Source organism: Adiantum capillus-veneris, chromosome 24 (assembly GCF_014529385.1).
Source record: "Adiantum capillus-veneris isolate H3 chromosome 24, ASM1452938v2, whole genome shotgun sequence".
NCBI lineage: Eukaryota > Viridiplantae > Streptophyta > Polypodiopsida > Polypodiales > Pteridaceae > Adiantum > Adiantum capillus-veneris.
Window position 1 is genome coordinate 97,860,043 of NC_140954.1, and position 285,045 is coordinate 98,145,087.

Below are 285,045 nucleotides of genomic sequence, written 5' to 3' on the forward strand. Positions count from 1 at the left end.
CCCTTTTCTCATTGGAGGAGCTCTTTCTTCTCTCTCTTCTAAAAGGTCCTCCAAAATTTTCTAATGCAGTTTTGAAGCGATCAAGAGAAAATCAGTCAAGTGCATTGTTAACAAAAAACTGGCCTTTACTGCACAAACTTGTTTTCATAGAATGGAAGACATCTAGAGTTGCATGCAGATGATGGATATCAATCCACTAAAATCTCGGCCAGATTTTTAAAACGAAAAAATTATCATGTTTTTAGAATAAAAGCCAGAAAATTCTTCAATTTGCGACCTCAAAACTGAATAAATTTTTGGGCTAGGAAAAAGTTTTTGGGGAGAGCACTAGTCAAGTCGCAAAGGTCTAAGGTTGAGTTTTTTTTAATTCATGATTTAAAAGAGAGAATCAAAAGGGTGTCTTTTGGTTGTGCTTTCTTGTGGAGGATAAAGAGAGGAGAGCAAACAATTTTCCTCCTTGTTGACTGCTAGTGGAGCAAGTTGTGAGCATCCCTGTGTATATGCACGATTGCATCTTGTGTGTGTATGTATGAACATTTGAAGAGAGAGATAAATTTCTTGCTCATTGAAGAGAGAGAGAGAGAGAGAGAGAGAGAGAATCTTTCCATTGAATCAAAGGGAGTAAAAAGAAGAGAGGGAAAGTCCTTTCAATTCTAAGTTTTTGAGTGGGCCCGCAACAGGAGAGAGAGAGAGAGAGAGAGAGAGAGAGAGAGTATTGAAAGAAAGTGAGTGGCCTACCGAGAGGCTATGGGGCTGATTCAAGAAAGCAAGAACAGAAAGAGAGACAAAAAACTCTCTACGGGCTATGAAGAAAGGGAAGGGAGGCTAGCGTTGTTGCAGGTTTGAAACGAGCGAGAGAGAGAGAGAGAGAGAGAGAGAGAGAGAGAGAGAGAGATATTTTGTGAAATCAGCAAAAAGAGAGAAGATGCATTTTGCCTATCTGGATAAAAGAAGCAAGAGAGAGAAAAAGTGTGAGAGAGATATTAATATCAAAAGTAGAGCATTCTTGACTATCGAAGGACAAAAATTGGCATCCAGAAAAGCAAAAGAGTGCTGATTTATCCTCTCTACAATGATTAGACTCCCATACAAGAAAACACTTTAGTATTTGTTATTAAAGACACACACATGCTATCATATAACACGATTTAATCTAGGTACCACTGCATGTTGTAAATTTAAAATTGAAGCAATGTATCTATGAGGGTCATGAGGCACCCAAACATTGTCACCAAAGTGCATCCCCTCATTGCACAAGTCGAGATAAGTCACCTGCTACTATTCTCCATATTCATATAAATTGTGAAAAAATGATAGTATGTGCATGCAAATCAATACAAACCACATTTTACATTATACATGATGTCAACTACATTCTCGTATTATCATTTTGTTATAATATGTTAGTGTTTTATGGTTTCTCTTCCACATTTAAATTTCAGTGGTATGCATATTGTGCCTTCATTGTGTCCTTTTTTAGCATAGTTGGAGAACTTTTAACCCCCAAAGATAATCGCTATGCCCATAACTCATTCCTTCACATAATGATCTATAGTCTCTCCTTCACCTTGTGCCAAGCTTTGAACAACCTCATGACTAAGTGACAAAGCTCATTTAAGAGAGAGAGAGAGAGAGAGTGTGTGTGTGTGTGTGTGTGTGTGTGTGTGTGAGTGAGTGAGGGGATCAATGGATGAGGACTCCATGCGCTGCTGCAGAGGTAATCAGCGTCGTGGATGCCTTGTTAAAACTAAACCCCGCCAGGGGCCCCATCCGGGTTTAGTTCTAGGCCAGTCCAGGTTTTGTGTTTATAACATTAGGTATAATGGCTATGCTTTCAAACATGCGCGGGCAGGCGAAGTGGTTACCCCATGCTTCAAAAAGCATTGGGGCATGAGGTTGTGGGTTCCAATCTAAGCCCCTCACCCGTGCCCCCATTTTTTGGGTACGCCTGCCTACCTCGAGATGCCCGCCAGCCTCCTTCGTCGTCGATCCCCTTACCCGCCCCCTGTGTCACTTAGTGTCGTGGTTTGAAGAGTTCTCTTTATTTTTTGTGGGTCTCCAAACTGCTAAAAATTGGCCTACGATTGACCGAGTGGAGCTTTGGAGAAGGAGTTCACGTGTGCATTTCATGATAGCCCGTTTCTCTTGATCCTACCGTTGTTTCTCTCCATCCTCCTTCACTTCCATTTCCTTTTCTGAGGGGCTTCTCAACTCCCCCAAACGGGGGAGGTTGCCATGTCTCGCTGCACAGTCCCCTGTTTCTTCTACTGCTGCTATGGAAGGTTCAAGGCTTTGCTCCTTTGTAATCAAAAACCTCATGTTGCCCAAATTAAGCCCGCTACCTACTCAGGTGCCCTCCTAGGCCATCCCCTCACCTATTCAAGCCCAACTCAACCAGAACCTGCTTCACTCTGGATCTCAACTGCAAAAGACATTTGACCTACCATCTAAAGCTCCTATATGGGTTGAATTTCCTAACTTTCCACATTAGAATACTATTCTTGGCTGAGGAACATTGGGGCTTATGTAGGAAAAGTCCTTGAAAAAATCTAGAGGGGGCCCAAATGACACCCACAATTATTAATTGAAGTGGATCTAAACAAGGCCCCTAAGGTGATGGTCCCTATTAAGGATTGTTCTGGTAATTTGCTCCATGAAAAAAACTCTTGTATAGAAATCTACCTAATTCTTGCTTCCACTGTTTCCAGCAAGGTCATCTTATAAAAGATTGCCCCGCCAAAGAACAAAGTCAGGAAAATAAACAATCTAAGGCTAATTCCCAACGGTTCTTTCAGCATGTCAACCATAGAAGAAATGCTAATAAAGTCCAGAGGAAAAGAGGAGCTAACAATGCTAACTCCAATTATTTTGATGGTCTTCTTGAGGATGTGTTTGATCCATATTTTGCCCAAGTTGATTCCACAGGTGATGTTTTAGAAAAACCCCCTCAAGCTAAGAAAGGTGAGCCCAGCTCACCCAAGGATCCTCAACCATCTCAAATTCCTCCAAAAAGCCCCACTGCTGAGGGGAGTTAACTGATGTAATTACTTTGATGAGTTCTATCAGACATGGCTAGTCCCTAGCACCACTCTTGTTTGCTATTGCCTCAGATGCATTGGGATGGCTGGTAAAGAAAAAGATGCAGGAAGGTAAGTTAAAAGGCATTAAATTGTTGGGTCGTCAAATGATCTCTGTCTACAAATGTTTGCAGATGACACAAATGCTCTCATTAATGCAGATAATGATTCAATTGAGACATTTTTGGATGCTTGAAGATATTTTGCCAAGCTAGTGGATCACAAATTAACCATCAAAAGACTAGTTTTAAGGCTTCAAATGGTGCTTCTCCCTCCTCTGTTGTTGATGCAGGCTGCAGAGTTATCCCAGATGGGCAAGTCTTTAGACTCTTAGGGATCCCAATGCAATTCAAGATAACTATGGAACAAAGGTGGAAATGGATCCCGGACAAATTCAGAAGGAAAGTGTTTATGTGGCATGCTTATCAACCTTCTTTGTCTTCTAGGACCTTTGTTTTGAATCACTTTTTGCTTCCTTATTTGATTTATATTATGTCATGTTGGAAGCCCACTTGTACCCAACTCGAGCAGGCAGTGTCCCTGGCAAGAAGGTTTCTCTAGGGAGGCTTTGAAGACATCACTAAAATTCCCAAAGTTGCATGGAAGATTTGTTGCTTCCATGAAACAATGGGAGGTTTGAGCATTCTGGATATAAACAGCATGGCAATCAAAATGGCAGGCAAATGGATAGTCTGAGCCATAGACAGTGAACACTTATGGGCGTATTTGATCTAAAGACTCATTCCTAATTTTGTTTTGCAGGAATACAAAGCTTGGAGTAATCTCTCTCTCTAGGATGTGATCTCTACTGGATGGAAAATCAAACCAATAGGCTTCCAACTCACTGTCAGAATGTGGGATGCTTGGTTCAACATCAAAGAAGGTTTCCACTTCCCTAAGTCTTTTATGACTGACTGCTCTATGTTTTCTCAGGACTCTATTTGGTTGGAGTGGGCTGCCCATAAGCTTGGTAAAATTCTGAAAATCAAAGCCCACAAGTGTTTCAAGGCAGGAATCAAAACATGGGGGGATCTGTAGAGCAATGGATCTTGGCTAACATCTAACCAAATCACTAAATGCTTCAATATCTCCTTTGGTTGTCTTGAAGAGATTCTTTGCATGTTGGATGAGCTAAAGCAACTGCAAGCTAGTGCAAACACTAAACAAGGGAAGGAAATTTCTCTGCAACTGTATGCTAGGAAGGACTACAAGAAGTTCTCCTGCATTCTAGATTTTGATGAGCAGTTGAGGGTGAAGCTGAACAAGAAGTGGGGTCTCCAGTGCTGCTCTAAGCAATGGGTGTATAGGTTTAAATGTGTTTGGAGCTATGCAATCCCCACCAAACATAGCTTTTTGGCTTGATTGATTCTTCATCAAGGAATCTGAACTGGTCAGAGAGTTCAGGATGGCAAGTGTAGAAGATGTAATTCTCCAGAAGACCTCCAACACATCTTTGTGGATTGTCCGACAATTCATCCAAGCTTCTATGTCTGGTTTTGTGTTGTAAGGGGATCCATCCACTACAATTTTTAGCTGAAAAGCTTTCGGTTGGGGATTGCATCAGAATGGATAGTCCTCTCTGGAAACTATGGAGAATGGCCTACCTTTGGGCTTGTTGGAATCAGAGGATAGAAGCAATATTCAAGAAAAAAATTGAGGGTAACTCCATCCCTTTTGTCATTCAGATAAAGAAACTTGCCACATTTGGTATAAACCAGATGCAAGATGTGGGCAATGGCCCCGTATATGTAATTCAAAGAAATCATAGATGGCAGCTTTGGAAGGATCTTATGCATAGATTCTACTCTCAAGAGCGCCTGATTATGGCTTATGCCTATTTAGATCTTTTGTTTTTTTTCAAACTCTAAAGGGGTGCCTCTCTCCCCACCTGTGAGGCTAAGTTGTATTTTTCTCTTTCCTCTTTAATACATTTCTTGTTCTGTTAAAAAAAAGAAAGCTAAAATTTTTTCCAAGAAAGCATGTCATATGTCATAACTTGAGGGGTTTGGGCCGATTTAAGCTCTTTTTCATAGTCACTTAACAAATTTGTAGCATCTCTCTTCACAAAAAAGTAGATTATTTGCGACATTAAATTTTTTGCCAAGAAAGCATGTCATATGTCATAACTTGAGGGGTTTGGGCCGATTTAAGCTCTTTTTCATAGTCACTCAACAAATTTGTAGCATCCCTCTTCACAAAAAAGTAGATTATTTGCGACATTAATATTGGGTGGGTTTTTCTTGTCAGCTAAGAAACAAGAAAAGCACACTTTCCAATTATTTCTTTGGCATTTTAACTTGATTTATCATGGGAATTTGGAAAACTTACCACCACATCTCCCAAAACCTTTAGATTGGGGGTAACTTGAAGTTGAATCCCAAACCTTTGCTGGACAAACAAACAATTAGGGAATCTTTATAGAAATTCTACCAAAAAGCATCAAGCTTTAAATCCAAAAACACTAAAACTCCATGAATCCCCTTGCATATACCACACCTCAAAGAAGAGTAGCCCTTTTGTAATTGACTAGCGATCACCCACCAAAGAGACCACACATCAAAGAGAAGAAACATGTTTATGGATAAATTTATCAGTCTCACCGACTAATCCACTTGTAAAGAAAGCATTCCCCTTTGAGATTTTCGTCCTCAAAAAACCACAATTTCAAATCATACATCTCACACAATACATACAAACTTCCACAATGCTTTGTACATAAGATTTCTTATAGGCTTCCATATCCTGCAAATTCTGAGAAATAGAGCATAGCAAAGAAGCCACAACTCCAATAAAGCCTAAAAAAGAATTGTACAATATTTCAACAAAGGTGATGAACACGCTCAAATTCAAATGTACACGCAACCATGAGCAATATTTGCACAAACAAGAGGTTTCCCTAGCAAAACTACTCATGGAAAGAGCAAGGTGAGGAAGAAAGAACTTAGTTCACTTAAATTCACTTAGTTTTTACATGAGTTTTATGTTTGTACCAGCAGCACCTCAAACAACACACACACGTTGGAAATAGGGTTGCAAGGAAACACATACAACATGGAGAAGATGAAGGAAGCTCAAGGCACACAACAGAGAGTAGTATTACTTAGTGTGAAATGGAAAGATAAGTTAGCCCTAGAGTGATGGGCGTATATACGATGCACGGGGGGAAAAATCTCCAAGTGAGGGAAAAATGCCTTGACTGTCCTAAATGTGTTCACACACATCACTACAACATGTATATGGTAACAAATACCCTCTAACAGTGATACGGTGAACGATAGCTGGCACATAGAGTATAGGAAAGTTCCATGCCTTGAGGACAAGATCATTCCACAAAGGTAAGTAAGCCCAAAGCTTTGCAATAAGCTTCAAGCTTCTCACAAGACAATGCCTTAGTGAAAAGATCTGCAAGGTTGTCCCGTGTTGGCACATAAGCCAAGTTGATCTCTCCTATTGAGAGCCTCTCCTTGAAATAGTGGTAATGCACCTCAATGTGCTTTGTGCAAGCATGAAAAATTGGATTCCTCGCAACTGTCAATGCGCTCTGACTATTAGTATAGATGATGTTGACGGTGTCCTGTCTAACACCCAAATCAACCATAAGCCATCTGAGCCATGCACACTCAATGGTAGCTATGAAGATTTCCATGTACTCAACCTCACAACTAGAAGTGGCCATAGTAGGTTGCTTCTTACTCAATCATGAGATACAAGAACTGCCGGGCATGAAACAAAAACCACTTGTGCACACTCACGTGTCAAAACGCCTAGCTAAATCTGAGTCTAAAAAAGCATGTAAATATGGTGGCAATGATCCCCCCCTTGGGATAAAACAAGCCGAGATGTAAAGTGACACTTAAGTTGCAAAAAATCCTCTTGACATCCTGCCAATGCTTAGACCCTGAGCTATGCATAAATCTGTTGACATGTGAGACTGCAAATTGAATATCCAGCCTTGTGTTGCATACATAAATAAGGCAACCAATAGAAGTTTGGTAAAGAGTGACATCAACAGATAGTAGTTTGGTAAGGAGTGACATCAATAGGATCACCACCATCATGAAGACTCAAATTCAAACCTGTTTCTATGGGAGTCACAATAGTTTTGCAATACTCAACTTCAAACTTACATAGCAATGTCTTTATGTAACTTGTTAGCACAAGGCAATACCACCATCACACTACTTAAATTGTATGCCCAAGTAATGATGCAACAACCCTAAATCTTTCATCTTGAAAGTAGCATTCAAATCAGCTTTAAATTCAACAATATGAGCCTCATTTGGACCAATGATCATCAAATCATACACATATAGAACAACAATGACAAGTACATCGCCCTCATGCTTTACATACAAAGTTCTTTTTGTTGGACTTTTACAAAAGCCTCGTTTGAGCAAATGTGTGTCATCTTTCTCATACCAAGCACGAGGAGATTTCTTCAACCCATACGAAGCTTTCTAAAATTTTCACACTTTACCCTCTTGTCCTTTTTTGAAAAAACCACGAGGCTGCATTACATAAACTTCCTCAAATATGTCACCATTCAAAAATGCAGTAACAATGTCTAGCTGATGTACATCCCAACCAAAATGAGTTACCAATGCACATAGAAAACACACAATAGTCATAGGACAAGTGGGAGAAAAAGTCTCTTCATTGTCTATGCCTTCCTGTTGTGCATAACCCTTTGCAACAAGTCGAGCCTTATAGCGATCAATCTCACCATCCGGTTTGCGTTTCAACTTGTAAACCCACTTTGCACCAATGGCCTTTTTTCCAGGAGGCAAATTACATAAAGTCCATGTGTCATTTTCTATAAGTGATCATATTTTTATTGCATGACAGTCATCGAAGTTTTTGAATTTTGTGCTTCAATCAAAAGACAGAGGTTCATCAACATCACATAAGCTAGAGACAACCAAATCATAACAATCTGATGCATAATGCAAGGCGAGAACCTAAACGAGTATGACTAGACAAAGGTTCATCCAATTTACTGTCACGTAAAGTATGCACCAGCCATTTTGGCATACCTCTAGCCTACTCATTCTCAATCCTTTCCTCATCAAGTACACTTGCATGAGTAATAGGCTGATCTGTAACATTTTCAAAAACCCCCATAGGCTATACATTTGCCTCATTTGAATTGACATTTGAACTTCCACCACTAAAAGAGGCAACAAATTGTCATAAATATCATGTGATCTTACATTATTGTATCTAGTACATGATAGGAAAGGCTGAATAGAATCTTCCACAAACACAACATCCAATGAAACAAAGATACGCTTTGTTTATGGATGGTACATCCTGTAACCTTTGCTTTCAGCACTATAACCAACAAAAATTCATTTGGCAGCCTTATTGTCGAATTTTTAGCATTGCGTTTGTGGCACCAAAGCATAAGCCAAACAACCAAAAACACGCATGTGATCAATAGCTAGCTTTTTATCATGCCGCGCTTCATAAGGAGTCATAGACTGCTTCGAGGTGTCCACTAGGAAATATGTAAGATAGCACGTGCAAACAAAATAAGGGATTTATAATTAGGTACATTTACAAAAAAATGTACTTACATAAAGGGTTTTTTAATTGAAAAAGTGAAAAGTTTCATACATAAGGACTAGTTTTATTACAAAAATGCATACATAAGGGGTACATATAATACTTGAAAATATGTAGGTAATGGATTATTTAAATACCCCTTGTTCGCACATGCTATATGCAATTTTTACATAGTGGACTCCCCGCGTAGACTGCAAAGCTTTTGTAGGACACCTGTTAAGTACATAAGTGGAACACATGATAACTTCAAGACAAAAAGAATGCAGAAAAGCTTGAATTTTGACCATACATTGTGCCATTCCCGTAAGTGACCTGTTTTTTCTCTCAACAACACCATTTTGTTGAGGTGTATATGACGTGTTTTATCCCACGACTAGCCAAAAATGCATTAAATTCGTGAGACATATACTCCCCCCCTCGATTTGAACGGAGGGCACCCATAGTAGATTTTGAGACATTTTCAGCAATAGCCAAAAAAAATTTGAAGCACATAAACACTTCGAAGTTCTTTTTAAGCGGATACACCCATGCATGCTTGGAGTAATCATCAATGAAAGTCACAAAGTAAAGGTAATTACCCAAGGACGGAGTTTGCTTGGGCCCACAAACATCACTATGCACAAGCTGCAACTTGCATGTAGCCCTAATTGAACCATCCTTTGGAAACTTCAAACACTGCATCTTACCCAAAATACAACCTTCACAAATATGCTTCACAAGTGCTTTAAGCGGCGGCAAAGAAGAAACCATTTCAGATTTTTGCAAATGCAGCAAACTAGTAGAATTTAGATGCCCAAAACATGCATGCCAAAGTTTTTCATCTGAAATCGATGGAACAATTTCATCTCCAAAACTGAGATCATGTATTGTACATCTGTCATCCACAAATTTGAGTATAAGATAGCAAGTGTAGATACAGACAATAGATTCTTCTTGATCCCAGGTACATACAATGCATCACAAGTGTGAAAGAACTGCCATTTGCAGTAGTTGGCACAATCTTTCTAAATCTCTTGATCGAATAAAAGGCATTGTTGGCATAAGTTACTATATTTCCATGTGGGACATCCTTGAGAGAGGTAAACAAGTTATGATGAGATATAATGTGCTTTGTAGCACCACTGTCAAAGTACCACAAATGAGCATTTGCAACAATAGACATACATGCATCATGGACATAAGGATCATAAGTGCACTCTGCACTAAAACCCCATTCTACATCTACATCAGCATCACAATATCCTTTCAGAGAAGACTCAAAAATCGTTGCACTTTTAGTGGTACTAGCCTCTTTTGCCTTCAAATTTTGGACATTGCTTGATCAAGTGATCATTGGCTTTACAATAATGGCAATGCATCTTATTTTTTTCCTTTTCACCAGAATTTCCAAGCAAAGTGCTACCAATAGAAGCATTAGGAACAGGTGCCTTTTCACTTGCAGAAGAACCATGAGAAGTGGCTACATTACTGCTACCACTTTTCTTTGAGCGGCAATGAAGGCATGTTCAATTGCACACTGTTTAGCCCTTTTTTTTTGGGAAAGTGACTACAGGATTTCCTTGGGTCATAAGTCTCCAAGTACTAGCAAAAGTCTGATAAAAATCTGGCAAAACATCAAGAACAGTCCACACAAGGGAGCTGTCAGAAATGACTTCACCTACAGAAACAAGTTGCTCATTTATATAAATCTTTGACACCAGCAAGGAAAGTGTCCATTTCATCTTTCTCATGCATAATCTTTGACCTCCAACTCTTTACACAACAATGCAATTTTAGCCTCATTACGACTTACATAGAGACCAGCCAGAATATCCCAAGCCTGTTTTGTTGCAAATTTAGCTCAACAAATATGAGTAGTAGTGTGCTTCACAGATAATGCATCAATGCATGAGACTGCATATATCCTACATCCCAACAAGCTTGCCTCTACATACAAGTATCACAAGTGAAACTAGAGATTTGGTGACCACTTTTTGGAAATCCAAGACAAAAGTTTCACCTACCAAAAAGGATATTTGCAAGCATATGATAGATGCAAAATGTGTCATTAAACATTACATACATCTTCTAGATGACTCTCTAGTAATATGTTTTTCTTGCAATGCAATCCTTGGTGGCCTTCGTTTATGTTGGAATAATGCTCACAAAATTTGTAGTCTTTAGGTGGAATTCATGTTTGGTTGTACAGTACCAAATTGGTAGTTTTATTGCCAATAATCACTCTAGACCAAACAGTACCAATTTGGTGCTTTTTGGGTAGCAATCATTGTATGTACCATTTCCCAGCTCCATAGTACCAATTTGGTACCAAACAGGATGCACAATACAATTTTTTGGTTGCAATGATCGAAAGTATGGATGCACATACTCAGATTGACACTTTTGATCACCACCCACACTTGATAGTGTAATACTGAATTGGGTTTTGGAAACAAATTTGGTGACTTTAGTGTATCCTGCAAAGTACCAAACTTGAGAGATTATACCAATTTTGGCTCTTTTTTGTATCAAGAAAAGTTTCCAATTTGGTACTCTAAATCTAGTTTGTAATTATGCAGTATACAGAAAAGTACCCAATTTGGTACTATGCAGGTTACTTTAGGTGTGTTTGCATACTACCTAAGGGGATCCACAATAACAATTTGATACTTATGGGAATGTCTTACATGCTCAACCGTAGGCAAAAAAGCTCTAGCAGCAAAAATTCTACCACCAAAACCTGCAACATCCTCAACATCGTTTGTATTCACAAAACTAGGACATACATCAATTCCTTGCACAATATTCCAAATGCCCTTTGACACAAGGACATATTGCATCATATAAGCCCACATAGGGTAATTGTCCCCATCCAATCTATTGTCAACAACAAACATCTTGAACACATATGTGTTGTTGTCAGCCACCATGGTAAACGCTTGTACTTGTTGCGAAAACTACCCAAAAAGAGGAGAAACAAAGCAGGATCAACACTTCCTATATAGCACAAGCCCTAAAAGACTATAAGGGACCTGCTATGCAAAAAACAACACTGGAAAAAAAATTGTACAAAATGACGAAATTACCTACGCAGCACTGCCTGTAGTGGAAATGGAGGCCGAGATGAGCTTGAATGGAAAATGCTGATTGAGCTCTATGAGTGTCCCCAAAGTATTTTTTGACCTACTAACGCTCACCAAAGCTCACTACAATCGGAGAAAGTGAGCAACCATGTGTTGGCAATGCTGGCGACTATGCCCGGGAGGACGCAACCTACTCTGATACCAATTGTTGGAAATAGGGTTGCACAAAAACTGCAATGGAAATGGCCTATAAACTTTGAGAATAGCGGAATTAAGAGAATTAGAGTGAGCATTTCTGTAAGATTAGTTTGAGAACATAGAGGATGAACTTAATTGATGGTAGCAATATAAACATAGTACTTAATTAACTTGGCATGAAAAATGCTTTTGCAAGAGAGAGTAGAGAACATGACAATAGTTGAGGACCGCATTTACTTGGAGCCGGTCCCCCTCCAAAAGGTGTTTGTATTATAGATTCTCCCATCAAGAGAGACTTGGTACAATACAATCTTTGTGTTCCTTGTGACCTAGGTGATGCAATGAAGATGAAAAGCTTCATGCATCACGAGCATAACATAAACTTTACAAAAATCATTAACTATCTCAAGCCTCAATTGTTCCAAGGCCTCAAACACCTTCGAAGGTGGAGAGAGCTAGCGGGGAGTGAGGGTAGGGAAGAGGAAGAAGAATCATTCATAGGAGAAAGAAATAGCTCCTCACTTATCATCACTCTTCTTGCTTAGCATAGCATAATAGCATAGTAATGAAGATGAAGAAGATGGAAATCTTAAGCATTGAAGCATGGCTCTTGGTTGGATTTGCATTCCATATCCAAGAGTGTTGGTGTAGGCTCTCAACTTCTCAACAAGCTTGGAGAAGGAGATGGAGATCTTGCACTTTGCACTTCACACAATGAGAGTGTGTGTGTGTGGGTGTGGGTGTGGGAGAGTATACCCCCTCTCATGCTTGGTCCCCCCCCCTCTCTCTCTCTCTCTCTCTCTCTCTCTCTCTCTCTCTCTCTCTCTCTCTCTCTCGTATTATTTAATTATATCATTTGGACATGTGTCCTCTTTTTCCTCTTTGAGAGAAAGAACTTAATTATTTATTTTTATGTATCTAATTTCTCATTGGATCCCTTTAAGGCCTATCCAATAGGATTCAAGCACATCATGAGGGCCAAATGGGAAGGATCTTGACATGTGTCTTTTATGATATCATGTTTGACTTGAACACTTAAAGCACCTTAGTCATTTAAGCACGAAAAATTGTTTATGCCTCTTGAGAGATCGTGTTTGAATTGAACACTTCAAGAAGCTTAGTCATTTAAGCACGAGAAGCACCTCAAACTTGGGCAAGGTTCCCACAAACATCTTAAGAACCTTAATTAGCAAGCACGACAAGCACCTCATGCTTGGGTAGGATTTCCATCTTAAGGTAAGCCCTAGCTTACCTAAGGACAAATGACTTTTTAACACTAACTTTTGGAGGTCTTTAATGAAGCTAACCCTAAGGTTTTTTAACTCCATTAGGTAGCATTGCTCTTTAACATACCATCTTTCATTTGGAACCCTTTAACCTTGGCCCCGTGGATGTTGAGACAGATGTATAAGCACATGTCTATATTCTAACCCTTGTTTCCGTTTATTCTCCCACATTAAATGATCGGTTTAATATGAGAAATGATTTGGGTCGTCCTCGACTATGAGGTAGAAGAGATAAAGTCTTAGCCATTAGTCTACGTTTCTTAGTGGGTAGAGGGTCCCTTTTCACCCTACAACATCATTCCAGAATGGATGACTAGTCTATTTGGTGCTCGGGAGACATAGTTGCCGCAAGTATGTCTGCTCTTTAGTCCATATTATACTCCAAAGTCGAGTGACAAATTCTACTTGGTGTTTGAGTGACGTCGTCATCACAAACATGATTCTAAGCATGCATACTATTTAAATTTTTGCACAAAAGAGGATTAGTCTTATAAGACAAAAACATTGTTCATTTAGAAAGCATTTACATTTTCTTACTCTAGTGTAGCATTGTAAGCATTGACAAGGTTCATACTATCCTTAAGTTGTATTCCTTGCATCCATCTAGCATCTTCAAAAGGATAATTTTTGAACTTAATAAGATATCATGAGAGAGAGTGTGTGTGTGTGTGTGTAGGGAGGCGTTGTAGCACGACCTAATTGCAACCCACACAAAATTATCAAATCAGTGGATCTACAACCCGATTAGGGCATGGAAGCACGAGCATCAGATGAAAGGAATAGAGAATTCAAGATATCACCTCTCCATTGCAAGTAGAGATTAGCCATGGCAAGACTAACTCTAAACCTACTCTAATCACTAATCAAACAACTCCTACACACATCAAGCCCACCGAAGTCCGACATGCCATAGACTAGAAACCCCAAGCACACTAATGATAAGCACGCACTAATTACCACATGTCAATTACGACACTTCATCAATAGCTACACACACGAGGTGAATGGTGCTAGAGCTTCATAAAACCTATCTACACACAAGCAAAGGATAGAGCACACACACAAATTACAAGATTAAGACCCAACTTAATCAACCTAATTTGTGATGCTAAATATTGCAAATCAATTGCTCGTAGAGAGATAAGAGTGGTTACTAGCAAGAAGTACATACATCTCTCAAATGTATGTACTAGCAAGAAGTACATACATCTCTCAAATCTAAAATAATGAAAGTGTAATACTACTTCATGACAAGATGAAATGTAGAGAAGAAGTAGACTAATGAGAAAATAAAGATTAGACTAATCAAGAAGAGCTTACACTACAATGGTTAGCACTAGCCTCTCAAGCATGGGCATTAAGCTCAAAGCTAGGCCAGAGAGTGAACACTCTAGAGAGAGAGAGAGAGCTCTCAAAAGTGGATCCTCAAGAATGAAGTCTCCTTGCCTAAAGGCTTCCTTTAAAGGGCTTTCACCACAATCCCTTCTACTATGGGTTTAAGCTTGAGCTCTCGAACTACCATATATAACTTTGGAACTCCAAGTGAGCCTAAGACTTATACAAAATGAGTGGGAAATATTGTGACATCCATAGATATCTCCTGCTTGATGCATATTCGGTGTAGCCTGTGTTAGCCGCTGCTAACATTCCCCCCTTCCTAATTTGGCACACATCCTCGTGTGCCGGTGAAGCAAGACATGGTGACATGGTAGAAAGCAAGTCCATGGAAGAAATGTTGAGCTACAAAACATGAGAACAAGTAATCAGCATCAAAGGCCACCAAAAATGAATAAAACATGAAGCACAATGAACAATCATGCAAAATGAATTTTTTGCTTCCAAAAGATGGATGAATCATAGTCAAAAACTAGACAGCATAAAGCAAAAAAGACACCTAAACTATCGTGAAGATTAAACCACTTGAAATTTCAGTTTTAGTATGAAACACAAGCAATCAATTAAGACCCTAGGCTAATGCAAGTTCATAAACATACTAGCCTTAAAACTATGTGACCAATATTAATAAATCATTCAAGTCTATCATGTCTATGGGCTATAAAAAAGCTCCTAATCTATTAGTACATTGTCAAAGATTTTTGAAGCTTATGAAAGTTTGTTTTTTTCATTCATTGAAAAAAGTAAAACACAATACAAGGCTACCACCCCAAGGCAAGTCTAGGTGCGACTCTCAGCTTCTTGAACCCTGAAGAAGGTGTTCCAAAAGCCTACTAGCCTACCATGGAGACAGCTAACCCCTATCAGCCCAGGGCATCGGTTTAGGGCATTGACCAAGCGAGCCAAGGTGATTCCCCTCGCTTGCCAAGTGCCAATAAGGCGCTAGGCCTCACATGGATACAACATAAATAAATTTTCTTTTCATGTGTCTAGTAGCATTTTTGCTACTTTTTCTTGACACTTTTTTGCTTCATTGATTCATTTTTTAGCACTTTTTTTGTTTCTTCCAATATGAGATGCTTATGGCAATTGGACTAAAGGACTAAAGCCTGATCATAACCCTAGGTCATGTTTAAAAATGAATGGAGTATTAAAACTATCACTAAGAGTGTAGGACTAGCAAGAAATGACCCTACATTAACCTAAGGTCAAGATCAATTACATATGATTAGCACACATAAAACCTAAATTTTTTATGAGTTAATATTCACAAAGCAAATTGTTGAAACTTTAGGATGCCTAGCTTTCGAACATGAAAGAACCATAGCTTAGAAGCATAAATTACTTAAGCCAAGCAAGAAAATGAAGAAATAAAAAGAGCAAAATCATGGAAGGATTACACCTATTCATGCTCTTTGTGCATCTTTGAGCAAGCATTCCCTTTGTAGAGAAGTCTCTTGATCCTTTTTATTTGCAAAAGAAGCTGATTTGAAGCTAAGTGTAAACACAAGCTACAAAAGCCAATTATTGAAATCCAAAAAGCACACAAAAAACATTAATGAAAACCTAAAGCTAGGGCCTTGCATACCCGAATTTTCCAAAGGGAAAAAACCCAAGGAAAAAAAGTGCCGTTGGTTATGCACACGATGCTCTTTGTAGCAAATTTATGCATACACATCAACAATGAGAGAGATAAAATGCTTCTATATAAGTAAATTTTATAATTTTTACCATCTCTCATGCATGATTCAAAGTTGATTAGTTTCTAGCTCAATGAAATATGGAAAAAAAACAAGCCAAGAGCTAAAAAATAATGCAACTTTGATGAAATGAAGTGGCTCTTCAAAGCTGAATTTTACAATTTAAAGCTTTTCAAAAAGTTGGCTAACAACTAGGTCACATGAAATTTTACATTTTTAGAGCAATCTATGAGCTAGAGATGCTTGCAACTTGATGAAATGAAAACGAATGGCTCTCAATAGCCAAATTATGTACTTTAAAGCTCAAAAAAGTTGTGTAAACACTAGCTCAAAATGAAAAAAATTAACTTTTTACCAAGCTATGAGCTAGCATGTATACAACTTTTAATCCAAAGAATTTGGAATAGCCAAATTTTGCAATACATTGCAATGATGACCCCTTCTTGGATCAATGAAATCACACACCTGTCCACAACCCTTCAAAAAAAATTCAAATCATTAGTGCTCTTAAGCATTTGAACATCCAATACAAGCACTAAAAAAATTTAAGAACAATCCCAACCCCAAAATTTTCACTCTCTCTCATGATCATTCAAGAAGCTCAATTTTGGTGCTACGCAGGAGTTTTGCATTAAAGCAAGCACTAAAAATGTATCAAGCAATGCGAAGCCCAAAATTTAGTGATCTCTATCAAAAAGCTCAATTTTAGTGCTTTCCAATGATTTTTCATTTTATTTTGAGCACTAAAATGTATCAAGCAATGCCAAGTTCAAATTCTCGTGCATAAGGCGATTTTTTAATGCTATGAAACTTATTTATGAAAAGAAATCACACACAATCATAACACACAATAGAAATCCCCATTTTTGCTCTTAAATAGCATAAATGGCATATATAACAATGTTATGATGAAAGGGATTATTATCTTCTTGATAGGCAACTCACCACCTACGTTTTTTGACGGCCAATGAAATACCCAATGTTCTCTCTTCAAAACTCAATTATTTTAGTAGTGCACCAACTGTTATTTAAATGATAATAAGCACCACAAAATGCAAGAATGAACATAAGTTTGAAACTCGATCTCTTCCAAAACTATTGACAAGGACACAAATTGTCGAAGGAGGAGGGTGAGAACCCCCTTCAATTCCATAAAAAACAAAAACCTTTTTGTTTTATTTCACTTTTTAATTCTCTGTTTTTGTTGATGATGGCAGCACTGGCGGGCTGCAGTTGATAACGATGAATCGATGAGGGCTCGATGAGGGGAGATGGGGAAGAGAGAGAGGGAGGGAGAGGATTCTGGAGCATGTGTATGTGTTTGAGAAGACGACAAGGTGGTGTAGGCCAGGTGCAATGTATTGCTATTGACTGCGTCTGCAAGTGGGGTGTTGACCCAGGGCAGAACGCCGAGCTGCCTGCTGCTTGTGTGTGTGTGTGTGTGTGTGTGTGTTGTGTTTGTAAGCAAATGAATAGCGGCACGTGCGGGACCCAGCGGGAGCTATGGTTCCTTGTTGTGAGCAAAGGCGGGACCAGGGCCGCTCGGCAGTGAGTGTGTGTGTGTGTGACAAATTTTTTTTTTTAATCCCTTTATATGAGGAGTTTCCCACGGCATAAAGGCAAGTCATGCCCAAGCAAGTTCTTCCTTTTCAATTCGAAATTGATGCAATTCCCACTTGATTGAGCTTTGCACACATACATGTAAGCATGATTTTTTCTGCAGTAAAACAAAAACTTTCATCCGATCGTCTTAGCATACGTGTAATGGTGATTGCACATCAATCATTCTCAATCGGCACGAATTGAGTCATTCACTCCAATCCTAAAACACTTGATCATGCACACATCTCATTGCTTGAAGCAACATAATGAGAAATAAAAGCCAATTCATCATTAAAATTCTCATTACTTTGTGCACAATTAATCCACTTTCCCTCCGCATTGTCCCCAATTGAGGATTACTCGATCTCAGAATTTTAATTGGGAAATTTTTATGCATTGAAGTCGATTTCCATCCATCAATTGCATAATGTACATACTTCATACGAATGATCAAACTTTCTTGACCCAATTCTAGTCCGATTTAATAGCATGCTCACCTTCATTTGCCCAAACACTCAGTTGGACTTGGTTTAAATTTGCATGGCTACACGAGTGAATTTTGAGTACAATTACACACAAATGAATGCAATCATTTCCATGTTCATCATATCTCAATCATTACCATGGAAATACATTAAATTTTTTCACAATTGGACATTAATTGAGCAATCTATCTCAACATTTGACCCAATTTGTGATACCCATATCAACTATTTGGCCGAATCATCATCATAATTGGTAAAAATACCAATTATTCATTCAAGCACCGGATTGCACATGCCATCGAGTAGGCACACACGCCCAAATTTAGGCCAAAATTTTATGCAAAAAAATACATCAATTCCACATTGCAATGCTCAAATTGCAAACTCAATCAAGCATAAGTGAATGCATGCATGCTAAATTTCTAAAAATTTAACACTATTTTGACCCAACCAAGCAATGCACACACTCAAAAATTAAGCACACAAGTTAGAATTTGGCTCAATTGGCAATGCATTTAGGCTTACACCTAATGATTGCACACACTTTTTATGATCATTTCACAATAAAAAATCACCATCATTCGTAGAAAATCAAGCGGTCTTGGATAGGCACACACACTCAATTTTTGCCCAAAATTTTGGCAATTAAGCTTATCCAATGATTGAATTAACCTAGCATACACATCAATTACATGATTACTCATGTATCATCAATTTTATCACTTTATATGCATGCCCACACTAAAGATTAGGTGCACACACACTTGAAATTTTTGTCAATTTTTTTTCTTCTTTGGTGCATGCACACACACAATGATTTTTATGCACACAATGAACTCTTGATGAGAATTAAACATTATTTGGATACACACAAAGTTCATTAGTCACAATTTGACTATCAATTTCATTCAAAGTGTATCAAATTAGATGCAAAGTGTAGGTCGATTTGTGTTACGCATCTAATTTTAGCAAATGATTAACAACATTGAACCTCATTAATCAATCAAAAATTGACATAACAAGTGAGTGCACTTACATCCTAATTACACTCCAAGCTATTCCTTTGCTCCACACGAAAACGCATCATTGCACACACAAGTGTGTGCACCATCAAATCAGCTCCAAAATTGACCATTTGTAGCCTAAAATCAAACACTCAAATCATCAAATTAGGCATAAATTAACACAATTAACTTGATTAGGGTGATGATTCCACCTCTTACAAGGGGATTTAACATACTTTACACTTCAAATGTTAGTGGTTAGGTTAGCAAAGTTAATTGAAAACAGTAAAAATTAGCATGGAAAGAAGCGAAATTAGCAAGGGTTAGTATGAAATTAGTGAAATTGGGGGTGGAATCGGGGGTTTGGGGTATTCATAACTCAACATTAGCATCAATTTCTTGCACAACATCATCAAATCAAACCAAAAATTGAGTTACATACACAAATAACCAAGAAAATTAGTAGTGAAATTACTCTATTCTACACATCTTAAACTCACTAGCTTAGGTTATCGATCCCCGGCAATGGCGCCAAATGTAGGGAGGGCGTTGTAGCATGACTTAATCGCTACCCACACAAAATTATCAAATTCGTGGATCGGCAACCCATTTAGGGCATGGAAGCACGAGCATCGGATGAATGGAATAGAGGATTCAAGAGATCACCTCTCCATTGCAAGTAGAGATTAGCCATGGCAAGACTAACTCTAAACATGCTCTAATCACTAATCAAACAACTCCTACACACATCAAGCCCACCGAAGTTCGACTTGCCATAGACTAGAAACCCCAAGCACACTAATGATAAGCACACACTAATTACCACATGTCAATTACGGCACTTTATCAATAGCTACACACACGAGGTGAATGGTGCTAGAGCTTCATAAAACCTATCTACACACAAGCAAAGGATAGGGCACACACACAAATTACAAGATTAAGATCCAACTTAATCAACGTAATTTGTGATGCTAAATATCACAAATTAATTGCTCGTAGAGAGATAAGAGTGGTTACTAACAAGAATTACATACATCTCTCAAATCTAGAATATTGAAAGTGTAATACTACTTCATGACAAGATGAAATGTAGAGAAGATGTAGACTAATGAGAAAATAAGAATTAGATTAATCAAGAAGATCTTACACTAATTACAATGGTTAGCACTAGCCTTTCAAGCATGGGCATTAAGCTCAAGGCTAAGCCAAAGAGTGAACACTCTAGAGAGAGAGAGAGAGAGAGAGAGAGAGAGAGAGAGAGAGAGAGAGAGAGAGAGAGAGAGAGAGCTCAAAAGTGGATCCTCAAGAGTGGATACTCAAGAATGAAGTCTCCTTGCCTAAAGGCTTCCTTTTAAGGGCTTTCACCACAATCCCTTCTACTATGGGTTTAAGCTCGAGCCCTCAAACTACCATATACAACTTTGGAACTCCAAGTGAGACCAAGACTTATACAAAATGAGTGGGAAATATTGTGACATCCATAGATATCTCCTGCTTGATACATATTCAGTGTAGCCTGTGTTAGCCGCTGCGCGCGCACACACACACACACACACACACACACACACACACACACACACACACACACACAGAGAGAGAGAGAGAGAGAGAGAGAGAGAGAGAGAGAGAGAGAGAGAGAGAGAGAGAGAGGCTAGTTGTCAGCTGCGATGCACTCTCATCCTGGATTCTTTCGCTCGTCGCCTCACCCTTTCAAAGCCGCATGGCACCCAAACATAATCGTCACAGAGAGAGAGAGAGAGAGAGAGAGAGAGAGAGAGAGAGAGAGAGAGAGAGAGAGAGAGAGAGAGAGAGAGAGAGAGAGAGAGAGAACACACGAAAAAATCCATTAGATTGATTCGCCCTTTCTACTTGTTGGAGAGCCTATATCGTCTTCTAGTGATAATCGGAACAAAAGCCAAGCATCCATACTCAAACGTCCTACATGACGGCCATGAACGTGAGTGTTCACAAAATAAAGCGATACGTACAAGGAATTTCTATCGACTTTGACTATTACCCTTGGCATGTCTTCATCCTCTGATCCCAACTATGGCCAATGGCCTCTTGACGAACTATCCTTTCTCGTCATTTCTTCCACACATTAATCCACCTATCAAAGGATGTCTCTCTCTGTTCACCACCTCAACCTCAACCCTTTCCCATAATTTTCTCCAACCGTTGAATCTTCTTCAAATTCCACCTCATTTGCCTTCTTGGCCTGCTAAAGGCCTTAGTGCACTATGGGTGAAGGTCGTTCAATTTTCACTGCTTGTTGACAAGTGTCCCAAGGAGGCTTAAAAGTATTGTGAATGAAAAGAAATCATGTTCTTTTAAATACTATTTTCTAAAGTTGCATTCATCTTTTTGATTAAATAAGTGTATCCATAGGAGTTTGATTCCATGATGTAAAGTATCGATAAAGGGTTCTCATTTAAGGACTCCATAAAGATTTATTTAACTAATTTTATTTTAATTTTTTTATGTTTAGGAAATTTATTTTTTTCTTGTTTTAATTTTACTTCCTTCTCATTTTATTTTGTCTCAAAATGTTGACATGCAATGTGCACTTTTCACATTATTTAAGTGGAGTCCTTCGTAATATACAAACCATTGTGATTATATATGTTTAATAGATAATACAATTTTATATTAAAACACAATAAAAATTCCATGTGATTGTAGGCACATATTTAAACTTACTCTCCCTCATCTCCCCTTAACTTAGCAGGTCTTTGTGTCTCTCACCTTATTTGGGATGCTTAAAAAAAACTTTAAAGAACAAAGAATTAAACATTAGTTCATAAGTGTTTGATCCCATGATGTGAGGTATTGATAAAGCTAAATTTTTTTATTTCATTAAATTATTTTATTATTATTTTATGTTTATTAAATCTATTTTTGGAAAAAAAAGCATTAAAATATTTTTTTCTTAAATTTTTAATGTGTTTCTTTACTTTATTGTTTCTATTACATATAAATATCTAACAAAATGTGAGAATTATCAAAATTTTTAATTTTATTATATCCTATGCTTATTAGACTTACCTTTTCCTATGAAAACATTCAATTTTTCTTTTGTTTTAATTTGGCAATGGGTCCCTTTATTTATTTTGTTTTAGGCTCGTTACAGACTAGGGGTGACGTCCGGTATTGTTAGACTCATAGCCAGTAATTCTTTTGCACGTGGATTTGGGCATTGCTGCTCATTACACACAACATTGCGAAGGGAACGCCATATCATAGCACACATCCAAATCTGCTAGGGATTTGGATGACACTCAAGAGCTACCCAAATATGGCGGGTAGGTATTCCACCAATCAGAGCACCTGCTTTCGACTTGCTCCATACGTCCATCGTTGCAGCTAAACTAGTACCCACCTTGGCGGTGTGTAATCTGGAGCTCCAAACCAATGCCCACAATGCCCTCGTCGATGCTATGTGTTGGACAAGCTAGATTTTTTTGATATGGCAATGTGTAATCTCTCTTAGAATGCGAGTGTGAGCCTTTCAACTTGTTGTTTAAATGGACCTTCCATAACATATAAGCCATTTGTTATTATGTGCGTATAATGGATAATAAAATCTTATATTAAAATACAAAAAATGACGTTGATTGTATTCACACCCGCTACCCCATGACTTTGGATTTTGGAGCTGTAAGGAGGCGAGCATGAAAGGTTCAAGCTTGCTGCAGCAGAGGATCGACCCTCTGTCGGGCCAATCGGAGTGGGTGATCTTGCAAGAGGAAGAAGCTGCACCAGAGGCGCTTGAACACAGCTTGGCGCACACCTCCTACCTAGACATGCTTAACGATTCCCATCGAAACCAGGCCTTTGAAGCTTCCATCAGCAGCGCACTCCGCTCTTCTCCTGGACTCGTCCTGGACATTGGGTACCCTTCCTTGCCTCTCCAGTTTTTTTTGCACGCCAACATCAAGTTTTACGAGGAATGCCATTGTGCAGCCTAGAACACGAAGAGTGTACAGCCTAGAGATTGTACTACCCAGACTCCCCACAAAAATATGTGTAAAACCGTGTACATGTTATGGTGCAATTGAAGCTCAAGGACATCGTTTGAATGGAATACCCCACCGCCCTGTCATTCTACATTCCTTGGAGAGCTACCCCAAGGAAGTTGTTACCTAAGAATTTAGTTGTGTTTTCACATTGTCCTGAAAGGAAGCTTGGTAGATATAGGTATACGTTGGAGTATGGGAGTTCAAACCAATTGAGAAGTAAGGATGATATGAGAGATGCATTTTCCACAAAAGTGTTGTGTGTGTATCACTCTTTGTGGTTGTGCAGTACTTGAACTTCATGAAGGTTTGCAATGCTTGCTTCTTTGGGCCGCGTCGAAAGCGACAAAAGGGATCTGTGGCTGCTTCAATGCTCCAACTTCGGCTATGGTCGTGCGTCTACCTTCTTCAAGAATCTCCGAGGAGGAAAATTTCTAAAACCACTTCCAACAGAAAATCATGAACATACTCATTTCATGTAGAGTCACTGGAAAATACTATGCTTCCTAAATGACTGTGTATGCAATGGAGATGAAGCAAGTGATGGAGTGCCAAATCGTTCACCAAATACACGCAAAAAGTGAGATCGAATCTTGACTTTTCGGCCTAAACCTATCAACTGTGGTAAATCACAATGAAAATGCCGATGCTTGGCGGACAATGTTTTTTGTGCTCTTTCTAAGACTGTGGCATGCGAAGGAAGAGACATAGAATGTGAATTCCTTGAATGCAAACTTTTTTTCTTGTCGAGAGTAATCCGCATACATCCGTGCTCATCCATGAGTGAATCATGTGCATCGTACAATATGGCATGCCTGTGGAAAGAAAACACATAAAGAGGGTGACGAAAATAAAAGAAACCGTCACGAATGAAACACTCAAATAATGCGTGCTGACTAATCGTGCGAACACAAAATACTTCCTGAGTGGATTTTTTGGACCTCGACTCGAGAGTCAAGATCGGTTCTGCGTGATTGATCGTATCTGCAATGAGGTTAGCTTCACTAGAAAAATTATCATTTTTGTGAACAATCACGTCTTTATGATGCAAAACATGTGTGTTGTGCTTTGGAGAAGAAAGGACTGGGAGTGTCGCCTTCTCCTATTTCTTTTCAAGCTTTGCCTGTACATTAGAAATGAGAGGTGAACAATGAATAACTTCCTCCCCACGAATGATAATGGGAGAGTCACTTTTGGCATTGAAAGTGAGAGTATTGTCTGCCCAATACAATGAAAGGGTTATGCTCATGAAACCATCGAATGCCTAAAATCATATCACATCTTGAAAGAGGAGACATGAAAAATTTCTTGCGGAAGGACGCTTGCTGAATAGTGAATAACACATCAAGGTACTCTCGTGTAATGAGAGAGTCCATACCAGGAGCGAAGCCCGACACCTCGAGAGGAGATGTCTTGCGAACCTCCAAGCGGACTCTTTTCCAGAGTTACCGGGAAACGCCAATATGGGGGCTTGGAACGCCGGAACGGCGTTCCGGCCGGTCAAAATTCCCTGGAACGCATCGGAACGGACTGCCGTTCCGACAGACATGCCATCACCGGAACGGACCGGCTGGAACAGCAGCAACGGGCAGAAACGAGCAGATTTCAACTTTTAAAAATGTAGCTGTTTGGGACTTTTGGACAGCCAACGGTCATTTACAGCCCTATATAAATCCCCCCTTCCCCCATTCTTCACCAAAGCCTCAAGGAAGTTTAAAGGGGGCCATCTCTCCCTTGCTCTCAACTCTCAAGCCATAGGGGCCTAGCCTCTAGCTCTCAAGTTTCAACCTCTCTCTCTCTTGGGCTAACCCTCAAGGCTCAAGGGTCAAACTCTCTCTCTCGATCTCAACTTCCAAGAGGTGAAGCCTCTCTCTCAAGCTCTCTATCTCAACTTCTCATTGCTCAAGCCTCAAGCAAGAACGGAATCAAGCCTCTCTCTCTCTCAAGCCCTCTCTCAAGCTCTCTCTCTCTCTCTCTCTCAAATCCTCAAAGATCAAGCTCTCTCTCTTTCACGGATAATACATGGCTTCTTCTTCTCGTACAACCCCCTCCGTTCATGCGGGAAACACTCAAAAGGCGAAGGAATGGTCGTGGTGGGATGAAGTGACCTCGGAGGGCACCTTGTTGGCGGCGGGAGGTTCTCGTACATGGACATGCAAGCTATGCTCTTACACGCGGAAAGGGGGCCATGACAAAGTGAGGGCACACTTTCTTCGAGTGCCGGGACATGAGGTGAGATTTTGCTCCAACCTAACCATCGAGAAGAGGAAGGACCTCGAGGAAAAGGATCGGCAATTCAACCACAAAGCCAAGCCCGCACGCAAAGGTATTGATCGAAAGACCCTCATTTTCCCTTCTTCCTCTCTACCCGGTGTAGGTGTTGGTGCATCTTCACAAGGTCCAAAACGTCGCCAAAGGACCCTTGCCACCTCTTGGGACCCAAAGAAGAAGGAAGAGGTGGATGCGGCCGTGGCTCGATTCTTCTATCACGACCATATCCCATTTGTCGCGGCGAGGTATGTTCATTGTTTTATGATTTATCAATCTTCTCTCTCATTTCTTCCGTTATCGTCGGTTCCACCTTTTTGATACTAACCTCTTCTATGTTTGATCGAAATAGATCGGAGTATTGGAAAGTCATGGTGCAACGGATAGGAGAGTATGGCACCGGCTATGTGCCGCTATCTTCAGAGGCTCTCCGGCCCACTTTGCTCGATCGAGAGAAGGCTATCGTGGAGCAAGCAACCCTCAATATTCAGCGTCTTTGGGCAAAGCATGGCGTTTCCCTCATTGCCGACGGGTGGAGCGATACAAGAAAGAGATCTATCCATGGTCTCGTCGCATACTCGAGTGGAGAGATGTACTTTGTGCACTCTCATGATGCCACCGAGAGTGGCAAGTCCGCCGATGTCCTCTCTGCAGAGTGGACAGCGGCCATAGAAACCATCGGTGAGCAACACGTGGTGGCCTTTGTCACAGATGGGGAGGCATCAAATAGGGCAGCAACAGCTATTATAGAGGGCCACTATCCGCATGTGACAGTGTGCTTCTGCATGGCACACTGCTTGAACAACCCTTAAAAGACATCGGCAAGCTAGACTGGATCGCTCCAGTCATTGCTGATGCAATGAAGATTGTTACTTTCATCAACAATCACAACTTGGTTCGGAGTGAGTACCTCAAGAGGTGGGGCGGGAAAGTGCTTCTAAAGTATTGAGACACCTGCTTCGCATTTAACTTTTTTCTTGTGCGCAGGCTGTCTGAATGTCAAAATGTAGTCCGACAAGTCTTCATCAGTGATGAGTTCACCACCTCCCCCTATGCAAAGACAGTTGCAGGGATTTTGTGCAAGGATAAGGCAGAGGATCTTGAGTTCTGAAAGGAGCTCAAGAGTCTAGACGCACAGGTAAAACCGGTGGTTCATTTGCTTCGAGTTCTGGATGGCATGGATCCTTGCATTGGCAAGATTTATGAGGCAATGGACCGCATGATTGAGCAGCTTGCACAGCTTGAGCCGAACGCAAAGCGGTATGAGGAGATCCATGCGCTTTGCAGCTCAAGGTGGAATTCATATGCCTCTCCTTTACACGGGGCAGTGTACATGGTGGATCCAGAGTTCCAAGGTGCAGGGTAAGAGAGAGATAGGGAAGTCATGAACCAATTTACAGAGATCTTAAACAAGATGGTTCTAGACAGAGATGGTCGACGCATTGTCAGAGACCAGTTGAGACAATACAGAGAGATGTGGGGGTCATTTGGAAGTCCAGATGCTCAGATTGATCGCAGGAAGATAGGTTCAGTGCTATGGTGGGAGGACTATGGCTATGATGGCCCTGAGCTTCAGAGATTGGCGATCCGTATTCTCAGCCAGTCAGTTAGTACCTCATGCTTGGAGCAATTGTGGAGTACCTTTAGCCACATTGCTTCCAAGAAGAGGAATCGGCTTGGAGTGGAGAAGGCTAATGATCTTGTCTTTGTCAGCGCAAATTTGAAAATGCTTTGCAAGAGTACAGACAAAGAGACAGATCCTTTTACACAGTGGGAGATGGAGCAAGAGGCTCCTCAGGTAGGTGGAGATGCACATCCACCAACACCAGGTACTTCATCCGTGGTTGAGATTGAGCCGGACCTAGAGCTCGATGATGAGGAATGGGAGGATGTGCATGATTTACAGCCGGCTACTACGGATTGGGAGGCCTCTCAGGCTAGTGGCTCTTGAGTCTTGAGTCTTTGCCATTTATCCTTACCTTTTTGTACGGCTGCTTGAGGCTTGCACCCTTTGTCATTTGTAGCTACTAACATCTTTATGGTATTTGTCACCTTCAGTCTTTTGGTATTGTGGTCGGTGGTCACTGGTTTGCTCCCCTTTGTTTTTATTGTAGCACCTTGGCGGCCCTTGAGGCTTGTTAGCCATAATTAATTCCAAAGTGTTATCTCTGACTACTACTCTTGCAATTATTTGAGAGCATTGTGTATGGGCATTGTGTTTGCTCAATGTTGTATATGTGTTATGTACTTTGGGCGCTGCACATCCCAATCAAGTCATAATAAGGTTGAATGGTCTTCGAATCGTGTTTTTTGTGGGTATTAGAGTCTAGTACTCTAGTACTACTTGTATTCAAACACATAACGCTAAAAAAAACAATATTTGGGTGTTTTTTAGCCTCCCGTTCTGTGCCGTTCCCGTTCCGGGCCCGTTCCCGTTCCGCAGGGAGGCCCGTCGCCGTTCCGTTCCGCGTTCCAGGTAACTTTGCTCTTTTCTACAAGAGGCACCAATCACATCAATGAAGACTACCCCAAGATAAGTGTATGCATCTGTAGTTTCCTGACCAAAAGTGAATGTAGGTGCTGATCTGGTGATCCACTACGGTGTGGTGTTAAACACCTTAACCTTGGTTGTAACAAACTTGGACACCCCAAGTCTAGATTCTATCGCGACACAACAGAGATTCACTCCAAAACACTTCACAATTCAAGAGTCAACACGGCTCGGCTGTAAGGTGCAGCGGAATGATGTAAGGTGCACTGGAATGAATGTTTGAACTTTGCTCAAGATGAGTGCTCCGAACTGTGCTCAAGGTTCCTTTTGTTCTTATGGAAGGGAGAGCCTTCCGTTCTTAATGAGAGTGCAATGATCACTAACAAAGTGAATGGACACTGTGCTTGCAAGTGTATGAGACTGAGAGATAGAGAGAGAAGAGAAATACGACACCAGAGACGTTGTAAAACACTCCTCTGAAGGCCCCACTCTCGTCGGCGACAGTGGTCTACTATTGATTGCACAAACTTGTACAAACTGAATGCATGTGACTGATGCAAGTCTAGGCTTAGATCGATGACGACGACGGGGACGGCGAGACCGATCTAAGGGCTGAAATCTGCTACTCTTTATCTGTTGTCCAGAAACGTTGCTGGCTGAATTCTGCTACTGCTGAAAACGCTAGGAAAAATGCTGAATTTACTGGTCTTTAGGGCTGAAAACTGCAGGTCTTTAGGGCTGAAAACTGATGGTCTTCATCTGCTGAAAATCGCCATGCAATGGGAGGGCGATCTGTGGTTCTGGAAAACGCTAGAGGCCGGGATCTTCTGGTGATACTGGCTTGGATAAAAAACGCTAGGCTATGGGATTTTCTTGCGGTGAAGCTTGCTGATGGAAACGCCAAGGGCTGAACTTGATGGAAAACGCTAGGCTAGGGGAAGTCTTGCTTGGAGGGAAAACCACCAAGGGGGTTCTTGCTGAGAAGTTGCCTGTTGAGCTTGGGTTCCTGCTGCCTCTTCTGCCAATTAGTGCTAGTCTAGGTTTGCTTATATACAAACTTACTCAATTTGCCCTACCTACTTTCCAACAAAAGTCACTTAAAAATAATAAGTCAAAAATAGGTAAAATAGGATAAATGCACTGGAAAATTCCCTTGAAGGATTCTGATGGGAATGCTTATGATCATGCTATGTGCAACCAAAGGATATGCATCTACACTAAGTGTCTGGGCATGCATGGTCTGCGAACAGAATCACAAAAGTGCCAGATCACTTCTAAATCTAGATTGACAGGACTGACTAAACCCTTTTCAAAGAGGTACTGGTACCGAACTGTATGGCGTCGAGGGAGATCGTCAATAGCATCCGGAATCTTGGAAGGGACTCTTCGCCGGCCCACTCTGATGTGTGGGTCGTGCGGTACTTGAACTTCATAAAGGTCTGCAACGCTTGCTTCTTTGGGCCGCGTCGAAAGCGACACAGTCTTTTGTGGCTCCTTCAATGCTTCAACTTCGTCGAGAGTCATGCTTCTTTCTTCTTCAAGAATCTCCATGGCTGAAAATTCCTGAAACCATTTCCAACACAAAACCATGAACATACCTATTCTATGTAAAGTGAGTGAAAAAAATCTTGTCTTCCTCAAAAACTGTGCATGCAATGTAAATGAACAAAGAGACGGAGTGCCAAACCGTTCATCACACCCACGCAAACAATGAGATCGAATCTTTCTCTTATGATCTAAAGCAATCAACTCTGGCAATTCACAATGGAAATGCCCATGCTTCGTGCTCATACTTTCATGTGCTCGTTCTACGAATGTGTCATGCCAAGGAAGCGACATGGAATGTGACTTTCTTACATACATACTTTTCAGCTTTTCATGAAAAATCCTCATACATCCGTGCTTATCCATGAGTGAAACGTGCTCATCAAACAATATGTCATGCCGAAGAAAAGGGATCACATAAAGATGCTAACGAAAATGCAGGAAACGATCACGAATGAAACACTCGTATAATACGTGCGTACTAATCATGCGAACACATAATACTTCCTGTAAGGGTTCTTTGGACCTAGGCTCGAGAGCCAAGATCGATCCTTCGTGATTGATTGAATCTGCAATGAGGTTAGCTTCGCTAGAAAAAGCATCAACTAACTCATCATCCTTGTGAACAATCACATCATCTTCATGCAACTCATCATGCTTGTGAGAAATCACAACTTGATCATGCAAATCATCATGCTCGTCATTGTCATCCAAATCATCATGAAAATCATTGGCATTCAAATCATCATGCTTATCATTATCATGCAATTCATCATGCTTCTCATAATCATGCAAAGCCTGTGTGTCATGCTTTGGAGAAGAAGAGACTGAGAGGGTCTCCTTCTCCTGAATCCGTTCAATCTTCGCCTGCACATTAGCAATGAGAGAGGGAGAATGAACAACTTTCTCTCCACGAATGACAATGGGAGAGTCACTTTTGGCACTGAGAGAACGTATTTTCCGCCCAATCAATGAGAGGGTTACACGCACGAAACCATCGAATGCCCAAAATCATATCACATCCTAAAAGAGGAGAGACAAAAAATCTTCTACGGAAAGCAGCTTGCTGAATTGCAAACAACACACCAAGACACTCTTTCGTGATGAGAGAGTCCATACCAGGAACAAAGCCAGAGACCTCGAGAGGAGATTTCTGACTAACCTCTAGGCGGGCTCTCTCAACAAGAGAGGGACTGATCACATCATGCATACTCCTGGGTCAAACAATATGACAAAACGCTCGTGTTATCATTAATTGCATTGACAAAGGAAGTGGGTTTTGTGGATTCTTTAGATTCATTCGATTAAAGCTTAGGACATGTTCTTTTTATGACCCTTAATGTGACAATGAAAACAACGACCTTCCTTAGAATAAGTGCTTTGCTCTTCCGACGTGATGTATCCTCCTAAAATTCCTTGTGCTACCTTTTCATATAGAGTGAGCTTAGGTTTAGCAATTGTGTTAGCCTTACCCTTAGGTTCATTGGAAGAATTCTTTTCTGAGAGACTATTGGAAGATTGGTTAGAAGAGTTACCGTTCTTACCGTTCTTATCGTTTTGAGGGTTCTGAGAAGTCTGTGAGGTACTTGTGGAAGTCTTGTTCTCCTTAGGCTTTCCCTTGTTGTGCTTCATCTTCTGTGCGAGAGCAATCGCTACCGCCTTGTTGAGATCAATTGGATCGAGCACCTCGACATCGTACTTGATATACTCGTCCAATCCGTAAAGGAATGCCTCTTTGCGCTCATCATCCGACTTGCGTAATTGGGTACCTAGCTGCAAAACACGATTAGAGAAAGACATAACCGGCATACCATTTTGCTTGAGAGCGCGCCAATCGTCCTTCAATCGTGCGAGGTACTGAGGTGGCATAAACCGCGTCTTGAGCTTGTCTTGGAAATTAGTCCAATTGAAGGAAAGGGGCGTGAATTCGTCGGCTTCCTCTAGGTGCGCGGCTAATTGTGCCTCTTGCCATGGGTGGTACCAATTGATGGCATCACCGGCAAGGTACATAGCTACCGTCAAAACTTTGCTATTTCTTGTCTTACTAGCTGTCGCAAAATAAGCATTAAATTGATGCAACCAAGAATGAATAACCGTAGCATCCATCTTACCATCATACTTACTGAAAGTCAACTTCTCTGTGACTGGATTGTTGGAGTCCGCATCCCGGCTTACACCACTTGAGGAACACCAACTTCTTTGGCTGGTTCAGACTTCGAGGCAAGAACTTGTCGAACCACTTCTTGAGTGCGGAGTTCTCTTTGAGCCTTACGCTCGGCCTCCAAGGCTGCTCTTTAAGCCTCACGATCGGCCTCCAAGGCCGCTCATCTTGCTTCGGCTTCCTCCTTTCTTTGTGCTTTTCTTTCTTTTCGTTCGTCGCGCTCGCATTCGCATTCCAAAGCAATGCGAGTGGCTTCTTGTTGTATGGCAATTCTTTCGTTTCTTTCTTCGTGCTCGCGGTCCTTGGCTTCCTGTCGTTCTGCTTTTCTCTCTAGTTGTGCCATCATCTCTATCATCGACTTGACCATCACCTCCATTGAATTTAGTACAACTCGTGGCGTAGATGGGGAAGGGGGAGGGTCATGAAAGCCTCTTGGTGGGGAAAACTCTTCTTCGCTACTCCCATGCTCATCACCTGTATGCGAAGTATCCATTCCGCTTTGGGTGATGACCATGCACTATGATCTTTGGTTCTTAAGTTCACGAGGAACTTGGGTTCTTGAGGGTCTTGGGTTCTTGAGGGTCTTGAGGTTTTCTTTCGCTTGCAATCTGTGTTTGAGAAGGATCATCTCTTCACCCGCGTTCTGCTCTTTTCCGCGGGTGCGCCCCTTGGCGGCCTTGCGCTCACACCAAGGTTGCTTTTCCCACCTCACGTCGATTGGCCGGCCGCTAAGTGCACGGTCCGCTCTCAATGAGTGAAAAGAGGCACAAGGGGAGGCTGGACAAGCCCTTCTTTCCTGGGATTCCTGTCACTCTTCAAAAACACGATTAGCAATCGACACGCCCAAGCGAACTTGGGTTCGTACAACCTCAACAAGCAAAAAAAATTCTTGTGATTCTTGTGGTTCTTTCCTTGGGTGATACAGAACACTGCCAAAGCTCTGATACCAATGTAAGGTGCAGCGGAATGAATGTTTGAACTTTGCTCAAGATGAGTGCTCCGAACTGTGCTCAAGGTTCCATTTGTTCTTATGGAAGGGAGAGCCTTCCGTTCTTAATGAGAGAGTGCAATGATCACTAACAAAGTGAATGGACACTTTGCGTGCAAGTGTATGAGAGTGAGAGATAGAGAGAGAAGAGAAATACGACACCAGAGACGTTGTAAAACCCTCCTCCGAAGGCTCCACTCTCGTCGGCGAGAGTGGTCTACTATTGATTGCACAAACTGGTACAAACTGAATGCATGTGACTGATGCAAGTCTAGGCTGGATTGATGACGACGATGGGGATGGCAAGACCGATTTAAGGGCTGAAATCTGCTACTCTTTATCTGCTGTCCAAAAACGCTGCTGGCTGAATTCTGCTACTGCTGAAAACGCTAGGAAAAACGCTGAATTTTCTGGTCTTTATCGCTAAAAATCTGCTGCTATGAGGGCTGAAAACTGCAGGTCTTTAGGGTGACAACTGATGGTCTTCATCTGCTGAAAATCGCCATGCAATGGGAGGGCGATCTGTGGTTCTGGAAAATGCTACCTGCTGCCTCTTCTTCCAATTAGTGCTAGTTTAGGTTTGCTTATATACAAACTTACTCAATTTGCCCTACCTACTTTCCAATAAAAGTCACTTAAAAATAATAAGTGAAAAATGTCAAAAATAGGTAAAATAGGATAAATGCATTGGAAAATTCCCCTGAAGGATTCTGATGAGAATGCTTATGATCATGCTGTGTGCAACCAGAGGATATGCATCTACACTAAGTGCTTGGGCATACACGGTCTGCGAACAGACTCACAAAAGTGCCAGATTACTTCTAAATCTAGACTGATTGGACTAACTGAACCCTTGTCGTGCTGTAGCCAGTGTGACATGAAACGTTCCGTGGTTTCGGTCGTTTCGGGGTTTCGAGGTTTTGAAACGTTTCGTTTCATAGTGTCAGAAATATGTAACAGGTTTCATAAACAACATTAAATTATATATTAATAAAATATGATAAATATGTATACAATGTAGCACACATGACTCTAGACTTTAATGTCCACGAGAGAGAGAGAGAGAGAGAGAGAGAGAGAGAGAGAGAGAGAGAGAGAGGTGCTCACAGTTTCACTCCTTAGAAGCAACTTCAAGCGAGCATGATCAAAGAGATGTTCAATATTGATGAAAGTTAAAACACAGCCACTAGTTTCATGAATCATAATTGATGCATCATTGATTCATTTAGCAAAGTACTTCTATTGAACAAAGTTTCTGGGAAAAAAGCCCCAATTTTAAACGTTTATAAAAAATGCCTGTCCGTTTCATGCGTTTCGGCAAAACGTTTCATAGGTTTCAGGGTTTCATCTGCATGAAACGCGTTTTTATGTCACACTGGCTGTAGCTTGTCCACAGACACATAGGGTTGGATGTGTCACGTGACAAATGAATGTTTGAACTTTGCTCAAGATGAGTGCTTCGAACTGTGCTCAAGGGGTCCTTTTTGTTCTTATGGAAGGGAGAGTGGAAGGGAGAGCCTTCCATTCTTAATGAGAGAGTGCAATGATCTCAAACAAGTGAATGGACATTGTACGTGAAAGTGTATGAGAGTGAGAGAAGAGAGAGAAGAGAAATACGACACTAGAGACGTAAAACCCTCCTCTGAAGGCCCCACTCTCGTTGGCGAGAGTGGTCTACGATTGATTGCACAAACTGGTACAAAGTGGATGCATGTGACTGATGCAAGTCTAGGCTAGATCGATGACGACGACGGGGATGGCGAGATCGATCTAAGGGCTGAAAATTGATGCTTTTGTACTGCTGTCCAAAAACGCTACTGGCTGAAATCTGACGCAGATTTGCTGCTGTCCCAAAAATGCTAATGGCTGCAAATCATTGGAACCAAAAACGCTGATATGGCTGGGTCTCTGATGGTTGAAATCTGCTGTTGCTTTAGGTGGTCAAAGGCTGAAATCTGCTAGTTCTTTATCTGCTGAAAAATGCCATGCAAAGGGGGCGATTTGGGCTTCTGGAAAACGCTAGGGCTGAGGTGGTCTGGGCGATGCAATCTGGATGAAAAACGCTAGGGCTGAGATTTCTTGGCGGTGAAGCTTGTTGATGAAAACGCTAGGGCTAGGGTTTCTTGCTTGGAGGAGAAAACGCCACCAAGGGGGTTCTTGTTGAGAAGTTGCCTGTTGAGCAATGTTGCTCCTGCTGCCTCTTCTGCCAATTAGTGCTAGCTTAGGTTTGCTTATAAACAAACTTACTCAATTTGCCCTATCTACTTTCCAACAAAAGTCACTTAAAAATAATAAGTGAAAAATGTCAAAATAGGGAAAATAGGTCTATGCACTGTAAAAATGCTACTGATGGGATCTGACTGGAATCTGATGGTCATGCTGTGTGCTACCAGAGGATATGCATCTAATCTAAGTGTCTGAGACTCACAAAGGTGCCAGATCACTTCCTATTCTAGACTAACTTGACTGAACTGAACCCTGATCATGCTGTAGCTTGTGTCCACGGACACATAGGGTTGGATGTGTCACGTGACATCGGCGTAGTTCCGTGCCAAGAGAGATTGGCCCCAAAGACTGGTGTCACTTTCGGTATTTCTTTTATATTAATTTTTGAGCAAAGTACAACTCCCGTAGGTGCTCGCTCTTACACTCTACGTCCAGATGATCTGAGAAGAGAGACCCTTGGGATTTAATTATTGTTACAAGGGATGCCAAAAGCAGAGCCCCAAAAGCATGTAAACTAAAAGCGTCATGATCCAAAAGCTGGCAGTAATGGCCATAGTACCAAAGCAAAAATTCTGTATGGATCTGCCACGTCAGCAATCAATGCGTTTTGCGATCGATCGTACAACAATCAGCGCAAATCGCGGCCGTCTGTACAGTAGCCACACCAGCAGTTCCTTTGCTTTATTTTAATGCCAGGTATCTCCCTTTGGTCCCTCGGCAATTGTCCATAAGTTGGAAGCAACTTATTAAGTGGTCATGCCACGTCATCAGTTTGTGACATACCTATGTCTTGAAAGAATTGTAATCGCCCTCGATTACGCATGCAAAACAAACAGAGGTCATAAACCATTTCAGTAGACACTGACTCTAAGTACCGACTCACTAGACACGACACATCTAGCACTTGTGCAAAGACAACAGTCACATCACGGCACATGACATCACATGACAAACCAATCACAGAAAAATTCATTCAAAATCTTAGACCATGACTGCCAGCAACGTATTTAGTAACCACATCTAGATCGATCCTGGATCTCAGTGATGCCGGATTAACTAACCCTTATTGCGATCATGTCTATAGAGATTGAGACCGAAATGCTGCAGTCATTTCGTGTAAGGTGCAGCGGAAGTGAATATTGAACTTCGCTCAAGAGGAGTGCTCCGAACTGTGCTCAAGGGTTCCTTTTACTTACGGAAGGGAGAGCCTTCCGTTCCTTTAGTGAGAGAGTGCAATGGACACAAACAAAGTGGTGAACACTGTAAATGAAGGTGATGAGACTGAGAGATAGAGAGAGAAGAATACGACACCAGAATGTTGTCAAAACCCTCTCCGAAGGCCCCACTCTCTATGGCGAGAGCGGTCTACTATTGATTGCACAAATCTCTACAATGCTTGGACTTGCCGACGATGAGGATGACGACGAGATGGGCTGAAATCTGAAAATGCTAAGCATTGAAATCTGCAAATCTTTATCTGCTGAATTCTGACTCTATGTCGGTGACGATGTCGATGATGACGGTACGACGACGACGTGTGAAAACGCAGATGCTGAAATCTGTGTTTTCCGGGCTGAATCTGCAAACTTAGATGGATCCCACTGTGCGGTGAGGAACTGTTGTGGAAAGGTGAGATCTGCGAGGTTCGGGACTTCTTCTGCGATGTTTGACCGCTGAAAACTGAAAACGCTGATGTTCTACAAAAACGCTGCGGTTGATCTGCAAACCAAAACGCTAGGGGGCTGAAATTTGTCCTTGTTGATGGAGCTGCTAACGCTAGGGCTGATCTGCTGTCTACTGTCGCCAGGAATCTGCAAGTGTAAAAACGTTGGCTGATCTGATGCAAAAACGCTAGGCCTTCTGGTGAGAGAAAACGCCAGAGTTGTCGCGGGGGTTGGTCTTGCTGAGAAGTTGCCTGTTGAGCAAGGTGCTCCTGTTGCCTCTTTTGCCAGAAAGTGCTAGCGCTAGATTTCTATTTATACAACTTAGCAAAAATTGCCCTACCTACTTTCCAACAAAAGTCACTTTAAAATAATAAGTAAAAAATGTCAAAAATAGGCAAAATAGGTCTATGCATTGTAAAAATGCTCCTGATGGATTCTGATGGTAATGCTGATGATCATGCTGTGTGCAACCGGAGGATATGCATCTAATCTAAGTGTTTGGACATACATGGTCTGCGAACAATTTCACAGAAGTGCCAGATCACTTCTTATTCTAGACTGACTTGATTGAACTGAACCCTGGTCATGCTGTAGCTTGTCCACGGACACATAAGGTTGGATGTGTCATGTGACATCCCCTCCTTTTCAAAGTGAGATACTAGTACCAATTGTATGGCGTCAAGGGAGATCGTCAATAGCGTCTGGAAGTGAAGGACTCTTCGCCGGCCCACTCCGATGCGTGGGTCATACGATACTTGAACTTCATAAAGGTCTGCAACGCTTGCTTCTTTGGGCCGCGCCGAAAGCGACTCAAAGTCTTCTGTGGCTCCTTCAATGCTTCAACTTCGTCGAGAGTCATGCGTCTTCCTTCGTCAAGAATCTCCATGGCTGAAAATTCTTGAAACCACGTTCAACACAAAAACATGAACATACCCATTCCATGTAAAGTGACCAGAAAAAATTTCGTCTTCCTCAAAGACTGTGCATGCAACATAGATGAACAAATAGAGGGAGTGCCAAACCGTTCACCACACACATGCAAACAATGAGATGGAATCTTGTCTTTCTGATCTAATGAACCGTGGCAAATCACAACGGAAATGCCCATGCTCGGTGCTCATACTTTCTTGTGCTCTTTCTACGAATGTGTCAGGCCAAGGAAGAGACATTGAATGTGACTTCCTTGAATGCAAACATTTCATCTTTCCATGAGAAATCCGCATACATTTGTGCTCATTCATGAGTGAAACATGCTCAATGTACAATATGTCATGCCTATGAAAAGGGATCTCATAAGGACGGTGATTAAAATACAGGAAAGCATCACGAATGCAACACTCGAACAATGCGTGCTGACTAATCATACGAACACAGAATACTTCTTGTGGGCGGTCTCTGGACCTAGGCTCGAGAGCCAAGATCGGTTCTTTGTGATCGATAGAATTTGCAATGAGGTTAGCTTCATTAGAAAAAGTATCAACCAAACCATCATTCTTGTGAACAATCACATCATTATCCTGCAAATCATCATGCTTGTCATTGTCATCCAAATCATCATGCTCATCATTATCATTCAAATCATCATGCTTATCTTCATGCAAATCCTGTGTCATGCTTGGGAGAAGAAGAGACTGAGAGAGTCTCCTTCTCCTGATTCTGTTCAAATTGCGCCTGCACAATAGAAAAGAGTTGCAAGAACTCTTTCATGTGTTGCTCGCTCTTTTCTTTTCTTGCTTTGTTATCACGATCAAATTCTGCTTGTCTTGCTTTGTTCTCACGATCAAATTTGGCTTGTCTTTCCAAGCGTGCTTGTCTTTCACTATGGCTTGTCTTTCCCATAGAGCACGAGCAACCACGCTTGGAAAGACAAGCCAAATTTGAAAAGAGGCACAAGGGGAGGCTGGAGAGGCCCTTCTTTCTTGGGTTTCCTGTCACTCTTCAAAAACACGATTAAGAATCGACACGCCCAAGAGGACTTGGGTTACGTGCGACCGCAACAAGCAAAAACAATTCTGTGGTTCTTTCCTTGAGTGATACAGAACATTGCCAAAGCTCTGGTACCAATGTAAGGTGCAGTGGAAGTGAATGTTGAACTTTGCTCAAGATGAGTGCTTCGAACTGTGCTCAAGGGTTCCTTTTACTTATGGAAGGGAGAGCCTTCCGTTCCTTTAGTGAGAGAGTGCAATGTACACAAACGAAGTGGTGAACACTGTGAATGAAGGTGCTGACCCTGAGAGATAGAGAGAGAAGAATACGACACCAGAATGTTATCAAAAACCTCCTCCGAAGGCCCCACTCTCTATGGCGAGAGCGGTCTACTATTGATTGCATAAATCTCTACAATGCTTGGACTTGCCGACGATGTCGATGACGATGAGGGCGACGACGAGACGGGCTGAAATCTGAAAATGCTACGGGCTGAAATCTGCAAATCTTTATCTGCTGAATTCTAACTCTATGTCGGTGACGATGTCGATGACGACGGTACGACGACGATGCGCTGAAAACGCAGATGCTGAAATCTGCGTTTTCCGGGCTGAATCTGCAAACTTCGATGGATCCCACTGTGCGGCGAGGAACTGCTGCGGAAAGGTGAGATCTGCGAGGTTCGGGACTTATTCTGTGATGTATGACTGTTGAAAACTGAAAACGCTGGCGTTCTTGATGTCCTTGTCGCAAAGGCGTGCAAAAACGCTGCGGTTGATCTGCAAACCAAAAACGCTAGGGGCTGCAATTTGTCCTTGCTGATGGAACTGCTAACGCTAGGGCTCATCTGCTGTTTCGGGGAAATCTGCTAACTCTAGGGCTGATCTGCTGTCTACTATCACCGGGAATCTGCAAGTGCAAAAATGCTGGCTGATCTGGTGCAAAAACGCTAGGCCTTCTGGTGAGAGAAAACGCCAGAGTTGTCGCAGTGGTTGGTCTCGCTGAGAAGTTGCCTGTTGAGCAAGGTGCTCATGCTGCCTCTTCTGCCAGAAAGTGCTAGCGCTAGATTTCTATTTATACAACTTATCAAAATTTCCCTACCTACTTTCCTACAAAAGTCACTTCAAAATAATAAGTGAAAAATGTCAAAAATAGGGAAAATAGGTCTATGCACTGTAAAATGCTCCTGATGGATTCTGATGGTAATGCTGATGTTCATGCTGTGTGCAACCGGAGGATATGCATCTAATCTAAGTGTCTGGACATGCACAGTCTGCGAACAGACTCACAAAAGTGCCAGATCACTTCCTATTCTAGACTGACTTGGCTGAACTGAACCTTGGTCATGCTGTAGCTTGTCCACGGACACATAGGGTTGGATGTGTCACGTGACATTTCGTATTTCAATTCCTGCACTCAAACAAGTCAAATGAGAGAGTACAAATCAATTATATTCAATTTCGGAAATTTCGTTTCCTAAAGTCATACAGCAGAATACTGTCAGCCCAACAATGTCCTTGAAATCCAAAGAGGACATCAACGACTCTATTCAATCGAGGTAATTTGTGACTAAGGAGCGGAGTGACTCCCCTCTTGTGCAATCCCTTTGCACCAGATTCAGTCTTGCTGATCTGCAGGATGTATCAGAGTAGACGATGCTAAATCGAATGCTTCAAGGTAAAGTTCCAAAATCTGAGGAGTATCTGCTAGGTCTCCTCCTCCATCCCTCTCATCTAATGCCGGATAGTTCTTGAATTTAACCAAGAATCGCCGGATCACTTTACCTTTCATCTTTCTTTCTTTGCGTGCCAAAATCTGTTCATGAATGAGCATCTCCTCGCTCTCTTCCACTTCGGGTTACTCATCCGGCTCCCCATCAACTAGCACCTCACCTTTAAAAGGTTTTAAGCGACTCACATGTAATGCATTGTGAATCTTCCAAGTATCGAGCAGCTTGAGTCGAAAGGAGACATCATTTATCTTTTCTTTAATCTGGAAAGGGCCACAATACCTCATGCTAAGCTTTGGAAAAAGCCGCTCCTTTCCTTTTCGTTTCCTTAGGCGTGCCTTTTCCAAACATAAGAGCACACAATCGTCTTCCTTTAGTTTCAAGTCTCGTCTATGTCAATCTACTGTCTTCTTATGTCGTTCTTGAGACTTCTCTAAAGCCTCACGAACCTTGGCAAAAGCAGTGTCCAAGTCCCTCGTGTACTGATTAGCTTCAAAAATCTTGTCTTTAGTCCTGAGAAAGGGCGGAACCTTCTGAGCACCTTAAATTATCTCAAATGGAGCCTTCCCCGTCGAAGAGTGAACCGTGTTATTGTAGGCAAATTCCACCGTAGGCAAAATTTTTTCCCCATTGAGTCTTTTGATGAGAGATGTAAGACTTCAATAAATCCAGAACAAGTGAATTTGCATTCTCAGATTGCCCATCTGTCTGCGGGTGGAATGATGACGAGAACTACAATCGCGTGCCAATGTTCTTCCAAATAGCTCTCCAAAACAAACTCGTGAATCGGGATCTCTGTCGGAGACTATTGTCTCATGCATGCGATGTTAGGTGCAGCGGAATGAATGTTGTATTTTCTCAAGATTAGTGATCCTTATTGCTCAAGGTTCCTTTGAGTTCTTAGGCAAAGAGAGAGCTTTCCGTCTGTAGAGTGCTGTGGTCACGAACAAAGTGAGTGGATATTGTGCGTGCAAGTGAATGAGACTGAGAGAAGGAGAGAGAAGAGATACGACACCGAGAGGTTGTAAAACCCTCCTCCGAAGGCCCCACTCTCGTCGGCGAGAGTGGTCTATGTCTTGATTGCACAAAGGTGTACAATGCGTATGCAATGGACTATGCAACTTGGTCTATGCCGATGATGACTTGACGGCTGAAATCTGGGATCTTTTATCTGCTGTTTTCATGGTCTTCTTGGTGGCTGAAAATGACTGTTTTGGCTGCATTTTGATGGCTGAAAATGGCTGGTGTTTGCCTAGGGTCATGCTGCAGGTAAAAACGCTGATGCTTTGTACCTGCTGAGCTGCGTTTTAGGGCAGATCTGCACCTGCTGAAAACGCTGCCAATGATGAGGAACACCTGCTGAAAAACGCTGGTCTATAAGGCTGAAATCGCTGATGATCTGCTGGCAAAAACGCTGGGATGGGCAGCAAGGTCTAGCGTTAGTGCTTGATGAGAAAACGTTGAAGTGACTTGCTATGACGGGGCTGATCTGCATGTGGTAAAAACGCCAGGCAAGGTTGGTTGTTGGCGATGCTGGATCTAGGGACTGTGGGAGGAAACGCCAGGCATGGGAGGTGGATGGCGATGGGTCATAAGGGGGGGGAATGCTGAGAAGTTGCTTGTTGAGCGGGAAGCTCCTGCTGCCTCTTCTGCCAGAAAGTGCTAACTTGGGTTTGCTTATATATTAACTTAGCAAAATTGCCCTACCTACTTTTGTAGGAAAGTCACTTAAAAATAATAAGTGAAAATCCCAATAAATAGGAAAATAGGCTAAATGCACTGGAAAATTCCCCTAACTGATGCTAATGGATTCTGATGGGAATTCCGATGATCATGTTGTGTGCAACCGGAGGATATGCATCTATGCTAAGTGACTGGGCATGCACGGTCTACGAATAGACTCACAAAAGTGCCAGATCACTGCTAATCTAACTTGATCGGACGTACTGAACCCTGCTGTGGTGTAGCTTGTCCACGGACACATAGGGTTGGGATGTGTCACGTGACATCCCCTCCTTTTCAAAGTGAGGTACTGGTACCAAACTGTATAGCGTCGAGGGAGATCGCCAACAGCATCCGGAATCCTGGAAGGGACTCTTCGCCGGTCCACTCTGATGTGTGGGTCGCGCGGTACTTGAACTTCATGAAGGTTTGCAAAGCCTTCTTCTTTGGGTTGCGTCGAAAGCGATACAAAGTCTGCAAAGATTCCTTTCTTTCTGCAACTTTGTCTAGAGTCCTGCTTTCTTCTTCTTCAAGAAACTCCATGGCTGAAAATTCTTGAAACAATCTCCAACACAAAACCATGAACATACCCATTCCATGTAAAGTGAAGGAAAAAAATCTTGTCTTCTCTAAAGACTGTGCATGCAATGTAGATGAACATAGAGACGGAGTGATAACCCGTTCATCAAACACATGCAAACAATGAGGTCGAATCTTTCTGTTTGATCGAAATCAATCAACTGTGGCAAATCACAATGGAAATGCCCATGCTTGGTGCTCATACAATCATGTGCTCTTTTGGAAACTGTGTCATGCCAAGGAAGGGACATGGAATGTGACTTCCTGACATACAAACTTTTCAGCTTTTCATGAACAATCCGCATACATTCGTGCTCATCCATGGGAGAAACGTGCTCAACATGCAATATGTCATGCCTAGGAAAAGGGATCACATAACAATGTTGACTAAAATAAAGAAAATCCTCACGAATGAAACACTCAAACAATGCGTGCGTATCAATCATGTGAACACATAATACTTCCTGTGATGGTTCTTTGGACCAAGGCTTGAGAGCCAAGATCGGTTCGTCCTGAATGATTGAATCGTCTTGTGGGGGTTCTTTAGACCTCGACTTGAAAGCCAAGATCGGATCTTCGTGATTGATCGAATCTGCGAGGTTAGTTTCGCTAGGAAAAGCATCCACCAACACATCAGCCTTGTGAACAATCACATCATCTTTATGCAATTCATCATGCTTGTGAGAAATCACATCTTGATAATGCAAATCATCATGCTTGTCAGTCATCCAAATCATTATGCAAATCATTGGCATCCAAATCATCATGCTTATCATTGTGCGTCAAATCATCATGCAAATCATTGTCATTCAATTCATCATGCTTCTCATAATGATTCAATTCCTCATGCTTCTCATCATCATGCAAATCATTATCAATCAAATCATCATCATCATGCTTCACACAATCATGCAAATCCTGTGTGTCATGCTTTGGAGAAGAAGAGACTAAGAGAGTCTTCTTTTCCCGATCTTGTTGCATCTGTGCCTGTATTCGAGAAAAGAGTTGCAACATCTCTTGCATTCTTGCTTTGGTCTCGCGATCAAATCTTGCTTGACTTTCTCTTTCTTCCAAGTCGAACTGACACTCTGTGGCTGCCATTTCTTCTTCGTAGGCCTTTCTGTCTGCTTCTCTTGCTTGGTCCAACTCCTCCATAGGAGTTAGTGCAATCTTTGTCGTAGATGGGGAAGGGTCGGAAAAACCTCCTGGTGGGGAAAATTCTTCTTCGCCTCTCTCATGCTCATCACTTCCAAGCGAAGTATCCAATCCGCTTCGAGTGATGACCATTCTGCAATCGTGGGTTCTTGTGGGTTCTTGTGTTCTTAAGTCCACGAGGAACTTGGGTTCTTGAGGGTCTTGGGTTCTGAAGTTCACGAGGAACTTGGGTTCTTGAGGGTCTTGAGGTTCTTGAGGTCCTTGATTCGTGAGAATCTTGGGTTCTTGAGTCTTGAGGGTCTTGGGTTCTTGGGGTTCTTGAGGTTGCAAATCGCGTTGAGAAGGATCTTCTCTTCATCCGAGTTCTACCCTTTTCTGCGGGCGCACCCCTTGGCGGCCTTGCGCTCACACCAAGGTTGCTTTTTCCCACCTCACGTCGATTGGCCGACCGCTAAGTGCACGGTCCGCTCTCAATGAGTGAAAAGAGACACAAGGGGAGGTTGGACAAGCCCTTCTTTCTTGGGATTCCTGTCACTCTTCAACAAAACACGATTAGGAATCGCCACGCCCAAGTAAACTTGGGTTCGTGCGATCGCAACAAGCAAAAAAAATTCTTGTGGTTCTTTCCTTGAGTAATGCAGAACACTTCCAAAGCTCTGATACCAATGTAAGGTGCAACGGAATGAATGTTGTATTTTCTCAAGATTAGTGATCCTTATTGCTCAAGGTTCCTTTTAGTTCTTAGGCAAAGAGAGAGCTTTCCGTCTGTAGAGTGCTGTGGTCACGAACAAAGTGAGTGGATATTGTGCGTGCAAGTGAATGAGACTGAGAGAAGGAGAGAGAAGAGATACGACACCGAGAGGTTGTAAAACCCTCCTCCGAAGGCCCCACTCTCGTCGGCGAGAGTGGTCTATGTCTTGATTGCACAAAGGTGTACAATGCGTATGCAATGGACTATGCAACTTGGTCTATGCCGATGACGACTTGACGGCTGAAATCTGGGATCTTTTATTTGCTGTTTTCATGGTCTTCTTGGTGGCTGAAAATGACTGTTTTGGCTGCATTTTGATGGCTGAAAATGGCTGGTGTTTGCCTAGGGTTATGCTGCAGGTAAAAACGCTGATGCTTTGTACCTGCTGAGCTGCGTTTTAGGGCAGATCTGCACCTGCTGAAAACGCTGCCAATGATGAGGAACACCTGCTGAAAAACGCTGGTCTATAAGGCTGAAATCGCTGATGATCTGCTGGCAAAAACGCTGGGATGGGCAGCAAGGTCTAGCGTTAGTGCTTGATGAGAAAACGCTGAAGTGACTTGCTATGACGGGGCTGATCTGCATGTGGTAAAAACGCCAGGCAAGGTTGGTTGTTGGCGATGCTGGATCTAGGGACTATGGGAGGAAACGCCAGGCATGGGAGGTGGATGGCGATGGGTCATAAGGGGGGGTACTGCTGAGAAGTTGCCTGTTGAGCGGGAAGCTCCTGCTGCCTCTTCTGCCAGAAAGTGCTAACTTGGGTTTGCTTATATATTAACTTAGCAAAATTGCCCTACCTACTTTTGTAGGAAAGTCACTTAAAAATAATAAGTGAAAATCCCAATAAATAGGAAAATAGGCTAAATGCACTGGAAAATTCCCCTAACTGATGCTAATGGATTTTGATGGGAATTCCGATGATCATGTTGTGTGCAACTGGAGGATATGCATCTATGCTAAGTGACTGGGCATGCACGGTCTACGAATAGACTCGCAAAAGTGCCAGATCACTGCTAATCTAACTTGATTGGACTTATTGAACCCTGCTGTGGTGTAGCTTGTCCACGGACACATAGGGTTGGGATGTGTCACGTGACATGCGATGTAATCAAAATATCTGTGCAATGAATAGTCTCGCTAAATGGTCGGTCTTGACTGCTTTCTTCACTGGAATGACGTGAGCTTGCTTGCTACATCTGTCAATGACAGTCTAAATGCCATCGTGCCCACTCTATGTCTGTAGGAGATAAAAGATGAAATACATTGCAATACCTTTCCAGGGGCGCGTGGGAATGGGTAAAGGCTGTAGTAATCCTTGTGCCTTATGGCTGTCAAACTTGACCTTCTGGCATGCTAAACAACTGTGAACAAAGTCATCCTCATCCTTCTTGAGTTTCGGCTAAAAGAAATAACGCTCCACACCTTTTAAGGTGGTATCAATGCCGTAGTGACCCGTAAAAGATGGACAATGGCACTCAGTAAAAACCTTTTCCCTCAATGGCTGTGTAACACACAACATTGTTTTCTTCATCAAGTAGCCATCTCGTATGGAATATCTTGACACTATCTCTCCATTGTGTATCCGAGTAAAAACATCGGTAAAGTCCGGATCGGTGGCATACTGGTCAACCATATCCTCGAAGCTTCTATGATGGATCGCGGAAATAGCCAAGACGAGGGGCTTCCGAGATAAAGCATCTGCCACTAAGTTTTTATGTCCCTGAACATGGACAATCTGGAAGTGAAACTGTGAGAAGATGTTAGCCCACCACATCTACTTTTCCGAAAGTTGCTTTTGTGACAAGAGGTAGCGTAAAATCTGATGATCACTAAAGACCGTGAAATAGGCTCCGAGTAGATAATATTGCCACTGAGTAAGAGCATGGATCACTGCCAATAGTTCTCTCTCATAAATCTGTGCTACCAATGGATTTTGCAAGTCTGGCAAAGCCAACACTTATCCCGTAGTCAATTTTTCCTTAAGTGTCTGAAAGGCAGTCACCTTTGTCGGTCCCCACGAGAAAGGAACTTCTTTTTGGGTCAATAAGTACAAAGGTGAAGCTACCTCTGCAAACTTCCGAATGAACCGCTGGTAGTAAGAACCCAAGCCCAAAAAGCTTCTAACTTCATGAACATTCTTCAAGTCTGGCCAATCACGGATAGTCTCAATTTTGGTCGGGTCCATCTATACTTCTGCTGTTGAGACGATGTGTCCCAGGAAGTGTATCCCCAGCAAGAAAAAATCGCTCTTTTTGGCATTGATAACCAATGTATGATCACATAATGCTTGAAAGACCTGTAGCAGATGGTGTCGATGCTCTATTTCATCCTTGGAGAAAACATAATATCATCGAAGAAAGTGCCCACAAAAAATCGATGCTCTTGAAAAATCTTATCCATCATTTGGTTGAAAGTTGTTGGAGCATTGGTATAGTCCAGAAAGCATCACCAAAAATTCGTATAAACCAAAGCTTGTCCGAAAGGCTATCTTGTAGACATCTCCCGGAGCGATTCTAATCTGATGATATCCGCTTTTCAAATCAATCGTGCTGAAACAAGAGGATCCCTGAAGTCTGTCAAGAATATCATCGATTCTCATTGATTCTGGGAATTGGGAATTTGTTCTTGATAGTGATTTTATTGAGAGCTCTATAATCAATGCACATCCTACAAGATCCGTCTTTCTTTAGTACTAATAAAACCGGAGAATAGTAGAGTGAACTGCTAGGCTGGATGAGACCCTTTTCAAGGTCTTTCACCTGGCTCATGATTTCTTCATTCTGGGCTCGGCTAACACGGTAAGGTGGCCGGTTTGGTGGTGTGATTCCGGGAATCAGATCAATAGTATGGTCCTCAGGACGAGATGGGGGTAACTCGCTTGGCAGGCCTTCTGACTCCTGAGAAACAATCAGCATGTGTGTGCAAAAATTCTTGTGGTTCTTTGTCTAATTCAGACATGTTCGTTGTTCATCATTTAATTCTTTCAAATAGATCGAGTAAACAAAGAGACTGGATTTCATTAATTTTGAAATGGCTGAAGCCGATACAATAGGGACGGACGTGCCCTTCAATTTTACATCAAGTACAATTTTCTTGCCCTTCTCATTTGTCAAGGTCGCTTTCTTAGCCCGATAGTTGACCACGACGTTGTTCATATGGTACCAAGGGATTCCTAGGAGAACGTCACAACCTTCCAAAGGCATGATGTAAAAGTCGTGTGCCCTAAGTACCCGTGACAATGCAAGCGAAGTTTGCCAATGATAGGTGTAATGGCTACATCCCGCCGTCCGAATGCCGCTAGAACTGCCTCCACCAGTGGCCCCATCGTTTTGGGTGTATTTTGGAGCCGCGCGGCAAATTCAGGTGAAATGAAGTTTGCCTTGCCTCCTCCATCAAAAAAGATAAGGGCTTCCTGTCTTTCACTTTGCTCCATGCGCGGCAAAGTTCTGTACTTTCATCCATCTGGCTTGGGTTGGTTCCCATGCGATCCGGTACGAGTCCTGCTTTCATCTTGCCTTTTCTGCCACGTTCCTCTGTTGCTCTAGAACTCTCTGGCCCTGTCCTCGTTGTGCCTTTTTGGGGCACCTTGCGGAGATGTGCCCTTGGTCCCCGCAACCAAAACACTTCCCCTCAGTGAGATAGTTATCTCTCTCTTCAGTAGTCAATTGGAGTCGTGCATCTTTCTTTTTATGGGGATTTTTTTTTATTTCTATTTTTATTGGTCAAGGTCTGTTTGGTCTTCTGAGTCAAAACTTTATCAGTGGGGTAGGTCAAATTCCCCGAATGTATCGAGAATCCCCGTTTTGCATGTCCCATTAGTTGTTGTATAGATGCAGACTTTTGTTCAAGGCAGTAATCTCGGATCTCTATAGGGAGTCCGCAGCAAAACCGCTCAATCTGTTCTTTAAAAGTAACCTTAAACGAAGAGGTCGGTAGAAAAGCCCAAAACCTCTCGCAATAAATATGCGTCCAAAGTGTCACTCTTGGTCATCCGAAGATAGTTCCAAACGGTTCTCACATCTCGTTCATACTCCTGGGTCAACCAAGAAGAAATAAAGAGCCGTTTGAACTTCAACCACTTGATCGGGGCTTCTTTCCTTAGAAGAAGAGTGGACGACCATGTTTGAGCATTTCCCTTAAAAAATGATGCCGCCCTCTTGATCTTGGAGTGCACTGAGTAATGCTCTCCGGAGAAGGCTATGTCAAATTGCTGAATAAAAGCCAAAGCCCTCGGAGCGGAATCCAGAAAAGGATTCAAATTTTATTGATTGTCCACCCTCTTTAGTTTCCTTTGTCTTCTTGCTCTTATCTTCGAGGAAATAATACTGGTTGGCTTTGTAAAAGTGTTTCTTCTTTGCATAAAACATGTAATCGTTGGAGTCTGAATTGTCAGAGGATGACTTCTCTGTAGAACTATCAGAAACTGGCCGGAATATGATCTTCTTTGCCTTTTTCTTGTTCTTTCCAAAGCTTTGCTTCTTGCTTCGCTTCTTGCCCTTTTTGTCCTCCTTACTCGAGTCGGAAGAGGAAGAGCTAGAAGAACTGTCAGAAGAAGAACTGGGTAGCCCTTCAAAACGCACACGCTTCTTCTGTTTTCGTGCAGAGCAAAAGAAGATTGACGACCCAGGTAACCGGGGTAGTCAGTCCCCTTCTTGCACTTCCTCAATTGCTTCTTTGATGGCTTTTTTGTGTCCATAAGCTGACTGATTTGCGTTTGGACTACATCATGGAGTTCTTTTTCAGTGAACAGCCTCGGAGTAGGAGGTTTCTTGATTGCCGGTTTGAATGGTGGCTCGGTGGCTTTCTGCCACTGAGTATGCACTTCAGCCATCGACTGGTGGGTCATAAATTTTGCAAATTAGGGATCCTTAGCAAACTGAAGCATCTGCTTTGTGTACTCGTCAACCTGCTGTCGACGTTGCATCTCCAAAAGTTCATACTGTGGGGGCCGGGGTGGCCTGTACTCATCTTCTGCTAAGTCGCTTGAATTTTCCGTATTGCCTCCTCCCGCCTTAGCGGTAGCAGAAGAGGTCGATTGATTCTTTTCAGAATCCATAGCTGCCGCAAAAAGAAGGATCGGATCTCTCAGTAGAAGAGAAATCGGTTGTGCTTTGATACCACTGTAACAAACTTGGACACCCCAAGTCTAGATTCTGTCGTGACACAACAGAGATTCACTTCAAAACACTTCACAATTCAAGAGTCAACATGGCCCGGTGTAGTTCCGTGCCAAGAGAGATTGGCCCCAAAGACTCGCGCCCCTTTCGGTATTCCTTTTATATTAATCTCTGAGCAAAGTACAACTCTCGCGGGTGCTCGCTCTCAGACTCTGCGTCCAGATGCTCTAAGAAGTGAGACCCTTCGGATTTATTTATTGTTACAAGGGATGCCAAAAGCAGAGCCTTAAAAGCATGTAAACTCAAAAGCGTCATGATCCAAATCTGGCAGTAATGGAGAGCAGCACCAAAAGCGGAAATTCCGTACGGATCTGCCACGTCAGCAGTCAGCGCAAATCGCGGCCGTCTGTACAGCAACCACGTCAGCATGTCCTTCGCTTTATTTTAATGCCTAGGTGTCCCTTTGGCCCCTCGGCAATTGTCCATAAGTTGGAAGCAACTTATTAAGTGGTCATGCCACGTCATCAGTTTGTGACATTGGTTTTACCAAGGTTAATGACAATTCACTATCCTCCTCAAAGCTATGTATTGCATCCAAATGTTGCTGCATACCCTTGGGTAAGTCAGAGATCAACACAATATCATCACCATATAACAATAATGGAATCCATGTTCTTGCTAGTTGGAGTGCGTATAGGTCCCGCCACTAATCTGTATAGAGCCATGATACCCCAAATCAACTCAATGGGCACTCCCATCTCTTGTGGTCTGGGCATCAATTTGGCTCTGGGCACCATGTGAAATGCTTTGTGGAAATCCACAAGGCTATAATAGATCCATCTCCCATGTGCCCTACCCTCCTCAATGATGGCTCTGAGTGTCAAAATATGGTCAAGAGTGGAGAAGCCTCTCCCGAAATTGGTCTGTCCCATTGCCCGTATGCCCTCACTCTCTGCCTATCTGCTCAACTACTGCTCAAGGATAGATGCATACAGTCGTGCCAATGTGTGTCCAATCATAATAGTACGGTAGTTCCAGGCTCCATAGGATCACCTGCCTTGAAGATAAGCACAACAGTAGACAATCTCCAACTCTCATGTAGACCCTCACACATGACACGATTGAACAAAACTGCAAGAACCTCTACCACCATATCTCTAGCATGTATAAAGTGCTCTACTAGTAGAGCATCATGATCATATGCCGTCCTGGTCCTGATCTTGTCAATGGCCATCTTTACCCTTTTAGTGGTATAGAAGGTACTCATAGATGGGCATGGTTCAGGAGGATTTGGAAGGGGTGTCTGTCCAGGGACCATATATAAGGATGTTGCATATTGACCACCCCACACATCAAGGGAAGTAATCACTTGGGGAGGGGAGTGCTCATGAAAGAAACACCATGCTTCTCTTGAGTCTCTACTCAAGAACAACTGGTATAAGTCTCGCTCCATCTGAGCTAGGAACACTCGCTTCTTCCGTCGCACAAGGTGTCGAGATTGTTTGTGGTTGAGGACCCCTAGGAGAAGATCCCTCTGAAGCTGTGCTCTCGCCTCTCTACGCTTCTCGTCATACCAAGTGTTGTGAGACATGCTCCCAGAACGGCGTCTCTAATTAGGCTGAGTGCATGGGTATCCCTTTGTTGTTGCATCATGCCATGTCTTAGTTAGTTAAGTGGTGATCTCCTCCACTGAGAGTCCTAACGTGGCTGCTGTATAGAGACGACCATAGATCTCCTGTGTATAAACAGAGTCAGTCTGTGGTGTAAATGTATAGCAGGTATGTGTCCTCCCTCCTGACATCTGGGTTATACTGTATTGAAAGGAGACAGAAAGTATCAAGAGAGCATGATCCATTGCTACACCCAGTGGTCTAGGTCCTATTGTGAAATCGTGAATGCAGGGAATGAAGCTCAAGTGTTCCATGACACAGTCCACTGTGCTGGCCCCATGTGTGTGTGGAAAGCATGTGAAACCGGCCACTGTAGGAAAACTCTTTAGGCCATTAAGTATGGCGAGATCATGTGTAGTCGCCACCTCCGTGAGATGTCTACCGTACTCTGTCTTCTCTCTGTCCTGTGAATGTTTGTCGAGCTCCAAATCTCCTACATCCAGCTCTCTAAGCATCTCCTCTGAGAAGACTGTGTGAGCATTGCCTGTCCTTGTATTGAAGTCCCCTAAGAGGATGATGTCACCATCCCTAGAAAACTCCCATATGTCATCGTCTAGGATAGAGAAAGGTGATTGCCCTCTAGGCCTAACATAGATTGATGTACTGAGGGGAATGTAGCATATGGCAATGTATAAAATTGGTCTGTGTGGGCCCTCAGCCTCACCCACACGTGTCTAGCATGATCATCTCTTCGTACAATTGTGTAGAAGTGGCTGTAGCTCCTCTCTGAATAATACTACTACTCCCCCCGATCCTCTGCTCCCATGCTCAGATCTTGTGTCAGTCCGGTATATCATGTCACATGTGGCATCATTTGTCTAGGGGCCTGATGAGTCACTGAGAAGAATATAATATCGCTCTCCTGAAAGCTATCCTCAAAGGCGCCCACATCCAGCCTATAAGATCCATTACAATTCCAGGATGCCATCTTCATTATGGTCCCATAGGTCTCACACCATCATGTAGATTGTCTCTCTACAATCACCACCCGACCATCGAAGGCCATCTTTCCCTTCTCCCTTGCTGTTGTAATTTCTGGCATCACCTCTCTCATGTGAGCCAATTGCGAGAGGGTGAGATCATCACCGAGAAAAATACCCGTCTTCTTGAGGGTTGGCCTCTTCTTCAAGAAAAGTCGCCCACTTTTGGCTTCAAGAAGCTCACCTTGTAGATTTCGGATGATGGAATCTTCAATGACCACTTTCTCCTCAAGCAAAGCGATCCTCCTACGCATACCATCTCTTTCTTCACTTCATCTTTGAAGAATAATGCTCTTGTCCTTCCTCCACTCTTACACTTCATTTCTCCATTCTCTCATTTCCTTCTCTATTGCCGACATCCTCCTCCTTGTCCGCATGAAGGAGGCTTTGTGTGCGGTCGGCGAGGTATACGTCTTCTTACCTTTTTTTGTTGGTAAATCATGTTGATCGAATTTACAAATGGGAAACCTCAAAGTGAGGAAAACCCATAAAAAACCAGAGATACAAAAAGCGGAGCACGATGAGGCTTCGACGGCTAGAAACAGTCAAAGTAAATTCTGTAGGCATCAAGAGTGATGTCCCCAGCATCATGAGCAAAATGCAGCGCTTGACCAAACGTAGGAGGATCGCTTTTCTCCTCAAGCAAAGCGATCCTCCTACGCATACCATCTCTTTCTTCACTTCATCTTTGAAGAATAATGCTCTTGTCCTTCCTCCACTCTTACACTTCATTTCTCCATTCTCTCATTTCCTTCTCTATTGCCGACATCCTCCTCCTTGTCCGCATGAAGGAGGCTTTGTGTGCGGTCGGCGAGGTATACGTCTTTTTACCTTTTTTTGTTGGTAAATCATGTTGATCGAATTTACAAATGGGAAACCTCAAAGTGAGGAAAACCCATAAAAAACCAGAGATACAAAAAGCGGAGCACGATGAGGCTTCGACGGCTAGAAACAGTCAAAGTAAATTCTGTAGGCATCAAGAGTGATGTCCCCAGCATCATGAGCAAAATGCAGCGCTTGACCAAACGACAATCTGAAATAGGGAAAGGGGTCAACATTAGTGTCTTGAAACATTAATGAGTTCTTATGCTGGCAGATGGCCCACAGAACCCAAAATATGACCCAAGTAAAGAACACCGTAAATTGAGATTGTAGAGACTGGAGCACCCCAAAAAGCCAAAACCGTCTATGAAAAATGCCGGAAGGAGAACACAGCCGAAGAGCAGCCGACACTTGTTGAACGAAGACTTTGGAGTAGCGACAACCCCACAACAAGTGTGGCACAGTCCCCTCATCTTTCAGGCATCTCAGGCAGCGAGAAGGCGCAATATGCCGTGCATGTAGTACACTACCAATAGGTAGAGCTTGCACTAAGCAGCGTCACAAGAAAATACGTTCCTTCAGAAGCAGATGACCTTGCCAAAGGCCGGACAATGTTCGTTGCCACCACAAGGATGACTCAAAGAGTGACCACAATCGATTACCATGATGCACAATCCACACATCAAATTGCAGGAGGGCATAGACATTGCCAGCTGAAATGCGAATCCAATCTGGTAGTAGCAAGGTCCCAATCAAAAAAGCAAGAATCCACATTCAAAGGAGGAATGGGCAAGTGATCATCAAGCATTCTTTGGGTTTCTTGCCATAAAGGAGAATAGTGGAAACCTAAATGGAAACGGGACATTGCATCAGCAAACGAAAGAACATGACATGTGTCATCCACCACCTGATGCACCTGGCAGATTCCTTGTTGGGAAAGAAAATACGCTTGGCGAGGAGACTGCTGAACCAAAGTGGAAGAGAAGGCCCTACCCCAATGCAAACTCTCCAAATGAAAGGAGTTACCCATAGAAGATTGTGTACCATGCCATGCCAAACGTGAAGTGACAGCCTTCCAATCAACAATGAGAGAAGAAGTAAAGGGACAACCAGGAAGGCGTCCTTCAAGCTTCCCAAAAATAACGTCTCAATATGTCGACTGCCAATGACCAAAAGATGGCGTAACAATATGCGTACACAAATGCGAGACCATGAGAGTCCAGGGCTGCTGCTACTCCACCAGGACTGACAATAGCATAGCTTTCCGAGCTAGATCATGACGTTGCGAGTCCAAAATATTCAGCCCTCCAAGCCGCTTGGGAGACACTACTTGTTCATAGATAAAAGCTGAAGACCCTACGTGCCAGACGAGGTCCGCCATAAATGCTCCAAAATACTAGACATAAGGGACTGCAAGCGCAACTGAGACCAGGATAACGAAAGCAAGTAAAACTGCACATAGGCCACGAGAATGCACTGGACAATCTGGAGACGCACATGCAGTGGCCACGTGGACAGTTTCCAATAATTAAACTTGGAACAAAGACATTGGAGCACCCAATCCAGTTTTTGCGTAGTGATACATCCCAAGCGAGTGGATAACCCACATGGTGAACTATAACGTGTGGAGGAAAAATCTCCTCAGGCCACAATATCTTATGCCAATCCTGCTCTTCCAAAGGTGAAAGCTTGGATTTACGAAAATTAACTTTGAGGCCTGCCGCCAATCCAAACAAGCGAAGAGTATGCATAATTTGCTGTACATCATCAATGTTCATAGTGATTATGAGGCATTAAGTGTCATCCCCATAGGCCTGACCGTCAAAATGCTGTCCAAAAGGTAATGTTAGGCCATGCAATCTACCAGTGGAGGTCAAAAAATCCAAATACATAAGCAAGGGATGAGCGTCCTAAAGGCCAAGACTCTGTGAGAGATCCATCCATCAAACTTGCAGAAGTGCTATGTTCATACAAGAAAAACACGAGACGGGAAGCCTAGGCCCAAATCCTAATTGATGCATGGTATCTGCAATGTAATCCCAAGAAAAGTATCAAATGCCTTTTCAATGTCAACTTGCATAACCAAGACATCCTGTCGAGTGTATTTTCCTTTCCAATGATGACATTCGCGAGGTTGTCAGTAATTTAACATCGAGGAATGAAACCGTATTGAGATTGATGCAACCCTTCATGCAAAAAGCCCTTGAGTCTGTTAACAAGCATTTTGGCCATCAATTGGCATGAGCATAATAGGCCGCCAATGAGAGAATTCTTCACATAATGCATACTTAGGTATCAACTTGAGCAAACCTTCCTTCTAAGAGGAAGGCAACTCTTGCTGCTCCCAGGCCGTATTCATCATGATGTCACGTGCACATCTAACCCTATGTGTACGTGGATAAGCTACTTCATGACATGGGTTCAGTTTAGTTAGCTTAGGAAGTGTTCTGGCACTTTGCGAGTCTGTTCACAAACCGTGCATGTCCAGACACTTAGAGTAGAAGCATATCCTCTGGTTGCACACAACATGACCATCAGATTTCAGTCAGAACCCATCGGTAGCATTTTTACAGTGCAAAGACCTATTTTCCCTATTTTTGACATTTTTCACTTATTATTTTAAAGTGACTTTTGTTGGGAACTAGGTAGGCAAATTAGCAAGTCAATTATATAAGAAACCCTAGCGCTAGCATATCTGGCAAAAGAGGCAGTAGGAACCAAGGTTCAACAGGCACCTTCTCAGCAAGATCCCCCGCCCGCCCCGCCCCCCCCCCCCCCCCCCCCCCCCCCCCCCCCCCCCCCCCCCTCCCTCCCCAGCAAACCTAGCGTTTTGCAATTGCAAGGCCTAGCGTTTTTCACCTATAGCAACCCTGGCGTTTTTGCATGGCAGATCAGTCCGGCAGTAGTAGAACAACACAGCACCTAGCATTTTGGCATCAGATAGCAGAATCAGCCTAGCGTTTTTGCATCAGCATGAGCCCCTAGCGTTTTGCAGATTTGTCGCGACAAGACCACAAGAAGCTTCAACGTTTTCGGTTTTCAGTAAGTCAGATCCCGCAGACTTAGTCCCGAACCTCGCAGATCGCACCTTCCCGCACCAGATCCTCGCGGCACGGTCAGATTCAGCGTAGTTTGCAGTTTTAGCCCGGAAAACACAGGTTTCAGCATCTGCGTTTTCAACGCGTCGTGGTTGCATCATCGTCATCGCCGTCGTCACCGACATAGAGTCAAAATTCAGCAGATAAAGATTTGCAGATTTCAGCCATTAGCATTTTCAGATTTCAGCCCGTCTCGTCGTCGTCCTCATCGTCGGCAAGTCCAAAGCATTGTAGAGATTTGTGCAATCAATATTAGACCGCTCTCGCCATAGAGAGTGGGGCCTGCCGCCTTCGGAGGAGGGTTTGACAACATTCTGGTGTCGTATTCTTCTCTCTCTATCTATCAGTCTCAGCACCTTCATTCACAGTGTTTATCCACTTTGTTTGTGATCATTTGCACTCTCTCACTAAAGTAAAAGGATCTGTGAGCACAGTTCGGAGCACTCATCTTGAGCAAAGTTCAACATTCACTTCCGCTGCACCTTACACATGATCAGCAGTGGCAGCTTTAAATAATCCCAAAAAGACAAGAAAAATTCCACAGAAAGACCATTCCAACTAGGAGCTTTCCACCGGCCGAAATCAAGCAAACTGGCATACTCAATAAAAACAACTTCCAGGTCTTGAGCCTGCTCCATCAAAAGAATGGGAGCAACATGCGAAAGAAACAAGTGACGCGCTTGGCGAGCTTCTTGCGTAGGAGAAGAAGGAGCCTCAAAGATCTTGCTATAATGAGAGTGTAGGGCTTGTGCCAGCTCTTGTATGGAGGAGGTCCACTCCCCTGACGATAATTTAACTCTCTGTATAGCTGGAAGAATTTTTTAGAAGCACATTCTTTATCTGCAAAAGCTTGTTGACGAGCTCAAGTTTGCCATTTGGCCAATTTCCTCTTATCATTATGCCGTAACATAGTGCGAGCAGAGAGCAACTTGGTCATTTGAGTCTCAGTAAGAGAAGAATTGTTAGCCAAGTGCATTAATTTGCTATAAGTATCCTTTGCTTGTTTAACCTGTTCCCTTAATTGTGACAAATAATACCTGCCATAATCTTGGATAACACATTGAACATGCATAACAAAACGAAACCAGACTATGTCCATATCAACAAGCATTTGCGAGGTCAAAGGAGGGATGATATCCTCAATCATAGCGCGAAAAGCTGATGTTTGAGATAAGCATTATTGACATGCAAAAATCTCTTCCTGGGTAGGGAGTCATTGATAGAAAAGGAGCCAAAATGGAGTTTCAAGCTTGTGGGAAAATGTTATGAGAGACACATAGCATAATCAATCCTCATCTCACATACAAAGCCATTGTACTGCTGCATGTGAAAAAGATACCAGCGATCCAGTTGAGCGAGATACATAGGTCGAGCATTATGTTGAAAAGTGAATCGTAGATCATCTCCATGCAAAAGGGGCCACAAATCCAACCCATCATATGTTAGCATAAACTGATCCCAAGATTGTCGTTCCATATGAAGCATGTGAGAGTGCCTAGTAGTATTATCGGCAAGGTTTGGTGCATTATTAAAATCCCCATAGAGAAATGCATTAGAACGCCAACAATATGAGGAAACGTCACTCCACAATTGTGCCCTATCAGCAGAAGCTGTGTATGCATATAATCTGCCAAATTCGAAGACTTTCCCATTAACAATACATTGGATGACCATCCATCTCCCAAGTGGGTCATTGAAGACCAAAGTCGGGAAGAGCTCATGTCGAACAAGCATAAGCACTCCAGAATAGCCAGCTGATCTTGCATAGGCTATCCAATAACCTGCAAAGTAAGAAGTCTGTCCGGCAAATTGATGCTGATTATGTCCTTGAAGAACCACTATGTTGGCTTTACATGTATTACATAGTGCCAGGTAAGCCACCACTTGTCATGATTGCATAACCCACACATTATAGGAAATGCAACTCAAAGAACTATGGATACTATATGGTATATACAGTGGGCGAGGAAACGAGAAGAAAGAGGGACTCAAGTACCACTGCCCATCAACACATCTTCCCTAGCTGCAGGCACATGAGGAGATGATTCAAAACCTGGACCAAGAGGACTGAAAACAAGAGCACCTTGCGATGAACAGGCTTCGCCCGTAACCACTTCCTTGTAGGAACGAACAACCTTGTCCTAAGCCTCAACCAAAGAAGTGTTGTCATTACAAGGGAGTTTATTCTGAGCAACATTCTTCGAAGGGGGCACATAGCTACGAGAAGATGCCGGAATACGGGCTTTAACGGTATTCTTGGGCACTATCCAAGCTTGAGAAGTTGAAACCTGTTCTTTCCCTTTGTCTTTAACATTTGGAGAAGCAGGAAGTGTAGACAATTGTACTTGTTTCCCTTTGCCTTTATTCGGCCCAGCTATCGGGGAGGAAGTTGAAGCACCTTTGGTTGGTACCTCAATAGAAAATTTCTGAGGGGTAGGACAGATAAAGGAGGTGGTTCTAGATTTGGTTCCGGACATTCGGACTGCACATGACCAAATTTTCCACAACGGAAGCAAGAATTTGCGAATTTACCCATTTGAGTGTAAAAGAATACTTTCCAACCACTGCATCCCCAGAATCGATCGAAATGCTTGCTGGAGTGGGGATGTCTGTGTTCCACAGAATACAAAAGCGATTTGTGTTTGCATTCAGCTTAGGAGGGCAAATTACTTTGCCCAACTAGGCGGCCAACAAGGGAAGAAAGTGACGCCAAGTGCGAGGAAAGTCGACCACCTCAACCCATATGGGGGACTTGTGACGAATAAGGCTCCGATAGTCCTTGGTGAGTGTCACGTGACACATCCAACCCTATGTGTCCGCGGACAAGCAGGGTTCAGTTCAGTCAAGTTAGTCTAGAATAGAAAGTGTTCTGGCACTTTTGTGAGTGTTCGCAGACCATGCATGCCCAGACACTTAGAGTAGATGCATATCCTGTGGTTGCACACAGCATGATCATCAGTATTCCCATCAGAATCCATTAGGGGAATTTTCCAGTGCATTAAACCTATTTTTCCTATTTGTGACATCTTTCACTTATTTATTAAGTGACTTCTGTTGGAAACTAGGTAGGGCAATTTTGCTAAGATAATATATAAGCAAACCAGAGCTAGCACTTTCTGGCAGAAGCGGCAACAGAAACTTCGGTACAACAGGCAACTTCTCAGCAGGACCCCCCAGCAAGGCCTAGCGTTTTTCAGCAAGAGCAGCCCCCTGGCGTTTTTGCATTGAAGATCAGCTGGCGACACCAAGACTACAGCAAGGACCTAGCGTTTTTGCAACAAGAACAACAGATCAGCCCTAGCGTTAGCAGATTTCCCTCGTAGAACAACAATCAGCCCAAGCATTAGCAGATTCCACGCAGCAGAAGATTTTCAGCCCTAGCGTTTTTGCATCTGCAAGACACCTCAGCGTTTTTGCAGATCTTCGCGACGGAATCAGTTCTAGACTCAGCGTTTCCCGTTTTCAGCAGTCAAGCACCGCAGTAGAACCCCCGAACCTCGCAGATCTCACCTTCGTGCAGCAGATCCGTGCCGCACGGTCAGATCCAGCGTAGTTTGTAGATTTCAGCCCTTAGCAATTTCAGATTTCAGCCCGTCTCGTCGTCGTCCTCATCGTCGTCGACATCGTCGGCAAGTCCAAGCATTGTAGAGATTTGTGCAATCAAAAGTAGACTGCTCTCGCCATAGAAAGTGGGGCCTTCGGAGGAGGGTTTGACAACTTTCTGGTGTCGTATTCTCTTCTCTCTCTATCTCTTAGTCTCATGCACTTCCATTCACAGTGTCCATTCACTTTGTTTGTGTCCATTGCACTCTCTCATTAAAGAACGGAAGGCTCTCCCTTCCATAAGTAAAAAGAAACCTTGAGCACAGTTCAGAGCACTCATCTTGAGCAAAGTTCAACATTCACTTCCACTACACCTTACATTGGTATCAGAGCTTTGACAGTGTTCTGTATCACTCCAGGAAAGAACCACAAGAATTTTTTTTTGCTTGTTGAGGTCGCACGTAACCCAAGACCTCTTGGGTGTGCCGATTCCTAATCGTGTTTTTGAAGAGTTGGAGCAGATGTTTATGAACAAGTTAGAACGCGAAGCAAGGAAGTTAGAACGCGACGCAAGAAAAGCAGAAATTGATTGTAAGTACGAAGAAAGAATGGAAGCCATAGCGCACGAGCGCGAGCAAGCACGTTTGGAAGCCAAAGAAAGACGAGCAGAATTTGATCGCGAGAACAAAGCACAAAAAGACAAGAACGACCGACACATGAAAGAGATGTTGCGACTCTTTTCTCAGGTTCAGACACAGATGCAAGAAATTCGGGAAAAGGAGACTCTCTCAGTCTCTTCTTCTACAAAGCATGAAACACAGGAATTACATGATTTGCATAATGATTTGAATGATAATGACAAGCATGATAATGATGAGCATGATGATTTGCATGATCAAGATGCGATTTCTTACAAGCATGATGATTTGCAAGAAAAAGATGTGATTGTTCACAAGGATGATGATTTAGTTGATACTTTGTCTAGTGAAGCTAACCTCATTGCAGATTCGATCAATCATGAAGAACCAATCTTGGCTTTCGAGTCGAGGTCCACAGAACCCCCACAGGAAGATTCGATCCCTTACGAAGAGCCGATTTTGGCTCTCGAGCCTAGGTCCAAAGAACCCTCACAGGAAGTACTATGTGTTCGCATGATTAGTCAGCACGCATTGTTCGAGTGTTTCATTCGTGATCGTTTTTTGTATTGTAGTCACCGCCCGTATGTGATCCCTTTTCCTAGGCATGACATATTGTACGTTGAGCACGTTTCACTCATGAATGAGCACGGATGTATGCGGATTTCTCATGAAAAGATGAAATGTTTGCATTCTAGGAGGTCACATTCAATGTCTCTTCCTTGGCACAACACAGTCGTAGAAAGAGCACAAGAAAGATTGAGCATCAAGCATAGGCATTTTCATTGTGTTTTGCCACAGTTGATTGCTTTAGATCAGAAACACAACATTCGATCTCATTGTTTGCGTGTGTGTGGTTAGTGGGTTGGCACTCTGTCTATTTGTTTATCTACATTGCATGCACAGTCTTTAGAGAAGACGAGATTTTTTCCAGTCACTTTACATGGAATGGGTATGTTCATGTTTTTGTGTTGGAAGTGGTTTCAGGAATTTTCAGCCTTGGAGATTCTTGAAGGTGGACCTATGTCCAAAGAAGAAGTGGAAGCATTGAAGGAGGCTCAGAAGATTTTGTGTCGCTTTCGGTGCGGCCCAAAGAAGCAAGCGTTGTAGGCCTTTATGAAGTTCAAGTATCGCACGACCCACACATCAGAGTGGACTGGCGAAGAGTCCTTTCGAGGATTCCGAATGTTGTTGGCGATCTCCCTCGACGCCATACAGTTCGGTATCAGTACCTCACTTTGAAAAGGAGGGGATGTCACGTGACACATCCAACCCTATGTGTCCGTGGACAAACTACAGCATGACTAGGGTTCAGTTCAGTCAAGTCAGTCTAGAATAGAAAGTGTTCTGGCACTTTTGTGAGTCTGTTCGTAGACCGTGCATGCCCAGACAATTAGAGTAGATGTAAATCCTCTGGTTGCACACAACATGATCATCAGCATTCCCATTAGAATCCATCCGGGGAATATTCCAGTGCATTAAACTTATTTTTCCTATTTTTGACATTTTTCACCTATTTATTAAGTGACTTTTGTTGGAAAGTAGGTAGGGCAATTTTGCTAAGATAATATATAAGCAAACCAAAGCTAGCACTTTCTGGTAGAAGAGGCAGCAGGAACTTCGGTACAACAGGCAACTTCTCAGCAGGGCCCCCCAACAAGGCCTAGCGTTTTTCAGCAAGAGCAGCACCCTGGTGTTTTTGCATTGAAGATTAGCCGGTGACAGAAAGACTACAGCAAGGACCTAGCTTTTTTGCAACAAGAACAACAGATCAGCCCTAGTGTTAGCAGATTTCCCTCGCAGAACAACAGTCAGCCCTAGCATTAGCAGATTCCCCGCAGCAGAAGATTTCAGCCCTAGCGTTTTTGCATCTGCAAGACACCTCAGCATTTTTGCAGATCTTCACGACGGAATCAGCCCTAGACTCAGCGTTTTCAGTTTTCAGCTGTCAAGCACCGTAGTGGAACCCCCGAACCTCGCATATCTCACCTTCCCGCAGCAGATCCGCGCCGCACAGTCAGATCCACCGTAGTTTGCAAATTTCAGCCCGTCTCGTCGTCGTCCTCATCGTTGTTGACATTGTCGGCAAGTCCAAGCATTGTAGAGATTTGTGCAATCATAAGTAGACCGCTCTCGCCATAGAGAGTGGGGCCTTCGGAGGAGGGTTTGACAACTTTCTGGTGTCATATTCTCTTCTCTCTCTATCTCTCAGTCTCATGCACTTCCATTCACAGTGTCCATTCACTTTGTTTGTGTCCATTGCACTCTCTCATTAAAGAACGGAAGGCTCTCCCTTCCATAAGTAAAAAGGAACCTTGAGCATAGTTTGGAGCACTCATCTTGAGCAAAGTTCAACATTCACTTCCGCTGCACCTTACAGTGAGAGCCTAGGGCAATACATGAGTCATTTGCGTATTGAAGAAGAGAGGAGACATTTCAAGCAAAGCACCCCTAGCATTCATGTCTGCTAACAAGACTTCATAAAATCCTCTCTCGCCGAAGTAAACCCCCCGGACTGCTTGCCGCTTGAGCAGGAAATCAACCCATTGGCCTACATCTTGAGCAGTAGGCATTTTGCTCGGGAAGAAGAGAATCACTGCATTTAAGGCATATTGAGCAATGGGGTCCATGAGCTTTTGCATCGGAATGCGCACTTCCATGGCAAGTGCAGGACCTTCCCAGGTTCGATGCGCATCTTCGAAATTCTCATGTAAAGATTCTTTGATAAGGGTCAAGGGCTCCATAGCCGAATTCTCCAATGCTTTCCGGTGTTTGTAGATGCATTGATCTGAGAGATCTATGAACCTACAATAGCACTCTCCTAAAGACACTCACACTCTTCAAATCTACAAAGATTTAGAAACTTGCAACTCTGTAGAGAGACCACCAAGCTATGTACATGAAGCCACACTTGATTTACGTTAAACTGTACATTCCCCTAGTCAATACAAAATCATTGTATTGTGGTAGACCACATTGCACTTTGGACCTGAGTTGAAAAATAAATTGACATAGAGGGCTGGCTGAACCAAATGCTCCCAGTTCAACCAAAATGCAGGAGAAACGTAGGGCGTCCTTTGGGGGACTGAGATGAGTGCACAAGGCTGCTCAAAAAAGAAGTGAGTGCTCGTCTGGTGTGTACTTGAAGCATTAGACTTGAACTGAGGTACTGTTTCGTTTGTAGATGTAAGGTGCAGCGGAAGTGAACGTTGAACTTTGCTAGAGATGAGTGCTCCGAACTGTGCTCAAGGGTTCTTTTTAACTACGGAATGGAGAGCCTTCCATTCCTTTAGTGAGAGAGTGCAAATGATCACAAACAAAGTGGTAAACGCTGTGAATGAAGGTGCTGAGACTGAGAGGTAGATAGAGAAGAATACGACACCGGAATGTTGTCAAACCCTCCTCCGAAGGCCCCACTCTCTATGGCGAGAGCGATCTACTATTGATTGCACAAATCTCTACAATGCAATGGACTTGCCAACGATGTCGACGACGAGACGGGCTGAAATCTGAAAACGCTAATGGCTGAAATTTGCAAATCTTGTATCTGCTGAATTCTGACTCTATATCAGCGATGACGACCATGCGACGACGACGACGCGTTGGAAACGCAGATGTTGAAATCTGCGATTAGTGGGCTGAATCTGCAAACACTGGCAGATTTGATCGTGCGGCGAGGTTCTGCTGTGGGTGAGATCTGTGAGGTTTGGGGGCTGCGGTATGGAATCTATTTGCTGAAAACTGAAAACGCTGATGTAGAGGGTACTTCTGTCGCCGGGAATCTGCAAAACGCTAGGTGCTCTGTTGTACCAAAAACGCTATGGCTGGTCTGATGTCTGATGCAAAAACGCTATGGATTGTGCTGTGTCCTGCTATCGCCGGGCTGATTTGCAAATTCAAACGCTGGGCTGATGTGCACTTAAGAAACACTGGCTGGTCTTTATGGTTGGAAACGCTAGGTTGCCTGCCGAGGAGTCTTGTTGAGAAGGTGCTCTGTGGGACACTTGGTCCTTGCTGCCTCTTCTGCCAGAAAAGTTGCTTGTCAAAATTGCCCTACCCAGTTTCCCAACAAAGTCACTTATTAATAATAAGTGAAAAATGGCTAAAATAGGGAAAATAGGTTTGTGCACCGTAAAAATGCTCTTGATGGGTTCTGATGGTAATCTGATGATCATGCTGTGTGCAACCAGAGGATATGCATCTACTCTAAGTGCCACGACATGCACGGTCTGCGAACAGACTCACAAAAGTGCCAAAACACTTCCTAAGCTAAATGAAATGAACCCCTAGTCATGAAGTAGCTTGTCCACGTACACATAGGGTTAGATATGCACGTGGCATCCCCTCCTTTTTAAAGTGAGGTATTGGTACTTAAGTGTATGGCGTCGAGGGAGATTGCCAACAGCGTCAGGAATCCTGGGAAGGACTCTTCGCCGGCCCACTCTGATGCGTGGGTCATGCGATACTTGAACTTCATAAAGGTCTGCAACGCTTGGTTCTTTGGGCCGCGTCGAAAGCGACACAAAGTCATTTGTGGCTTCTTTAATGCTTCAACTTCGTTTATAGTCATGCGTCTACCTTCTTCAAGAATCTCTGAGGATGAAAACTCGTGAAACCACTTCCAACACAAAAACATGAATATACCCATTCCATGTAAAGTGATTGGAAAAATTCTAGTCTTCTCTAATGACTGTGCATGCAATGTAGATGAACATATAGACGGAGTGCCAAACCGTTCATCAAACACACGCAAACAATGGAATCGAAACTTGTCTTTCTGAGCTAAATCCATCAATTGTGGTAAATCACAATGGAAATGCAGATGGTTGATGCTCAATCCTTCTTGTGCTCTTCCGGATACTGTGTCATGCCAAGGAAGAGACATGGAATGTGAATTCCTTGAGTGCAAACATTTCATCTTTTCATGAGTAATCTGCATACATCCGTGCTCATTCATGAGTGAATCGTGCTCATCGTACAACATGGCTTGCCTATGAAAAGGGAACACATAAAGACGGTGACTAAAATGCAGGAAACCGTCACGAATGAAACACTCGAACAATGCGTGCTGACTAATCATGCGCACACATAGCACTTCGTGTGGGGGTTCTTTGGACCTCGACTTGAGAGCCAAGATAGGTTCTTCATGATTGATCGAATCTGCAATGAGGTTAGCTTCACTAGAACAAGCATCAAATAAACCATCATCCTTGTGAACAATCACATCTTTATCCTGCAAATCATCATGCTTATCATTATCATGCAATTCATCATGCTCGTGAATAATCACATCTTGATCATGCAAATCATGTGTGTCGTTCTTTGGAGAAGAAAAGACTGAGAGAGTCTCCTTCTCCTGATTCTTTTCAATCTGCGCTTGCACATTAGAAAATAGTGGGACCAACTCTTGCATGTGTTGGTCTCTCTGCGCTTCACGCTCTAACCGTCTTTCTTTGCGCTCGTGATCCAATTCAGCTTTTCTTTCTTCGTGCTCAGGATCCAATTTTGCTTTTCTGTCGGCTTTTCTGTCTGTGGTTGCGAAGCGTGCTTGCTCGCGCTCACGCTCTAAGGCTGCCATTCTTTCTTCATGCCACGCTTCGTGTTGTTTTATCATGTCCATCATCGTCTTGGCAAAAGCCTCCATAGGATTCGGTGCAATCCTTGGCGTAGATGGGGAAGAGGGAGGGTCAGAAAAATCTCCTGGTGGGGAAAATTCTTCTTCGCCACTTCCATGCTCATCACCTCCATGCGTAGTATCCATTATGCTTCGGGTGATGACCATCCACTAAAGTCTTGGGTTCTGAAGTTCACGAGGAACTTGGGTTCTTGAGGGTCTTGAGATTCTTGAGGTCCTTCTTTAGCTTGCAATCTGTGTTAGAGAAGCATCTTCTCTTACCCGAGCTCTTCTCTTTCCCGCGGGCGCACCCCTTGGCGGCCTTGTGCTCACACCAAGGTTGCTTTTTCCCACCTCACGTCGATTGGCCGGCTGCTAAGTGCACGGTCCGCTCTCAATGAGTGAAAAGAGAAACAAGGGGAGGCTGGATAAGCCCTTCTTTCTTTGGTTTCTTGTCACTCTTCAAAAACACGATTAGGAATCGACACGCCCAAGTGGACTTGGAAAACGTGCGACCGCAACAAGCAATTTTTTTTTTTTGTGATTCTTTCCTTGAGTAATACAGAACACTGTCAAAGCTCTGATACCAATGTAAGGTGCAGTGGAAGTGAATGTTGAACTTTCTCAAGATGAGTGCTCCGAACTGTGCTCAAGGGTTCCTTTTAACTACGGAAGGGAGAGCCTTCCGTTCCTTTAGTGAGAGACTGCAAATGATCACAAACAAAGTGGTAAACACTGTGAATGAAGGTGCTGAGACAGAGAGATAGAGAGAGAGGAATACGACACCAGAATGTTGTCAAACCCTCCTCCGAAGGCCGCCCTCTCTATGGCGAGAGCGGTCTACTATTGATTGCACAAATCTCTACAATGCAATGGACTTACCGACGATGTCGATGACGAGATGGGCTGAAATCTGAAAACGCTAATGGCTGAAATCTGCAAATCTTGTATCTGCTGAATTCTGACTATGTCGGTGACAACGGCGATGACGACGATGCGACGACGCGCTGAAACCGCAGGTGTTGAAATCTGCATGGGGCTTAATCTGCCAACACTAGCTGATTTGACCGTGCGGCGAGGTTCTGTTGGAGGAAGGTGAGATCTGCGAGGTTTGGGGGCTGTGGTATGGAATCTTTTTGCTGAAAATTGAAAACGCTGATGTAGAGGGTACTTCTGTTGTCGGGAATCTGCAAAACGCTAGGTGCTCTGCTGTCCCAAAATCGCTATGGCTGGTCTGATGTCCGATGCAAAATCGCTATGGATTGTGCTGTGTCCTGCTATCGCCAGGCTGATCTGCAAATGCAAACGCTTGAAGAAACGCTGGCTGGTCTTTATGGCTGGAAATGCTAGGTTGCCTGCCGGGGAGTCTTGTTGAGATGATGCTCTGTTGGACACTTGGTCCCTGCTACCTCTTCTGCCAGAAAGTGCTAGCGCTAGGTTTCTTATATAGTTGCTTGTCAAAATTGCCCTACCCGGTTTTCCAACAAAGGTACTTATTAATAATAAGTGAAAAATGGCTAAAATAGGGAAAATAGGTTTGTGCAATGTAAAAATGCTCTTGATGGGTTCTGATGATAATCTGATGATCATGCTGTGTGCAACGTGAAGGAGTACGAGCGGAAGTGCGACGCGAGAGAGAGTGCGAGAAGAAGAGCACGACGATATGGTGAACTCGCTCTACTGTAATGTGTAGAGCATAGTGAGTTCTTATTGTACATACCTGGCGGCCCGCCCACTTACCTGGGCAACCACATTGGGCTTTATACCCCAACAACCTCCCACTTAAAGTCCAATGTGGTACTTTAAGCGTGAGAGAAGCTACTATACAAGCTAATATACAAGAGATGTAGAGAAGTGATGTACTACCCTACACCTAACTGCTTGCAAAAATGCGCAAAGCTCTCTGAGGGAAGTCCTTTTGTAAGTAGATTAGCAAGATTTTCTGTGGTGTGAACTTTGACAAGCTGAAATTTGCTTATCCTCGAGCATTTCCCTGATGAAATGATACTTCACATCCACATGCTTTGTCTTTGTGTGATAAACTGGATTGCGAGCCAATTGTATAGCACTCTTACTATCACAATATAACACAGGCATCTCTTCTCTGATTCCCAAATCTGTTACTAGTCGATTAAGACAAATTGATTCTTTGCATGCCTCTGATGCTGCAACATATTCAGCCTCTGTAGTAGTCTGAGTAACACAATCTTGTAATCTAGAACGCCATGATACTGCTCCACCAGCCAATGTAAAGACATACCTTGACGTAGACCTTCGGTTGTCTAAGTCACCTGCATAATCTGAGTCTGTAAAACCCTTTACACTTAGCTCCTGACTCCCATAGCATATACGCATACTCTTTGTAGCTTTCAGGTATCTCAATATTCCTTTCACCGCCTCCCAATGTTTCTTGCCTGGGTTTGACATGTATCGACTTACTACTCCCACTGCAAATGCAATGTCTGGGCGAGTAGCAATCATTGCATACATCAAACTACCCACTGCAAACGCATATGGAATCTTATCCATTTCAGCATGTTCTTTCTCAGACACAAGACAATCTTGTTTGCTAAGTTTCACATATGGTGGCAATGGAACACTCAATGCCTTTCCCTTCTTCATATTGAAACGTTGCAAAACCTTGTCAATATACTCTGTTTGAGATAACCAAATCAACTTCTTTGATCTGTCTCTCTCAATGCGCATACCAAGTATATGACTTGCCTCACCCATGTCTTTCATGTCAAACGATTTTGCCATCTTTGACTTCAAAGCTGAAATTTCTTCCAAGTGCTTGCCAGCAATTAACATGTTATCCACATACAAAATAAGGATCAGCCAACTGCCATCCTTAGCCTTCTTTGTATATAGACAGTGATCGAACTCACTACGTTTGTAGCCTTGAGAAAGCATAAACTTGTGGAACTTATGGTACCATGCCCTCGGTGATTGTTTTAAGCCATAAAGACTCTTTAACAACTGGCATACCAAATCTTCCTTGCCTTTCTCAACAAACCCTTCTGGCTGCTACATATAAATTTCCACATCTAAATCACCATGCAAGAACGTTGTCTTGACATCCATTTGGTGCAACACCAAATCTATTATGGCAACCAATGCAAGAAAGCATCTCAATGTAGTCATCTTGACCACCGGAGAGAAGACTTTATCAAAGTCAATGCCTTGTTCTTGCTTAAAGCCCTTGGCAACAAGCTTTGCTTTGTACTTTGGCCGACTATTATGAGCGGTGATCTATACCTGTAAACCCATTTACAAGGTAGAGCCTTTTTGCCCAATGGTAATTTAACTAGCTTCCATGTCTGGTTTTTATGCAGAGCTGTCATCTCTGACTGTATGGCCAATTGCCAATTCCCGGAGTCCTTCATTTGCAGTGCTTCCTTGTAACATGAAGGCTCATTGCAATCAGTCAGCATGACATAGTTCATAGATGGAACAAACCGATCAGGAGGTCGCGTGATACGTCCAGTTCTACGCAAAATAGGTGGCTCAGGCTCAGCCACAACCTGTGGTTCCAATCTATCCTGTCCTTGCTCCTCTTGAGCCCTGACATTTTGTCTTGCACGTGCAGGTCCATCTTCTTGGAAGACAACTCTTCTAATCTCCTCAACCCTCTCTGGTTTAGAATGATATTTGGATTCATTAAAGTGAACATCATTGCTGCGGATAACCTTTCTGGATTCGGGATCCCAAAGTCTGTACCCCATCTCACCAGAATTACCATAGCCTAGAAAGATGCACTTTCTACTCGTTGGCTCAAGTTTGTTCCTAAATTCCTTTGGAACATGAGTATACGCCTCACAACCAAAGACTCTGAGATGCTTGTATGAGGGCATTTTGCCTGACCATACCATCTCTGGCACTTAATCCTTCTGCAAAACCTTGCTAGGAGATCTATTTACAAGATGAACAACTGTTGATACAGCTTCAGCCCAAAACCCATTTGGCAGCTGTGCATTAGACAACATACTACTGACCTTCTCTTGTATGGTCCTATTCATCCTCTCAGCAACACCATTTTGAGGAGGATTGTAAGGAGCAGTAAGTTTACGTTTTATACCTTTTGACTCACAAAAGTCCTGAAAGGCCTTTGAAACATACTCTCCACCATTGTCAGTGCGTAAGCATTTAAGCTTCTTGCCACTCTGATTCTCCACAAGTGTCACAAACGTTTTGAAAACACTCGACGCTTCATCCTTGTGCTTGAGAAAGTAAACCCATACTTTCCTCGAGTGATCATCTATAAATGTCATAAAGTAAGAAGCTCTCCCTAAAGATAGGTTAGGCATAGGTCCACACAAATCACTATGAACAAGTGCCAACTGTGTATCTCTTCTACTGCTTCTATGCTTATGTGGCTGCTATGTTTGCTTACCATACAAACAATGTTCACAGAATTCAAAATCATTAAATGAAAATCCAGGCAAATAACCAGAACGAGACAAGATTTCCATTCCCTTCTTGGACATATGTCCTAACCGGCTATGCCACAAAGAACGTTCGGCTGCTCGGTTACATTGATTACATTTTTAGAGACATTTGATACATAAATCATGTAAAGTCCTCCAGACTTTACTCCATGTGCTACTGTCATAGAACCCTTGGATATCTTCCACATGTTCTGTCCAAAAGTGGTGACGTAGCCAGCATCATCAAGTAAACCTGTGCTGATCAAGCTCTTTGTAATTGCGGGAACATGTCTCACATTCTTGAGCGTGAAAGAAGAGCCATTCTGAAACTTCAATTGAACATCTCCAACACCTAAGATCTCACATGTCTGCCCATTGCCTAGCCGAACATGATCTTTAGTGGTCACATAAGAGGTAAACCACTCCTTGTTTGGAGACACATGAAGTGATGCCCCTGAGTCTATAATCCAGTCACTCAGTGCATTTCCATCAGATGCTATAAGAAGAGCTGAGTCCATTGTATTCTTCAAGAAGTAGATGTCTCCTGACACTAGACTGTCATCCTCTGCAACAGTGTTTGTCACATTTATTTCTTGAATCTTCACTGAGGACTTGTTCTTCTCACCATGGTCTTCAGCTTTCTCTTTGCCTTTTTCTGCTTTCCATTCTCTGCAGTCTCTTTTCATGTGACCCTTCTTGCCACAATGGTAGCATTTTATGTCACTCTTGCCTTTAGCACTGCGGGACTTGCTACGAGATTGATTCCTCTTTCCACCTTTGTACTTTTCTTTGGTCCTTCCCCTGACAAGTAAGGCTGTTCCTTTGCCTTTGTCCATTGTCTTTCTATTGGTTTCTTCAGTTTGCAGACTGCCTTCTACACCTGCTATGTTCAAACCATCTGGAGGTGTAGAATTACTCAAAGCTATGCGAAAAGTGTCCCAACTTTCTCGCAATGTGATCAACAGGAACATATCTCTAACAGGTTCATCAAACTTGACACCTTGAGCTGACAACTGACTGTAGATGGTGTTGAATTGATTCAGATGATTGGACATAGGTGTCCCTTCTTTCATCTTCAAGTCAACAAGCTTTTTAAGCCAGTATACCTGTGAAGCTGCACTCTGCTTCGCATAAAGATCACTCAAATTTGTCCATGCCTCATAAGCCGACATCTCGTCTGCTACATTGAAGTAAACGCTTTCTGCTGAAGACTGAAGTCAGCATAATGGTAGAAAGTGCCAATTCATCCATTTCGCTCCATTCATCTTCGTCCATATCTTCTGGTTTTATCCCTTTGAGCTTTATAGGTTTTATCTGCTTCTTTTGTACCAACACGTGCCAAATTTGCTTCTTCCACAATGGGAAATTGGTTCCATTCAGCTTCTTGATATTGTAAAGAGCAGTGTCCTGTGATCCAGCCATAGCTACGCTTCACAGTAGTTTACTTTCGTGGGAAAAATTCGGCAGAGTTTCCCCTATAAACTGACCTCTGAACCAATATCAACCTGTCAAATGAACCAAGAAAGCTTTAGATTCTGCAGAAATTTCGGCAGAGTCTCCTTTGTAAAATGGCTATGGTGTACTCAAAAACAGACCAAAAACAGCTCAAAAACACTGTCTCTCTAACACTGTAAGTTGCGGGTAAACCTGTCCTACACCTGTACTATCTCTCACTGTCCAATAAGAATAGACTGCGACAATGCCTCAACGGCAGTAAAGCAAAGATGCAATCCCAACTGTCTAACTCACAGTCAATACATCCTAGCTGCCTATCTAAGGGTGCTCGAGGGATCGCTCCAAGACCTGTATCACCGAAAGAATCTCAACATTCGAGAATCCCCCAGCTCAATAAAACCTCACTCGACCCTCAACAAAGGCTGCAGTAAATCTGACAATACATAGACTTCCCACAAAGTCATACATCCACAAATTTCCCACTATATGCTGTAACTGCTGCGGCGGTTGTTTGCTGCGTGACTCACAGCCAGCAAACCCTCAACAGACATACATAATCTCTGACAATACATCCCATGTGGAAGTACCTGCAATGTTAGGATGAAATCTGGAATATCAAGCAGCAAACACAAGCTACCTGATGAACTAGTGGATGTTTCCTACAGTCTGTGTGTAGATGCGCCCGTGTCGTATGTGACACCCCTCCAAGAACTGTGAGCCGTCCTTCGATGTGTAGACAGCCACAAATCAACACTCTGGGAGTGCCGATATCCTCAGCACCTGCAGTCGTAGGCCGAGATCCCAAATTTGCAGAGTCGGATCTGCACCCGCCGAGACCACGTAGTCGAAAATGGCCTACGCAGAACTTTGTCGAAGCCGAACGGTGGCCGAGATGACCTCAGAATGAAATTCTGAGAACAACGAGCCCTTCGGATCCTCCCACAGGATTTGGGGCCGTGTCTTCGCTTGTCGAATCTCACTCCAATCTGAGCAGGTGACTCTGGCTACCTACAAAATGTTGCCCCGAGCCTCGATCTGAACTCTGATACCGGTTGAAGGAGTACGAGTGGAAGTGCGACGCGAGAGAGAGTGCGAGAAGAAGAGCACGACGATATGGTGAACTCGCTCTACTGTAATGTGTAGAGCATAGTGAGTTCTTATTAGGTTTTAACAAAAGAATATATGTACATACCTGGCGGCCCGCCCACTTACCTGGGCGACCACATTGGGCTTTATACCCCAACACAACCAGAGGATATGCATCTACTTTAAGTGCCTGGACATGCACGGTATGCGAACACTCACAAAAGTGCTAGAACACTTCCTAAGCAAACTGAAGTGAACCCTAGTCATGAAGTAGCTTGTCCACGTACACATGGGGTTAGATGTGCACGTGACAGTAGAAGTGTTGTTTTGATTGAGTTATGGCAGAAGAAGCTGTATATAAGGGTAGGAAACAGGTCGATCTCTCCTCGATGAATGCTGTAAACATTATTAAAGAGTGTTTGTTGGAGGATTTTGCGGATGCTTGGAATGCTTAGGTCAGCAACCCGCTACTGAAGTGGTTATTCCGGTTTAGCAGCTGCTGGATCCGGTTGCGCAATATACGTTGAATGCGGTTATTTTAATTTTCCTTGGCGAGGTGCCCTCAGCATGGGACGTAGGTCAGTGGGTTGATTTTTTATTGAAACGGCAAGCAATCCGAGGGGTATATTTTTGGTACCCGTGGTTTTTATGAGGTGTTAGTGGCAGGCATGGATGCTCGTTCGCAATTGTTGGAAATGTCTTAGTTGTTTTTCAACATGCAAATGACACTGTACTGCCATGGGCGCTTACTAAAGACTATCAGAGTTTGATACGACATAGATGTCCAGTGTGGGTGGAAATAGTCGGATTTCCACGGACTTGGAAGCATTTCTTGCCTCTTTTGGTTGCTCAGTTGGCAAAGTGATATGTCCCCCAAATTTGGATACAAATTCCAATAGATTTTGTGTATTTTGGGATACGGATAAACTGACGCTATTAGGGATCACGGTTGATCCTGGTGGGGAGGTTCCACAAGCGCTGTAAAAAGAGAGAGAGAGAGAGAGAGAGAGAGAGAGAGAGAGAGAGAGAGGGAGAGAGATTATTGTCCAGGGAGGTCAGATATGACCCATGGGACCGAAGACAAAACATTACAACAATTGCTTTCAAGTGAAGCGTAGGTACATATCAGTTAAGGATTGAGGGTCCATCAAGAGGGTAATCGAAGAGAAAAGGGACAAAATGTAAGGGGAGTTTTGGGGGGGGTTTTTCGGTTTGGAAGTACGGGACTCTTGGATGACGGCTTTATCACCTCGATAGACTGGCCATTTACCTTGTTTCTAGCCTTCGTGCATCTTCTTGAGCTCACTTGCTTTGGTCTTGAGTTGTTCCTTGTCCTTGAGAGTGAGGATACAATGCTTGGGTGGTACATTTCTATGTGTGTCATTGATCCAAGAGACGGTTTCTGGCTTGATATTTAATGGTTGAAGAATATTGTTGAGCTTGGAGATTGCTTCTTCAAGAGTATCCTCATCTATGCACCAAGGTGAGTGGAGTCTCCCAATCATGACCTTGAGGCCAAGGGATTCTTGTAGCTGGTTTTCTTCTAATGCTGCCCAAATTTCATTGTCAATCTTCTAACGTGTTGCCTCATGGACTTCTTTTTGGACTGCTTTGACATTATGGGTGAGAGAGGTTTCGACCTCACCTGCTTTCTCAAGTTCTCTTCTTCCTTCATATCCTCAAGCTTGCACAAACATTGCTTGACTTGAGCGTTCTCCTCGATGAGGTCTCGAATCTGGGCCTCTAGTGATGTGAACCTCGCATCTTGATGAGCGACAGGGTCCTTCTTTGGTGCAACTGCCATTGCAAGAAACGTTTTGCGGGTGTGGGATATTGGCGTAGACGACATTCTATTGGAGTGAGAAAGCACATTTAATTTTTCTTAGGGTTGTGAAGCTTATAGAAGCAACAAGAACCACAACCACCAGCGTATGTCGGAGCCACTGTGCAGGTTGGGGAGGAGCTGCCACCAAGGTCAAGAAGGTGCCACCAACGCAGGTCATGTCTGAGGGGGCTTTCAGGAGGAGGAGGCTACGCTGAAGCTATTTGACCTTCTTGTAGGGCGGGGGTTGCAGAGGTTGAATCCGCAGGCAGAGGGGTTTGGCGAACCTTGTTGCTAATGGAGCTATATCTTAACGCCCCCCACAAGGCCGCCCTTGCCTAGGGGGAGACACTGAGAGAGAGAAATCTAGGGTTCGAGCTACTGCGCGCGCACACTCTCACACAGAGAGAGAGAGAGAGAGAGAGAGAGAGAGAGAGAGAGAGAGAGAGAGAGAGAGAGAGAGAGAGAGAGAGAGAGAGAGAGAGAGAGAGAGAGAGAGAGAGAGAGAGAGAGAGAGAGAGAGAGAGAGAGAGAGAGAGAGAGAGAGAGAGAGAAATGAAATGAAATGATATATTAACGTCTATAAAAGGCCAAAATGACCTATGAGACCAAACTGATTACAATGGTGAGTCTAGTACCAAGTCTGGGTACAAACAAAGAAAAATACAAACTAGAAACTGAGATAGGAGTGCTACCGACTCCTATGGGTGGCTGGTAAGCTGAGCAATGGTATAATGCCACAAAGGTACAAAATGGGGATAAGTGTCACCATGATACGATATAGCAGTAGCATGAGGTCCATCTTGATCGACACTCTAGGTGTCCTGCTAGAATCCTGTGGATCCTTTGCCGCAATCTCCGTCGGTGCTGTGTGGCTCCCCTCCTCAGTTGTGGTCGTCTCGATCTCCCCAACTCTATAGCTCGGTCAATGAGAGTACTACTGGTGTATGTATGGGTGGGAACCTAGCCGTGTGGTGGTGGTGGCCCCTCTGCCTCTGTGGTACTCGGATTGGAGAAATCTGAGATGCGTCTCTAGGACTGTCTCTGTCTATGCCCTCTCAATAGAGAGTCTCTATGTCTCTATATCTCAAGTAGAAATAATCCGAGACATCTCTGATCCAGATATCTCATGACTTTATCTAGCGAGTCAAAACCATCTCTGAATAAACAGTGAAAGTGTCCCCGTATCTCATAGTATACTGTGCAGTGACATATGTAGTGAAACTGTGTCTCTGGCTCTGCATGGCATAACTGACATATCCTACTGTCTGCTGGTATGCCTCTGAATCTACCTGTCTCAATCCCAAGCTGGTGTGAAGATGTGCGTATTTGGCCTATGGCACATTGTAACCCATGAGATAGATGTGTGTCCATGTAGCTGGGCCGTGTGACAAATCCGTCTGTCGTGAGTTGGAGAAGATGCTCTCTATAGAAAGCCCTCTTTGTACCCAACTCCCATGATGGCTCTATCCATGTCCTCCTAGTGTCAAGCTGGATAAGATCCTGCTGAATGAGTCTAGTAATCTCCATCCGTGTAAGAGCCAAAGATGGTGTATCAAGAGAATACTGGAAAGGGGGCAGCCTGTCCATGCTGAAGCCATGCCTCTGAAACCATGAGCTCATGTGTGCATATCAACATGATATATCTCCCTGTAATGCTAGCTGTCTGGATGACTCAAGAGCAAGCCTAGCATATCTGTCCCCGATGGTGTCCCATAAGCTCTGTACAAATGATACTAATCTAGTAAGTGCCTCAATCTCCATAGGTGGGGCAGCCAGCTCCGCTCGTATGATGTCATGTGGAACTGAGGCCTTGGCTCTAATCAGCCTAGAAATCATAGATACCAAGGGCCTCTCCATATTACTCCATCCAACACTGTCAACGGATGGTCCCCAAACCTGAACCCCATAGTGCATAACTAAAGCGACCAAAGTGTCGAAGAGCTAGAGCTTTAAGCGAGGTTCCTGGAACTCAACCTGCGAACAAATCCTCTCTAAACCGCCTAGGGCTGCATAGGCACGAGTCAATCTAGTGTCTGCTGCCACTTTCAGTGTGAACCTTGGTCCACTAACAAGACCACCCCAAGATATGTGTATGCATTAGTGTACTCCATATTGTCCTGACCATATGTGAATGTAGGTGCTGATCTCTTGACCCACTGTGGCGTGGTATTAAATACCATGACCTTGGTTTTACCAAGGTTGACAGACAATCCACCATCCCCTGCAAAACTATGCAATGCGCCCAAATGTCTCTGCATACCCTCTAGTGAGTCTGATATCAACACAATATCGTCAGCATACAATAAAAGAGGGATCCATGTCCTTGCAAGCTGAGCACCTCTATCTCTTCCTGTGTCAATATAATCAGAGACCTCATCAACATACATACCAAATAAAGTAGAGGACAATGGGCATCCCTGTTTCACTCTGATAGTGGAGCGAACTATGTCAGATATCCCCTCTGGGGTGCATACATGACCCATCACTAAACTGTACAATGCCATAATCCCCCATATCAGCTCTGTGGGTACCCCCAATTCCAAAAGTCGGCGCATCAATCAGGCCCTTGGTATTGTTGCGGAAATCCACAAAGCTGCAATATATCCGTCTACCATGTGCCCGACCTTGCTCAATGATAGCTTTGAGTGTATAGACATGATCCAGTGTGGAGAAACCCCTCCTGAAACCAGCCTGTCCAAGTGCCCGTATGCCCATAGTCTCTGCCCAACTGCTCAGCCTGTGCTCAAGGATGGATGCATACAACCGTGCCAATGTGTCCCCTACCATGATAGTACGGTCATTCCTTGGCACTGTGGGGTTTCCTGTCTTGAAGATAGGTACAATAGTAGACAATTTCCAAGACTCAGGAAAGCCCTCACACATGACACGGTTGAACAACCGTGCAAGCATCTCTGCCAACAAGTCCCCAGCATGTATAATGTGCTCTGCTACCAAACCCTCATGATCCTGTGCCCGTCTGGTCTTCATCCTGTCAATGGCCTCCTTTACCATCTCAGTGGTAAAGAAGGTGCTCGTAGCCGGACATGGCTGTGGTGGGTCTGGTAGTGGTGGCTGTCCAGGTACAGTGTATAATGATGCTGCATACTGCCCCATATCTCCGTAGAAGTAATCACTGGTGGGGAGACTACTCATGGAATAGACGCCAAGCCTCTCCTGAATCTCTGCTAAGGAAGAGCAAATCCTGCTCCATCTGGACCAAGAAAGCTCGCTTCTTCCATCGTACTAGTCGTCTTGTAGCAATATGAGACTGTCTATAGGTGACCACTCCCAATGCAAGCTCCCGTTGGATTTGAGCTCTCCTCTATCGACACTCCTCATCATACCAGGTGTTAGGAGGCATATGCCCAGAACGACGTCTCTGACCAGGCTGAGTGTGTGGGTATGCCTCTATCGCTGCCCCATGTAATGTCATTGTCAGCATAGATGTGATCTCCTCCACTGTGTATACTGGCTCTGATGTGCATAAAAGTCTACGTATCTCTTGTGCATAGACTGAGTCAGTCTCTGGTGTAAAAGTATAGCGTGGATGTCTACCACCCAGTGAGGCCTGAGATGTATTGTACTCAAAGGAGACTGATAATGTCAAAAGTGCATGATCTACTGCTATCCCAACAGGCCTGGGCCCCACTGTAAAATCCTGAATGTGAGAGATACAGCTCGGATGTGTCAGAACATAGTCTACAATACTGGCCCCATGTCTGTGTGGAAAACAAGTAAAACCTGTAGATGATGGGAAGGTCGGTAAGCCATTCAGTATGGCTAAACTGTGAGTAGTCGTCATCTCCCTGAGGTATCTCCCTTACTCTGTATGCTCTTTGTCGTGTGAGCATCTCTCAAGCCCCATCTCCTCTGGCTCTAGCTCTCCTAGCATCTCCTCTGAGGTGTCATAGAAAACCGTCTGTGAACTGCTTGTACGGGCATTGAAATCCCCCAATAGTATGATGTCTCCATCCCTAGAGAACTCCCAAATATCATCATCAAGTACAGAGTAAGGAGACTGTCCTCTAGGTGAAGCATACACTTAAGTGCTGGGAGGAAAATAGCATATGGCGATGTACAAGAAACGTCTAGTCTCTACCCTCAGCCTCACCTGCATGTATCTGGCATGATCATCTCTCCGAACTGTGCAGTAGTGGCTGGAGCTCCTCTCTGAAAAGAACTACTACACCTCCTGATCCTCTAGTCCCATGCTCAGATCTGGTGCATGTCCGGCAAGCTGTCTCCCATCTGTATCCTGATATATGCGGCATCAATTGTCGTGGAGCCTTATGAGTCTCTGAGTAGAAAACAATGTCTCTGTCTCAAAAGGTGTCCTCAAGGCCCCCACATCAAGTCTATACGAACCATTACAGTTCCAAACCGCCATCCTGAGAGTGGTTCCATAGGTCTCGCACCGTCAAGTAGAGCGGCACTCTGTAATCACTACTTGCCCATCTTTGTAAAAGGCTAACTTTCCCTTCTCCCTTGCTGCTATAATCTCCGGCATGACCTCTCTCTTATGTGCAAGCTGTGAGAGGGTAAGGTCATCTCCTAAAAAGATACGTGTTTTCTTGAGGGTTGGCCTCTTCTTTAAAAAGTCTTTCTTTTCTTCCATGGAGGGAAAGCGCAAAATGAGAGCCCGCTCTTTTGCACTCTCCTTCATTCTTCTTGCCCACTCTCCAAGCTTGTGTGTGCGAGGGCTTCTCCACCCCCATACTTGACATGAGGCTCTTCACCTCTTGGTCCACCTTATTTGAATCTTTTAGGCCGGTCACTCTCACGTGTAGAGCGCGTACCCTTCTTCGTTGTTCCTCTTCTTGTTGATGATGTCGGTGTCGAGTGTAGCCAGAATGTCCTTGCCCTTCCCCTTCTTGACAACTTCAATCCACTTTTCAGCCTCTTCCACCTTTTGTGTTTTGGAGGGAACCTCCACCCATGAGGGCTTCTTTTCTCCTTCCTCCTTTATCTCTTTGACTTGTGCCCGTATAATATTCAGCTCATCAATCATTGATGGATGAATTTCTCCATCTTCAAGGCGTCCTCTCTCTTTACTTTCGGCAAGTTCCTTCCGAAGGTCTGATGTTACCTTTTAGAGCTTGAATTTCAGCCCGGAACTCTTTGCGCTCTAGTTCCCTCGCCTTTTCCTCCCTCTTTTTCCATTCAAGAAGTGAGCTCTTCTCTTTCCTCCACTCTTCCATGGGAACTTTGCATTCTTTCAACTCTCTTTCAATGGCTGTCATCCTCTTTCTGGTGACCATGAAGTGCGTTTCCATCTTTCTTGCTTGTTTGATTCACTTCCTTTTCCTAGCTGTACAAAAGACCTGGTCTTCAAGACGCACGTCCAAAATGAAGTTTTGAAGGAGGAATAAGCAGGTGCAGATTGCTGAGCAGGTGGGAATCTGCTGCTGCCAGTCAAATGCCCAGGGCTCAGGAGCGTGCAGAGGCTGCAATGCATAGGGTGCTCAGGAGCTGCAGGCGCACAAGGCGCGCAGAGGCTGCAGACGCATAGGGTTGAAGGTTGTGTAGAGAGAGAGAGAGAGAGAGAGAGAGAGAGAGAGAGAGAGAGAGAGAGAGAGAGAGAGAGAGAGAGAGACCTGCACCTGCGCGCGAACTTGTACCTGCCGCGACCTGCACTAAACCGCCCTGCTCTGCCGCGTCTTGCACTTGCGCGTGTGAACCTGCCTGCGCGACCAGTTGCCTGCGTGACCTTGCATCTGCATGCCCTAACTGTCGCCAGCAGTCTGCGCGTCCCTGCTGTTGCTTGCGTGAAACCCTAACAACGTGAAACCCTAACTGTCCGAAACCCTAACTTTGCGAAACCCTAACTGTCCTCTGCGAGCATCTATCTACTGCCTGCACGAGAGAGAGAGAGAGAGAGAGAGAGAGAGAGAGAGAGAGAGAGAGAGAGAGAGAGAGAGAGAGAGAGAGAGAGAGAGAGAGAGAGAGAGAGAGAGAGAGAGAGAGTCCAAGCTTCACTTCGGGTCTTGCTTTTACCGTTTGCCAGTCTCGCCCATTCTTCATGGCAGCTTTGCCGGTCTCGAGCGCTACACATGGCGCTACATCACCACTTGCCTGTCGCGTGGACTGCACTGGCGACCTATTGACACGCATTGACTATAAAGTACAACACTTGGCTCAGCATGCCTTGGTTGGCCGGATGATTGGACAGTCTCCACCTCGATCTTCTATACGTGATTGGTGTGAGACTCCATTGGGCACTACACAGGGATGGATCTCGTAGCTTACATTCCTTGGCAGGGGCATCTTCATGGTACGTCTTTCAGATCCCGCCATTGCCTCAGCTCTCCTGGCTCGCTCTCCGATACTCTCTGATCGCAGGATGATTTACTTAACGAGGTGGTATCCCGAGTTTTCCACTGAGGAGTTTGACAGTCGACACCTTATTCCCAGATTCCCTCTGACGCTCTCCTTCCCGGATATGCCTCTCCATTTTATTGATGAACATCTCCTTCAGATGATTGCTGCTCATTTTGGCACGGTAGTTCCAGGATCCTACATCTTCTCATCTGGCCCACCTCGCATTCAGGTCTTGGTGTTTGGGGATCCTTCATTACCAGATACAGTTCCTTCATTACCAGATACAGTTACTGTGGCTGTGCGCGATCGCGACTACTCTTTCCGAATGGTAGTCACTGGCCGCCCAGGACAGTGCTTACGCTGTCACGAGATGGGACACTTGGCGCGAGATTGCCCCACCCTGCCATGCCATCGGCGGCAACAACAACCGGCTCGTGGCAGTCATGCTCAGCCACGTGGTCAGCATCAACAACCGGTTCCTCCTTCTACTAGTAAAACACCTCAGCAGCCTACAGGCGTTCCTCGAGCTCCGACCCTCCATGTTCCTCCCTTTGCTTCAGCTCCCACTGAGGCAGCATGGCAGACAGTGGGTCATAATCATTCCTTCCGTCCTCGTCAGCAACCAACAACACAGCCAGACCCCAGTGTTACCTCTCCTGCTCCCTCTCAAGTTTCCACCACCCCCTTATCCCCTGCATCTTCTCGCCATTCTACTTCTTCGCCACAGGATCACTTACCTCTGCTACGAGCTCCTCCTTCACCTGCAGTTCCCCCGCCCGCTCCTTCCCCTCTTCCCGAGGTTCCTGTTCCCATGCAGATGGATCATTCACCACTACTACCTCTCCCTCCTCCTCCTCTTCCTCTTGCCCTTACTCTCCCCCCTCCACCTTCTGGTCCTCCCCCTCCCTCAGCAGCTCATACTTACGTCCCACGCAGTTTTCTCAGTTCTTGCCCTCTTTCCTGGGGCACTCATCGGGCTGAGATGTGCGGTGAGTCAGAAGGGCCATTGCAGGTACAACTCTACCTTATGCATCACCAGACAGGTTGTGTTCCCTGATTGGCAGTCGCTCTCAGCCTACCCATTCCTTTTTCCTTCCATTCCACGCTGCTCAGAAATGGTCCGAGGATCAGGTTCTACATTCTGTTCACGCCCAGACTATGGCTTAGCTTCATTTATGGTTGTCTACTTCCGCTCCTGATGTTTTGTCTCCTCACTATCCTTCATGTATTGGTGCTATGGAGTGGAGTGATGTTTATGCTTGCTATTCATTGCCTATGGTCATTCATGTATCCTCAGATGTGGTGCTTCCTATGTCTATGCGCATTTGGGGTGTCAAAGCTGCAACATTGGTAATGCAATGTAAACAAGCTGAGGTCCGTAGTTGGTGCAATGAGACACCATATTTGAGAGAGGGCTCGCGGGTTGCTTTCCTACCGCCTGAAGCTCACCCCTTGGATACTCCAGCTGCCTCCAAGAAGATGCGCAGTTAGTCAGATACTATACATACTCTTTCATGCAGTCTATGGATTTACATGTAGTTTCTTGGAATGCTAATGGTTTACAGACTCCTTGGGTAAAAGGTTCCCGTAAGCTTTTACTTCGCAGAGATTTACACACTCATGTAGTGGGCACTGTGGATATACTACTAGTACAGGAGCATAAGATTGCCACTCCTTTCGGTAATCTCATGCCCTCGGGCGCCTGCACTTTTTGGGAGCCTGCTCTAGGCCTTCATGGACAGAGTTACGGTGTATGCATCTCAGTGGGGCCACGTTACTTGGCCTTAGTTCAGCAGCATGACACACTTGTCGCTGGCAGAGCAGTTTATGTTTCTATTCGGATTCGGGAATCTATCATTGGTTTTATGTCAGTCTATGCACCCACTACCCCTCGGGAAAGGGCTACTTTTTGGTCCTCCTTGGCTGCTGTTCTACCTGCTGTAGACTCTTGGGTTGTTGGAGGTGACTTCAACAACGTCGAGAGCGACTCTGATTGGCGAGCCCTCACGCCTCCAGTTCTATCATCCATTTCTCCCGATGAGCAGCCAGCTTGGGATCGATTTCTTCTAGCTATTCAAGGTGTTGACGCCTGGCACATACCCTCTTTTGGTCACCACCTTGCTACACTTCATTACTCTTGGGGGTTTCTGAGACAGCAGGGGAGATTATTAGAGCGACTTGATCGTTTTTACATTGGCCCTTGGGCATCAGCTCTAGGCGGATTTACTACTATATGGAGAGGGACCAGCCTCTTAGATCATTTACCCACCTCATTGTTTATCTCCTCCACTAGATCCTCTGCACAGAGACGAGCCTGCCGCATCCTTGAGAGTGTTCTCACCAATCAAGTATTGCAGCAGCAGATTCGTGACTTATGGTCCACGGATGCTTCTTATTGTGGACCCCCTGGAGAGTTTCTTGCTCATTGCATTACTCACTCTAGTATTTACTGCCATGACCAGACTGCTATTATTCATCGTCAGTTGAGAGTACGCGAGTCTGATCTTCACATCCCTCTTGGTTCCACTCAGCGCTTGCTTGAGGAGTGGCCTCAGGATGCTTATCTCGTTGCTAGACAGACAGAGCTCACAGAAGGGATTCGTCGCATACAGGAGGCTAGGTCTGAGTTCACTCATCATGCTTCAGTATCTCATTGGATAGCTAAAGCTGATCGAATGAATAAAGACATCTTCGTTGTGCATAAAGAACGCCCTCCTGGCACCACCCTTCGGACTTTGTGCGATGCTCAGGGGACACTACATATGCATCCTTATGTTATTCTTGATATGTCTGCAGATTATTTTGAAATAGTGTTCACTGCTGATGTATGCCCGTGAGCAGATTTGGCAGCACACTAGACGCCGTGAGAAGATGTGGCAACACACTAGACACTGTTGTACAGACAGTATGGCAGAGATCTTGTTGGCACCCTTCACACTTGCAGAGCTCTATGCTGCTATAGAGAGTCTTGATCCATCCTCCTGTCCAGGAGAGGATGGCCTCACTAGAGCCTTCTTTTTGACATATTGGGATGTATTGCGTATACCACTGCTTCGCGGTTGTCAGGACATCTTTGCATCAGGATATATGCATCCAAATCTTTGTTCAGGTCTCATATCTCTTATTCCGAGGGGGGTGACACCACTCAGCTCCGACAGTGGAGACCTATTACCCTACTCCCTTCGGTCTATAAGATATTAGCGTTACTGATCAGCCATCGCTTGCGGCCGTTCTTACCAGATATTATTCATACTTCTCAGACAGGCTTTGTCATGGATCGATGCATCCTGGATAATATCTTCACTTTTTATGAGGCAGTAGACTAGGCCAGATCATCTTCTGAACCTCTCGCTTTTTTCATCCTTGACTTCGAGAAAAGCATACGATCGTGAGTGGGACTTTCTCGAAGGATCTTTAGCCAGGATGGGTTTCCCTTTAAGATGGATCTCAGGCATTTCCGCTCTCTTCAGAACTGCCAGCACTGCTATTACTACTGGTGGCCGTGTCAGTCGCAGTTTTGAGCTTTCACGATTTGTCCGTCAGGGTTGTCCTTTAGCAGCATATCTGTATCTGTTTGTGGGAGAGACTATGTCCGACTTTCTTCGTGCTCAGAGTCATGCATTTCGTGGCTTGACCATGCCAGTACCTACGGCTCCAGACCTTATCGATCAGGAGTTTGCTGATGACACTATGCTCATGTTGCGCTATTTGCTACCTGCTCTTGACGCCATGCGGGACGCACTACAGGTTTTTTGCATTGCCAGTGGTGCACACATTAACTGGCATAAATCCTATGGGTTACTGGTTGGCAGTGATGACATACCTACTTGGGGGGTAGTTGATGGTTTCACATGGCTGCAGCCGGGTCAGACATGCAGATATTTGGGCTTTCATTTTGGATTTGATGTTTCCTCACAGCAGTAGTTTGCACCCGTACTTCAGTCTATTCGCAGGAAGCTATGCCATTGGTCTTCACGTCGTCTGTCGTTGGCTGGCCGTGCATTGGTCGCCAACCAGGTCATTCTGGCTACAGTATGGTATACGGCCTCTTGTTGGATGTTACATTCCGGTGTGATAGCTCAACTCCGCCGACTAGTGAGGAACTTTTTATGGAGTGGCACAGATGGGACTATTGATACTCGTGCTCGAGTTCGCTGGTCCACGATCATTCGTCCTAGGTCAGAGGGAGGCCTTGGCATTATTGATCTAGAGTTACACAGCCGCGCACTTCTTACCAAGATTATTGTTCGGGGTCTTTTTCCCGGCCAAGAACCTTGGAAGATGCTTCTTCAGGCCGCTCTTTGCACAATGACTCCAAGACTCGGCACTAGAGACGGTCATACTTGGCATTTAGGGTATCGTTTTCTCTTTACGGAGCCCCCTTGTCCACCTCCACCCTCTCACCCTTCCTCTGATCTCTCCTTCAGATTTGGGTTTCCATGCGATGGGCTATCATACGCTCACCTCCCTCTTGTCGTGAGGAGATTGAGCGCCAGTCTCTCATTTGGAATGCTACAGTTCTTGATTCTTCGGTTAATCCACCTCGTCAGCTTGGAGAGAGGACTCACATTGATTGGGCTGCTTGGGACACTGGCCCTGCTGCCTCTATGCAGTTGTTTCATGAGACACGTATGCTGGATGCAGATTTTGTGGCAGAACATTATGACATTGGTCGCGGGGTGACTGAGAGATTGCTTGAGATTGATTCTGCCGTTCCTTCACAGTGGGATGCAGTCATGCGAGGCACGGTTCAGATGCCCCCCCATTGTGGCTGGGAAGGCCTCTTTGATCAGAGTACTCTCCTATTAGTTCGTTTAGACACCATGCTGTTCACAGTTGATATTGACTACTCTTAGGGGATTCATGCTAGATTGACATATGATGCCACCTCTCCACAACTTATCGCCCCCGGCGCTCGATGGGAGGCCATACGAGTAGTTGGCTCACGCGGGAAGCGTCGTTGTGTTGACCCCCGTTTTGCTTCCGCTGATGCTGCACTTTGGAGGCTTTGGGTGTGGGAGGGTCTTGCCCTATCTCAGCTTTATTGGGACCCAGGAGAGTGGCAATGGCCTCACTCTGACCCCACCGGTGCACCTGTATCATTCTTTGAGTACACTGTCAGGATTGGAAGGTTAGCATTGATGAGACAGCAACCAGAGCAGCCCACTCGTATGCGTTTCTGGTTACATTCAGGCCTCTCCCATGCCTATCTGCAGCAGTTTTGGTCCGCCATCTGGGATTTACATGCGGCTCGTTGTATTTCTTTTTTCATGTGGATGATTGCACATGCGGGACTTCCAATTGGGACTTGGCTAGCTACTATGGGTCATGATCCGTTATGTACTCGCTGTCCTTTGCGACTACTTGAGTCACCTGCACACTGTCTTTGGTCATGCTCAGCTTCCCATGTAGTGTGGCTTGCAGTTTGCTTTCTACTCAGCAGAACAGGTGTTCAGCAGGGATCTGTCTCATGGTTGATGCCGATGCCCGGCCCGCATCTTTTCTATGAGGGCTCAACCACAGATCCAGCCTTCATGCTTACCTCGACTGGTTATCGGCGAGGGACTTTGGCTATGATACCATAGATTGCTTGGCAGGGGGATTCTCAGACACGTGACGAAGTTTTTTCAGTCATCACTAGTATTACACTATGGAATGTTTGGAGAGCTCGTTGTCTTCACATTCTAAGTGCGGCTCCATAGCTCCTTCAGGATATCCTCACTGCCATTTGGCTGGACATCATTCACACCCTGATTTGGCAGTGGGATTCTTCCTCAGGTACATCTCGAGGAGCCGAGGCTCGCCGATTTGCCTTCCTTCGGCGTTGGGCTCGATCCCCACTCTTCTTCACACTGACAGGCGGTCAAATTACTTGGCATTATGCCCCTCCTCAGTGGTTTCTCCTCCACTCATCACACCGACCACCATGAGATTGTTTTAGTTGAGTAGTCACTATAGTGGCTCTCCTCCTTACCTTCAGCTTGTACACCCCACGTGATAGGCTATTGTGGCATCCGCTGGGGATTATATTGTACTCAGTAATATACAGTCCCGACTTTTTCCAAAAAGAGAGAGAGAGAGAGAGAGAGAGAGAGAGAGAGAGAGAGAGAGAGAGAGAGAGAGAGAGAGAGAGAGAGAGAGAGAGAGAGAGAGAGAGAGAGAGAGAGAGAGAGAGAGAGAGAGAGAGAGAGAGAACCAGCAACCTTGCGTGAAACAGCAGCCCTACGCGAACCCTGAACCTGCAGTACTGCACGCGAACCTGCACCCCTGCGCAAACCCTAATCCTGCCTGGCTGCTGCCGCGCGTACCTGTTTACCTGCCGCTGCCTGTTGCCGCGTGAACCTGCCCTACACGTCCTGCTCGCTACTGCACGCACCCCACCTGCCTGCGCGAACTTGCTGCCCTGCGCGGCACAACCCTAATTCCACGCAACCGTAACTCCTAACTGCCTGAAAAACCCTAACTGTCCCAAACCCTAACTGTCACCCACCCTAACTGTGAACCTCCTTCTATCACCTGCAAGAGAAAAAGAGAACGAGAGATCGAGAGAAAGAGTCCAACATTCACTTCCGATCTTGCTTTTCCCGTTTGCAAGTCTCGCCCATTCTTCATGGCGGCTTTGCCGGTCCCGAGTGCTACACACGGCGCTCCATCACCACTTGCCTGTCGCGTGGACTGTACTGGCGACCTGTTGACACGCATTGACTCCAAAGTCCAACACTTGGCACAACATACCTTCGTTGGCCGGATGATTGGACAGTCTCCACCTCGATCTTCTATACGTGATTGGTGTCAGACTGCATTGGGCACTACTCAGGGACGGATCTCGGAGCTTACATTCCTTGGCAGGGGCATATTTATGGTGCGTCTTTCAGATTCCGCCACTGCCTCAGCTCTCCTGGCTCGCTCTCCGAGACTCTCTGATCGCAGGATGATATACTTGACGAGGTGGTATCCCGAGTTTACTACTGAGGAGTTTGACAGTCGACACCTTATTCCCAGATTCCCTCTGACGCTCTCCTTCTCGAATATGCCTCTACATTTTATTCATGAGCATCTTCTTCAGATGATTGCTGCTCGTTTTGGCACAGTAGTTCCAGGATCCTGCATATTCTCCTCTGGTCCACCTCGCATTCAGGTCTTGGTGTTAGGGGACACTTCACTACCAGATACAGTTACTGTGGCTGTGCGCGATCGAGACTACTCTTGCGAATGGTAGTCACTGGCCGCCCAAGATAGTGCTTACGCTGTCACGAGATGGGACACTTGGTGTGTGAATGCCCCACCCAGCCACGCCATCGGCAGCAACAATAGCCGGCTCGTGGCTCTCATGCTCAGCCACGTGGTCAGCGTCAACAACCGGTTCCTCCTTCTACTAGTAAAGCACCTCAGCAGCCTACAGGCGTTCCTCGAGCTTCGACCCTCCATGTTCCTCCCTCTGCATGAGCTCCCACTGAGGCAGCATGGCAGACAGTGGGTCGTAACCATTCCTTCCGTCCTCGTCAGCAACCTACATCGCCTACAGCCCCCAATGTTACCTCTCCTGCTCCCTCTCAAGTTTCCACCACCCCCTTATCCCCTGCTTCTCCTCACCATTGTTCTTCTTCAGCACAGGATCACTTACCTCTACTACCAGCTCCTCCTTCACCTGCCGTTCCCCCGCCCGCTCCTTCCCCTCTTCCCTAGGGCCCTATTCCCATGCAGATGGATCATCCACCGCTATTGCCATTCCCTTTTCCTCCTCTTCCTCTCGCACTTACTCCCCCCCCTGCACCTTCTGGTCCTCCCCCTCCCTCAGCCGCCCATACTTACGTCCCACGCAATTTTCTCAGTTCTTGCCCTCTTTCCTGGAGCACTCATCGGGCTGAAATGTTCGGTGACTCAGAAAGGCCATTGCGGGTGCAGCTCTACCTTATGCATCACAAGACAGGTTGTGTTCCCTCTTTAATAGGCAGTCGCTCTCAGCCTACCCATTCCTTTTTCCTCCCATTCCACGCGGCTCAGGAATGGTCGGAGGATCAAGTTCTACATTTTGTGCATGCACAAACTATGGCTCAGCTTCATTTATGGTTGTCTACCTCAGCTCCAGATGTATTGTCTCCCCACTTCCCTTCATGTATTGGTGCTATGGAGTGGAGTGATGTTTATGCTTGCTATTCCTTGCCTATGGTATTCATGTATCCTTAGATGTGGTGCTTCCTATGTCTATGCGCATTTGGGGTGTCAAAGCTGCAGCATCGGTAATGCAATGTAAACAAGCTGAGGTTCGCAGTTGGTGTAATGAGACACCATACTTTAGAGAGGGCTTGCGGGTTGCTTTCTTACCGCCTGAAGCTCACCCCTTGGATGGCCCAGCTGCCTCCAAGAAGATGCGCAGTTAGTCAGATGCTCTACAAATTCTTTCATGCAGACTATGGATTTACATGTAGTTTCTTGGAATGCTAATGGTTTGCAGACTTCTCGGGTAAGAGGTTCCCGCAAGATTTTACTTCGCAGAGATTTACACGCTCATGTAGTGGGTACTGTGGATATATTACTAGTACAGGAGCATAAGATTGCCACTCCCTTTGGTAATCTCATGCCATCGGGCGCCCACACTTTTTGGGAGCCTGCTCTAGGCCTTCATGGACAGAGTTGCGGTGTATGCATCTCAGTGGGGCCACGTTATTTGGCCTCAGTTTAGCAGCGTGACACACTTGTCGCTGGCAGAGCAGTCTATGTTTCTATTCGGATTCGGGACTCTATCATTGGTTTTATGTTAGTCTATGGACCCACTACTCCTCGGGAGAGGGCTACTTTTTGGTCCTCCTTGGGTGCTGTTCTACCTGCTGTAGACTCTTGGGTTGTTGGAGGCGACTTCAACAACGTCGAGAGCGACTCTGATTGGCGATCCATCACACCTTCAGTTCTATCATCCATTTCTCCCGATGAGCAGTCAGCTTGGGATCGATTTCTTCTAGCTATTCAAGGTGTTGACGCCTGGCACTTACCCTCTTTTGGTCACCATCCTGGTACTCTTCATTACTCGTGGGGATTTCAGAGACAACAGGGGAGATTATTAGAGCGACTTGATCGTTTTTACATTGGCCCTTGGGCAACAGCTCTAGGTGGATTTACTACGATTTGGAGAGGGACCAGCCTCTCAGATCATTTACCCATCTCATTGTTTATCTCCTTCATTAGATCCTCTGCACAGAGACGAGGCTGCCGCATCCCTGACAGTGTTCTCAACTGAAGTCTTACAGCAGCAGATTCGGGACTTATGGTCCACAGGTGCTTCTTATTGTGGTCCCCCTGGAGAGTTCCTTGCTCATTGCATTACTCAGTCTAGTATTTACAGTCGTGATCAGACTGCTATTATTCATCGTCAGTTGAGAGTACGCGAGTCTGATCTTCACATTCCTCTTGGTTCCACTCAACGCTTGCTTGAGGAGTGGCCTTAGGATGCTTATCTCGCTGCTAGACAGACAGAGCTCACAGAGGAGATTCGTCGCATACAGGAGGCTAGGTCTGAGTTCACTCATCATGCTTCAGTCTCTCATTGTATAGCTAAAGCTGATCGAATGAATAAAGACTTCTTTGCTGCGCATAAAGAGCGCTCTCCTGGCACCACCCTTCGGACTTTGTGCGATGCTCAGGGGACACTATATCTGCATCCTGCTGTTATTCTTGATATGTCTGCCGATTATTTTGAGACATTGTTCATTGCTGATGTATGCACTACTGAGGTTTTACTTGCCCGTGAACAAATCTGGCATCACACCCGACACCGTTGTACAGACACTATGGCAGAGATCTTGTTGGCACCTTTTACTCTTGCAGAGCTTCATGATGCTATCGAGAGCCTTGATCCATCCTCCTGTCCAGGAGAGGATGGCCTCACTAGAGCTTTTTCGACTTATTGGGATGTATTGCATATACCACTGCTTCGCGGTTGTCAGGACATCTTTGCATCAGGGTATATGCATCCGGATCTTTGTTCAGGTCTCATATCTCTTATTCCGAAAGGGGGTGACACCACTCAGCTCCGCCAATGGAGACGTATTACCCTACTCCCTTCGGTCTATAAGATCTTAGCATTACTGATCAGCCATCGCTTGCGACCGTTCTTACTAGATATTATTCATACTTCTCAGACAGGCTTTGTCATGGATCGATGCATACTGGATAATATCTTCACTTTTTATGAGGCAGTAGAGTGGGCCAGATCATCTTCTGATCCTCTCGCTTTTTTCATCCTTGACTTCGAGAAAGCATATGATCGTGTTGAGTGGGACTTTCTCGAAGGATCATTAGCCAGGATGGGTTTCCCTTCCAGATGGATCTCCGGCATTTCTGCTCTCTTCAGGACTGCAAGCAGTGCGATTACTATTGGTGGCTGTGTCAGTTGCAGTTTTGAGCTTTCACGATCTGTGCGTCAGGGATATCCTTTAGCAGCATATCTGTATCTGTTTGTAGGAGAGACTATGTCCGACTTTCTTCGTGCTCAGAGTCCTGCATTTCGTGGTTTGGCCATGCCACTACCTTCAGCTCCGGACCTTATCGATCAGGAGTTTGCTGATGACACTATGCTCATGTTGCGCTATTTGCTACCTGCTCTTGACGCCATGCGGGACGCACTACAGGTTTTTTGCATTGCCAGTGGTGCACACATTAACTGGCATAAATCCTATGGGTTACTGGTTGGCAGTGATGACATACCTACTTGGGGGGTAGTTGATGGTTTCACATGGCTGCAGCCGGGTCAGACATGCAGATATTTGGGCTTTCATTTTGGATTTGATGTTTCCTCACAGCAGTAGTTTGCACCCGTACTTCAGTCTATTCGCAGGAAGCTATGCCATTGGTCTTCACGTCGTCTGTCGTTGGCTGGCCGTGCATTGGTCGCCAACCAGGTCATTCTGGCTACAGTATGGTATACGGCCTCTTGTTGGATGTTACATTCCGGTGTGATAGCTCAACTCCGCCGACTAGTGAGGAACTTTTTATGGAGTGGCACAGATGGGACTATTGATACTCGTGCTCGAGTTCGTTGGTCCACGATCATTCGTCCTAGGTCAGAGGGGGGCCTTGGCATTATTGATCCAGAGTTACACAGCCGCGCACTTCTTACCAAGCTTATTGTTCGGGGTCTTTTTCCCGGCCAAGAACCTTGGAAGATGCTTCTTCAGGCCGCTCTTTGCACAATGACTCCGAGACTCGGCACTAGAGACGGTCATACTTGGCATTCAGGGTATCGTTTTCTCTTTACAGAGCCCCCTTGTCCACCTCCACCCTCTCACCCTTCCTCCGATCTCTCCTTCAGATTTGGTTTTCCATGCGACGGGCTATCATACGCTCACCTCCCTCTTATCGTGAGGAGATTGAGCGACAACCTCTCATTTGGAATGCTACAGTTCTTGATTCTTCGGTTAATCCACCTCGTCAGCTTGGAGAGAGGACTCACATTGATTGGGCTGCTTGGGACACTGGCCCTGCTGCCTCTATGCTGGATGCAGATTTTGTGGCAGAACATTATGACATTGGTCGCGGGGTGACAAACAGACTGATTGAGATTGACTCCGCCGTTCCTTCACAGTGGGATGTAGTTATGGGAGGCACGGTTCAGATGCCTCCACATTGTGGCTGGGAAGGCCTCTTTGCTCAAAGCACTCTCTTATTAGTTCGTTTAGACACCATGCTGTTCACAGTTGACACTGACTACTCACAGGGGATTCATCCTAGATTGACATATGCTACCACCTCTCCACACCTTGTCTACGCCTGCGCTCGATGGGCGGCCATACGAGTAGTTGGTTCCCGTGGGAAGCGTCGTTGTGTTGACCCCCGTTTCGCCTCCGCTGATGCCGCACTTTGGAGGCTTTGGGTGTTGGAGGGTCGTGCCCTATCTCAGCTTTATTGGGAGCCAGGAGAGTGGTATTGGCCTCACTCTAACCCCATCGGTGCACCTGTATCATTCTTTGAGTATACTGTCAGGATTGGAAGGTTAGCATTGATGAGACAGCAACCAGAGCAGCCCACTCGTATGCGTTTCTGGTTACATTCAGGTCTCTCCCATGCCTATCTACAACAGTTTTGGTCAGCCATCTGGGATTTACATGCGGCTCGTCGTATTTCTTTTTTATGTGGATGATTGTACATGCAGGACTTCCAGTTGGGACTTGGTTAGCTACTATGGGTCATGATCCGTTATGTACTCGCTGTCCTTTGCGACTACTTGAGTCACCTGCACACTGTCTTTGGTCATGGTCAACTTCTCATGCAGTGTGGCTAGCAGTTTTCTTTTTACTCAACAGAGCGGGTGTTCAGCATGGATTTCTCACTTGGGGATTTGTCTCATGGTTGATGTCGATGCCCGGACCGCATCTTTTCTACGCGGGCTCATACACAGATCCAGCTCTTATGCTTACCTCGACTGGTTGTCGGCAAGGAACTTTGGCTATGTTACCACAGATTGCTTGGCAGGGGGATCCACAGACACGTGATGAAGTATTTTCAGTCATCACTAGCATTACACTATGGAATGTTTGGCGAGCTCGTTGTCTTCACAGTCTCAGTGCGGCTCCACAGCTCCTTCAGGATACCCTCACTACCATCTGGCTGGACATCATTCACACCTTGATTTGGCAGTGGGATTCTTCCTCAGGTACATCTCGAGCAGCTGAGGCTCGTTGCTTTGCCTTCCTTAGGCGTTGGGCCCGATCCCCACTCTTCTTCACACTTACAGGTAGCCAGATTACATGGCATTATGCTCCCCCTCGGTGGTTTCTCCTCCACTCATCACACTGACCACCATGAGATTGTTCACCATGAGATTGTTCTAGTCGAGTTGTCACTATAGTGGCTCTCACCCTTACATACAGCTTGTACACCCCACGTGATAGGCTATTTTGGCATCTGCTGGGGATTATATTGTACTCAGTAATATACAGCCCTGACTTTTTCCACAGAGAGAGAGAGAGAGAGAGAGAGAGAGAGAGAGAGAGAGAGAGAGAGAGAGAGAGAGAGAGAGAGAGAGAGAGAGAGAGAGAGAGAGAGAGAGAGAGAGAGAGAGAGAGCACCTTACGTGATGGTTGCACCACCTTACGTAGTGGTTTCTACACCTTCCAGGAAGCTGCACCTTACGCAATGAGAGAGAGAGAGAAATATCTGGGGGAGAGAGAGAAATCAAAATGAAATGTTATATTAATGTCTTGAAAAGGCCAAAGTGACCTATGAGACTAGAAAGTTACAATGTGATGGATCTGAGAGAGAGAGAGAGAGAGAGAGAGAGAGAGAGAGAGAGAGAGAGAGAGAGAGAGAGAGAGAGAGAGAGAGAGAGAGAGAGAGAGAGAGAGAGAGAGAGAGAGAGAGAGAGAGAGAGAAATGAAATGTTATATTAACGTCTTCAAAAGGCCAAAGTGACCTATAAGACTTAAAAGTTACAATGTGGTGGATCTGATACAAAGTCAGAGTAATAAGATGACAAAATGACAGAATGACAAAATGACAAAATAAAATACTATGGAAGCCTAAACTGCTAGGTGTGGACTAAGCAGTTAAACAACTAGCTGGGATAGCTAGATCACATGAGATCCAGCATCGGTCGTTGGCGGATCTCATCAATCTCCTCCATGGTCAGTAGTCTGACCGGGCGTCGTGCATGTCGAGCCAAAGTGACCCGAATCCTCTGATGCAGCGTCGTGCATGTCGATGCTGTGTAGTCCTCCGTAGTCGGGGGCGTCTGGATCTCCCCATCTTAGTCGCTCGGTCGATCAGTATGCCTCTGGTGTAAAGCGACGAGCTCTGCTGTGGTAGTAACTTCTGTGTCACGTGGCAGCTCTAACGAAGTCTGTGATCTGTCTCTGAGACGGGCTAGCCTCTCCTCTCATCAGTCTCTCTCTGTGTCTGCGCAGCTCGAGCAAGAACAAACCTAGGCATCTCTGATCCTCGCACCGCATGACTCTAGAGAATGGTCCAAAGCCCTCTCTGAACAAGCAATGAAAGCAGCCTTGTATCTCGTAGTAGATGGGGCAGTGGGATGTGTAGTGCAACTCTGTCTCAGGCTCGATGTCACACAGGGGGCATGTCCTGGCCTCTGCTGGTACTCCGCTGTATCTCCGAGTCTCGATCCGCAACTGGTGTGAAGATGTGCGTATCTGGCCAATAGCACATCGTATCCCATGAGATAGGTGAGTGTCCATGTGACTGGGCCTCGTCAGAAAACGATCCTCCGTAAGCTGGAGGAGATGCTCTCTCTAGAAAGCCATCTTCGTGCCTAGCTCTTGTGCTGGCTGTATCCATGTCCTCTTGGTGTCTAGCTGAGTCATGTCCTGGCGAATGAGCCTGGTGATCTCGGACTGTGTAAGAGTCACAGAGTGTGCATCCAGTGAGTACTGGAAAGGAGGCAATCTGTCTATGCTGAACCCATGCGCCTGAAACCATGACGTCATCTCCCCATACCAGCATGTTGTATCTCCCTGCACGGCTAATTGTCGGGAGGCCTCAAGTGCAAGGCGTTCATATCTGTCTCTGGGAAGTTCCCACATGCGGTGTATGAAGGAGACAGATCTGGTGAGCGCCTCAACCACCAGTGGGGAGGCAGCTAGCTCTGCTCGTATAATAGCACGTGGTACCGAAGTCTTGGCCTTAATGAGCTGCGAGATCATAGAGACCAGAGGCTTCTCCATGTCCCCCCATCCATCACTGCGGCCTGTCCTCCTGTGATGGTCCAGCGAAGGTCCCCAAATCTCAGCTCCATAGAGCAATACAGAGGCCACCAAAGTGTCAAAGAGCTAGAGCTTTGTCCGAGGCTCCTGAAACTGAACCTCTGAACACATCCTTTCCAATTTACCCAATGCTGCATGGGCTCTGGTCAATCTAGTCTATGCTGCCCTCCTCAATGAAAATGCTGGTCCACTGAAAACCATTCCAAGGTAAGTGTAAGCATCTGTATACTCCACCTCCTGTCCGTATGTGAAGGTGGGCGTTGACCTCCTGATCCACTGTGGGGTGGTATTAAAAACCATGACCTTGGTTTTACCAAGGTTGGTGGACAAACCACTTTCTTGGGCAAACCTATGCAAAGCATCCAGTTGATGTTGCATCCCCTCCGGAGAGTCAGAAATCAAAACAATATCATTAGCATATAACAATAGTGGAATCCATGTCCGTGCTAACTGTGCACCTCTATCACCATCTCTCTTAATGTAGTCAGAAACCTCATCTACATACATACCAAATAGAGTAGGAGAGAGCGGGCAGCCCTGCTTTACCCCGATAGTGGAGTAAACCGGTGTGGATAGACCGTCTGGGGTGCGTACATGCCCCACTACTGACCGTTATAATGCCATGACCCCCCCAAATGAGCTCTGTGGGTACTCCCATCTGCTGTAATTTGTGCATCAATCTAGCTCTGGGCACTGTGTCAAATGCTTTGTGGTAATCCACAAAGCTACAATAGTTCCGTCTCTCACGCGATCTGCCCTCCCAATGATGGCTCTGAGTGTCAAGATATGGTCAAGAGTAGAAAAACCCCTCCTAAAACCTGCCTGCCCAGCTGCGCGTATCCCCTCTCTCTCTGCCCATCTACTCAGCTGCTACTCAAGAATAGATGCGTACAACCGTGCCAATGTGTGTCCAATCATGATAGTGCGATAGTTCCCAGGCTCCAGAGGGTCTCCTGACTTGAAGATAGGTACAATAGTAGATAAGCTCCAAGTATCAGGCAAGCCCTCACACATGGCAAGGTTAAACATAACTGCTAGAAGCTGTGCTAGTAAATCTCTGGCATGGGTGAAATGCTCAGCCACTAAGCCATCATGATCATATGCTCTCCGAGTCCTCATCCTGTCGATGGCCTTCCTCACCATCTCAGCGGTGAAAAAAACACGTGTGGGCATGGATCGGGGGGTCCGGGAAGGGGGGCTGCTCAGGAATTGTGTACAGAGATGGTGCATATTGGGCCAGGCCTCTGTAGAAGTGATGGCAGGGGAGGGGGAGTGCTCATGAAAGAGCCTCCATGCCTCACGTGAGTCATGACTCAAGAATAGCTGGTATAGATCCTGCTCTAGGAGAGCCAAAAATGCCCTCTTCTTCCACAGTACTAGGCGTTGGACGTCAATCTGTGACTGCCTGTGAGTGATGTCCCCCAAAAGCACCTCCCTCTGAAGTCTAGCTCTAGTGTCCCGGCATTCCTCATCATACCAACTGTTGTAGGGCATGCTCCCCGAACGGTGTCTCTGCTTAGGCTGGGGATGTGGGTATGTCTCTGCTGTTGCATGATGTAGTGTCTGTGTCAGTATAGTAGTAAGCTCCTCCAGAGGTCTCCCTGGCTCCTCAGTGCATAGGCGTCTGTAGATCCCATCTATGTATACAGAGTCCGTCTCTCGCGTGAAGGTGTAGCGAGTAGGGGCTGCTGCCCGTAGCCTGTGTGCTACACTAAACTGAAAAGAAATGGTCAACGACACAAGAGCATGATCCATTGCCACACCAACAGGTTTGGGTCCAACCGTGAGGTCCTGGATACTAGAGATGAGGCTCGGCTGTGCCATGACATAATCCACTGTGCTGGCTCCATGTCTGTGTGGAAAGCATGTAAAACCCCCCCGTAGCGGGAAATCTCTGTAGGCCATTCAAGATGGCTAATCCATGTGCAATCCCCATGTCTATCAAGTGTCATCCATACTCAGTGTGTTCTCCATCCTGTGATAGTCTGGATAGGCCCGTCTCTGCAACATCCAACTCTCTCAGCATCTCCTGTGAAGTATCATAAAATATTGTCTGATGATGGGCAGTCCTAGTATTGAAATCCCCTAGAATGATGATGTCCCCATCTCTAGAGAACTCCCATATGTCATCATCCAGAATAGAGAAGGGGGACTGTCCTCTGGGTGGTGCATAAACTGACGTACTCGGGGGAAAGTAGCAAATAGCAATGTAAAGATATGTGTCTGTCTCTGCTCTCAATTTCACCCACATGTACCTAGCTTGCTCATCCCTGCGGGCTATATGTATGAATGGCAGCAACTCCTCCCTGAATAACACTGCCACTCCTCCTGAGCCCCGCTCTCTGTGCTCTGATCATGTCCACTATATCCATCTATTTATGAATGGCTGTCTCCCATCTATATCCACTAGTGTGAGGCATAGATTTCCCTGGGGCCTGATGTGTCTCATAGTAGAAGACGATGTCTCTTCCCGTAAAACTATCCTCAAAAGCACCCACATCAAGGCGCATAGATCCATTACAATTCTAGGTGGCAACTTTGAGTGTGGTCCCATAGGTCTCGCACCATCATGTGGAGCGCCGCTCTACAATCACCACCCGGCCATCTCTGTAGAAGGCCGTCTTTCCCTTCTCCCTTGCCGCTTGAATCTCTGGCATTACCCCTCTCATATGCGCAAGTTGTGTGAGAGTGAGGTCATCTCCAGAGAGAGAGAGAGAGAGAAATAAAATGAAATGAAATGTTATATTAACGTCTTCAAAAGGCCAAAGTGACCTATGAGACCAGAAAATTACAATGTGGTGGATCTGATACAAAGTCAGAGTAACAAGATGACAAAATAAAATACTATGGAATCCTAGCCTGTTGGAGTGTGGACTAAGCCGCTAAAACAGCTAGCTGGGATAACGAGATCACGGGAGATCCAACATCGGTCGTTGGCAGATCTGCTAGCTCTGCTGTGGTAGTAACTCCTCCGTTTGTCCAGTGGCAGCTCTAAAGAAGTCTGTGATCTGTCTCTGAGACTGGCTAGTCTTTCCTCTCATCAAGCTTTCTCTATGTCTGCGTAGCTCGAGCAAAAACAAACCCAGGCATCTCTGATCCTCATACCGCATGACTCTAGAGAATGGTCCAAAGCCCTCTCTGAACAAGCAATGGAAGCGGCCTCGTATCTTGTAGTAGACGGGGGTGTAGTGCAACTCTGTCTCAGGCTCGATGTCACACAGGGGGCATGTCCTGGCCTTTGCTGGTATTCCATTGTATCTCCCAGTCTTGATCCGCAGCTGGTGCGAAGATGTGCGTATCTTGTCAATAGCACATTGTATCCCATGAGACAGGTGAGTGTCCATGTATCTGGGTCTCGTCACAAAACCATCCTCCGTAAGCTGGAGGAGATGCTCTCTCTAGAAAGCCATCTTCGTGCCTAGCTCCTGTGCTGGCTGTATCCATGTCCTCTTGGTGTCTAGCTAAGTCATGTCCTGGCGAATGAGCCTGGTGATCTCGGATTGTGTAAGAGTCACAGAGGGCGCGTCCAGTGAGTATTGGAAAGGAGGCAATCTGTCTATGCTGAACCCATGCGCCTGAAACCATGACGTCATCTCCCCATACCAGCATGCTGTATCTCCCTGCACGGCTAATTGTCGGGAGGCCTCAAGTGCAAGGCATGCATATCTATCTCTGGGAAGTTCCCACATGCGGTGCATGAAGGAGACAGATCTGGTGAGCGCCTCAACCAGCAGTGGGGAGGCAGTTAGCTCTGCTCATATAATAGCATGTGATACTGAAGTCTTGGCCTTAATGAGCCGCGAGATCATAGAGACCAGAGGCTTCTCCATGTCCCCCCATCCATCACTGCGGCCTGTCCTCTCGTGATGGTCCACTGAAGGTCCCCAAATCTCAGCTCCATAGAGCAATACAGAGGCCACCAAAGTGTCAAAGAGCCAGAGCTTCGTCCGAGGCTCTTGAAACTGAACCTGTGAACACATCCTTTCCAATTTACTGCCGCATGGGCTCTGGTCAATCTAGTCTCTGCTGCCCTCCTCAATGAAAATGCTGGTCCACTGAAAACCACTCCAAGGTAAGTGTGAGCATCTGTATACTCCACCTTCTCCTATCCGTATGTGAAGGCGGGCGCTGACCTCCTGATCCACTGTGGGGTGGTGTTAAAAACCATGACCTTGGTTTTACCAAGGTTGACGGACAAACCACTTTCTTGGGCAAACCTATGCAAAGCATGCAGTTGACATTGCATCCCCTCCGGAGAGTCAGAAATCAAAACAATATCATCAGCATATAACAATAGTGGAATCCATGTCCCTGCTAGCTGTGCACCTCTATCACCATCTCTCTCAATGTAGTCAGAAACCTCATCTACATACATACCAAATAGAGTAGGAGAGAGCGGGCAGCCCTACTTCACCTCAATAGTGGAGTAAACCGGTGTGGATAGACCCTCTGGGGTGCGTACATGCCCCACTACTGACCTGTATAATGCCATGACCCCCCAAATGACCTCTGTGTGGGTACTCCCATCTGCTGTAATCTGTGCACGAGTCTCGCTCTGGGCATTGTGTCAAATGCTTTACGGAAATCCTCAAAGCTGCAAGAGATCCGTCTCGCAAGCGACCTGCCCTCCTCAATGATGGCTCTGAGTGTGAAGATATGGTCAAGAGTAGAAAACCCCCCCCTGAAACCTGCCTGCCCGGCTGCGCGCATCCCCTCTCTCTCTGCCTATCTACTCAGCTGCTGCTCAAGAATAGATGCATACAACCGTGCCAATGTGTGTCCAATCATGATAGTGCGATAGTTCCTAGGCTCCATAGGGTCTCCCGACTTGAAGTTAGGTACAATAGTAGATAGGCTTCAGGTATCAGGCAAGCCCTCACACATGGCACGGTTAAACATTACTGCTAGAAGCTCTGCTAGTAAATCTCTGGCATGTATGAAATGCTCAGCCACTAAGCCATCATGATCATATGCTTTCCCAGTCTTCATCCTGTCAATGGCCTTCCTCACCATCTCAGCGGCGAAAAAACCACGTGTGCGGGCATGGATCGGGGTGGTCGGGAAGGGGGGGATGTTCAGGAACTGTGTACAAAGATGATGCATACTGGCCCCAGGCCTCTGTAGAAGTGATGGCAAAGCGGGGGGGGAGTGCTCATGAAAGAGCCTCCACGCCTGACGTGAGTCCTGACTCAAGAATAGCTGGTATAGATCCTGCTCTAGGCGAGCCAAAAATGCCGTCTTCTCTCGCCGCACTAGGCGTCGGAAGTCAATCTGTGACTGCCTATGAGTGATGTTTCCCAAAAGCACCTCCCTCTGAAGTCTAGCTCTAGTGTCCCGGCATTTCTCATCATACCAACTGTTCTGGGGCATGCTCCCTTAACGACGTTTCTGCTCAGGCTGGGTGTGTGGGTATGCCTCTACTGTTGCATCATGTAGTGTCTGTGTCAGTATAGTAGTAAGCTCCTCCAGAGGTCGCCCTGGCTCCTCTGTGCACAGGCGTCTATAGATCCCATCGATGTATACAGAGTCCGTCTCCCGTGTGAAGGTGTAGCGAGTAGGGGCTGCTGCCCGTAGCCTATGTGCTACACGAAATTGAAAAGAAATGGTCAGCGATACAAGAGCATGATCCACTGCCACACCAACAGGTCTGGGTCCACCGTGAGGTCCTCGATACTAGAGATGAGGCTCGGTTGTGCCATGACATAGTCCACTGTGCCGGCTCCATGTCTGTGTGGGAAGCACGTGAAGCCTCCCGAAGCAGGAAACCTCTGTATGCCATTCAAGATGGCTAGTCCATGTGGGGTGCCCATGTCTATTAGGTGTCGTCCATATTCAATATATTCCGCATCGTGTGATAGTTTGGACAGGCCCGTCTCTACAACATCTAGCTCTCTCAGCATCTCCTGTGAAGTATCATAAAACATTGTCTGGTGATGAGCAGTCCTAGCATTGAAGTCCCCTAGAATGATAATGTCACCATCTCTAGAGAACTCCCATATGTCATCATCCAAAATAGAAAAGGGGGACTGTCCTCGGGGTGATGCATTGATCGATGAACTCGGGGGAAAGTAGCAAATAGCAAGGTAGAGATATCTGCCTGTCTCTGCTTTCAATCTCACCCACATGTACCTAGCTTGCTCATCCCTGCGGGCTATATGTATCAATGGTTGCAAATCCTCTCTAAATAACACTCGCACTTCCCCTGAGCCCCTTCCTCTGTGCTCTGAGCGTTTCTCCTGTCTGTAAGCTGTCTCCCATGTGTATCCACTGATGTGAGGCATGGATTGCCCAGGGGCCTGGTGTGTCTCAGAGTAAAAGATGATGTCTCTTCCAGTAAAGCTATCCTCAAAAGCACCCACATCAAGACGCATGGATCCATTACAGTTCCAGGCCGCCACTTTGAGTGTGGTCCCATAAGGCTCGCACCATCATGTGGAGCGTCGCTCCAGTATTACTACTCTTCCATCTCGGTAAAAGGCAATCTTGCCTTTTCCCCTTGCCGCTCTAATCTCCGGCATTACTTCCTGCATATGAGCAATCTGTGAGAGAGTAAGATCATCCTCGAGAAAAATGCCCGTCTCTTTAAGAGTTGGCCTTTTCTTCAAGGACTTCTTGGCTTCCATGGAGGGAAAATGGAGGATGAGTGCCATTTCTTTTGAGGTTTCCCCACTGCTTCCATTTTTCTTTATGTTGCCCACTCTCCAAGCTCTTGTGTGCGTCTGCTCATGAACCCCCATCAAGGCCATGAGTTCTTTTACCTCTTCGTCCACATTGCCTTTGTCTTTAAGACCGCAAATTCTCACATGTAAAGCGCGCACATGTCTTCTTTGCTTCTCCTCTAGTGTCTGATTAATGCTAGTGGGTGTGGATGTGGACGTTATCTCCTTGCCTTTTCCTTTCTTGGCCACCTCGATCCATTTCTCGGCTTCATCCGCCTTCTGCTGAGTCTTTGTAAGAACATCCACCCAAGAAGTCGTCATCTCTTTGTGTTGCTCTTCTCCCTCTTTTATGGCCCGTACTTGCTCCTTGATAGTATTGATTTCTTCGATTACTGAGGGTTGCAATTCGCCCTCTTCCAGTGTGTTGCTTGATCGTGCTTCGGCGAGATCTTTTTTGAGTGACGCAATCTCTTCGTTCTGAGCCGTCAGTCGGTCTTCCAGTGCGCTTATCTTGCTTTCTTGGATCAGGACGCGTCCTTCGAGCATATTTATTGTGCCCAATAGATTGCGGTTCATTTTGGTAATAGTCTCCGTCATTTTCTCTTTGCACTTTTGAATGGCATCCTCTAGGGGGTCGGCTTTATCGCTCAGCTTCCTCATGCTTAATCACTGTCCGAAAAAGAGCCACTAAGCGCACATATGCATCCACACTATGCATACATTGTCTCCCGCATCAAGCATACATCCGCATCAAGCATTCCACGGCGGGTAAAGATACAACTACAGCCCACTGCGGGCGTCACCCTTAAAGCCAAAAGCCAAAATAATGGAGGGGCCTTGGGCCCAATGTCCTGTCTAACGCTGTCTTGCATACACCACAAATCTGAACCTGTCCAAGCTGTCCCACACAACCAAAACAGCGCTGGGTGTGCTCCTGTTCTAGCACCTGTAGTAGTAGAATCGGCCTTTCTGATTTTGTGATTTTCCTTTTTGCTTTTCGGTGGGCAGTGCTTTCCGCAGGGAGAATTGAAGCAAAGCAAAAATTAAATCAGAGCAAGCAAATTAATTAATTAATTTGTGTTTTAGTCAAGCCATAGGCGAGGGCGATGGAAAAAGGGGGAGGGTAGGTTCAAGATTCAAGGGCGAGGGGCTAGGAGATAAAGCTAGAGCGAGGAGATAGGGGGGGGGGGGGTTTGACGGGGGCGAGGGCGAGGAGGAAGGGGAAGGGGCGAGGGCTAGGGACGAGGGGTGGGTGCTAGGGGCAAGGGTGGGGGGTGAGGGCTAGGGACGAGCGGCGAGGGGCGGGTGCAGGGCGAGGGGCGAGGGGGTGCAGGGCGAGGGGCGAGGGGGTTAGGGACGAGCGGCGAGGGGCGGGTGCAGGGCGAGGGGTGGGTGCAGGGCGAGGGGGTGCAGGGCGAGGGGCGAGGGGCGGGTGCTGCAGGGCGAGGGGGTGCAGGGCGAGGGGCGAGCTGAGCGGCGAGGGGCGGATGCTGCAGGGCAAGGGGCGAGGGGTGCTGAGAGAGAGAGAGAGAGAGAGAGAGAGAGAGAGAGAGAGAGAGAGAGAGAGAGAGAGAGAGAGAGAGATGATGAAATGAAATGATGATATATTAACGTCTACAAGAGGCCAAAATGACCTATGAGACCAACTGATTACAATGATGAGTCTAGTACCAAGTCTGGGTACAAACAAGAAAACTACAAACAAAGAACTGATAGGAGTGCTACCGACTCCTATGGGTGGCTGGTAGGCTGAGCAATGGTATCATGCCATAAAGGTACAAAGTGGGGATAAGTGTCACCATGATACAATATAGCAATAGCATGAAGCCTATCCCGATCGACATTCTGGGTGGCGTGCTAGAATCCTGTGGATCCTCTGCCGCAATCTCCGCCGGTGCTGCGTGGCTCCCCTTCTCAGTCGCGGTCGTCTCGATCTCCCTAACTCTATAGCTCGATCAATGAGAGTACCGCTGATGTGTGTATGGGTGGGAACCGAGCTCTCTGGTGGTGGTGTCCCCTCTGACTCTGTGGTACTCAAACTGAAGAAATCTGAGATGCGTCTCTGGGACTGTCTCTGTCTTTGCCCATTCAATAGAGCGTCTCTATGTCTCTGAATCTCAAGTAGGAATAATCCGAGACATCTTTGATCCTGATATCTCATGACTCTGTCTAACGAGTCAAAACCATCTCTGAATAGACAATGAAAGCGTCCCCGTATCTCATAGTAGACTGTGCAGCGACATATGTAGTGAAACTCTGTCTCTGGCTCTGCATGGCATAACTGACATATCCTACTGTCTGCTGGTATACCTCTGAATCTACCTGTCTCAATCCCAAGCTGGTGTGAAGATGTGCGAATCTGGCCAATAGCACATCGTAACCTATGAGATAGATGTGTGTCCATGTAACTGGGCCGTGTGACAAATTCGTATGTCGTGAGTTGAAGAAGATGTTCTCTATAGAAAACCCTCTTCGTACCCAACTCCCGTGATGGTTCTATCCATGTCCTCTTGCTATCAAGCTGGATAAGATCCTGCCGAATGAGTCTAGTAGTCTCCATCCGTGTAAGAGCCAAGGATGGTGGATCAAGAGAATACTGGAAAGGGGGCAGCCTGTCCATGCTGAAACCATGCCTCTGAAACCATGAGTTCATCTGTGCATACCAACATGATGTATCTCCCTGTAATGCCAGCTGTCTGGATGACTCGAGAGCAAGCCTGGCATACCTGTCCCTGGTGGTGTCCCATAAGTTGTGTACAAATGATACTGATCTGGTGAGTGCCTCAACCTCCATAGGTGGGGCAGCCAGCTCCGCTCGAATGATGTCATGTGGGACTGAGGCCTTGGCTCTAATCAGCCTAGAAATCATAGATATCAGGGGTCTCTCCATATTAGTCCATCCAGCACTGTCAATAGACGGTCCCCAAACCTGAACCGCGTAGTGCATAACTGAAGCGACCAAAGTATCGAAAAGCCAGAGCTTTGTTCGAGGTTCCTGGAACTGAACTTGCGAGCAAATCCTCTCTAAACCACCTAGGGCTGCATAGGCACGAGTCAATCTAGTGTCTGCTGCTACTTTCAGTGTGAACCTCGGTCCACTAAAGACCACCCCAAGATATGTGTATGCATCAGTGTACTCCATACTGTCCTGTCCATATGTGAAAGTAGGTGCTGATCTTCTAACCCACTGTGGCGTGGTATTAAATACCATGACCTTGGTTTTACCAAGGTTGACAGACAATCCACTATCCTCTGCAAAACTATGCAATGCGTCCAAATGTCTCTGCATATCCTCTGGCGATTCTGATATCAACACGATATCGTCAGCATACAATAAAAGAGGGATCCATGTCCCTGCAAGCTGAGCACCTCTATCACCTCCTCTGTCAATATAATCAGAGACCCCATCAACATACATACCAAATAAAGTAGAGGACAGTGGGCATCCCTGTTTCACTCCGATGGTGGAGTGAACTATGTCGGATATCCCCTCTGATGTGCGTACATGACCCATCACTGAACTGTACAATGCCATGATCCCCCACATCAGCTCTGTGGGTACCCCCAATTCCATAAGCCGGTGCATCAATCTGGCCCTCGGCACTGTGTCAAAGGCTTTGCGAAAATCCACAAAGCTGCAGTATATCCGTCTACCATGTGCTCGACCCTCCTCAATGATAGCTCTGAGTGCAAAGACATGATCTAGTGTGGAGAAACCCCTTCTGAAACCAGCCTGCCCAGGTGCTCGTATGCCCATAATCTCTGCCCAACTGCTCAGCCTATGCTCGAGGATGGATGCATATAACCGTGCCAATGTGTGTCCTACCATGATAGTACTGTAATTCCCCGGCACTGTGGGGTCACCTGTCTTGAAGATAGGTACAATAGTAGATAATCTCCAAGACTCAGGGAGACCCTCACACATGACACGGTTGAATATCCGTGCAAGCATCTCTGCCAACAAATCCCCAGCATGTATAATGTGCTCTGCTACCAAACCCTCATGATCCTGTGCCCGTCTGGTCTTCATCCTGTCAATGGCCTCCTTTACCATCTCAGTGGTAAAGAAGGTGCTCGTAGCCGGACATGGTTGTGGTGGGTCTGGTAATGGTGGTTGTCTAGGTACAGTGTACAAAGATGTTGCATATTTCCCCCATATCTTTGTAGAAGTAATCACTGGTGGGGGAGACTTCTCATGGAATAGACGCCAAGCCTCTCCTGAATCTCTACTAAGGAAGAGCTGATATAAATCTTGCTCCATCTGGACCAAGAAAGCTCGCTTCTTCCGCCGCACTAGTCGTCGTGTAGCAATGCGAGACTGTCTATAGGTGATCACTCCCAATGTAAGGTCCCGCTGTATCTGAGCTCTCCTCTGTCGACACTCCTCATCATACCAATTATAAAATGAAATGTTATATTAACGTCTTCAAAAGGCACAATGACCTATGAGACCCGAAAGTTACAAAGTGGTGGATCTGATACAAAGTCAGAGTAACAAAATAACCTAACAACAGTACAAAACAAAGATATATACTATGGGGTCCTAAGTTGGTCGATGTGAGTCAGGCAAAAAACTAAGCAGAATAATGGGCGGCTTGTTGGGATAGCTGAATCACAAGAGATCTAGCATCGGTTGTTCGCGAATCTCATCAATTTCCTCCATGGTTAGTAGTCTGATCGGGCGTCGTGTATGCCTGGCTAGCGTGCTCCGAATTTTCTGTCGTAGCCTTCGTTGATGCTGTGTTGTTCTTCGCAGTCGTGGGCGCCTGGATTTCCCCAGTTCAATTGCTCGGTCAATCAGTGTGCCTCTGGTGTGAGACGGGGGGGAGCTCTGCTGTGGGAGTGGCTCTTGCGGCTGTCCCGTGTCTGCTCTGAAGAAGTCTGTGATCCGTCTTTGAGACTGGCTAGCCTCGCCATTCATCAGGCTATCTCTGTGTTTGCGCAGCTCGAGCAGGAACAAACCCAGGCATCTCTGATCTTCGTATCCCATGACTCTTGAGGGTGGTCCAAAACCCTCTCTGAACAAGCAATGGAAGCGGCCTCGTATCTCGTAGTAGACGGGGCAGCGGCATGTATAGTGTAGCTCTGTCTCAGGTTTCATGTTACACAAGGGGCACGTCCTGTCCTCTGCTGGTACTCCGCTATATCTCCCAGTCTCAATCCGCAACTGGTGAGAAGATGTGCGTAACTGGCCAATAGCACATCGTATCCCATGAGACAAGTGGGTATCCATGTATCTGGGTCTCCCCACAAAACCATCTTCCGTAAGTTGGAGGAGGTGGTCTCTGTAGAAAGCCATCTTCTGTGCCCAATTCCTGTGCTGGTTGTATCTATGTCCTCCTGGTGTCTAGCTGGGTCAGGTCTTGGCGGATGAGCTTGGTGATCTTTGACTGTGTAAGGGTGAGAGATGGTGCATCCAATGAGTACTGGAATGGTGGTAGCCTGTCTATGCTGAACCCATGTGCCTGAAACCATGATGTCATCTCCCCATACCAGCATGTTGTATCTCCTTGTATGGCTAGCTGTCGAGAGGATTCAAGTGCTATGCGAGCATATCTGTCTCTAAGAAGTGCCCATGTGCGGTTTATGAAGGAGACTGATCTGGTGAGCGCCTCCACCACAAGTGGGGGGGGCCGCTAGCTCTGCTCGGATAATGGCCCGTGGTACTGATGCCTTGGCTCTAATGAGCCGCAAGATCATAGAGACGAGAGGTTTCTCCATGTTCCCCCATCCGTCTGAGCGACCCGGCCTCCCGTGGTGATCCAGTGAAGGTCCCCATATCTCGGTTCCATAGAGCAATGCTGAAGCCACCAAGGTGTCAAAGAGCCAGAGCTTCGTCCGGGGATCCTGAAATTGAACCTGCGAACACATCCTCTCTAATCTACCCAATGCTGCGTGGGCTCTAGTAAGTCTGGTCTCTGCTGCTCTTCTGAGTGAGAATGCAGGTCCGCTAAAAACCACTCCAAGGTAAGTGTAAGCGTCTGTGTACTCCACAATCTCCTGGCCGTATGTGAATGTAGGTGCTGACCTCCTGATCCACTGTGGGGTGGTATTAAACACCATAACCTTGGTTTTACCCTGGTTGACAGACAAACCACTTTCGTGGGCAAACGTATGCAAAGCATCCAATTGACGTTGCATTCCTTTTGGGGATTCGGAGATCAACACTATGTCATCAGCATATAACAAAAGTGGAATCCATGTCCCTGCCAACTGAGCACCTTTATCCCCATCGTTGTCAATGTAGTCAGAAACCTCATCCACATACATACCGAAAAGAGTAGGAGAGAGCGGGCAGCCCTGTTTCACCCCAATAGTGGAGTAAACCGGTGTAGAAAGTCCCTCCGGGGTGCGTACATGCCCTACTACTGATCTGTACAATGCCATGATCCCCCAAATGAGTTCTGTGGGTACTCCCATTTCCTGTAGTCTGCGCATCAGTCTAGCTCTGGGTACCGTGTCGAAAGCTTTGCGGAAGTCCACAAAGCTACAATAGATCCGTCTCCCATGAGATCTGCCTTCTTCGATGATGGCCCTGAGTGTTAGGATATGGTCAAGAGTAGAGAAGCCTCTCCTGAATCCTGCGTGCCCAGTTGCACGTATCCCTTCCCTCTCTGCCCATCTACTCAGCTGTTGCTCCAGAATGGATGCATACAACCGTGCCAGTGTGTGCCCAATCATAATAGTGCGGTAATTCCCAGGCTCCATGGGATCTCCTGATTTGAAGATAGGTACGATCGTAGATAGGCTCCAAGAGTCTGGTAAGCCCTCACACATGGCCCGGTTAAACATAACTGCTAGAAGCTCTGCTAGTAGGTCTTTGGCATGCATGAAATGCTCAGCGACTTGGCCATCATGATCATATGCTCTCCCAGTCTTCATCCTGTCAATAGCTTTCTTCACCATCTCAGCGGTGAAAAAGACACATGCGTGTGGGCATGGATCGGGGGGGTTGGGGAGGGCCTGCTGTCTGGGTAATGTGTACAAAGATGATGTGTACTGCCCCCAGGTCTCTGTGGAGGAAATTGGGGGGGGGGGGACTGCTCATGAAAGAGCCGCCATGCCTCATGGGAGTCCTGACTCAAGAATAGCTGATATAGATCCTGCTTGAGTCAAGCCAAAAAAGCCCTCTTCTTCCGCCGTACCAGGCGTCGGAAGTCAATCAATGATTGTCTGTGAGTGACGTCCCCCAACAACACCTCCCTCTGAAGTCTGGCTCTAGTCTGGCGGCACTCCTCATCGTACCAGCTGTTCTGAGGCATGCTCCCTGATCGATGGCTCTGCTCAGGCTGGGTGTGGGTATGCTTCTTCTGCTGCCTCATGTAATGTCTGTGTCAGTATAGTAGTTAGCTCTTCCAGAGGTCGCCCCGGGTCCTCAGTGCATAGGCGTCTGTATATTCCGTCCATGTATACAGAATCCGTCTCCCGTGTGAATGTGTAGCGAGTAGGGGCTGCTACTCGTGGCCTGTGTGCTACACTGAACTGGAAGGAGATGGTCATCGACACAAGAGCATGATCCACTGCCACCCCGATTGTTCTGGGCTCAACTGTGAGATCCTGGATACTAGAGATGAGTTTCGGCTGTGCCATGACATAGTCTACTGTGCTGGCTCCATGTCTGTGTGGGAAGCATGTAAAACCTCTCGAAGCAGGAAATCTCTGTAGGCCGTTCAAGATGGCCAATCCATGTGCAGTGCCCATGTCTATCAGGTGTCGCCCATACTCGGTACATTCCACATTGTGTGATAGTCCGGAAAGGCCCGTCTCTACAACATCTAGTTCTCTTAGCATCTCCTCTGAAGTATCATAAAACACTACCTGGTGATGGGCAGTCCTAGCATTGAAGTCCCCTAGGATGATAATGTCATTGTCCCTAGAGAACTCCCATATGTCATCATCCAAAATAGAGAAAGGGGACTGTCCTCTGGGTGATGCATAAACTGATGTACTCGGGGGAAAGTAGCAAATAGCTAGATAGAGGTATCTGCTTGTCTCTGCTTTCAGTCTCACCCACATGTACCTAGCCTGCTCGTCCCTGCGGGCTATATGTATCAGTGGCTGCAGATCCTCTCTAAATAACACTGCCACTCCCCTCGAGCCCCGTCCTCTGTGCTCTGAGCGTGTCTCTTGTCTGTAGGCTGTCTCCCACGTGTATCCACTGATGTGAGGCATGGATTGCCCTGGGGTCTGGTGTGTCTTAGAGTAAAAGATGATGTCTCTTCTAGTAAAGCTATCCTCAAAGGTACCCACATCAAGACGCATAGATCCATTGCAGTTCCAGGCAGCTACTTTGAGTGTGGTCCCATAAGTCTCGCACCGTGATGTGGAGCGTCGTTCTAGTATTACCACTTTTCCGTCTCGGTAAAAAGCGATCTTGCCTTTTTCCCTTGCCGCTCTAATCTCCGGCATTACTTCTTGCATATGAGCGATCTACGAGAGGGTGATATCATCCCCGAGAAAGATGCCAGTCTCTCTAAGAGGTGGTCTTTTCTTCAAGAATGACTTCTTTGCTTCCATGGAGGGAAAACGGAGGATGAGTGCTCTTTCTTTTGAGGTTTCTCCACTGCTTCCATTTTTCTTTATGTTGCCCACTCTCCATGCCCTTGTGTGCATCGGCTCATGAATCCCCATCAGGGATGTGAGTTCTTTTACTTCTTCGTCCACATTGCCTTTGTCTTTAAGACCGCAAATTCTCACATGTAAAGCGAGCACCCTTCTCCTCTGCTCCTCCGCTAGTGTCTGATTAATGATGTTGTTGGGTGTGGGCGTGGGCGTTATCTCCTTGCCTTTTCCTTTCTTGGCCACCTTGATCCATTTCTCGGCTTCGTCCGCCTTCTGTTGAGTTTTGGTAAGAACATCCACCCAAGAAGTCGTCATTTCTTTATGCTGCTCTTCTCCTTCTTTGATGGCCCGTACTTGCTTCTTTATCGTGTTGATTTCTTCGATTACTGAGGGTTGCAGTTCGCCCTCTTCTAGTGTGTTTCTTGATCATGCTTCGGCGAGCTCTTTCTTGAGTGACGCGATCTCTTCCTCTTGGGTCGTCACTCGGTCTTCCAGCGTGCTTATCTTGCTCTCATGGATCAGCACGCGTCCTTCGAGTATGTTTATTGTGCCCCAGAGGTTGCGGTTCATCTTGGTCATGATCTCCGTCATCTCCTCTTTGCATTTTTGAATGGCATCCTCTAGGGGGGTCGGCTTTATCGTTCATCTTCCTCATGCTTGATCGCCGTCCGCAAGGGAGTTAGGTGTATGTGTGCACCCACCCTAGTAGCGGGCGCGGCGGCTGGGAGTCATTGGATGTACGTGTGCACCCACACTGGCGGCGATCGATACGAGTGCTGGAGCGCGAGTATGCTCAGAAAACAAAAGTGAAGGAGAGGGGGAGGGGGGGTAAAGTATGGTAGGAATGAAAAGAAATGTTATATTAAAGTCTTCAAAAGGCCATAATGACCTATGAGGCCCGAAAGTTACAAAGTGGTGGGGGGGGGGGTGGGGTTCAAAAAAAAATAAAAAAAAAAATAAATGGAAAAAATACAAAAAAAAATAAAATTAAAGACTTCCTACGCGTAGAGGAAGAGAGGGAGACATCCTACGTGTAAAAGAGGGGGGGAACCCTACGCGTAGAAGAAGGGGGGGTGTGACGTAGCTGCAGGCGGAGGGGGGGGGGGGGGGGGGGCGAGGTTGCAGAGGCAGTGCAGGGGGGGCAGCACCGCGCGCAGCGTGCAGGTGCAGCGTGCAGGTGCAGGTGCAGGCGCAGCAGCAGCAGCAGCAGCACAGCGCGAGGGCAGGGCAGCAGCGCGCTAGAGAGAGAGAGAGAGAGAGAGAGAGAGAGAGAGAGAGAGAGAGAGAGAGAGAGTTCTAGCCCCAAAGAGTGGCATCTCTTTCGACATTTCTTTATTGATTGCCGATCACAAAGGTTCAACTCCCGAGGGTTCAACTCTCCGAGACTCTACGCCGAGATGCTCTGTCAGAGAATGGCCCCCAGAGACTCTTCTAAACTGCACAAGAGACGCCCAAAACCAGAGCCCCCAAAAACACTACACTCAAAAGCACTTTGCCCAAAAGCTCTGTTCCCAAAATCATGCACAAATCTGCCAGCCCTCAATTAGTGCAAAATGAGGAAATCCGTAGAGCAGTGCCACATGGCAGCTCAGCGCAAATTACAGAAATTCCAGCCAGCCCTTACACTTCTGATTTATAGGGTTTAGGCCCTTGGTCAGTGTTCCAGAAGTTCTTCAAGCTGGTCTGGGTTAGAGTTTTTAAACTACTCTAACCCCCGGGTCTTCTCGGTCTATCTTGTAGCATGCCACGTCACAACCTTGTGACATACTCCCCCTTGAAAGAATTGCAATCGCCCTCGCTTACGCTTGCAAAAATAGCCAAAGGACAAAAACTAGCTCAGTAGACATGATCAATTTTGCAGCTGTAATTACTAATTACTGGTGTTCGGCTCACGGCTTGCATCCTTGTCCCTGGAAATCAGAAAAACTGATGCCTTTTCTGTGTGGTGTTGAGTCGTCGTGTAATTGGTTCTCAACTTCTCACGGGTCTATAATACTTGAGAAAGCAACAATGGAGTTGTTGACAGTTAAAAGGAAGCTTTCGGTGCCTAGGTTTAACTCACAATGGTCATCATAATAATACCAGTGGAACTTGCAGAATGTTTCAGCTTTTTGCAGAAAATAAGAATCAAAATCTCAACTTCTCTGGCTGCACATTATCGCATAGCTCTAGCATGCAATGGCAATTTCACTCTTGTCAGCAAAGAGACATGGTTATTGCTAAAGAAATTCTGGCACATGCAACTGTTGCAAAACAACAGGCATGTGGTGCTTAATTATGGGAAGTATTGAAGTACTGTATTAGAGAGCTTTTCAGGTTTTAATCTCCAGAATCAGTACATTGTTTCAGCTCATGCTTCTTCGTTATGAGAGGGTGTGCAAGATATGACAAATTTTCTGGTAAAATCTTCAAGGTATATGTGTTTTAAGCTCTACTCATTGTTCTTCAAAAACAGGGCAGGAACTGGATTGCTGTCCATGATGGCATCAAGAAGTTTGCGAGAAGCAGTTTTAGCATCCTCAGATTGTATGCTTGACAAACCTGTCATAGCATGTGAGGCCTTTCTTCCAATGTATCTCTTGGCTCTGAAGGTTTTACATCTCAATGGGTTTACATCATCTGTAAAACTTGTGCATAAAAGATCTGAGGACATGAAAGTGGGAATCGACATGATGTCTCCTGCCGATGTTCTGGTATGTTTGAAACTCAGTTCACAGATTATTGGGCATGTAATGTCAATGTCAATAATTGATCTATATTATTTTTCTGAAGTAGTGAAGAATTGAAATTCATTTCTAAAGACATTTTTGTGATATTGCATGTTGGGGTAAGGATAGCTTACTCCCTCTAGCCATGGAGACACCCTCTAGCCACATAGATATCCTACATGGCACAAATGTGATTTGATTTGTGTGTACATAGCTCTTGTACATGTACACCCATGTTCATCTCTCATCATTGCAAGCTTTGATTTGTGTGTGCATAGCTCTTGTAGAGAGCCTTCCAACAAGCGTAATCTTTCCAAATTTGCCCATCCACAGCTCTCTTTTCTGGCTTCTTAGTTAAGACAGTTTTTCCTTTGATTGGTTTAATAATCACTAGCATCATTATGGTCATTAGCTTGCAAAACTTATGTGTGTGGATAGATTGTCATATTAGTGCCCTTTAGAGGCTGAAGTTAACCTATAGGACAAATCAAATGCATCCATTTGTGTGCATTTCACATCAGACATCAAGAGAATCCAACATTTCCACTCCCAGTGGAGCTTCCTATGAAGCAAACAAAACTTCAATCTCCAAAATACAATGGTAAGCATGCCACATTTAAGAAATAGAACAGAAAGAAAACTAGCTTTGGCTCTCTAACAATGTGAGCCGTGAACTAGAAAAAGGGTGAAGCCCCCCCCCCCCCCCCACCCCCCCACCCAAAAAAAAATAAAAAATAAAAATAAAAATCCCACAGTTTGCGCTACCTCCCCCGCTCCCTTCCCTCCTCGTGTAGCCTGCCCACCCCGCACCTTGATTCGATTTGCTCCCGCCCCGCCTCGTAGCCCTGTCTCCCTTGAGCTCCCTGTAGGCTGATTTCAGCCTATTGGTAGCCTTCCTCATCGTCCTCGCCTTCTTTTTCATCACCTCAGATGGACTCTAGTAAGCCTTCTTGTCCAACACCGCGGAGCTGACCCTTCGACTTGCTCTTTTTCCAGAAGAGCAAGCGACCTTGATGGCCGAGGTGGCACGGCTTCAAGCCACCTCGATCATCTGCAAGATCGTTGGCACACGGCCCCACAGAGGCGAGGTTCGAGACTTGCTCCAGGCCCAACTCCTCACTGAAGTGGGGAAGATCATCGATGTGCAGATTCTCGGGAGAGGTTATTATTAGATAGAGTTTGAGTCTCCAGAAATGGCAGCCAAAGTGACCTCGATGAGCCCTCTTGGCATTCGGGATGCTTGAGCTTACTTCAAACAGTGGTACCGTGGCTTCGACCCAACCTCAGATGTGCTTGAGGAGGAGGCAGATCTTCCTATTGCAATTTGCTTCCCAGGCTTGAGACGGGAGTACCTACCCCTACTCTCTAGGATTGGTTCCATGGTTTGGATGGCCTTGGAGACCCCGCGTACTTCAGCTTCAATTGTGGGCAAGGCCGTAGGGTTACCCACTGTGCAGGTTCTTGTTCGGGACACACATACACTTCTGAAGGTGGTTTCACTACCTCGGGTGAGTGGTGGTTGGATCAGATAGAGTGTGGAGTATTCGGGCCTCCCGAACCAGTGTTTCATTTGCAGACAAATGGGCCATCTTGCCAAAGCTTTTCCATGCAAGAGAGCTCGGCCAGCTCCATAGCCACATGCCCCTAGGGCGGTCCTCTCTTCGAGTTCCAAGGTTCCCCATACCAGGGCGTCAAAGACCCCCAAAGAGCCAGCTCTAGCATCGACAAATAGCTAGACTGAGGAGGGATGGCAGCAAGTTCGGAGCCGCCAAAATGTAGATGTAAATCTCAAAATTTGTAGGTGGACCAAATTCTTTCATGTTACATACTTTTCAAAAGACCATGCTATCACAAGCCTTGTCTTAAGTTCAATCATATGGTCTTTGGGTCGATCTCTATATCATATCTATTCAACGTAATGCATTTGGAGGCTTCTTATTCAGGTACATTTTTTGAGTCATGACAATGAATGAGAAGCCTTATTTGAGTTGTTGCATCCACAAGCATTTATGCACTCTTTGGTGTATTTTCCATATATGCCATGCTTCCAAACTTCAAAGCACCATTTTGACTTGATTGAATCAGTTGTTATATTAATCCCTTGGTGTTATGATCCTTAACAAAATGGTGACGTTGCAGATTGCTGACGGGGCAAGCAGTGTACAGATGCTGACGGCAGATTATATGGACGCTGACGTGGCAGGCCGTACGGATCTCGTAAATCACACTGACATGTTGACGTGGCCTGCTGTACGGAATTCTGCTTTTTGTGCTGGCTGTTTTGACTAGCAGATTTTGAGCCAATTGCTTTTGGGGCAGTTTGTTTTTAAGTTTCACTGCTTTTGGGGGCTCTGCTTTTAGCATCCCTTTGTAAGAATAAAAAAGGCCCAAGGACCTCACTTCTTAGAGCATCTGGACGCAGAGTCTGAGAGCTGAGGACCTGCGGGAGTTGTACTTTGCTAAAAGATTAATACAAAAAGAAATACCGAAAGGGGCGCCAGTCTTTGGGGCCAATTTCTCTTGGCACGGCGCCGGGCCGTGTTGACTTAATAATTGTGAAGTGTTTTAAGTGAATTTCGCTTGTGTCGCGACAGAACCTAGACTTGGGGTGCCCAAGTCTGTTACAATGGTATTAGAGCACGATCGATTTCTCTTCTACCGGGAAATCCGATCCTTCTTCTCGCGGCACCTATGTATTTGGAAAAGAATCAGACGACTCCATCTGCCACCCCTGAAGCGGGAGGGAGTATGGGAAATTCAAGCGGATTTGCAGACAATGAGTACGGGCCACCTTGGCCCTTGCAGTATGAACTCATGGAGATGCAACGTCAACAACGGGTTGACTAGTGCGCAAAGCAGATGCTTCAGTTTGCCAAGGATCCCCAGTATACAAAATTTTTGACCGAGCACTCAATGGATGAAGTGCATACTCAGTCAGAAAGCCATTGAGACATCAATCAAACCGGCAATCAAGAAACCTCCTACTCTGAGGATGTTTACTGAAGAAGAACTCCATGATGTTGTCGAGACCCAAATCAATCAGCTACTAGACACGAAGAAGCCATCAAAGAAACCATCGAAGAAGCAATTGAAGAAGCGCAACAAGGGGACTGACTACCCCGATTACTTGGGCTGTCAATCTTCTTTTGCAACGGCATAAAAAGAGAAGAAGTGTGTGCGTTTTGAAGGACTACCCAGTTCTTCTTTCTCTTCTTCCGACAGTTCTTCTAGCTCTTCCTCTTCCGACTTGAGCGAGGAGGACAGAAAGGGCAAGAAGCGAAGCAAGAAACAAAGTTTTGGAAAGAACAAGAAAAAAGCAAAGAAGATCAGATTCCGACCAATTTCTGATAGTTCTACAGAGGAGTCATCCTCTGACAGTTCGGACTCCGACTATCACATGTTTTATGCAAAGAAGAAACACTTTTACAGAGCCAACCAGTATGATTTCCCCGAAGACGAGAACAAAAAGACAAAGAGGGTGGACAATCAGTGAAATTTGAATCCTTTTCCGGATTCCGAGATGCTCTGAAAGCTTTGGCTTTCATTCAGCAGTTTAATATAGCCTTCTCCGGAGGACACTACTCAGAACACTCCAAGATCAAGAGGGCAACATCGTTTTTGAAGGGAAATGCACGAACATGGTGGTCCACTCTTCTTCTGAGGAAAGAAGCCCCGACCAAGTGGCTGAAGTTCAAACGGCTCTTTATTTCTTCTAGGTTGACCCAGGAGTACGAACGAGATGTGAGAACCGCTTGGAACCATCTTTGGATGACCAAGGGTGACACTTTGGATGCATATTGTGAAAGAGGTTTTGGGATTCTTTTCTACTGACCTCTTTGTTTAAGAAGGTCACTTTCAAAGAACATGTTGAGCGGTTTTGCTGCAGACTCCATACAGAGATCCAAGGTTACTGCCATGAGCAAAAGTCCGAGTCCATCTAATAACTAATGGGACATGCTAAGCAGGGATTCTCGATACATCCGGGTAACTTGACCTGCCCCACTGATGAAGGTTTTACTCAGAGGACCAGACAGACCTCAACAAACGACAATAGAAAGAAGAAGAACTCCCAGAAAAAGAAGGATGCACAACCCCGTTTGACTGCGGAACAGAGAGTCGACTATCTCAAAGAGGGGAAATGTTTTGGTTGCGGGGAACAAGAGCACATCTTCGCAAAGTGCCTCAAAAAAGGCACAACGAGGACAAACTGAAGAAAGGCCTAAGAGTTATAGAGTAGCGGAAGAACGTGGTAGAAAAGGCAAGATGAAAGCAGGACTGGTACTGGATTGTATGGGAACGGACCCAAGTTAGATGGATGAAAGTACGGAAATTTGCCACGCATGGGGCAAAGTAAAAGATTAGGAAGCATTTATTTTCTTTGATGGAGGAGCCAAGGCCAACTTCATTTCACATGAAATGGTGGCTAGACTCGAGATTACGCCCGATAGGATGGGGCCACCGGTGAAGGTAGTTCTAGCGGCGCCCGCATGGGATGTAGCCATTACACCTGTCCATTGGCAAACTTCATTTGCATTGTCAGGGATATTTAGGGCACGAGGACTTTTATATCACACCTTTGGAAGGGTGTGACGTCCTCCTACGAATTCTTAGTACCATAAGAACAACACCATGGTCGACTATCAGGCCAAGAAAGCGACTTTGACCGATGAGAATGGCAAGAAAATTGTACTTGATGTAAAATTGAAGGGCGAGTCCGTCCCTATTGTATCAGCTTTTCGGCCATTTCAAAATTAATGAAATCCAATCTTTTTGTTTACTCGATCTATTTGAAAGAATTAGGCGATGAACAACGAATGAACATGTTTGAATTGGACAAAGAACGACAAGAATTTCTGCACACACATGCTGGCTGTTTCTCAAAAGGCCTACCAGGCGAGTTACCTCCATTTTGTCCTGAGGACCACACTATTGATCTGATCCCTGGAACCACACCACCGAACCGGCCACCTTACCGTGTTAGCCTAGCCCAGAATGAAGAAATCATGAACCAAGTGAAACACCTTGAAAAGGGTCTCATCCAGCCTAGTACTTCACCCTATTGTTCTTCGGTTTTATTGGTACTAAAGAAAGACGGATCTTGGAGGATGTGCATTGATTATAGAGCTCTCAATAAAATCACTATTAGGAACAGATTCCCGATTCCCAGGATCGATGATATTCATGAGAGACTTCAGGGATCCTCTTGTTTTAGCAGGATTGATTTGAAAAGCGGATATCATCATATTAGAATCGCTCTGGGAGATGTCTACAAGACAGCCTTTCGGACAAGGTTTGGTTATACAAATTTATGGTGATGCCCTTTGGACTTACAAATGCTCCAACAAATTTCAACGAATTGATGGATAGGATTTTTTGAGAGCGTCAATCTTTTGTGGGCACTTTCTTTGATGATATTATAGTTTTCTCTAAGAATGAAGCAGACCTTAGATTGGTTATTAATGCCAAAAAGAGCGAGTTTTTCTTGCCGATGTTAGCGTGCAAACGACAAGGAAAACGAGTGGCTGTATAGTCTTGCACGAGTCACATCTTCGAAAAGAAGAGCTATTACACCGCCGAAACCACCTGTGATAAACACTTGTAAAGATGTATAAAGAACCATTCTAGCATGAAACACACTTGAAATTAGGAGAAACCAAGGACATGAAGATGTAGCTCGTCTCGAGTAGATGTCCGTAGAGCATCCAAATGCTAAAAACAGATAAAAGATGAGAGAGATGTGACCATTCGAAGTTGGGGGTGTCCTCTCTTATGCTCAAAAATGAACTCTCTGGAATGTTTGCAAGTGTTGCAGCTATAAAAATGGGGGCATTTTCCACTTTTATTGAAGTGAATTTTTCTCCCTTTTGTAGCCGTCATATCTCTCTTCAATTTCCTCATGTGATTGGTCCATTTGGGGCCCTTTTTGGGGAAAGGAAATAAAGCAAGGCGGTGGCTTGGAGCCCAAGTGAGGGGGGTCAAATTTTTTGTCCAAGGACCAAACTGAGGGCCAGGCGCTTGGACAGGCTAGTGTGAAGGCAAAAGGGCGCCCCTCCTTCCCCAAGAAGCCCACGATCCCCCCATAGCCCAAGAGGAAAGAGCTCCTCTCTCTCACTTGACTCAACAATAGAGCCTTCCCCATCCTCCCCATATACCCCTTCCTTTGAGCCCACTTCTCCCTATGTGGGATTTCTTAGTGCCACATGGCATCCTCCTCCCACACTTCTCAGACTTCCTCGTCTCCCAACATAAAATTCTGAGCTCCACCTCCTCTCACGACCAACTTCCCAGGAGCATAGTGCACCGTTCCGGCCACCAAATGCGACGCCGTAAAGCATGACTCGGAGCCCATTACTTCGGCTACTTCTAGAAACTTAAAATCTCAGCATTTCTAATGTAAATCATCAAGTTGGCCCAGTTGCCTTTGTTGCATGCAGTTGCAACCACTTTTAAGTCGAGACTGCCCACTTCGGACGTACATAACTCATGATGTACAAGTCCGATTCACAAGCTGTAAAGCACGACTGAAAATACTTATTGAAAACCCCTTTTTGGGAACTCAAACAACCCAAAACTCTAGTAAACAAGCCCGGAAAAACCAAGCCTTTGTACATGAATTTTTACATGATCGCTCCTAAGACTCAAAGCACTGTGTACACATATATACATGAGGCTAGTTAGCAAGCTTTTTGGCATGATTTATTGGCTTTATGCTCATCCAAAAAATGCCTGACACCGGTGATACATTTCTTGGGAGACATCATCTCAGCAGCAAGAGTACAGATGGAGCCGGCCAAAACTGAGACTATCTGCGATTGGCCTGACTTAAAGAATTTTCATGAAGTTTGAAGCTTTTTGGACTTGTGTTCTTACTACCGGCGGTTCATTCGGAAGTTTGTAGAGATAGCTTCACCTTTGTACTTATTGACTCAGAAAGGAGTCCCTTTCTCGTGGGGACCTCGACAGAGGTGATTGCTTTTTAGACACTCAAGGCAAAATCGACTACTGGACTAGTGTTGGTTTTGCCAGATGAAACGAACACAGGGAGTGGATCTCCGGGCTACACGGACCGCCTACAGACACGCGTCGGACGAACCACCCGACCATAGCCACCATCCGACAGCTCCCTCGTGCTCGGGCCAGCGTCCGAGGACGTAGGCGTGCACCTGTAAGACGAGCGTTGCATACCACCCGGCCTCACCTCCTCGAGGTGACCTCGCGCACTCCTAGCCTCGCGGGCTAACCAGTGGCGCTCTGCTGGTGGGGGCAGATGACTGCCAATGAGGCCTTGGCCTCCCTTTTATAATAATGGCTGGCCACACTGGCCGGGTTCACACCAAGTCCGCCCGGACACCGGACGCCGGACGCCCATCTCGACGGCGTCTGGGCTAGATCCCCTCTCCTATGAGCGGGACATAACATACTCCCCCCTTAAGAACCATTGATGTCCTCATCAATGAAGTGGGGATACTGACCTTTTAAAGCTCTAATTGATTCCCAAGTGGCGAACCTTTCAGATTGACCCTTCCATTTAATTAAGTACTCGTCATAAGCCTTTCGGCGCGAATGACGGGTACGATGATCTGAAACTGCCTCTGGTTCTCGAGGAATATACGTAGTTTGCATATCTTGCCATACATTTTCCTCGATGGGCACAACAACGTCGGCTTCGCCCAATTTTACTTTAAGGCGGCTGACATGAAACACTAGATGTACACTAACATCCGAAGGAAGAGCCAGTTTATAGGCAACTTGGCCAATCTTCTTTGTGACCAAGAATGGACCACAATATATAGCTGAAAGCTTATAATGCTTGCCCGTTCGCATAGTTTTGGAATCCTTGGGTATCTTCAGATAGACCCATTGTCCCACATCTAGAGTCCTTGGAGACCTCTTTTGATTAGCATAAGTAGTGACTCGATCACGAGCCGTTCTTATACTATCCTTAGCCAATTCGAGCATTTCTTGTTAGTCATACAGGAAATCACGAGCTTGGCGTTCCTTGACTTTCTCTAAGCCAATAGCAATCGGGGATTTAGGCTCAAATCCATACATCAGCATGAATGGGCTAAATCCAGTAGCAGAATGCTTGCTACTATTATAGGCAAACTCTAACTGTGGAAGATAATCTTTCCCAATCAGACTGCCTGTGAGAGACATAAGCTCTCAACATGTCCTCTAATGTTTGATTCATCCTCTCAGTTTGTCCGTCGGACTCAGGATGGTCAGAAGACGACATACTCAACTTCGTCTGAAGATGAGCAAACACATCTTGCCAAAATCGGCGAGTGAACTTAGTATCTTGATCACTGACGATATCCTTTGGCAGACCATACAGCTTATAAAGGTGATCGACAAATAAAACTGCCAACTCATGGCTTTTTACTGTTGACTTCGTTGGTATAAATTTCGCCATTTTTGTGAGTCTATCGACCACAACCCAAAAGGCGTCATTGCCGTGACTAGTATTTGGCAAACCAACGATGAAGTCCATGGAAATACTCTGCCACTTTGCATCTGGGATTTCCAATGGATGTACCAGGCCAGCTTTCTTGAGGCGCTCTGCCTTATTGACCCGACCCTGAGCGCATCTCTTCACATAGCTCTCTATGTAAGAGCGCATTCTTGGCCAATAGAAATATCGCTTGACCAAAGCCAAAGTTCTGTGGATGCTTGGGTGCCCAGCGCTAGGAACATCGTGGCATTCGCACAAAATCCTTTGTCGAACCTCATCGATTTCTGGACGCAGACTTTACCATTTTTGAACAATAGTCCTCCTCTAATGGAATATTGCCGCTGTCTCGTCTCTCCAGCACAACTCACTTGGGTCTCTGGATCACCCAAGCCTGTACGCGAGTCATGCCCTGCTTCGACCTCGTTCCATATCTTGCCAAAATGCCCATCAGAACGACATAGCCCTCGGAGAGAGATAGAAATCCGTCAAGATTTCAGCCATAGCAAGGCATTAACCTCCGGAATTTTGCTGAGCGCATCGGCAACTCAATTGCTGGATCCTTTTCTATAACGGATTTCAAAGTCAAACTCTTGCGCAAGCTCAATCGATCTAGCCTTCCGGCCTCTGAGATCATCCTGATCACAGACATAGCGCAAGGAGTGATGATCCGTCTATGCAACAAACGTAGAGCCTTACAAGTAGTGTCGCCATTTCCTCTAGGAGTGGACTACGGCATAAAGCTCCTTCTCATCTGTTGGATAATGCATCTCAGTGTCAGAAAGTTTCTTACTTTCAAACGCGACAGGACGTCCATCCTGGTATAACGCCGCACCAATGGCATAATCACTAGCATCCGTTTCAACCACAAACGGTTTGCTAGGATCCACAATGTGCAATATTGGCGCGGTAGTCACCAAGTGCTTCAGTGTCCGAAAGCTCTCGTCGAAACGCTCATTCCAGACAACAGGGGGATTATCTTTACGGTGAGGATCCGAAGTCTTCGGCCCTTTCACCCCTCCTTTTAAAAGTTGTGTAAGCGGAGCAGCAACTTTAGAGTAATCCTTGATGAATTTGCAAAAGAATCTTGTAAAGCCTAAAAAGGACTTTACTTGGCGCACATTCTTCAGAATGGGCCAATTTCGCACTTTATCCAATTTTTCAGGGTCAACACGAATTCCATCGCGAGTAATGACGTGACCCAAGTACAAAAGCTCTTTCCTAAAGAATTCACACTTAGAAGCCTTAGCATAAAGGTTCTCAATTCTCAGTACTTCGAGAACAGCGCGTATATGCGCTTAGTGCTTAGACAAACTTTGGTTGTATATCAAGATGTCATCGAGAAATACAACAACGAAGTTTCTTAGAAACGGTCTCAGCAGATCATTCATCATCTGTTGAAACATAGCTGGAGCATTGGTCAAACCAAAAGGCAAGACCAAAAACTCATAGTGACCATAACGCGTATGGAAACTTGTCCAGTTTGATCCGTATTTGGTGATAGCTTGATTGTACGTCTATCTTTGTAAAATACAATGCTCCATGGAGCCGATCTATCAGATCGTCCATGCGTGGAAGCGGATACTTATTCTTGACAATGAGCTTATTCAACCCCTTGTAATCTACGTAGAAGTGCATAGTGTTATCCTTCTTTCGAGAAAGTAACACTCGCGCTCCCCACGGGGATTTTCTTGGCCGAACAAAACCCTTGTCGAGATAATCTTTCAGCTGCCGCTGAATCTCGTCCTCCTCGGTTTTACTAAACCGATAGGGCTGCTTTGAGAAGGGCTGACTACCAGCCACCAAGTCAATGCCATGATCTACTCCTCTGGAAGGTGGCAAGCCAGGAGGTAGATCATGGGGAAAAACATCCTTGAAATCAGTCACGATTTCGCGGATAAGGTCGGATTCGTCGGAATCCCCAAGTTCAACAGAAGAACATGAAACATTTTTACAAAATTCAGTGACAGAAGTACCAAGCACTAACGAATCAAACCAAGCAGATGGTACACATTGATAAAAGTCAACATCAGAAGACTTTATATCTTTATACATTTCCAAAGCAGTAACAACTGGTATTGCAAAACCATTATTTACAGAAATCTGATTACAAAGCGACACAGGTACATGAGGCATGTCTTGCTTAACAAAAACTAGAGAGTGATGTACATAGTCTATATACAATTAGTTTTGTTTATCATAAAACCATGGAATTCCTAAAATAACATCTACTCTGTCCAAGCGCATGATGTGGAAATCCAGGTTCTCTTTGTAATCAGCTAGCTCAAGCGACAAATCTGGAACCATCCGATTCCAGACATCCGTATCCTCGCCACGAGCGTCCAGCGTCCAGCAGGCTCAGTTTCTGCACTAATTTTGCATCCACAAAATTGTGTGAGCTTCCATTATCAAAGAGTACGGTCACGTCGTGACCATTGATCTTCTTCGTTTTACCAAACACTTTGGTGCTAAAAGTACAATTAGTGCATGAATTGTGCGCTAAATGATGGATTTCAACTTGAATGATGTCAGAGTTACTTGAGATCTCGTGAATTTGAACCGAAGGACGACCTTGCAGTTTCTTTGTCTTCTTCTTGGGGCAATCCTTGATTTGGTGACCTGTCTGGCCACATCCGAAGCAAGCTCCCTTCTTCACTGCGTCAACAAGTGAAGCATTTTTGGCTTTCTTCTTCTCCTGAGAAGATCTCGGCGGTGATTTGGACTTATGCTGGAATCGGGGTCGCTTCCTCGAAGCACCCTCAGCTCCCTTCTTCACTGCGTCAACAACTGAAGCATTTTTGGCTTTCTTCTTCTCCTGAGAAGATCTCGACGGTGATTTGGACTTATGCTGGAATCAGGGTCGCTTCCTCGAAGCACCCTCACCGGATTGATGGTCTGCAGTTCTTTTTTTCTCATAGTTCACTCCATTTATCAAATGGAACGTCCTGCCTTTGCCACTGCATCTTCGACGTTAGTCGGGGCTTTGTCCTTGATTAAGGCCAACGGTAATCTTCATGTAATCCCAACAAGTACATGTGCACGGCATGGGTGGAATCCACCTTGCAAAAGGTGAGCGCTTCTTTGAAAGCTGTTGTATACTTATCAAAAGACTCTGCAATTTGGCGTAAGCTTTCAAAGGATCCATTTTGGCGAAATCCCTCTTGAATTTCACACAGAAATCCGTCCACGTCGTAGGCTTTTCTGTCATGTCGCGCCACCAGGCAAGCACCTTACTGCGTAGATAAAGAGGAATCGTTTGAATCCTCCGTTCATCATGCTCCCCATGGAGAACAAAATACATGGTCCACTGATGCAGCCAGTTATTTACAGCCAGTTCCGTACACTCCTCTTCCCTTGAGAAATTTGTAGTTTTGTACGGAATCATGGTAGTCGGACCACCCTGTGAACGCCCAAAAGCAGCAATCTGCATCCGCAGTTGTTGGAGATGAGTTTCGCCCTCGGAAATACGCACAGTCGTCGACTGAGCCATATTTTCCAGAGCAGTAAGTCTGGAACTAAGCCCTTGTACGACCCCTTCGAGAGAGGCCAAGCGAATGTTCGTCTGAACGTTCGTGTTTTCCAGAGCTGTAACACGCTGGTCGAAGCTCTGGAAAGTACTTGTAATCCATGTGTAGAAAGCATGCATGAATGGAATTTGAACATTACCTGGTGCGTCGTCACGCTGCACATCCGAGCTGGAGGAATCCATGGCGAAATCTGTGAAAAACTGAAGGTTTCACGCGAAACTGAGGCCTTTTCTGTACTTTTCGGTCGCGAAAAGTCGAACTCCGAAGAGCGCTACGCGTCGGCGTACGCGTCCGAAGGCAAGCAGGTGATGGCGAGGGCATGGTAGTGCGAGTAGATGGAGAGAGGAGCGTAGTGAGGGGAGCAGAGGGATCAAAAAATGAGTTCGCTGTATGTTTTTGCAGTCTCTGTAAGTGGGTTCTTTTCCTGGCCACACTTAAAAAAATAAAGGTGCCACTTAGTAATAAAAACAAGCTTACTTGCAGCGTAGAAATAAGGTAGCGCAAGAAAAAATCGAGGGCCAGCGAAAGCTTCAACTGACGCGTGGAGAGAGAAATCGAAAGGCAGAGCGTGCGCTCACTCGTGGCCAGCACGTGTAGGCCTCCGCCAGGGTGGAACCACTGCTCCACGTGAACGTTTAGCTGCTGCTGCGCAAGAAGGAGCCCCCCTTTGTTGCACATGGGCCACTGGCTCTCTTCCTCTCTCTCTTTGATCACACCCTCTCTTCGCTACCTACAGAGAGGCCCGCTCTCTTCGCGCTGCTGAGAGTTACTCTCTCTCTCTCTCTCTCTCTCTCTCTCTCTCTCTCTCTCTCTCTCTCTCTCTCTCTCTCTCTCTCTCCTGTTGCAACTACATACAGAGAAACATAGAGTCAGAGTATGCTGAATTTCATAAGTTTTCTGAAAATTTGATAGGCAAGATGTTCAGTCCTCTGATTTTTCATCGAAAATCAGTGATCCCACCAGTCAAGTTGCTGATTTTTATCAAAAAACAGCCAGAAAACACGGTGGCGATGATCCATGCTCTCACTCAGTGGCGACATTATCTAGTCGGAGCCGACTTTACAGTTTTTACATATCATTAGAGTTTGCGCTACTTCTTGTCGCAGAAGCAGCTTTTGGAAAAGCAGATGCGGTGGGCTAATATCTTGTCACAGTTTCACTTCTAGATTGTCCATGTTTAGGGACAAAAAAATTTAGTGTTAGATGCATTGTCTCGGAAGTCCTTCGTCCTTGCTATTTCTGCGATCCATCATCCAAGCTTTGAGGTTATGGTTGACCAGTACGCCACAGATCCGGACTTTACCGACGTTTTTACTTGGATACAGAATGGGGAGATAGTTCCAGGATATTCCATACGGGATGGCTACTTGATGAAGAGAACGATGTTGTGTGTCACACAACCTTTGAGGGAAAAGGTCTTGACAGAGTGCCATTGTCCACCGTTTACGGGTCATCGCGGCATCGATACCACCTTGAAGGGGGTAGAGCGTTACTTCTTTTGGCCGAGACTCAAGAAGGATGTAGACGACTTTGTTTGTAGTTGTTTAATATGCCAAAAGGTCAAGTTTGACAGGCATAAGGCACAAGGATTACTACAGCCTTTACCCATTTCCACCCGCCCTTGGGAAAGTATTGCAATGGATTTCATCTTTGGTCTCCCAAAGACATAGAGTGGGCACGATGGCATTTGGACTGTCATTGATAGATTTAGCAACCAGTGAAGAAAACAGTCAAGCCGGGCCATTTAGCGACAAGATTTTTGAAGCCGAGCAGTATACGATGGACTTGGGCACTGCTTTTGCCAAGGTCCATGAGGCTCTAAAGAAGTCTCAAGAACGACACAAGAAGGCAGCCGATCGACATAAACACGACTTGAAATTAAAGGAAGACGATTGGGTGCTCTTATGTTTTGAAAAGGCACGCCTAAGGAAACGAAAGGGAAAGGAGCGGCTTTTTATCATGGCCCTTTTAGATTAAAGAAAAGATAAATGACGTCTCCTTTCGACTCAAGCTTTCGGATACTTGGAAGATTCACAATGCATTCCATGTGAGTCTCTTGAAACCTTTTAAAGGTGAGGTGCCAGTTGATGGGAAGCCTGATCAGCAAGCCGAAGTAGAAGAGAGCGAGGAGATGCTCTTTTCTAAAAAGATTTTGGCACACAAGGAAAGAAAAGTGAAAGGTAAAGTGATTCGGGGGTTCTTAGTTAAATTCAAGAACTATCCGGCATTGGATGCAAAGAGGATGGAGGAGGACCTAGCAGATACTCCTCAGATTTTGGAACTTTATCTTGAAGCATTTAGTTTAGCTGCGTCTACTTTGAGAGATCTCGCATTGAATTTGTTGCGGAGGGATTGCACAAGAGGGGAGTCACTCCGCTCCTTTATCACAGATTACCTCGATTGAATAGAGTTACTGATATCCCTTTGGGTTTCAGGGATACTGCTGTGATGACAATATTCTGCTGTATGACTGTATGAAATGGAATTTCTTGAAATTGAACATGAATGATTTGTATACCCTCATGTGACTTGTTTTAGTGCAGGAACTGAAAGATGAAATGACTGCAACGTTTCGGTTTGAAAAATCTCTAAAAACATGATCGCAATAAGGATTAGTTAATCCGACATTAGTGAGGTCCAGGATGGATCTAGATGCGGTTACTAAATACGTTGTTGGCAGTCATGGTCTGAGATTTGGAATAAATTTTTCTATGATTGATTTGTCATGTGATGTCCTGTGATGTCATGTGCAGTGATGTGACTGTCGTCTTTGTACAAGTGCTAGATGTGTCGTGTCTAGTGTGTCGGTACTTAGAGTCAGTGTCTACTGAAATGGTTTGTGGCCTCTGTCTGTTTTACAGGCGTAATCGAGGGCGATTACAATTCTTTTGAGGCAGGGGTATGTCACAAAATGGTGACATGGCAGACTGCTGACATGGCAGGCAGCGTACGGATGGTGACGGCAGATTGTACGGACGTTGACGTGACAGGCCGTACGGATCCCGAAAATCGTGCTGACAGGTTGACATGGCACAACGCACGGATTTTCCGCTTTTTGTGCTAACATGCTGACGTGGTATGTTGTACGGATTTTCGCTTTTTGTGCTGGCTGTTTTGACTGGCAGATTTTGAGCGAGTTGCTTTTGGGGCAGTTTGTTTTTAAGTTTCACTTTTTTTGGGGCGCTCTGCTTTTAGCATCCTTCTGTAAGAATAATAAGGGCCCAAGGGCCTCACTCGCAGAGTTTGAGAGCTGAGGACCCGCGGGAGTTGTATTTGCTCAAAGATTAATATAAAAAGAAATATCGAAAGGAACGCCAATCTTTTGGGGCCAATCTCTCTTGGCACGGAACTATGGCGGGCCATGTCGACTCAATATTGTGAAGTGTTTTAAGTGAATCTCTCGTGTCGCGACAAAACCTAGACTTGGGGTGCCCAAGTCTGTTACAAATGGACAATGTCCTACTAATCCTAACAAAACTTTCTATCCTCATTATGTCCAATATAAAGCTCTTCCTTTATCTTGCGCCACTTCTTCAAATCCAACATACCTTTAAAGTCATAAGTTTTTAGAGACTCAAACGTTGTGGGCATGTCACTTTGAAGCACTCTTATTATGAAGTTAATACTTCTCTCTCAAATAAAAACTATGCGTGGGAAATATGGAGATATGGATTTAGCCACATTAACATCAAGAGGTCCTCCCTTCCCAAGAACATCATCTTCTTTATGGAAAGATTCATAATTGCAATCAATATTTTCACTACCTGCATCATTCGACTCCTTGTCGGAGCACTCTTCAACCATGTCATCACCTTGCACATCTTCTTGCACCCGATCCATCATATAGTTGTGCATATAGTTAAGAAGATATGAGAGAGAGAGAGAGAGAGAGAGAGAGAGAGAGAGAGAGAGAGAGAGAGAGAGATGCTTGTGACGAGATTAGTTATAGAGTGATGAGGTTACTTTTTTGTTACATGCCTACTCATTTTCTTTAAGTAGCATTTGAGTGTGTAATGATGAACATATTTCAGTGACCATATCTGATTAATATCTGATTTTTGTAACACTTCAATGTACAAAGAAGAACGTGCAACCGTCCATTAATATGCCGAGATTACTAGGTGTGCTAAGACTTCTCTTTTCATGGTGCCATCAAAATCCACGATTCTCATTCAATCTTGAACTCACTTTTGAAGTCCACCCTTGATCCCTTGAGCACTACTCCAGTCTCGGTGTTACACATAAACGAGGAGTTGCCACTTCGTGTAGGGAGGTGGTAGAGAGACAACTGTTAATATGGAACTCTCCTGTTTTGGATTATGAGCATAGGCAGCTGGGGAAGTGGAAGTCAATTGATCGGGCCACCTTGGTTTCTAGTTCAGCACGATCTATGCTTTTGTGATTTGAGGCCGGATTCTTTCTAGCACATTAGAGCCACGCGATCACTTTGTGATATGTAGTATCTTGCCTCATGCACCTTCCTACAAAGCGAATGTTAATTTCTTCTACATTGATGCTTTAGCCGGCATTGAATGCCATGTCAGCTTGTTGTACAGCTTGCAGTAAATCCTGCTCCAATATCTATCGCAAAATGCGGAAATACCATGTTATCGTTTTGGACTTTCTCTCTCTTCTAGCCGCGTACGCTAGTGCCATGCCATCACTTTTGTGACATATCCCCCCCCCCCCCCCCAACAACAACACCCCCACCCAAAAGAAGAGTAATTGCCCTTGATTACACGTGCAAAAGACAACGGATAGACAGTGACCAAATATCTCAAAATGCATTTGACAGCTTCCCAATGCGCTTTGCCAGCATTCGACATGTATCGACTAGCAACTCCCACTGCAGAAGCAATGTCGGGACGAGTGGCAACCATAGCATACATAAGAGAACCACAAGCTGATGCATAAGGGATTCCCTTCATTGCTTACAATGCCACCTCATCCTTTGGGCAATCTGCTTTGCTAAGCTTAGTGTATGGAGGTAAAGGTACCCCAAGAGACTTAGCATCAGCCATATTAAATATGTCAAGTACTTTTGCAATGTACCTTTCTTGAGATAAAAACAACAATTTCAGCTTTCTATCTCTTTTAATACGCATACTCAAAATATGCTCTGCATCACCCAAATCCTTCATAGCAAATGTTGAATTTAGCTTACGGTTTAGAGCATCAAGACTAGTCTTATGTTTCCCGGCAAGCAGCATGTCATCAACATAGAGAACAAGAATGATGGGACTACCATCTTCATCCCTTTTCGTATACAAACAATGATCTGCATGGCTGCGTTTAAAGCCTTGAGACAGCATAAAAGTGTCAACCTTCTTATACCACTGCCGTGATGATTGTCTCAAACCATACAAAGCCCTTTCAGTTTGCATACCAGTTCCTCGCATCGTGTAGGAACTACAGAACCTTCAGGTTGTTTCATGTATATGTCCTCTTCAATGTCACCATGCAAAAACACTGTCTTTACATCCATTTAATTCAGTTCCAAATCAAGCACCGCAACAAGAGCAAAAAGGACACGTAAAGTTGTACGCTTTACAATAGGAGAAGAGATTTCTTGAAAATCAATTCCTTCTTTCTGTGCATATTCTTTTGCAACCAATCTTGCCTTGTACTTGGGTTTTTCATCAACAATCTTAATCTTGTATACCCATTTGTTAGGAAGAGCCTTTCTCCCTTGAGGCAATGGCACAAGATCCCAAGTATCATTTGCATACAAGGATTTCATTTCCTCTTGCATTGCAAGCTCCCACTTACTGTTGGACTCACATGACTTAGCCTCTTTATAAGTAAGAGGTTCACCCTCATCTACATTACATGATGCAAAGATGGATTAAATCTTTGCGGTTGCCTTCTCAAACGAGTTGACCTACGTACCCAATGATCCACATTCTCAGGCAATGGTTCTACATCATAAGGCAACGCATTTTTAGCTCTATCATGATGCTGAAAATCATATTCAGCCAACTCAGGTGGCTGCCCATCCTCATGAGGAGCATCAAAATCATGTCCTACCTCTTCTGGCTCAAGATTAACCGGTTGATTATCAATTTCAACTTGCGGTAATGCATCATGATGCTCTTTTTCAACATCAATGGGTGGCATGGAAGGCTGAAATCTGACCGTTTTCTTGTCAGCATCAGATTTTGTAGCATTCTTAAGCAATTTTGCCTCATTGAACACTACATCTCGGCTGCGTATTACCTTTCTAAACTGTGGTAACCACACTCTATAGCCCATTTCACCTTCTTCTCCATAACCTAGGAAGACTCCTTTAATGAACTTCATATCAAGCTTTGTTCTCAAGTCATTGCGTACATGAACAAAACCTTCGCAGCCAAATACTCTCGAATGATTGTAAGAGGCAGGTTCGCCAGACCAAACCTCTTCTGGAATGTCATTTTTCAGCGTACTATTAGGGGAGCGATTGCAAATATAAACTGCAGTTTTCAATGCCTCCCCCCAAAACTCTTGGCAAAGATTAGCGGTGGACAACATTCAACACACTCTCTTGCATAAAGTACGATTATACCTCTGAGCCACACCATTAGAAGACGGATTATAAGGGGCTGTCAACTCCCTTTTAATCCCATTTTCATCCCAAAAACGCTGAAATTCAGTAGATACATACTGTCCTCCATTATCAGATCTGAGACATTTAAGCTTAGTACTCTTTTGGGTGGTGACAAAAGCATGAAACTTCTTAAAAGCATTAAAAGTCTCACTCTTACTTTTCAACAAATGCATCCATCCTTTCCTAGTACAATCATCAATGAATGTAACAAAATACAATGCACCACCAAAAGACTTAACAGGCATAGTGCATACATCGGAGTGAATCAGATCAAGAGGATTAGCTTTGCGAGAGACACCAGAGTAATAAGAAGATTTCTTTTGCTTTCCATAAAGACAATCGTTACAAAAATCCAAGTTTTTTCCTTTTACATCAACCCTCTTCAGAGAGGAAAGCACATCAATACCCTTTTGGCTCATATGGCCAAGTCTCTTATGCCACAGCTCCGTGTGTGAAGCAACTTCAGCAACAACAAGAAACTTGCCTGGCAAAGCTTTGCATCGAAGATAGTACAAAGTACCTCTTTTAGACCCTTTTGCAACAAGCATAGAGCCCTTAAGCAACTTCCATGAACCCCCAACAAAGATGGTAGTATAACCATGTGCATCTAACTGGCCAATAGATAGCAAAATTTTCTTAATGCCTGGTACAAACCTGACATCATTCAACACAAGATCTTGACCATTGTTAAGAGCCAAGGAAGCAAATTATCACCAAGATACACCTTGCCATAATGCCTGCAGCAAATATAGCAAAACACTCCAAAGATGGAGTCACATGGAATGAAGCACCAGAATCCACTATCCATGACCGAGATAGGCCATCATTAGCACTGGGCAATGCATCAATGACATCTTTCTTCGAGATAAGCATGTCTTTTGCATTAGCTATCACCAAATCTGAGGGGCATGAAGCCGCAACCAAGATTTCCTCAATGTCTGACAATTCCTCAATGACCACACTAGAGGATACATTTGCATTCTCATCATCCCTGGAGAAATCACCTGTTGATTTTTCCCCTTTCTTCTTCTTATCTTGCGTTTCCTTCTTCTTTTCCTGCTCTTTCTTGAAATACCTACAATAATCGGGTTTCTTGTGACCCTTTCTGCCGCATTGATAACAAGTGACATCTTTATCCTTTGTCTTACTCTTACTTCTATTTTGAGTCTTGTTGTCCGCATCACGCTTTTGATTTCTACCTCTTGCAGTGTAGGCAGAACTGCAATCTTCCCCACTAGACTCTCGTTTAATCTCTCCATTGAGAATAGACCCTCTCACATCGTCATACGTGAGTGTGGGACTGTTACTCAAGGAGACAACCAATGTTTTATAAGTATCTAGCAATGTCATAAGCAAGAAAATAGCTTTCAGCTTATCATTGAATTACTGAAGCCCACTGTCCTGCAACTGACTCAACACAATTGTAAAAGCACTTAAATGCTCAGAAATTGAATTCGGGTCATCAAGCTGCATATTCACCAACTTTCGCATCAAATGTACCTGGTTCACAAGCGTGGTGTTTTCATAATTGGACTTTAGCTTTTGCTATATTACATAAGTAGAGTCCAAACGCTCGATGTCTATCAAAATGTCATCATTGATAGCCGTTTTGATGTAGGCCATAGCCTTCTTATTCAACCTGGCCCACTCTTCGTCAGACAAACTTGGCGGCTTATTCTGTTCCAATGCATCTTCACAATCCTTTAAGAAAAGGATACCTTGCATTGCTCTTGCGAAAGATCGAAGCCTTGACCATTGAACTGTTTGATTTCCATCAAAATTTTAGAATTAGATGCAGAAGAGGAAGAATCCATCTGAATTTAACCACAAGTGTGTATACAAGGGAGATGCAATAGGTTGAAAATTTCAGCAAATAGTAGCAACCACAAGACTTTGCATACAAAGAGTCACAGTTTCTTTATATGAGACAGTCCAAATCTAAAATTTAAGCTGAAATGTGCAATTTCAAGCACTTGTACTCAGCTTTTCACTCAATTTGTTGCGACAAACATCAATACATGTGATCCCACAACTTTGGTACACTTGCGTATTGTTGTTTTGACTTGTAATAACCTGTAAATCACCTGTTTTGACCTAAAAGCAGCCTGTTTTGGCAGTTTTGGTGATCTTTTCGAGCTTGGAAGCAAGGGGCTTTGCGATGGAAGCGAAATTGATCTCGTGAGAGCACTTTTAACTCGCTATCCAGTAGACTGCACAAGGCTGTTTTGAAACCCTAGGGCTCTGATACCAGTTGAAAGCGCGAAGCAGAAGGTATCGGTAGGTGTGCGTCGCGATGTGGTGCAGGATTGGGGTAAGAAGCAAGAGGCACAAAGCAGCAGAAAGGAAGCGTTAGGGATCGAAGCAGGGAGAGAGAGAGCTCACGTTTTTGGGGAAAACTCAATAAGTGAGTTTTGGCTTTTTCCACTTTTGTTATAAGTGACCTAAAAAGAATGTGTCCAGGTTTACATTACAAAGTATAAAAATGTATAAAAAGGAGTTATTTAGGCCTTTAACCCAACACATCTCCTGTGCGAGAGCAATCGCTACCGCCTTGTTGAGATCGATTGGATCGAGTACCTCGACATCATACTTGATATACTCGTCCAATCTATAAAGGAATGCCTCTTTGTGCTCATTATCTCATTTGCATAATTGGGTGCCGAGCTGCAAAACATGATTAGTGAAAGACATAACTGGCATACCATTTTGCTTGATACTGTGCCAATCGTCTTTCAACCGTGCTAGGTACTGTGGTGGCATAAACCCAGGTGAAGCGCCTTGAGCTTGTCTTGGAAGTCGGCCCAATTGAAGGAAAGGGGCGCGCCTTCTTTGGCTTCCTCTAGGTGCGCGGTCAATTGTGCCTCTTGCCATGCGTGCTACCAGTTAATGGCATCACCGGCAAGGTACATGGCTACCGTCAAACCTTGCTATTTCGTATTTTCTTATTTGTCGCAAAGTAAGCATTAAATTGATGAAACCAAGAACGAATAATAGGAGCATCCATCTTACGGTCATGCTTACTGAATGTCAACTTCTCAGTGACGGGGTTGTGGAGTCCGAATCTCTGCTTGTGCTACCTGATGAAATGCCAACATCTTTGAACGACTCGGGTTTCGAGATAAGTACCTGTAGGACTAACTCTTGCATGCGTTGGTCTCTCTGCGCCTCACGCTCTAACTCCAAGGCTGCTCGTCTGTCTTCATGTGCCAAGCGCGCTTGCTCACGCTCACGCTCCAAGGCTACCCTTCTATCTTCGGCCGCTCCAAGGCTAACCGTCTTTCTTCGCGCTCGCGATCCAATTCTGCCTTTCTTTCTTTGCGCTTGCGATCTAATTCTGCCTTTCTTTCCTAGGCCGCCAAGCGTGCTTGCTCATGCTCGCAATCCAAGGCTGTCTTTCTTTCTTCGTGCTTGCGCTCCAAGGCGGTGTGTTGCGCTTCTTATTGTAACAAACTGTCCGTCACCGTCTTGACCAAAGCCTCCATAGGATTTGGTTCAATCCTTGGCGTAGATGGGGAGGGGGGAGGGTCTGAAAAGCCTCTTGGTGGGGAGAATTCTTCTTCACCACTTCCATGCTCATCATCTTCATGCAAAGTGTCTGATGACCATACACTGAGATCTTGGGTAGTTAAGTTAGCGAGGAACTTGGGTTCTTGAGTTCTTGAGTTCTTGAGTTCTTGAGGTTCTTGGGTTCTTGAGTTCTTGAGTTCTTGAGGTTCTTTCTTTAGCTTGCAATCTGTGCTAGAGAAGGCTTTTCTCTTACCTGAGCTCTATTCTTTCTTGCGGGCGCACCCCTTGGCGGCCTTGCGCTCACACCAAGATTTCTTTTTCTACCTCACGTGGATTGGCCGTCCGCTAAGTGCACGGTCAGCTCTCAATGAGTGAAAAGAGGAACTAGGGGAGACTGGACAAGCCCTTCTTTCTTGGGTTACCTATCACTCTTCAAAAACACGATTAGGAATCGATTCGCCTAAGTTGACTTGGGTTACGTGCGACCGCAACAAGCAAAAAAAATCCTTGTGGTTCTTTCCTTGAGTGATACAGAACACTGCCAAAGCTCTGATACCAATGTAAGGTGCAGCGGAAGTGAATGTTGAACTTTGCTCAAGATGAGTGCTCCGAACTGTGCTCAAGGGTTCCTTTTACTTTCGGAAGGGAGAGCCTTCCGTTCCTTTAGTGAGTGCAAATGATCACAAACAAAGTGAATGACACTGTGAATGAAGGTATTGAGACGAGAGATAGAGAGAAGAGAATACGACACCAAAATGTTATCAAACCCTCCTTCAAGGATCCCACTCTCTGTGGCGAGAGAGGCCTATGCTATTGATTGCACAAATCTGGTACAATGGTCTAGATGCAATGGACTTGCCAATGATGTCGACGACAATGATGACGGCGACGAGACGGGCTGAAATTCGAAAACGCTAGGGTCTGAAATCTGCAAATTTGCTATCTGCTAAATTCTGACATTGTGTTGGTGAGGATGGCAATGGCGACGACGCGACGACGATGCACTGAAAAAGCAGATGTTGAAATTTGCGAACAGCGGGCTGAAACTGAAAACACTGGCTGATCTGACCGTGCGGCGAGGATTTGCTGCGTGTAGGTGAGATCTGCGAGGTTGGGGCTATTCTTGTGGAGTCTATGTGCTGAAAATGGAAAACACTTATGCTAGGGCTGTTGATTCTGTCGGAATCTGCTGCGGGTAGGTGAGATCTGCAAGGTTGGGGCTATTCTTGTGGAATCTCAGTGCTAACAATGGAAAACACTGATGCTAGGGCTGCTGATTGTCACAAAGTGATGATGTGGCTGCCCACTGGACACACACCCTAAACTGCTGACGTGGTTGGCTGTCCCCGAACGAAGGCAGTGCCACGTGGCAGGCTGTACGGACGCCCGGGATTTATGGCGGGATTTGCGGCAACAGGGGAAAAAGCAAAGCGGTAGCTTTTTGCTGCTTTATTTTACGCAAGAGAGAGAGAGAAAGCCTTTTTGCTTTATTTTTATTAAGCGAGAGAGAGAGAGAGAGAGAAAAAAAAAAACTCTTGCTTTATTTTTTTCTATTGGCTCAAGAGAGAGCTTGTGGAAAGCAGGAAGCTTTTGGAGCTTTTGATTTGACCAGCTTTTGGGGCTCTGCTTTTAACAACCCTTGTACTCTTTAAATACGTGAGTAGGCCTCTCACAACTCAGAGCATTTGGACGCAGAGTCTGAGTGTGAGCGCCTGCCCGCACACTTGTACTCTGAACTCGGATTAATATAAAAAGAAATACCAAAAGGGGTGCCAATCTTTGGGACAATTAACTCTAGGCACGGAATTCCGCCGCGGGCCCGTGTCGAATCAATTGTGAACTCCGAATTGTTTTGAAGTGGTTATTTGTGCTGTCGTGGTAGATTCTGGACTTGGAGTGTCCAAGTCTATTACAGTGGTATCAGAATATGGCCGATTTCTCTTCTATGGGAAATCCGATCCCTAATTTTTTTTCCGCGGCACCTATGGCTTCAGGCAAGGATCAGTCGACTCTCTCTGCATCCGGAGATGCGGGAAGGGATCACAACGAAGATTTAGGCAAGGAGTATGGCCCGCCTCGGCGTACTTCGGCGAAGCAAAATTGCCTTGGAACAGTTTTTCTTCAAGAAGGGCATGCCATAGCATATGAAAGCCGAAGACTCAATACTGATGAACGAGTCTTGGGCATTTATGAGAAAGAGCTTTTAGCTGTTCTACATGTCCTAAACACATGGAAGCATTACTTATTGGAGACTCCATTCATTCTATGAACCGATCACCAAAGTCTCAAGTATTTCATGATGCAAACTAAGCTCTTCGACAAACAAATGAGGTGGGCAAATTTCCTTTTGCAATTTAATTTTCATATTGCTCACATTGCTGGTAAGCACAATCAAGTGGCCGATGCACTATCACGACGACCAAAAGTTAATGTGGTATCTATAGCTAGTCACAATGATCTATCTTCTATGATAGATAAGTAGGCTACTGACCCTGATTTTAGAGACATAATGTTAGCCCTTGCTTTGGGGAAGAAAGAGGAACTATTCACCTTGCAGGATGGTTATCTTCTCCACGGCAATAGGTTATGTGCTACCCATTCCCTTCGTGAGAAAGTTATGTATGAATCCCATGCTCCTCCCTATGCGGGACATAGAGGTATTCAACCTACTCTCTGAGGAGTAGAGACGTATTTCTATTGGCCTACCATGAAAGTAGTATGTTTCAAAACGTGTAGTATGCTAAAAGACCAAATATGATAGAGGGAAGCAACCTGGATTACTCCAGCCATTGCCTATCCCAAATTCACCATGGGAGAGTATATCCATGGATTTTTCATCTTTGGATTACCCAAGTCTATTCATGGGAATACGGGAATATGGACAATAGTCGACAAGTTTAGCAAGAAAGCATATTTTGTTCCTGTCAAAAAGACTATTAAGGCACACCAAATGGCAACTCTCTTCATATCTCAGATTTTTAAACATCATGGATTATCAACCTCCATCGTGTCAGATAGAGATCCTACAATTACAGTAATTTCTGGAAAGGTCTCTTTGAAAATTTAGGAACAAGAGTGAATTTCTCTTCAGCCTATCACCCATAAATGGATGGCCAAAGTGAGATAGCCAATCTTACGATACTCGATCTACTCAAAGACCTATGTTACTGAAGTAGATTAACGCTCACAACGGGAAAAGTACTTACCTCTTGTAGAGTATGTTTACAATAATACTGTACATACTTCTATGGGAAAAGCACCTTTTGAGATCATTGAGGGAAGACCTAAAAGTCCCTTGCTACTTAAAGTACATGGGAAGATCTTCGCCGTCTATGAGTATAGCTGTGACCTACAAGAATCTTTTCAAAAGATTAAGGAGGCTATATCTATCTCTCAACAACGGCAAAAACCTGCTGCTAATAAGCACAAAAGAGCCTTAACGTTCAAAGAAAATGATTGGGTCTTACTCAAGTTTCCTAAGGCTCGATTAAGGCAAACGACGGGCAAAAATCTTACGGGCCATCAAAGGTATTATACTAAACTAGCAAAAAGATACTATGGTCCTTTCCAAATCTTGAAGCCCATTAATGAGACGGCTTATCAACTCAAGTTGCCCAATCATTGGCTCATACACAATGCCTTTCATGTAAGCCTACTTAAGCCCTACAAAGGAGAGCCACCAAGTGAACCAATTATTGAAGATCCTCCCGAAGTTGAAGACCAAGAAGAGGTGCTACAACCTGAAGCTATCCTTCGGCATGAAGACAAGGTACTACGACATGGTAAGATTATCAAACGGTATCTTATTAAGCTAAAAAATTATCCTTTTGAAGATGCTAGATGGATGCAAGGAATACAACTTAAGAATAGTATGAACCTTGTCAATGCTTACAATCCTACATTAGAGTAAGCAAATGTACAAATTTCTTTTAAATGGCGAATGTTTTTGTTTTATAAGACTAGTTCTCTTTTTATCGTGCACAAATTTAAATAGTATGCATGCTTAGAATCATGTTTGTGATGACGACGTCTCTCAAACACCAAGTAGAATTTGTCACTCTACTTTGGGAGAATGAAATGGACTAAAGAGCAGACATGCTTGCGGCAGCTACGTCTCCCAAGCACCAAATGGATTAGCCATCCATCTTGGAAAGATGTCGTAGGGTAAAAAGGGATCCTCTACCCGCTAAGTAAGATTGACTAATGACTAAGGCTTTATCTCTTCTACCTCATAGTCGAGGATGACTATGATTTCAAGAAAGAGGTAATGTCATAAAAACAAATATCTAACCAACCCAAATGATTTTCTCATATTAAACTAATCACTTGATGATGGAGAATAAACGGGAACAAGGGTTAAGATATTGAGATGTGCCCGAATGAGAGATGGCCTATCAAAGAGCAAGGCTAACCAATGGAGCATAAGACCTTAGGGTTAGCTTCATTGAAGACCTCCAATAATGTGTGTAAAAGTCCTTTGACCTTAGGTAAGCTAGGGCTGAGCTTGAGGCGGGAGCAGTAGGGCAGCGTGAGGGCAGGAGCAAGGGAGGCGGGGGTAGTAGTGGGAGCGGGAGCAGGGGGGGGCACGGGGCGGGAGCAGTAGGGCAGCGTGAGGGCAGGAGCAGGGGAGAGCGCGAGGATGAGGCAGGAGCAGGGGGAGCAGCAAGAGCAGGCAGCACAGAGAGAGAGAGAGAGAGAGAGAGAGAGAGAGAGAGAGAGAGAGAGAGAGAGAGAGAGAGAGAGAGAGAGAGAGAGAGAAAGAAAGAAAGAAAGATTTTTAACGTCTATGTCAGGCCGAAATCGGCCTATGAGACAAATCAAATGTACATGGTGTGTATGTCATCCGTCTATCGGAAAGACATATGAAACAAAACTGAATGTAGGTAGTGGGGTATCTGAGGAGGGATGGAGCTCCATCTCTAGGGGTATATGCATGTCTATATGCTCAAGGTAGTACAATCATGAGAATGCATCAAGCTATCTAGCTCCATCCTGTACTAATGGGGGGATGTAAGATGTGGTACATGGGCGGGTCTGGTGCCAAGGCTACCCGGATGAAAGCTGTCGGGTCGGCCCTCATCTGGGCCACTCGCTCCTCAGTGGCACGGCGCTCCCAGGCTCGGATCTCCTCGATCTGTCGGTGGTGGGAGCTCGCGCCCCTGTAGCCTGTGACTCGTGGTCGTCGTCTAGCTCGGCTCACCTCCGCCTGTGGGAGTGTCACTCCCCTCTGAGTGTCTGGTGAGGGAGGGGTGGCAATTCTCTGAAAGAAGTCTGTGAGCTGCGGCTGTCTCCCCTCTGTCTGTGTAGCTGTGTGTGGCTGTAGTAGTGTGTCCCGATGGCTCTGTATCTCTAGTAAGAACCGTTCGAGCTGTCTCTGATCTCGAGAGTCCATGATCTCTCGGAGAGTGGGTTGTCCTCCGAATAAGGCCTCATACCTGCCTTTGATCTCAGTGTATGCTCTGCATCTACATACAAAGTGCTCCTCGCTCTCCACCTCCTCTGTGCAGGCTCTGCAGACTCGCTCCTCCCTGGGAACACCAGTATGTCTCCCGATCTCAATCTCTAACTTGTGTGAAGCCACTCTCAGCTGACCAATCGCCACCCATGAGCTATGTGGCATATATGTGTCCATGTAGTGTGGTCTCTGTATGAACCCCCCAGACAATATGGTGAGAAACTGGTCTCTGTAATCTGACATCCTCGTCCCCAAGCCAGGTGACTCCCAGACTCTCCTAGTGTATAGCTGCCACAGATCCTGTCTCAATACCAAGTTCCTCTCACTGCGAGAGAGGTGAACATATGGTGAGTGGGGGTCGTACTGGAATGGTGGTAGGCTCTCCATGTCAATACCGTGTCCCTCAAACCATGCTCTGACCTGTGAGTACCATGCTCTCTCATGCCCACTCTCTGATAGCTGTATAGCTGCCTCAAATGCTCTACGAGTAAGTCTGTCAGGAGGTAGCTCTCTCATCCTCTGGATGAAGCAGACTGTCTGGAATAGTGCCTCTACCACCATAGGTGGTGTGGCGAGCTCGGCTCTAATAATGTCATGTGGCACTGTCTTCTTGCTGCGGAGCAAGCGTGAGATCATACATACCTGTGGCCTCTCAAGCTGTGTCCACTGGTCAGCTGTCAATCCTGGTGCCCATACTGCCGCCGAGTACATCAAGGCCGGGGTGACTAAGGTGTCGAAAAGCCACCCCTTCGTGCGGGGTTCCTGAAAGTGTGCCTGGTGGCATCTCCGCTCTAGCATGGCCACAGCTGCATATCCTCGGGTGAGCCTGTCAGCAGTAGCCTGCCTCATAGTGAAGGGTCCTGGTAGGCTGGTGAATGTGATGCCAAGGTAGACATAGGAGGTGACTACATCAACCTGTCCTCCTACTGCTGTGAAGGTGGCAGCGCTCCTCACTGCACTGGATGTGTGAAAGATCATAACCTTGGTTTTGCCAAGGTTCACAGTCAACCCCCTGTGTGTGCTGAATTCGTCCAAGGCCTCAAGATGGCGTTGCAAGCCCTCGGGTGACTCTGAAATCAACACAATATCATCAGCATATAACATGATGTGGACCGGAGTACCTGCCAAGTCGCTCCCCTCTCCTCCTGCTCACAGTATGTAGTCGGAGATCTCGTCGATGTAGAGCCCAAAGAGTGTCGGGGAGAGTGGGCATCCTTGCTTAACACCAATGGTGCTAGCAATGGTCTCTGAAAAACCGCCTGGGCAACGAACTCGACCCGTCACCTTCTCGTAGAGAGCATATATGGCCCAAATCATCTCTGTTGGTACCCCAATGCTGTGAAGGCGCTGGAAGAGTCTCTCGCGTGGGATTGTGTCAAAGGCCTTGCGGAAATCCACAAAGCAGCAGTAAAGCCTCTTCTTCTGCGCCTTTGCCCCATCAATGAGGCAGCGCGGAACGAAGATGTGATCAGTGGTGGAGAAAGCTCGTCTGAAACCTGCCTGGCCTGGAGCTCGTAAACCCTCGATCTCTGCGTAGCAGCTGAGCTGTGCCTCAAGTATTGCTCCATATAGCTTGGCCATCGTGTGGTCAATCATGATAGTCCTGTAGTTCCCTGGGTCCAGGGTGTCGCCAGATTTGTGGATAGGCACTATGGTGTGCTGTGTCCACTCCTCTGGGAAGCCCTCCCCTATAGCCCGGTTGAAGACATGTGCAATCAACGGGGCTATAGTGGAGGCCGCATAAATGATGTGCTCACTCTGTAATCCAGTATGGTCAGCTGATCGTCTGTGCTGCATGCGGCGTATGGCCCTCTCTACCATCTCTGCTATAAAGGAGGAGCACGTGGGGCGTGGCTCGTGTGGCTGTGGGATAGGAGGCTGCCCTGGCACCTCGTAAAGTCGCTCTGCATAATCATGCCATATCTGTGGATCCTCAATAGCTGTAGTCGGACGTGGCTCGCGCAGGGTGCGCCATGCCGTCGCGCTATCCATGCTCATGAATAGGCAGTATAGCTCAAGCTCCTGTGCCTCTTCGAATGCTCGCCGCTTTTGGCGTGTCAGCGTCTTCATATGCTGTCTGGCCTCTCTCTCTGTGATCTCTCCTAAGGCTCGCCGTGCATGGAGGCGTCGGTATAGCTCTCTGCATTCATCATCATACCAGCGGTTCTGAGGCATAGTCCCGGGGGGGGGAGTGCGTCCTGTGTGAGTGGTGTGTGGAAAAGAGCTAATAGCTGAAGTGTGGAGAACGGAAGAGATATGTGATGTGAGAACTGAGAGTGGTGTGGATGGGTGGAGGAGGCATAGGCCATGCTCGACCTCGGCCGAGTAAAGAGAGGCTAGCTCATGTGTGAAATGGATGGTGGTGTGTGGAGTGTGTGCTGTGGAGCTGTGTGGGATGGTATCTCCGGTGATGGAGAAAGAGAGGTATGTGTGGTCGGCTCCGATGGGTATGGGTGGAATGGTGAAGGATGTGATAAGGTGTGTAGCCTCCCTGGGTCCCAGAATATAGTCGACTGTACTCCCCCCTCCCTCTGCAACTCCATGTGGCATACAAGTCAGGCCCCCTGAGGTGGGCCACTGGACCATCCCGTTATAAATAACGAGACGGTGCTGGGAGCCAAGTCGAAGTAGATGTCGTCCGTAGGCTGTGACTGGAGCTCTGTCTGCTGTATCTCTCATAGTAGCCTCCTCATCTAGAGTGTGTAGTGCCTCTAGGTCCTCGTGGTCATATGCCTCACACTGCTCACTGCGCGTACGAGCATTGAAGTCTCCCATAAGGAAGACTTCACCCAGTGTGGAGTACTCCATAATCTCCTCCGTGAGGCATGCGTACGGTGACTCCTGCTCAATAGGGGCGAATCTGGAGCTTGTGGGAGCAAAGTAGCAAAGGGCAATGTAGACGATCCTGTCTCGTGAGAGCTCGAGGCGAATCCACATGTAGCGGGCCTGTGGGTCCCGGGCAACAATCTGTAGTCTGCTGTGAAGCCCCTGTCTAAAGAGTATGGCCACTCCTCCTGAGCCGCGAGTGGTGTGCTGGCGCATACATCCCTGATGTAGAGACTCCCACTGGAATCCATGTATCCGTGGTAACCCTCTCTTTGGGCTCTCGTGTGTCTCTGTAAGTAGAATGATGTCTCGACCTCTCATCACCTCCTCAAGTCTCTCTGGGTGTGTCCATAGGTCTCCATTGCAATTCCAAACCGTGACATGAATCTCCTCGTGTGTCCCACAGGCCGCGAGTCCCTATGCGATGGTCTTGCCATCAATGATAACCCTACCATCTCGATATACTGCCTTCTTCCCTTCTTTGCGGGCTTGGTGGACTCTAGGCATGCACGCGCCACGGTGATCTTGTTGCATCTTTGTGAGGTCATCATCAAGATAAATCGGGGGGCCTTCTAGCCCTCTCAAGATGACCCTCTTTCGGAGGAAAGAAGTTCGAGACTCCTCGGAGGCGAATTGGAGGATGAGAGCTCTCTTCTTTGGATCTTTGCCGGCTCTCCAAACTTTGGAGAAAGGGATCTCTTCTTCCTTGTATCCCACTTTCTTGCATAAAGCTTTCCCATCGCTCTCGGGTGTAGACCCTTCTTCTTCTTTGATGCCGGTCACTCGCACATTGAGACGGCGAGCTTGTCGCATCTTCTCCTCCTCGATGGTTGTGTGTACGATGAGTACCTCATCTTTTTGGGCTTCCTCTCTTGCTACCTTCTTGATGTTCTTTTTGACCACTTCGACCCATCCTTCTTTGGTGGCCTCTAATTTGTCCTCAATGCTTGCGGTGAGGGCTTTGGTGATCTCCTCCTTGAGGGCTTCCTTAGCCTCCTGTTTAATCTCGCCTTCCTCGGGGGTGAGGGATGTGATGGAAGCATGAAGGAGATCGATTTGTGCCTTCATCTCTTCTTGCTCTTTCCTCCATCTCTCCCTCTCCTTCTCGTTCTCCCGTTCCCTTCTCTCCTTCTCCTCTTTGAGATTTTGGATTTCCGCTCTCATGTCCTCCTTCTCTTCGTTCCATAGCTTGATGAAGGTGGCTTTCTCCTCCTCCCATATCTCTCTCTCCATCCGCCATTCTTTCATGTCCTTCTCCAATTGTGCAAGCCTCTTTATCGTGAGCATGAAGGTTGTCTTCATTGTCGATGCCGGCGTCTTGATGATGGGGGAAGACATGGTTGTCTTCGTAACTACCCTCTCTTCATATTGTGAAGAAGAGGGGAGAAGGGGAAGAGAGGGTGTACGTGTGTGTATGCGTGTATGTGTGTAGTGTGTGTGTGGGTATGTATCCGTGTGTGAGATTGGGGGCAGCGGGCCTGGTGCACTTGGTAATGCTGCAACAGTGAGGCAGCGGCAAGTGCTACAGCCTTGGCAGCGTGCAGTCGCAGCAGGTCAGCCACAACGGGTTCAGCAGCAGCAGCAGTGGCGCGCGCAGGGGGCAGAGAGAGAGAGAGAGAGAGAGAGAGAGAGAGAGAGAGAGAGAGAGGATGGAGATGAAAATGAAATGAAATGTTATGTTAATGTCTTCAAAAGGTTAAAATGACCTATGTGTTACTCTAGTAAGAGAGAGAGAGAAAGAAGTTTGTTTTGTGGTCAGGTAACAGAAATCTTGGACTCAACTCTTCTAGGCGAGGGCCTGATTCCTACCCTTCAACATGCTCATGATCATCTTCTCACGCAGAATGCTCTTGTTATCCCAAACAAGGCTACAATTTTTGGACAGGTATTAAATCTCAAATTTTTGGATATGATTATTTTGGTTCATGTGCTCATAGAAGCTTCCACTTGGTGATGGGCTTTTGCATGGTGCGATTGGGGCCATCTTGTTTAGAACGTAGAACCCTAAACAGTTGGGAAGTGATTCTGATTAGCTTTTTGAATTATAACAAGGACATTATCAGACACCAAATACATAATAGGATTTCATGAAAATAGTGGTGTTTGCTCAAGAATTTGTCTATTTCAGAAAGTGTGGATTGCCTAAGGAGCTAGAGATACCCGATAATATAGCAGTAATTTTTAATCGCCGCACTTCTGAATGAAGCAGCATTGCTGAATGCTGTAGGTCGCTCATAGTTAGAATATTAACTTCCAAATATATCCCTGAACATTCATGCTAACTCTCCTGCCTATAGAAAGGGAGTCTGTGCAACCATTCTCTGTGCGTCCTCCTCCCTGAACAGCTGCAAGATAAAAATGCCTTCGCATATTAGAATGCTCTAGACGATACTGTCAGAGGAGCTGGTAGGTCTGTTTTTTCAATGGTAAATGGCAAAGAACATGGTGATAGACAGTCGTGCAATCCAGATGTCTTCAAAGAGGACTACTCTGGTGCTCTATGCAGGTGAGGTGGCACACTAGAGGGTTGCCACACTTGAATTCTCTGCTAAGGAAGAACATTCCTATGATAGGAGTGAGGCCTGGCAGTAAGAGGGAATCCAGTTAGGGTGGGGTGAGGCTGAGCTGAGAGATTTCACTTGCGTGAGAAGTTGGTGATAAAGGGTTAAGAGAAGGTGGCAGCAGTGGCTAACATATTTTCAGGGTACTTGCTAGATGACGGAAGGCTATCCTCTAGGTGGGAGGTGCTAAGGGGGGCTGGAGGAATGCTTGGGGGGGCCACAGCAGGCAAGAGTATCGGGGTAGCATTCTCTGTCATAGGCACAAGAAGAGTAGGTTAAACATCAACTCAGGTCTACCTCACATCTGGCTTGCTTTCGTATGGGATTTCAGAAAAAGACAACTTTTACACTTTTTTTTCCAGAGGGTTGTCAGGTGTATCTGCAGCTATTTAGGTTTTTCATCATTGAAATATTGATTTGTTATGATCAATTTTTTTGTTGTCGTTGTTTTCTGGCAGCTCATTCAATGCAACAAGTTATGGAGAATGCAAGACCTGCGTGGTCTAGAGAGCCAATTAAAGGACGGTTTGGTTTTTCATCCTCCACTAATAGAGCAGAAGACTTTGTTAAAACCAGTGCAACATGCTATGCATGTCAATGCTCTTGCAGATAGCGTGGAACTGGTATGCAGCCAAGGTTATGAATTGTGAATTTATGCTAGGCATGGAGACCTTTTAAAATCATTTATTCACACAGATGACAGAACCATTCAAAGTCTTTGAGTTTGATTTTGCAAAGAGGCCATCGAGCCATGGCAAAGCTGACATTGTTGTCAAAGCCATGGGAACTGGTGTTGTTCATGCTGTCATATCTTGGTAATGATTAATGTTTTCAATCTCATTGATGGATCTAATGTTAAAGATTTCGCTCAAACTTTGTTTCTTGTTAAGCATTGCAGGTGGGTCTTAGAACTTGATCAGAAAGGGTCAGAAGTGTATTCCACGGCTCCAAAATGGGTTGAACAATGCCGTAAGTACTTTATCTGGAGTCATGTCTGCACAGTGCAAGTAGACTGAACAAACACTAAGAACATTGCTAGCAGCCACAGGGAATCTGGGAGCTTAATAAGTAGCAGGATGTTCATAAAAATCCAATCTTCTAATCATAAATCAACTTCTCCAGGTTCTGTTAAGTCTACTTATCAGAAAAGCCGCACAAAAGCCAAGACTGTGTGAGGTGTCTTGAAAGGTAAAAACCAAATTGATAAATTCCCATGGTGGAATTTCATCTTTATGGCCTGTAGACTCACTAAAGGGCGATAGACTTTGGCTTTCACCCAATCTTTACCAAAGTCTTTCACCCAATCTTTACTTTCATCAACTTTACGTGTACTTCACAACACAGAGGAACTTCACAAATGGCCGTAGACTCACGAAAGGGCGGTAGACTTTGGCTTTCACCCAATCTTTACTTTGATTAACTTTACCTGTACTTCACAACATAGAGGAACTTCACGAATAAACGTGAGACTGGAATTCAACACTTCAAACAAGGCACGACTTGGCAGGTAGAGTGCTTTCAAGTAGACTGTGACACCGCGTTGGCCCCAAAGGCTTGCACCCCTTTCTGTATTTCTTTATTCCAATCAAATGTTGGAGAAAACCTGTATTATCTTACATGCTCTCCCACTTTTATTGCCCAGTTTCAGCAGCATAACAATAGTAGAAAGTTTCACAAACAAAATCCCCATGAGGTAGGTGACTTTCCCAGCGCATTAGAGCACTTTCCTAAACCTGGCAAGAAATTACAACACGCTGAATTCTCTGTTTTCGGCCTCTAAAATGCACGAGAGCACCCGTATGACGATTCCCTAGCTTCCCCGAAGCTCTTGGTGTCATAAACTGATGACGTGGCTGCCCAGTGCACACACACACACACCCCCCTGTGGCGGGCTGAAGTGCTGACGTGGCTGCCAGTCCCAGAAATCCTACCAGTCCTAGCAATCGCGGAAAAGCACGACACGTGGTAGGCTGTACGGACCTTCATGATTTGCGGCGGGATTTTTGGCAGCTTTTGGACTTGCTTTTCCTACGCAAGTTGAGAAAGAGACAGAGAGAAGCTTTTTGCTTTATTTTACAAGGCAAGAATGAGAGAGAAAGAGTCTCTTGCTTTATTTTTCAAGAAGCTTTTACTTGAAGCTTTTGAGGCTTTTGATTTCAGCTTTTGGGGCTCTGCTTTTAGTACCCCTTGTAATCTATAAATAAGTGGGTAGGCCACTCACAACTCAGAGCATCTGGACACAGAGTCTGAATCTGAGCGCCTGCCCGCACTCTTGTACTTTGAACTCAGATTAATACAAAAAGAAATACCGAAAGGGGTGCCAATCTTTGGGGCCATTACCTCTAGGCACGGAACTTCGCCCGGCCAGTGTTGAATCAATTGTGAACTGTTTTTGAAGTGGTTATTTGTGCTGTCGCGGTAGATTCTTGACTTGGAGTGTCCAAGTCTGTTACAGTGGTATCACAACACGGCCGATTTCTCTTCTACGGGAAATCCGTTCCCTAAATTTTTTCCGCTGCACCTATGGCTTCAAGCAAGGATCAATCGACTCCCTCTGCATCCGACAATGCGGGAGGGGATCACAACGAAGATTCAGGAAAGGAGTATGGCCCGCCTAGGCCTACTTCGGCGGAGCGTCGAGAGATGGAGTGTCAACGATTGATTTGCGACGCAACAAAGATGATCTCAATTTTGCGAAGGACCCAAAATTTGCAAAATATATGAGTGAGACCTCTTTCGATGAGGTGCATACGTAGTGGCAGAAGACCACAAAACCACCCCCCAAACCCGCTCTCAAGAAACCTTCTACTCACAGAAATATATAGAGAAAGAATTAGAAGAGGTGGTTGATGCAAGAATTGCCTCAGCTTTTTGACGCACAGAACAAAGTTGAAAAGCACGGCAAAAAGCAGAAGAAAGGCACCGACTTCCCAGGATATTTGGGTCGTCAGTCTACTTTTGAAAAGGCAAAGAAACAGAAGAAGCGTGTTTGATTTGAAGGAGTACCCAGTTCTTCTTCTTCTTCTTTTGATAGTTCTTCTAGCTCATTTGACTCGAGCGAAGAAGACCGAAAAGGCAAAAAGCGAAGCAAGAAGCAACGCTTGGGAAAGGGCAAGAAAAAGGCAAAGAAGTCTAAATCTCGCCCTGTGAGTGACAGTTCTACAGAGGACTCCTCTACAGATAGTTCAGACTTTAATGAGAGTAACTTTTATGCAAAGAAGAAGAATTTTTACAAAGCCAACCAGTATGACTTTCTGGAAGACAAAAGCAAGAAAGTCCGAGAGTTTAAGAAAGGTGGACAGTCAATTAAATTTGACATGTTTTCTGGTTATAGAGATGCCTTGAAGGCTTTGTCTTTTGTTCAGCAGTTTGACATGGCTTTCGCGGGAGGGCGTTACTCAGAGCACTCTAAGATTCGGAGAGCTGCCTCTTACTTTAAGAGGAATGCTCGAACTTGGTGATCCACGCTTCTATTAAGCAAGACTGCGCCAGTTAAATGGCTGAAATTCATGAGGCTTTTTATTTCTTCTTGGCTGACTTGAGAGTATGAACGCGAATACGAACTGCTTGGAACCATCTTCGGATGACCAAGAAGGATATAGTGGACGCAGATTGCGAGAGATTCTGGAGCTCTTTTCTACCCGCCTCTTCATTTAAGAAGATCTCGTTCAAGGAATAGATTGAGCGGTTTACCTTGGGTCTTCCTACAGAGATCCGAGATCACTGCTTGGAACAGAAGTCAACTTCTATTCAGGAGTTAATGAGTCATGCGAAACGGGGTTTTGCCATTCACTCTGGCAGTTTGACCTACCCCACTGATGAGATCATGACACAAAGAGCCGAACAGACTTCGACAAATGAAAGTAGAAAGAGGAAAAGCAATCCAGAAAAGAAAGATGCACGACCCAAGCTTACTCCTTAGGAGCGGGCTCGCTTCATCAGGGAGGGGAAGTGCTTTGGATGCGGGGAAACTGGACATATCTCCACAAAGTGCCCTAAAAAGGCATAGAAAGAACAAAATGATAAGGACAACGAAAGGCCTGAGAGTTCGAGAGCAGCTGAGGACCGTGGAAGAAAAGGCTAAGTACAGAACTTTGCCGAGCTTGGGGAAAAGTGAAAGACCAAGAAGCCCTAATCTTCTTTGATGGAGGAGCCAAGGCCAACTTCATTTCAGTGGAATTGGCGGCGCGGCTCGAGATCACTCCCAATTCGATGGGACCACTTGCGGAGGCAGTTTTAGCGGCACCCGGCAGGGAAGTAGCCATTACACCCGTCATTGGCAAACTTCAGTTGCATTGTCAGGGGTATTTGGGGCATGACGACTTTTACATTATGCCTTTGGAAGATTGTGATGTCTTCTTGGGAATTCCCTTGTACCACAAGAACAACGCCGTGGTCGACTATCGGGCGAGGAAAGCGACATTGACTACAGAGAAGGGTAGAACAATTGTACTTGATATTAAACTTAAGGACGAGAGAACCTCGCGGTCGCTGCTGCTGCCCCCCTCGCTGCGCCATCGCTCCCCCCCCCCCCCTCCCCCCCCACTCCCAGCGCTGCTCACTGTCCACCCTCCCGCTGCCCTGCCCTGCTGCCTTCTGCCCCGCGCTGCCCCCTGCCCACCTTGTCCGCCCACCCGCGCTGACTGCCCGCCGCTGCCGCCCCCCGCCATTCCCACACGTTGTTGCCGCGCTATCGCTTAAGCCCCCCCCCCCCCGCCCCCCCGCCCGTTGCCCGCTGTGGTTTTTTCTTCGCCCAGTGAGCTACTTGCATTTTTGCCCTCCTGCACTACGTCAATCATTGGGACAGTGTTTTGTGCGCCTCATTGCAGCTTCTTCCCGTCGCCTTCTTCTCTCGCCATAGCAGTAGACACAGATGGAGGCTCCAGCTTCGCCACAGAGAGACTCGTCAGAAGCCCCCTCGCCCGACCCCGCTGAGCCCACCATTCGACTTGCTCTCTCGGTGACAGAGCAAGCGAGCCTTGCCGCAGAGATAGAGCGATTGCAGGCGACTTCGGTCATCTGCAAGATTCTCGGCACCCGACCTAGCAGAGGAGAGTTGCGAGACCTTCTCCAGGCCCGCCTTCTCGCAGAGGTGGGCAAGCCAGCCCCCCCCACCCCCCCGCCCCCAGCCGCCCCCCCCCCCCCCCCCCCCCCCCCCCCCCCCCCCCCCCCCCCCCCCCCCCCCCAACCCCCCCCCCCCCCCACACCCCCCCCCACACCCCCCCCCCCCCCCCCCCCACACCCCCCCCTCTCCACCCACACCCCCCCCCCCCCCCCCCCCCCCCCCCCACCCCCCCCCCCCCCCCCCCCCCCCCCCCCCCCCCCCACCCCCACCCCCCCCCCTCCCCCCCCCCCCCCCCCCCCCCCCCCCCCCCACCCCCCCCCCCCCCCCCCCCCCCCCCCCCCCCCCCCCCCCCCCCCCCCCCCCACCCCCCCCGCCACACCCCCCCCCCCACCCCCCCCCCCCCCCCCCACCCCCCCCCCCCCCCCCCCCCCCCCCCCCCCCCCCCCCCCCCCCCCCCCACCCCCCCCCCCCCCCCCCCCCCCCCCCCCCCCCCCCCCCCTCCCCCCCCCCCCCCCCCCCCCCCCCCCCCCCCCCCCCCCCCCCCCTCCCCCCCCCCCCCCCCCCCCTCCCCCCCCCCCCCCCCCCCCCCCCCCCCCCCCCCCCCCAAATAGCAGCCCCCCCCCCCCCCCCCCCCACCCCCCCCCACCCCCCCCCCCCCCCCCCCCCCCCCCCCCCCCCCCCCCCCCCCCCCCCCCCCCCCCCCCCCCCCCCCCCCACCCCCCCCCCCCCCCCCCCCCCCCCCCCCCCCCCCCCCCCCCCCCCCCCCCCCCCCCCCCCCCCCCCCCCCCCCCCCCCCCCCCCAAGAGTTCCCCCTCCTCCTCATCCACCCTGCCTTCTGCTCCTGTCACCTCTCCACCTCGCCCCTCTACCTCTGTCGCCCCATCCCGCCCCTCTTCTCCTCCGCTCCCCCCAGCTCCTTCTCCGCCCCCTCCTGCTCCGGTTTCACAATTGGCTCAGGAGACTGGTCCCTCTCCGGCGGCTAGGAGATCTCTTGGCAACGCCTTTGCCACAAGTTGCCTAGCGAGAGAGGGTCAGCCCTTCTTGCGGCCCCCTTTGCAGATTTAGACATCCTCCCTTGCAGCTGTCCCTCGTGGGCTGAGGAGCATTGACGTCCGACGCCGCTGGGACTTCTTCGACTACGGGTTCACTCGTTTTCTCGGCGATTCCGCAACAGACCATGAGGCAGCCTACTTCAGGGTCCATGTTTTGTTCCTCGCCGCTAGGGGGACAGAGGCCTTGGACTCAGCAGTTGGTTTCTCCTTCCCCCTCTGTGGTAGGGCCGAGACAGAGTGGTCCCTCAACTCAGTGGTGGGATGGTTGCATACACAGGTCTTAGAGTTCTCTCACCACATGGGAGAACTTGGAGTTACAAATATGCTGGAGACTTTGTGGCCATTGGCCAAGTTTGCGGTGACACCCCCAGACTCAGCAGGATGTAGGCACATTGTGGTGTACTTCTTTGCTGATAGGCAGTGTTTGCCTTGCTATGTATACATTCATGAGGACTCCTGGACAGAGGAGGTTGCTTTACGCACGGCTCGCTCTACTTGGGCTTGGGCTAGGCACTCACTGCAGTCACGTCTATCTAGAGGACGCGCGGATGCGGATTACTCCTCATCCAAGCCTGCCTCGAAGATAGCCCGTCCTGTTGCTGCGGCAGCATCTGTTCTCTCTCGCTCCCCATGAGGATCGTCTCATGGAACGTGCAGGGACTAGGTGGGCCCTAGTTTCAGCGACAGCGGGGCCGATTGCGTCAGGAGCTTCAGCGTTGCCTTGTGGGAGGAGAGATTGAACTCCTTATGCTTCAGGAGCACCATCTGTGTGAGAGCCGCATTCGGCGATGTGGTTAGATTTTGCGTGGACAATATGATACCTTTTGGTCAGCTGCTTTTGGACCTGGAGGCATCCAGGGTGGGGTATGTATGACTATTGCGGACTCATTGCAGCTAGCAATTGTGGGCAGAGGGATTATTGTGCCAGGCAGGGCTTAGTGGATTACTATGTAGGTTCAGGGTGGCCTTGTGGGCTTCCTGAACATCTATGCGCCCAATGTGGCGAGTGCTTGTGCAGAGTTTTGGTCACAGATTGTTTAGTCTTTGCCGCAGGCCGATCATTGGTGTATAGGAGGGGACTTCAACATGTTCGAGGACCCTTTTGACAGGATTGGTGGTAGCCATGCTACTGTGCATGGAGTCGAGTTGGCAGCTTGGGAGAGAATGTGTATGACTTTGAGGGTCTCGGATACATGGCAGCACTCTGGTTTTGTGAGGCCCCCAGACAGTCTTGCCTTCACTAGATCGGACCGCAGAGTGGGAGGAGTGAATCTATCGCGGATAGATTGCTTCTACACTAGTGACCACTTCAGTGACTTGGGGGGATCAGTGGGCATCCTAGCAGGGACATCCTTCTTGGACCATGCACCAGTGATCCTCACGGAGGCAGACAGGCAGAGGAGTGGGAGCACGATGCTTCGCATTCCAGAGAGGGTCTTGTTGGACTCAACACTCAGAGAGAGTGTAGAGGCTCTCTGGACAGAGGGCATGGACAGGCAGGTTTCACCTGCAGACAGAGTGGCCTCAGGCCTAGCTCAGCTTAGCCACTTTTTTCTTCAGGAGTCTCTGGCTCGCCGGGCTGCAGTGAGAGAGGCGGAGCAGCGTCTCAGACGAGGCATTGCTTCACTACAAAGGATGCAGGAGCAACATCCAGATAGTCCATGGTTGGAGGAGCAGTCACAGCAGGCTCGACTAGGACAGAGGAGAGGCGTCATGAGTTTTCCTTTCACCGACAGGCATCTCAGTGGACTCAGGTGGGTGACAGAGTGACTGGTGCTTTTTTTGCGACAGTGGGACCTCGGCAATCGCATGCCAAGGTCACTCAATTGAGGCGGCCCGATGGGTCAGTTGCTTGTGAGCCCGAGGATATGCGTGGAGTTGCTACTGACTTTTACCGTGAGTTACTGTCGGCTGAGCCTCAGTTAGAGCGACAGGATGCATGTAGGGAGCAGGTTTGGGCACAGATGCCATGTCTTGTGACAGAGGAGATGCGCCAGAGGCTAGAGATGCCACTTCAGCTTGAGGAGCTACACACGTCTCTTAGGGCCCTCCCTCGTGGTAGCTGTCCAGGTGAGGATGGGTTAACTCCCAGCATTTTCTTGGAGTACTGGGACCTGCTTGGCCCAGATCTTTGTAGTGCTTTTCAGTACATTTTGCACACAGGAATGATGCCTGACAACATGAGTGAGGGCCTGATCTACCTCATTCCCAAGGAGGGTGGCTCCTTGGATGAGATTCGACAGTGGCGCCCCATCACCATCCTCAACTCAGCCTACAAAATTCTTGCCACGGTTCTGAGTTTGAGGATTCAGCCACTTTTAGAGAGCCTTATACATGGGATTCAGACAGGTTTTGTCAAGGAACGCAGTATCCTTGACAACATCTTTACTTTCTGGGAGGCTTCTGCCCTGGCACGGCTCCGTGGTGAGGACCTTGTGATTCTTCTTCTTGATTTTGAGAAGGCATACGACTGAGTTGATTGGGACTTTCTAGAGGGCACTCTCCGCAGGATGGGCTTCTCAGATGCTTGGATCAGCGGGGTGTCAGCTTTGTACAGACAGGCTCACAGTCAGGTGCTTTTGGCAGGAGGGAGAGGTGAGCGCTTCATGCTCACACGCTCGGTCAGACAGGGTTGTCCTCTTGCCCCCTTTCTCTTTCTATTCTATGCGGAGGCGATGAGCAGATTTTTGGTGTCACAGCAGGTTGGTCTTCGGGGCTTAGCACTCCCTATTCGGGGAGATGAGCTACTGGACGCTGAGTTTGCCGATGACTCAGTGTGTACTTAGATGGCCAGGAGGCCAATCTTCACAGATGTGAGCAAGCCTTGGAGACCTTCTGTTGTGCATCGGGCGCACTGATCAAGTGTAGAAAGACAGTGGCTTTCTCGGTTGGTAGTGCTCCTGTGTCAGATTGGATGCTAGGGGAGGGTTTCAGGTGGATTCCCCCAGGGACTGTAGTTCAGTACTTGGGGTTGTCAGGTTGGTTTGAACTTGTCTCCCGAGCAGCAGATTGCTCCTCTTCTCCTGTCCATCAGGAGGAAGCTGTTACATCAAAGCTCAGAACGACTTTCGCTGGCTGGTAGAGTAGTAGTTGCCAACCAGGTGCTGTTGGCGACTATGTGGTGCATCACTTCCTGCTGGATCTTCTCGAGTTCTTGTATCAGCCAGGTAGAGAGGCTGATCAAGAACTTCCTTTGGTCAGGACGTGACACTCAGATGACCCGAGCCAAGGTGGCTTGGTCGGTCATCACGCTTCCTTGTTCTCAGGGAGGGCTTGGGTTGATCCAGCACAGCAGAGTAGAGCCCTTCTTGGGAAGTTCATAGTCAGAGGACTTCTTCCAGGTGAGGAGCCCTGGAAGGAGTTCTTGTTGCAGAGGCTTCGTGCCAGGGTGCCTCAGTCATGAGGCCCTTGGCAACCTTTGACCAGATGGATCTTTACAGAGATGCGCCGAGTTGGTTTGAGCAGGAGACTGGAGGACCGCTTCGCTGTGAGTTTGCTTCGTTCTTGGGAGCTCTTACGACGTGGCCTGGAGCAGCGACAGTCGATGTGCACGGAGGAGCGCCTACGGCAGTCCCTCGTCTGGAACCCCATGGTTAGCACTCAGAGAGGCCACTTGGTTGGTAGTCGGCCTCATGTTTCCTGGGGTCCCATGGCAGCAGGTCCAGCGCTCTCTCTAGGTGACTGGCTAGAGTTCACAGGTTTGTCAGAGGAGGTGCAGGGTTTCCAGCTGCAGGGCATGAGAGAGGTGCAGAGCATATGTCAAGACATCTCAGAGTCAGTGTGGCTCACGTCTCTCAAGCCAGCAGCACCCCGGTGGATGGGAGCCTTCACACGACTGGAGGTTCTCATTTTAGTCAGGGCCTGCTCAACGATATCACAAGTTAGTGATTAATGCAAAGAAAAGTGAATTTTTTCTACTAGAGATACACTTTTTGGGACACATTGTGTCAGCAGCAGCAGGAGTGCAAATGGATCCGGCCAAGATAAAGACTATATATAGAGACTATGCGTGATTGGCCCGATTTGAAGAATGTCCATGAAGTTAGAAGCTTCTTGGGACTGTGTTCGTACTACAGACGGTTCATTAGAAAGTTTGCAAAGGTTGCTTCCCCTTCGCATATCTTGAGACAGAAAGGAGTCCCTTTCTCGTGGGGACGCACAGAGGTGACTGCCTTTCAGACATTGAAATAGAAATTGACTACGGGACCAGTTTTGACTTTGCCGGACTTGCAGAAGTCATTTGAAATATATTGTGATGCTTGTGGTCGTAGTCTGGGTGCGGTCGTAATGCAAGAAGGCCATGTCATTGCTTATGAGAGTCGATTGTTCTCAAGGCCGGAATTGGCAGCACAGATTTATGAGAAAGAGCTTTTGGCAGTTATCCATGCTTTTACTCAGTGGCGGCACTACCTACTCGGAGCGGATTTTACTGTCTTTACAAACCATCATAGTTTACGCTACTTCTTGTCACAGAAGCAGCTATCGGAAAAGCAGATGCGGTGGGCGAACATCTTGTCACAGTTTCACTTCCAGATTGTCCATGTTCAGGGACAGAAGAATGTGGTGGCAGATGCTTTGTCTCGGAAGCCGTTGGTTCTGGCTATTTCCACAATACATCATAGGAGCTTCGAGGATATGGTCGACCAGTATGCCACGGATACGGATTTTGCAGACGTTTTCACACGGATACTGGATGGGGAGATAGTAGCGGGATATTCCATTTGGGATGGCTACTTGATGAGAAAAACCATGTTGTGTGTTACACAGCCGTTGAGGGAAAAGGTTATGACCAAATGCCACTGTCCACCTTTTACGTGTCACCGCGGCGTTGCTACCACCAAGAAAGGGGTAGAGAGATATTTCTTTTGGCCCAGACTCAAGAAGGATGTGGACGAGTTTGTGCGCAGTTGCTTGGTATGCCTGAAGGTAAAGCACAGGGATTGTTACAGCCTTTGCCCATACCCACCCGCCCCTGGGAAAGTATTGCAATGGGTTTCATTTTTGATCTCCCGAGAACACAGAGTGGTCACGATGGTATCTGGACTGTTATTGACAGATTTAGCAAACAGGCTCATTTCATTCCAGTAAGAAAACAATCAAGCCGGTTAACTTACCAAGACTGTTTGTGGCCCAGATTTTCAGATTACATGGCATGCCTGAGACGATTGTCTCCAACAGGGACCCCAGATTTACGAGTTTGTTTTGGAAGGCAATTTGGGAGAACATTGGGACGCGGTTACAGTTCTCGTCATCTTTTCACCCGCAGATCGACGGGCAATCAGAGATTGCCAATTCAGTGGTTTTAGATTTATTGAAGTCTTTTATCTCGGATCAGAAGACTCAATGGGAAAAGTATCTACCTTTGTGGATCTTGCCTACAATAACACGATACACTCTTCGACGGCGAAGGCGCCATTTGAGATTATTGAAGGTGCTGTGAAGATTCCACCCTACCTGAGCACGAAAGATAAGATTTTTGAAGCTGACGAGTATACGCGCGAAGGTGCTGCGAAGATTCCACCCTTCCTGTGTCACGTGACATATCCCAACCCTATGTGTCCGTGGACAAGCTACACCACAACAGGGTTCAGTCAGTGCAGTCAAGTCTAGATTAGCAGTGATCTGGCACTTTTGTGAGTCTATTCGTAGACCGTGCATGCCCAATCACTTAGCATAGATGCATATCCTCCGGTTGCACACAGCATGATCATCGGAATTCCCATCAGAATCCATTAGCATCAGTTAGGGGAATTTTCCAGTGCATTTAGCCTATTTTCCTATTTTTGGTTATTTTCACTTATTATTTTTAAATGACTTTCCAACAAAAGTAGGTAGGGCAATTTTGCTAAGTTAATATATAAGCAAACCCAAGTTAGCACTTTCTGGCAGAAGAGGCAGCAAGCTTCCCGCTCAACAGGCAACTGCTCAGCAGTACCCCCTAGCACCCCCAGCGTTTTTGGATCCTCGCCGGGCAAGTTCTTAGCATCAACTAGCGTTCTCCATTGCAGTTCTCGTCGGCAACATCAGATCCCTTGCATGATCGCCCCATCAGCACCTTTCAGCCCTGGCGTTTTCTCACTGCCCAAATCAGCGTTTTGACATCAGGAATTTCAGCATGCTCAGCGTTTTTTACGAACGCTAGAAACACTTCAGCCATTCAGCGTTTTGGTGGCGTTTTTCCACAGCTCGGAAACCACAGCCTAGCAGCGTTTTCAGCAGGTATAACAGCCCATAAAAACGCAGCCTTCAACCTGGTTGTTTGAGCGTTTTACTCAGCCCTAAGTCCCTCGCCAAAACTGGGTTTTTCAGCCGTGTGAAGCAACCCCAAGACCACTCAGAACCTCAGCAATTTTCCCCCTTTGGACAGCAGATAGAAGTAGACCAATTCAGCCCCGAAACAGTCCAAGAATTCAGCATATAGAAGATCCCAGATTTCAGCCATTAAGTCGTCACCACCGTCGTCATCATCGGCATAGTCCAAGTTGCATCAGTCCATTGCACTCGCATTGTACACCTTTGTGCAATCAAAGTAGACCACTCTCGCCGACGAGAGTGGGGCCTTTGGAGGAGGGTTTTACAAACTCTCGGGTGTCGTATCTCTTCTCTCTCCTTCTCTCAGTCTTATTCACTTGCATGCACAATATCCACTCACTTTGTTCGTGATCACAGCACTCTACAAGACGGAAAGCTCTCTATTTCCCTAAGAACTAAAGGGAACCTTGAGCAATAAAGATCACTAATCTTGAGAAAATACAACATTCATTCCGCTGCACCTTACATTGGTATTAGATCTTTGGAAGTGTTCTGCATTACTCAAGGAAAGAACCACAAGAACCACAAGAATTTTTTCGCTTGTTGCAATCGCACGAAGCCAAGTTTACTTGGGCGTGGCGATTTCTAATTGTGTTTTGTTGAAGAGTGACAGGAATCCCAAGTAAGAAGGGCTTGTCCAGCCTCCCCTTGTGTCTCTTTTCACTCATTGAGAGCGGACCGTGCACTTAGCGGCTGGCCAATCGATGTGAGGTGGAAAAAAGCAACCTTGGTGTGAGCGCAAGGCCGCCAAGGGGTGCGCCCGTAGAAAGAAGTAGAACTCGGGTGAAGAGAAAATCTTTCTCCAATGCGATTTGCAAGCGAAAGAAAACCTCAAGAATCCCAAGAACCCAAGAACCTCAAGAACCCAAGATTCTCACGAATCTAGGACCTCAAGACCCTCAAGAACCCAAGTTCCTTGCGAGCTTAAGACCCCAAGATCATAGTGCATGGTCGTCACCCGAAGCGGAATGGATACTTTTCATACAGGTGATGAGCATGAGAGAGGCGACGAAGACTCGTCCCCACCCGGAGATGATTTCTTCAACCCTCCCCCTTCGCCATCTACACCACCAAGTGCACCAGACCCTATGGAGGCAATGATGAAGCAGATGATGGCCATGATGGATAGACAGGAAGACAAGCATCTTGATTTAGAACGCGAGCGCGACGCAAGAAAAGAAAGAAAAGAACTAAGGAAGGAAGAAGCGGCAGCAAGAAACACAGCATTGGAGGCCGATCGTGCCGCTCATAGATTGGCTTTGGAGATCGAGCGTGCCGCTCATAGATTGGCTTTGGAGGCCGAGCGTGAAGCTCGACGAGAGCTATGCACTCAAGAATTGATTGCCCAAGTCCTAGCCTCGAAGACCGAACCACCCAAAGATCGTGGGAGTTCGTAAAGTGGCGCAAGCTACGATGCGGATTCCAACCATCCAGTTACAGAAAAGTTGATTTTCAGTAAGTATGACGGTAAGATGGATGCTACAGTTATTCATTCTTGGTTGCATCAATTTAATGCTTATTTTGCGACAACTAAGAAAGCAGGAAATAGCAAAGTTTTGACGGCAGCTATGTACCTTGCCGGTGATGCCATCAATTGGTACCATGCATGGCAAGAGGCACAGCTAGCCGCGCACCTAGAGGTAGCCGACGATTTCACGTCTCTCTCTTTTAGTTGGGCTGATTTCCAAGACAAGCTCAAGGCTCGGTCTATGCCACCTCAGTACCTCGTACGATTGAAAGACGATTGGCGCGCTCTCAAGCAAAATGGTATGCCGGTTATGTCTTTTTCTAATCGTGTTTTGCAGCTAGGTACCCAATTACGCATGCTCCACAAGTACCTCGCAGACTTCTCAGAACCCGCAGAACGGTAAGAACGGTAAGAATGGTAAGAATGATAACTCTTCTAACCAATCTTCCAACAGTCTCTCATCAAAGAATTCTTCCAATGAATCTAAGGGTAAGTCTAACACAACTCTAAACCTAAGCTTTCTCCATATGAAAAGGTAGCACAAGGAATTATAGGAGGTTACATCACCTCGGAAGAACAAAGCACTTATTCTAAAGAAGGTCGTTGTTTTCATTGTCACATTAAGGGTCACATAAAACGAACATGTCCTAAGCTTGAATCGAATGAATCTAAAGAACCCACAACACCCACTACATCTGTGAATGCAATGAATGATAACACGGGTGTGCCCAAAGTTTCTCAGGACCCTCCCATTGATGATTCTCTCATTAAATGTTATGGTCGTACCTTGGGGCATCGTTTTTTGTCATATTGTTTGACCCAGGTAGTATGCATGATGGGATCAGCCCCTCTCTTGTTGAGAGAGCCCGCCTCGAAGTTAGTCCGAGATCTCCTATCGAGGTCTCTGGCTTTCGTCCCGGTATGGACGCTCTCATCACGAAGGAGTGCCTTGATGTGTTATTTGCAATTCAACAGACTGCCTTCACTAGAAGATTTGTTGTTTCTTCTCTCTTAGGATGTGATATGATTTTAGGCATGAAATGGTTTCGTGAAATAAACCCTCTCGTTGATTGGGGGGCTAGCACTTTAACTCTCAATGCCAAAAGTGATTCTCCTACTGTCTTTCATGGAGTGGACACTGCTCCTTCTCCATCTCTTATTGCTAATATGCAGGACAAGGTAGAAAGGATTCGAGATAAGGAGACTCCCTTAGTCTCTTTTTCTCCACAACATGACATTTGCATGATTATGAGAAGCATGATGATTTGAATGATAATGATTTGCAAGATGATTTGGATGAAAAAGACAAGCATGATGATTTGCATGAAAAAGATGTGATTACTCACAAGGATGATGTGTTAGTGGATGCTTTTTCTAGCAAAGCTAACCTCGTTGTAGATTTGAGCAGTCACGAAGATCTGATCTTGGCTTTCGAGTCGAGGTCCAAAGAACCCCCCAGGACGATTCAATCATTCAGGACGAACCGATCTTGGCTCTCGAGCCTTGGTCCAAAAAACCCTCACAGGAAGTATTATGTGTTCACATGATTGACACGCACGCATTGTTCGAGTGTTTCATTCGTGACGGGTTCCTGTATTTTAGTCAGCATCGTTATGTGATCCCTTTTATTCGGCATGACATATTGTATGTTGAGCACGTTTCTCTCATGGATGAGCACGAATGTATGTGGATTTTTCGTGAAAAGTTGAAAAGTTTGTATGTAAGGAAGTGGCATTCCATGTCTCTTCCTTCGCATGACACAGTTTCCGAAAGAGCACATGATTGTATGAGCACCAAGCATGGGCATTTCCATTGTGATTTGCCACAATTAATTGATTTCGATCAAACAGAAAAGATTCGACCTCATTGTTTGCATGTGTTTGATGAACGGGTTGTCACTCCGTCTCTATGTTCGTCTACATTGCATACACAGTCTTTAGAGAAGACAAGATTTTTTTCCTTCACTTTACATGGAATGGGTATGTTCATGGTTTTGTGTTGGAGATGGTTTCATGAATTTTCAGCCATGGAGATTCTTGAAGACGAAAGAAGCAGGATACCCCACGAAGTTGAAGCATCAAAGGAGCCACAGAAGACTTTGAGTCGCTTTCGGCGCGGCCCAGAGAAGCAAGCGTTGCAGACCTTTATGAAGTTCAAGTACTGCACGACCCACACAGTAGAGTGGGCCAGCGAAGAGTCCCTTCCAGGATTCTGGATGCTATTGGCGATCTCCCTTGACGCCATACACTTCAGTACCTCACTTTGAAAAGGAGGGGATGTCACGTGACACATCCCAACCCTACGTGTCCGTGGACTACACCACAGTAGGGTTCAGTCAAGTTTAGATTAGCAGTGATCTGGCACTTTTGTGAGTATTTGTAGACCGTGCATGCCCAGTCACTTAGCATAGATGCATATCCTCCGGTTGCACACAGCATGATCATCGGAATTCCCATCAGAATCCATTAGCATCGGTTAGGGGAATTTTCCAGTGCATTTAGCCTATTTTCCTATTTTTGGTTATTTTCACTTATTATTTTTAAGTGACTTTCCAACAAAACTAGGTAGGGCAATTTTGCTATGTTAATATATAAGCAAACCCAAGTTAGCACTTTTTGGCAGAAGAGGCAGCAGGAGCTTCCCGCTCAACAGGCAACTTCTTAGCAGTACCCCCTAGCACCCCAGCGTTTTTGGATCCCATCCTCGCCGGGCAAGTTCTCAGCATCAGCCAGTGTTTTCCATTGCAGGTCCCGTCGGCAACATCAGATCCCTTGCATGATTGCCCCATCAGCACCATTGAGCCCCGACGTATTCTCACTGCCCAAATCAGCGTTTTGACATTAGGAATTTCAGCATGCTCAGCGTTTTTTACTAACGCTAGCAACACTTCAACCATTCAGTGTTTTGGTGGCGTTTTTCCACAGCTCGGACACCACAGCCTAGCAGCGTTTTCAGCAGGTATAACAGCCCATAAAAACGCAGCCTTGACTCAGATCCTCAGCGTTTTTAGCTTGCGAAAACAGCCCATAAAAACGCAGCCTTGAACCTGGTTGTTCGAGCATTTTACTCAGCCCTAAGTCCCTCGCCAAAACTGGGTTTTTCAGCCGTGTGAAGCAACCCCAAGACCACTCAGAACCTCAGCAATTTTCCCCCTTTGGACAGCAGATAGAAGTAGACCAATTCAGCCCCGAAACAGTCCAAGAATTCAGCATATAGAAGATCCCAGATTTCAGCCATTAAGTTGTCACCACCGTCGTCATCATCGGCATAGTCCAAGTTGCATCAGTCCATTGCACTCGCATTGTACACCTTTGTGCAATCAAAGTAGACCACTCTCGCCGACGAGAGTGGGGCCTTTGGAGGAGGGTTTTACAAACTCTCGGGTGTCGTATCTCTTCTCTCTCCTTCTCTCAGTCTTATTCACTTGCATGCACAATATCCACTCACTTTGTTCGTGATCACAGCACTCTACAAGACGGAAAGCTCTCTCTTTCCCTAAGAACTAAAGGGAACCTTGAGCAATAAAGATCACTAATCTTGAGAAAATGCAACATTCATTCCGCTGCACCTTACATCCTGAGCACGAAAGAGAAGATTTTTGAAGCTGACGAGTATACGCGCGACTTAGACACGGCTTTTGCTAAGGTCCGCGAGGCTTTGCAGCCAAGGTCCGCGAGGCTTTGCAAAAATCTCAAGAACGACAGAAACAAGCAGCGGATCGCCATCGTCGCGATTTGAAATTGAAGGAGGATGATTGGGTGCTCTTACGTTATGAGAAGGCACGCCTGAGAAAGAAAAAGGGAAAGGAGAGGCTTTTTCCAAAGCTTAGTATGAGATACTACGGACCTTTCCAGATCTCTGAAAAGATCAATGATGTCTCCTGTGGACTGAAACAGCCTGACACTTGGAAGATTCACAATGCATTTCATGTGAGTCTCTTGAAACCTTACAAAGGTGATGTGCCTGAAGATGGGGAGCCTGATGAGCAACCCAAAGTGGAAGAAAACGAGGAGATCCTTGTTCTTGAACAGATTTTGGCACATAAGGACACAAAGAATAAGGGTAAAGTAAGAAGGTGGTTCTTGTCTAATTTCAAGAACTATCCTCTATTGGATGCGAAGTGGATGGAGGAGGAGGACCTAGCAGATACTCCTCAGATTGTGAACCTTTACCTTGAAGCTTTTGGTTTAGCATAGTCTATTCCAAATGGAACCCAGAATTCAGCTTGGCCGGAGATCAGGTGCAGTGGGATGCACAAGAGGGGAGTTACTCCGCTCCTTTGTCAACAGATGCCTTGAGTTTTGAAGTACTAGAGTCATTGATGTCTCTTTGAGCTTCAGGGATACTGAGAGCTGACAGTATTTTATTGTATGACTTTATGAAATGGAATTCCGGAATATGAAACTGATTTGTTCTTGACTTCTTTTAAGTGTAGGAATTGATAAACGAAATGACTGCAGCATTTTGGTCTAATTGATCTCGAATAGACATGGTTGCAATAGGGGTTAGTCAATCGGGTATCTATGAGGTCCCGACTGGATCGAGATGCGATTGCTAACTGCATTGCCGATAAATCATGGTCTAAGATCCGAATGAATGTTGAATGTCTTGTGATGTCCTGTGATGTGACTGTTGATTGGTACATGTGCTAGATGTGTGTTCCTAGTATGTAGGTACTAACAGTCAGTGTCTGCTAAGGCAGTTTATGGCTTCTGTCTGTTTTGCAGGCGTAATCAACGGCGATTACAATGCTTTCAAGAGGGGGTATGTCACAAACTAATGACGTGGCTGCCCAGTGCCCACACACACACACACCTCTGTGGCGGGCTGAAGTGCTGACGTGGCTGCTAGTCTCGGAAATCCTGTCAGTCCCGAAAATCGCGGAAAAGCACGACACGTAGCAGGCTGTACGGACCTCCGTGATTTGCAACGGAATTTGCGGCAGACTTTTTGGTAGCTTTTGGACTTGCTTTTCCTATGCAAGTTGAGATAGAGAGAGAGAAGCTTTTTGCTTTATTTTACTAGGCAAGCATGAGAGAGAGAAAGAGTCTCTTGCTTTATTTTTCAAGAAGCTTTTGAGGCTTTTGATTTCAACTTTTGGGCTCTGCTTATAGCACCCCTTGTAATCTATAAATAAGTGGGTAGGCCACTCACAACTCAGAGCACCTAGAGGCAGAGTCTGAGTGTGAGCGCCTGCCCGCACTCTTGCACTTTGAACTTAGATTAATACAAAAAGAAATACCGGAAGGGACGCCAGTCTTTGGGGCCAATACCTCTAGGCACAGAACTCCGTCGGGCCAGTGTTGAATCAATTGTGAATTGTGAACTGTTTTTGAAGTGGTTATTTGTGCTGTCGCGGTAGATTCTTGACTTGGAGTGTCCAAGTCTGTTACAACTGGGACGGTTATGCAATAAAAACGGTCAAAACCCTAAACCTGCAAAAATACACAACAAGCTGTATTTCTTTGTTTTGGGCTCCGTTTTGTGTGCCGGTCGCATACGTAGCAAGCCCTCGAGTTCTCGAGCTTGTAGTACTTGCTTGGGATTAGCAGCTAGCTAATACGGTACTTTTGCAAGTGGCTCTTGCCTCGGCAATCATGCATGAACTCACAAAACTGTACATACAGATTAATAGCCCTTGAGCTGGGCATCACGATTCTATATTCAAAAGGGGAGAGAGGTTCACGAGAGCGGAATCATGTGCTACATAGAACAGAGTAGAAGACAAGCTTTCCATTAAAGTTGTAAACCTGTACCCACTATTCACACACACTGTAGGCACTTAATGAAGAAGAAGGCAGCCCCAAAACAACCCAAACCAATTTTTAGCTAAATGTCGAGTTTGCCCAGTGTCATGTGGGGCCTAAATGACTTTGAACTGAGCTTAGCCACCCTTTTACTACTCGGATTTCAGTGCTGATTGGCCCAACCATCTCGTGGCGACCTAGCCTTCACCTGTTACGTGTGAAACTCTCGGCCATCGGCCGTTTCACACTGGCCATACAATGTCGGGCCATTTGTGACTTCAACAGGAGGGTGTCAAAAATTAAATGAAAATCAAGAGAAAGAAACCAACAACTAAGGTTAGTGGTTGTCACAGCCTCGTGATAGTACTTCAGGGATAGGCATTTCTTGTGGAGCAATTGATCTAGGAGGCATTGTGTCGTTTCTGCCTCCACTCCTCATGGCCCTTTTTGAGAGTCTTTCATTCCATTCTCACGCCTACGTTTCTCTTCAACAATGGCCTCATTGGCTTGACATCTGGCAATGTATGCATGCACTAACAAAGAATCTACGTGGTCATCCCAACGTGTTTATATGTGAATACAATCTCCAGCTTCATGCCAAACCTCTTCAGTCATTTTACCCTTCATAGCAAAATTTTGTTGCACATGGCCAGAATTGTCCAATATCATTATACTTCTTCTCGAGCCTTGACTCCCTTCTATCTGATAAGATCTACCTTCAGTCCATAGGCAACTGCCTCAACCATTGGAATAGCATGGCTGGTAGCCTTGTCCTCGACTAGCATCTTCATCCCTCTGTAGCGCGGATGATGTGTCGTGCTCTCTACAGTGTGGGTGCCCCTCAGTGCAATGTGCGTGATAATCTCACTCAAACAAATGGAAACTCTCTCAAACAGAATGAAACACAGAAACAATGGATAACAAAGACACAACCGTGGACCAGAACATGTGGACTCGACTAGCTCAAAGAACCATGTACAGACTCTGGCGTGGCAGCACACTCAACTCCAGCCGAGAACTCACAGGTACAAATGGGGTGTCGAGGCTCAGATGTGCAGGGATGGTGAAACAGTGCTCTGTGTAAGACTCGCTAGCTCGACGACGCCGGACCAAAGGTGAAGAAGATGATCAGATAACCGACCGCTACTACTCATATGTACCACCGTAAAGAGCCACCAACGGCTCATAAATGTGAGCCATGTGGTGACCTGGCCACGAGGTCCACTAGACCACCTTCGATCGTCGGTAGCTAACTACCACGTGTCACTCCCAGACGAGAGGTCCGTCCAGAGGGTCCGTCCAGTGTGAACTAGTCCCAGTGTAACCCACTGTCCAACTGTATGTCCTGTGAAGTGACTGGAGCCCTGCTACAGGTTGCCCGCCACAAGACCGCTCACCGTCTCGGTGAGAGGAATACTGAAAAAACTGTGAAGGAAAACCACTAGCTATTGCATCCGTACATGTTTTCCTGATTGCAATCGCCTTAAGCTTGTAACTAAACAGGAACCCAGTATGTATGATTGCATAGCCACATAGCCTGGTCCATGCTTGCAGTTGCAAATGAACCTTGCCATACTTTTGTGCAACAACACTCTTCTCGAAAAGATGGATTACCATAAGCCCGAGTAACACCGCAAATAGGGTCATAGTCCAAGAATCCCAACTAGAACAAGATGAGTACACCACAGCAAAGTGATATGCTCACTAGGCAGCTAGGTAGGGTTGAGGGAGGGGGAGGAGAGACTAGGTAGGGGCGAGAGGGGGAATGGGGTAGTTGGGGGGCTAGATAGGGGCGAGGGCTTAGAGGGGGTGGGTAGGGGCAAGTAGGGGGAGGGTAGGGGCGAGGGGGGTTGGGTAGGGGGGAGAGGGGAATTAGGGGGTGGGTAGGGGCGAGAGGGGTTGGGTAGGGGCGAGAGGGAGTGAGGGGGTGGGTAGGGCGAGAGATAGTGAGGGGGTGGGTAGGGGCAAGGGGGGTTGGGTAGGGGCGAGAGGGAGTGAGGGGGTGGGTAGGGGCGAGATGGGGTGAGGGGGTGGGTAGGGGCGAGAGGGAGTGAGGGGGTGGGTAGGGGCGAGATGGGGTGAGGGGGTGGGTACGGGCGAGAGGGAAGTGAGGGGGAGGGTAGGGGCGAGAGGGGAAGTGAGGGGGAGGGTAGGGGCGAGGGCGAGGGGAGGGACAGGGGGCGAGAGGGATAGACAAGGGGGTGGGGGGTAGGGAAGGGTGCTAGGGTAGGGCGGGGGTGGGGTGAATAGGGCAAGAGTTGGGCAATGGAGAGGGATAGACAAGGAGGACGAGGAGTGGCGGGGGTGATGGAGTTGCTCTCCTCCACCAGCCTTCATTCATTGTTGAAGCTTCTTGCTACAATCTGCAGCTTTAGAAGCGGCCAATGAGTTATACGGAGCTTCACCATCACTTACCGTTACTGATTGCAACCCAAAGTCAATATAAGAAAGGATATGCCAAGGCGACACCGCCCTACCGCACAAGCGATCATCATGCTTGTCCCTTTGGAAAGCGACATTCTGTAGGAGCCGGCACCAATGGAGGAGTGCCTGCCGCCAGGAGCCTACAGCAGTAGGGGACAATATTGGGGAGAACATTAGTGCCTGCTCTATATTGTTTTGGTGACTCTCATGTAGATGATGGGAACAACAATGTTCGGCGCTCTTGATGATCTCTTTGCCACAACTCTGAACCCTAAGAATGTGGGCATTCTGATTGTGGGTAAGGTCGAGCGGGTAAGGGTAGATAGGTACAAGTAAGGAGCATACAGCTATCATGAGCAAGACAGCTATCATGATCTTGGAATTCATCTTGTAGGACGGGCTCTGAGAAGGGAGTTTGCTAGGCACAGAAGAGAGCTTTGTTCTGGTCGGAGAAGCAGACACCAAAGGGGTTGATGTTTGAGGGGGAGCGAACTCCTGTAGAGGGGATTTCTTGCTGCTTCTACGCTTCTTCAGAGGCTCAGGTGGCTCATTAGGTTTAATTACTATGGAAATATTTGAAGAGGGTGTACCTTTAGGCAAAGAGTGAATAGAGACTCCATAACAAGGCATAGATTTGGTAGCCTCTAGCCACTCCAGCAGATCTTCGTCTAACCCTTCAGGTGTAGTAGGCTGTTCTTGTTCAGGGTTGGTTTCCATTGACACGGAAACTTGCTGCACCACTGGATGCATGCCTCCTTCTAAGAGGATGGGTTGCATCGGGGAGCCAGAAGTATGTATCCACATTGCATCGTTTCCCCAATCATGGAGTGCTTTAGTGTGTCGCAGCCATGGTCTTCCAATAAGCAAGGGAAATCCGCCCTCAACCTGGGGAAGACGAACCACCACAAAATCCAAGTTAAAAGTAAAGTTTTGTACGCGCAGAGGCACATTGTCTATGATGCCCACTGGGTATACTGTTCGTTGATCGGCCAATGTAACTGTGAAGGGAGCAGGGCGAGTAGGCTGTAGATCTAGAGCTAACATAGTGAACTCGGGCATCAGGTTGATGCCAGATCCACCATCCACTATCACTCCTAAGAAATGCCGACCCAAAACGGACACTGTCAGGCGAGGGCTTCTATAATCAGTGAGTGGAGCAGCGGGATTGGATATCATATAGGACTCTGATGGTCGCACTGGGAGGTGCCCGCCACTAGGACCTGCTCTAGGATAAAGTGATTAAATAACAGCAAGGGTGTCACTTCTAAACTTTGCATCTAGTCGTAGCATGTCATAGAGGGACACTTGTTGAAAGGTGAATATATAGTCTCTGCTGTAGGTTTTTCTCTTGGGGTCAGTGTCTTCTCAGTTTCCTTGATCTTTTGTAAGTCAGCAACTGCTGCTAAGAAAGCCCCATCAATATCGGAGAGCATAGTAAAAGATCCTTTCTTAGCACTAGTGGATGGCATGTCCGTTGCTGGAGGAGGTGTAGGCATTGGGGAGGAAAGGGTTGTACCTGCTGGAAGATTGAGGCCGAGGGCTGCCCTCTGAGCTCATGTGAGGACACCAGCTGGCTCCTCTACCAGCTGCAACTTGTCTTGAGAGGCAATCATATGGGCAGAAAGTGGTGGCTTGGGGTTGGTACTAAGTGCTATCAAATTGATCTTGGGAAAGGTGAATTCGGGTTGGCTTTGACTTGGGCTCGCAGAGGTAGAGGCGCGTTGTTTTGGACAATCCTTAGTGTAGTGATCTTGAGCCTCAGGGCAAAGTTGGCATGGAGAAGAGCCTTTTGGCAGAGGGCATTTGCTCTGATAATGCCCATATTCTCCGCATCTGTAGCAGAGTATGGGCCGATTGGAAGGACGAAACGGGGGACGAGGTGGTTGTTGCATGGAGTTGGAGGCTGAAGTGTAGAAGCTCTAAGGGGTTGAGGTGGCATTAGCATTATAAAAACTTTGAGTCGGGAAAGTACTTGACATACCTTGGATAGCAGGGGTATTGAGCAAAGGTGGCATGTAGTTGGGATGGCCGTAGTGGGAAACCATGCTGGATGATGGTGCTAACCCCTGTTGGAGAGTAGGACCAAGACTTTGCTGTATTTTGTGCAATCCCTTTAGATAATAGCAATCCTTATCTTCATGACTCGATTTTTCGCAGAAGTGGCAATAAGAGCGAAGGGGACAGTCCTGTGGAGGGTGTCCTGGAGAGCGGCATGAGCTACACCAAACCGTAGCCTTAGTCTCTTGCTGACACTTGAGCTCTTCTAGCTCGCGCTTAATCTGTTCCAATGCCTCGTGATGTGGAGGCTTCTCTTGTTTAAGAGAGAAGGACCTCTCCTCTTTAAGAGCTCGCTGTAACTCTAGGGCTTCCAGTTCCCTGCGTAAAGAAGTTAAAGGATCTGATGGACTGTCCATGAGTACAGGGGCAGTATCTAACCGAGGAGAGTCAGTGAACTGCCTTCTTGCTCCCTCTATTCTAGTAGCAGTAGCAACAAAGTCCTCCAGACTAGCTTCAGGACGGAGACTTTCTCTGATCTTTTGTTGAGAAGTTTTAGGCAGAGCCTTCTCTACCCACTTCTTCACCATGAATTCCCCTGGTTGCTGAGGCAGCTTGGCGACCAGGGACTTTGTTCTGGTCATGAGCTTTGCAAATGTCTCCTTGGGCTGGAGCAACAGGTTGGCCAACTCATCTAGAATCTTCTCTTGATAATCCCCTGGTCAGAAAGCTTCATAGAACTGCTGTCTTAACATGGTCCAAGTAGTAAAGTGGTTTTCAACAAACTGACTGTACCATTTATCTGCAAGACCATCCAAGGTGGACGGAAAGAGCACCAGGTATGCGTCTTCTCTGTTGAGGCCACGACCTCTGCAAAGAGAGACAAACCTCCGAGCATGGTCGTCTGCATCTTCTGTGGAGAGACCTTTAAAGGTAGGGAACTTGATGTTCACCTTTGCCAGAACACTTGTGAGCTCCTCTTGAGTCTGTTGCTCACTAGCTTGTTGTAACAAAAAGGGGGAGAGCCTTACCGGAGAAGGTGATTTGGAGGATGTAGAACCGGTCGAAGGAATGGAGGTAGCCGTATGAGTAGGTATGGGTGATGGGGTTAATATGCTTCTACTGGGCACCAAGGGTTGACGCCGTCTGTGGTAGTACTTCAGAGGACTCAATAGTGCACTTTGACGCTCCAAAGACCTCCTTGTATGTGTCATGCAGTAACCGCCAACCCCACCAAGCTTTGGGCAAGAATACCTTCACTTGGGCAAGATAACCTTCACTTGGCTGAACATTGGTCTAGACTCTGCTAGACCAGGGTGAGTGACTAGACCACCTGGCTTGGACGAGGATGAGGAAGGACTAGACCAGGGACGAGAAGGACTAGACCAGGATGAGCACTGGGTGGCCCAGGGCGAGAGAGGACCAGACCAACAAGGCGAGAGACTAGACCAGCTAGATTAAGCTCTCAAGGGTGAAACTGGACCAGACCAACAGGCTGCACAGGCGAAGCGAAGAACCCAGCTACTCAACAGAGTGAGACTTCAGTTGAGGTCCCACCGTGATCGCCAAAATGAGAGCACCTATAGCGCGGATAATGTGTTGTGCTCTCTACAGTGTGGGTGCCCCTCAGTGCAATGTGCGTGACAATCTCACTCAAACAAATGGAAACTCTCTCAAACAGAATGAAACACAGAAACAATGGATAACAAAGACACAACCGTGTTACCGTGGACCTGAACATGTGGACTCGACTAGCTCAAAGAACCATGTACAGACTCTGGCGTGGCAGCAAACTCAGCTGTAGCCCAGAACTCACAGGTACAAATGGGGTGTCGAGGCTCAGATGTGCAGGGATGGTGAAACAGTGCTCTGTGTAAGACTCGCTAGCTCGACGACGCCGGACCAAAGGTGAAGAAGATGATCAGATAACCGACCGCTACTACTCATATGTACCACCGTAAAGAGCCACCAACGGCTCATAAATGTCAGCCATGTGGTGACCTGGCCACGAGGTCCACTAGACCACCTTCGGTCGTCGGTAGGTACCCTACCACGTGTCACTCCCAGACCAGAGGTCCGTCCAGTGCGAACCAGTCCCAGTGTAACCCACTGTCCAACTCTGTGTCCTATGAAGTGACTGTAGCCCTGCTACACCCTCCTTTGCCAAAGTTTCCAAGGGCCTACCTGTTTCACTTAAGTGAATTCTGCCATCTTCAAAGAAAACAAGCTGCTTCATCAAAGCATCTTCAAAGCTTTCACAATCCCTCCTTTCATGGTCAGTACTGTCACACCATATACATCTGTGTACAAAGCCGTCTCTGTTTTGAGGTCATTGGCTGGTAGGTTGGCTTGATGGTTATCCCTTCTCTTCTAGCCTTGCAAGCTTTAACTTCAGCGCTTGCATTCCTTTAACAATATCATCTAAGACAGATTTGTCACTCTTTGGAACCATAATAATAGGCTTTATGGAACTCTTAGGAACTCTTGAGGCTTGAGTAGGGTTGACTATCATCTTGTCTCTCCATCGTCGTCGCTTAGCTAGCTGTGAAACCGCATCTTCGACCTCATTCCAATCGGTCTTTAAGCCCTTTTCAACATCCTTGTCCTCAAGTAGTAACTCCAGCTTCTCTTAAATCTGTTTCACTGCAGCTTGCAAAAAGAGCTTTGTTTTCTCTAAGTTTTGGGTAGCCTTTTCAGTCCTTGCAATTGATCTTAGCGCCGTTCAAACTCCCTTAGAAGTTCGGTAGATGAAAGTCCCTCTTTTGGCTGAACTACCCATTCTAGAAATGTCCTCTTTGTCACCCTTTCGAAGTCCTCCATCAAATATTTTTCCTTGAAGGCTAATTTGAATGCTTCCCAAGTTCCCCCATGTTGATTTCGAATTCGTCTGATCTCAGGTTCCATGGCTAGTTGATAACTTTGTACCATGTCCGCTGAACTCGATGTAGCTCCATCTCCTTTATATACCCACAAAGATACTTTGTTCCATCTTTACCTTCAAATTGGTCCATTTTCTTCACCACTGATTGCAGGGCTTTGGTTGATGAAAGCTCCCTTCTTTTAGCAGCTTGTTGCTGCTGCATAAACACTGCAAAGGCTTGAAACATTTGCATTGTGACCGGATCAAATCTCACCCCTTGTTGCTCTTGCTGCTCCATAGCTTTAAATCTTTGATTTGAGACCTTCAAAGAAGCTTTTGAACCCTCACCTAGCCTGCTTTGTGTCGGGTTCACCAGAAATGTGTTAAGACTTGCGTAGTACAGCTAGGAAAGCGTCGGGCGTCTGACTGTGAACAAATCAAAAGACACTTAAAATGAACAAAACTCCAGCCATGGAAGCTTCACTTTAAAAAAGAACCAAGTTCAACTCAAAAGTCTTGTGTGTGTGATGAATTGGAGTAGCCTTGCTTCCAGTTACACAGGTACAGCGTCTGTTTGCACTCTCAAAGACCCTTTCTTCCTCCAATTCTTCGCCAAGGCCATTTCATGGAAGCTTCAGCACTTCCATAGACAAGCCCACACACCATTCCTACCCACACGCACGAATACAGGGTAGGAATAGTGTGGGATTGCACTAGCACACCATAGAAGCAGCCTGTGTATCCCTTCTTAGAGAGGCTCCAAGTGTTGATTTTTCCTTCACAAAAGCTCTCTCTTTCTTAGTAGTCACGCCCACCGTTGTTAATGTGGCATTTTGAGCTATTGTTGGCCATTTTGGGTTGTTTTTTACCATTTTATGCCCTTCTTTGGCCATTTTTAGCCAAAAAATGTCCTTTTTACCCGTAAAAAACCAATCAAGCTGGAAATCCCTCAGATTGTGGAAAAATCCCCTTGGGCTAAAACTACATGTTGAACCTCATTTTTCCACTTGGCAAGCACTTTGATGCATCATTTTTTTGGTCCAGATCGCGTGCATTGAACTTCTAGGTGAAATGAGTGCCATCTCGATGAACTTGACATATGTACATTTCTAAAACAAATTGGGCATGATTATATGTGGTAAAACACGCAACAGTGCCATGTCCAAGGCCTCGCCTGCCTGGCAAGGTATGCACACGACTGCAACCGTGTCAACCGTTCTCACATATATGACACTATGTACATTGTAGCATTTAGTCCCACATAACAAAAGCATTAAGAGTGAGGTAGATATTTTAGTTTCACATTATAGACGTGCCATGGCACGACAACATCCAAAAGCTCCTCTCCCCGAATGGGTAACTGTAGGCCACTCAAACCAACCTCCTGTGAGGCCAAAAATCTGATCATTGTCTCTACGTAGAAAAGAAACGGGAACGGGGCAAGAGGGGAGCCTTGCCGTATTGAGTGTGTAAGCATAAAGCGTTTCCCTCGACCTCTTGTTAGCAACACCTAACTATGAGCACACCTGTATAGAGACCATACACCCCTTTAATCCATGCATCTGAAAAACCCATCCTGCGCGAAGTTCCCTCCAAGAAGTCCTTGTCAACTCTGTCGTAGGTCTTCTCAAAGTCAAGGAGTACCACAAGATCCTCTCCTCGCAGGCGGGCGAGGGCAGTCTCCTCCCAAAAGATGAAGATGTTGTGAAGGATACTACGCTCCTTGACAAAGCCCGTTTGAGTCTCATGTATGATGCTCTCAAGTAGTGGCTGAACTCTTAAACTCCGAGCCTTTGCAAGAATTTTGTAGGTTGAGTTCGGAACGGTCCACTGCCGAATCACATTGGGAGATCTCCCCTCCTTGGGGATGAGGTAGATCATACCCTCGTTCATGCTATCAAGCATCTCCCCAGTCTCCAAAATGTGCTGGTAAGCACTACATAGGTCCTGTCCACCAAGCACCTCCCAGTACTCCAAGAAAAAGCTAGGAGTCAAATCATCCTCTCCTAGGCAACTACCACAAGCGAGTGCTCTGAGAGCCTCTGGAAGCTCCTCTGGCAGGAGAGGGCTCTCAAGCATGTGTCGCATCTCCTCAGTGATGAGGCAAGGCATCTGTGCCCATACGTGCTCTTTGCATGCATCCTTGCGCTTTGATTGCGGCTCAGTTGAGAGCAAGCCTCCGTAAAATTCAGTGGCTACTGCTCATATGTCCTCAAGCTTTGTGGTTACCATCACATCCTGTGTCCTCACCTGGCGAACACTGGTCTGTGCATGGCGGGGACACACCATCTTACAAAACTCCCCAGTAACTCTGTCGGGTCGATTGAGATGCCTGTCTATGGTAGGCAAACTCATGGCGCCGCTCCTCAATGGTTATCATCTCCTGTAAATCTTGCCGTCTCTGGTCCATCCACGGACTACCTCGGTGTTGCTCCTGCATCCTCTGTAAGGAGTCAATGCCCCAACGTAGTCGCTTCTCCTCTACTCGGGCCACAGCCAATTGTGTTGTCGACTCTTAGAGGAAGAAACGACTAAGCTTACTGAGGCCATTGGCCACTCTAGCAGCAACCCCCTGTGTATCCAGACTCTCGGTCCACAACTTAACCACATGCTCTTTGAGCTTTGTATCTAGCAAAATCATCTCAAGGATGCGTAACATAACACTCCCGCTCCTCTGCATGTCGGCCAAAGTAAAGATCACTAGCGTGCGATGAGAGAGAGTAGTCCGTGCCAAAATGCATGATGAACCACCCAAGTCACATAAGTGATCACTAGCATAGAAGCGATCTATCCTAGATAGATTCACTATGCCTACTCTACGGTCAGATTGGGAAAAAGAGAGGCTGTCTCTGATGGTCGTGCAAAGCCAGCATGCTGCCATACATTCGAGATCCTCAATGTCATACATAGTTGCTCCCAAGCAGCCAACTCTGTCCCATGTACAATAGCATGACTGCCACCAATCTGTCCGAGGGGTCCTCAAGCATGTTGAAATACCCCCCAATGCACCACTGCTCTGCATGGGGTAGGGACTCCTCCAAATGTGACCAAAACTCAGCCCGTGCACTCGCATGGTTGGGCGCATAAACATTCAGAAAACCCACAAGGCAGCCATGTTGTATCTGCATAGTGACCCACTTGGCCCTGCGTGGCACATTGAGTGGCTTGCAAGTTGCCACTTGGCGCTTCAAGCTTGAGAGGGAGGGTAAGACTCGAGAGTGGCTTCAAGGCTCAAGCTTGAGAGGGAGGGTGAGACTCGAGAGAGTGGCTTCAAGGCTCAAGCTTGAGAGTGTTTGAAAGTGTGAGGGGTGAGGGTGAGCTTTTATAGAACCCCCCCCCCCCCCCCCCCCCCCCCCCCCCAAGGAGCTTGCAAGCTCAAGTGTGAACCGCCCCCAAACGGCTTGGCGCCCGTCCATTTTCAAAATTTGAAAACTGCCGCTGCTTTTAAATTTCAAATCTGCCGCCCGCATTCCCCTTGGCCGTTCCGGCCCGTTCCCCCCGTTCCGGCCGTTCCGCTGTTAGGTGAGGCATCCGGAACGCCAGTCCGTTCCCGAACCCATTTCGCCAAATTTTACCGGCTGGAACACCGTTTTGGTAAGGAATGCTGCCGTTCCACCCGTTTCCTGACTGTCACATGAGGGGGCTTCATCTAAGTCCTTTTGGGGTGGAGCAGAAGCAGTGAGCAGAGTTCTGCACCGATGTTGCAGATCTGGCTTTTCTTCCTTATTGATACTTCACAAGGTACAATCAGGGGGTGGTGGTTTTTATGAAGAGGCTGAACTGCTTCGCTAAGAAGGGGAGCACAACACCTCCCCTTAGACGAAGAGGCTCCTTTTAGTAGTCCATTTGATTTGTGAATTCCCATTCGGCACAATTTGAACTAATTTTGTCCAAGAGAAAACTAAGTGTATATCTTAATGCCTCCTAGCGCGTTCCTTAGTGGGACAGCTTAATACTAACTTAATGCTTAGAAAATCATGATTGACCTTATGCATGGTAATTTTGTGTGTGCGGCAAGATAACAGCTTGCCAAATAATACGATTTTCTAACACTTCGATCCTACCTCTTATTGCTTTCATAGTCTAGTTTATGCCTACATTTCTAATTTCACAAAATATCTTCTACATACAAAATAATTTTGCAATATTTAAAGCATGGTGAAAAAAGAGAGTCATTACAATTAAAGCTAACAAGGTTGTCATTTTGAGTAGTGGCTTGAACAGCTAGATTCTTGATAACTAAAGGAATGATTATTAAGCTGCTCGCTGCTGCTGTCCATACCCCCTTGCTCTCGCCATCGTTGCCCCATCGCCATCGCTGCCCCCTTCCCCCGCCCTCGCGTATCTTCTTCCCCTGCTCCTGCGTGCAGCCCTCAGCCCGCCCCCTGCGCGCTGCAGCTGCCTGCAGCCCCACTAGCCCGCCACTCCACTCGCTGCCCTCCCGCTGCCCCCTGCCCGCTACACCTGCGGCTGCAGCCTCCCGCACGCTGCCCACCCATCCCACCCGCCGCTGCCCAACCCCCCGTCTGCCTGCCTTGTGCCTTGACCACCATCATTCGTCTACACTCTGTCGACTTCTCTTTCCTACTTGACGGGTCTCGGCACCCTTGACATGCTCGGTCCAGCAAGATCTCCCTCGTTCGTCGACGCTCCTCCGCTTTCTTCACAGCAGCAGACACAAATGGAGGCTCATGCTCTGCCACAGAGGGACTCCACGGAAGCCCCCTTGCCCGACCCGGCTGAGCCCACCATTTGACTTGCTCTCTCACCGACAGAGCAAGCAAACCTAGCCGCAGAGGTGGACCGCCGCCTGCAAGATTCTCGGTACCAGACCGAGCAGAGGAGAGCTGCGTGATCTTCTCCAAGCCCGCCTTCTCGCAGAAGTGGGCAAGATCTTGGACGTTCAGTTCCTCGGACGAGGCTACTATCAGATCGAGTTTGAGACCTCCGAGATGGCGTCCAAGGTCATCGCCATGAGCCCCTTGACCATCCGAGCAGTACGAGCCCACTTTCGACAGTGGAGACATGGTTTTGACCCTACTTCAGATGTTCTGGTAGAGGAGGCAAACCTTCCCATCTCCGTCTGCTTCCCTAGTGCGGAGGGAGTACCTACCACTTTTGTCCAGGATAGGCTCAACGATTGGGACTATCCTGAACACACCTCGCACAGCAGCCTCAGTAGCTGCCAAGGCGGCTGGCATTCCCTCAGTTTGCGTTTTGGTTAGGGACACCCACACTCTCCGGAAGGTCATCCTACTTCCTCTGGTGAGTGGGGCTTGGTTTAGATAGAGCGTGGAGTATTCGGGCCTCCCAAATCAATGCTTCATTTGTCGACAGATGGGCCATCTCGCGAAGGCCTATCCACGGAGGAGGCCCTGACCTACACCACAGGCGGAGGCCCAGCCTTTAAGGGCTGGCTAGCAGCAGTAGGTAGAGACACAGAGCATAGAAACAGAGCCGCCCTCCGAGCCTGTGGCTCCAGCGGAGGAGGGATGGTAGCAGGTTCGTGGTCGTCGACGGCACGGGCCTCAACGACAGTCTGGCACTGAGTGTGGTCCTCAGGCGCCTGCCCAACAGGAGTGGGTTCCCACGGGAAACCGATTCGGTCCTCTCAGCAGGACGAGGTTCTTGCTCCAGCCTAATCCCCAGCTTCACCCTCGACAGCCCCCCCTCCTCCCGAGTTCCCCCCCTCCTCTTCAACACCCCTCCCCCCCCCCCCCTCCCCCCCCTCCTGTTCCCTCCGCCTCTCTTCCTCGCCCCCCTACCATTGCCGATTCCCCTCGCCCCTCTTCCAGGTGAGGAGCCATGGAAGGAGTTCTTGCTACACCGGCTTCGTGCTAGGGTCCCTCAGGCTGGAGGCCCCTGGCGACCTTCGACCAGATGGATTTTTACAAAGATGCGCAGAGTTGGCTTGAGCAGGAGACTGGAGGACCGCTTCGCTGTGAGTTTGCTCCGATCTTGGGAGTATCTGCGGCGAGGCCTGGAGCAACGTCAGCCTACTTGCACGGAGGAGCGCCCAAGACAACCCTTGTTTGGAACCCCATGGTTAGCACTCCGAGAGGCCACTTGGTTGGTAGTCGGCCTCATGTTTCTTGGGGTCCAAGGCAGCGGGTCTAGCAATCTCTTTAGGTGACTGGCTATAGTTTTTAGGCTTGTCAGAGGAGCTGCAGGGCTTTCAGCTTCAGGGCATCAGAGGGTGCAGAGCATGTGCCAGGACATCTCAGAGGCAGTACCAGCTGAGTGGCTCACGCCTCTCGAGATAGCAGCGCCCAGATGGATGGGAGCCTTCACGCGACTGGAGGTTCTCATCTCAGTTTGGGCTTATTGAGAGACTGTACCCTCCTTGTTTTTTGAGATACAAGGTGAGGGACGCTTACATCGAGTTGCAGTAGAGGCCCCGCAGGTGGCAGTGTTGTTTTTAGAGGATCCGAGTGGTGGGCTTCTGTGGGAGGACTTGTGTCAGCGATCCTGACCCAGCAGCTCTTGAGACTGGACACTGGAGACTGTGGGCTTGGGAGAGCTGTCCACTGGCACAAGTACAGTGGGATCTTGGAGAGTGGCTTTGAAGGGACCCTTTCTCCTCTGCAGACCACCTGTGTGTCCCTTTCTTTCAGTACACTGTTCGCCTGGGACGTCACATACTGACAGCATAGAGAGAGGCTCGCCCTGCGGCAGCAACACCTCATTGGCAGGAAGAGGGTCTCACAGCTTTGAAGGGACCCTTTCTCCTCTGCAGACCACCTGTGTGTCCCTTACTTTCAGTACACTGTTCGCCTGGGACCTCACATACTGACAGCATAGAGAGAGGCTCGCCCTGCGGCAGCAGCACCTCATTGGCAGGAGGAGGGTCTCACAGCTGAGTTCTTGGTAGCTTTTTGGGAGAGGTTGTGGGACTCTAGACAACCAAGGCGAGTCACTTTGTTCCAATGGCTGATCGCACACAGAGCTACAGCAGTTGGGAGCTGGCTTGTACATAGTGGTCTCTCGGCCGCATGTGCAGCTTGTGACCATCTTGTGGAGAGTCAGCGCCACTGTCTTTGGGACTGTCCTATGGCACAGCAGTTGTGGCTTCGTGTTCTTCGGATTATGCCTGCTCTTTCCACGGCTCGGCAGTACACCTGGGGGGCTGTTGCTTGGTCCATTGTCACGGGTCGGGCACTTCAGTTTGAGCTATCTTCCACTAGCAGGATGATAGTGATGCAAGGGGGGGGGGGCGACCTACACTCCAGCCTGCCACAGAGCTTACTCCACAGGAGTGGTGCATAGAGAGAGAGGAGTACCGGGAGCTCATCAGTGGCGTGACACTCTTGTTCATCTGGCGGGCCCGTTGCTTCCGCATCTTTGAGGCTCGCCTTGTACCACCAACAGAGACTGTTTGTGATCTTTGGCTAGAGCTGATCCATACTCTGAGAGGACAGCTCGAGAGACTCCAGGGCAGCTCCGACCGCATGCGGGAGCGCCGAGAGGCTTTCCTTCGACTCTGGCGTCTTGGGCCTTTTTTCACCATGGTTCAGGGTGTACTTAGATGGCATTACCGTCCACTTGTGTGGCTTTTCCCTCCTCCCATTACCTGATTTAGCCTCATTGTACATATGCTGTTTTTTCATTGGGAGAGTCTCCCCATCATGATTGTTGTAGCACTCTCTTGAAGAGGTGGTTGTAGCCCTATGGGCAATTTCATTAACTAATAGAAGGATCATTTTCTCGGAAAAAATAAATAAAATAAAGGAATGGTTGCACTTTGCTACTCGTTCCTGCCATCTTTGCTTCAACCGATACGCCCTCTTTGGTGCTATGATGAAAAGGAATTTTGTGGAGAGATGAGAAATGAGAGGATTTGGACTTGTAGATCTTTGAGAGATGAATGAGATGCATAAGTCAAATCTAAAATCAGGTGAGGTTTGGGGCTTGACGGGCTCCATGAGAGTGAGGTTGAAGTGACACCACACTTTAAAGATATTCGGGGTGGGGGGGGGAGTCGTCTTTTATAGCTGCTAGGAAGGGGGTCTCTGAGAAGGGAGGAAGGAGGATGTAGATGGGTAAGTGCCAACATGGCACATCGATAGAGTGGATAGATGTGCATCCACATTGTGCTGGCATGGTGAGGATAAGCTAGGGTGTGCTCTAGATAGAATAGGGTGTGGTTTGGTTATAATAGGGTGTGGTCGTTGCTCTGTAAGGCACCACATTGACGTGCATGCCATGCAAGCATCTGCTTCAAGTAGGGCGATTCCACATGGTTATAGGCGATAGAATAACCACACGGTGAGGATAAAATAGGGATTTCTACCTTAACTAGGGATTATGGTAGAACTTGGGTGAATCATCGTTATTTTTGCAGTATAACATGCAAGTCTCAAGATGCCTTGGGGATCATAAGGATTATTTTCAGGACGTAATTGGGTCATCTATGTTCTTACTATGTTGGTCAAAGTGTCCACTTTTTCAGACTTTCAACTCTCCTTTGGCTATGAGCCTTGTCTGACTGCTGTTCAGAAAGCCCTCCTTCAGGTATTGCTCTACTCAAGATTAACTTCTTAAAGTCAAAAGTGAAATATTTATCAATCAATGCGCACGTTGGACAAAAACGGTAACTTGTTTAGAAGGAATACATTGGCTACTTTACAATTGGGTTTTTACAAGAAGGTGGTGTGGAGAAAAGGTGGAAAGCCGGCAGGGACGTGGTGTGAGAGAAAAATCCTGCATATCTGGTGCTGGTTTTGGACTGTGAGATTAATGGATAGAAGGTGTAGTCTCGACAGTTCATATAGCCAGATGCCTCTTTTTCAGTGTACCTTGGGAGATGACATATTAGATTTTCTAGGGAACTTGCCAATCTTGGGACAAGGGCCAGCAGCCTGTGCAGCAGTGTTCGTCTTCCTATGACATTGACAGATGTATTGTGTATGGTGTTGGGGCTAGGAATGCTTGTGGGACACAAGAGGCTGGGCCATTGTCCTTCAAGATCGGAACGGTGTAGGTTGGAAGGAAAAAAGAGAGATGTTATAGAATTCTTTGAAAGGCCTTAATGGCCCATGTATAGATTTGATTACAACAATCATTATGACTATGGGGAAATCAAATCGTACAAAATAAAAAGGATCTTGTAACTTATTGCTACTAAATTGCTTGTGGGCCATATGCCCCCATGTAAAATTTTGACCTGGAAGGCCACACATAAAAGAGTTATGAAGAGTAGGAAATTTTCTTTGGCGAGGTTGTCAAGATCCCAACTGTGCATTCCTTTGAAGGAGAGGTTTGCAACCATTGCTAGCATGGAGTTCAGGTTAAGTGTAAGGAACACTTCTCCATGCAAAGTCTTTGGAAGTAAGTAGGACTCAAGAAACACAGGGACTGAGATTGCAGGGCCTCAGATGGTCATGCCATCTTGATTTTGATGTGAGGGAAACTTGAATACAGAAGTTCTTGTGAGTGTTAGCCAAAAGCTATACTTGGAGCTGGCGAGAAGTTTGCCCGTACTAGGATGGCACTCAATGAGTTTGCAAGCCAATCATGCGCTTGTGTGCCTAGGGATGATCTATCGATTCCAATGTAGATCTGTGGAATCAGACTAGACATTGGAATCAGCTTATGCTTGTGGGGTGAGATCTGCAGAAATTGACAATCAAAGGAAATTGAGCCATCCAGTAGATAACCAAAGCAATTGAACAGGTAGGAGGCTTTGTTTAGAGGAGCTTTTTGATCTTTGTGTCCGTTGCATGTTCAGAGTCAGTGGTACTCTGAGCTGTACGAATGCTCCAAAGGAGTATACTAATTTTCTGAAGTGAATAGTAAAGAATCTTGGGAGTAGGTTGACTTTTAATTCATGAGAAATGACTCTCACAGGACTTATTCAAAAAATGCCTAAGGAGAAGGTTTTCTTCAACCAAGTTTGAGATAAAAAATGAGCTTAAGGGAAGTAGTAAGAGAAGGGAGTTACTATACCAAAGTGATTCTCATAATGATAGCCAAGAAAATGGGAATGGCTCTCATGCCATTTGAAACACTAAGGTAAGCATTGATAGTGGATGGAGAGCATCTCATTACGTTGCCAGTAGAATGACTACAGAGAGCCTATTTTATAGGCATGGGAGAGTGATTTACATGCCATCATAGATGATAATTTTGTGAAGATATTTCAAAAGAAGGAAATTCAATTTTACGAAGTGGGCATGCTTTCTTTAGGTTTGTGTGGATGAACATACATGACCATTAAAGGATCATACATCTGTGTGCGAGAGGAGGTTTCTATTTGTGAGGGGGTGCATGGCTCACCCAACACCTTGATGAATCTTGAGTGGAACTGCCACATGGCCTGTTTCAAGTTGCAAGAGAGAGGGGTGGCAAGAGGAGCAGAGGGAGGTGCTGTGAACATGAAAGAATGGGGCGTCTCTGAATGGAGGAAGTGAGGTGGTGATCAACTCTTGTAAGCTGGTCAGCAGGTTGAGGCAGTTGTGGGTCTACTGTTTTTGTTCTGAACTAAATGGCTAGTGCTTTAGAACTGAATCCATGCAATAAGTGTGTCAGATTCAAACAATGCTGCTTTTCATTGGTTTTTAGCTTCAAGCAAAGGTATCATGGTTTTTTTGATCTAGATCCATGTTTCTGTTTCAGAACACTCGTGGCAGGACCACTGGAAACAGTGTGTGTGGTTCATCCCTGGCCATGGTTTGAATGTTCAAGACGGTGAAGACGTGAAAGTTTGGGCTTGTCATGACCAGATAAGCTTCAAGTATCATATAAATTTAGCAAGAGGGTTTGATGACAGTTTCATAATATCTGAACCAGAAACTAGGATGCCATTCATGAGGCCAGAAAGGATTGGACTGCTGGGATCTTTAAATTGGAGATCAGTTGTTTTGAATGCGTTAAAAAGAATAGTAAGCATTATATTAATTACTTTTTTGATAGTTACATGCTCATTACTCTGGTCTGAATTTTATAATCCCATGTTACTCTGGTCTGAATACCAGCTTCGCCATGGCTCCCCTTTGTGTCTAGTGGTTGATGATAGTCTGCCATTGACTATCACAGCTGCAGCAAGCTCGACCTCAGCATCAGTGGTCTCTATCCTACCAGGGCTTCCCAGTATCAATTTCAATTTTGTCGAAAGTTTGCTCAAGGCAAATGGTTTGCAGACAGAGCAGGTGAAGATGGTTCCAAAGAAAGCCAATGAACTGACTGTGGATGACTTTGGCGGAAGAAAGGTTTGAATCATTTGGGTATTTTCAGAATATACTTTAGGAAATGATCACTCGCATTAGATGTTTGGTAAGGGTTGTGTGTGATTGTGAAACAGGTGAATGTTCTACTAGGAGAGCCTTATTATCTTGCTTGCGAAGACATGGTTCCATGGAGGAATCTGCGGTTCTGGTAAGTGTTGCTCCCTGGAAATAAGTATATTTGAAGCTACACAGATTGTGGTTGAGGCACTTACTATTACATACATGGTTTGTGGGAGCTTCCAGGTCGTCGTGATGCTACATTAGCCCTTAACATGTGTACTGCAGCTCTGTCTCTGGCTCTAAGTTACATAGGTGACATATCCTGGCTCCTGCCGGAACCCCTCGAAATCGGCCAGTCTCGATCTGGAGCTGATGTGAGGATGTGCATATCCGTCCAATAGCGCATCTTATCCCATGAGATAAGTGTGTATCCATGTATGCAGGCCTAGTCACAAAGCCGTCCTCTGTGAGTTGGAGAAGATGCTCTCTATAGAAGGCCATCTTTGTGCCCAACTCCTGTGTCGGCTGTATCCATGTGCTCCTGGTATTTAACTGAATCAGATCCTCACGTATGAGTCTGGTGATCTCTGTCCGTGTGAGAGACAGGGAGGGTGCATCCAGGGAGTATTGAAGCGGAGGTAATCTATCCATGTTGAGACCATGCGACTGGAACCATGCTGTCATCTGTCCATACCAACATGCTGTATCGCCTTGTAGAGCTAGTTGTCGAGATGACAAGCTAAGCATATCTGTCCCTGGGGAGATCCCATAGACCATGCATTAAGGATACTGATCTCGTCAATGCCTCCACCACGGGGGAGGGGGGTGGGGGGCGGCTAGCTCTCGGCTCGGATAATCTCATGTGGTACTGAGGCCTTATCCCAAATCATCTGAGCGATCATAGAGACCAGAGGCCTCTCCATACATCTCCATCCATATGTGTTGCCAGATCTCCCATGGTGGTCTACTGAGGATCCCCATACCTGAACTCCATAGAGCATAACTAGAGTCACTAGAGTGTCAAAAAGCCAAAGCTTTGTTCGCGGTTCCTAAAACTGAACTTGCGAACACATCCTCTCCAGTCCTCCCAAAGCTGCATATGCTCTCGTCAGTCTAGTCTCTGATGCTCTTCTTAGTGAAAATACCGGTCCACCGAAGACTACCCCAAGATAAGTATATGCATCTGTGTACTCCACAGTCTCGTGGCCATACGTAAATGTGGGTGCCGATCTCCTGACCCACTGTGGTGGGGTGTTGAACACCATAACCTTGGTTTTCCCCAGATTGACAGACAATTAACTGTCATGAGCAAATGTATGCAGAGCATCCAAATGACGCTGCATCCCCTCAGGAGAGTCAGAAATCAGCACAATATCATCAGCATATAGTAACAACGGAATCCATGTCCCTGCTAGCTGAGCCCCCCTGCCCCCCTGATGCTCTACATAGTCCGAAAACTCATCCACATACATCCCAAAAAGAGTCGGGGATAGGGGGCATCCCTGCTTTACTCCAATGGTGGAGTGGACCATGTCAGACATTCCCTCAGTGGTGCGTACCCGCCCCATCACTGTCGTGTATAGAGCCAGAATACCCCATATCAGCTCTGTAGGCACACCCATGTCCTGTAGTCTGCGTTTAAGTCTAGCTCTCGGCACTGTGTCAAAAGCTTTGCGGAAATCCACAAAGCTACAATAGATCCTCTTGCCATGGTGTCTACCCTCCTCAATAATAGTTCTGAGTGTCAGAATCTGGTTAAGAGTGGAGAAACCTCTCTTGAAACCTGCTTGCCCTGGTGCTCTTATGCCCTCTCGCTCTGCCCATCTACTCAGCTCCTGCTCAAGGACGGATACGTACAACCTAGCTAATGCGCGACCAACCATGGCTCGATTAAACATCATAGCCAGGAGCTCTGCAAGCATATCTCTGGCATGGATGAAGTGCTCTGCTACCAAACCACCATGATCATGCGCTCTCGTTGTCTTCATCATGTCAATGGCTTTCCTTGCCCTCTCGGCAGTAAAGAAAGAACTTGTCTCCAGGCATGTCTCTAGTGGGTCCGATAAAGGTGGTTGCCTTGATGTTGTGTAGAGAGACATGGCTCAATGGAGGTGACCGCTGGTGGTGGTGAATGCTCATGGAATAGTCTCCATGCTTCGCCGGAGTCGTGACTTATAAAAGCTGATATAGATCCCGCTCTAGCTGAGTTAGATGGGCCCTTTTCTTTCGTCGCACTAGGCGGCGAAAGATAATCCGTGACTGTCTATGTGCGGTAATGCCCATGAGCACTTCCCTCTGTAGTTTGATCCTCGTCTCTCTGCACTCCTCATCATACCAACTTTTCGGGGGCATCCTCCTAGATCGTCTCCGTGTGTGCTGGCTGTGGGGGTATGCCTCTGATGCTGCATCATGGAGCATCTCTGTTAGTATGTGAGTGTGTTCATCTACTGGCCATCCCGGTTCCTGGGTGCATAGCTATCTGTATATCTCATCCATATACACAGAATCCGTCTCCCTCATGAAGGTATACCGAGTGTGTGGGGACCTTTCCTAATGGAGCTGTGGTGAAGTGGAAGGTCAGGGTGAAAGACACGATAGCATGATCAACTACTACTCCAATTGGCCTAGTGCCCACCATGAAATCCTGAAAGAATGGAATGAGACCTGGCTGGGCCATAACATAATCCACTGTGCTGGCCCCATGTCGGTGTGGAAAGCAAGTAAAACCTCCAGCTGTTGAAAATCTTTGTAGGCCATTCACAATGGCGAATTTGTGTGAGGTTCCCATATCTATAAGTATCTGCCATATTCAGTGTATTCCTCATCTTGTGATAGTCTGGATAGACCCATCTCTGTGACGTACAACTCCCTAAGCATCTCTTTGGAAGTATCATAAAATATTGTTTGGTGGTGGACAGTCCTAGCATTGAAATCCCCTAGTATGATAATGTCACCATCCTTGGAAAACTCCCATATGTCATTATCCAAAATAGCAAAGGCGGATTGTCCTCTAGGTGATGCATATACTGACGTACTAGGAGGAAAGTAACAAATAGCAATGTAGAGGTATCTGCCCGTCTTTGCCCTGAGCCTCACCCACATGTACCTAGCGTGTTCATCCTTGCGTGCTATATATATCATTGGCTGCAGTTCCTCCCTAATTAGAACTGCCACTCGCCCTGAGACCCGTCCTCCTCGATGCTCCGATCTGTTCTCCTGTCTGCATGTTGTCTCCCATCTATATCCGCTCACCTGTGGCATGGATTGTCCAGGTGCTTGATGCGTCTCAGAGTAGAAAATGATGTCTCTCCCCGTGAAGCTATCCTCAAAGGCCCCTACATCAAGACGGAGTGACCCATTACAATTCCAGGTTGCGATCTTTAGTGTGGTCCCATAGGTCTCGCGCCGTCATGCGGGGCGTCGCTCCAATATCACCACCTTTCCATCCTTGTAAAAAGCAATCTTCCCCTTTTCCCTTGCTGCTCTTATTTCCGGCATTACTTCTTGCATATGAGCAATCTGCGAGAGGGTGAGGACATCTCCAAGAAAGATGCCAGTCTTCTTTAGAGTCAGTCTCTTCTTCAAGAAGTCTTTCTTCGCTTCCATGGAGGGGTAGCGGAGAATGTGTGCGCTTTCCTTCGAGGTTTCTCCGTTGCTCCCACTTTTCTTAGTGCCCACTCTCCAAGCCCTCATATGCGTCTACTCACTGACTCCCATCAGAGTCATGAGTTCTTTCACCTCTTTATCCACATTATCTTGGTCTCTGAGGCCACATACCCTTACGTGTAAGGCCCGTACACCTCTCCTTTGCTCCTCTTCTCGTGTCAAGTTGATGATGGTTGGCATGGGAGTGGGGGTTATTTCCTTGCCTTTCCCTTTCTTGACAATCTCGATCCATTTTTCAGCCTTTTCTGCTTTTTGTTGGGTCTTTGTGATGACATCTACCCACGAGGTCGTCATTTCTTTTTGTTGCTCCCCTCCTTTGATGGCTCGCACTTGTTCCTTAATCGTGTTAAGCTCTTCAATGACAAAGGGTTGAAGCTCTCCTTCTTCGAGGACACTCTGCGATCGCACCTCTGCAAGCTCTTTCTTGAGTAGTGCGATTTCCTCATCTTGGGCCTTCACGTGATCCTCGAGTGTGTGTCGGGATTTCCTGTACTGCCACTCGTGCGTCGCGTTCGTTCATAGTACCTAAGAGGTGGCGGTTGATCTTGCTGCTGGACTCGCTCAATTCTTCTTTGCACTTTTGTATGGCATCCTCCACCGGGTCATCCTTGCTATTTTGCTCTCTCATGGTTGAGAGGCTGCAGCAAGAGAGGGAGAAGGGGACAAAAGCGAAGCAAAGAAGGTTTTTTTTTTCTACGCGTGCAAGCTCTTTCTCTCTCTACGCCTCTCTCTCTCTCTCTCTCTCTCTCTCTCTCCCCCGAAAAGTCCCCTCTTTCTCTCTCTACGCCTAAAAAACTCCTCTTTCTACGCTCTGGGACCACACTCTCTCTACACTGGGAAAAATGCCCATTCTCTCTCTACGTAAGGGCTGCCGAAAAGAGGCAGCGAGCGGGGGGTGCAAGGCAGTCGTGAGCCGGCGCAAGGGGGCAGAGAGAGAGAGAGAGAGAGAGAGAGAGAGAGAGAGAGAGAGAGAGAAGGCGAGCGAGCAGGGGGGTGGGGGGGTGCAGAGCACGCAAGTAGGGGGCGGGGGGGTGCAGAGAGCGAGCGGGGGAGGGGGGATGCAGGGCAGTCTCGAGTAGGAGCACGAGGGCAGCGAGCGAGCTAGAGAGAGGGAGGGCGAGCGAGCAGGGGGGCTGGGTGTAGGGCGCGCGAGCAAGGGGCGGGGGGGGGGGGGGGGGGTGGGTTCATAGCGTGTGTGTGTGTGTGAGAGAGAGAGAGAGAGAGAGAGAGAGAGAGAGAGAGAGAGAGAGAGAGAGAGAGAGAGAGAGAGAGAGAGAGAGATGAAATGTTATATTTACGTCTTCAAAAGGCCAAAGTGACCTATGAGACCAAAAAGTTACAATGTGGTGGATCCGATACAAAGTCAGAGTAACAAAATTAACAACAATAACAAAATAAATATACTATGGAATCCTAAGCCGCTTGATGTGAACTAAGCAGCTGGTTGGGATAGCCAAATAGCTAAATCACAGGAGATCCAGCACCGGTCGCTGGTGGATCTCATCAATATCCTCCATGGTTAGTAGTCCGACCGGGGGTTATGCATGCCTGGCCAAAGTGACCCGAATCTTCTGATGCAGCCTCCGTTGATGCTGTGTAGTCCTCCACGGTCGTGGGTGTCTGGATCTTCCCAGCTCAATCGCTCGGTCGATCAATGTGCCTCTGGTGTGAGGCAAATGTGAGCTCTATTGTGGTTGTAACTCCTCCGGTTGTCCAGTGTCTGTTCTAGATAAATCTGTGATCCGTCTCTGAGACTGGCTAGCCTCTCCTCTCATTAGGCTCTCCTTGTGTCTGTGGAGCTCGAGCAAAAACAAACCCAGGCATCTTTGATCTTCGTACCCCATGACTGTGGAGAGTTGTCCAAAACCCTCTCTGAACAAGCAATGGAAGCGGCCTCGTATCTCGTAGTAGACGGGGAAGCGGCATGTGTAGAGCAACTCTGTCTCAGGATGCATGTCACACAAGGGGCATGTCCTGGCCTCTGGTGGTACTCCGGTGTATCTCCAAGTCTCATCCGCAGCTGGTGTGAAGACGTGCATATCTGGCCAATAGCACATCGTATCCCATGAGACAGGTGGGTGTCCATGTATTTGGGTCTCGTCACAAAACCGTCCTCCGTAAGCTGGAGAAGATACTCTCTGTAGAAAGCCATCTTCGTGCCCAGCTCATGTGCTGGCTGTATCCATGTTCTCCTGGTGTCTAGTTGAGTCAAGTCCTGGCGGATGAGCCTGGTGATCTCGGACTGTGTAAGAGTGAGAAACGGTGCATCGAGTGAGTACTGGAAGGGTGGCAATCTTTCTATGTTGAACCCATGCGCCTGAAACCATGATGTCATCTCCCCATACCAGCATGCGGTATCTCCGTGCATGGCTAACTATCGAGAGGAGACTAATGGCACGTGATATTGAAGCCTTGGCTCTAATGAGCCACGAGATCATAGAGACCAGAGGTTTCTGCATGTCCCCCCATCCATCAATGCGACCTGTCCTCCCGTGATGATCCAATGAAGGTCCCCATATCTCAACTCCATAGAGCAATGCAGAAGCCACCAAAGTGTCATAGAGCGAGAGCTTCGTCCGAAGCTCCTGAAGTTGAACCTGCAAACACATCCTCTCCAATCTACCCAATGTTGCATGGGCTCTAATCAATCTGGTCTCTGTTGTCCTCCTTAATGAAACTGTTGGTCTGCTAAAAACCACTCCAAGGTAAGTGTAAGCATCTGTATACTCCACTGTCTCCTGTCCGTATGTGAATGTAGGTGCTGACCTCCTGATCCACTGTGGGATGGTGTTTTACCTGAAAGCGTGAAGGAGAGGCTACCGGGGGATGTGCGCGGTGAAGGAGTGTAGGATTGGGCACGGTAGAGCAAGGCACAGTGCTGCAGAGAGCTAGCGCTAAAGATCGAAAGGAGAGAGAGAGAGAGAGAGAGAGAGAGAGAGAGAGAGAGAGAGAGAGAGAGAGAGAGAGAGAGAGAGAGAGAGAGAAGAAGAAGAAGAAGAAGAAGAAGAAGAAGAAGAGAAGAAGAGAGTTTTAACGTCGTAGGAAACTATCCCAACAGACCTTAAAGATCTAGCCGACGAGGAGAGTTGAACTCAAGACGTGTTATTCAAGAGAGAAATGGCATATCCAATCTACCGCACTTGAGAGAGAGAGAGAGAGAGAGAGAGAGAGAGAGAGAGAGAGAGAGAGAGAGAGAGAGAGAGAGAGAGAGAGTACGATTTGCTCAATAAATTGAGTTTTTGGGTTTTCCCACTTTTATTATAAGTGACTTTAAAAAATGTGTCCAGGTTCAAATTGAACTTGGACAAAGTATAAAAATATACAATAGAGGTCATTTAGGATCTTTAACCCAACAACCTGCCACTTAAAGGCAGAAATGACGCCTTTAAGTTAACCATCTCCCACCAGCTGTATGCAATGCTGATGTTGAGCCTTAGCAAGACTCTTGGTGAGAACATCTGCAGGGTTATCCTATGTATGGATTTTAGTCAAGGTGACTAGACCATCCTCCAATACCTGACGTATGAAGTGGTACCGCACATCTATGTGTTTGGTACGTGCATGAAACATGGATTTTTTGGCTAAGTAGACAGCACTCTGGCTATCACAACCCAACACGAGTGTATGAGCAGGCATACCAAGTTCTTTTGCAAGTCTGCCCAACCAAATGGACTCCTTTGAAGCCTCTCTGGCTGAAATGTATTCAGCTTCAGTAGTACTCAGTGGCATAATTTTCTGCAACCTAGAACACCAAGAGACGGCACCACCAACAATAGCAAAAACATATCCATTGGTAGATTTCCTGGTACCCATGTCACCTGCCATGTCTGTGTCACAATATCCCTGCAACTTTAAGTCACTTTTGCCATAACAAATACACTTTGATTGTGTACCTTTCAAATATCTCAAAATGCATTTGACAGAGAGAGAGAGAGAGAGTTCTCGAATTTATGCCTCCGATTATCCACGCCTCCAGTTTCTAGTTTAAAAGTACCATCGTCTGAGGATTTATGTCAAATTGTGCACATACATTATATATTGACTCGCTCAAGTTACTTTGTAGCTACTCCTTGAATATTATTTCCTCCCAAACAAAAAAAAACTCGTGTAGCACCTTAGACACCCTTTCACCCTGGTCCCATCCCCTCCAACGTGAGACTTGTTCTAATGACACACCATCGCCTTCTTTGAGCTTACTAGTTTAGGCTTGTTGTGTGCTTGGAGCCATTTGTGGATCACACATGGTGTATCAGCAAGTTCCTTGCATTGACACGTGTGACATATGCACACATTTTTGGTGCCGTTGCCGGGGAATGCCGTGCATTAAGCTCTAGTAGCACTCTGTGCTTCTTTGTGGTGCAATTTCTATTGTAGGAATGGCAACCATAGCATACATAAGAGAATCACAAGCTAATGCATAAGGGATTCCCTTCATTGCCATTAATGCCACCTCATCCTTCGGGCAATCTGCTTTGCTAAGCTTAGTGTATGGAGGTAAAGGTACCCCAAGAGACTTAGCATCAGCCATATTAAATTTGTCAAGTACTTTTGCAATGTACCTTTCTTGAGATAAAAACAGAAATTTCAGCTTTCTATCTCTTTTAATACGCATGCCCAAAATATGCTCTACATCACCCAAATCCTTCATAGCAAATGTTGAATTTAGTTTACGTTTCAGAGCATCAATTCTAGTCTTATGTTTCCCGGCAAGCAGCATGTCATCAACATAGAGAACAAGTATGATGAGACTACCATCTTCATCCCTTTTCGTATACAAACAATGATCCGCATGGCTGCGTTTAAAGCCTTGAGACAGCATAAAAGTGTCAAACTTCTTATACCGCTGCCGTGATGATTGTCTCAAATTATACAAAGCCCTTTTCAGTTTGCATACAAGTTCCTCGCGTGTAGGAACTACAAAACCTCAGGTTGTTTCATGTATATGTCCTCTTCAATGTCACCATGCAAAAACACCGTCTTTACATCCATTTGATTCAATTCCAAATCAAGCACCACAACGAGAGTAAAAAGGACACGTAATGTTGTAAGCTTTACAACAAGGGAAAAGATTCTTGAAAATCAATTTCTTCTTTTTGTGCATATCCTTTTGCAACCAATCTTGCCTTGTGCTTTGGTTTTTCATCCACAATCTTAATCTTGTACACCCATTTGTTAGGAAGAGCCTTTCTCCTTTTAGGCAATGGCACAAGATCCCAAGTATCATTTGCATACAAGGATTTCATTTCCTCTTGCATTGCAAGCTCCCACTTATTGCTTGACTCACATGACTTAGCCTCTCTATAAGTAATAGGTTCACCCTCATCTGTCAACATTATATGATGCAAAGAGGGATTAAATCTCTGCGGTTGCCTTCTCAAACGAGTTGACCTGCATACCCAATGATCTACATTCTCAGGCAATATCTACATCATAAGGCAACTCATTTTTCAGCTCTATCATGCTGCTGAAAATCATTTTCAGCCAATTTAGGTGGTTGTCCATCCTCATTAGGAGCATCAATATCATATCCTACCTCTTCTGGATCAAGGTTAACCGGCTAATTATCAATTTCAGCTTGCGGTAATGCATCTTGAGGCTCTTTTCGAACATCAACGGTTGGCACGGAAAGCTGAAATCTGACTGTTTTCTTGTCAGCATCAGATTCTGTAGCATACTTAAGCAATTTTGCCTCATTGAACACATCTCGGCTGCGAATTACCTTTCTAAACTGTGGTAACCACTCTCTATAGCCCATTTCACCTTCTTCCTTAAAACGTAGGAAGACTCCCTTAATGGACTTTATATCAAGCTTTGTTCTCAAGTCATTGCGTACATAAACGAAAGCTTCGCAGCCAAATAGATCATAAGAGGCAGGTTTGTCGGACCAAACCTCCTCTGGAATGTCATTTTTCAGCGTACTATTAGGAGAGCGATTGCAAATATGAACTGTAGTTTTCAATGCCTCCCCCCAAAACTCTTGGGAAAGATTAGCGGTGGACAACATGCAACGCACTCTCACATAAACTACGGTTGTACCTCCTAGCCACACCATTAGAAGACGGTTTATAAGGGGCTGTCAATTCCCTTTTGATCCCATTATCATCACAAAAACGCTGAAATTCAGCAGATACATATTCTCCTCTATTGTCTGACCTGAGACATTTAAGCTTAGCACTCTTTTGAGTAGTGACAAAAGCATGAAACTTCTTAAAAGCATTGAAAGTCTCACTACTTTTCAACAAATGCACTCATCCTTTCCTAGTATAGTCATCAATGAATGTAACAAGATACAATGCACCACCAAAAGAATAACAGGCATAGTGCATACATCGGAGTGAATCAGATCAAGAGGATTAGCTTTGCGAGAGACACCAGAGTAATAAGAAGATTTCTTTTGCTTTCCATAAAGACAATCGTTACAAAAATCCAAGTTTTTGCCTTTTACATGAACCCTCTTCAGAGAGGAAAGTACATCAATACCGTTTTGGCTCATATGGCCAAGTCTCTTATGCCACAATTCCCTATGTGAAGCAACTTCAGCAACAGCAAGAAACTTCCCAGGCAAAGCTTTGCATCGAAGATAGTACAAAGTACCTCTTTTAGACCCTTTTGCAACAATCATAGAGCCCTTAAGCAACTTCCATGGATCCCCAGCAAAGATGGTAGTAAAACCATGTGCATCGAACTGGCCAACAGATAGCAAACTTTTCTTAATGCCTAGTACAAACCTGACATCATTCAACACAAGCTCTTGACTATTTTCCTCTCTTTGCGTTCTCGATCCACTTTTCAGCTTTATCGACCTTTTGTTGTACTTTTAATAGGTGCTCCTCCCATGAAGAGGTTGTTCATGGCACATGCCTTTTGCTCTTCCTCTTCATGTAGGGTTTTCACCTACTCCTTAATGCTTTCGAGCTCCTTTATCATTAAGGGCTGATTTTCTCCCTCATTTGCAGGGTTATTTTTACAAGTTGCGAGTTCTCTCTTAAGTGCTTCCATCAATGTATTCTCTTCATTCATGCGTTCTTCCATTGTTGATTTCCAGGATTCAAAAGCATAAAGTGCATCCTTCAATCTTTTTTGCATCACGCATTCCATTACATTTACTTCTGCTGTCACTATAGTTTGCATTTCGGCCTTCAATGATGTGTACATATGGTCACGCTTACCAAGCATCTCTTTGTCCAAATCTTTCCTCATATTTGCATACATAACTTTTTAACGTCTATGTGAAGCCGAAGTCGGCCTATGAGCCGAAGTCCATATAGCGTGGTCGTTGTATGAACCCGTCCACGAGTATGGTCAGGAAATGATCTCTGTAACAGTGTAATGTGACATCTTCTTCTGAAGGGGAGGTGTGATCTAAGTCTGTCTGATATATAGCTGCCAAAGATCCTTTCAGAGCATTATGTTTCTCTAGAGATGAACCTTGGTGAGTGGGGGCCATACTGGAACGGTGGCAAGCTCTCAAGATCAAAACCATGTGCTCCAAACCATACTTTGACCTGGGTGTACCAAGCTGTGTCATATCCAGACTTTGCTATTTGTATGGCTGACTCAAATGCTCGCGATGTGAGTCTATCAGCCGAGAGAGCTCTCGCTGTTTGGATAAAGCAGACCTTCTGAAAGAGTGCTTCCACTACCATGGCGGAGGGGGGTTGCAAGCTCTGCCCTGATGATGTCTTGTGGCACTGTGTGCTTGCCTCGAAAGAAGCAGGAGATCATATATACTTGTGGTCTCTCGATCCATGCCCATAGGCTATCTGTCAACCGGGGTGCCCACACTGCTGTTGCGTACATTAGGGCGGGTAACTAATGTATCAAATAGCCATCCCTTCATGCGAGGCTCCTGAAAGTGTGCTTGATAACATCTCCATTGTAACATAGCCAGAGCTGCATATCCACAGGTGAGTCTGTCAGTAGCAACCTGAGTCATGGAGAAGGGGCCGTGTCTACTAGTGAAGGTGACTCCTAGATATAGACATAGGAGGTGACCATCTCGACTGTACCTCCTCCTGCTGAGAATGCGGTTGCTCGCCATACTAACCTGGAGGTGTGGAAGATTAAGACCTTGGTCTTCTCAAGGTTCATTGTCAATCCTGTGTGTGTACAAATCCAAGGCGCTCAAATGGCTCTGTAGACCCTCTAATGACTTTGAAATCAAAACAATGTCATCAGCATATAGCATAATGTGGACTGGAGTACCTGCTAGGTTAGCTCTTACTCCTCCCGCTTGTAAGATGTAGTCAAAGATCTCGTCGATGTAGAATACAAAGAGGGTTGGGAAGAGGGGGCATCCTTGCTTAACACCAATGGTGCCAGCCAAGCCGCCTAGACAACAAACTCTCCTGGTCACTCTCTCATAGAGAGCATAGATGGCCCATATGATCTCCGATGGTATCCCTAGACTCTGAAGTTGTTGAAAGAGCCTCTCCCGTGAGACTGTGTCAAACGATTTGCTGAAGGCCATAAAGCAGCAATAAACCTTCTTCTTCCGCACCTTTGCCCCATCAATGAGGCACTGTAGAACGAAGATGTGGTCGATGGTGGAGAAGGTCAGCCTAAGCCTTTGAATCTACCAGTCTCAATCTCCATCTGATGGGAGGATATGCGTATCTGACCAATGGCACACCGCAAACCATGAGACATATGTGTATCCATGTAGCTGGGTCGAATCACAAACCCATCTCCTGTGAGGTGGAGAAGATGCTCTCTATAGAAAGCCATCTTCGTGCCCAACTCGTGTGGCGGCTCTATCCATGTCCTCTTGGTATCCAGCTGGATCAGGTCCTAACGAATGGGTCTAGTAATCTCCACCCCTGTAAGAGACATCGAGGGTGTGTGAAGAGAGTACTGGAAAGGGGGCAGCTTGCCCATGGTGAAGCTATGCATTTGAAACCATGATGTCATTTGTGCATACCACCATGAAGTATCCCCCTGAAGAGCTAACTGTGAGGAAGACTCAAGGGCCAGTCTATCATATATGTCTAGTAGTAGTATCCCACAAGTTGTAAGGAGACTGATCTAGTAAGCGCCTCAATCTCCATAGGAGGGGCAGCTAGCTCTGCTCGAATGATAGCGTGGGGTACGGAGGCCTTGGCTGTGATCAGTCGAGAGATCATAGATACCAAGGGCCTCTCCATACGTCTCCAACCATCTTGGCCTACAGAAGGTCCGCATATCTGCACCGCATACAACATAGCTGAGGCTACTAAAGTATCAAAGAGCCATAACTTTGTCCGAGGTTCCTCGAACTGAACCTGCGAACCCATCCTCTCCAAGCCTCCCAAGATCGCATAAGCTCTAGTCAGTCTATTCTCTGCTGCTCTCGTCAAAGAAAACCTCGGCCCAGTGAAGACAACCCCAAGGTAAGTGTATGCATCTGTATACTCTACAATCTCCTGACCATATGTGAAAGTCGGTGCTGATCTCCTGATCCACTATGGTGTGGTGTTAAACACCATAACCTTGGTTTTACCAAGGTTTACAGACAATCCACTATCCTTTGCAAAACTGTGTAATGCATCCAACTATCGTTGCATACCCTCTGGTGAGTCAGAGATCAACACAATATCATCAACATATAACAACAATGGGATCCACGTCCCTGCCAGCTGGGCACCTCTTTCACCCTCTCTGTCAATGTGATCAGACACCTCATCAACATACATACCAAATAGAGTAGGAGACAATGGGCAACCCTGTTTCACCCCTATGGTGGAGTGAACTAAATCAGATATCCCCTCCAGGGTGCGTGCATGTCCCATCATTGATCTGTATAGAGCCATAATCCCCCAAATCAACACTATGGGCACCCCCATCTCTTGCAGTCTACGCATCAATCGAGCTCTCGGTACCATTTGAAATGCTTTGCGGAAATCCACAAACCTACAATAAATCCGTCTCCCATGTGACCTGCCCTCCTCAATGATCGCTCTGAGTGTCAGAATATGATCAAGAGTGGAGAAACCCCTCCTAAAACCGGCCTGGCCCTTTGCTCGTACACCCTCACCCTCTGCCCAATTACGCAAGTGCTGCTCAAGGATGGATGCATACAACCGTGCCACTGTGTGCCCAACCATAATAGTGCGGTAATTCCCTGGCTCTGTAGGATCACCTACCTTGAAGATAGGCACAATAGTAGACAACTTCCAAGTCTTAGGTAACCCCTCACACATGGCACGATTGAACAACACTACAAGAACCTCTACTAGCATATCTCTACCATGTATAAAGTGCTCTGCTACTAGAGAATCATGATCATATGCCCTGCTGGTCCTCATCCTGTCAATGGCTCTCTCTACCATCTCAGTGGTAAAGAAGGTGTTGGTAGGTGGGCATGGCTCTGTAGGATCTGGAAGGGGTCTTGTCTAGGAACTATATATAACAATGTCGCAGACTAACCCCACACATCAGGAGAAGTAATCACTGGGGGAGGGGAGTGCTCATGAAAGAATCGTCATGCCTCTCCTGAGTCTCTACTCAAGAAAAGCTGATACAAGTCTCGCTCCATCTGGGCCAAATAAGCTCGTTTCTTCCGTCGCACAAGGTGTTGGGAAGCAGAGAGAGAGAGAGAGAGAGAGAGAGAGAGAGAGAGAGAGAGAGAGAGAGAGAGAGAGAGAGAGAGAGAGAGAGAGAGAGAGAGAGAGAGAGAGAGAGCTGAACCGACCAACTCGGCAATGAATTAGTGATTATACAATGGGGGCTAGGTGTTCCTTATATACTAGCGTGGGGGCCTTAAGTACCCCACTCAACAAATTGCCCTACCCAAGACTTTGACAAATAAGTAAAGTAAGTACCTAAAGCCAAAATAAATATTGGGACCACATTGGGCCATTCACTTGAGATACCATAACATTAACACCCTCTCTGCAGCATGTTGAATATATGTAGGAAGACCAAGTCAATGAAGTAGATACAATGACACCCCAAAACCGGCCAACTACTTGATACACCTTGGTTATGCAACCACCAACTGTTTACTTGAGAAGAATGCCATCTTGAGCACTATTTTCGTCATAGAAAATTGAACTATGGACCACACTATGTCCATGAATTCCTATTTGTGAACTATGAACACATCATGTTCAAACATTCCTAGACAAATGAACTTTGACACACATCCTGTCCATAATCCGGCCAACAATGATGGTTTGTCTACAACACATCCATAGTGTTTTGTATATGTCTCGTTGGTTCCTTACGAGATGCATGTGCCTTGAACTCAGAGCCACGGGTTCAAACACCAATAACTTCAACTCCAACACATGGGTCCTTCGTTTGCCCCTCTGTCGCTCACAAACCTCTCTCTGGTTGAAGCTAGTTGCAGCAATGGCCAACTACCTAGAAATTTGGCGTCCTGGCCATTGTGGCCGCCACCATGTGTGCCATGCCGACCTCCTCTATCAACTTTTTATCACTGTTATCTCTGTCCAAGTTCCCTTTGCCTTTGTTCTTTTGTCAGTTCTTGCTTTTGCCTTTCTCTTCGCATTCCCGAGCCAAACAAAGTATCTTCTCGCATTTATAACAACGGCTCTTGGACCTCGTGGGTACTGAGGTAGCTAACTGAGCACTTGCCCTACCATCCTCGTCAAGCTTGCCTTTGCCTCTGTTCTCTAGCAAACATGTGCATTTGCCTTTGGCTACACAAACCCGAGCCAAACAAATTGACGGCTTCCTTGAGAACTTGATCCGATCCACTTTCCATAGCCGATAGGTGGTGTTGGTCATTCAAAGTGGAAACTTTGCACAAAAAACCCCGCTATTTTTGCCTTTGCCATTTCGCTCACTATCCAAACCCGTTAGCGTAGGCATTTCAAGCCGTTGCATTATCGATAGTCATCTTGATCCAAGCTGCCGTAGGAGACGGAAACTTTATGGGAAGGTTCCCAAGAAAGAATGCAATCGATTTTTCTTGTTACCTTCTTTAAATATGTACTAATTTCAAGACTGCTCGCTGCTGCTCCCCTCACCTGCACCTGCCCCCCCCGCCGCCCCCGCCCTAGCGTTGCCAGCATTCCCTGTTGCGCGCGCTGCACCCCACCTTCCCCTTGCGCTACCCCTCGCTGTCGCCAGCCTCCCCATTTGCACCCGCCCATAGCCCTCGCTGCCCGTTGCCGTCTCCAACCCGCCTCGCGCTGCCCGTTGCCGCTTCCAGCCCCGCCCCACGCTGTTTCCCCCCCCCCCCCCCCCCTCCCCCCCCCCCCCACACACACACACACACACACACATTTTTTTTTTGTGAATCTGCTTTGATTAATTTACAAGTGGGAAACCTCAAAGCGAGGAAAACCCACGAAAAGAAAGGGATACAAAAGACGGAGCACTACGAGGCTCCGAAGGCTAAAAACAGTCAAAGTAAATCCTGTAGGCCTCAAGAGTGATGTCTCCAGCTTCATAGGCAAAATGCAGCGCTTGACCAAGAGATAATTTGAAATAGGGAAAGGGGTCAACAAAAGTGCCCTGGAACATTAAGGAGTTCCTATGATGCCAGATGGCCCACATAGTCCAAAATCTGACCCAGGTGAAGAAGACCGCAAACTGAGATTGTGGCGACCGAAGCACCCCAAAAAGCCAAAATCGTCTGTGAAAAGAGCCGGAAGGAAAACGTAGTCGAAGAGCAGTCAACACTTGCCGAATGAAGGCTCTGGAGTGACGACAACACCACAGCAAGTGATGCACGGTCTCCTCAGCTTCAAGGCATCTGGGGCAGCAGGAAGGCGCAATATGCCGAGCATACAACACACTGCCAAGAGGTAGAGCTCCCACCAAGCACCGCCACAAGAAAACACGTTCCTTCAAAGGCAGATGACTCTGCCAAATGCGAGACAATGCGTGTTGCCACCACAAGGATGACTCGGAAAGCGACCACAGCTGATTACCCCGATGCACAATCCATACATCAGACTTAAGAATGGCATAGACACTGGCAGCTGAGATGCAGTCCAATCTAGTAGTAGCCAGATTCCAATCAGAGAAGCGAGAGTCTTCATCCAGAGGAGGAATGGGCGAATGAGCAACATATTTTCAATCTCCCGCCAGAGAGGAGAATAGTGAAGACCCAACTGAAAACGGGAGACGGCATCAGCGAAAGAAAGAACATAACCCGAGTCATCAACCACCTGATGCACCTGACAGATTCCTTTTTGGGAAAGAAAATACGCTTGACGAGGAGACCGTTGAACCAAAGTCGAAGCAAAAACCCTGCTCCAATGCAAACTCTCCAAGCGAAGAGAGTTACCCCCAGAGGATTGTCGACCATCCCAATCCAAATGCGAAGTGACAACCTTTCAATCAACAATGAGAGAAGAAGTAAAGGGACATCCAGGAATGTGTCCTTCAAGCTTCCCAAAAACAACATCCCAATAAGTCAGTTGCCAATGACCAAAAGAAGGGGTGACAATGTGCGCACATAAATGTGTGACCATGAGAGCCCAGGGTTGCTGCTGCTCCACCAAAACTAGCAACAACATAGCTTTCCGAGCCAGAAGATGACGTCTCAAGTCCAAAATATTCAACCCTCCAAGTTGCTTGGGAGAACACAGCTTGTCCATAGATAGAAGCCGAATGCCCCTCTTAGTAGACGAGGTTCGCCAAAAATTTTCTAAAATATTGGACATGAGAGACTGCAAGCGCAACCGAGACCAGGATAACAAAGGCAAGTAAAAGTGCACATAAGCCACAAGGATGCATTGGACAATCCTGAGACGCACATGAAGTGGCCACGTGGACAATTTCCAATAATTCAACTTGGAATGTAGACGTTGGAGCACCCAATCCATTTTCTTGATAGCCGATACATTCCAACCCAATGGATAACCTAAATGGCGAACCAGAACATGGGGAGGAACAATCTCTCCAGGCCACAATATCTTATGCCAGTCACACTCTTTCAGAGGCAATAGTTTGGATTTGTAAAAGTTAACTTTGAGACCTGCTGCCAATCCAAACAAGTGAAGAGCATGCATAATCTGCTGTACATCATCATAGTTATTACGAGGCATGAACAAAGAGTCATCCGCATAAGCCTGACCAACAAACTGTCGACCAGAAGGTAAAGTAAGGCCATGTAGCCTACCAGTGGAGGTCAAGGAATCCAAATACAGCAACAAGGGATGAGTAGCGATTGCATAAAGCAAAGCACTCAGAGGGCAGCCCTGCCGTACCGACCGTCCCAAAGGCCAAGATTCTGTGAGAGAACCATCCAGCAAGCCTGCAGAAGTACTATTTGCATACAAGAAAAGCACGAAACGGGATAGCCTAGGCCCAAAGCCCAAATGTTGCATGGTATCCGCAATGTAATCCCAAAGAACATTGTCAAATGCCTTTTCAGTGTCAACCTGCATGACTAATACATCCGGTCTAGTATATTTTGCATATTCCATACCAATAATGACATTTGCGAGGTTATCAGTAATTTGACGTCGCGGAATGAAGCCATATTGAGATTGATGCAAGCCTTCATGCAGAAAGCATTTGAGTCGGTTAGCAAGCATTTTTGCCATTAATTTATATACCACAGGCATAAGTGTAATAGGCCGCCAATGTGAAAATTCTTCACACAATGCATGCTTAGGGATCAACTTGAGCAAACCTTCTTTCCAAGAGGAGGGTAATTCCTATTGTTCCCAAGCTGTATTCATCATGAATAATAGAGGCAACTTCAAATAATCCCAGAAAACAAGAAGAATTCCACAAAGAGACCATCCCAACCAGGAGCTCTCCATCGACCTAAATCAAGCAAGCTGGCATACAATTCCGACTCAGTGAAAACAGCTTCCAAGTCTTGAGCCTTCCGCAACGAGAGAATGGAAGTGACATGCAATAGAAACATGTGGCGCGCTTGGCGAGCTTCTCTCGTGGGAGAAGAAGGGGCCTCAAAAATCTTGCCATAATGAGAGCGTAGGGCTAGTGCTAGCTCTCGAAAAGTGGAGGTCCACTCCCCTGACAGTAATTTAACTCTCCGTATAGCTTGAGACTGCCTCGAGTGATGCAAATGCTGAAAAAATTGTTTAGAAGCACATCCTTTATCTGCAAAAGCCTGTTGACGAGCTCGAGTCTGCCATTTGGCCAATTTCCTCTCATTATTGCTCCTTAATATTGCACGAGCAGAAAACAATTCAATCATTTGAGCATCAGTAAGAGAAGAATGATTAGCCAAGTGCATTAATCGGCTACAAGCATCCTTTGCCTTGGTTAACCTGTTCCCTTAATTGTGACAAATAATCCCTGCCATAATCCTGTATAACTGATTGAACACGCATAACAAAACGGAACCATGCTATGTCCATGTCAACATACATATGGGAGAGCAAAGACGGGATGATATTCACAATCATAGTGCGAAAAGGCTCATGCTTGAGATAAGCATTATTGACATGCAGAAGTCTTTTCTTGGGTAGGTGATCATTGACATCAAAAGAGCCAAAACGAAGTTTCAAGCATACGGGAAAATGATCCGAGAGACACATAGCATAATCAATCCTCATCTCGCATCATCATATTGTTACATGTCAAAAAAATACCAGCGATCCAACGGAACGCGATACATGGATTGAGCATTATGCTGAAAAGTAAAGCCTGGAACAGTCGCATGCAGAAAGGGCCACAAATCAAGCCCATTACAGGTCGACATAAGTTGGTCCCAAGATTGCCGTTCCATATGAAGCATGTGAGAATGGCCAGTAGTATTATCCGCGAGGTTTGGTGCATTATTAAAATCCCCGTAGAGAAAGGCATTGGAACGCCAACAGTAAGAAGAGATAGCAGTCCACAACCGTGCTCTATCTGCAGAAGCTGTGTATGCATATAATCCTCCAAATTCGAAAACTTCTCCATTAGCAATACATTGGATGACCATCCATCTCCCAGCCGGGTCATTAAAGACCAAGGTCGGGAAGAGTTCATGTCGAATAAGCATAAGCACTCCAGAATGGCCAGCTGATCCTGCATAAGCTATCCAATAGCCCGCAAAGTAAGAGGTCCGTCCTGCAAATTGGTGTTGGTTATGCTCTTGAAGAACCACAATGTCTGCTTTACATGTATGTACATAGTGCTAGGTAAGACGCCACTTGTCGTGATTGCATAACCCACGCACATTATAGGAGATGCAATTCAAGGAACTATACATTCTATATGGTATATACAGTGGACGAGGAAACAGGGAAAGAAAGGGGGGAATAAAACTCAAGTACCAGTACCCATCAACATATCCTCCCCAGCTGAAGGTGCCTGAGAAGGTGGGTCAGTACCTGGACTTGGATAATTCAAAGGAAATGCACCTTGCGATGAAGAAGCTTCTCCAGTAACAACCTCCTTGTAAGAACGAACAACCTTGTCCCAAGCTTGAGCCAAAGAAGTGTTGTCATTACAAGGGAGTTTTTTCTGAGCAACATTCTTCAAAGGAGGCACATAATTACGAGAAGATGCCGAAACACGAGGTGTAGCAGCTTTGACGGGTTTCTTGGGCACTATCCAAGTTTGAGAGGTCGAAACCTGTTCTTTTCCCTTGTCTTTAATATTTGGAGAAGCAGAAAGTGCAGACAATTGTACTTGTTTCCCCTTGCCTTTAATCACCCCAGCGGAGGGGGAGGAGGATGAAACTCCTTTAGTTTAAACCTCAGTAGAAGGTTTCGGAGGCGAGCCAGGTTGAGGAGCAAGGATGGCTGAAGGAGGTGGTTGCAGATTTGGTTTCGGACATTCGGACTGCATATGACCAAATTTTCCACATCGGAAGCAAGAATTTGCAAACTTGCCCCATTTAAGCTTTAAATGGGCGCTTTCCAACCACTGTATCCCCAGAATCGATCGAAATACCTGCTGGTGTGGGGATCTCCGTGTCCCACAAAATACAAAAACGGTTTGTGTTTGCCTCCAACTTAGGAGGGCAAATGACTTTGCCTAACTGAGCAGCCAACAAAGGAAGAAAATGACGCCAAGTGCGAGGAAAGTCGACCACCCCAACCCAGACGGGACACTTGTGACGAATGAGACTCTGATAGTCCCAGGTAAGAGCCGAGGGCAGCACATGAGTCATCTGCGTATTGAAAAAAAGAGGAGACATTTCAAGCAGAGCATCCAGAGCATCCATGTCAGCCAGCAAGACTTCGTAGAACCCTCGCGCACCAAAGTAAACCCCTCAGACTGCTTGCCGTTTGAGTAGGAAATCAACCCATTGGCCTACATCTTGAGCAGTAGGCATTCTACCCGGGAAAAAAAGAATCACAACATTAAGTGCGTATTGAGCAACGGGATCCATGAGCTCCTGTATAGGAATGCGCACTTCCGTAACAGGAGCGGATCCTTCCCAGGCTTGACGTGCATCCTGGAAGTCCTCATGCAAACATTCTTTAATAAAACTCAATGCATCCATCTCCGAAGTTTCCATGGCTCTCCGACGCTTATATATACGCTGATCAGTCGAATCCATGTGAAGCTCTCACACACACTCTTCTTTTTTTCTTTTTCTCTTTTTTTTCTTTTTTTTTTGGGAGTTTTTGATATATGACTGCTATAAACACAGGCAAAAACACACACACCGGCTAACTGTACAGAAACACACACCCCTCTCTCGCACACAAGACGACGGAAGGACCGCGTGCAGACGAAATCAAACTTCCACCCCCGGCGCGCTGCAAAGGGCCTGCACAGGGTAGATGTTGTGCAGAACAAAGTCGCGTGCCAGACGAGGCCGAAGGATTCACCACACACCCAAATCCCCCACCACACCTCTCACACACACACAAACGGGCATTCGCTCAAATCAAAGTAGCGAGTTTGCAAAAGCAAAGAAAGCAGACTTGGACGTCGATGGAAATGGGTGTGTCTATGTCCAGCATGCTGCGCCCTTTCCTCTTCTGCGGGAGCTAACAAGAACCCGAAAGTGTCCAGCTGTCTCTCTCTCTCTCTCACACACACACACACACACACACACACCTCCCTGCACAAAATTGCAGAAGCTACAGCTTGCCCGTTGCTGAAAATTGATGAGCAAGAGGTTACACGCTGGCAGGGAAAACATCCAGACGCCTGCGTGGTTAGGGTTTGTGACCTTACTGCAGAGAGAATCTGTTGGCTGGGGTCTCTCTCTCTCTCTCTCTCGCGCACACACACACACACACATACACACACACACCCCCCCCCCCCCCCCCCCCACACACACACACACACCCACACCCACACACACACACACCTCTTTTCGCTCATTGAAACACCCCCCCTCCCCCTCCCCCTCCCCCGCTCATTTCGTTCTCTGTCGTACTCTCCCCGAAGGTTTCTTTTGATTGGCTCTGGCAGTGTTGGTTTCTTGAGAGTGCTAGTTGGGGTTTTTTTGCAGAGAAATTACTTTATCCACTCCTCTGCCACAGTAGTAGACACAGATGGAGGCTCAAGCTCCGCCATAGAGGAACTCTGATGAAGTCCCCTCGCCCGACCCCGCTGAGCCCACCATTCGACTTGCTCTCACTCCGACAGAGCAAGCGAGCCTAGCCGCAGAGGTGGAATGCTTGCAGGCGAGTTCCGTCATCTGCAAGATTCTCGGCACCAGACCCAGCAGAGGAGAGCTGCGTGACCTTCTCGAGGCCCGCCTTTTTGCAAAGGTGGGCAAGATCTTGGACGTTCAGTTCCTCGGACGCGGCTACTATTAGATAGAGTTTGAGACCTCTGAGATGGCGTCCAAGGTCATCGCGATGAGCCCCCTGACCATCCGAGCAGTTCGAGCCCACTTTCGATAGTGGAGACTCGGTTTTGATCCAACTTCGGATGTTCTGGTAGAGGAGGCAGACCCTCTCATCTCCGTCTGCTTTCCTGGTCTGAGGAGGGAGTACCTACCACTTTTGTCTAGGATAGGCTGAAAGATTGGGACTGTCCTCGAGACACCTCGCACGACAACCTCAGTAGTGTGGGGGTTGGTTCAGACAGAGCGTGGAGTATTTGGGCCCTGAATCAGTGTTTCATTTGTGGACATATGGGCCATATTGCGAAGGCCTGTCCATAGAGGAGACCTCGACCTAATCCACAGGCCGAGCCTCAGCCCGCAAGGGTTGGCCAGCAACAGTAGGAAGAGCCATTGACTACGCAGGCAGAGCCACCTTCCGAGCCTAGGGCTCAAGCGAAAGAGGGCTGGCAGCAGTTTCGTGGTTGATGCTGGCAGGGGCCACCGCGCCAGCCTGGCACTCAGAATGGTCCTCAGGCTCCTACCCAGCAGCAGTGGGTTCCCACGGGAAACCGTTTCGACCTTCTACAGCAGGACGAGGTCCCTGCTTTAGCCTCCACCTCCGCCTCGTCCCCTCCTCCTTCTCCCTCTGCCTCTCCATCTCGCCCTCCCACCTTTGCCGATCCCCTTCGCCCTCCCTCTCCCCCATCTCCCCCTGCTCCCTCACCTCCTCCTGCTCCAGTCACGCAGCCCTCCTCGGCTACTAGGAGATCTCTTGGCAGCGCCTTTGCCACGAGTTGCTTGGCGAGAGAGGGACAACCTTTCTTGCGACCCCCTCTTCAGGTACAGACATCTCCCTTTGCAGTAGTTCCTCGTGGTCTCACGGCCTTCGACATTCGTCGTCGTTGGGATTTCTTTGCCAACGACTTGACACGGTTTCTCGGCGACCCCTCACCAGACCTTGAGACAGCCTGCTTCAGAGTTCATGTGCTGTTCCTTGCAGCTAGGGGGATAGAGGCCTTGGACTGAGCAGTTGGCTTCTCTTTTCCCCTATGCGGCAGGGACCAAGCTGAGTGGACTATAGACTCAGTGTTGGAGTAGCTACAGACACAGGCCCTAGAGTTCTCTTATCACATGGGAGACCTAGGGGTTACAGAGTTGCTATAGACTCTTTGGCCATTGGCCAAGTTTGTTGTGACACCTCCAGACGTAGCAGGATGTAGACACATTGTGGTTTACTTTTTTGCTGACACGCAGAGCCCACCATGCCATGTACACATACATGAGGACTCCTAGACAGATGAGGTTGCTTTACGCACGGCTCGATCTACTTGGGCTTGGGCTAGACATTCTATACAGTGACGCCTATCTCGAGGACGCTCGGATGCGGATTACTCCCCATCCAAGCCTGCCTCGAAGATAGCACGGTTAGCTGCTGCGGCAGCAGCAGTTCTCTCTCGCTCCCCATGAGGATAGTCTCATGGAACGTACAGGGATTAGGTGGGTCCCAGTTTCAGCTTCAGAGGGGCCGGCTTCATCAGGAGCTCCAGCGATGTCTTGTGAAAGGAGAGATTGACCTTCTTATGCTACAAGAGCATCATCTGTGTGGGAGCCGCATTAGACGTTGTGGTTAGCTTTTGCGTGGACGATTTGAGACTTTTTGGTAGCTGCATTTGGACTTGGAGCATCCAAGGCGGGGTATGTATGACTATTGCGGATTCTTTGCAGCAGGCCATTGTGGGCAGAGGAATTATTGTGCCAGGCAAGGCTCAGTGGATCACTATGCAGGTTCAAGGTTGTCTCATGGGCTTCCTGAAAATCTATGCGCCCAATGTGGCGAGTGCACGTGCAGAGTTTTGGTCTCAGATTGTTGAGTCTCTGCCCGCAGGTAGAGCAACGGTGCATAGGGGGTGACTTCAACATGTTGGAGGAACCCTCTGACAGGATTGGTTGCAGCCATACTACTGTGCATGGAGTTGAGTTGGCAGCTTGGGAGAGGTTTTGTATGACTGCGGGTTTCAGATGTGTGGCAGCATTCTAGCTTTGTGAGGCCCCCAGACAGCTTGGCCTTCTCTCGTTCGGACCGCAGAGTGGGAGGCGTGAATCTATCTCGGATAGATCGCTTCTACACTAATGGCCACTTTTGTGACTTGGGTGGGACAGTTGGCATTCCGGCAGGGACTTCCTTCTCGGACCATGCACCAGTGATCCTTACAGTGACTGATAGGCAGAGCAGGGGGAGCACGATGCTACGCATCCCTGAGAGGATCTTGATGGACTCAGTGCTCAGAGAGCGAGTGGAGGCTCTCTGGACAGAGAGCTTAGACATGCAGGATTCTTTTTGACAGAGTGGCCTCAGGACTTGCTCAGCTTAGTCGTTTCTTTCTTCAGGAGTCTTCCGCTCGCCTAGCTGCACCGAGAGAGGAGCAGCGACGTCAGAGGGGTGTCAGCTTTGTACAGACGGGCACACAGTCAGGTGCTTTTGTCAGGAGGTATAGGTGATTGATTCATGCTCACACGTTCGGTCAGACAGGGCTGCCCTCTTGCCCCCCTCCTCTTTCTGTTCCATGTTCAAGCGATGAGCAGGTTTTTTGTGTCGCAGCAGGTTGGGTTACGTGGCTTAGCGCTCCCTATTCGAGGAGATGAGCTAGTGGACGCTGAGTTTGCACACGACTCAGCGTTGTACTTGGATGGCCAAGAGGCCAACCTACACAGGTGTAAGCAGGCTCTTGAGACTTTCTGTTGTGCATTTGGCGCACTAATCAACTAGAAAGACAGTGGCTTTCTCAGTTGGTAGTGCTCCTATGCCTGAAGGATTGCCAGCTGAGGGTTTCAGGTGGATTCCCCCAGGGACTGCAGTTCGATACTTAGGTTGTTAGGTTGGTTTGGACTTGTCTCCCACAGCAGATTGCTCCCCTCCTCCTGTCTATCAAGAGGATGTTGTTACATTGGAGCTCCGCACGGGTTTCTTTGGCATTCAGAGTTGTAGTGGCCAACCAGGTGTTGTTGGCTACTATGGGGTACATCACTTCTTGTTGGATCTTCTCGAGTTCTTGTATCAGGCAGGTAGAGAGGCTGATCAGGAACCTTCCTTTAGTTAGGGCGGGACACTCGGATAGCCCGGGCCAAAGTGGCATGGCAGGTCATCACTCTTCCTTATTCTCAGGGAGGGTTGGGGATCATAGATCTAGCACAGCAAAGCGAAGCCCTTCTTGAGACTGGCCACTGGAGACTGTGGGCTTGGGAGAGGTGTCCACTGGCATCAGTACAGTGGGATCCTGGAGAGTGGGTTTGGAGGGACCCCTTCTCCTCTGCAGACCATCCATGTGTCCCTTTCTTTCAGTACACTGTTCGACTGGGACGCCACATACAGGCAGCGCAAAGAGAGGCTTGTCCTGCTGTAGCACCTCATTGGCAGGAGGAGGGTCTCACAGCTGAGTTCTTGGCAGCTTTTTGGGAGAGGTTGTGGGACTCCAGACAGTCGAGACGAGTCACTTGGGAGCTGGCTTGTACATAGTGGTCTCTCGGCTGCATGTGCAGCTTGTGACCATCTTGTGGAGAGTCAACGTCACTGTCTTTGGGACTGTCCTTTGGCACAACATGTGTGGCTTCGTGTCCTTTGGCTGATGCCAGCTCTTTCCACAGCTCGGCAGTACACTTGGGGGGTAGCTTCGTGGTCCACTCTCACGGGCCCGGCACTCACGGGTCGACCTATACTCCAGCCTGCTACAGAGCTTACTCCATAGGAGTGGTGCAGTGAGAGAGGAGTGTTGGGAGCTCATCAGTGGCTTGACACTCTTCTTCATCTAGCGGGCCCGCTGCTTCCGCATCTTCGAGGTTCGTCCAGTACCACCAGCAGAGACTGTTCGGGATCTTTGGGTAGAGCTGATCCATACTCTTAGAGGACAGTTTGAGAGACTCCAAGGCAGACAGTTCCGATCGCATGTGGGAGCGGAGAGAGGCTTTCCTTCGACTCTGGCGTCCTGGGCCTTTTTTCACCGTGGTCCAGGGTGTGCTCAGATGGTACTACCATCCACCTGTGTGGCTTTTCCCTCCTCCCATTTCTCGATTTAGCCTCATTGTACATATGCTGTTTTTTCATTGGGAGAGTCTCCCCATCAGGATTGTTGTAGCCCTCTTTTATAGAGGTGGTTGTAGCCCTATGGGCAGTTTCATTAACTAATAGAAGGATCTCTTTCTTGGAAAAAAAAAAAGAAAGAATGCAATTCGTAGCTGTCTTGATCTAACCCGTCGTAGGAGACAGAAGCTTTGTGGGGAAAGTTCACAAGAAAGAGTGCAAATTACTATTTAAGAGGGGCCGTTCTCGCCATAGCCTTTCAAAGGCATTCATGGGATAGGCCGTCGCCAAGGGCTTGCCAGTGTTTCGAAAGGCTTGATGGAAAGCATCTCCAAAGTACCACCAAAGAACCACTCCAGTGGGCATCTCAGAATGCAATAGAACGCTCCCCCTTTTGCTGCCTCGTGAGGGCTCTGCATTTCAAAACGCACACGGCTAAAGCCATCTTTGCTAGGCGTTTTAAATTGTCGCTTGTCACTATGGTCTGCCTTTCAAAACACTGCGCTTAAGGGCATTGGATGCCGCATGGGATGCTGCCGGTCAAGAACCCCCCATCGCAAGCATTTTAGAAGGCCGTCCGTGAAACCTTCTTTTGGCATGGCCCCTATTTTCGGTGCTTTTCAAAATGCCGTTGTCAAGCACAAACGCCGAGGAAAACGCTGGCAAAAAAACGCCACCGAGCTTCTACAAATTCTCTTCTTTGTGCCGTTTCTTTCTCGTGATCACAGAGCACACAGCTCTGATACCATGTTAGAGTAGACGATGAGGAATCGAGAGAATACACGAGATAGACAGAGATTCAGCTGAACCAACCAACTGGGCAATAAATTAGTGATTATACAATGGGGGCTAGGTGTTCCTTATATACTAGCCTGAGGGCCTTAGGTACTCCCCTCAAAATTGCCCTACCCAAGACTTTGACAAATAAGGAAAATAAATACCTAAATCCAAAATAAGTATTGGGATCACATTGGGCCATTCACTTGAGATGCTATAGATTTAACAAAGAGGACACCGTTGACTTTGTCACAAAGTGCAACAAGAAAACTATGTCGAGCTCTCTATTGTGGGTGCTCCTTGGTGCAATATGGAAGAAACCTTACTCCACGGCAAAAACTAGACAATTGAAAGACATGCTTGACATACTGAAATGAAACATAGCACAAAAATGTACTCAAAATAACACGGAAAGACAGAAAGACATGCTTGACATACTGAAATGAGACATAGCACAAATGTACTCAAAGTAACACGGAAAGATAGACTCCAAGCCCAATGTAAGCTCGACTACTCTCAATGTATTACCTAAAGACTGTGGCTTGCAGCACACACAGCCAACCAAGTGGTCATAGGGTAAGTGGGGGTGTCGAGACTATAGCAGGGCTACAGTGTCACTGGCACATGACAAGTAGTCAGTTGCAGTTGGGCTAGAGTTCACACTGGACGGACTCTCGCGTGGGCAGTGACATGTGGCAAGTGATACGGATGGTGGTCCAGTGGATATTTTGGCCAGATCACTACCACCTCAGTTTGGAGATAGGCTTAGCTGGATTGGGATATCTGCCAGCCGTTGGTGGCCCTTTAGGAGATACATGTGGGGTTGGTTCTAGTTGGGGAATTAGCATTATCCATTTTGTATGGTTTTAGAGTCTAATCTCGAGTCCTGAGTCTAGAGTTCTACATGCACTAGCACTCTCCCTGCACATGGGAGCCTCGACACTCCCATTGTACCTTGAGTCCTGAGCTTGGAACTGTGTGTATTGCCAGCCAGAGTTGTATGGTTCTTTGAACTTGTCGAGTTCCTATGTGTTGAGTCTGCAGTTGTGTTTTGAGTCATATCGTGTCTTGAGTCATATTCCACTTCTTTGTTTGAGTCATGTTCCTGTGTGATGTTTCTTCTGTTGGAGTGAGGTTTCATGCATACTGCACTGAGGAGCACCCACTCTAGAGAGCACGCCACCTTTCCTCGCTACAGGTCCTCTCATTTTTGGCACGCCCAATGGGACCTCAACTGAAGTCTCACTCCATCAAAGTCGAATCGAGGAGCTACCTGGGTTTAGCTCCCTGTATCACTCGGTTTGTTCGCAAAGCTGGGCTGCCTCAGCTTGGTCCCGTCTAGTTTTCCCTCGACCTGCTTAGTTTTCAACCTACTTGTCTAGTCTCTCGTCCTGGTCTAGTAGTCTCTGGGCTGGGTCTAGTCCTCTCTCGTCCCGGTCTAGCTAGGAGGTCTAGTCACTCGCCCTAGCGTAGTGGAGTTTGGACCAGTTAAAGGTCTTCGTGCCCAAATCTTGGGTGGGCTTTTGGTTACTGCATGACACATAGAGGTAGTCAAAAGAGCAACAAAGCCCACTACTACGTCCTTTGAAGTACTACCACAGGAAGCGTCAACCCTTCGTGCCAAGGAGAAGTCCACCAGCCCCATTACCCCTGCCTTCCCCCTCAGCCAGTTCTACACCTCCCTAGTCACCCCCATCAATAAACTTCTCAGCCATTGTGTTACAGCAAGCTCGAGTGCAACAAGCTCCTGACAGACAGCCATGGAGGAGCTCACAAGCGTTCTAGCTAAGGTGAATTTCAAGTTTTCGACTTTCAAGGGTCTCTCCACAGAGGATGCTGACGACCATGCCCGGAGGTTTGTTTCTCTCTACAGAGGTCGTGGCCTCAACCGAGAAGATGCCTACTTAGTACTCTTCGCATCTACCTTGGATGGATTAGCAGACAAGTGGTACAATCAGTTTGCAGAGAACCACTTTACTACTTGGGTCACATTAAGACAACAATTTTGTGAAGCTTTCAGACCAGAAAACTTCCAAGAAAAGGTTCTAGATGAGTTGGCCAACTTGATGCTTCAGCCGAAAGAGACTTTTGTAGAACTCATGACCCAAACAAAGTCTCTGGTCGCCAAGCTTCCTCAGCAACCAGGTGAGTTTATGGTCAAGAAATGGGTAGAGAAGACTCTTCCAAAGACTTCTCAGCAAAAACTCAAAGAGAATCTTCGACCTGATGGCAACTTGGAGGAGTCTGTTGCGGCTGCTACAAGGATAGAGGGGGCAAGGAAGCTATTTACTGACTCTTCTCAAGTCGAGATTGCTTCTATACTCTTGGAAAGTCCATCTGACCCTTTGACTTCTTTACGTAGGGAACTTGAAGCCCTAAAACTACAACGCGCTCTACAAGAGGAGAAATCAATCTCTCTTAGACAGGAGAAGCCCCCACATCACGAGGCTTTGGATCAAATCAAGAGAGAGCTAGAAGAGCTTAGGTCGCAGGAAACTAAAGCTATGGTATGGTGTAGCTCATGCCACTCTCCAGGACACCCTCCATAGGACTGCCCCCTTCGCGCTTATTGCCACTTCTGCGAGAAGTCTGGACATGAAGACAAGGATTGCTACTATATCAAGGGATTGCGGCAAATACAACAATGTCTCGATCCTTCTCTCCAACAAGGGCCAGCACCTGCATCCAACATGGTTTCCCCCTATGGCCATCCAAACCACATGCCACCTTTGTTGACAGCCCCTCATATGCAAGGTATGCAAAGTACTTTTCCCTCTTAGAGCTTTTATCATACCCATGCTCCCTCATTCCCTCAAAGCTTCTATGCCTCCACCTCCAACTCCATGCACCAGGAGCAAGGACCACCTCGCCCTTCGACTCGCCCATTGAATAGGCCCATTTTGTGCTACAGATGCGAGGAATATGGTCATTACCAAAGCAAATGCCCCCTGCCAGAAGGGTCCCCTCCCTGCCGTCATTGCCCTGAACCGAAGGATCACTACAGTAAGGATTGTCCCAAACTTCGTGCATCCGCGGCTTCGAGCCCAAGTCAGAGCCAAAATGAGTCTACCTTACCTAAGATCAATTTGATAGCAGCTAGCACCATCCCTCAGCCGCCTCCTTCTGCCCATGTGGTTACCCCTCAAGACAAGCTGCAGTTGGTAAAGGAGCCAGCAAGCGTCCTTACACAGGCCGAGAGGGCCGCTCTCGGTCTTATCATTCCACCAAGTTCAACTCCCCCACACATTCTCACACCAGTGGATACCCCACCTTCAGTTGTTGACAAGCCATCCCACAGTGCCAAGCATGGATTCAAATCTTTGTTGTCCGATATCGATGATGCTTTCTTGGAAGCAGTTGCTGATCTACATCAAATCAAGATAAGATAAGCTTACAGCAGAGACATTCTTGAAGAACACCTTCGAAGAAGTGTCCCTCTATGACATGCTGCGGCTAGATGCAAGTTTTAGAAGTGACACCCTTGCAGTTATTCAATCACTTTACCCCGGAGCAGGTCCTAGTGGCGGGCACCTCCCAGTGCAACCATCAGAGTCCTATATGATATCCCATCCCGCTGCCCCCCTCACTGATTATAGAAGCCCTCGTCTCACCGTGTCCGTCTTGGGGCGGCAGTTCTCAGGAGTGATAGTGGATGGTGAATCTGGCATCAACATGATGCCCGAGCTCACTATGTTGGCTATAGGTTTACAGCCTACCCGCCCTGCTCCCTTCACAGTTACATTGGCCGACCAGAGGACCGTCTACCTAGTGGGCATAGTGGACAAGGTGCCTCTGCAGGTACAAGACTTTACCTTTAACTTGGATTTTGTTGTGGTTCGGTTGAGGGTGGATTTCCTTTGCTCATCGGTAGACCATGGCTGTGCCACACTAAAGCGCTTCATGATTGGGGAAACGACGCAATGTGGATACATACTCTTGGCTCCCCAATGCAACCCATTCGCCTAGGAGGAAGCATGGATCCTGTAGTGCAGCAAAGTTCTTTGTCAATGGAAACCAATCCTGAACAATAGCCTACTACACCTGAAGGGTCAGACGAAGATATGTTAGAGTGGTTGGAAGCTACCAAGTCTATGCCTTGTTTTGGACTTTTTATTCAACCTTTGCCTGAGGTCACACCCTTTTCCTGTGTTCCTACCGTAACTAAGCCCAATGAGCCACTTGAGCCAACAACTAGTGTAGAAGTCACAAAGGTTGTGTCCGTACTAAGAACACTAATAAAGTATTGCAAGGGGCACCTACATTAGGGGCCACCACATCTGAGTGGAGAACTCCCCTCCACTTGGTCTTGTCTACAGGTTTCAGTTCTCTTTCTCTCAGTTTCATACTTGCTGTCTCAATTAAGTCGTGGTGTGTTGTTTATTTCACTACCCTGACAGTGACTTGCTGATTACAATAGTATGAGAGCACAAATAGACTTTTGTTCCACGGACAGTCCGATCCTATCTTCTACAGCCACCATGGATGCAGCAACAGTACCTTGAGATTCAGAAGAAGAGTACCAGTACATAGAAGAGGAAGTTGAAGTCGAGGAAGAAGAATAAGTGCATGAGGAACAAGCAGTAGGTAAGGAGAGTGAGCCAAAAGGGGAGCCTGAATCAGTTGCAGATGCTGTCGAGACTGAAGGGGCAACAAGAGGTTCAGTGCAGCTCTTCTCGAGTATTCTCAAGACTGAATAAGTGCATGAGGAACAAGCAGTAGGTAAGGAGAGTGAGCCAAAAGGGGAGCCTGAATCAGTTGCAGATGCTGTCGAGACTGAAGGGGCAACAAGAGGTTCAGTGCAGCTCTTCTCGAGTATTCTCAAGAGCAGTGGAGAGGTGCTATCAACCGGAAGTCCAAAAACACTTTGAAGGCTGAAGTGAAGGCATCCAACACGAAGAAAGTATCCAGTTCTCCTGAGATCCAGCATAGGATCCAGAGAGAAGTATAGAAGCAAGTATACTGGCAGTTACTGAGATTGGGGCACTTGTTGAGCAAGCTGAGAGAGACATCACCTTTCCTGGGCTTCTTGGGCAGAAAATGTACTTTTTCAGGCTCGGCAGCCAAATGAGCTCTTGATGCACGTGCCATGTATGCATATGGCAAAAGCACATGCGCCGCCTTTGTCTATGGCTGTGATAGGTATATATAGAGATCGGTATGGCTACCTAGTTAGGAGGACGGTCTATGAGGACGAGGATGAGATGCCTAAAGATTTTGACACATCATTCGGACTTTGTATTACCATGACACCTATGGATGCACCAAAGAACTTTAAAGACGGAGGCCAGGTCTTGATGTGTGATAAATTTTCAGGGCCTCGAGATGAGAACAAGGCATTGAATTTTGTATGCAGTCTGATGCGATGTTTGCTGGAGGCAACTATACAGAGGCTTCCAAGGCTCAGAAAGTGGCTTCATTTTTAAAGGGGAATGCACAGACCTCGTGGTCGACCCTACTTCTGCATGGACAGGCACCCCCTACTTGGGTAGGGTTCAAATGGGGTTCAAGTGGTTGTTTGCCTCTATGGTTGACACCAACGTATGCAGCAAAGATCTTGACAGCTTGGAATATCTTGAAGGTGACAGAGGATGTCCCACGCTTAATGCACTACAACCAAAAGTTTTGGGGGCTGACGCACTTGACTTGACGGCCGAGCAAATAATTCAAGCAAGGAATGTGTTATAGTTGTGGCGGGACAGGCCATGCTGCCACCAAGTGTCCGAAGGAGGAAGAAACACAAGAAGACAAGCCAGAGACTTCAAAAGCTGCTAACAAGTGGCGCGGGCCAAGAAAGGGAAGACTAGTATCCGATTTCATTGGAATGCACAAGGATCAGGAAGACGAGAGTACCAAGCGTTGCAAAGAGTGGGGCAAAGTACGTGATTAGGAGGCTCTTATTTTCTTTGACAAGGGAGCCAAGGCCTACTTCATTTTACCAGAGATGGCAGCTAAACTTGGAGTCAACCTTGAGGAAATGGGGCCACAGATGGACACAGTTATAGCGTCACCATGGCCTGAGGTTGCAGTGACACCCTTGATAGGGACTACTTGTGGGGTGAGATGTTCTCTTGGGGATGTCTTGGCACCACAAGAACAGTGTGACATTGGACTCCCGGGCTAGGAAGCTATAGTTGGAAAAATAGCAAGGGCAAGGATCTAGTCTTAGATGTCAAACTTAAGGCCGAGTTAGTGTAGGAAGTTACAGTTGGTCTTAGGTTCACACTGGGTGGACTCTTGTCTGGGCAGTGAAATGTGGCAAACACACTGGTGGTAGTCTAGTGCACACCGTGGCCACTTCACCATCACCACAATTCGGAGATAGACGTAGCTGGACTGTCAGGGATATTTTGCTAGTCGGTGGTTTCTCTTTATGGTTGTATATTTGCTTAGTTGGTGCTAAAGTCTTGTGTTTCTTGTCTAGTAGCACTGCACATCTGCACTCTCCCTGCAGTTGGAGCCTTGACACCCCCGTTGTACCTGCAAGTCCTTGAAGCTGAGTGTGCTGCCAGCCAAAGTCTACTGGTTCCATGAGTTAGTCCGGTTCTGAGTTTGATGTTGTCCCCTTCGCGTTTTCTTTGTTCCATTGCTCTATAGTGTTTCCATTCTGCTGGAGTGAGGTTTCATGCATATTGCAGTGAGGAGCACCCACCGTAAAGGGCACGACGCACTTTTCCGGCTACAGTTAGTCCCTCTTGTACTGGCTTCTTGGCCAGTTAATGAAATCAAGTCTTTTTGATTACTTGATCTTTGTCTAGTAATCAAAAGACCAAGTCTTTTTGATTACTTGATCTTTGTCAAACCATTGAGTGAATCTGAGGATTCAAACTTGTCAGAGAGTCTCAACCTACACCCATGTTCAAAGTCTTACACCCCCAGTTTGACATAGGATAAAGCTAGTTGGTTTGATGCACTTCATCATTGTACTTCCCTGAGCATATATATGTTCACCCATACCCCCCTTGGATACCTGGTATCTTTTATCATACTCTCCCATGGATGACCCCCTAAAAATAGGTGTAAAAACAGGTGTACTAATAGATCTTTTGCCTCTAATAGGTGTAAAAACATCTTTCTCTCTCGCTCTTTTGCTTTGCACATGACATAGAGCTGTGGTACTAGAGCTGTGTTAGTACCATTGTTAATGAGGATGGCCTAAAGATGGGGGCCTATCCCACTGGGGTAGTCAAAGCGGTAGTAGAATGACCAAGCCCATAGGCATAAACTGAAACCGGTAAAAGCCAAAACAACTGAGCATCTTGGTACCTTCCCTTGGCTTTTGTGGTGGACGACGAGTGGATCCCTCCTGCCTTTCTTATATTATGGCTATGCTGTAGATCTGCTTCCTTTTTTGGGGTACAACATCAGGAAATGTTAGAGTGGATGTGGATGACTTTCGAGGCACAGGCCAGGGGTTTCACAATCTCTTGGCTTTTGTGAGCTACTACAGGAGGGTTTACAGCGGATACTTTATATCAGTGAGATACCTAGCGCTGGGCATTGTTGTTCTTGCTACATCGCTCGAGGCTGATAGAGCTTTTGGGCAGATTTGTGTAGGCTTATCTTCGTCCGATAGCTTCATTTCACTTCCTGATTAGATTATCTTTATCCCTTGATGTGTCTTGTTATTTATTTGGGATTTTTCCCCACAATCTCATTGTATATCTTTTAGGGTTTTTCCCATATCTCTTACCTATGGTTGATTTTATGTAATGCAAAGGGTGTATTGCAAAAAAAATAAAAATAAAAATGAAAAAAACAACTGAGCCAGAAGAGAACGATAACTGAAAATCTCATTCTCTGTCACCTATGTGTACTGCATGCTCAGTACTGAACTGTTGAGAGATGGGACTGTCTCAAAAGGCAGTACAGAGCTGTAATGCAATGGGCAAGCCCGTAGGCATAATCGGAAAACCTTTTAAAGCTAATACAAATGAACCATAATGCCACAATTTCATTGTTTCTCTCAGCATAATCGGAAAACCTTTCAAAGCTAATACAAATGAACCACAAAGTCACAATTTCATTGTAACTGTCTGGTCTCATATAACTTTGGCCTTTTGAAGACGTTAATATAACATTTCATTTCATTTCAGCTGTTCAATGATGCAGTGGGGATGCTAGTTTGTTCAGAGCCTTTATCTTTTTTTGGGGAGGGGTGCCTCGAACTTGCTTTCTTGCTCGCAGATGCCTTCTACGCTTTCAGGTTGGAAAGTGAGAAATCAGCATCCTGTTTCGGTATTGGTCAGCATGGTCTTTAGTCCTGGATGCCCGATTTTTTGAAAGCTCCATCTGGAGGTATTTTTAATGCCATGGTTTTAGTATGGTTTTATATTTCTTATTTCTAGTGATGCAGTTTGGCCATTCTTGCTTATTTGGTCTTGGTACACCGCTGGTGCTCTCATTGCCTACTCAATTAAACACCTTTCACTGTTTTACCTGTACTGATAAGCATTTTTGCCCATCACTTACTGTTATTCAATTTCAGTGGGCTTTCCCAGTTACATTGTATCATGCATGACATATTGTGATTTTGGGTAATTAAAAGGCACCAAGCCCTTGCTAGAGAGAAAGAGCATGTTATTTTGGCATTCTGCAGGAAAGAGAGAACTCATTTGGCTTCCTTGCTGGATGAGAATGCGATAATTGTACCTTGTAGAGGGGTGTTGTATGGCATGGCAATGTGGATGCATGTAATGAAACTTTCTCTGCTATGCATTTTATGAAAGAGAGACTGAGATAGTTATGAGCCTTTTCCTGTACATATTTCAGGACCTATGGAGAAGCCGGCGTGCGCTAAAGTCTGTTCAAGGATTTAATCACTCTTTGGTTAACAAAGTCTTTGGTGCTTGTGGTGATCTACCTGTACCTCTTGAAGAGCCAATTCTTCCTTTCCACTTATGGCAATGTGGAGAATATCAGGTTGAGACCTATTCAAATTTGCCAGCAAGGTTGTTTTTGTCATGTGAAGCATCTATACTCATTCAATTTGTAAAAGCTTTATCTTCCTGATGCATTCATATTGTACACATTCCATTTAATGTCAATCTTGTCTTTCTTGCAGGAACTTACAGAGCCCTTCCCTATCATGTCTTTTCATTTCTCAAAACCAATCGAAACAGTGAAAGCATCCACAAAGGTCAGCACCTTTAATATCAAACAAACTCAGCACAATAGTTTCTTTGTTGTGCTGAGTTCAGAACTGTCCGCAGGTTCACATTTTAAGTTCTGGAATATGCCATGGCATCATTTTGTGGATAGATTGGGTTCTGCATGCTGAATCTGAAGAGAGAGTTTCGACGGGGCCAGAAGGTACCTTTAATATGTTTTTTGCAAATTATGCTGCACTTTTTTTTTTTTGAGAAAAAAATCCTTCTATTAGTTAATGAAACTGCCCATAGGGCTACAACCACCTCTTCGAGAGAGGGCTACAACAACCATGATGGGGAGACTCTCCCAATGAAAAAACAGCATATCTACAATGAGGCTAAATCAAGAAATGGGAGGAGGGAAAAGCCACACAGATGGACGGTAGTGCCATCTGAGTACACCCTGGACCATGTGAAAAAAGGCCCAGGACGCCAAAGTCGAAGGAAGGCCTCTCTGCGCTCCCTCATGCGGTCAGAGCTGCCCTTAAGTCTCTTGAGCTGTCCTCTGAGAGTGTGGATCAGCTCTAACCACAGATCGCGAACAGTCTCTGCTGGTGGTACAGGGCGAGCCTCAAAGATGCGGAAGCAACGGGCCCGCAAGATGAACCAGAGTGTCAAGCCACTGATGAGCTCCCAGCACTCCTCTCTCTCACTGCACCACTCCTGTGGAGTAAGCTCTGTGGCAAGCTGGAGTGTAGGTTGCCCCCCCTGCATCACTATCATCCTGCTGGTGGAAGATAGCTCAAACAGAAGTGCCGGGCCCATGAGAGTGGACCAAGCAACTGCCCCCCAAGTGTACTGCCGAGCCGTGGAGAGAGCAAGCATCAGTCGAAGAACACGAAGCCACACCTGCTGTGCCAAGGGGCAGTCCCAAAGACAGTGACACTGACTCTCCACAAGATGGTCACAAGCTGCGCATGCGGCTGAGAGACCACTATGCACAAGCCAGCTCCCAACTGTGTTGTAGCTCTGTGTGTGACCAGCCACTGAAACAAAGTGACTCGCCTTGGCTGTCTGGAGTCCCACAACCTCTCCCAAAAAGCTGCCAAGAACTCAGCTGTTAGACCCTCCTCCTGCCAATGAGGTGTTGCAGCAGGGCAAGCCTCTCTCTGTGCTACCAGTATGGGACGTCCCAGTCGAACAGTGTACTGAAAGAAGGGACACCTAGGTGGTAAAAGGTCCCTCCAAAGCTACTCTCCAGGATCCCATTGTATTCGTGTCAGTGGATAGCACTCCCAAGCCCAGAGTCTCCAATGTCCAGTCTCAAGAGCAGCCGGGTCAGGATCAATGACACAAGTCCTCCCACAGATGCCCACCACTCGGATCCTTTGAAAACAGCACTCTGCCACCTGCGGGGCCTCTACTGCAACTCGCTGTAAGCGTCTCTCACCCTGTAACTCGAAAAAAAGGGAGGGAACAGTCTCTGATCAGGCCCGAACTGAGATAAGAACCTCCAGTCGTGTGAAGGCTCCCATCCATCTGGGCGCTGCTAACTCGAGAGGTGTGAGCCACTCAGTTGGTACTGCCTCTGAGATGTCCTAGCACATGCTCTGCACCCCTCTCATGCCCTGTAGTAGCTGAAAGCTCTGCAGCTCCTCTGACAAGCCTGAAAACTGTAACCAATTACTTAAAGAGCGTGTTGGACCCACTGCAGGGCTGGGTCCATGATCCCAAGCCCTCCCTGTGAACAAGGAAGAGTGATGACTTGCCAAGCCACTTTGGTGCGGGCTGTCTGAGTGTCACGCCCTAACCAAAGGAAGTTCCTTATCAGCCTCTCTACCTGGCTGATACAAGAACTCCAGAAAATATAGCAAGAAGTGATGTACCGCATAGTAGCCAACAACACCTGGTTGTCCACTACAACTCTTCCAGCCAAAGAAAGTCGTGCGGAGCTCCAATGTAACAACTTCCTCCTGATAGACAGGAGGAGGGGAGCAATCTGCTGCTCGGGAGACAAGTCCAAACCAACTCGACAGCCCAAGTACCGAATTGCAGTCCCTCGAGGAATCCACTTGAAACCCTCACCTGGCATCCAATCGGGTACAGGAGCACTACCAACCTAGAAAGCCACTGTCTTTCTCCAGTTGATCAGTGCGCCGGATGCACAAAAGGTCTCAAGAACCTGCTCACAGCTGTGAAGGTTGGCCTCCTGGCCATCCAAGTACAAGGCTGAGTCGTCAACAAACTCAGCATCCAGTAGCTCATCTCCCCGAATAGGGAGTGCTAAGCCCCGTACACCAACCTGCTGCGACACCGAAAACCTGCTCATTGCCTCAGCATAGGACAGAAAGAGGAATGGGGCAAGAGGGCAGCTGTGTCTAACTGAACGTGTTTTGCAGGAATTGGCTAACTCGCGGTCATTACCTCACTCTGAATTGTTGGATTTGTGAGAAGCTTGAGTATGTATACAACTTAATCACAAGCAGAAACTTGAAAAATGTCAAACGCGTGCTCGTCAACGGGCCTTTGCGGACAAAGGCTGTGCTTCGAAACAATTTTTTCAGCATCTGCATCACTCAAGGGTTTCCCGAGAAGAAATAATTGGTTGTACATGAGAGAGCAACATGTGTCGCGCTTCAGAAACTACAGTAGATGGCCGAGGAGGAGCAACAAACACATATCTATAATGCGAGACCATCCCATCCGCAAGCTCTTGCTTGGAGGATGTCCAAGCACCTGAAGGAAGATTTACACACTTAATGTCCTACGATGGGCAATGCCTTGAGGAACCTTTTACAGATTTTGAATTGCATTGTGTCGTTTGCATTGGGCCGTTGACGATCCCCTATCTGGGGACGGGCTTACGGTGGAGTTCTACCTCTCCTTTTGGGAGATTCTTCAAGAGCCTTTGCTTTTCATGATGAATGCGGCTTGGGAGAAACAAGAATTGCCAATTTCATGGAAAGAGGGTTTGATTAACCGTTGCCTAAACAAGCACTATGCGAGCATTTTTCTCATTGGCGGCCTATTACTTTGATGCTTGTCGGTTATAAGATATTGGCCAAGTTACTAGTGAATCGCATTAAAGGTCACCTTCTTACTGGAATTCATCAGGCTCAGTATGGTTTCATACCACGTCGTCAAATCACTAACAACTTAGCTAATGTTATGATTGACATGGAAAATGCAAAGTACACGCAGCAAGATGTACTTGTAATGCAAGTTGAAATTGAGAAGGCTTTTGGCACTGTGCAGTGGGACTGCATTGCTTCTACAATGAGGTGTCTTGGGTTTGGTCCTAAATTAGCCAATGTAGTTTATTTCTTGTATGCTTGCAGTTCGTCTTCGAGGATACTTGAAGGTGAAGTGACGGAATCTTGGCCTCTTGGTTGTTCAGTTAGGTAGGGTTGTCCCCTTAGTGCACTCTTGTATGCTATTGCCACACACCCTTTGTTGATGCATCTCGATCATTTGACTTCTGTTGGTCGTCTTCACGGCTTGCAGTTACCATCGGGTCACAGCTTCATTGGGCAACCTTATGCTGATGACTCTTTGTTTATGCCTCGCAATTACCAGGCTGATTTCAAGTGATTACAGACGTTTTGGAGATGTATGGGCTTGCGGCTAGTCTTAGAGTCAACTTTCGCAAATCCAAGCTTCTGCCGATGAATCCATGTGATTGGCATGCTTTGTTGTGGCAAGGAGAGATTGTCCCTTTGAATGTAATTATCAGGCGTTTGGGATATTCAATTGGATGGAATGTCTCGCACAGTCAAAAAGTGAATTGGGTAATGCAATGCTTGAACGTTCAATTACATTAGTGGAAATTATCCACATAGCCATTGCATGCTCGCTTGCGGATGTTCAAAGTATCTTGATGGCTTATGTTTAGTTCTTTTTGCCATTGTTGCATTGGCCTCGCCATTGTCTCACTTCTCTTATGTCATCGATTTTGTCTCATTTGTCATGAACTCATGCTTATAAAAAAGGCCTACGTTTGATGTCGATGGAGAAACTTTGCACTCCCAAGCGCTTTGGTGGTCTTAATATCTTGGACTTGCGCCGGCATGTTATTGCTAGAAAAGCCATGTTATTGTTTGCTCTTGTGCAATAGTCTCGGCCTTGGGCTCTTATGATTGCCTCTTTGTGTCGGCATGTTGTTACTTCTTCCTTTGGTCATTGGAAACCTTCTCTCTAGCAAGATAGAAGGATACATTCTTGGATGTCCACTTTCTTCCAGTTTGATTTTTGCTTGGAAAGAGGTCACAATCCATTTATCATGGCATAGTAGACAACAACGGGAAGAGAATTCACTTCGACTGGAGAGTCTTCATTGGAGTTGGGAATTCCCACTTACTTTGGTTGACCGTTCACCTCGCGAGACATACTTTCTCTCTTGTCATGGCCTTTGAGTGGTTGCAAATGTGGTTGATGAGGCGGGCTACACTTTCCAGTTTCCCCTTGCTGCTCGACGTTTTGGATTGGGTATGCATTACCGTCAGCTCTAGAGAGAGCTTCAGCACATGCTGGTTGACTTTTTGCCCATTTTGCCCTTGGCTCATGGTGCTCGCATGTCTGATTGGTTTTTTCAGGACACGCCCTTTGAGGCGATGTCTGCTAGGAAGGTGTATGCTCTACTTCTACCACGGTCTTGGATAGCTGATCACTGTAGTGTCTTATGGTCAATGCACAAGTCAAAGACCTAGTGGAAGCTGCTCTTTGGAAGAGCCACTTGCCTTTGAAGGAGCGATTGTTTCTCTGAAGATGCTTGCTTGGAGTTCTCCCGGTGGGCTCGTTTCTCAATGCATGTCGTATCTGCTCTTCTTGGTGTGTTCGCTGCTCTATTGTGGAAGAGACAGTGGTACACCTGCTTCGGGATCATAGCATTACTAGAGATTTTCTTCGCCGCATAGCAGCTTGTATGCGGATCTGTTTTCCCTCTCTGTGGTCTTCCACAAACGGTTTTGGGCTTTTAGCATTCTCCTGCCTTCCTTACAGCGATTTGCTGTCTTCTTTATGTGGGCCAGATTTTGGGCTTATTGGACCCTGTGGCATCAATGTAATGGCTGCATGTTTCCTTCGATTAAAGGCAGATCCTTTTCAGTCTTTCAAGTTTTCCCTTCGGCAATCTTTACATTTTGCATGGGAGGTTGGCGATATCACCCCGTAGATGCATCAGCTTTCCTATGAATGCTTTTAGCCCTCTTCCACAGATGAGCACTTTTGTGTTCGGGTTTATGTACATGATCTTTTCTGTGGATTTTCCTCGACTTGAGGTTTCCCACTTGTAAATTAATCCCCAAAGATTTACAAAAAGAAGTGTGTGTTATCAGGTCTGAAGGTGTTAAAGATGATTTGGCTTGTGTTTTGCAGGGCATGAGCCTTCACATTGGAAGCAAGGGGTAAAACTATTTCGCTCTCCAGTGCAGGTTGAAAGTTTCCTTTCAAAGGATGCCTCATTGAATCCCAACATGTTTGAGCTTCATGCGCTGTTTGACTCAGAAAGTGGGGATTTACAAGTGAATACCAATTTTCTGTAATTTTACGATTTTCTGGTGATTGGTGATTTCCTAAAAGAAGCACATGGAAGAGAAATTTTGCTAACAATATTTTCGGTTCAAGAGTACCTATACAGAAGAGGCCAGCTCAAATCAATCTTCATAGGTCACCTTTTCTTTTCTTTTTTTTTGGTAGAATGATCCATAGGCAGGTTGTCAGCAGCAAGGAACCTCTTTGACACCACTTCTTTCTTTCAGGAAGATTTTTTTTTTCCAGTTAGGAAAATGGCCAAAAGGATATAGCTCTCCAACAAGGTGAGAGTGTTGAGCAGTACCAAGTGCAGAAGGATCATGTGGGTGCACAAACCATGTCATTGGCAAGGATTATATGAGGTTCAGTTGAGAAAACTACACTTTGGAGGCTTAATCTGAGTACAGTTTGAGTTACATCAAGTTTTTAATTCAGACATCCTAAAGGAAGTGCATTCAAGAGCAAACGCTAATCTACTCTACTAGGCACATCAGCACAAGCAGAAGGGGCATACTAATGTGAGTGAGCAGAGGCCCCTATTGGGAGGATCATAAACAACATTTTAAGATACAAGTTGATGTTAGAAGTCAACTGTTTCAGGTATGATGAGTGTGAAACTTAGGGTGTTCTTTAGTTAATCTGAGTGAGTTTGCAACTTCTGCATCTCGTGGATCCCTTATCTGATAATATGCCATGGTCATGTGAAAAGGAGGGCCAATATTAACTGAACTGGCCCCCTACAAATGCTCCAAAGGTTTGTCCAGGCATTTATCTCCTACGCAAAACCAAGATCATGAGACCAGTCGGAATAGAGATAGCGTTGAACACCATGACCATTTGGCTGGCAGCCCTCCATTGGAGAGATTATTGTAAGTGATGCCTCATGCTCCTGAAGATAATCCTAGCCTGGAGTGGAATAGAGTTGTCATGCCAAACAGAATTGCAGAAGGCACACATAATGAGCCTCACATTTGTTAGACAGTGGAGCCTGATTTTGGACTCAATGTACATTGTTGCTGTCTACTTTTCATCACTACCCACCTTTGCATGCACATTTATCATTTTTAATCTCAATCCAAAGATTTTCGTAATGCAAATGCGTCGACATCAAGAACAACTCAAAATAACAAAATGATTCGAAAGTTTTGCATCTACAAACTTCAAGCATGGTACATGGCTGTGTCATTTGTCTGAGTACCAAGTGAAACCTTTGACATTCATCTTCCGGGATATTTGAATTTATTGAGCATTCTCTTTCATGTGTTGGCTTAACTTGAGATCCTCTTTCCATGGCCCCTTCTATTTATTAATGTAGCTTGGTGAAGTTAGTGAGTCATGTAGGGCCACGTCTCCTTTTGAATATTTATTATTTGGCATTTTGATTACTTGGCCCTTTATGCGAGTCCAATATTGGCTGTGCCTTGAGATCGGTCCACTCTTCTTAGTTGGTAAGGTAAAGCAAAAGAATTTCAACATTCCTACCTTTCTGGTTACAAGCAAGATGGGCTATATCACCAACGAAAGACATGAGCATCCAAGTTAGTTTATGGATCCTTTTTAATCCAAGACATTTCCCTAACTGCCCTCGGCATTTGGGCAAAAGAAAGGGTGCATACACCTTTGGTGCATTATGGTAAGAATCTCAAGCTATAAATACCTTTCCACCATCCTAGCTTCTGTTTAGATTGATTCCAAATTGATACCACATGTTGACCTTTTGTTGTTTCTCAAGATGTGATGACATGGCTTATTCCACTAAAATTGTTGCTAAAGCCCCTAGTTCAATCCTTCAATGTATCGAGTTTTAGGTCCCCCCTATAGATGGCTATTTAGTTTTTCGGGCCTCCGCAGCTTTGGACTTCTAAAGCTTAGAATTCTTGTTGGGTCATCATTTGTGGAGAAGCTAAGAAGAAAGTGAAAGGAATGAATGACAAAATCCTCACAACTCCTTAGCTTTTCACCTCATTGAAACCCACTTCCTTTGTTTCCAATTTGGCTTTTTGTTATATTTATGTTTTTCCCTTTGCAAGTGTGCATATGTCTTTGCATTACGTCTTCATCCTTCTTTAGCTTGTATTTCTACCTTTGGAATTTTCGGAACTTTCTCTTTGTCATTGGAATCTCATCATTCAATACTATGATCGACGCCTTGCTAGTAAAGGAAGGTTTTTCCCCTACTTTTTCTTCTTTAATAGTTTGAGTACTCAATGTTGCTTCAAACTTGACTCAAATTATTACTTTTGGCAATCCCATGTACCTTTTAGGTAGCTCAAAAACACATATTTAATGGAAATAGTGCTTCTTTTGAAATTTATGTTTGATCGTATGCTTAAGGCTTTGAATTCTTTACAATACGCTTCTTTTAGAAATGGATCACTAATTCTAGCTCTTACTTCTTTGGTGCTCTCCCATCAATAAACTAGGTCCCAACGGTTTATCTTCATTAAAGCATGGAGGATCGTTTTCTTGCAAGTGTTTTCTGGTTCTAACTCTTTTTCTCTTTGTATCTTAGGCCTTGTACTCAGTGTTCACTGAAAACTGGTCTTTAGTGTATTTTTAAAGGACAAAATCTACGGCTTAATGGAAATCGACCAAATTTGGAGGATTTTAGTGTACTAATCGGCAAAAATAGTAAAATTTTCACTAAAAACCGAGAGAATTCCAATGCTCTCCTTTTCTTCATTGGTTGGTTAAAAACAAAATTGGTTAACACTGGAGTTTTTCAATAGTCATGTTCATTGGATCAGCATTAGCATTTGGAAGATTCATCAGTGTTCTAGTTCCAAACCTTGACACTTTCCATGTTTTCTTTTTTGAAGCTTGCTAGTTTACTGATCTAAAGAGTCTCTGTAGAGGTATTTGGATGTTGTGATGTTGACCAACTCTAACTGCCTAGCATGTAAAAACGTGTGTAACAAAGTAGCATTAGGGACTTTATGTTGCCAATCCTTGCATAAGATTTAGAAAAAAGAGGAGAGTGTACAAAGTGCTTCTTCACACTTATCACTTGATTAAGGTTTAACCATATGTAAATTAGCAATCACCTCATAATGTTTGCGAAAAGCTTGAAATCTAGTGGTAGAGGTTCTTTGGTCAATAATTTACATTCGAGTCATGTAGAAATGTGATTTTCACATTTTTATACTTAATACCTCTATAAAGTGGATGTTGCAACCTAGAATTTTTTAGCACATTTTATGTTAACCTTAATTATGCATAACAATGTACATAATATAATTGCCCTGTCACTTATATTGTTAAGGTACATAATGTCTACAAATTTCAAGCACCACATGAAATAGAACACGACTTAAACATTTAATATTAAAAGGTTGTTTCCACTAATTACAGGAAGAGAAAATCTCAGATAGATATACCTATGGAAAGGTAATACAGATTCTATGTTACTTTAATCCCATAGACATGTATGAACACACCTGCAAAACATATGATGAAGATTGTTATCTATTATATGAAGAAGTGGAATAGAGAGAGGCTCACAGGAATATGAGGATTTGATTAAGCCGTTAATTTTGATGTAAGTTTAGCTTAAATTTATAATCTACTCTATAGTGAAGATCTCATTGTGCGTGTGCACATGTGCATATGCATGCACATACGCGTACAACATGCATATTATGTTCTTGCTTGCAATAATCTACATGGTGAATACGATAACTTATGGCTTCAGTGAGGTTAAAAACATGTAAGCCAAGAAATAAGAGTCTACATTGAAAGAGGGAAAAGCTACATGTCTCTTCTCCTAGGTACAGTAGCATTGATGATCTCACCAAAGCAACCATTTCAACTTCCAATGGGATTGAATTGTATGTCATTATATTGGCATTGAGAAGAAATAAATTGAGCTAGATAGATTGCAAATAACAGATCTCTCGAGTTGTTTGATGTAGGGAAAGGATTAGAGAATATCTAAACATCTATAGTATTGGTCATGCTACCACGTTTTGCGGGGTGATAATTTAGAGGATTGTCTTGGAGTCCTATGCTATATATCCCACATAACCTTCTTTTGGCATCATTGATAAGGAATGGAGTCACTTCAGCCTAGGATCCACCTTTTGCTTGCTCATGGTGACTCCTTATTCATTTTAGTCCTTGAAAATAATGTCAAATACATATAAAAAATCCACACGGTCAAGATTAGCTTTGCTAAGAAGAGTAGGATATGCTCACTTGGTTAATAGCATTAACAAGGTGGCTAAGAAATAACCTCTAAGAAAGTGGAAGTAGTAAATATCTACATACTATCCATCATTTCAACCTCTTATAGAGGAATAGCTAGAAAACTTTGAAATTTTAATAGATCGCCCTAAAAAGCTAACTTCTTTTGGGCAAAAAACTTGCCTAGGCTTGTCCTAGAAAATATTTTTGGTGCACTTGACATAAGCAAAGTACCAAAAATATTATATATCTCAAATTATGAGCTTATCGATGCCCTTTTCAATGTAGATTAATTTTTGTCTTGTACATTCAAACAAGACCCTAAGGACGAAGTAGATGTTTGAGTACTCATGGGAATTCATGGAACATAAAAGAATTTTGAGTTTGTCAAGATTATCAAAAAACCTTGTGTACTTGACTTGACCTAGTCCCCTCGTCTCTAAGGTTTCTCTAGTGCGATTACAAAACCCATATACCACTTTCAAATTACTAAACGTGAGCCCATAGTGTTTACAAATGGTTTATACCACAAAAGAGAATTTGAGTATTGGCAGGTCCTAAAGTATTTGTAGAGCACCTTCAAGAATTGTATCTAACTAGCTAATGAAAAGAAGTGAAAGTGCATGATATACCACTATAACAGGGACGGGCACCACGTGCCAACAGAAAAGAACAAACCGAACAGCTTTAAGCACTTCAAATAATACTGGACTGAAAGAGATGCACGACATATGAGACAGGGAGTGGCAGAGTTTCCCCCAAGAGAGCACACGCCCCAAATAAGCATAAAGAAAGGTGCCTTCCTATTGCAACCCTATTGGATTTCCAAAACCTACTCCATTTTGATAGACCATCCACTAACTAGCCTTGAACATTCACAAAATACCATAAAAGTACAAAAGTAATAACAATAACAAAATTGATAAAGAAATCATAATCACGTATAACAAACATCTAGTGAATATCAACAACCATTGATTCTTAACAACTTGCATTAACTAGTACAACTTTTCCATTTGGTTTGGAATTTCCCTCAAAAGTATCGACCAATAGTAGTCAGATAGAAAAAAAAAGGTTTAGAACCCATTCTAGAATGGTGTTCATACTAAATATTGACAGAATGTGTCTCTCCTGGGAGATTTAGTCAATGAATCATGGCTGCTAATTTTTGGAGATCCGAAGCTAGAAAGGAGAAGACCATGCATCCTAACCTTGGTAAACTCTCACACTAACCTTTTAAATGTAATGATTTACGGGGCAAGACCCTACCCAAACAAATACAGATTGTATGTATCTATATTCAATAGAGGGATACCTGAGCAATATTTTGATAGTTGAGCAACATAATGTTACTTGTTCCACTCAAACAAGCTCGATAAGTATAGCGTATACATAATACATATGTTTTTGAAACATTAAATATCATAGGTCAATTTGATTCCCCCCATAGGAATCAACCACTATAAGGAGGACAAACATACTCTAAGAGGTTTCAAGGGCCCATGAGTTCACCCATGCCACCTCTTTGATAGGAGAATGGGGGAGGCTTGACCACATTTTGTAGGTGGGAAGACTCAACCTCATTTCTGCCTTGCCTCTCTTGTATTTATGCAAAAGAAACATTTGAAGATTTTGAAATTTCTACAAACTTTGAATCATATAAAAGAATCATCGATCCTCACAACCATGTTTTTTGTTTAAAAATGTTTCTTATAAAGATCACTATGCAAGGTAAAGAATCTATGAAAAATCTTTTGGTAAAGCTAAAACTAAAACAATCATTTTCATGTGCGTACATGCGCGCACACACGCAAAACAATACCAAGTCAACTACATTGCACACTCCTCATATCTAAACTTTTCTACTAGATGCACTGATCACATATATGCACTTGAGCCCAAAAATACCAAATGTGTGTGACAAAACTAAACGGCAACACTTTTAGGTGGGCACACTTAAAGAGAAAAATAAACAAATTGAGCACTCAAATTACAAATTAAATACATAATGACTACAATGGATGGCAAGAGGAAACCATGATACGTTGGAATTAGGGTTGCAGAGGCGCACACACAACTTGGAGAAGATGAAGAATCTCAAGGCACACAACAAAGGTGTATTGCTTAGTGTGAAGATAGAAAGATAAATTAGCCATAGAGTGATGGGTGTATATACCATGCACAAGGGAAAAAACCTCCTAGTGAAGGAAAAAGTGCCCTGGTGGTCCTAAGTGTGTTCACACACATCACTACCACCACACATATGGTAACAAATCCTCCTTGTGAGTGATACCATGAGCAAAGAGATGTCACAGTGTATGTAGGGAAGTGCCATGCCGTAAGGGCATGATCAATCCACAAAAGGAAACAAGCCCAAAACTTTGTGAAAAACTTTAAACTTCTCACAAGGCAACGCCTTTGTAGATTTGCAAAGTTTTGATGTGTCAGCACTTAAGCCAATTTGATCTCTGTTAGACTCTCAAAAAGGTTACCTCATTGAAGAAACCACGACTACTCTGGATTAGCCAACTCTGGCTATAGCAGAGGGGCTATTCTAGTAGCAGATACACACATAAATACTTCAGACACAAGAGAGAAAAACATAGATGTGTTACTTATGAATGTAGCATATATGGGAAAATGGCCATAATCCAAATATCGAATACAAATGTAGCTATTTGTTGCTACCTAGTCTCCAGACACACTTCCCTAATACACCAACTCCCCCCCCCCCCCCCTTCTTTATCCTTTGTGGTGGTGGTAATCGCTTCCTTCTTGATTCTTGGTTCTAACTACATGCGGCTGTTGGTTAGCTCTTTTGGGTTTCTAGCTCTAACATTCTTCCCCCTTTTTCTGAATTGGCTCCTCAAATTCAGTTTGCTTCAGAACCTGGGCCGGGTTCTCGTTTTCCTACCCCTTAACTTCAATCTGATTTGAATCTGAGTTGGATGCTCACTAACCTACCCTCCCCACTTGGCCATAGCTTTTGCCTTCCTTTTCTTGTCCTCCATCTCTTGATTGTCTCGGTGCTTGGATATATTCGCATTAAATCTTGTTTGTGTTTAGGATGAAGTCCATTTGTCAGGACAATAGTCGACAGTTTTAGCAAGAAAGCACACTTTATTCCTGTCAAAAAGACTATTAAGGCACACCACACCCACACACACACACACACACACACACACACACTCTCATTGTGTGAAGTGCAAATTGCAAGATCTCCATCTCCTTCTCCAAGCTTGTTGAGAAGTTGAGAGCTTACACCAACACTCTTGGATATGGAATGCAAATCCAACCAAGAGCCATGCTTCTATGCTTAAGCTTGCCATCTTCTTCATCTTCATTACTATGATATTATGCTATGCTAAGCAAGAAGAGTGATGATAAGTGAGGAACTATTTATTTCTCCTATGAATGATTATTCTTCCTCTTCCCTACCCTCACTCCCCGCTAGCTCTCTCCACCTTCGAAGGTGTTGGAACAACTGAGGCTTGGGATAGTTAATGATTTTTGCAAAGTTTATGTGATGTTTGTGATGCATGAAGCTTTCCATCTTCATTGCATCACCTAGGTCACAAGGAACACAAAGATTGTACTGTACCAAGTCTCTCTAGATGGGAGAATCTATAATACAAACACCTTTTGGAGGGGAGACTGCCGGCTCCAAGTAAATCCGGTCCTCAACTATTGTCATGTTCTCTAATACTCTCTCTTGCAAGAGTATTTTTTATGCCAAGTTAATTAAGTACTATGTTTATGTTGCTACCATCAATTAAGTTTATCCTCTATGTTCTCAAAGTAATCTCACAGAAATGCTCACTCTAATTCTCTTAATTTTGCTATTCTCAAAGTTCATAGGCCATTTCCATTGCAATTTTTGTACAACCCTATTTCCAACAATTGGTATCAAAGTAGGTTGCGTCCTCTCAGGCATAGTCGCCAGCATTGCCAACACAAGGTTGTTCACTTTCTCCAATTGCAGTGAGCTTTGGTGAGCGTCAGTAGGTCAAAAAATACTTTGGGGACACTCATAGAGCTTAATCTACATTTCCATTCGAGCTTATCTTGGCCTCCATTTCCACTACAGGCAACGTTGTGTAGGTAATTTCGTCATTTTGTACAATTTTTTTGTCAGTGTTATTTTTTGCATAGCAGGTCCCTTATAGTCTTTTACGACTTGTGCTATATAGGAAGTGTTGATCCTGCTTTGTTTCTCCTCTTTTTGGGCAATTTTTGCATCAAGTGCAAGCGTTTACCATGGGGCTGACAACAACACATATGTGTTCAAGATGTTTGTTCTTGAGGATAGATTGGATGGGGACAATTACCCTATGTGGGCTTACATGATGCAATATGTCCTTGTGTCAAAGGGCATTTGGAATATTGTGTAGGGAATTGATGTATGTCCTAGACTTTTTGTGGATACAAATAACGTTGAGGATGTTGCAGGTTTTGGTGGTTTAATTGTTGTTGCTAGAGCTGTTTTGCCTACGGTTAAACAAGCTTGTTAAGATGTAGGATATATGCAGTCTCATGCATTGATTGCATTATCTGTGAAGCACACTATTACTCCTCAGATTTGTTCAGCTAAATTTGCAACAACACAGGCTTGGGATATTCTGGGTGGTCTCTATGTAAGTCATAATGAGGCTAAAATTGCATTGTTGTGTAAAAAGTTGGAGTCTAAGATTATGCATGAGAAAGATGAAATGGACACTTTCCTTGCTGGTGTCGAAGATTTATATAATGAGCAACTTGTTTCTGTAGGTGGTCATTTCTGACAGCTTCCTTGTGTAGATTGTTCTTGATGTTTTGCCTGATTGTTATCAAACTTTTGCTAGTACTTGGAGACTTATGACCCAAGGAAATCTTGTAGTCACTTTCCCAAAAAAAAAAACAGTGCTAAAAAGTGTGCAATTGAACATGACTTCATTGCTGCTCAAAGTGGTAAATTTTCCAAATTCCCATGCTAAATCAAGTTAAAATGCCAAAAAAATCATTGGGAAATGTGTTTTTCTTGTTTCTTGGCTGACAAGAAAAACCCACCCAGTATTAATGTCGCAAATGTTCTACTTTTTTGTGAAGAGAGATGCTACAAATTTGTTGAGTGACTATGAAAAAGAGCTTAAATCGACCCAAACCCCTCAAGTTATGACATATGACATGCTTTCTTGGCAAAAATTTTAGCTTTTTTTTTTTAACAAAACAAGAAATGTATTAAAGAGGAAAGAGAAAAATACAACTTAGCCTCACAGGTGGGGAGAGAGGCATCCCTTTAGAGTTTGAAAAAAAACAAAAGATCTAAACAGGCATAAGCCATAATCATGCACTCTTGAGAGTAGAATCTAAGCATAAGATCCTTCCAAAGCTGCCATCTATGGTTTCTTTGAATTACATATAGGGGGTCATTGCCCACATCTTGCATCTGGTTAATACAACATGTACCAAGTTCTTTATCTGAATGACAAAAGGGATGGAGTTACCCTCAATTTTTTTCTTGAATATTGCTTCTATCCTCTGAGTCCAACAAGCCCAAAGGTAGGCCATTCTCCATAGGTTCCAGAGAGGAATATCCAGTCTGATGCAATCCCCAACCAAAAGCTCTTAAGCTAAAAATTGTAGTGGATGGATCCCCTTACAATACAAAACCAGAGATAGAAGCTTGGATGAAATGTTGGACAATCCACAAAGATGTGTTGGAGGTCTTCTGGAGAATTACATCTTCTACACTTGCCATCCCGAGCTCTCTGACCAGTTCAGATTCCTTGATGAAGAATCAACCGAGCCAAAAAGCTATGTTTGATGGGGATTGCGTAGCTCCAAACACATTTAAACCTATACACCCATTTCTTAGATCACCACTGGAGACCCCACTTCTTGTTCAGCTTCACCCTCAACTGCTCATCAAAGTCTAGAATGCAGGAGAGCTTCTTGTAGGCCTTCGTACATACGGTTGCAGAGAAATTTCCTTCCCTTGTTTACTGTTTGCACTAGCTTGCAGCTACTTTAGCTCATCCAACATGCAAAAAATCTCTTCAAGACAACCAAAGGAGATATTGAAGCAGTTAGTGATCTGGTTAGATGTTAGCCAAGATCCATTGCTCTGCAGATCCACCCATGTTTTGATTCCTGCCTTGAAACACTTGTGGGCTTTGATTGTCAGAATTCTACCAAGCTTAAGGGCAGCCCACTCCAACCAAATAGAGTCCCAAGAAAACATAGAGCAGTCAGTCAGAAAAGACTTAGGGAAGTGGAAACCTTCTTTGATGTTGAACCAAGCATCCCACATTCTGACAGTGAGTTGGAAGCCTACTTGTTTGATTTTCCATCCAATAGAGATCACATCCTAGAGAGAGAGATTACTCCAAGCTTTGTATTCCTGCAAAACAAAATTAGGAATGTGTCTTTTGATCAAATACGCCCATAAGTGTTCACTGTCTATGGCTTAGATTATCCATTTGCCTGCCATTTTGATTGCCATGCTCTTTATATCCAAAATGCCCAAACCTCCCATTGTTTCATGGAAGCAGCAAATCTTCCATGCAACTTTGGGAATTTTAGTGATGTCTTCAAAGCCTCCCCCCAGATAAACCTTCTTGCCAGGGACACTACGTGCTTGTGTTGGGTAGAAGTGGGCTTCCAACATGACATAAAATAAATCAAATAAGGAAGCAAAAATTGATTCAAAACAAAGGTCCTAGAAGACAAAGAAGGTTGATAAGCATGCCACATAAACACTTTCCTTCTGAATTTGTCCAGTATCTATTTCCACCTTTGTTCCATATTTATCTTGAATCCCATTGGGATCCCTAAGAGTCTAAAGACTTGCCCATCTAGGATAAAGTTCTGCAGCTTGCATCAATGACAGAGGAGGGAGAAGCACCATTTGAAGCCTTAAAACTAGTCTTTTGATGGTTAATTTGTGATCCACTACCTTGGAAAAATATCTTCAAGCATCCAAAAATGTCTTAGCTGAATCATTATCTGCATTAATAATAGCATTTTTGTCATCTGCAAACATTTGCAGACAGAGATCATTTGACTAACCAACAATTTTAATACCTTTTAACTTACCTTCCAGCATCTTTTTCTTTACCAGCCATCCCAATGCATCTGAGGCAGTAGCAAACAAGAGTGATGTTAGGGACCAGCCATGTCTAATAGAACTCATCAAAGTAATTACATCAGTTAACTCCCCGTTCACAGATACTTTGGCCAAGGCATTTCCAAATAAAACATGCACAAACCTGATGAATTTTCTGCCCAACCCCATATCAAACAATGACTCCAAAATAAAATCCCATTCCATTTCTATCATAATATTTGTCAAAATCAACTTTGAAGAATTAAAAATTCTGATCATTTTCCAAAGCATGTTCCATCCCTTCCTAGAGGGTGATTATAGCATTCAATATAAACCTGCATGTTATAAACCCTTTTTGCTCTTGCAATATAAAATTGTTCTTGAGAGGACTAAGTCTCCTAGCCAAGGACATAGCAAACACCTTGTAGATAAAAGTCAGACATGTAATGGGTCTCCAATTGCTGAGATCCTCTCTACCCCGCTTCTTGTGGATAAGTTTAACTACTCCAGTGTTCACACAAGCAGGAAGAGCTTCTTTCCTACCATCTTCTTGCCACACTAGTAGTAGATATGGTGCCACAAAATCCTTGTACTGTATGTAGAATTCATTAGGAATCCCATCAATACCTGGGGATTTGTTAGTCTTGAGTTTGCTAATAGTTTCTTTGATTTCTTCAAGAGAGATAGGCTAGTCAAGGAGGTGTGCAATATGTGGAGCAATAGTCCTCTCTCTAACCTAGGCAATGAGGGAACTAGCTTTTTGTGTTGCTCTAACTCTCTAAGGAAGGCCAGAGAAAATATTAGCAAAGAACTCATGGACTAGTTTAACATTGTCTTTGCGGGACTTAGCCAACAACCCAACATTTTTTCTCAGCATGGGAATGAAATCTTTAAATTTTTTCTTATTCAACAGATCATACATATTCTTGGTGGGTCTATCTATTTTACCAGCCCAGAATTCCCTAGTGTAGACAAGGGCACTGTTAGCCTCAAGGGTCTCTTCCTGCTTGAGAGACACTCTAAGCTCTAGGAGCCTAGGGAGGGGAGGGTCAGCTTCAGATAGAGATTCTTCAAGTTGAAGAATATCCCTTCAAATCATCATTCTTCTTCTAGATGTAATGTCCTTGGCTATCCTTTTGTACTTAGTCATGACATTCTGAATTTCCTTTACAGCCTGCTTCCAGGCCTTGGCATGAGAGGGGTGAAGGGTAAAGGAATCTTGCAGGATACCTTGAACCTTTCTTCTAATGTAGTTAATGTCAAATAGGGATTGGTCAAGGTGAGGCTAGCCAGATTTGAAAGTGTTTTCAAATCTCATAAACTCAAAAAGCATAGGCTTGTATATAATGTAATAAATGCATCATACTTGCACTGAACTAGCCAATGGTCCTACAATACATTGACAAACATGTACACTCTATCAAGTCTAGCTGATCTGAAGCATTCTCCAACTTTCTTACTGCTCCAAATGAATCCCACATCTTCAGACGCATCAATTAGATTCAACGACTCTATCAAGTCTAGCCAATGCCTTTTTTCTTTACCAGATATTACCTAACCTAGAGCCCTCAACCTATCTCCAATTTTCAACCATGTTGAAGTCCCATGCACTGACCACACCTTTTGGGAGGGATGCCAATTCTTGCCAGCATTGAGATATTTTTGTAATAAAATTAGGAGCATACATACTAGCCATCGTGTAGCGGATGGGATCAAAAAAATTAATGGCCACCCAATAGCCTTTAGCAAAGTAGGGTACATATGAGATCATGTTAGACCATTTGTATGATATCCCAATAGCAGCTTTACCCCTGCCTAAAGCATGATTTGTTGAGAATCATTAGTACCTAGACCCCAAGCTGTTCAGATTGTTATCAAGCTCCTTACCCTTCACCTTGATCTCCTGTGGAGACAAATAAAGTCAGGATTCATAGACAACTCTTGCATCCATTTTCTGATTACCATTGGTCTTGCAGGATTTGAGAGACCTTTACATTAAAGGAAAAGCCTAAAATATTAGGAAAAATCATTTTTTATTGCTTTTGTTAGGTTTGTCCATGGATATTGGTACCCTATTGGGATCATTAGAGTTCTCAATTTTTATTTTTATTTTTATCACCTGCATATTGGGAAGAGACTCTCCTTTGCTTGAGTCATGATGATGTCCACAGAATTTATTGGGGAATTTGCTAGAATCTCCTTGGTAAGGTTGTCTTTGTCATCTAGCTCTTTAGCAAGCTGCAAGACATTTTTTGAGGCCTCCTTAGTGCACATCTAGGTGCTCTTGATACAATCATCACTATCACTATCAAATTCTGAAAGACCCCTTGCTGCATCAGCAGTGGGACTTTTTGGAGGAATTTGAGATGGTTGAGGATCCTTGGGTGAGCTGGGCTCACCTTTCTTAGCTTGAGGGGGTTTTTTTGAAACATCATCTATGGAATCAACTTGGGAAAAATATGGATCAAACACATCCTCAAGAAGACCATCAAAATAATTGGAGTTAGCATTGTTAGCTCCTCTTTTCCTCTGGACTTTATTAGCATTTTTTCTATGGTTGACATGTTGAAAGACCCTTTGGGAATTAGCCTTAGATTCTTTATTTTCCTGACTTTGTTGTTTGGACTGGGCTAGAGCAGGGCAATCTTTTATAAGTGACCTTGCTGGAAATAGTGGAAGCAAGAATTAGGTAGATTTCTATACAAGAGTTTTGTTCATGCAGAAAATTACCATAACAATCCTTAATAGGGACCATCACCTTAGGGGCCTTGTTTAGATCCACTTCAATTAATAATTGTGGGTGTCATTTGGGCCCCCTCAAGATTTTTGCAAGGACTTTTCCTACATAAGCCCCAGTGTTCCTCAGCCAAGGGTAGTATTCTACTGGCAAGTCAGGAAAGTCAACCCATGTAGGAGCTTTATATGGCTTATCCCCTCTTGGATTGAAGCCTTTATACCATTTAAAAAAATAAATGGGAGTATTTTTTATAACCCATTGCCCCTCTATAATTACATGTAGTGCACTATTAGCATCCTTTAAAGAAAAACAAATAATAGTTGTTGGGGAGATATTGGATCTTTTGAGGGAACATATTTGTATATTCTCCCAATTTAATGCTACCTAGTTCTTGAGGACTTCTAAAGATGATCGGGGTCCATGGAATAGACCTATCACTACTCTATCCACCAGTTGTGACTCTAAATCACTCCTACTAATGGTGACATAATCATCCTCCACACTAGAGGAATTAGGGTTAGCCTCTTGAATAGCTTCTAGTTCATGTTGAGTTTGATCAGATTTGTTATTAACAGTAGCAGGAACTTCTATTTGGGTAGGGGAAGGGACTAACCCTTCATTCACATAGGGCTAGAGACAGAAAACCACTTTTGGTTTGGAAGATTTGGGCCGATCCAAGCATTAGGATGTATCATGATGGGCATGAATCCCATACCTGAATCTCCATGATGGATGGAAATGAATAGGGAATTTTCAAACCTTTCTCTGTGCCCTCTAATTGGATTTGCATATGAAAAATGAGGCAAAAGACTTTGGTTAATCCCAGGAGAAAAGTTTTGAGTATGGAAGATTTGTTGCAGATTCTCCCTCATTATAGGTCTAATGTCTTTACATTTGAGATCCAAAGTGAAGCAAAAAGTATTTTATTTGAGTTGGGTCTGAATAGGTAAAGGGATGGCCTGGGAGGGCACCTGAGTAGGTAGCGGGCTTAATTGGGACAACATGAGGTTTTTGATTTCAAAGGAGCAAAGCCTTGAACCTTCCATAATAGCAGTAGAAGAAAAAGGGGACTGTGCAACGAGACATGGAAACCTCCCCCGTTTGAGGGAGTTGATAAGCCCCTCAGAAAAGGAAATGGAAGTGAAGGAGGATGGAGACAAACGGCTGTAGGATCAAGAGAAACGGGCTATCATGAAACGCACAGGTGAACTCCTTCTCCAAAAGCTCCACTCGGTCAATCGTAGGCCAATTTTTAGCATTTTTGAGACCCACAAAAAATAAAGAGAACTCTTGAAACCACGACACTAAGTGACACTGGGGGCGGGTAAGGGGATCGACGGCGAAGGAGGTTGGCGAGCATCTCGAGGTAGGCTGGCCTACCCAAAAAATGTGGGCACGGGTGAGGGTCTTGGATTGGAACCCACGACCTCATCCCCCAATGCTTTTTAAAGCATGAGCTAACCACTTCGCCTGCCCATGCACGTTTGAAAGCATAGCCATTTTACCTAATGCTATAAACACAAAACCTGGACTAGCTTAGAACTAAACCCAGATGGGGCCCCTGACGCGGTTTAGTTTTAACAAGGCATCCACGACGCTAATCACCTCGACAACAGCGCATCGAGTTCTCATCCATTGATCCCCACTCTCTCTCTCTCTCTCTCTCTCTCTCTCTCTCTCTCTCAAATGAGCGGTTAAAATTTCTGCAACTATGCTAAAGAAGGACACAATGAAGGCACAATATGCATACCACTTAAATTTAAATGTGGAAGAGAAACCATAAAACACTAACATATTATAACAAAATGTTATCAAAAAGACAAACACATAGTAAGATAATACGAGAATGTAGTTGACATCATGTATAACGTAAAATGTGGTTTGTATTGATTTGCGTGCACATACTATCATTTTTTCACAATTTATACGAATATGGAGAATAGTAGCAGGTGACTTATCTCGACTTGTGCAATGATGGGATGCACTTTGGTGACAATGTTTGGGTGCTCATGACCCTCATAGATACATTGCTTCAATTTTAAATTTACAATGTGCAGTGGCACCTAGCTTAAATTGTGTTATATGATAGCATTTGTGTGTCTTTTATAACAAATACTAAAGTGTTTTCTTGTATGGGAGTCTAATCACTGTAGAGAGGATAAATTTGCACTCTTTTTCTTTATTGGATGCCAATTTTTGTCCTCTGGTAGTCAAGAATGCTCTACTTTATATTAATATCTCTCTCACACTTTTTCTCTATCCTGCTTCTTTCTTTCAATACTCTCTCTCTCTCTCTCTCTCCTCTGTTGCGGGCCCACTCAAAAACTTACAATTGAAAGGACTTTCCCTCTCTTCTTTTTACTCCCTTTGATTCTCTCTCTCTCTCTCTCTCTCTCTCTCTCTCTCTCTCTCTCTCTCTTTCTCTCTCTCTCTCTCTTCAATGAGCAAGAAATTTATCTCTCTCTTCAAATGTTCATACATACACACACAAGATGTAATCGTGCATATACACAGGGATGCTCACAACTTGCTCCACTAGCAATCAACAAGGAGGCGAATTGTTTGCTCTCCTCTCTTTATCCTCCACAAGAAAGCACAACCAAAAGACACCCTTTTGATTCTCTCTTTTAAATCATGAATTTAAAAAAACTCAACCTTAGACCTTTGCGACTTGACTAGTGCTCTCCCCAAAACTTTTTCCTAGCCCAAAAATTTATTCAGTTTTGAGGTCGCAAATTGAAGAATTTTCCGGCTTTTATTCTAAAAACATGATAATTTTTTCATTTTAAAAATCTGGCCGAGCTTTTAGTGGACTAATATCCATCATCTGCATGCAGCTCTAGATGTCTTCCATTCTATGAAAACAAGTTCGTGCAGTAAAGGCCAGTTTTTTGTTAACAATGCACTTGACTGATTTTCTCTTAATCGCTTCAAAACTGCATTAGAAAATTTTGGAGGACCTTTTAGAAGAGAGAGAAGAAAGAGCTCCTCCAATGAGAAAAGGGCCAACGTTACATAGTAAAATAGGTTGATATTAACAAAAATATGAAAAAGGTGTCACCCACTCATCCAATTCTATAACGGTCACCTTTTCATTAAATGTGAGTGCCTTTTTCATGAGGTAGTAACCACATTCAATATAGCTTTCACCGTCACTAAGATAAAAAATCACAAAACTATTAACTAATGTCAATGTGTCCAAAATGCCCAAAAATCTAAAAAATGAATATCTACTTGTCATGTTTCATCGATACCAAGAGAGGGAGAAAAGGTCAAAACCCCCCAAAAAAGGGGTTTTTGTCATGGTATGAAAAGCCATTCCGAAAAAAAATGGATTGTCCTCTACGTGCCGTGAGGCAATAATTGTTGAACAACATGCAAAGGCCATTCCAAAGAAACTTTGGAATGACCCCCACGTGCTTTTCGACTTTTTTTTTGCATTTTCTCCCTCTCCGGGTGTCTGAACAAAGCAAGTAGACATTCATTTTTAAGGTTTTTGGGCATTTTGGACACAGTTGTGGTGTCAAAAGCTTAAAATTATAACTCTATTTAATATTTTTGCAATTTTTTTCATTACAAAACACATTAAATGAGCGGCTCCTACTTCATGAGAAAGGCACTCGCATTTAATGAAAGGGTGACCGTTTTCAAGTATCGTCAAAAAGTTAGGTTTACTTTTCTGAGTGTTTAGTTATCCTTTTAGATGTACTCAATATGTACAAGTGCATTTATAATTTCTTAGAAGGCCCTCAAAATGACCTCCGAAATTTCCTGATTTCTCTCGCACTGTGAAATAAGCCCCTGCCTTTCGTGCCCAAGGCTGAGACAATCAATTTTTATGGCAAAAATCATGCAGTGTAGTTATGAGATGGATGCAAAGGAGTGCCACACAAAATTGTTTTTGCAAGAAATGCATCACATATGCAGACAAAATGCATGAACACAAAGACTGTAAGACATAAACAAAGACAACTTCCAAAAAAAAAAGTACTAGTGGAATTCGACGGGGTTTCCCTTGAGCATCAAGAGACCCCTCTACAATGACAAATTTCCTTTTCTTGCAATGGATAAAACATATCCTATGTCGAAGCTTGTAAACCTTTGTAGGAGCCTATAAAAACTCCTACATCCTTGGATTTTTAGCCAACTGCTGAAAATTTTCCAAGCAGCTAAGTAGTTGAGATTTGAACAACCTATGCTCTCCTTGATTCAATGACAATGAGCTCTTTCTATTTCTATCTTTTGTAGCTTGGTCCCTGTCGAGACCATCTTATGCATGGTTTTTCAAATCAAAATAGACTTCTTAGGGTGGATGCATATAGCCCAAATTCTTTGAAACTTGAATTTCCACAAAAAATTATTGTCTTTGTCAAGAAGCCACCTCTTTTTGAGGGTACAATAGAGAGAGGGTACCACTTTAGGGGGAGAATGGGAGGGTGTTGAATCTTGAACCCTCCTGTTCATTTGAAGTTTTTCAAGTGTGATGGAAATTAGTACTCATGGCAATGGATGAGAAACAAATTGCATCTGCTTCTAATCACCTAGACTTTCCATTGTCATAGGTTGAATTTAATTGAAAGTTCAATATAAGAGATCCATTGGCCGATAGGGTCCCACACATCCCCCCAATTTAATGCCTTTATATGAAATCTCAACGCTTATATGAGATATCCTTTGGTGATAGCAAAGATATCCATTGAAGGCCACCATTTAGAATCCATGAACTCTTGGAATAGTCAGACTATAATGGGTGTTCCTACTTAATTTCCACCTTGACTTTGTGATGATCCCAAGCCTACAATAGGGAACGAAGGAGGTTTCAGTCAGAGGCAATGATACTAAACTTGCCAAAGAAGAAAATTTTACCAACCATTAGAGTGTATGAGAATGAACTCGTTAATCTTACGATGAAGAAGGATTTCCCACTGTGACTCTAAGAGCATGGAGAGACACCGAAATAATCATCCTAGAGGCCATTTTATCTACAAGAAATTTAGCATCCTTAACCCTAGACTAGTAACTGGACACTTTTATGTCCATGGACACTTTTGGTCCTGTTAAGTGACCATTTTTCTTGAACTATGAAAATGAATTTCTAGGTTCTATATATCCATAAAGTTGCCTTATGAGATGAAAAAAACTTGACATTTTTTTGTAATATCAATCTTACCATTAGCCTTACTCTTACACAACATTTTTGAACCTAAACTGTGTGAAAAAACAGATCCTGTTTTTGGGTTTTTATTTTTCAAATTTTTGCAACTATACCATTCTAAACTTCATGTTTGTGAAGTTTAGATTTCTAGAGGATAATACTTTGTAGTTCTCAACATTTTTTGACACTTCTAGGGAGAACTAAGTGTTAAAATTGAAAGTTATGACCAAATTACAAGAATTGCCTAATCCAGTTCTTTGGCCAAAACTATCACTTTTATGATTTTTTTGGTGGCTTTCTTGATATCCAAATGCAATTTTGATTGTGTACGTGTCATGTATAACATAAAGCTAATTTTCCTTGTGTTTTGGGGGACTTATATGCTATATAGCATAGTATATAATGATGGTTGAGTTTTTGTATTGTTGAAGAATACAAGACATTTTAGTCCAGCAAATGTAGCTTTCTCAATATTACTAGTTTCTTATACCATCATTATATGCTATATAGCATAGTATATAATGATGGTTGAGTTTTTGTATTGTTGAAGAATACAAGACATTTTAGTCCAGCAAATGTAGCTTTCTCAATATTACTAGTTTCTTATGCCAATTGTGTGTATTTTCTAGGTTACTAGTAACCATATCTAATCAAAAACTATAAATTTGGCTACATATTGAGTAGTTTCTATGGGACTCTAGAGGTGCTCTAGAGGTCATAATGCTAAACCCAGTTATGTCATGTTTGTTGTATTTAGCATTTCATCATTGTCCCCAAGGTTCCACTTAGTAAGAGATCCATTATTCCTTTGACATGATCCATGGCTCCTTTTGGATCCAAAGGCCCAAAGGGAACTAAGAAACATATATATAGTATCTGTACTGAGTGTGACTATAGAAACTTTGATGATAGATCCGGAGAATGGAAAAAATACAACTTTTTGTACCTATTTTTTTGCCCCAAAAAATAATAACGAAGGCAAAAGTAGCCATATGTTTTGATTACCAACCCAGTGAAGCTAAGGGGTATTTTTATCTCATGTCCTACAAAAATCCACACTCTTATTTATACGCAATCAACTGTAAGAAATGGCTGTTTTGGGCAAAATGCACCGGTCCATCAACTTTGGAGGCTTGTTGTGACCAAGACATGAGAAATTTTACAAATTTCTCATTTTTTCCTATGTAGTAGTCTTTGAACTATAAGCTCATGAAAGAATTTTTCAAAATGAGTGGCTCTACTATGGTTTTGGAAAATTTTTCCAAAATCCTGAAAAGACACATTTATGTCATGTTAGGCTACCAGACTAGTGTTAATGCTTAGGAAGGCACCACATGTCCAATTTTACTTTTGCTAACTTGTGGTGAAAGGGTCACTTGCCCAAAGAAAGTTCCTAAAAAAATGTCTTATTTACTCTAAATGCAAGTAAGGATGTCTCCATCACACCAAGACGAACACAACATAAGCCACTAGGAAATGGTTGATAACCATAACTCTACCTTCTAAAGACCCTTGAAATTCAATCTATTATTGATTTTTCTTTTGGAGTTGCTACAAGCCCAATCCAATCTTTGTTTGAGACACTTCGAAGTCCATAAGCATACCAACCTAAAGGTCTTCCCCTCCCAAATAAAGGAGCAGAATGACTAGGAAACCCATTCATGTTTGTTCCTAGTGATAGCCAATATCTAGTTTAATGATAGTTGATTTTGGAGAGTGAAGCATTACAAAAATGATAGTTGATTTTGGAGACTGAACAACAGAGTGTTGGCATCATCTACAAAGAGAGACATTGAGAACTCCCTGAGTTGGGGAGGGATATCCCTCTGATAACTATGCATTGCCTTTATTTTTTCATTGACCAAAGAATGATGTCATCAACTACAACTGCAAAAAGAAGGAGCACCAAGTGGAAACCGTGTGTGGTTGACCTTTGTAGAGTGTAAAACTCATAGAACCCATTTTTCAAGACCCTTACCTTAGCATTATTACCAGATATCATTTCCAAAAAATTCAATATGAAGGACCATTTAGGACAATCAAAAGCTTTGTCAAATTCTATTTTAAGAATAGAATTGCTAGGGAAGATTCTTCGGATAGCCAGTGCGTTCCCATGTTGAATTGACTACCTCTACAAGCCTAAAACCCTTAATTAGTTCTTTTTGTTCTATAGAAATCTACTTCATAAGGTGCACAAAGACCCTATTTCTATTGACTTGGAAAAAATCTTGTAAAATGTATAGAGCATTGTGAAAGGTTGCTTTTTACCTTTGGTGTTGTTTGGAGTTGATTCGCTATCGGTTTTGTGTGCTGATGTCTAAATGGTTTGTTGACAGAAAGACCATGCATTATGTAGTTAGAGCACACATAGACAGTTTTATCAAAGTGTATTATGTTAAAGTTTGACACCCACTTGGCATGCCTCCATGCCCTACTTGAGTCACTCACTTCTTAGGATTGACATTATAGTCTTGGGTCCATCTTTTTGTGGAGATGTGATAGCTGATGAGAGCAAAAAACCAAGTCCTAGACATTGGCACCGTTGCTAGGGAGCGAAGTACCTAGACTAGTGTGGACACATCCAAAATTGGCAGACCGGCTAGTTAGATTAGGTAGAGTAGGAGTGGAGATTGATATATCCTTGATCTTTTTGGTTTTAGAGGTGATTTTTTTTGTAGATAGGGTAGAGGGTTGTGAGTGAGTGTGGAGCTTGGTGCATAGCTTTGTTGGGTGGTTGTAAGACCAGCGAAGTTTGCACTAGACTAAAAAACACAAGAAACGTAAATTTCAAAGTTTTGTGTAGTGAGTTGTTTACTTGTTGATTATTTGATTTTTTTTAACGTTATTTTCCTTTGTCATAGGGTTATGGTAATTAGAAGGGTTTTGACAAGTATTCTTATCCTTTTGGATCTGAGTTGAGTTGAGAGACCATCATTTTGATTGTGAACCCAAAGTGTGATTAATGTTCAAGAAAGGGAACACATCATTGCAAGTTGTGATTTGAGGGCATAGATTGTATTCACAGGAGTGTGTGAGGGCACAACATCACAAAAAAGATTCAAAAAGTTGGTTGTCTGTCTCTATGGGAGAAAATCATGATTTTTTCTTACAAAACTGATAAGAGGAAGTTTTGCACACTTTCACTTGGCCAAAGTGTCTAACTAGTTTGTTTTAGCACTTTGTGTGAAAGTTGGTTGCAAAGGGAAGCAAAGTTTGTGTGCAAGAGTCAAGTGACTTGATGTCAAAAAGTCATCTACTTATTGACTCCAATGTACAAATTCAAATAGAGTATAGACCATCCATTGTGGTTGGTGGACTGTGATAGAAGCAAAGGAGTTGGAAAAAAGAAAAAAAGAGCATATATGTGCAATTCTTAGAAAAAAAGTGATTTTTTCTTGAGACAACTCCCAAAGTCCAACTTTTGGATTTTCCTTGGGCACATACATTCATTGGATTCTTGGAAACTAGTTTGCACCGGAAAATTGCATGCTTATTTGTGGACACTCACACACAAAGAGATTTGAGCCAAAAAGAAGTATAACAAGAGCACAATAGACAATGGAGACAACTTGACCAAAAGTGAGTGTATAACATTGTTTGAAACCGCTAAGTACAATGCAAATCTATTAGAAACCAAATTGGAATCAAGGGCAAGAAGGAGAGAGAAAAATCACAATTTTTTCATGGTCCTCTGCTACAAGGGTCGACACTTGACCAAACGTGGGTCAAAAGTCCTTCTTAATCCAAGAGAGCGATCGAGCAAATAAAAAGTGAGTTTGGACATATAGTTTGAGTGTGAGGTCAAATCCTAGCTCTCAGACTGAGAAAATTAGTTTGCACTGGAAAATTGCATGCTTATTTGTGGACACTCACACACAAAGAGATTTGAGCCAAAAAGAAGTATAACAAGAGCACAATAGACAATGGAGACAACTTGACCAAAAGTGAGTGTATAACATTGTTTGAAACCGCTAAGTACAATGCAAATCTATTAGAAACCAAATTGGAATCAAGGGCAAGAAGGAGAGAGAAAAATCACAATTTTTTCATGGTCCTCTGCTACAAGGGTCGACACTTGACCAAACGTGGGTCAAAAGTCCTTCTTAATCCAAGAGAGCGATCGAGCAAATAAAAAGTGAGTTTGGACATATAGTTTGAGTGTGAGGTCAAATCCTAGCTCTCAGACTGAGAAAATTAGTTTGCATTGGAAAATTGCATGCTTACTTGTGGACACTCACACACAAAGAGATTTGAGCCAAAAAGAAGTATAACAAGAGCACAATAGACAATGGAGACAACTTGACCAAAAGTGAGTGTATAACATTGTTTGAAACCGCTAAGTACAATGCAAATCTATTAGAAACCAAATTGGAATCAAGGGCAAGAAGGAGAGAGAAAAATCACAATTTTTTCATGGTCCTCTGCTACAAGGGTCGACACTTGACCAAACGTGGGTCAAAAGTCCTTCTTAATCCAAGAGAGCGATCGAGCAAATAAAAAGTGAGTTTGGACATATATTTTGAGTGTGAGGTCAAATCCTAGCTCTCAGACTGAGAAAATTAGTTTGCACTGGAAAATTGCATGCTTATTTGTGGACACTCACACACAAAGAGATTTGAGCCAAAAAGAAGTATAACAAGAGCACAATAGACAATGGAGACAACTTGACCAAAAGTGAGTGTATAACATTGTTTGAAACCGCTAAGTACAATGCAAATCTATTAGAAACCAAATTGGAATCAAGGGCAAGAAGGAGAGAGAAAAATCACAATTTTTTCATGGTCCTCTGCTACAAGGGTCGACACTTGACCAAACGTGGGTCAAAAGTCCTTCTTAATCCAAGAGAGCGATCGAGCAAATAAAAAGTGAGTTTGGACATATAGTTTGAGTGTGAGGTCAAATCCTAGCTCTCAGACTGAGAAAATTAGTTTGCACTGGAAAATTGCATGCTTATTTGTGGACACTCACACACAAAGAGATTTGAGCCAAAAAGAAGTATAACAAGAGCACAATAGACAATGGAGACAACTTGACCAAAAGTGAGTGTATAACATTGTTTGAAACCGCTAAGTACAATGCAAATCTATTAGAAACCAAATTGGAATCAAGGGCAAGAAGGAGAGAGAAAAATCACAATTTTTTCATGGTCCTCTGCTACAAGGGTCGACACTTGACCAAACGTGGGTCAAAAGTCCTTCTTAATCCAAGAGAGCGATCGAGCAAATAAAAAGTGAGTTTGGACATATAGTTTGAGTGTGAGGTCAAATCCTAGCTCTCAGACTGAGAAAATTAGTTTGCATTGGAAAATTGCATGCTTACTTGTGGACACTCACACACAAAGAGATTTGAGCCAAAAAGAAGTATAACAAGAGCACAATAGACAATGGAGACAACTTGACCAAAAGTGAGTGTATAACATTGTTTGAAACCGCTAAGTACAATGCAAATCTATTAGAAACCAAATTGGAATCAAGGGCAAGAAGGAGAGAGAAAAATCACAATTTTTTCATGGTCCTCTGCTACAAGGGTCGACACTTGACCAAACGTGGGTCAAAAGTCCTTCTTAATCCAAGAGAGCGATCGAGCAAATAAAAAGTGAGTTTGGACATATATTTTGAGTGTGAGGTCAAATCCTAGCTCTCAGACTGAGAAAATTAGTTTGCACTGGAAAATTGCATGCTTATTTGTGGACACTCACACACAAAGAGATTTGAGCCAAAAAGAAGTATAACAAGAGCACAATAGACAATGGAGACAACTTGACCAAAAGTGAGTGTATAACATTGTTTGAAACCGCTAAGTACAATGCAAATCTATTAGAAACCAAATTGGAATCAAGGGCAAGAAGGAGAGAGAAAAATCACAATTTTTTCATGGTCCTCTGCTACAAGGGTCGACACTTGACCAAACGTGGGTCAAAAGTCCTTCTTAATCCAAGAGAGCGATCGAGCAAATAAAAAGTGAGTTTGGACATATAGTTTGAGTGTGAGGTCAAATCCTAGCTCTCAGACTGAGAAAATTAGTTTGCATTGGAAAATTGCATGCTTACTTGTGGACACTCACACACAAAGAGATTTGAGCCAAAAAGAAGTATAACAAGAGCACAATAGACAATGGAGACAACTTGACCAAAAGTGAGTGTATAACATTGTTTGAAACCGCTAAGTACAATGCAAATCTATTAGAAACCAAATTGGAATCAAGGGCAAGAAGGAGAGAGAAAAATCACAATTTTTTCATGGTCCTCTGCTACAAGGGTCGACACTTGACCAAACGTGGGTCAAAAGTCCTTCTTAATCCAAGAGAGCGATCGAGCAAATAAAAAGTGAGTTTGGACATATAGTTTGAGTGTGAGGTCAAATCCTAGCTCTCAGACTGAGAAAATTAGTTTGCACTGGAAAATTGCATGCTTATTTGTGGACACTCACACACAAAGAGATTTGAGCCAAAAAGAAGTATAACAAGAGCACAATAGACAATGGAGACAACTTGACCAAAAGTGAGTGTATAACATTGTTTGAAACCGCTAAGTACAATGCAAATCTATTAGAAACCAAATTGGGATCAAGGGCAAGAAGGAGAGAGAAAAATCACAATTTTTTCATGGTCCTCTGCTACAAGGGTCGACACTTGACCAAACGTGGGTCAAAAGTCCTTCTTAATCCAAGAGAGCGATCGAGCAAATAAAAAGTGAGTTTGGACATATAGTTTGAGTGTGAGGTCAAATCCTAGCTCTCAGACTGAGAAAATTGCTAAAAATGAGGGTAAGCTCAAAACCACTTGTTCAAACACTTTGAAACTTGGTGAGTGTACTCTTTGAGGAGGGTAAAACACTCGGGAATGAAAAAAAATTACAAAAATCTGCTAGAGAGAATTTTTGGTTAAGACTTGGATCAGAGGAAGACCTTGATGCAAGGATCACACCTATCAAGTCAACATTGAAATTGGGGTTTTGTGCATTAGGCTAGACCAAATCCTAGTTGAAAAGTTGATGGAAAATTGATCAAGTAAATGCCAAAGACCATCAAAAAGCTATAAAATTGATATTGGTACATGATTGCATTCATAAAAGTGTGTTACATGCCTCTAAAAAAGCTAGAGTGAAAATCAGGTCAAAAGTTGAGAAACGAGAAAAAATTGTGATTTTTTCTTCTAGATCCAAGAGCACACATTTTGACCAATTCTGATTCTAAACAGTCATTCAAGCCTTATATAGCATAATTAGCCCTTTAGATCTAAAAAAAGCTGTGCATAATGTGTTGTTGGATGCAAAAATTGTGTATAGCCTAACTATTAACTTGACATAACTCAATCGGTATGTTAGTATTCTGTTGAGCCTTCTGCAGAGTAGGACTCCAAGCAAGGTAGAGATTACTAAGGGATCTAACGCATTCTAGGAAATAGGTCAGGTTTCATTATCATTGTTAACCCTCACGGCTCACGGACACCCCATCACGTACGACGGACGTGTATTATGTATTTGGTAGAGTCAGGTACCGGGCTTGTCGGACCAATAGGAAAAGGGTAAGAGTGATCGCCGATGAGAGACGCACTCTAACTGGGACATTCAAGGGATTAGTTGGCTAAGCATGGGCGCCCAAGTGTGAATGGGGTGAGCTCATATAAAATCCAACTAAACCTAATTTTTACTCATTCTCTCATTTGTGCAATAGAAGAGTGCTCTTGCTCCATCTCCATCTCCATCTTCTTCTTCTTCACCTCCTTGTGTGTGTGTGTGTGTGTGTGTGTGTGTGTGTGTGTGTGTGTGTGTGTGTGAGAGAGAGAGAGAGGGAGAGTGTGTGTGCGATCGAGCATTACGAAGGCACGACGGCGGCGAAGCGGTTGAGCGCGGCACGACTGAAGCTTCTTCTTCATCGTGGCGAGGAATCCACCACGAAGGCGAGTGTAGAGCGGTGAGTGACACACCCTTTGCTCTCTTGAGCTTGCTAGTTTAGGCTTGTTGTGTGCTTGGAGCCATTTGTGGCTCGTACACGGTGTATTGGCAAGTCCCTTGCTTCGACAGTGCGGCAAGGAGCGCACATTTTTGGCGCCGCTGCCGGGGAAATGCCCTACACTAAGCTCGGTTAAGCACTTTACGCTTTCTTGTGGTGCAATTTCTATCATAGGAAAGGCAGGGAATGAGTGTGTGTAGTTGTGTGGAGATTTCTGTTTTTTTGCGTTTTCTACGTTTTCTGGTTTGCACTGCACAGTTAGCATTTCTTGCGTTTTTGCATTTTTTGCATTTTCTGGTTCTGTCAAGTTTCAATTTCTGCATTTTCTGTGTTAAATTGTCTGCATTTTCAATTTTTGCAATTTCTGCATAAAATTAAAAAAAAATTAATTTAAATTTTTTGAAAAAAAATGTTGAAAAAAAAAATCCGAAAAATAAAAACGCGAGTGAGGGGGAGGTTAAATTTTCGAAAATAAAAAACGTGAGTTTTAAAACGGACGGGTTGGTTTGTATAAAAGATAGATCGGGATCGTTTCCCCAAGCCCAAGCCCAAGCCCAGGCCCAGGCCCAGGCCTCAGTCCTCAGTTCTCTGATATACACTAGACTCACTCTTATATATATACCCTACTCCCTCAAGAGAGAATGAGAGCATGTGGGGCAAGTCTTCCACTCTCCTCCTTTCTCTTCCCACTTGCACCCTTAGACTTTTTAGTTTGGGCCTAGTTCCCTACTGGAAATTGACAGTTTTAGGGATTCCGAGGGCATAGAGTGACCAAACGGAGGGCTGTAAAGCACGGCATGACCCTCTGACCGAGACGCTCGTTTTGAGCTATCATACGCTCTATTCTATAGCCGAGTTAGAAAAAAAGGACCAAAAAGTCAAATTAAGGAAAGACTTGAGTTGCAAAACACCCAAAAATACTAGGTGAGCAGCCTTCACGGGCACTCACTGACACTTCTAGGGGATCAAGTCATATGAACCTACGCTCTGGATGAGTGTTAGAGCACGATCACATTGGTAGTGCCTCTGTTCATACGGACACCCATTACCCATCCACGATAGGCTCTAGACCCTCAGCGGGGACACAAGGTAGCACCACCCAAGACCCTAAAATAGCCGCTAGTGATTCCTCCTCCGACTCAGAAATCATGGAAGCATACCCTACCCAAAACACTGAGAGAGAAGGCCATGCACCTCCCGAAGCTCCACAGCCTAGTACTAGTATGTTTAGCCGTTTCATGCAAACATTAGGTAGAGCTACTCGCTCGGAACCTGATGCAAATGAAGCACATGAAGGGGGTGGGAAAGTGGACTCTCCTTTCACATCGCACGTGGACCCCACACCCCCAAAGAGTGTCCATGTGGATATCCTGCCAACTTCTTACCAAGAAGGCCTTGTTGAGCTGCCTCCTTCAGAAGTTCCCTCTAGAGTACCGTTGGTGACAAGTAAAACCACGGGGAGCAACATTGCTTCTACCTCACAAGAAACCGTTAACACATCGACTCTAGAAGGATTGTTCATTAATGATCATTGGACATACGACCTCCACACTGAGGTGTTGACGGATCTACACTCTGGCCACGCCTACCATGTAGGATGGATAGAGATTGTACAATCCACCTCTAGTGCCACGAGCATCGAAGATCAACAGAAAATGATCTGTAATGTTATCCATGGCATTATTCAATCAGAAAGGCAAAACCGAGGGGTAAATATACTCTCAACTGGCCCCATGAGATTTCTGGATACGAGAAAGGCTCAACAGCCTACTCTATCACAAATGGAGACTCCTCTAATAAGCCCCATGGACCAATCTTACGTCATTTCACCTGGGGTCTCTATGCAATCTGAGCCTCCGAGCGACAACTTTAGCTTCCCTAACTTGGCTCAACCCTCTATTAAGGAAAACACAGTGCTCACTCCAGGGATAAGCCTGACAGAGAATGTACCGATGACATCTACGGTTAGCACAGTGCCACTACCTAGTGTCGTAGTACCTAATATGGGGCCTCGACCGTATGTGCCTCTAGCCCCTTATGCACACATGGCCCCCACACCTCCAATTGTACCACTTGCTTATGCTCCTCGAGTGCCGCTCCCTAGCCCTTATCCGAGTGGACCTATGTCCGGTTATGTTCCATATCCTGCATCATCCACACATATGCCAAGACCGGTACCCGTCCCTCTCCCACATATGATTCCAAGAGTACCTCCACCGGCCCTGCCTCCTCACATAGGTGACTTGGCAGCGTTTGCTCAAACCATAGGTCTATCTATCGCGGAAAATATGCGTCATGCATCTGATAGAGAGCCTAGAAGTAAGGCAGTACAAATTGCCAAACTCACACAAAAATTCAATGGGGACGAAGATGCTAGAAAACACATTGAAGTGTTTGAACAAGTATGTGATTCCTTAGGGGAACGCAACGAACTACATAAGTGCAATGCCTTAAGCTTGACATTAAGTGGGAAGGCTGGAGATTGGTATAGAACCCTAAGGGTGGACGAGAAAACAATCTACCCTACCCTTCGAAGGTTGTTTCTAAAGGAGTACATACGAGAAGGTGTGCTTTGGGGTGTAGCATCTCAGCTACAGAAGGCCGAACGTAAGGAAGGAGAGTCAGTAAGGGATATGAGCGCTTCAACAATAACCAACTGCTTGATCGATTCATTTGAGGGTTGAGGAATGAAGGAATCTATAATGGACTAGTGATTAGAGGTATCACAACCTGGGAAGAAGTCACTGCCAATGCAATCCAATTAGAGGACAACTTGATGATAGCAGGCATGAGGGTGTCTACTGACACGAGATCCACTAGCTCACAAGCCATTGAGTATGAACCCATGACTGCAAAGCCCATTGCCAATGAGCCAAAGGTATTTGAGACATTCTTGACAGACCTCACCAAGGCAATCCAAGAGTCTCTTAAGGATAATCGACCCCCTCAAAATAGTCACATGTATCCAAGAAGGGAGCAACAATGGTGTTCCATTTGCTTGGGTCCACATAGCACTAGTGAGTGCCCTACGTTTAGAGTAAAATTTAATGGGACTTACAACGCATGTGGTAGGTATGGTCACCAAGCTAAGGATTGTTTAATGATCAAACGTATGATGGCAAATAGACCACCTGTAGCCTGGACAGATGCACCTCGAGCTCCTGTATTGATGACTGCTCCACCTGTTGAGCAACTACCGCAACACATGGTCCCTAGATCTCAAAATGTTATACAAGCTACACCGCTACCACCTCCTGTGCTAGGACCGCAGCCCCCGCATCCAAGAGTCGCCCCTATGAACCAAGTGGGTTGCGAGCCATCTAATGCTTATGCAGAGGGCTGTGAGGAGGAAATAGACACTAGTATTGCCTACGGACTTGATACATTGGAAGAGTGTCCTATATACTACATGGAAGATTGTTGGGGGCAAGTCAAGCCGGTTTATCAAGCTGCTGCTCTCGCATCTAGAGGTCAAAATATCAACACCCAGGCTAGGAGGCCACCTCTTCAATGCTACGAGTGTGGTGGACCACATCGGGCAGCGGAGTGCCCTATTAGGCTGCAAAAGAATGCTGCACAGATGCAAATGAATCAAGGGAGCATGTCTGCAATGCCAATATTCACATGTAATCGTTGTGGCATAGATCACTTGATTGCCCAATGCCCCTATAACCCAAATGCGCCTAAAATCACACCCCTAAATTTGGTCGAAATTGCTAGTGTGACGTCGCCAATACCACCCGTCGCACCCGCTTATGCGATTACACGGTCCATGCTTCAAGGGCCAGGCCATATCCTCGAAGAGAGAGATACCATTTCAGTTATCCAAGCAAAGAAAAAGAAGACACGAAGGAAGAGGTCGCAGAATACGGGAAATTCAAAGCCAAGTTCCAAAACAAACATAGGAACAGGAGATGACCCCGTGTATATGAATGACCTCGAGGATGATTCAGATTCAATCGAGACAATGGAAACTAGAACCAATACCACAAAGGGAAAGACCGACAAAGAAAACCGTAACATGGAACCAAATGAAAACCGAATAAGAGAAAACCATAAAGAGCCTCTGAAAACACCACAAGTGTTTCCAAATCCAATCCAAGACCCCCAAGATAAACCGCAGGGGCAAAAAGGGAAGAATCGTAAAAAGAAGATTGGGACGTACCCAAACCCAGTAGACGAGATTGAGCAGGTGAAACATCTAAGAGGTTTAGTGGAGGAGACTCAAGGGGAACTAGAACCAGAACCCATGCATGTCAAAATTCATGACACAGTGTTTCCCACGCAAGTTCATCCACCCCACATGAACCATAGACCGTTAGCCATATCTAGTATCATCCAAGAAGGGAGTGAGGACGGGACATCAGAAAGTGAGCATACACCTTTCTTGTTGGAAAGGATGTTTAACGAAGGAATACCTGATCCCATTGAGGAATATGAGATTCCATTCTCACCAGTTCCTAGTCAAGGACCTACACCCTGCAAAATGCCAATGAATGTTGCCAAACTAGTGGACTTCATGTCTTCTGAGGTCCGAACCACGATCATAGCAAAGCTGTATGGAGATCCTGAGTTATTCCTTACACTTCAAGCATTCCTTAACGGAGAGCTACGAACGGGATTACCGCAGTTTGCGCAACCAAATAGGCCTAACTCAATTATGATTGATGAGGAAAATCATGTGCAATCACTTGACTTAGATGGACACGAGTCTGTGATCGAGGTACCCATTAACGAATTAGGGCAGTATTTTGAAGGCGACAAGTCTAATGCGACCCTACCCATCACTACCAAGGGATTAACTATAAAGGGAATTCTTGATGGTGGTGCGGGAGTTAGCATTGTTACAAAAGATTGTTGGGAATCCATGGGAAAACCCCGTCTCAATGTTACTAACATTGTGGTAAAGATGGCAAATGGTACCATAGCCAAACCTATGGGGATGCTCAAGGATCTTAAGATCAAAGTTCTAGGACACAAGGTACGACATACGTTCATTGTAATGGATTTCTCTAAACACCTTATGTCATATGAAATGATTTTAGGACGACCATTCATGAGGGAAGCACAAATGGTTCATGATTGGTCTAAAAATCATGTCTATTTGCAATTCCAAGACTCTGTCCTTAGAGTGGATTTGGTGACTGGTAAGGTACACCCCTTAGGGAGTAAAACCATTATTGATCATCGCTCTGACACCACAGTTCACTCGGCCCCACTACAATATTGTTACACTTGTAAGAAGGATACAGACATTGGCCAAGATTCTCCTTATATGGATATCCTACCTGGGATGACTGAGTCGGACAATGTGGATTGGGTCCACCTAGCATCAACCATAGACACTTGGGGAAATAGGGGGACGACCTGGGTAACACCTGAGGGGGATGAAATGCCTGTACCCTTAAATATGCTACAAGCAATGCATATCGCTTCCGACAAGACTCATCCTAATGTAACGAAGAAAACATACAAGTGGGTCCCTAAAGCTTCTTTAGTGACCATTGCTAGTGCTAAAAAACAGAAGCCTTGTAAGAAACGTACCACTCGCTCCAAGAAAAGTAAGAAAATGTTGCGATGGATCCCTAAACGACTATTGGAAGCCCAAGGCTACTATCAAGGAAATGATCAAATCTGGGTGCCAAAACTTAGATTGTGCTCTTACCTATCACTTGACCCAAGTGAGCCCAATCCCGTAGCTCCAAAACGAATCAATGATCGTGGAAAGAAAAAAATCACAGACTGCTACACACCCGCTCCCGAGCTAGTTTGGGTACCAAAGAAAGAACGATTTGTTCCACCTAGCTCAGGAAGGGCGGAGTCCCATGAAGCTTCTAACTCATCATGTAATATATCCATAGAGGTAAAAGCTTCTACACAGCCTCCATCTATAGTAGTGGACCTCCATGAAGCTACAAAAGAATCCACACCTCCCAGTGTTCAAGAATCACCTGATGAACCACTTCAAGTTCGATCCTGGGAGAGTACCTTACCACCCTTGCAGCTTGACGAGGCACCTAGGGTAATAGAAAACTACTGGCAAAAATCCTCACCTATTACCAACTGGAACAATTGGTTTCAAAGGGTGACAAGCTCATTTCAAACGGTATGATCTACCCAAGGAAGGGGGGAGTGTTTGTGGACATCCATCATTCACTTGCTTCCCTCTCAACCTTTCTCCCTGACCTCTATATCTCCCAATCTTAGGGAATGTACATATAAAGCTTTATACTCACAAAAAAAAAAAAAAAAGAGCAAGAGAAATTAGCAAACGAGTATGCACATTAAAAGTCAAAACATTGACTCAGACCTACACATGTCACATCTGGTACAGTGAAACAGAAACCTATGCCATAAAACACCTTTGATCCTCATCACTTGAGTGATGGAGGGTAGGTAAGATTAGTACGATAGGAGTGTTTCTATTTTAGAGTTGAGAGATTAGCGAAGTTCTCTTTTCCCACTAATGTGCCTCCTAGAGGTATTCCTTTTGTTTCCTAGTGTGTACAGGATCGTGTTGCTATTGATAGGATTTGGACCTTCATGGAACCTTTCTCTCGTTCACACTTCAAATCAAGCGCGACCATCAACACAAACAGGTGTTTTATGTCCATTAGCATTGCCCTTATCTTTTTGCATCCATGTTTGTCTGCTTTGATTGTGATTGGTAGCATAATATTCACCGCATTTGCTTACTATCAAACATTTAATTCAATGTAATGTTTTGTCATAATCACTTATCTAGGTGTAAAAATCAAGCAGTCCGACTAAGCTAGTTTGACCAAGCTAGGTATTAGAGATCTTCTCTTAATACCATGGGGAATGCCTTCCTAATAAGCAATGGTTACTTAGGTTCTTAATCCGATTTAGGCAGCATTGTGTGAAATGTACTAGGGCTTTCTAGTGGGCTTAACCATAGTGACCTTTAGCTTAAGTATTATAAAGGGAGTTTACTAATGTGATGAGCCTGGGGAGGGTAACAGTGTTATATGACCCCCCAAAGTTACAAAATTAAAATGCTGAAAATGAACAAGCAAAAAATCAAAGTGCCACAATGTAAAATTTTAAGCTGGAAGAGAAATCTCAGCTTGATTTGGTACTTCACTCACATGTATTGCCTATGGTACTAGAGCCCTAGAGGTTCCCTGTGTGGGCGCTTTTCCTTGAAAAGCAAAAAACCCAAGGCATACAAAATAAGCACACACATCATAATTGAATCAATGTGAAAAGACTTTGGGGGGTCAACGAAAAAGTAATCAGTCAGGCGATGATTTCATGAGAAATTTCTTTTATGGTAGCTTAACTACAAGGTCTTCTAGATATAGCCTCTAGTCAGCCCTCGAACATGAATACTTGGCTCTCTCGATTAAACAACTTAATTGACCACTGAAAATTAAGAAGCTTACCCATGGTATTAATATTTGATCTCTAGTGCCTTTCGACCGTCAAATTAGCAACCCCGGACTTGTTTAGTTTTTTACCTTTACATCTATTTATGCATTTGCTTACATTGCAATTTAATGTTCATTGCTAACAAATTGTTTGAAATTCTTTTACCAATCAATTTGTCTACCTAAAACTGCATATGCTTTTTAAGAGAATGCAATTACTGTGCCAATGTTGTTTGATTTTGCAGTGACTAAAGAAGGCTAAGGACATTCATCTCAAATGCTCTTCCACCTCGACGAACCAGCTTCAACTCAATAGCTTCCGAGGACGGAATCTACATCAGGAAGGGGGGCATGTTAACCCTCACGGCTCACGGACACCCCATCACGTACGACGGACGTGTATTATGTATTTGGTAGAGTCAGGTACCAGGCTTGTCGGACCAATAGGAAAAGGGTAAGAGTGATCGTCGATGAGAGGCGCACTCTAACTGGGACATTCAAGGGATTAGTTGGCTAAGCATGGGCACCCAAGTGTGAATGGGGTGAGCTCATATAAAAGCCAACTAAACCTAATTTTTACTCATTCTCTCATTTGTGCAATAGAAGAGTGCTCTTGCTCCATCTCCATCTCCATCTTCTTCTTCTTCACCTCCTTGTGTGTGTGTGTGTGTGTGTGTGTGAGAGAGAGAGAGAGAGAGAGAGGGAGAGTGTGTGTGCGATCAAGCATTACGAAGGCACGACGGCGGCGAAGCGGTTGAGCGCGGCACGACTGAAGCTTCTTCTTCATCGTGGCGAGGAATCCACCACGAAGGCGAGCGTAGAGCGGTGAGTGACACACCCTTTGCTCTCTTGAGCTTGCTAGTTTAGGCTTGTTGTGTGCTTGGAGCCATTTGTGGCTCACACACGGTGTATTGGCAAGTCCCTTGCTTCGACAGTGCGGCAAGGAGTGCACAATCATATATTATTCATGTTCTTAAGGTTAGAATTTGTATAGGTGAAGTGAGAGACTGTTGAGAAATCAGGTGACTCATGTGTCTAGTGAAGAGAGTTTCAATCAAGTTGACAGAGCATTTATCGATGACTGTCCAAGAAGAGATAGTCTCATATACTTCATCTGAACAAGCATTTTCTACCCTTATGGCTGAGAGAGCACCAAGTATGACTTATCGTAGTGAGGGAGATATGATTAGTACCTCAAGGAGACCTAAAGCTAGGCAAATCATGCTTTTATTGTACCTTACACTACTGGTAGAGAAGTAAGAATTTACGTGGATAACCATAATAGATGCTATGTTCATGAAGACTTAGGAAATCTTGAGTTTCAAGAATAGGTAGAGTCTATTGACAATGGAGGCTGTTATATAGACAAGAGAGGGGCTGCCTATCTTAGGACATATAATCTTGATCTTGTAGATGCAATGGGTATGATTGGGACCAAGGACAAATTTGATAAGGGGATAGAGAGACCACCTCTAAAAAATCACCCAAGAGCTAAATTCATAGCCATGAAAGAGTTTGAGAGAGTGCTTATTGATAATTCTAGTGTGGGATTATATAAGTTGATGACCAAAGAAGGGGAGGACTATTACATCATGAATTATATGAACCTAGAGGAGATTATGAACATTAAGAGGATGCACATGTATATCCATCAGTTTGAAATAAGAAAAAGACTTAATTTGGTAGATAATAATGGGCACGAGTACAGGCACACGTATGTGGCAGACATGGAAAAGATTTCCTATTGGGGAGAACCAGTTTCTATCATTTACATGAATCGAGTGGCTAGTAGAAGTCCATCACAGAGAGAGGTAAGCTTTATGGATCAAGTCACAAAATTTCCACCGCATGTGGAGAACACACGCATGATGGGGTCGGGAACACCAAGAGTCTCATATGCTGGAGTAAGAGAGAGTTACTTGTTAGAACCAAAGCTTATGAGATGTGGCTTTATGGAAATTATCGAGTCATCCATGCCACAACATACCAATCGAGCAGTACCAGATGTGACTATGAGAGAAGTACCAAAAGTTATACCTAGAGCACCATCACCTACAATGTATAATTTCTAGGAGATCCCTGATATGTCACTGAACCGAGATCTGTGCATTTATCTAAAGTTGCAAAATGCATGGCATCAAAGTATAATGGATCAGAGGATTCCCATGCAAATTTTGTATCATTTAAATAGGTATTAAGAGCTTAAAAAATCAGTAATTTTGACATTCAATTTGAAGGTTTTGGATTAAATTTAAAAGGAACCACCCTTAAATGGTTCTAGCCTTTGGAAAAGGAATACTATGGGAACATAGAAGCACTATTACAAGACTTCATGAAGGAGTTTTCCATGCAAGGAATTAAGCACAATATAGTGTCGCAAATTTTTTCTTTCAAGCAAAAATACAATGAGAAAGTACAAGATATTTCCTTGCATTCAAGCAGTATATCAAGAGATATCCACCAAGAGAGAAACCTTAGGAGGACAAGCAAGTAGTGTCGCTCATCAAAAGGATCAAGAACGAGCACCTCAAGAAGGATTTGCAGTTGAAAAGTGTGTGACTTTAGATGAGGTCACGAGAGAAGCTATCTATTTAGTAGACAATTGCAAGATCTATGGAGAGGTATCACAAAACATGAATACTTCCTTAAATAATTCATGTTTGACCGCTCGTGATGTAGATACAACAAGGAAAACACTGCTACAGTAGCAACTAGAAAATACTGAGTAGCTTGTAGATGAGCTTATTAGTAGAGTGAATTATACATTGAGAATCCAAAACCAAAGAATTACCACCACCCTTGAGACATTGCTTGACATGTGGAGCAAAATATGCCAACACTGCCATTGCCAAGATATGCATTAGGACCAGCAAATCCACAGCCAGGAGTTCAAAGGCCAAAATCCGTGTTGGAGCACCAACTACCACTGCTAGGTGGACCAGATAGTTGTGAGGTATGTGTATCTAGTCCAATACTCAAAAGACAATGCCTTAGTGCTTGTTCAGTTGTATAACAAAGAGGAAGCTATGGGTACCACCATGCATACAATCCTAACCCACTAGTGATCATGGAGCCTTATGACCATGACAATATGGGTTCATCCTCTCAATCACGAATAAGTGGCGTATCTTAGAGTGATGGGTTTACTTTAAGCTAGCGAATGCTAATTCTCATAGCCATTCAAGGAGAGGATAGACAAAATGCATATCTCTAGAGACCATATGCCCAACAAATGAGACAACAAAGAACCCTAGGACCTTCTTTCAAGTGTCAAGAAGACCAATTGGCAACAAGGAATTGTCCAACCAACCAAGCTAACTACAAACAATATTCCTAATGTGACTAGTAGTGACTGTGGACATTGTAGAGGTTATGGACAAAATCACTTGTACTAGGATTGTCCTCAGTACCTAGATAAGGAAGGAAAAGTGACAGTGAACATTGTAGAATTCATACCCTCTTCAAGTGGTTTTGATTTAAATGCGAAAGGTCCATTGAAGGTGGTAACAAGAGCACAAGCAAGGCAAAAAGAAACAAGTGGGAAGGTAGTGTGAAATACCCAAGGAAAGCTATGAGAGATAGAGTTAGAGCCCAATATCATCAAAATTTAAATGCTATTACAACTGAGTTGTCACGAGGTTGAGAGAAATTATCATCTCACAAGATCTTCATCTAGTGTGATACTAGAAGAAATAGCCAAAACCAAACAAAAACCAAGCACATAGATCCAAAAGATGCTAGTTCAGGAGGTTTCGATCTTAGTCAATAAAAAGTTTGAGCCATTGGAAGTGATTCTAAAGGCATATGATTCAATATTAGACAATCGCTAAATGATAGAGCATAGATGGATGACTATGCTGAGAGGAGAATAAAGAATTTTCTCCAACTTCAGGGAATGCAAGCACTGATATTATGCAATTCTCCTCACAAACAAAGAGAAAAACTTACGCTTTAATGGGGTTTAAAAAAGTGTGTGTGTGTGTGTGTGTGTGTGTGTGTAGTCATTTTACTTATATAATAAGACATAAATGAACTTTTACGCTCAAAAGACAGCTAGCTTTAGAAAAGTGACAATGATTAGTACAAAACAATCCAGTCTTAGAATTATCTTTATACATGGCTATACGAATGAGATCTCATTCTAATGTAAATTTACAATAACCAATCAAAGGAGTAATTCCCAAACAATAGTAGGAGCCCGTGAAGTCACGAAAAGACATTTGCTTCAAGCCAAAAAAAATCCAAGAAAGGATAGAGTCCTCACATGCATCCATCCAAACAAGACAACACATATGCTAGCCTTGGATGTGTTTTACAGGTGTCAATGGACTATATCACTTGTTATCCATGTCCAACTTACAATCTCTTCAACTTAAAACTAATGTGAAAAGTGTTTATGTATTCCAGTTCTCTATTAATTTGAGAAGCTCTTTAAAATAAGAAAGTAATTATAGATATTGGTTTCTATCTAGCCCCATTTTTAAAAAAATTAAGGTAATAGATTACATATGATTCTTGATCTCAGAAGGCCACTACCCCTTCTGATCCCGGTGTTATAATCCCCCAAGAAATCCATACGTCAATTTTTTACATTTTTCAATTTATATCACCAAATTTTTAACCTAACTTTTTTCGTGTTTCTCCAAACACCATAAGTCATAAAAACGTCTCTGAATCCACAACCTTTAGAACCAAAAAATATACCACTGATAGCTTCAAGGTAGCCAACTTGGCTAGGCAAAGCCAAATCCTATATGGAATCTACCATACCACAATTATTAAGCCAATCTAGTACAGTTATCCTTATGTCAAAAACGCTACAATTCAAAGGTAATCCCATTACCACACTAATAGCTTGGTAAGAGCTTCGGTTTTAGAAAAAACAAGAGTAACATCATGATATGCAATCAATCAAACAATCAGCCACCTTTTGGTGTTTAGTAGTACAAAAAACACCATCTACTTTTCATGGGTAAAGTACACCACCCTAATTTTTGAAACCTACCAGGTTTATGGTAGCATAAAGCATGAACAGAGAGCATTCGGCAAAAAACCCAAAAAAACACACCGCCAAGATGGCTAGTATGAAAATATCCTTAACCATGAGCCAAAAAATCATCAATGTGGGTTTTTTATGAAGTCAGACAGTGAAAACAAATCTGCAAATGAGACAGTAATTGTTGGGGTGGTAAAGCCCAATGTGCCGCCCCTAAGTGTTGGGTGGCCGGAGACTCTAACCTAGAACTAACACTGACCATTCATTCTACATAAAAGAATAAGGACTCATAACCCTAACACTATTGTGTTTGGAGTCCACCCAAACCTGTCTCTCCTCTCTTCTTCTATTTCCTACATTGCTGCATACACACACACGCTCTTGCATGCGCCGATTCTCAAATGTGGAGATCCTTTTGGTGATATAGGTTTTGGAGCAATCCCCCGACATCCCCATAGTTTTTGCATCGACATAGGATGTATGTTTATGCGGTTAGTGCAGTATTTGTGTGCATCTGTTGACCCACCATTGTTGGCATTGCTATCATCTTTATGCATATGCATTTGACAATGTTCAGTTGGTCAGAGACACTCTTGTAGATTTGCAGACAGTGACAGTTCTTTGAGATTCTATCTTGCCAATTTAGCCACTTTGATCAGCGTTTCAGTTATTGTACACATTTGTTTTGGGTTCATAAGTCAGTTTTGCAGGGGAGACTCTGCCGAAATTTTTTAGGTTTTCTATCATCTTCTTTAGTGCAACGGATCTATCACTTTTGTTCCTTGTCGAGTGATGGCACCTTCATCGACGAACTCTTTGTTCAACATTGAGAAGTTAGATGGCACTAACTTCCCATTTTTGGAAGGAAAAAATTTACAATGTCTTAGTACAAAAGAAGCAGATCTGGCCGATAAAGACGAAGGGGATAAAGCCTGAGGATATGGACAAGTATGATTGGGAGGAGTTGGATGAGCTTGCCAGGTCCACCATCATGCTGACTTTGTCGAAGAATGTGTACTTCAATGTGAACATGGAAAAGACTAGCTATGAGCTATGGAAGAAGTTATGTGACATGTACGAGAAGCAAAGTGCAGCATCACAGGTTTATTGGCTGAAAAAGTTAGTTGATTTGAAGATGGATGAGGGCACACCCATGTGCAACCATCTCAATGAGTTCAACACAATTTTCAGTCAGCTTTTTGCACAAGGAGTCAATTTCGACAATTCGATCAAAGCAATGTTCTTGCTAGTTACGTTGCCAAAAAGTTGGGATACTTTTTGCACAACCATAAGTAACTAAGCACCTCTTGATGGTTTAACATGTGCTGTTGCTGAGGGCAATTTGCTTACTGAAGAGGTTAGCAGGAAAAATCTTGATACTTTTTGTGGTACTAGCAATTCTCTTGTTGTTCGTGGTCGATCACAAGAAAAGGGCAAGCAAAATCAGAGAGGAAAATCTCATAGCAAATCACGTGGCCAAAAATACATTGAGTGCTATCATTGTTACAAATCGGGTCATATAAAGAAAGACTATCGAAAGTGGAAACAAGAGAAAGGTGAAGACAAGAAGCAGGAAGAAGGCAAGACTCAGGAAGGCAGTATAAAGATTGAAGAGATCAACAATGTTTTTGTTGAAGATTCTGATGGAGAATTTATCTCACATCTACCATGGATTCAACATTTTTGGTTGTCACTGATGACTATGCTTTACAAGATTAGGTTATTGACTCAGGTGCATCGTTTCATCTGACTCCTCACAGAGAGTGGTTCAGTACATATGATGCAGCCTGTAAAGTTCGTGTTCGTCTTGGCAATGATTTTGCTTGCAACATAGTTGGTGTCGGCAATGTGCAACTGAAATTTCAGAATGGTTCTTCATTCATGCTCAAGAATGTGAGATATGTGCCGAATCTTACCAAAAACTTGATTAGTACAGGACAATTGGATGACACAGGATGTTACTACACATTTGGTGATAGTTCGTGGAAGATCATCAAAGCTTCTTTAGTGGTAGCACATGGTTCAAAGTCTGGGACTTTGTACATGCTACATGTATCCAATGTTAAAATCCATGTAATTTGTGTAACCGAGCAGCCAAGTGTTTCTTTGTGGCATCGCCGGTTAGGACATATGTCTCAAAAGGGAATGAAAAACTTGTCTCGTTTTAGTTATGTTCCTGGCTTCAGTTTCCCATACTTTTCAGTTTGTGAGCATTGTCTTTATGGTAAACAAACACAGTCACCACACAAAGGGGGAATCACTCAAAAAAGTGAGCCATTAGAGCTAGTGCATAGTGATGTGTGTGGACCTATGCCTAACGTATCCATGGGAGGTTCATTGTACTTTGTTACATTCATTAATGATTTCTCAAGGAAAGTCTAGTATATCCTCTCAGGAAGAAAGATGAAGTTCTTTCAAAATTTTAGAATTTTGTGGCATTTGTGGAGAATCATTCGCAAGAAAAGTGCTTAAGGTCAGAAAATATTGGTGAGTATGTCACTAAAGCCTTTCAAAATTTTGTGATTCCAAAGGCATCAAAAGAGAGTTGACTGCTCCATATAACCCTCCACAAAATGGTGTTGTTGAGAGGATGAACATACAAGAGAATTTACATAGCATGTTGTCTAATGCAGAGTTGCCTAATGGATTTTGAGCAGAAGCGTTAGCAACTGTTGTCCATCTTATTAATAGATCTCCTAACAAGGCTTTAGATGAGAAGGTACCTAAAGAGCTTTGGTATGGTAAGCAACCTTCTTACAAGAATCTTAGAGTCTTTGGCTGTGAAGCGTATTGCCATCATGTTCCAAAGGAGCTTCAAAGAAAGTTGGCTCCTAAGTCAAAGAAATGCATATTTCTTGGCTATGGCAAACTTGGCGAGATGGGATTTTGGTTATGGGATCCTGAAGCTAAAAATATAGTTCGCAGCAATGGCATATACTTCAATGAAGAAAAGATGCATAAGAAGCCTGTGCATACAGTGAAGGTCAGGAGAGTTATCTTCCAAGAAGATGGAATTGTCCATAGTAGGGCTGAAGTGCCTAATGTCAGACAACAAGTACAGAACCCTCTTGTAGTATAAGATGTTGATGAGGGGCAACTGGCTCAAGCAGCTATTAGAAGGTCTATAAGAGTTTCAAGACCTCCTGATAGATTTACTCCCTCATTGGACTAGATCATGTTGACAGATTGCGGAGAGCCTTCCTGCTATAGAGAATCCATGTCAATGGATGACAAGGCAAAGTGGGAGAAAGCTATGCAATCAAAAATGGACTCGTTGCATAAGAATCAAACTTGGAAGTTGGTTCGGTTGCCTAAGGGTAAAAAGGCATTACCATGAAAATGGGTGTATAAGCAAAAAATTACACCTCTTGATAATAAATCCAAGTACAAGGCATGACTTGTTGCTAAAGGATTCAAGCAACAGCAGGGTATTGACTTTGATGATATCTTTTCTCCAGTTGTCAAGATGACTACTCTGTGATGTGTACTTGCGTTGGTTGCTAAAGAGGACATGGAATTTGACCAGATGGATGTCAAGATGGTGTTCTTGCATGGTGATCCTCAAGAAGAAGTTTATATGCAGCAACCAGAAGGTTTTGTTGAGAAGGGCAATGAAGACTTGGTGTGTCAGTTAGAAAAGACTCTTTATGGTCTAAAACAGTCATCAAGGCAGTGGTATCGTAAATTCTACTCGTTCATGCTCTCTCAAGGCTACAAGCGTAGTGAGTGAAACTTTCTGAAAATTATTGCCCTAATTTTGAAGAGGAAAAGGATGAAATAGCACAAGTGCCTTATTCATCTACATTTGGGAGTTTGATGTATGCTATGATTGCTACACGTCCTGATATTTCTTTTGCGGTGGGAGTTATTAGCAGATATATGTCAAATCTAGGCAAGAAACAGTGGGAGGCAGTGAAAGGGGTTATGTGATATTTGAATGGTACAAAAGACATGTGCATTTTCTTTCGAAGAAAGGAAGCATGTGTAATGGGTTACACGGATGCAGATTATGTAGGATACTTGGACAAGAGAAGGTCCACTTCAAGCTCTATTTTTTAATTCACTGGAGGTGCAGTTTCATGGCGATCTCATTTGCAAGATTGTGTTACCTTGTCTACTATAGAGGCTAAATATGTTGTAGCTTTAGAAGCTTGCAAGGAAGCTATATGGCTTGGTCGGTTCATGGGAGACTTGGGAATCAATGTTGAGATGCCTGTGTCACATTGTGATAGCCAAAGTGCTATACAATTGGCAAAGAACTCAATGTTTCATGCAAAGACAAAGCATGTGATGTGAAGTTTCACTTTATTTGTGAGGTGCTTGAGGACAAGCGATTGCAGCTTACCAAGATTCACACCACTGAGAATCCTACTGATCATCTCACAAAGGGCTTACCTTCAGAGAGGTTTTCACATTGTCGTGCACATGGGAATTCGGTAAATGATCATGGTCATTGTCTACCTGTATTGTATGTATATATACATTGTCACCCCAACTGAAAGGCACATTTTCCTTTAAGTGGGAGGTTATTGGGGTGGTAAAGCCCAATGTGTCGCGCCTAAGTGTTGGGCGTCCGGAGACTCTAACCGGGAACTAACACTGACCATTCATTCTACATAAAAGAACAAGGACTCATAACCCTAACACTATTGTGTTTGGATTCCACCCAAACTTGTGTCTCCTCTCTTCTTCTATCTCCTCTGATCCATTGCTGCACACACACGCATGCTCTCGCACGTGCACTTTAATAATCAGTGGTGCAAACTCATGTCAAAGAGATGACGCAGATGAATTGCTAATCCAAACAGTAAACGGATGTAACCACCATTAACCTTCTAAGTTCAAGCATGTTTTGCAAACTATTGCAAAAAAACATAGCCTTTTAACCAACCTCAGATGTGATCTTGTGTTCCACCATCTCCATTGCAACACAATACGCAGTAGTTCTAGCACTCAGAAGAGCTCACTTTTTTATGCTCAAACACATGAAAAAACAAGTGCCAAGGCTAAGTGAGGGGTTAAACCCTCACCTGGTTTATAAATACCGGTTCTGGTACATGTTTTGAGGAGTAATATTCACAGCAAATTGCAGCCACTGTGTTATCATGAGAGGATGCTCCAACGGTAGCCGCCACATTAACCCAAGGGGAGGGGGGGGGGGGGGGGGGAGGGGGGGGTTGTTTGTGTGGTGTGTGTGTGTGAGTGTATGAGAATGGTTGTGAGCACAATGTGGTGACATAAATGGGTATTGCGCAAAGAGTGGGGGAGGAGGATTTATTGCATGGTGTGCTTCCCAAGGAGGACAAAAGATTCACGGCCCCCTAAGAGGGGAATTTTATGAGTACTAGAAGCCCAAGGCCAACTACTTGTTTAAGGAAAACATCCCACAAAAAGAGTGGAGATTCCTAGCCAATTGAAGTGTTCAGACAAAACCAGGTAGTTATACATGTACCTGTGTGTGTGTGTGTGTGTGTGTGTGTGTGTGTGTGTGTGTGTGTGTGTGTGTGTGTGTACCTGCCTTGTCCCACACACCATACACAATGGGTCGGTAGTAGGACCATTGTGTATGGGCCTACTACCTAATTAGAGAGATGAGGTTGTCATGGCTTCCAGGCCAGTCATTCCGAGAGATAGTTTTTGTAATTTTTCTTATTAGGTCGCTCCTTTTGAATCCATTAACGCAAAACTTGTGAATAAGCAGCTTGATGTCTTCCCATGCTAAGAGGCAGCTAGAGGAAGAATACAAGATCAAATATAGGAGGCTGACACAAGTACTAAGAGCTGCTTTATGTGATCAATTATTGTTCTTTTTATGAATTCTATAGGAGTGATATTCAATAGGTCACTTTTCCAAGTGAAACGGTAGTCATAGCCACCATTAGAGGGGTTATGAAGTGTGATTGTGAAATTAGGAGTTGTACCAAAGTAGAAAAGAAACTAGAGGTTGTAGGAAACCCTTGACCAGAAGTTGGTTCAATCTTAAGGCAGCTCGCGTAAATAAGATTAACTTTCTCTGAAAAGGTTTTATTGTTGAGGCTTAATATGTCATCCATATACCTATAAGTGTGTTTAAATAGAGAGATTATATGATAGTTGATTTTATCACCCATGGTTCTGAAAAACCATTTGTACTCAAAGAAGGCTAAATATAAATTACACATAGGGGGTGAACAAGAGAATCCCATAGGAATGGCCAAGCTTTGGTTAAAGCATTGCCATCCAAAGAGAATAGTGCACTTATCGAGAATCCAAGAAATATTCTTAGATAGTTTTTCCTCATTGAAGTGTAAGGGGTGAGAGGAGTGGGGTTTCTTAATCCATCTAGGTTTATTAGAGAGAGAAATGTAGAAGAAACCATTCCTCCTAGCATATTTAAATGCTAACCCAATCATTTGTAGTAGAATATTTTTCAGCCCTAATTCACCTTCTAGAGGTATATTCTCGTAGCATTGAGTGATATCTATTTGGGGAGGTTAAATCTAACTTCGGTGGAGTTTTTTACTAGCCAAAAGGGGTTATAGTGTATTTGGAGAAAGGTAAAACAGATTTTTTGTTTGGTCACACAAACAGCTTCAAACTCTAAGAGTACAAGGTCAAGGCAAAGGGTGATATCTTTAGTAATGTCAGTAAAAATACCATTCGAAGCATCTGATATCCATCTTAATTTATGTTTATGAATTTTATAGGTGGAAAAAACATAGGAATCTTAGTATTTGAAGATAATAGCTAAGGTTAAAGAGATGTTTGGAAATTATACCAGTAGCCTCACAAGGATATATGTTTAGCGGTGTGAATTTTTTCCCAAATAGTCGAGAGTGAGCTGATTTCCAAGCCAATTGTTTGCATATAAGAATGGGGTAGTTGGAGCTTTTATCCATTCCTACTATTTAAACCAATCATGTGAGAGCTTTTGAAGTTCAACTCCGAGATGTGGTGTGATCCAGGAACTTTCAATAGACAACCATTTGTATGGTATAAGCGAGATTTTTTAAAAGAAACTTTGTTTAACAAATTTAGCTAAGTCCATTAGGATTGTCTTCTCCAGTCAGAGAGTACTCACAAGGTTAATTAAGCAGCTAAGTAAAGCTGATAGAGCAAGATATGGGTTTTCTGGAAAAATAGGGATGCGATTTTGTCCTTTAGCTAAAAAAATTTGGACTATGGTATCTTTAACTAAATCAAGTTCACAAGTGCATACATGCTTGCCATAAATATCAAAATCTTTACAAAACAAGGCATATTTATCACAAGCACATTCCGTAGCACAGTTGTTTTGTAAAAAAACATTAATGTAGACAAGATTCTTAATAGGTTGTTGATACTTCCAACCAATGAGCACATTATCAAGTATTTCATGATTGCCAAAGAGTAAGTCAAAACACTCACAAATATTGTTTTTGGGTGCACCCAATCCAAAAGTTAACTTTGGAAAAGACAATGTATATAGATATACTCCTTGCAAGAGGTCTTCCTATTAATATGCATCCTTCCACACGGGCAAAAGTAACCTACACAGTATCCGTGATCATGAGTCAAGGAGTTCCGGATAGGAGTGTTTCTTCCTCTTCCCCTAGTAAAGCTACGAGACTTTCCTCTATTAAAATTAGAGGAAGAGCTAGGTGTTAAAAAAGTTGCGAATGTATTATTGGGGGTGGCTAAAGAGTTAGGTCTTTTCAACGAGGGGGAGTCGTCATCTTCAATACAAGGTTTGAGTAAACTGGTGATTATCTTAACACCTTTGTAGTTGGCATAAGTGGTCAAATAAGTTCCTGGTTCATCAAATTTGAGCTCTTTCAAGATCTCCAGCATAAGCCCACGAAAAATATTTAAAGCGATTTGAGCAACCACCAATTGTTTGGCTTGGCCTCCTAACCAAGACTATATAAGGGATAGATGAAAATCCATTGGCTTCTCGGGAAAAAGTTGGTCAAGATGGTTGAGGATAAACAAGATAGCATGGTCAAACCACATAATACTAGATTTGCATGAGGCTTTATGGCCAAGAAGTTTGCATACACATTTAACATACGACTGAAATACATTCCAGATAGATTCCGTGTAGAAGTAAGGATTACTTTTAGCAAACTCCATGTTACCTTTTTCCGAATGTACAGTCTTGCATTAGAAGAGCATTTGGAATGGTCAGTGAAATTAAGGTTGAAGGGGGCTTTAATGAGTTCCCCTTTTTCGAGGGACTACCCTCCTTTCAGAATCCTAAGTCAGCAATCCTCAACTGTGGAGGCATGAAGATAAGCTAAATACACCCAAATTTCACTGAGAATTGGTGCCAGAAAAGCTTTGTTAGGTAAAACCCAGAGTTGATAATCCACTCCAAAGGAACTCAATTTCAATTTGTATAACATATAAGAAAAAAAAAACGTTTTTGACACTTTGGGTACCATTTCCAAAAGATTAGTCACTAAGGAAGCAAAGATTGTTTTGAAACTCCTTGACAACTTCAAGCGTCGCACTATCTTTGCAAAAGATGCCACCAATTTGTGGGATAGTCAAAGTAGCAGGGGTACTGATGAAGAATGGATTCAGGCCACATAGTTTTTTGAGAAAGTTAGATAGCTCAGCTTCGGAAGAAGAAAATAGGGCTAGCTCTTGCTGATATTGTATGTAATGGGAAATTGAAGCTACCCCATCTTTGGAGTCCTTGTCCAAGTAGCCAAAATCTTGACCCAATCATTGAAATAAAACATGTGTAAGATAACTTTTTATTCATGGCAAGAACTGAATCATAGATTAATTGAGAAGCGTCCAAACTACAAATACATCTAGGACAAAAGAGGTAGCCACAAAAAGGGGCTCAGAGGATAATTCTAGGCCTTGCAAAAAGGTAAGGGTCTGCAATATACAAAATTGTTAGTAAGCATGGGATTACTTAGGGTAAGAGATAACATGGCTTTTGGCTCATCAAGCCAGAAAAGATCTAGTCTTAACAGCCAAGGCCTTTTTTGGAGAATGGTCCTTTAGGTAAAACATAATTTGTTCTAAAATCCTTGTATGCTTCTCCAGATCATGGATCACTCTCATGCGAGAAGTCCATTTATAATGTATGTGATCCTGTAAGTTGATAGAAAATTATGATTAGTATTGTAGGTTAGACCTGCACTCCTTAAAATTGACAAAGTTAGAGACTATAATAGCCGTGAGCAGGTATCCAGAATAATAGCCTAAGAGGGACCACCTAACACCATCCAACCCAAAAAGGAATTATAGATAGTGGGTCCATATTAGAACAATGATTCAAACTAGTTTCCAAAGCCAGTGTCCTGGTTTTCCCAAAGAGTTGGGGAAACATTATGTATAGGACGTGTGTGTAATTGTTTTACTTATACAATAAGACATAAATGAACTTTTACGCTCAAAAGACAGTTGGATTTAAAAAAGTGACAATGTTTAGTACAACTCAATCTTAGAATTATCTTTGTACATGGCTACACGAATGAGATCTCATTCTAATGTAAAAATACAATAATTGATCAAAGAAGTACTTCCCAAATAGTAGTAGGAGCCAGTGAAGTCACGGACAGACATTTTCTTCAAGCCAAAAAGAATCCAAGAAAGGATAGAGTACTCATTTTCATTTATCCAAACAAAACAACACATATGTTAGCCTTGGATGTGTTTTACAGGTGTCAATGGACTATATGAATTGTTATCCATGTCCAACTTACAATTTTTTCAACTTAAAACTACTATCCGAAGTGTTTGGGAAGCTCTTTAAAAAAAGAAAGTAATTATAGGTATTGGTTTCTATCTAGCACAATTTTTTTAACTATTTAAGGTAATAGCATACATTTCATTCTTGATCAAAAGCCCACTACCCCTTTTGATCTAGGTGTCACAATCCCACAAGCAATCCATAGGTCAAGTTTTTACATCTTTCAAATTAAATTGCCAAATTTTTAACCTAACTTTTGTCTTGTTTCTCCAAACAACATAAGTCATGTTATAATAATCAATATCTAATTCTCCTAAATGATTTTTTCATATTAAACTGATCATTTAATGTGGGGAAGTGCCAGGGGAGAAAAAGCTAGAATATTGGTCAAGCTAGCAGACCGGCCACAGTAGGGATCCAAAGGAGGGAAAATAAGGATCCAAAGGGGGGGCCATCTGCAAAAGAGCCATGTGCAACAATGGGCTAAAAATACCTTAATGTTCATCCCATTAAGACTTCCAAAATGCTAAGGTTCCAAAATTCAAAGGTTGTGTCCAAAGGTCAACCCTAGGGAAAATTGGATGCTTTGTGTGTGCCCTAAAAGTCTTTGCACATCCCTACATGGGAGGGGGCGAGCCCTAAAGGTAGGGGATGAGAGAGAAAGCCACACACACACACACACACACACACACACACACACACACACACACACACACACACACACACACACACACACACACAGTCTCCCTTTACACAAAGGGAATGAGGGACACATGTCAGCTCCCTAGGCCAAATGCCCACAAGGTGTGCCCAATTTCTATTGGATGACCCTTGAAGTGGACCAATGAGAATTAAGCTAGAGTAAATCTAGTTTAATTAATTTAAAAAACATTTAATAAAAGAAACCAATGAGAATTAAGTCTCCTAGAAGACTATTGGGCAGTCTCCCAAGGGGTCCAATGAGCATTCAGGAGCCCCATGGCTTGCCTGATTCCTATTGGCCAGGAGGCAAAGGGGTCCAATGAGAGTTTAGTTTAATTATTTAATTACCTAAAGCTCTCACAAAAGGGGAAAGGGGGACACATGTCAGAAGGCTATCACTTATGCTGCTTAATTGTAATTGGCTTGACTTGGGGAGGGCCAATGAGGCTTCAGGAAGAGCAATTAGCAAGAGGGCTCGCCCAAGAGAGAGAGAGAGAGAGAGGGGCTGATTTTTGCAAGGCATGATCACACACACACTCACACACAGGCTATGTGTGAAGCAAAGAAGACTATCTCTTCCCAAGCTTTAATGGAAAGCTCATCACCTACTCCAAGCTTGTGAGATAGAAGCCTACCTCAACACTCTCTTGGCATGTGGATGCAAATCCAACCAAGAGCCAAGCTTCAATGCATGCTCATCTCCTGTACCAAGCTAATTAATAAGCTAAGCTATGCTAATATGAGTGATTATGTGAGGAGATGTACATCTTTCTCGTAAGATACTCCTTCTTCCTCTCAATCTACTCTCATACCCTGCTAGCTCTCACCATCTTCGAAGGTGTGTGAGGTCTTGGGTCTGAGAACGGGGATAGTTAAAGTTGTGTTTGTTAAGTGTTTTGCTTAGTGCATGAAGCTTTCATCTTCATTGCACTAGCTAGTCTTGAAGGAACACAAAGAATTGTATTGTACAATGTCTCTCTTGATGGGAGAAACCATAATACAAAGCCTTTTGGAGGGGGGACCGGCTCCATGAAAATCCGGTCCTCAACTGTTGTCATTAGCTTAATTTCTCTCTCTTTTGAAAGTATTGTCGATGCTATCTAACTAGGTGTTATGCTTTTTGTTGCTCTCTCCACCCAAGCACTCTTGTAATTCTCATTAGGAATCTATTCTAATGAAATGCCCACTATGTTCATGCTAATTTCCGCTACACATAAGTTATTAGGCCATTAAATGTTACATTGGTATCAGAGCTCAAGGTTTCTCTTTTCTTGCTCAAGAAGGGAGGTCCTCAAGTTAGCTACAAATGGTTGGTATTATTAATTGCCTCTGAGTAAGTAGAATAGGGATTTTTCATCCTTGCAGTGCGCCTGCCTTTGTGCAGTTAACGGAGCATCACCGTCGAGAGCTATGGTCTTAATAGTGGAGTCCTATGGGGCTTGCCTACGGCTTAACCACTATTGAGCTATTAAAGTCTTGACAGGAGCCGGTGCTGTTTTGGTGTTGAAAGAACCTCTCTTCTATTCCTTGCAATTAATGGTATTCGAGCCACGGGTACAGTAGCTTGAGTGCTTTTTCTAAAGGGGTAAAGAGGAGTAGCAACTAGGGCTTGAAGTGCCAAAGTACACCTAAAAAGTTTACACCTAAAAGTTGTTAGAATGGCTGACAATAGTAAAGAGAGTGAAATTAATGTTGATAATTTTAATTTTGCTCATGAGCAAGCTACTAATGATGCTTCAATGCTTGCTACTTGATGATGAATCTCCTTCCCAAAGGAGAACTCAATAGCCTCCACCGAAGGAACGAGAAAGAAGCGAGTCTCCCGCCACCTCGGCGGAGATGGCTCCATGAAGACGGCGGGCTAAACGCTCTCCATCACCACCAAAATGGAGAAGACCATCACACTCTTCTCCACGCCATAATTCAAAGAGGGATGATAAAAATCAAGAGAAGAAAAAGGCGAGAAAGGGGACACCCTCTTCTCCATCTTCTTCATCCTCTTCCTCTTATGAAAGCTATGGTGAAGATGACAATGATCAAGACAAGAAAAAGGCGAGAAAGAGGTCACCCTCTTCTCCACCTTCTTCAAATTCTTCACCTTCTAAAGAAAGTGATGGTGCAACCTTCGAACCATCAAAAAGAAGAGGCCATAGGAAATCCTATGCCGCATGGAAGAGGTCGTCCAAGTTGAAGAAATTCAAAGAGGGAGGGAAGAGCATCTCTTTCCTTACCTATGATGGTACCTTTGGTGCCACGGACAAAGTCTTGGCCTTTATCCAGCAATTCGATGCGGCGTTTGGAGATGAGGGCTTCACGGAGTCCTCTAAGCTACGCCATGTAGCTATGCACTTTCAAAAGTCCGCCAGACAATGGTGGTCTAGCCTACGAGCCAACGGTGAAGCTCCTCGAACATGGAAAGCTTTAAGAGCTTCCATTATGAGCAATTTTTGGCCACTGATGCCCAAGACAAAGTACTCACCGAATGGCGAAGCTTAAAGCTCTCTCCCAATGAATCCATCCACAAATATGTAGACAAGTTTTGGGACTTACAACTCAAAGCCACTGTCTTCAAAAAGTTGGATTTTGGAGAGCAAAAGCAACAGTTTTGTGCGGGCTTAACCGAAGAAATGGCGGAGTATGTCAACTCCCAAAGGCCACGTACCATATCGGCGGTAATACACCACACTATGGTGGCCTCTCGAATCAATTTCCAAACGGGGGCTAAAAGAAATAATAAGCCCCCGAAAAACAAGGGTTCCAATGAGCCTAAGGGGAAGGTCAATGTCCAAAAGTCTCCTAAGGGAAACTCCAACAAAGCTAAAGAGAAGGGAGTTTACAAAGGTAAGAATAAACTCTCTCTTGAAGAGCTTGAGCGTTATCGTAAGGATAACCGGTGTTTCAAGTGCGGCGAACAAGGGCATGCGTACCGCGCTTGTCCCCAAAATAAAAACCGCCAAGATCCTCCTAGAGCTTCCTTGGTTGAAATCCAAAAGGAGGAAACTCACCAAACTCATCACAAAGGATCTCCTCTATGCCATGCTTGGGGAAAGGTAAGAGAACATGATGCTTTTATTCTCTTTGACCCTGGTTCTACTCACAATTTTATATCTATAGAGTTGGCCACCAAGCTAGGCATACAATCCTACGAGATGGGAGATGTCCTACCCGCAGACAGTGCCTTCAAGGGGCAAGAAGCTTCAGTCACTCCCTTAATTGGGAAATTGAGGCTTCATGTCCAAGGCTATGTGGACAAAGAGGACTTCTTTATCTCTCCTCTCAAGCATGAGGATGTAATCCTAGGGGCACCATGGTTTGACCGTCTGGCTGCCGATGTTAAATTTCCTGAAAGGAGAATCTCCTTTAAGTTCAGGGAAAAAGACATGTATATAGATGCTAAGGAAATGGGTAACACCATCCCCATTGTACATACACCAGCTTTCAACAAGTCAATAAAGAGCTCTATTTCCGTGTACATGATTTTTGTTAAAGATTCTCAAAATGAACCTAATGCTTTAGCAAAAGAAAATAAAAGCAACCAAAAGGAATTAGAGTTATCCAATTTTCTCAAGGGGTTTCAAGATGTTTTTATTGATGACATCCCTTGTGAGCTACCTCCTAAACGAGGTAATGATGATCATGCAATTGAACTTCTTCCAGGAAGTTCACCGCCTAACAAACCGCCTTATAGAGTTTCTCAAGCTCAACAAGAGGAGATTATGCGGCAAGTGCATGAGTTAGTTGAGAAGGGTATGGTTAGGCCAAGCTCATCTCCATTTTGCTCACCTATGCTACTAGTGCAAAAGAAAGACGGCAGATATCGTATGTGTGTCGACTATAGAGCACTAAATAGGATCACTATCAAAAATAGGTTTCCCGTTCCACGGGTAGAAGACCTATTTGATAAGCTACAAGGATCGACCTACTTCAGTAGGATTGACCTAAAAAGTGGCTATCATCAAATAAGGATAGTTGATCAAGACATTGTAAAGACCGCATTTCGCACCACATTTGGTCTTTACGAATACATTGTCATGCCTTTTGGCTTGACCAATGCACCAGCCACATTCAATCGCTTGATGGAGAAGCTGTTCATGCCTCATCGAACCTTCACTGAAGTGTTCTTTGATGATATTATCATCTACTCTAATTCATTGGAGGAACACAAGCAATATCTCCAGGTAATATTTCAAGTTTTGAGAGAGAATAAACTTTATGTTAATCGAAAGAAAAGTGAATTTTTTTCTTGCAAGAGATTCAGTATTTAGGTCATATTATCTCTCAAGATGGCATCCAAATGGATCCATCCAAGTTAGAGGTAATAAAAGGATGGCCTAAACCAAGGAATCTTCATGAACTAAGAAGCTTTATAGGTATGTGTGCATACTATAGACGCTTCATAGAAAAGTTCTCACAAATTGCGGGACCATTACATGACCTAACAAAGAAAAGCGTTAGGTATACATGGTCTGCTAAGGAGAACAATCCTTTCGAAAAGCTTAAATAAAAGCTTATCTCTCAACCTGTGCTTACACTACTGGACCTCTCAAAACCATTTGAGGTCCAATGTGATGCTTGTGGTGATTGCCTTGGAGCTGTTTTGCTCCAAGAAGGGCATGCCATAGGCTATGAGAGTCGAAGGCTCGACCCTATTGAGCAAGCTCTAGGCATATATGAAAAAGAAATCCTTGCAGTTCTACATGCCTTAGACTCATGGAAGCACTATTTATTGGGGACTCCTTTCATTCTGCGAACGGATCACCAAAGTCTTAAGTACTTCATGACGCAGACCAAGCTCTCCGACAAAAAAATGAGGTGGGAAAATTTCCTTTCGCAATTTCATTTTCATATTGCTCACATTGCTGGCAAGCATAATCAAGTAGCTGATGCACTCTCAAGACGGCCGAGAGTGAATGCGGTTTCCATAGAAACTCACAATGATCTATCTTCAATGATAGATGAGTATGCTATTGATCCCGATTTTAAAGATGTGATTTCAGCCCTTGCATTAGGGAAGAAAGAAGAACCATTTACTTTACAAGATGGTTATCTTCTCTATGGCAATAGACTATGCGTTACTAACTCACTATGTGAGAAAGTAATGTATGAATCTGATGCTCCACCTTATGCAGGGCATAGAGGGATTCAGTCTACCTTAAAGGGAATTGAAACATATTTCTATTGGCCTACCATGAAAGTGAATATACAAGAGTATGTTTCCAAATGTGTAGTATGCCAAAAGACAAAATTTGATAGAGGGAAGTAACTTGGATTGCTTCAACCCTTGCCAATCCCTAATTCACCATGGGAGAGCATATCCATGGATTTTATCTTTGGATTGCCTAAGTCTATCCATGGGAATACGGGAATATGGACGATAGTAGACAGGTTTAGTAAACAAGCTCATTTTATACCTGTCAAAAAGACTATCAAAGCCCATCAAATGGCAACCCTCTTCATTTCACAAATTTTCAAGTACCATGGCTTGCCAATGTCCATAGTGTCGGATAGAGATCCTAGAATGACCAGTAATTTCTGGAAGGGTCTCTTTGAGAATTTAGGGACAAGGCTAAACTTCTCTTCGGTCTATCATCCACAAACGGATGGCCAAAGTGAAATAGCTAACCTAACCATTCTCGATCTACTAAAAGCCTATGTAACGGAAGTAGATCAAAGATCCCAATGGGAGAAGTACTTACCCTTAGTGGAGTATTCTTACAATAACATTGTACATACTTCCACGGGAAAACCACCTTTCGAGGTAATTGAGGGAAGATCAAAAAGTCCCTTGCTACTTAAGGTACATGGGAAGATCTTCGCTACAGATGAGTATAGCCGAGACCTACAAGAATCTTTTCAAAATATTAAGGATGCTATCTCTATCTCACAGCAAAGGCAAAAGGCTGCTGCTGACAAGCACAGAAGAGCCCAAGCCTTTAAAGAAAACGATTGGGTCTTGTTAAAGTTTCCCAAGGCTCGATTAAGGCACACGACGCGCAAGAATCCTACGGGCCACCAAAAGTACTATGCTAAACTAGCAAAAAGGTACTATGGTCCCTTGCAGATTCTTAGGCCAATCAACGAGATGGCCTATCAACTCAATTTGCCCAATCATTGGCTCATACACAATGCTTTCCATGTGAGCCTATTAAAGCCTTACAAAGGAGGGCCACCTCAAGAACCAACTATTGAAGACCCACCGGAGATCGAGGACCAAGAGGAGGTGCTGCAGCCCGAGTCCATTCTCCGACATGAAGACAAGGTATTAAGAGGCGGTAAGACTATCCGACGATGTCTTATTAAGTTTAAGAATTATCCTTTTGAAGATGCTAGATGGATGCAAGGCATACAATTAAAGGATAACCTAAACTTTGTCAATGCTTACAATGCTTCCCAAGAGAAAGAAAATGTACAAAATGTTAAAAATGAGCAAAGTTTTTGTCTTATAAGACTCTCTTTTTCTTTATTTGTGCACAAAAATAAAGTAGTATGCATGCTTAGATCAAGTTTGCGGAGACGACGTCTCCCAAACACCAAGTAGAGCTTGTCACTCTACTATGGAAGACTGATAGGAATAATGTGTAGACATGCTTGCGGCAGCCTCAGGCTCTCAAGCGCCAAATGGACTAGTCATCCATTGTGGAATGATGTGGTAGGGTAACATAGGGATCCTCTACCCGCTAAGAAAAGGACTCATGAATATGCTTTATCTTCTCTACACCATAGTCGAGGACGACTATGATTTCAAGAGAGAGGTAATGTCATAATAATCAATATCTAATTCTCCTAAATGATTTTCTCATATTAAACTGATCATTTAATGTGGGGAAGTGCCAGGGCAGAAAAAGCTAGAATATTGGTTAAGCTAGCAGACCGGCCACAGTAGGGATCCAAAGGAGGGAAAATAGGGATCCAAAGGGGGGGCCATCTGCAAAAGAGCCATGTGCAACAATGGGATAAAAAGACCTTAAGGTTCAGCCCATTAAGACTTCCAAAATGCTAAGGTTCCAAAATTCAAAGGTTGTGTCCAAAGGTCAACCCTAGGGAAAATTGGATGCTTTGTGTGTGCCCTAAAAGTCTTTGCACATCCCTACATGGGAGGGGGCGAGCCCTAAAGGTAGGGGATGAGAGAGAAAGCCACACACACACACACACACACACACACACACAGGCTCCCTTTACACAAAGGGAATGAGGGACACATGTCAGCTCTCTAGGCCAGATGCCCACAAGGTGTGCCCAATTTCTATTGGATGACCCTTGAAGTGGACCAATGAGAATTAAGCTAGAGTAAATCTAGTTTAATTAATTTAAAAAACATTTAATAAAAGAAACCAATGAGAATTAAGTCTCCTAGAAGACTATTGGGCAGTCTCCCAAGGGGTCCAATGAGCATTCAGGAGCCCCATGGCTTGCTTGATTCCTATTGGCCAGGAGGCAAAGGGGTCCAATGAGAGTTTAGTTTAATTATTTAATTACCTAAATCTCTCACAAAAGGGGAAAGGGGGACACATGTCAGAAGGCTATCACTCATGCTGTTTTATTGTAATTGGCTTGACTTGGGGAGGGCCAATGAGGCTTCAGGAAGAGCAATTAGCAAGAGGGCTCGCCCAAGAGAGAGAGGGGGGCTGATTTTTGCAAGGCATGATCACACACACACTCACACACGGGCTATGTGTGAAGCAAAGAAGACTATCTCTTCCCAAGCTTAATGGAGAGCTCATCACCTACTCCAAGCTTGTGAGATAGAAGCCTACCTCAACACTCTCTTGGCATGTGGATGCAAATCCAACCAAGAGCCAAGCTTCAATGCATGCTCATCTCCTGTACCAAGCTAATTACTAAGCTAAGCTATGCTAATATGAGTGATTATGTGAGGAGATGTACATCTTTCTCGTAAGATACCCCTTCTTCCTCTCAATCTACTCTCATACCCTGCTAGCTCTCACCATCTTCGAACGTGTGTGAGGTCTTGGGTCTGAGAACGGGGATAGTTAAAGTTGTGTTTGTTAAGTGTTTTGCTTAGTGCATGAAGCTTTCATCTTCATTGCAATAGCTAGTCTTGAAGGAAGACAAAGAGTTGTATTGTACAATGTCTCTCTTGATGGGAGAAACCATAATACAAAGCCTTTTGGAGGGGGGACCGGCTCCATGCAAATCCGGTCCTCAACTGTTGTCATTAGCTTAATTTCTCTCTCTTTTGAAAGTATTGTCGATGTTATCTAACTAGGTGTTATGCTTTTTGTTGCTCTCTCCACCCAAGCACTCTTGTAATTCTCATTAGGAATCTATTCTAATGAAATGCCATCTATGTTCATGCTAATTTCCGCTACACATAAGTTATTAGGCCATTAAATGTTACAAGTCATAAAAACTTCTCCGAATCCACAGCTTTAGAACCAAAAACTATACCATTGATAGCTTCATGGTAGCCGACTTGTCTAGGCAAATCCAAATCCTATATGGAATCTACCATGCCACAATTAGTAAGCCAATCTAGTCAAGTT

General features: G+C 45.0%; 1 protein-coding gene across 3 annotated transcripts; it reads left to right on the forward strand.

Moving 5' to 3' along the window:
* Positions 1-22,994: 22,994 nt before the first annotated feature.
* Positions 22,995-227,763, forward strand: PRMT7 (protein arginine methyltransferase 7). 3 transcript variants are annotated; one of them, XM_086497856.1, is made up of 16 exons: positions 22,998-23,269; positions 113,573-113,810; positions 115,965-116,075; positions 145,935-146,060; positions 147,195-147,359; positions 147,433-147,551; positions 147,635-147,705; positions 184,274-184,539; positions 184,633-184,866; positions 184,959-185,032; positions 220,654-220,747; positions 220,827-220,976; positions 221,119-221,193; positions 221,267-221,366; positions 226,517-226,807; positions 226,900-227,763. In XM_086497856.1, exons 1-15 carry the CDS (start codon positions 23,049-23,051, stop codon positions 226,681-226,683), a joined length of 2,211 nt encoding a protein of 736 aa, XP_086353982.1. In that variant the 5' UTR covers positions 22,998-23,048; the 3' UTR covers positions 226,684-226,807; positions 226,900-227,763. The 3 variants fall into 3 exon arrangements, with proteins under 3 accessions (XP_086353984.1, XP_086353982.1, XP_086353983.1); XM_086497858.1 differs by lacking the exon at positions 226,900-227,763 and having other exon boundaries at positions 22,995-23,269; positions 220,827-221,005; positions 226,517-226,552; XM_086497857.1 differs by lacking the exon at positions 115,965-116,075 and having other exon boundaries at positions 23,000-23,269.
* The last annotated feature ends 57,282 nt before the right edge of the window (positions 227,764-285,045 follow it).

Bases quoted from the DNA above. Each gene is read 5' to 3' on its own strand.
- PRMT7 (XM_086497856.1), top strand. From the start codon at position 23,049: ATGAAAGGTTCAAGCTTGCTGCAGCAGAGGATCGACCCTCTGTCGGGC. The intron at 147,552-147,634 runs GTAATGATTAAT...TAAGCATTGCAG, and splicing joins GTTCATGCTGTCATATCTTG to GTGGGTCTTAGAACTTGATC. The intron at 221,367-226,516 runs GTACCTTTAATA...TGTGTTTTGCAG, and splicing joins AGTTTCGACGGGGCCAGAAG to GGCATGAGCCTTCACATTGG.